Here is a 247,955-nt window from a genome sequence, read left to right on the forward strand (position 1 = left end):
AAAAAAAAAACCCTATTGATCTATGGTTGTATACCTTCTAGGTATCCATCTAGTCAAACTGCCATTGCTTTTGCTAAAATCTTTAATGTTAATTAACAGAAAATGCAGTTCATTGTTTGGGGATGCTGCCATGAATATTACAATTATTATAATTGTTTTCTTGCTAGAGGAAGGAATGTTTGCTTTCCATGATGAAGTTACATCTGAGGGTACCAAATTTCATAGTGCTTTTCACAGCTTCATAAAATTAGATCATAAACCTTTATGGACTTTGTCATTAGATTTTTAAATATAGTCTCTTTTACAATGAGAAAACAGACACAGTGCAGGAATTTTCTAATTGAGACACGAGTAGTTCTTTACGATCTGATTAATTTCTTTTAATTTTTACATTAATTAAAGGTAGAAAAATCTGTAATGTCAAAAATGTCTTCTGTCTTTTCTGAAACAACTACTACTTCTTCCTTAAAATCCTATAAAATTGTCACTAGTATTCTAACATTTATTTTCCTACTATTTTTGGAATAACTTGCCCATCCATTTTAAAGTAATGTTTAATACATACTGTAACTCTATTCTTTACTGATTTCTATGAAATTCACCAATTTTCTACTCAGCCTAGTAACTATAACTATTATACTGTTGCCTTGCATTTTCTGTAAATATGGACTTTTACTGCTGATGGTTAAATATTCATACCTTCACTGAATAGTGAGTTCTGTAAAACCATGGTAATATATGATATTCTAGATATTGGTAGCAAGGGGAAATGTTGGTATTTCAGGCTTCTATCTGTCACTTCCTGAATTAAGACAACACGCCTCCATTTCCTCCTATCGTTACCTGCTGGTCTTAATTTTTACCTCTAATTTTCTATTTTCCTCTTATTTCCCACTATTACTGTTCTTTCCTGTGATGCTTTTTCCATCCTTCCTCTCTTTTTGTTTTTATTTTCCTGACCTACTTCTAATAGCAAGTTTTAATTCACGTTTGCTCTTATCAAAGTCTCTTTAAATGACTCCATAGCACTTAACATCATTCCCACCCAAAGACAGGAGAGAGTTGATGTGAGGTTGACATGTTATGGTTCTCTGGTGGTAGAGGGTTGTTAACCTTTCTTCTCCTCTGTTGTACATACTCAGATTATTTCCTTGCAGTAACTGTTTCTGAGGACTATGTGTTATTTTGAATTGTGTTTTCTTATTATTGCTCAACTCCTGTTTGAGACTTTTTGGGCAAGAGAGACTGTCTGATTCAAAATTCACTTTAAAAAAATCAGGCTAAACCCCATCTTTAATGACAGACCTCCTGATAATCTTCTGAAGGATGAAGGAATTTTCTTGCCTATTTTTCTGCTACTGTTTGGAACAAGAATTTCCCTTCTGTTAAATTATTCATGTGGTTATTTAATGCTAGTTATTTAATTAATGCATATCTATACTTTTCAGTAAAATCTTTTATTGTGGTCCCAGACACCTTCTATTTTAATCTTTTTCTTCATAAAATATCTACATAATATATAACTATTTTTTTCCAGATAGCGATTTTTAATGAGTAGTAAAGAAAAAGAAACTTGTTTGAAACATAGAAACAGTTTGAAAGTCAAAGGTAATTCAAAATGGAGGCTCCTTAGAAAGCAGCCATGAGTTCAGACACAAGCACAGGGAAATTTTGAAGAAGTCATGCTGGGAAGAAGGAAATGTAAAAGGAAATAGCAAATAGTTCTTGTGCTCTTGAGTTTGAGCATGTATATATGAACATATGGCCACAAGGAAAATGTTAGTTTAATGTTTTAAATACTTGTCATTTTCTTCATCATAGCAAACATTAAACACCAACAGCTTTTTATTGCCAACATTTCAGTCTTCATGCTGAACTCCTGCGTATCTTTCTTGATGTTCATGATGTACCCTGGAGGACATCTGTAATCTCTGGAATCACCAGATGTTGCACACTTCCTGATTCAAAGCACTGTTTTGGAATTTTATCGTAATTTTGGTCACGTAGATTCTGAGGTGACCCATAGCATATTGTCTTGTTAGGTACATGGAGTTGCCTTTGTTCTTTGTCAGCATGAAAGCTCCTTTTTTTCCAACAATAAACATGCTCATTTCTGATGAAAACACTCATGTTTTTTTCTCATTGATTAAGCCTCTTACTGCATCTTTGGGCCCTATTATCATGTTCTTTTCTCTTCTATTCCTTTTCTTTTTCCCTACCTGTGTGTTTGAAGGGCTCAGGAACAAGGGGTTTTCCATCCTGTACCTCCCCAAGTAGAGCTTCTATCATCCATTCTGTTGAAAAAATTCTGAGGCTACTTCCTTTGATTTGCAATAAATACTCCTTATTAAGGTCGTTCTTTTTCTGTTGCTCACAGCAACATTGTCAACAAGGGTACAACTTGTACAGAACATGAAAACAGGGAGGCTTTGCCTTTGTTCCGTGTATGTATAGAGTTTGTTTCCTAGGGACTTGCTGAAGCTGAGGACAGGGGAGGAAAACATTTCTTTGATGCTGTGATACCCGTTAAAAGCAATTAACCTTACCAGCCATGGTTATATTCCTGTCTCTGAGGGATGAAAATAGATTTTTAGTTGAAGAAATATGTGAGGGAGGCAGAAGCTGTGGATGGAGAGCCCACAACTTTGAAGATAAAGTACCACATGAAAGCTCAAGCGAAAGCAAAGGGGAAGAAAGAGTCAAGGAGGTCTCTGAGTCCAAAGTCCGGACAAACAGCATTATTTCACTTACCTCTACAGGTGTTTTTGAATGAACAAACACTCCTGTTTAACATCTTTATTGATGATCTAGACAAGGGGATTGAGTGCACCCCCAGTACGTTTGCAGATGACACCAAGTTGGGTGGGAGTTGTCCTGGTTTAGCTAGGATAGGGTTAAGTTTCCCCAGCAGTGGGGGAAAGCTCTAGCCGGGTTATTCATATACCGTGCTGAGGGTATATGAATACATCCTGGCGCCTTAGCACAGGAAGATTCGGTGAGCGCGTGGATGTGTGCACTCGGTCCTCTCACTGCTGTATCGGTACATAACCTTGCTTTGTTCATTGTTATTACTGTTATTCTTATTGTTATTCTTGTTGTTTGTTGTGTTGCTGTTGCACTGTTGTATTAAACCTCTCCTTATCTCAGCCCCACGGCTTTGTATTTCACTCCCTTTATGGGGGAGGGGCAGTGGCCACCTGGTCTCAGACCCCAGCAGGGACTAAACCACCACAGGAGTGTTGATCCGCTCGAGGGTAGGGAGGCTCTACAGAGGATCTAGACAGGCTGAAGCGATGGGCTAAGGCCAACTGTATGAGTTTCAATAAGACCAAGTGCCAGGTGCTGCACTTCGGCCACAACAACCCCCAGCAGCGCTACAGGCTTGGGGAGGAGTGGCTGGAGAGCTGCCAGTCAGAGAGGGACCTGGGGGTGTTGATTGACAGCCGGCTGAACAGGAGCCAGCAGTGTGCCCAGGTGGCCAAGAAGGCCAATGGTATCCTGGCTTCTATCAGAAATAGCGTGGCCAGCAGCGACAGGGAAGTGATCTTACCCCTGTACTCGGCACTGGTGAGGCCGCACCTCGATTCCTGTGTTCAGTTTTGGGCCCCTCACTACAAAAAGGACATTGAATTACTCAAGCGTGTCCAGAGAAGGGCAACAAAGCTGGTGAAGGGTCTGGAGCACATGTCGTACGAGGAGTGGCTGAGGGAACTGGGGTTGTTTAGTCTGGAGAAGAGGAGGCTGAGGGGAGACCTCATCACCCTCTACAACTACCTGAAAGGAGGTTGCAGAGAGGTGGGTATAAGTCTCTTTAACAAAGTAATAAGCGATAGGACAAGAGGTAATGGCCTCAAGTTGCTCCAGGGAAGGTTTAGACTGGATATTAGGAAGCATTTCTTTACAGAACAGGTTGTTAGGCATTGGAATGGGCTGCCCAGGGCAGTGGTGGAGTCCCCATCCCTGGAGGTGTTTAAGAGTGGGGTTAACATAGCGCTTATGGATATGGTGTAGTTGGGAACTGTCAGTGTTAGGTCAATGGTTGGACTAGGTGATCTTCAAGGTCTTTTCCAACCTAGACGATTCTGTGATTCTGTGAAAAGACATCACACAATTTCAATCACTGAAATATCAGCAACATCTATAAGTGTTAGATTTTGCACCAGAATGCTCAAGCTAATACAGTATATCCAAGGAGGACTCCTTGGCACAAGATTTTCTATCCCCTTCAGTAGTAGTTCACCTTCACCTTTTTACCTCTGGAGACATCTTTCAGTGGTGCCATCAAGACAATGTTCATTGTTTTGTATCATTCAGATTATGTAGACCTGTGCTTTTTCACCGCTTTGCCATGGGGTTCCCATGCTTTTAGAATGAGCCCTTCTTTGCACAGTTTCTTTACCATGGCCAATGGACATTTGTAAGCACAACAAGCTGATACATTCATCGAGGCACATCCAACATTCCTTCTCCCAGCACACGGGAAGTAGTTTAGGGTACATCTCATGGAAGGTTTCCCCAGAGCCTTTACAGTCTATAGGCAGGAGTAAGGCAGACATGCAGCCACTAAGCAGCATTTCACTGAAGCTAAAGCAGAGGTTTAAGCAGCTGGAGTAGGCTCCTGCACAAATGTGTAAACTCTTCTGTGAATCTTGACCAGGAACATTCACCAGTGTCCCCATCCACTGCTTATCTGATGTAATTTACAGTGGGGATACAGCTCCCCATGCTCTACCATTCATTTTATCACTTCCAAATTCAGCATCAAACTTCTCCCATGGAGAAGATCAAAGAAGTCAGATGTTTTCACATCTGACACGTTCATTATTCTTTTTATACATATATAGGAAAAGATGTCTATGTGCTAGAGGTTATTGTATCTGATTGCTGCATTTACTGTTCCTGATTCTTCAGCTAAATTTATGAAATTACAGGACACTTTTAGGTATTGGACTCATTCCTTTGGTTCCTGGAGTGTTGCCTGCTGCCTACAGAATTTTTAACCGTTTGAAGAAATAATAGGCATAAGGTTGAGCATGATTCCATTTGTCAATTTTGCTTTGTTTTAAAATTTTTGTTAAAGTCATTGTTTATTTTCAATGCATATTAAATGCACAGAATATGATCTTGATTTTTCTTTTAATTTCAGATACATGCTGTTTGTTTGCATGGTCTAGAAAATATTGTTTCACTTATTTTTCCTTCCTCCTACTCTCAATATGCATTCTGATCAGTTAGTGTAACAAAAGTATTCTCAGGCTGGTTTTAGAGTAACTAAATCCTGCAGACTAGAATTCCTAAAAATGAATGTTTTTTATTGATATATCTTTTGGTGCTGCATCTTCCAAGAACTCTTCTTGCATTAGCAAAAGAGGGATTTACATTGGTCTTCCAGTTTCAAGTGTTGAGAAGTCAATGAAGAGAAAGTAGAAATAGCCCATGATCTAATGAGTAGTTGCCAATATTTCAAAATGTCAGTTTATTCAGCTCACCTTTTTACATCCTTTATGGGTGACAACAGTAACAGAATCTATCTGGTGTCAAATATGTCCATTTGAGTACAAATGGCTGAAAGACCAATGCTTTTTAATTAAAATAATCATGGACATGAAAATGCACTTTGAATTCTTAACATTGAGAATAAAACTTATTAGACTGAATCTTGATTATGTTTTGTGCAATTCGAAAAAAGCATTATGTCAGCTTTTATTGTGAACAGATATCCACATCTGGTTCTTGTTTTTTCTTAAGTCGTGGTAATTGCATAGAACTGCTGTTGTCCACTCTTGGGTAGTTCTGTAGGTAGATTTTAGCGCTCTTTCTGAATGCAAGGCAGCAAATACTCATGTGCACAGTTGCCTACTTTTCCTGTGATAATTGGTTTGTGGTGAGTCTTGTACTAAATCAGCCTAACACAAAGGTGTTATATTGCTCATGGAATAAGAGTTCATTTACAGTGATGACACGGTCCCATCTTTCCTTGGCATGTCTCATCTTTTAAACAGCTGCAGATAATACCAAAGCCATGATGTTATATCAAGAATGGAGAAGCTACCTGGTGGGAAAACAAGTAACAACAACCAACGATGGAGAGAAGTTTCCTGATCTATTAATTTATGTGATTGTCAGTGGAGCTTTACTGCTGAGACAGGCTCTGCAGAGCCAGGAGGGAAAAGACAGGACAGTGATTTGTCCATTTCCACTGTGTGGTGGTTCTGTGCTCTGTATCATGAGATAGCACTGTGCTCCTCTGAATAAAGAGTAACAGCTACTGTTTATATGGATGTTACTACCTGTGCCTGTTGTTGTCAAGAAAGCCTGTGTTTAAGAACTTGTGGTCTCATCTACTATGCTCACTAAGGGAACTAGTAGGTTACTCTTCACATATCTTTTTTTCCCCAAAGGCAGATTGTAGTGGTGAGAAAGTACTAACTTGTTTGTTGAATCTCTCCTTTACAGTTTAACCAATTGAAATAAAATAGGTAAAAAGTATGTTTTGTTTACTTGATTCAGTTTCCAGTGTCTACTCACAAAGTGCTCTTTGGCAAGACACTGACCAACTGCTTGTGTTGGGTTGCAATACACAGGCCAAACACGCTCTAAACTTTTGATGGTCAAAGTACCCAAAGTGTTAATTCTTGATTCCTTGCTACACCTTTTGGACCTAACCCTTCTGCTGTCTTTTCACAGAAATAAGATCTTCTTATCCTGCTGTTTTCAATCCTGAGAGCTAAAGCCTCCTTAGAATCATGTTTTGTTAAAATCAGGTAATTTCCAAAGCTCCAACTATGTTGGAAACTGTCTAGTTACAGTTTGACTCCAGTGGGACATGTGCCACCCTGAGGAACACTGCTCATAACCAGTTACCAGTTAGACTTCGAACTGTTGACAGCTGCCTTTTCAGTTTGCTGATCTGGTTGGTCACTTTTTCAGCCACCTAGAAGTCCATCCAGTCCATAGCTCCCCAGTTTGGTTAGAAGGACACTGTGGAAGAAAAAAAAAGAAAAAAAATCACTTACCTCACCTCATGTACATAAGTAGATCTTCTTTGTGCTGGCTCTTTAGGCTAATGGTTGTTTCCTATGCACTTTAATCTGGAGGAGTACAAAAAGGAAAGGGGCTAATATTTCAGCCTTGTGCACTTTATTCTTAGGAGGCAAAGTTCTGACACAAGAAATTCCCCATCAAAAATTTTAGGGAGTTTCTCTCTCCAATCTGGAGTTTCTAGCAATAGAGATACTGCTCCAAGGCCAAAGAGTTGCCAGCAAAAAAGTCCTCTTCCATGTCTTTATGCCAGCAGTGTAATGATAATTAATAATCCTCCTTCCAATTTTCTGTGAGGCTGTTCTCCTACTTCACGGACTTAGGCTATAAAAAGATATTATCAAAACTAATTTACAGAAAAACTTAGCTGACACCAGCCACACACTTTCCTCCAGTGTCAGACTTACTGTATTAACCAACTATTATACTTGTTGTATTAACCAGGGTTGCCATTGTTGCTAGGTTACCAGCCTGATACAGAAGCTTACATGCATATTCACTTATTGCCTCAACTGCTTTTCCCCAGAAAAACCATAAATGTCTTACAAAATATAAAGTTCTGTAGACATTGCCAGTGTATTTCCTTTGATTGCAAAAGGAATTATGCCATGAAAATCAGATAGCATAATCTGCAAGGTGTCTGAGATGTTTTCCTTCACTCTAGTAGCAACATAGGCTGCAATGTTTTGTGTCTGAAAAACAGGCGCCCAGCTGCCTTATATAGTAGCCAATCTGTTGGTGGACAATAGTCACAAAAGACAGCAGTTCTCCTATGTTATCATTGGACTGGAAAACAACCCTGGAAAAGAAAATATTTTTCTATTTTGTTATTTGTCCTCCAGGGTTACATGTGCATTATAAAAACTAAACAGCAGTGGGAAACGGGCAATGTTGGCACAAATCCATACTATTACATTTTTAACATGATCCCTGGCATGGTTTTATCTACATGAACTAGCTCTCTTCCTGACAATGACTAGGCTCAATTTGGTGCTAGCCCATGCAAAGTGTGTTCTCAATAGGCAGATTGCACATATGGCCACCTAGTTTCCAGGTTAGGAAACGAGTTTAACACTGAGGAACTCAGCTGTGCTGTTTCACTTGGCCACAAAATAGTCTTCAAGGGAGTACAGGCACAATAAAAGATTCTGTGCATCACAACTGTTGACTAACTGATATTTATGTACCTCTGTCCCTTTTAAATTTTTTCTTGCTTTGCTCATATGCGTTTCCATATACATGGTTAAGAAGTGTTATGGAACTTTAGGACTTTACAGAAAATTAGTATGTTCACAATAAAAAAGCAATTCTTCATAATGGTCCTTAGACCCAAAGATCATCATCTCCTTATAACAGTGAGCCTTTGAGAACTGAGTCATGTTCAAGGTGGTTACCTCGACTTTCAGCAGAAGGAGGCTGTGGGGGCATTGGTGCAAGGCATGACAGTCACGCATCAGGTGATTATATTTCTGAAACATGAAGAGTGATTTGGCCTAATAATGGTTTTGGGACACATTACCCTGACTCAAAGAACTTTAAACTTCTCTGACTCTCAGAGAGCTCTGTCTTTGGGAGTCTGTTATCAGATCTGCAAGTCAGAGACTTCAGTGACTCCTCTGCCCTTTTCTCATTAGGTACAGACTCACTGTGGCAATGAGTCAGAGAAATAAAGGAAATCTCCCTTCAGTTCTTGGACTGCTTGAAAAGGTACTACTTTTTTGCTGCCATACATATTCATATAACATTCAGTACCTTTGAAGATAATTCATGTATGCTGCTGGACACCTTATGCTACATATGTCGCATATTACTATGTTGGCATTTGGTTTATATTATAGAATCATAGAATCATTCAGGTTGGAAAAGACGCTCGGGATCATCGAGTCCAACCATCAGTCCTACTCTACAAAGTTCTCCCCTACACCATATCCCCCAACATCTCATCTAAACCACCCTTAAACACATCCAGGGATGGTGACTCCACCACCTCCCTGGGCAGCCTATTCCACTGTCTGACCACTCTTTCTGTGAAAATTTTTTCCCTAATGTCTAGTCTAAACCTTCCCTGTTGGCGTTTAAAGCCGTTCCCCCTTGTTCTGTCACTAATCACCTGTGAGAAGAGACCAGCACCAACCTCTCTACAATGTCCTTTCAGGTAGTTGTAGAGAGTGATGAGGTGTCCCCTCAGCCTCCTCTTCCTCAAATTGAAGAGTCCCAGCTCCCTCAATCTCTCCTCATAGGATTTGTTCTCCAGGCCCTTCACCAGCTTCCTTGCCCTCCTCTGCACTCGCTCCAGCACCTCGATATCCCTCTCATATTGAGTGCCTAAAACTGGACACAATACTCAAGGTGTGGCCTCACTAGTGCAGAGTACAGGGGGACTATCAACTCCCTACTTCTGCTGGTCACACTATTTCTAATACAAGCCAGGATGCCGTTGGCTTTCTTAGCCACCTCAGCACACTGCCAGCTCATGTTCAGCTGCTTGTCAATTAGAACCCCCAGATCCTTTTCTTCCACACAACTCTCCAGCCACACCTCCCCAAGCCTGTAGCAATGCATGGGGTTGTTGTGGCCCAAGTGCAGGACCTGGCACTTGGCCGTGTTGAAGCTCATCCCGTTAACATCGGCCCACCGATCCAATCTATCCAAGTGTCTCTGTAGACCCTCCCTATCCTCATGCAGATCGACACTCCCGCTTAACTTGGTGTCATCTGCAAATTTACTGATAATACACTCTATGTCCTTATCAAGATCATCAATAAAGATGTTGAACAGAAATGGTCCCAACACCGAGCCCTGTGGGACACCACTCATGACTGGCCGCCAGCTGGATTTAACTCCATTCACCACCACTCTTTGGGCCTGGCCATCCAGCCAGCGCTTGACCCAGCAGACCGTTCGCTCATCCAGGCCATGGGCAGCCAGTTTTTCTATGAGAATTCTATGGGGAACTGTGTCCAATGCTTTTCAAAAATCCAGGTAGACAATATCCACAGCTTTTCCCTCCTCCAATAGTCAGGTCATCTTGTCATAGAAGGAGATCAGGTTTGTCAGGCAGGACCTGCCTTTCATAAACCCATGCTGACTGGGCCTGATCCCCTGGTCGTCCATTATATGACTTTTAATGGCACTCGAGATGACCTGCTCCATGACCTTCCCTGGCACCAAGGTCAGACTGACAGGTCTATAATTTCCTGGATCCTCCTTTCTGCCTTTCTTGTAGATGGGTGTCACATTTGCCACCCTCCAGTCCAATGGGACCTCCCCAGTTAGCCATGATTTCAGGTAAATCATGGACAGCAGCTTGGCGAGCACATCTGCCAACTCCCTCAGCACCCTTGGGTGTAACCCATCCGGTCCCACAGACTTGTGTGCATCCAAGTGGTGTAGCAGGTCTCTGACCACCTCCTCTTCCACTGTGCTGACCTCAGTCTGCTTCCCCTCCCCATCTCCCAGCTCATGAGGCTGGGTGTCCAGGGAACAGCCAGTTCCACTGCTAAAGACTGAGGCAATGTAGGTGTTGAGCACCTCAGCCTTTTCCTCATCCTTAATTACCATGTTTCCCTCTGTATCCAATAAAGGAGGGAGATTTTCCTTAATCCTCCTTTTGCTGTTAACGAATTTATAGAAACATTTTTTATTATCCTAAACAGCTGTAGCCAAGTTGAGTTCTAGCAGTGCTTTGGCTCTCCTAATGTTCTCCCTGCATAACTTCACTACATCTTTATAGTCTTCATGAGACCTGCCCCCTCTTCCAAAGGTAATAGATTCTCCTTTTGGTCTTGAGATCCAGCCAAAGGTCCCTGTTTAGCCAAGCCGGTCTCCTTCCCTGCCTGCTTGTTTTTTGGCATACAGAACAGCCTGTGCCTTTAAGACTTCGCTCTTGAAGTATGTCCAGCCTTCCTGGACTCCCATACCCTTCAAGGGAGTCTCCCAAGGGATTTTGTTAATCAGTCTTTTGAACAGGTCAAAGTTAGCCCTCCGAAAGTCTAAGGTGGCAGATTTACTAACCCCTCTCTTTGTTTCTCTAAGGATTGAAAACTCAGTCATCTCATGATCACTGCACCCTAAACAGCCTCCAACTTTTACTTCCACCACAAGCTCTTCCCTGTTCACAAGAATCAAGTCCAGGAGGGCACCTTCCCTGGTCAGCTCACTCACCAGCTGTGTGAAGTGGTTATCCTCCACACATTCCAGGAACGTCCTGGATTGTTCCCTCCCTGCTGTGCTCTGATCCCAGCAGATACCCAGGAGGTTAAAGTCCCCCACAAGAACAATGGCAAGAACAACGTGAGATTTCTCCCAACTGTTTATAGAAAGCTTCATCCACCTCACTGCTTTGGTTGGGAGGTCTATAGCAGACTCCCACAGCAAGATCTGCTTTATTGGCCCCTAACCTAATCCAAACACTCTCAACCCCGTTATCACTATACTTGATTTCTGAGCTCTCATAGCATTCTCTTACATACAGGGCCACTCCACCACCTCTGCTTCCCTGTCTATGCCTCCTGAAGAGCTTGTAGCCATCGATTGCAGCACTCTAGTCGTGTGAGGCATCCCACCACATTTCTGTTATAGCTACTATGTCATAGTTCTTGTGCTGCATCATGGCTTCAAGATCCCCCTGTTTGTTACTCATACTGTGTGCATTGGTATAGATGCACTTGAGATGAGCTAATGAATCCAACACCTTTTTGTGAGCATGGGCCCCATTCCCTACCAGACCCTTCTCAGGTGCTTCCACGGTTTCTAAACATCTTTTCCCTTTTCTCAAGTGAAGTGGCAGAGGGAGACCCCTCACCAGTACACCATCCTTCAAGCTTTGGCATGCTTCCCGTGAGCTTGTTCCTAACAAGCCCAGTCACCTCCCCGTCCCCCCTCATATCTAGTTTAAAGCCCTGACAATAAGCCCTGCTAACTCCTGCCCCAGAATCCTTTTACCCCTCTGGGACAGCTGTATCCCACCTGTCTCATTTGTCACCAGCAGACCAGGTGCCTTATAAACCTCACCACGATCAAAGAACCCAAAATTCCAACGATGCCACTGGTCTCTGAGCCACGTGTTAATCAGATGTGTTTTCCACCCTCTTTCAGTGGTTTTCCCTTCCACTTGAGGGATTGATGAAAACACAACCTGAGCTCCCGAGCCTTCAATTAGCCACCCCAGTGCCTTGAAGTCCTTTTTGAGTGACTTAAGACTTCTCTCTACCACCTCACCATTACCTGCCTGGACAATCAACAAAGGGTAGTAATCAGAGGGCTGCACCAGAGCAGTAACCTTCCTTTTAATATCTCTAACCCAAGCCCCAGGGAGGCAGCAGACCTCTCTATGGTATGGGTCTGGTCAACATATGGGCCTCTCCATACCCCTCAGAACAGAGTCACCCACTACAATTACCCTCCTTTCCTTCTTACTTAAAGAAGTTGCAAGTCGGGGGGCTGAGGGACAAGCTGTGGATGACTCACCAGGTGGGTCCTCATTTCCATCTTCATTTGGCTGGCCATCTAGTTCCAAAGCCTCATACCTATTGTATAATGACAACTGGGAAGGTGAGGGGGGCTGAGAAGGGCTTTCCAAGGAAGGACCTAACTCCATTCCCCCCGTTCTCCACATGCCCTCCTTCTGCCTGGTGAGAGGAGGGGAGGGAGTCATGTATTTCTTGTAGAGCTTCGACCTGCTGCCTTTGTCTCAGAGCGTGGCTCCGCCAGTCAACCTCGTTTTCACACTCTTTCACCCTTTCCACCTCCTCCCTCAGTTCAACCACCTGCCTGAGCAGATTGTTTACTTAATCACACTGCATGCAAACGGTGTCTCTGACTCCCTCCGGTTCAAGTGCCAGGCTCAGGCACTCTCAGCAGGCAGAGACCTGCACAGCCGCCTGTTTGTGCCGGACCTCTGTCTGGGTTCCCACATCCCTCATCACTCTGCCTCTTGGCCGTGTTGTGACCATGGTCTTCTCTCTGGCCAGGAGGGAACCAACCCCTGAGTGCTGCTTCCCACACACTGTGCTCTCACGTCCCTGCAGTGCTGTTCCTTCCCTCCCCTCTCTCCGGCACTGGCCAATGGCTTACAGGAATCGAACGTATCTTGTCCAGTGGCAGACTCATCCCTACCCTACAAGCTGCCCCGGGGCACTCACAGTCAAGCACTGTCTGACCACCCTAAACTCTGTAAGCAGCCGCTGCCCTCCCACAGGGTTCTTATCACCTGACCAAGGGTGGGTGGTGCTGGTTCCGCCCACGCTATCCCGGCAGAGCCCACCCCGCTCGTTACCGGGGGCGGGTGTGAGCTGGGCTCCTCGGCAGTGACCGCCGGGGCGGTTACAGCTCGTTCAGAACAGGCGCCACCGGCCCTTGGCTCCGCCCTCCGCCCCGCCGCCTCAGCTGCTCGCCTACCGGCCTGCCAGCCTCCTCAGAGCCGGCTAGCCGCCTTCTTGACTCCAAAAAATTCAAAAACCTCCCCAAAAAGCTCCTTGCCAGTCCCTTTTGCCGCGATTCCCCCCCCGTGCGGGCTTACCTACGCTGGAGCTGATCTTAGCGAGATTATTAGTTGCAAACCTGGTGTGAGTACTGGCTCCTGTATTTTTCACACCTGCTAATACATGACCTGTGGTTTAACTACAGCTGTCACTTCAATTATAATGTACAGTGACATTTTCACTTTCTGTCCTGTTGGGAATGAAACTGTGGTCCACATACAAAATCTTTTCCATCCAAGCACACAATAAAACGGGTTTTATGTCTTTGTCATGTCTAGCTATGGCTGTATATAACTGTCACTTCCTTTCTTTTAATGCTTTTAAGCAGCATCAGCTTTTTCCTACATGCCAGACTCTAACAGGATCACATCTCCTGAGGTGAAGTAAACAGCAGATCATGGAAACAAGGAAACTTTCACACAAAAGACTACTTTGCTTATGAAATGCTGAACATGGCCGTTAAGACATACCAGTCTGCAACAGAAGTACCAAAATCATATTACATAGTCGGCTAAATCAGATTTGTTGACCTAATCTAAATGGGTCAAGCTTAGCTAAAGATACATATTTTTAATAAATTCTATAAATATTAAGTAATATTGGTACAGACTGAGATGGATTGTTGCCTGTTGTATGCTGCAATAACCACTAATAATTTGTCTTAGTGCAGTTATTTGCTTAAAGAAAGTTGCATGTTATTTTGAATATTGAGTTCAGGTCTGAATTCATTAGTCCAAAGACAAAACTGTAAAGTATATAATGGCTGCTATATTTAAAATTATGTATTCTCTTCTCATTCTCAGCATTCATCTCTTCTCATTATTTGAAGTCCTTAACAGAAATATGGTACCTGTTGTCCTTCAACAGTTCGTTGCACAGAATTGCAGAGAGATGTCTGCATCCCCTCAGCAGCATGCACCAATTAATAGGGCAAGATATTTTGTTCAAATATCTGACAATGCTCTTCCAGCACTGAGATGACAATTAAACAGAGAAACAGTACCCATAGGTATTAACAGAAGAACATAGTTTATTCACAACTGTTAATGTGTTGTCCTCTGTCAAGATTGAGTCTACCTTTTTTCTTCACTCAATATGATTTCCCCAGGTGTCAGTGTTCAGCTATTTCACCTTCCACAGGAGAAATTTTCAGAAGCTGAAATGCTTAACAGCTAGCCTCCACAAGCAGTGTTTGGTATTTGCAGCTGCAAGCCTGCATTACAATTCTGTAATATCATCCACCTAGTGATCAAGGCACTGGTGAATGTAAACTCTGTGAGAATCAGAAGAAGAAACTAGAAAGGCTTATTTATTTATTTACTTCTTAATTTTGCTCTGCTACAGAGGACAGTTAATAAGTAAAAGGATTTACAACACCTGCACTTTACGTAGAAAGTGTACCTATTGTTTAAGAAAATTGTTTCCTCAATAACACATGCTAAATAAAAAATGAGACACAGAGTTAAATGTACATTAACTGACATTCATGACAATGAGAAAGTCTAAGGAGGGATATTCAGGTGTGAACATCCTTTTCTTCAAAAAGGTGCAAAAGGAAGAGTGTTTCCCCCTTGAAATATCTTATTTTTTATATGAAATGATGTTTGCTATGTTTGTGGAAAGCGTAAAAGGTTGGAGATGTGGTTTCCTCCTGTCATTTCAGACACTCTTCTTGTAGGTGTTTCCATATTTATCTTTGGTCTTTCACTTCTTTCCTCTTACAAGCCAAGAGGGAAAACAAGCCAATGAATGATTGCCCAGATCTTGTTGTAGTTAGGTCTAACCCTGTCTAGGGTGACACCTGGAGAAAGCATCAGGGTTGGAGCTAGCAATGAGACATAGAACGGAGTGAGTCTGTTCAATGAGTTACAGATGGCAGCAGGTGCTGGGATGGGGCTATGCTTTGTGTTCCTCCTTCAGAGGAGGAACCTCTGTCTGCTGCTCTGCAAGTCCTTCATACTATCTGGGAGCCCTGTCTTTACCATGGCAGCCCCCACAGAAGACAAAAATGCTCCTTCCCTATGTCAGAACAGTTCAGTCTAAAAATCAGGATGTTTACTCCTATTTTAAGTCACTATACATTCTGGAATAGATATGTAACCTCACCATGATAATAGCTATCCACTGATTTCCTTTCCTCATGCTTTAATGGCTTCTTTTCTTGCCTCCACATCACTCATAATCCTTCTCTATACTTTCTTTTTTTATAAGCTGGCTGCTGGGCCTGAAAATAAATTCATAAAATAAAATTGAAAACACCACAAAGTAAAGCTTCCAAGCCTTAATGCTTTCATGAGCTCAGTCTTGTTTTCAGTGGGTTTTTGCCAGAGGATATGGAGAGAGTTTTCCACTGAGAAGTCACCTTGCAGAAAAGACAGAGGATGCTAACAAAGCTCCAGGCCTTGTGGTAATGATGCTTCTGGAGAGAGAGAGAACTGAGGACCCCATCTGAATATCTCTGATGGGCACACATGAAGGGACACCCTGTTCTCTGTTTCCATTGTACTTTCTTTTTTGAGGCAACTCCATATTTGCTTGACCCTTCCTCATCTCAGCAGTCAGCACACAGTGAAGTTATCTCAGTGTGTCTTGCTTATATCTTACCCTCTGTCTCACTAAGACACCTCTGTGCTTGGATGGTCTGGGTCAGGATGTGGCTCACAGTGCCTATGGCCACCCTGTGCTACCTCCAAGTCCTTCCCTGGTGAAGAAAAAAAAAAAAATCCCATAAAATTTTCTCTGCTGTTTCACACAGACCTCTTTCTTCTTTGTGTCTTCTATGATTACAGGCCTATGCCACTGTTCCAGCCCTTACCTTTCGCTGTTCTGGCTCCTCTCATCTCACCATGCAGTGTCCCAGGATCTGCTCTTACCTCCAGCTGCTCAGTCACTTAGTACCTGGCCAAAGTCTTCCCCTAATTCTCTCAGGATCTGAGGGGAGCGTCCTGTCAGATTTCATAGCAGGCTGTGCCACCTTTGAGAGCATGGTTCTCCCTCCTATTGCTGGAATAAGGTGACGCCCCCTCTAGAAGCTCATTTTATGTGAAAGCTTTAACTTCTGCCGCTCTACTGTGGGCTGCACAAACCCTTCCCTTTCCCCCATGAGTCCTCAGCCAGTTGCTGTCCAAAAACACTTCCTACCCCACTCAGTGAACTGCTCCTTAATGAACATTAAACTGCATTTACTGGGAGCAAATGCCTTCTCAGATGCAGCTTGTTTACCTGGCAGTGATCAGCTCATATGTCTGTCACAGAGGGTTAGAAGTTGCACAGGCCAGATGCAGGGTGTTTGATAGAAACTGTTCCCTCTGATTCTCCGTCATGGTTTAACCCCAGCACCAACCGACCAATGCCCAGACAGTTCCTAAGCAGCAGTCCCCCAGCCAACCTTCCCTCAGCTTTATATGCTGATCATGATATCATATGATATGGAATATCCCTTTGGTCAGTTGGGGTCAGCTGTCCCAGCTGTGTCCCCTCCCAGCTTTTCGTGCATTCCCAGCCTACTCGCTGGCAGGGTTGTGTGAGAAACAGAAAAGGCCTTGACTCTGTGTAAGCACTGCTCAGTGACAGCTAAAACATTCCTGTATTATCAACACTGTTTTCAACACAAATCCAGAACATAGCCCCATACAAGATACTATGAAGAAAATCAACTCTACTCCAGCCAAAACCAACATATTCTCCAATATTTTTCAGGACACTGATGTGCCTTCTCAAGATGGGACGTTGCTGGAGAGAGATTCATGATCTTGGGGAGAAAGTCATGTCATGTCTTGTCTTTGAAGTATCAGCAAGGAACCTCCCACAAAGATAACATTATAGACTTTTGTTCTGCCTTACATCCAGTTTGCCACTGGTTCTGATTACCAACCTGATAGTGGAAAACCTTTCTTTGAGAAAGTCTGGTTGTTTTCCTTTTTCCTGCTGAGAGCAATTATCAGCCAAAAGGTACTTCAAAGGCAGAAATGCAGCCCTAGAAGTAAAAGCTGTCTCTGAACACGCACTTTTGATTTGACATTAGCATTTTTGGGTTCCAGAATGACTGGATTTATTTTTTTTTATTTTTTGCCTTTCAAAAATCATATAATCTTTTTTCTTCTTACCTTTTCTTCCTTTGGCTCATTGAAACAGTGGATCAATGTTATAGTGAGTATATTACAAACGCCATTCTTCCAGATCAGCCTTGGTGGAGTGTAGAATATTCCTGTGGCAACAGTGACTGAGTGTTTTGGGCAAGCCTGTAGATATGTGGGATACAGCATGAGAGAAAGAATGAGGCAGAACGGGGTGGGGTAAGAGCAAGGTGGGCAGTAATGCTACTTCCAACTTTGACAATGGCCATTTCTGTGCCTTGAGGAATTTTCCACAGTTTCTTCCTTCATCTCTAAAGTGAGGACAGAAGAGAAAGCTTCATCTCACAATCCTCCTCTGAATCTGGCAGCCTCAGCCACCAAAAAACAGCATATGCAGAGCAAAATCTGGCAGCAATGTCTGCAGCACTTGCTCTTTTCAGAGGTTTGTATCTAGCAAGACTCATCTCAGATGTTTGTTATTGATCAATCTCTGCAAAGTCCAAACTCCATTGCCATGACTTTCTCAGTGAAAGAATACACTTTTTTTTTTTTTGACCAGGGTCTAAATGAGTCTCTTTGCGATGTTTATTCCAGTTCTCCTCCTCTCTACAACTTAGTTTAGATCTTTCACATTTTCTTTTCATTTGACCTCAACGTCATTGTTCACTGTTCTCATCCTGGACTACTCTTGTTCAGCTCTTGTTTGATTGTCAACCAGCTTCTCCTCTTCATCACCAGTATATTTTTCTTCCAATTTCCAAACTGACAGTCTCTAGCTTTCCCTGTTAAAGGAGGATGACAGAGCCTGTACTAAGCTTAACCAGTGAGCTTTTTGCTTTGTCAAGATGCAGTCACAAAGTTAACTTTTTCCCAAAGGCAATTCAGTTTCTCAGAACATGGGTGAGTTGTTGAATCAATATATGCAGTTAGATATTTTCAGTTTTAAAGTGTGGCTCTCAACAGAGTTGTGCTAACAGGGTCAGTAAACTTCAAATATCTTGAATTCACAGGGGAAGAAAGGGTACACGATCTGAAAATGAACGTGGAGTAAAAACGTGCTGCTTTTACTATTTTTTTTTTTTTGTGAGAAACTTTATACTACTGCCTAGGATTATTATTAATTAGTAATCTAAAAAAGCTAACAGATATAACAGGGAGAACAAGTAAAATTTTAAAAGTGCTGCAGGTTGTTATTGTTGGATTCAGTGTGTTGTACAACTGGATTGAACAACGAACCATGAAAGCCATTACAGCACATTAGAAAGTTTCAAATGGAGCTGATGAAAAATAGAAGTTCTGGAAGAAAAACTGCAGTGTAATTTTACAGGAGATGACTTCTGGATGTCTGCAAGGTTGTCCTCAAGGCTTTCTAACAAGAAGGGTATTCCATGAAGGAGACAAGTTTTCATAGATCTGCAACCATGTCTAAACAGTGCCTGGTGACCAGAAAGCATGAAATGCAGGTTCATAGGAGAATCATCCTCCTGATTTTAAGAACCCAGTCTCTTTGGTTCACTGCCTCCTATGTATAAATGTATGTATTTATGTATATATATGTGGCAGGTGCACCCGCCCAATGAAAATAGGGCTTCTTGGCTGCTGAAGTGTAGCAGCTCCTGATTGCCTTTGCTCTTGGGGCTTCACGGTAGTTGGGGCCTTTGGGCAATGGGAGCCACTGTTGACTACAGGTCAGATTCGGCCTGGGTATAAATGGAGTCCCCTGGGGGAGCCATTTTGAGCTTGTCCCCTAGAGCAGCACGCTGCGGTCCAGGACTCTCCCCTTGGGTCGGGACACTGCCCAAAGAAACTCCTCGAAGTGCCTTGGATTGGGATGCTGACCTGAGCAGGTCCTCGAGGTTGAAAGTCCTCACTTGTTAGGTGAGTGATAGAGCGTTTTGGGTTGCCGTTAAACCCTAGGGAGTGGTGCTTTGTTCTGCATTTTGGGTTGTCGATAAACCCTACGGAGTTCTCTGTTCTGCATTTCGGGTTGTTGTTGTTAAACCCTAGGAAGTTGTTCTGTTCTCCTCTCACAGACATTCGAACCTGTAGTTTGCAGAGGGCTAGTTAATTGTGTTGACAATAAATTTTTAATTTTTGGTGGTTGTTTGTTTATTTGAGAGCCTCTCTAACAATATAGTACCTTGGGAAAAAAAAAAAAAATCTTTTGCTGGTTTCTTTGCAAGGAAGAATAGATCCAGGCAGGTGTAGTAATGCTTGGACCTGCTCTATTACCATGTGGAAGCTGATATTCCTTATCCACAGAGCTGTGAACTCCCATGGTTGAAGGCTGTGGACCAGTATACAAACCAAACTACTTTCCTAGCAAAGCTGAGAGAAGAACAGCAGCTTATAACTTGGTTTCAATACCTCTTGAGGGATGTGAAGAGTGGGACCCATCATTCTCATAAGTGGCCTCTGAAACAATAATTTTACTGAGAGTCCTCTCATGGAGGAGAACAGGTTGTACTTATGACTGAGTTATGCATGACTTAACTTACAACTTATATCTGAGTTCTGTGTAACATAACTGAATTGTGCACCTATCTGTATATTCCAGCTCTCGAAAAGGTTTACAGGGGAGAACCAAAGTGTACCTTGGAGGACAAAGTTGTTGAATGAGAGAGAGAATTTGGGAGATAAGTTTTGTACCCATATTTACTGCCTTTTTACAGGTTCCACATTGGTATGGATAGATAAAGCCTTTGGTAGAAGGAATTTGGTGGCCATGTGCTCTGGAAAGAGCGTGTATTATCCCACTATTGGAAGATGATCCTTCAGAAACTACCTGTGGGAGATCAATGGTGGAGAAAATGACTTTGAAAGAGTGTTATTGCTTTCAGCTTGTACTTTCTTGTGCTGAATGAAGATGAGATCAAGCACCCTGTATCCACTGGGTTCTGTGAATGGTCTAGATACCATGGGAGAACTCCTGGGTAGGGATGCATATGAGGAAATGAGGCATATAACATCATGTTCACTCTTGATAGATAAAGGACACAACTTGTTATATTGACATGGTTATCTGAAGGACCTGTACACAAGGACAGCTACTCAAAGAACAATGGTACGTGCAGTAAGCAAAGAAATCAAACTATAGCAGGAATCAGCAAGATGGTATGCATCCAGAGTGGCCTTTATTCTTATAGTTCTTATTTACCAAGAACTGAATATAGTTCAAACTGAAGTAGTTTATTACAAAGAAGTTTGTGTAGTTTGTTGATTTCCCTTCAAGATAGTGGAGATGCCCTTGTTCTCCCAACTCTTGGTTCCATAAAGAGTAATCTGATGTACATTCAAGTTGCAGTACTGTGAGAGACTGAAATGTCATATGACTGTCTCAGAGCTTGCTTGTGTCTGTGCAAACCTCCAAGAGAAGCTGCTGCAGCCTGTGAATTGGTCTAGGGAATGTCGCCCAGAGAAGCGGGAGTGTATTGAAGGATGCACCCCCCCCACTTATTTGCAGTTGCATTGTCCGGACTCTTTACACAAGCCTCAAAGGGGCAGACCTGTACTGGGTTGGCCCCATCCTGTAGCCATTTGTGGCTCTGTTGTGTAGGCCAGACCCCATGCATGCCTTGCTAATGACTGACAAGAGGCAAACGTTCCTGCCCTGAAGCCAGATGCAACAAAACCTGTGGGACCAGAGAAAAAAAAACTAAAGGTGGGCAGATATGCTAATCGGTGGATATGATGAACTGAAAAAGGCAGCAGAAAATTTTGCTCAGTGTGCATCCACCATCGAAGAACTGAAGACTGAGGACCAACGGGATGTCGCTGGATCCATGGTGGTGACTATTCTTGCTGCCTTATCCCACATCCTTGCTTTATTTCTGTCTTTTCCTTCCATTCTGTCCTATCGCTACCCCTCTTCACTTTTTTAATAATACAAACCTGTTTTGGGTATACGGCTTTTGACCTCGTTTGTGTCTTAATCTCGCTCTTGGGATCATATCGAAACCTCCCCCGATATTGGATCGGGACAAGTACATGAATCACTCCTCAAAAACCTAAGATTAAGCCAACTTCTGAGGCAGAGATTCAAAGTTTGCTCCTGGTATTCAATGTTTTTAAGGCCTTAGAGGGACCATTAACAGCCTCTAGTCTGTTCCCTTGTATAAAGTCGGTCATGTAATTTTACTCAGTGCTAGGAATTTTTATAAGGCTTTGAAAAATGAAACTCAGATTTCAAAATTACAAGGAAAAAATACTTGTAAAAGCATCTACGATGTGTCTGTCTATTACTTTAAGAAAATGAAAGTCTGCAAATGGACCAAATATAGCAGAGAGGATCTTGAGGGAACTGACACGGTTGGAAATGGGGCCTTTAGCTTTGAAAGACAAGAGAGTGGACTTGGGGGGAATTTGTTGTGTCACAGACTCCCAGTCTAATGACAGACCAGTCAGTCACAGAGGTAGGTAGAATGTACTTTTGCAAAGGGCACTGCTGTTACAGTATGTACCATACTTTTCTGTCTCTTTTCTTCTTTCCTTCTCAGTAATTCACAGGAAATAGATGGAGTAAGAGGTGCATTTTACATAAAATAACCTAGAATAGTTGGTGTCATTAGCTGCAAGGATCTGGATTCTCCTTTTGAAATGCATGGGTTGGTGTGATGTACAGGCAGGGATGGCAAGTTCACCGTGAAAGTGACCAGCAAATGGGAATGTTCTGTTAACGTTTGATTGTGTCAAGGTTAAAAAGTTAAAAGGATGAGAAAGGAAGAGGAAGGAGGAAGAAAAAGAAGTATGTATTGCTGGTGACAGTATAGTTCAGTGGTGTGTTTATGTCTAGGCACAAGCACACAGTTTCTGTAGGTGAAGGAGAAGGTAACAGTAAGTACACTTGGTAAAGCAACTGATTCCTGAACTGGTGGCACCTGTCATTGCACCCAGCTGCAGGGAGATGCAGGGCTGGGCTAGCTGAGGAGGAGCACTATGGAAATTGGTTTTGCATAAGGTACAAGCTGTGCTGTGCTTGTCAAGTTGTGCTTGTCAAGAAAAGGCAAGATTCATAGACATTCTGTGCTGTGCTTAGCAGTGAAATTGTCACAGAGTAATTCCCATTGCACACTGACTTCCCCTTCTTCCTCATCCCTTCCAGCCCTGTTTTTTCATAAAGCACAAAAAAAGAAGACCACATAAGAGGCATTAGATCTGCATTATTACAGGAGCATGACTGTGAGGCAGATTCAAATATGAAATAAACCCCATTTTATAAACAATAGAAATAAAATTGGCTAAATGGCTTTTGGGACAGGTTGGGCACAGAGAGTTGGTATTGTGCATGATCTAAAAAGAGAGCCAGCAATATTTTGCAGTGGCTTAGTGTGACCTGTGCACTTGTCCAAATCCCCTATAGGTGGTAGGAGCTAGCTTGAGCATCACATAATATCAAGCTTTTAAACTCATTCTATGCAAATTTATAGCTCTTTCTTAATTTTTTTTGTTCTTAATTTATCTATTCTCTCTCTTTTTGTTCCTCATAAAGATCTGACTGCTTGTCAGATCTTCACATCCCCAGTGGCTTCATTTCTGCAGTTACAGCATCTCAGTGGTTTGTTCGTGTTGTGGTTGAATTCATACTCTATCGAGCATTTTCCCCAGGTACAGCTGGATCCTGCTGTGATCCACCATTCACTGAAACATCTGAGTTTGTAAAAGGCAGATATGTATTTTTCTGCAGTAAGACAAAATTGGATGATATGGAAGCTGTGACATCCAAGTATTACCGGTACAATCTACAGAGTAGCACAGTGAAAGGATATGTTTTTTTCTGTTGAAAGTTAGAGGTGTTGACAATGGGATAGTAGGAATTGTGGAATCCCCAATTGAAAAATAAATGCCTTCAAAAGAAATAAATGAAATAATCCTGTACTCACTGTGATACTGTGTTTGGTCTCCTAGTTTTGATGATCTTCTGTGTGAGAAACATTCTCTGAGAGTGATTCTCTGTGAGAGAAACATTAAGTGAGTGTTTAGAATTCTTTCACCTTTTGTCACATTTACCTGCAGATTTACTTCTCTGGGACGCTGGACTTTCAGATCATTAACACAGACTCTCCAGCCTAGCATAAGGTGGATGAGTAGGATGAAACGCAATCTTCTTTCAATTTTTGTAATGGTCTTTGTAATATGGCAACTCAGAGATGACTTGTCAAAACAGCATGACTGAAGAGATGATTCCCAGGGGAACATAATCTACCAAAAAACTGCAATCCTTAGAGTTTGCCTCACCTACCATGTTACATAGGGATGGACTGCCTTGTGGTAATAACTGTCAGATCAGACCACAGCTTCATATATATATATGACTAAATTACTGTACAATATATAGGTAAAATGCTATAGGAAGAATGTGGAAATTACTTTTCTAAACAAAGGGGTGCTTTCTTCCATCTGTTCTGCAGGGGTTGGTGGAGTGGGTAAGGATACATGTTCAGAGCATCAAGGACTGGAGATGTGCAAGCTGAATAGAAAGTACTTGATCTGGTAGTAAAAGCATATCGAGTCTTGTGGAAAAATCTCACTAGAACGATGCAGTGGAATTTATTAGGGTTAGAAGGTAAAGAAAGCTACAAAGTGGATTGGGTCATACAGACTGATAGAGCCACTCCTTTGACATGACACAGCTTCCCAAGAGCTCCTTGCATTGTTAGTGCTGTCATCATGGACTCTGGTGAGAGGAGGAACATCAGCCCTTGCTGATGGGCCAGTCTATGGCAGTAGGGAAGAGATGGGAGTTACGTACAGGGAACATGCAAATCCCAGTGGATACTTGGGAAGTAACCCTTGTGGTACAAACTCTCACTGCAAATGTGGCAAATAAAATGGAATATAGGAAACGTGCTTAGATGGTAAACTATCCAAATCCTTCCCCCTCTTCTGCTTAAGTTACTGGTACCTGGACAGAGTGAGAGAAGCTTGTGGTGATCCTCAAATGAATCACAACCCTACAAGTTAGGTTCTTGAAGCTTTCACTCCACTCTGCAGGACTTCATCTACATGGGCATTTGCCCATGGTTTTGGCTGTTACCCTTAGTATAAAATGCTACCTGCACGTTTTCCAAATGGCTGAAGTTACTGGAATAGGGTCTCTGTTATCTTTATAGTGTTATTAAAATTGAGTCATTTGACCACACAGCATCATGGTCAGTACTAAGTTGTGCATCCTTTAGTGTGCAGAGCTCAATTACTGGCAGAATTAATAGACTGGCAATTGTCACCTCTGATTTGATAATGGTTTTACTATTCTGTAGTTGAATATTCTGCCATTGACAAAATGATACTGTACATGAGGTCCTCGATTGTTTTTCTTTGTGATCCAAAAAAGCATTGGATTGTTTAAGTTTTTAGGCAAGAGTCTTGCAAAGACACAGCCTTACTTGTTACTGGTTTCGACAGCTAAAGAAGCTTATGTTCCATCTTGTTCCAAGACACCATACTCTGCGATAATGAACTGAGTGAATGGCAGTTTCCAGATTGCCTGAACAGCCATATATGTGCAGGAGATTTCTAATAGCATTGAGGCTTTGATTAGGCTGGTAAATCTGGAGGTCTATTTCTTTCTATATGAATCTGCCTAGCTACAGAATTATATTAACCTAATCTTGATGCATTGACATCCCAGAACACTTTTGTGCAAGCCTGTTGACCATTATTCTCCTGAGGATTTATATAGCAGCAAGAGAAAGGAGGTATCATAGTAGTTATCACAGTATGAGCTGTCACCTTTCTGTTCATGGAACTGGATGGTGTTTGCATCCTGGAGTGCCTGAGCAATGATCTTGTTATCCCATCTGATGGCAAACTTCTCTGTAAAACTAGACATGTTTGTATATGTTAGCAGGGTGCTGGTGACTCCTGTTCCTTCACCTTCTAACACTGATAGTTTAGAATTTCTGCAGTTGTGGTGGTTGCCAGATGCTTCTGGCTGCAAACCTGTGAAGTTTCAATCAAGTGCATTGGTAGAAAAGGCAGGAAGAGACACTAACCAACTTCCAAAATGTTTGCAGAATAAATAGATCCATTTGACAACTTCCCTCCACTTGTCTCTCTTCACTTAAAAGTAGGAAAGGCTTTAGGGCTGTTTTAACAAGTTAGATTTCTTCACCTCAGTTTTTCCTGCTCACTTTCTTTCATGCTATATATGTGTTACCTGCTTCAGTGTCTGCTAAGCAGCTGCAATATTGCTGACTGCATGGCTGATTAGGGCAGTGGAAGATGACTTGCATTAATGTTTACTGTAGCGGGTCAGAGCCATCACAGCCTTTGCACCGTACTCACCATGGATTCATCTGTCATTTACTTGAGCAAGAATAGTGTGCAAATTCTCATAATTAATCCACAAATTCTCATAATTCATCCAACATAATGTGAATCCTCTGTGGAGCCATAGCCCTGTTTCTCTGATCACAGACAGCTTGTATGAATGATGTTTTCTTTAAATTAGGAAACCAGAAAAAATACTGAGAACAGATGAAGCAGAGATAGCTATTGAACATGAATACATGGGCTTATAACCATACTCCATATTAAAGTGGCTTGTTTGAAAGACCATGTTATAGATCTTTGGAATGAGCTGGAAAACTAAAAATCAGAGACAAGATGTTAGCATGTAGTTAATAGGAAGTTTTGAAAATGACCTGTCAACTGCATGGCATAATCAGTTTTGGGACTACCATCTGACCTACTCCATGTGCTACACCTTTACTTTTTCTTAACATGAACTAGATTTTGTTCTGAACATCAGTGAAGTGTTTGACAAGTGGAAGTCAAGGATATTTAGACTGTCTAAAAATGACTGGATACACAGACCCATGTATTGTAAAAATCTATAGCTGAGGTATGTTGCACATAGGTGCCTTGTGTTTTGGGGTATCTTGCACAGAAAGATGTAAGGGAATTGTTCTCTGTTTCCCAGATTTATGAGTTTATATTTGCTTTTGCACACTGAGTGAAAGGAAGCAGCATTTTATGTATGACTTCTATACATGTGATTCTCTTGCTTATGGAATTACCCTGTGAGCAGATACGTTGCAAATATAAGGACATAGACCTCCTTGAGGAGGTCCAGAGGAGGCCACAAAGATGATCAGGCACCTGGAGCACTTCTGTTATGAGGACAGGCTGAGAGAGTTGGGGTTGTTCAGCCTGGAGAAGAGAAGGCTTGGGGAAGACTTTATAGTGGCCTTCCAGTACTTAAAGGGGGCTACAGGAAAGATGGGGAGGGACCCTTTATCAGGGAGTGTAGAGATAGGATGAGGGGTAACAGTTTTAAACTGAAAGAGGGTAGATTTAGATTAGATAGAAGGAAGAAATTCTTTACATTGAGAGTGGTGAGACACTGGAACAGGTTGCTGAGAGAAGCTGTGGATGCCTCCTCCCTGAAAGTGTTCAAGGCCAGGTTGGACTGGGCTTTGAGCAACCTGATCTAGTGGAATGTGTCCCTGCCCATGGCAGGGGAGTTGGAACTAGGTGATCTTTAAGGTCCAACCCAACTATTCTATGATTCTGTTCTATGATTCTGTCAGTCCCCAGATGCCCTTGAAAGGTATTTGCTCAGAACAGGGATTTTGCATACAAATAGCTATATAAAAGGATCCTGAAATCTTTCAGTTAGTTTAAAATGAAGCTCACTGCCTGGGATATTTCACAGCTGAGTCCCTACTGGTTTTATAGGCCCACCATAGAGCTGAGGAGCAAGAACCCAGGTTCTCAGTGTCTCCAGAAAGTAGCTTTATTCCTTGTCAGAACCAATTTCTCATCTATTGCAAACAGAGTTTCTAACTGTGTGTGTAGGAGGCAACATTAGCCACCAGAGCTGACACTACTGTTCAATAAATGCCAGTGGAATAAGGAGAGGTGGGGGATTCTTTGGAGGAGGTATCGATGTTTCCTAGGCAATGCTGACAAAAGCATGCTGCCTCTAATTGGCTCCACTACAAATATTTACAGCTGTGAAAAGAAGTTTGCTGATCCCACGATCGTAGCCATGGTTGCCTATCTTTCTAGCTACTGTTGTGCTGGTGAGAAACACTGAATAGGTGGCAAGAATCCCTCACTGGTTTTGTAGCAGGAACATTTGCTGACCCAAATGTAGAAGCCAATTAAACTCTAAAGCTTCTGTGTGTTCTTCTGGTAAGCTTTGCCATTTGTCCTGTTCATTAACACAAAATCCCAACATGAACAAATCCATGGTGAGGGGCTACAACAAATCCAGGGCTTGTTATCATTTATATTGGTTGTGTGCATATAAATAAAATATTATGTTTCAATATAATATCAATGTATTACTCTACAAATTCAAATTCCCATGCTGGCAGTGTCTGTTTGCAGCCCTGTGGACTCAATCAACCCCTTGAAGTAGAAATGTTGGTGCAATATGTTTTAATATTTGTTCTGAAATTACCTATTGCTTTGAATGTGTTCTCACTCCTGATGGGAGGAACAGAAGAAGATTGAGCCAGGCTCTTCTCACTGGTGTCCAGTGACAGGAAAAGCTGCAACAGGCACAAACAGAAATACTGGAAATGTCCTTTAAATGAAAGAAAAATTTTCTCACTATGAGGTTGTTCTAGGACCATAACAGGTTGTCCAGATAGGTTGTGGAGTCCCCATCCTTGGAGATATTCAGAACCTTACTGGACACAGTCCTGGGACACCTGCTGTAACTAAACCTGCTTGAGCAGGGTAGTTGGACTAGAAGATTAAAAGGGGACCCTGCCAACCTCAATTGCTCTCCACCTGACTATGTCTCTAAATTAGAAAAACATGGATTTGGCGGATGGACCACTTTGTGGATGAGGAATTGGCTGAATGGCCACGCTTAAAGAGTTGCAGTCAACGGCTCGCTGTCCAAGTGGAGAGCAGTGACGTGGTGTTCCTTAGGAGTCAGTATTGGGACCAGTGCTCTTTGTTGGTGACATGGACAGTGAGATTGAGTGCACCCTAAGTAAGTTTGCAAACAGCATCAAGCTGTGTGGTGTGGTCGACACACTGGAGGGAAGGGATGGGCCATCCAGAGGGACCTGGACAGGCTTGAGAGGTGGGCCCGTGCGAACCTCATGAAATTCAACAAGGCCAAGTGCAAGGTTCTGCACATGGGTTGGGTCAATCCCAAGCAGAAATACAGGCTGGGAAATGAGTGGATTGAGAACAGCCCTGTGGAGAAGGACTTGGGGAATGTCGGTAGATGAAAAACTCAATATGACCCAGGAATGTTCGCTTGCAGCCCAGAAAGCCAACGGTATCTTGGGGTGCATCAAGAGAAGCATGACCTGCAGGTTGAGGGAGGTGATTCTCCCCCTCTACTCCACTCTCTTCAGACCCCACCTGGAGTCCTCTGTTCAGCTCTGGGACCTCCAACATGAGAAGGGCATGGACCTGATTAAGTGGGTCCAGAGGATGCCATGAAGATGATCAGGGCTCTGGAGCACCTCTGTTATGAGGACAGGCTGAGAGAGTTGGGGGTTTTTAGCCTGGAGAAGAGAAGGCTCCGGGGAGACCTTATAGCTGCCTTCTAATACATAAAGTGGGCCTACAGGAAAGATGGGGAGGGACCCTTTATCAGGGAGTGTAGAGATAGGATAAGGGGTAATGGTTTTAAATTGAAAGAGGGTAGATTTAGATTAGATATAAGGAAACAGTTCTTCCTTATATCTAATCTGGGTGGTGAGACACTGGAACAGGTTGCCCAGAGAAGCTGTGGCTGCACCCTCCCTGGCAGTGTTCAGGGCCAGGTTGGACGGGGCTTTGAGCAACCTGGTCTAGTGGAAGGTGTCCCTGCCCATGGCAGGGGGGTTGGAACTAGATGATCTTTAAAGGTCCCTTCTAACCCAAACCATTCTATGATTCTATGATTCTGCAATTCTCTGAACATGTAAATTTTGCACTTTCTATTTTAGCATTGTAATGTGTTTTATACAATATGTATCTTATTTTAAATAATGGTTCTGAAGTCCCACAGAATGAACCTGCAGGCACAGAAGGTACATTGACTACTTGGTATTACACACTGACATCTTGCACAGGTAACGGACTTTATAATCCCCAAGTCTGCATGCCTTAGTGGACCAAACTGCACACTCATTTTATGAGTTGAATGGGAGTCAAAATATGCCTGATAGATTTTCAGGAAGTGAAGCTGGTTACCCATAAAAATTTTAATCAGAACACTGCCTGTTGGTAGTTGCATGCTCTAACAGAAGAAGGTATGAAAATGACTTGATCAGGACTCTGAAATAATGCCACATTTTTCAGTAGGTGAATGTCCGCAGAGGTTGCTGTTCCTTCCATGCTTCACACTTCAGCAAAATACCATTTTTTTAAATGAAAATCCAGGCTGCAGAATTGCTTGGCAAATTGAACAGTCTTGGTTGCTAGTCAAGGACCATTAGCCTGAATGTTTGCATGAGCTTGTCATAGGCACAGTAGTGGGCAACAGATGATCAGGCCCAGTCAGCATGGGTTTATGAAAGGCAGGTCCTGCTTGACAAACCTGATCTCCTTCTACAAAAGGGCGACCTGCTTATTGGATGAGGGAAGGGCTGTGGATGTTGTCTATCTTGACTTTAGTAAGGCCTTTGACACCATTTCCCACAACATTCTCCTGGCGACACTGGCTGCTCCAGGCTTGGATGGGCACACGCTTCATTGGGTAAAAAACTGGCTGGATGGCCGGGCCCAAAGAGTTGTGGTGAATGGAGTTAAATCCTGTTGGTGGCCGGTCACGAGTGGTGTCCTCCAGGGCTTGGTTTTGGGGCCACTCCTGTTTAACATCTTTATTGATGCCCTAGACGAGGGGATCGAGTGCACCCTCAGTAAGTTTGCAGATGACACCAAGTTGGGTGGGAGTGTTGATCTGCTTGAGGGTAGGGAGGCTCTGCAGAGAGACCTGGACAGGCTGGAGTGATGGGCTAAGGCCAACTGTATGAGTTTCAATAAGGCCAAATGCCAGGTGCTGCACTTTGGCCACAACAACCCCCAGCAGCGCTACAGGCTTGGGGAGGAGTGGCTGGAGAGCTGCCAGTCAGAGAGGGACCTGGGGGTGTTGATTGACAGCCGGCTGAACATGAGCCAGCAGTGTGCCCAGGTGGCCAAGAAGGCCAATGGCATCCTGGCTTGCATCAGAAATAGCGTGGCCAGCAGGGACAGGGAAGTGATCTTACCCCTGTTCTCAGCACTAGTGAGGCCGCACCTCGATTACTGTGTTCAGTTTTGGGCCCCTCACTACAAAAAGGACATTGAATTACTCAAGCGTGTCCAGAGAAGGGCAACAAAGCTGATGAAGGGTCTGGAGCACATGTCGTACGAGGAGCGGCTGAGGGAACTGGGGTTGTTTAGTCTGGAGAAGAGGAGGCTGAGGGGAGACCTCATCGCCCTCTACAACTCCCTGAAAGGAGGTTGCAGAGAGCTGGGGATGTGTCTCTTTAACCAAGTAATAAGCGACAGGACAAGAGGGAATGGCCTCAAGTTGTGCCAGGGAAGGTTTAGACTAGATATTAGGAAGTATTTCTTTACAGAATGGCTTGTTATGCGGTGGAATGGGCTGCCCAAGGCGGTGGTGGAGTCCCCATCCCTGGAGGTGTTTAAGAGTAGGGTCGACTTAGCACTGAGAGATATGGTGTAGTTGGGAACTGTTAATGTTGGGTTGAAGGTTGAACTGGATGACCTTCAAGGTCTTTTCCAACCTAAACAATTCTGTGATTCTGTGATAGACATTTAGTGCTGAATGTATCTCTTCAGTCAAGTAAAATGTGGGCTTCAGTATTGTGCTGATATTTGTTCTCCATTTTCCAGCCAGTTCTTGAAAGTGGTTCACAAATGCAAAGTGAATTATTAACATCTCTTTACTTTCAGTTTAGTTCACGAAATTTCTCATGAGGTTTGTGCCTTCTTGCTTAATGTAGTGCTTGGATGGGCTTTACTTCTCATAGTTACTGCTGTCAGTGTTGAGTCTTGAGCTGAGACTGGTGCTGCTGATGACTTGATATGTGGCATAATGTGGCCACTCATGTGACAGAGCTTTCTGTAAATATGCAGTGTAGTCTTAGACAATAAATTAAAGATTAAGCTTATGTGTTGGTTTTGTGTGTCAGCAATCTGTCAGGAGAGAATTCCATAGTGGTTTTGTATGCATGTAATTTTTGACATTGTGAATTAGGCTTTAACTTTTGATGAATTATCCAAAATGTACATGTGTAAGCAAATACGATTTTGGTGGTGACTCAGAGCACAGACAAATGAGATCATAAAGGTAGAGATCTCATTGACAAATTAACAAGTTTTTACTCCATCTTTCTCTGAAGTTCTTTTAAGCTATTAGTCTCTTTAATAGCATTGGAAATCTTGTGTATTTTCTCACAGAGCCATGATTTTGCCTCAGCTATGACGCACTACACTTACTTGCAAGAGTTAATTATTTCCTTTGTCTCTTGGGCCATATACTCTGTGGGTAGCACTAAGAGAATTTCAGGAACATATAAAAAAAATAGTTTCTTTCTTATTCAATTTCTTTCATTTTTCCTGTGATCTTTTTCCTAACTCTGTGTCATGTTTTAGACTCGTTGTTCATCTGCCTTGAATTTATTCCATACCACTCCAAATTGAGGCTAACATGACATTTTTGACTGAAGGATCTCCAAATGACTCTTGCTGCTGGAAGCACTAACCCTTCCTGTGTATTGTAAAGGGAAATAGAAAACAGTTTGACTCAAGGGAGAACATGTCTTGATACAATCTTTGTTGCTCTTACATTGGTTGTTGTACTTCCTGGTGCAGGGAGAATGAGACATAATCTTTTTCAGGTTGCATTTGGTTGCATGTGCTTTACCTTCAGAGAAGTGAGGACCATCCCACCTGCCTGCTAAAGGTGATCCCCTTTCTGTCCCATTTCATTTGCTCTGGCTGTGGTATTTAGTTGCTGTTCAGTAATTTCCAATTTTGTTGTAATGTCTGCCATCATGTTCAGCAGATTCTCTGACTGGATGGCTACAAAAAGATGCATATGGCTATACAAGCAGAATATATGAGCAGCCTTCCATCACTCACTTATTTTTGATTTTCTCCTGTCGTTTGTGACAACTGCCCTATGGTACTTATCTGGGCTCTACAATCTGCTGCCTTTTTATGGTAATACCTGTTTTAGAGACACACATGAAAGGTTTTAGCTTTAGTAGCATTGTCTTACTTAGTCTGCCTTTCCAACAGAGTCATTATTCATTCACCTATTCCTTGATGTGCCCCTATGTCACATTTTGGTGTCATTAGCTCATGTCCCACACACCCCGAAAAGCTTTATCAGTTCCAATTACCTTCTTTCCTTTTTCTTCTAATTAGTTAGCTGTGTCACTTCCTCCATAGTAATTTCTTAGATCTCCTTCAATTCTGCACCCATTTCTTGCAAATACAGCTGCCTAGGTTCTGTGTATTGTGTAGTGTTTCTCTGACTCACTCTTAATTTTTAATATATATTGTTAATCAACACTACTTCTTTTTGACAGTTACCACTCCATCGCAGTGGGCAGTCACTTTTCTGGTTTTGAAATTTTGACTCCACTTTGCTGTTTGGTTGGACCTTTTCTCCTAGTCTGTAGCTGCCTTAGTGTCATACCACAACAACATGCTGTTTGAGCTTTTTCCAGATCTGTGTTAAATCCAAAACACAACACTATACCAGATACTAGGAAGAAAATTAATTCTCCCCAGCCAAACCCAGGACACAATCCATGGTTATCATATTTGTATTTTCCCCACAATGAGGTCAGGTCACTCGGAGTCTCTCTGGCAAGCCCAGATAGACTCCAAGTTAAAAGAAATGCTGTGGGTGATGGTAATTTCTTCCAGCTCCATGACCACAGCTGACAATTCTGCAGCTCTGCAATTCTACATGTCTGCAGATCTGCAACTCTCACTGTGCTGAATGAGCATGATACAAGCCTGATGGATTTCTCTAATGGATTTAGTCAGAAGGCAAGACCAATTTTAGGTTTCCTTTTAACACACTCTAACAATCCACTAACAAATCCAACTTGATATGCTTCAGCATCCAATTCCCTTTCTCTTAAGGCACTTTCTCCAGGAAGGTGAGATTTGCCCCTTGGAAAGAGGCAGTCATGGGTTTACCAGAAACCAATATATATGTTTATGAGAAACCTCCCTGGGGATGTGTAGGAGTTGCATTTAAGTTCAGGCCCTTTTCCTATGCTCTTGCCTGAGATAACTAATTTTGTGCCCAGCTTTGTACACTGCTGATCCTGACTTTGCCTTGCTGACATCTTCCTGGCTTAATCTTGTCTCTGTCACATCACTACAAATTTCCCTGGTCATTTACGTTCTTGGATGATGATGGCTGCTGTTCTTGGACCTGCTTTGCTCTCCTTGCTCAGACAATGAGGGACTGTGCCCTTGCTGGTGAGGGAAATCCCTTGCCTGCCTTTCTGTCACCCCTGGCTCACCTTCCTTTGTAGGGCTCTCCCACTACTGTTGCTCCTTGACAATGGGATAGTGGATGGATCACTTTTCCTTTCTGCTTGGAAATCAGTAATCACTAGACTTAGATACCATACTGCAGAACGATTCCACATGTGCTACTGTCATTTTTCCTGATAGTAGGCTCCTTACTATGGAAACAGTTTACACTGCCACACTGCCACATTGTGTGATAAAGAGGATGTTAATGGCCACATTCATGATATGCATGTTTCTTGTACCATCTGTATAAATGACTTTTTTTCCTACATATATCCTGTATCAGTGTTGTTCCCAGACCTGTTTCTAGTTCAAAAACTTCTATGATAGCAGTTTTGTTTTGAGTTGGACTCTAAAGATGAAGTTAGATTGTTCAGGAATAGAGGCCTCTAGCTGCTTTACCTTTGGTGACTGATAAAGGAAATGACATTTTGTATTCTGAGTAACATTTTCAGCAGTGTCTAGATCATCTCAAGAAGTATTTCAGGGTAGAGACACCACAAAGGAGGGAAAACTCAATAAGTAACTGCAGCCCTGATTTTTGAGTATTTCACTCTTTATATAGTGATTTCCAAGCAGTTCAATATGGTCTTAGCAAACTGAGATGGTTTTGTTTAGTTCGGGATTTTTTTATGTTTATATGTGAGAACATGATCCACACAGATTCACTTATGCTTTTGGTTGATCGGTTCTACTATTCTGGGCAGCTCCAAATGGGAAAAACAGAGATGTTAAAGAACTGAATGATAACCAGCAGTCATGATGCAGAGGTATTGTCTCAAATCAGCTTGAAATATTTAGGATGGGGATGGCTTCATCTCACAGTTACAGCTGTGTTAAGAGCTGTTAATACAATATAGTTAAAAGACTATTCTGAGTGCTCTTAGGGATTACCTTACTCAATGCCAGTTAATTAAGGGCTGGCTGGCATACAATATCTGACTTCTTTGCTGTCAAACTATGAGATCTGTGTGTAGGATTTATTTCAACTAAAAGTCCTTGTTGTCCTACAGAGTTATTTGTAAGAGTCAAGCTTTTCTTGGGATAATACTTCCCTGAAGATAAACACAACTAAGCACCCAATCTTCTAAATACTCACCTTCATGGACTTTCTGTTTTTTAAGTGCCGAAGTATGTATGATGATTTGCTAAAACTGTCTATCTTTCTAAAAGTGTCTGTCTCTCTTTTTTTGTTACAAAAGAAGTACAGAGAATTAGCTCAAACTGGACTCTTAAATGGCTAAAATAGTAGGAGGTCTGCTTTATATGTATCCAAACACCTATAATAGCAATGAAAGACCAATAAACTTTGGTTCAAACAGATGGAGAAGATATCTTGACCATGGAAGGTATGGAGTACTCACACTCTGTCTTCCTGGCTCAGATGGATGCATGGCCCTTTTGTTCTCATCCAGGTCATATTTGCTACCTGTTACACAATCTATTGTTATTGCCACTTTTTCTGTGGTATGTCCCTCTGTTACCCCAAAATCTTGAAAAAGAATGAGATAGCAAATAATGCTATGGGAGTTGTAACTGTCTTTTTTATTCTCTGGCACTTATTTTAAAAACGGGGAGTTGTGTTGGCGTCTGTTCAAAGGACTGCTACACATGGGTACTCATCCCATCATAGATCCACAGCTTGTTTGCAGTACCAGTGATAGATGGGAAAAGGAAAGCAGCACAGTGATATGGATTTTCACATGTTGCAACTTGATACTTCTGCTGTGGCTGAATTGTGATTTTGTCTTGAATTTATATGTTCTAGAAACCTCTAAAAACTTACTGAGGTAAGACCACGTGGAATGGTAGAGGAATTTAATAACCTCTGGTGGCAAGTCTGAATGATTCTGAGTTTGATAAAGATCACCTCATCTCATAACACCAGTGTTTCTCTGTTTTTATTTATAAAGCAGCCAAATAAATACACTTCAGTTCACACTTGGCTCTTACTAGCTTTTCAAGCAAGGTGATCTAGATCTTGTAAAATCTTTTTTTTTCTTTTTCTGTAAGAGAACTTTGTGAGTGTGCAACTGAAATTGAAAGTCCTTATGGAAGAGAGAAAAGATGTTGAAAAGACAGTGCCAAGTGGAGGTACTCTACAGCAACACAGAGAGGCCTTGGAAACAATGCTTTGCTTCTTGCACTGAAGTAATCTTGGGAACCAGTGAAAGGAGCATGTTTTACAAACCACAGGAGATAAAACAATACAACAAGAGTCAGTGTGCAAAACCAACAACAATTTTTTTCTGACTCAGCTATCTAAGCAAGGCCAACAATAATATTATTTGAAAGACGGGATGCTGTATGAGGAGTACATGAAGAGATTGGATTTTCCTCCTAATGAAACCAAATTGCTCTAATGCTGCCTGCAGCTGAATTTCTACAAACACACATGGAAACGACTTGCTGGTAGGAGGCAATGCGCTTTGGATCAGATCCTTAAAAACGGTAACCATGGAGTATGAACAACTTCTTTAGCATGCTGAGAGCAGAGGTATAAAACAGGTCCTGATGTTATCTTCTGTTCTTCCCCTTCTGTGCCCAACAAACACAGTGACTAGTGTTACAAGTTTGGTTGCAGAGCTCTGCACAGATGCAGTGTAATTATTTTGTTTGTGAATCATTTAGGCTCATCGTTCAGACTAATCATCTTTCCAGCTATTTATAGGTTGCAGCTGCCAACTGGAAAACCAGCAAACATGGGAACAGTAGAGAAAAAATAGAGTTTCTTAAGTGCCTGTAGGCTACAACTGAATGTTTTAACTGATCATGAGACAGAGGTAATTATTCCTCTGAAGCATAGTTTTCTTGTCAAAAAGAGGCTGTGGTAACACCACAATAATCCCCATCCCAAAATACAGTTACCAGGGAGGATTACCATTTTCTTACATTTTTTGTGTGAATCTTCATTTAAGGATCTTTATTGATCTGAAAAGAATCACACAGAGCATCAGTAATTAAAGAATTTTCTTCCATCAGTGTAGTTGATGGGAAAATGCAAACACAAAGATGGTTTTTCCTTCAGTCTGTTTCACAGAATCACAGAATCATCCAGGTTGAGAAAGACTCTTGGGATCATCAAGTCCAAACATCAGCCCTACTCTACAAAGTTCTCCCCTACACCACATCACCCAACAAGACTACCCATTCTGTTCAGCAGGAAGGTAATGGGATTTATACAGAAGTACTACATCAAAATGCCTTGTATGCTACATCCTCCTAAAGAAATAGGAAGAGAATGCTTCTGCTCTGAGCTGTGAGAATGTAATTTCAGGACCAGGGCCTGAAAATTACAGTTTTTACCTCTAATAATTTACAATATTGATTTTGAAAGTTTCCTTTTTTGTTTTCTGAAGCATGATGGTGCTGTACTGCTAGTCTCTGTGTCAGTCTTCCTTGGTGAGTCTTTGAAGCTCTTCCCTATGCACTAAATGAGCACTAGATCTTATTTTTAACCTTTGCTTCCATGATGGGAAGAGACAATGAATGACATTATTTTTATTGTTTGTATTCATGCTTGAACAACTAGTAAAGGAATCAGATTCAACCCCCTTTCTTTGTTTGACTTTCCATTCCTTGCCATTCCTTCAATTACTATGTGACAAGACAAGAAATAACCAAATCTGCACGTACTTGCAGTTAGTAGGTCAAACTGAAAGTGTTTTAAAATCTGCTGGAGACTTCTTTTTCTTACTAGTACAAATGGTTGGCACTAGGGTTTAGTTCTTTATTGGTTTGCTGTATGAGGTGGGTAAGACTGAGACTGACTCCAGGACAGGGATTTCTGTGAAAAATCCTTGTAAAGGCAGTCCCAGAGAGAAGATATACCTGCAAGAAATTCACTTGTTTTGAGGTGATGCTCTACTTAAAGCAGAATTAAGGTTTCAGGCATCTGATGAATGGAGAGCTGTCCTCTGCTTCTCCCAAAGGATTTGTTGTGGTAGTAGGCAGGATTTATTTATTACCAGTCAATGTGACCTCTCCAGGTCTCTGGTGACATCACCACCATTTCTGTTTTTACCTTGAGATAGTACTACTAGGCTGATGATCAAACCAACAGAGAGGTGAACCATATTGATCTGAAATCCTGTGAAAGGCAAAATCTTGAATTCAGCCTTATAACCTGGCCCTTCTTACTGTTGTTCACACTTCTGCCTCTACAAAGTGCTTGTTGATGTTGGGCTGAATCAATCAACAGCTTTCTAGGCACTGACTAATGACTTCCTGCCTGACTAGCTGGCCGAGGAAAGTCAATTACTTTGTTAGCTGAAAATTTAATGTTATGTTACAACACCTACTATATTGTTCTTTCACTTAGAAGCTGTCTGGAAGTTGTCACAACTCTTGAGCTCAGTGTCCTGCATATAGGACATGCATGGTAGAATCCATTTATCCTGAATTGAAGAACTTAAAAGTAAATGTCAATTTTTAAGCTTATTTTAGATTCAGGGAAACAATACATTTTTTCAGAGGGAAGTTTCTCTTATTCTAAGACAGGTAATTTTGAGGAAATCAAACAAATCAGCTCTAGAGGTATTTTTTCCAGTGACTATAAAAGAAGTCTGTAGTGAGCAATTTAATAAAAATTAATAAATCAGCTATGCTGTTATTTTTCCTTGCTGGTCATGTCTGAATCCTTCAGGAAAGGCACATGGAGAAAGATCAGCATGTGGATGAATAGCTTTTTTGCTTAAACCCTACTTGGTAGGCAATGGAGATATGCCTTTTGTTCATCCCCTTTTCCCAGAGCAAAGGCAGACGTGGTTTTATGTACTCCTTCTGCAGACCAAGACCTTGTCTCACCATCTGTATAGGGAAAAACATAGTAGGGGAAGGTAGTAGATTTGATAAATTTCTTTCCTCTGTGTGTATGAACATGTAATAAGATCTACAAGCACTAGTGATGGTCTCAAATTTTCTCTTCCAGTAGTGATACTCAGTAGCTTGCTGCTTCATTGCTTATTCATGTCAAGGAGCTCTTCAAGATAAAAGATAGAAATACATCAACAAAAATAAATACAAAATAAATTGCAAAAAAAAATAACAGTTTCAAACTGTGGATCAATAACCTTCACAAAGTCATGTTGCTGTGCCAATTTATCAGGCTGTTGAAGATGTTGATAAGTATGCTTAAAATATTTGAGTTACTATTAATAATTGTACTCATCAGTGATAACTAACATAGGCAAGTGTTGGTTAGTTGTACAATGACACATGGGAATGAGCATAGCACATGAATAGATTAATTGAAAACGTAAGGGTTTTTTTAAGGTGACAGTCACATTTAGTGTACTAATAAAGAGGGTGAAGAATGAGCATTTCAACACCATGCATTCACATTGCATCACCCAGAGATACTCAACATATTTCCACTAAACATGAAGCCCATGTAAAAATGTGCCTTGCTTTGAGGGCTTGCTGAATATTTAAAATTCACTGCAGTTTAGTTATGGTTCAGAAATATTTACAAACCTCTGAAGGACACCTGAACTTATTTACATAAGACTAGTGCACTGCACTTCTCCCTGCATTCCACCTGAAGCTCTCAGAGTACTTGACAAACCATTATGAATTAAACATCCTGTTGTTTGACATTGATGTTCTGAGTTATCTAGGCACTTTGGACCTGATCTTACTCAGCTGGAGTAAAAGGGCTTTTTTTTCTGTCAAAGAGAAGACATGTTGATTTTTGCATGCTGAAGATTTGATCTCAGTGGAAGAGTTACTACATGGAGGGCTCAACTTCTTTTACAGTTCTGCAAACTAAAAAACCTAGTTGAACTGTATGACAGGATTTTGAAAGCAGAGACTGGGGTAGTAAGAAAGTCCAGACAAAAATTATTTTCCCTCACCATTTAGACAGAGCAGGGGGCGTGTCAGGGATGCAACCCTGATCAAATAAACAACCCGATCTAGTGAAAGATGTCCCTGACTGTGGCAGCAGAATTGGACTAGATGATCTTTAAAGGTCCCTTATGACTGAAACAGTTCTGATTCTATGATTCTGTGCCAGGGATAGGACTAAGGAAGTTTTTGTTTTGCCTCATCTCAGCTACCTTTATGGTTGGCAGGTTTTAGACAATTATTAGACTTATCTTGCAGCTAGTGAAGAAAATCACAAGTTTGTCCTCAGTAGTATATTGAAGGTGGGTCTTATGCCATGAAAGAGAAGTTTCTGGCTCATACACATGCTTCCCACCTCAACTGGTGAAAGTCCAAACTGCTCTGCCTCAAGGTCCTCTCTCAATCCTTGCAGTTCTGCATGTTGTTGATGTTGGTCACAGAGCTGGGCCAGGGACCTTTCCAGATGAAAGCCAAATGTGTGAACCTGAACTTGAACTTCTTTCTGTTTTGTATTTACAGCTGAACCTTCCTCAGTAAAATTCTTCCGTATTTCAGTGGGAATTTATGATGGTAATTAGCTCTCTCAGTCTGTGAGACCATATGATCTGTTAAGATCTCTAGATCTGTTAAGATGGGAAAATCTTACTCAGCTTTAGACACCTGTAATTGCATTTCTTTATTAACTACCCGCAGACTGTTTTTGTCCATATGGAGAAATAGACGTCTGCAGTTCTTCACTCATCTAAAATGATTATTTAGCTGACAAAGCATGAAGTGGATTACCTTCTGTAGGTATTTTGGTTTGGTTTGGTTTGTTTTTTATCAGTGAGTGTACAGGGACTCTGGGTAACTAAGGTTAACATCCAGTCTTTATATTTTTACACAGTTCTGCTTTACAATCCAAACATCAGTTTAAGTCAAGTCACTAAAGTGTTGTTTAGCCCTAACTTACAAATATTAAGCACAAACAAATCAGTTTACTTGAGGTAGTGACTGAGCTATGCCTTTCAAAGAGAACAATGCATAAGAAAACTGGAGGCTTGGGTTCGTACTGTATTTAGAGAATAAATTAAAATTGATACATATTTAAATATAGTCATTATTAATGCATATATGTTCATATGACCAGGTAAGAATAACTCACTTCACAAGAAACTATTAGTGTTTCTGCTTACTATCATGTCAATATGACTTTAAAAGCACATTAGGGTCATGTTCACTAATGATATTTTTTATCATAGGTTTTTGTGTGATTATTGATAGCACAAAATTGTTTCTTGCACTTTCATAGTTCTCATGTGACATGGCTTTTAATTCATATTTGGCCACCATTTGAAGTACTCATTTAAACTGGCATACTCCAAAGGGTTATTAGATTTTCTTCTCCTTTAAAGAGCCAAAAAGTGGTCATAGATTTAGCCCTAAGGCCTATGTCCTGCACTCCTGAATTTAACTGAATTGCTCTAGGAATTGAACTAATCTCATTTTAGATGTCCAAAAATTGCTCATCAATTTCTTAACTGGTCTGTCATTTACAGGCAGTAGAGAAAAACAGGTATCCTCCAGATGTTCAGCTCACTTCAGGGTTGGCATATAAAACAGAACAGCTGAGTTGTACTCCTCTGACTCCTAACAGCATGGGGTTTGTACAGTCTGTCACAGACGCTCAAATATCCAGTTCAGGAGTGTGGTATAGCTTTCTAAACTGTTGTCTGTATATAATGGACAGCTCATGGGCAGACATGTATATATAGAAAAAAATAAATTTAAGTGTCCTAATCTGTAGCTGAATCCCTCTGCTGAAATGTCAGATGAATCCTACCTTAAAAATACCAGCTTCTTTCCTGGTTTTGTAACCTAGAGTGCTAAACGCAAATATGTACATGTTACACAAGATGCAGTCTCTTCACTTTTTTCAGGACAGCTTAACTAAGTGGGGTGCATCTACCTAACGATAAGTACCCCAGGTCATTTGAAATACCTTGGGATATACAAGGCATTTACCTGATACCAGTGTATATGATACAGTATTTAGGGGATACCCACAAACTTCTGCAGTGGCAGCCAGATGTCAGGCAGGTACAGCACCTAAACTGGCAGCTAAACTTATGTGTAACTATCCCATCCACTGATTCTGACTTATAAAACTGACTAAGAGCGAACCCAGGATGGTGTTATCTTCTCTTGGGCAGTTGGAACAATTAGTCTTTCCATGCAGTCATAGCAGAGTACAGGGCAATGATGTCGGTACTAGACCAAAATATGCATAAATATTGCTAAATATTTTTAAATCACTGTTGATTTCTTATTTATGCTTTGACCACAGGCATTTTTGTATAAACAGCTAAGATTAGACTGATCAGTCTACTGGCAAAAAGAAGTTTGGAGTGAACATTACTGCTTCTGGAACAGCTTTGATGTATTCATACATGTTTTTATAGGCAACTTGAGAATTTTTACTCCTTTTGAACTGCTAAAGGAGCTATTAAGCAAGTCAAGAAAGGTTGTTTCCTTCACACTGTTTATGGCAGTCCTTCATGTGAAACTGTGAAGTAGGGTTTAAATACTCACTGTAGATGGTGTCAAAGGAAGAAGGATTATCAAAAATATCTATGTCAGGTTGGCTAGGTGAGACAGTTTCAAATATTAAACCAATCGGATTATACTACAGTTTCAAACAGAATTATTATCCCTGCAAAACATCTCTTTTCCTTGACTATCCAAGAACTGGGTAGAAGTAGGGACACTTTAATTTATTCAGCACCTCCACCTAGTAACCATACAGAAGGACTAAACAAGATCAGCTGAAATGGTTTCTGGATATCACATTTTCCCCACAAATAGTGAGCAGGAAGACTCCTCAGCAGAGAAGACAACCTCATCCCCCAGCAATGATCTAGATGGTTCTAGAGTTTCCTAGAGGGAACTGGAGCCTGGAGGAGAGAGGGTTTGGGGGTACTTATTGCTGTCTACAGCTACCTGATTGTCAGCTACAGAGAAGACAGAAGCAGGCTCTTCTTGGAGGTAAATGGCAAAAAAGAAAGAGGCAATGGATAGACATTGGAGCATGGGAAATTCTAACTGGATATTTAGCTGTTAAGCGGAGGTGGTAGTATTTCTCTTTTTTTAAAAATATGAGAATGGTCAAACACAGGCTCCATAGAGAGGCTGTGGAATCTACATCCTTGGGGGTGTTCAAGACACAACTGTGTATGTTCCTGAGTAACCTGATCTGATTAGTCCTCCTCTGAGCCAGGGGTTGGACTAGTTGACCTCCTTCTAAGACAATGAAATACTTTTTTGCATGTTCTAGTACCACAAGGAATTGTTGAGACATTCTTCTATATGAAGGCAAGACTAGAGGAGAATAGTGTGTGGGGTGTTATTTTATCTATGCCTCTGTGCTCTGGGCAGTTAAGGCTGGGATAAGCAAAAAGCAAGAGGAAAACTTGGAAGATCAGTGTTTAAACTTGCATAGACTTAAGTGGAAACAGGACTTCATCCGAGCATGTAAAAATGCCAGTATTTCTTTCTGACATTTTCTGGTATGTTTTCCACTGAATTTAAGGCCTATTGAGTTTTTAAGTCCATTTACTGAAGCATGCCATAAATATACTTGCTTTCTCTCCTTTCCCGCTTCTCTGTTTTAAAGTAATTTAAAAGTCATTTGAAAACTGAAGGTCTGTGTCTTGACACCCACTTTCCAAAATGTCAAGGGACTGAAATAATAGGTTTGTGTGTGATCACAAATCTTACTATGATTAATGCATCAAACCATTGCTGGGAATTGCCTCAATACCATTTAAGTACTCTTCAAAGCAAAGGCATACAGACTGAAAGTTAAGAGGCTTCTCTCTGTACATCTCTGGGTATGTGTTTATCGAACCTCAGTGAAAAAGGCTTAGTGAATTTGCTTTTCTCATCCGAGCATGCATTGTCAGCTAAATGAAAATTCCTCTGGAGGAACATCTTTTGATAATTGTGAAAGATAAGTTTGTCTTGTAAAGATTATAAAAGCATTATAAACACGGTTATAAATGTTTGATATGTGATACCACTAAAGAAGTATTGTAATCTAAACCAATATTATGACAGGATTCTTAATCTGGTTGCAAGCCATATGAGAAATGTGCAGAACAAGGGCTTGAAAAAGACTACCCAAGTTATCACTAAGAAGTACTACACATGATTTGGAAAAGACTTTTTTAAAAAAGTATACAAAGAAATGCATTAAATCCAGCAAGAAACCAAATAACAAAATTACTGGATAAGTCACCCATTTGCTGAAGTATATTCAGGGGAGGCCAGTAAGAGGCATCTCCATCAAACTGCAGGGATCTGAAAGGGAGGGAGATAACCAGGTCTCTGAGATCTACCTTTTTAGAGGAGATCACTGAAACTGAATCAGCCAGCCTGAAAGAAGGTAGAAGCTGCTGAATGTCAGCTGCCTGTTCATCCTGCAGCCCACATGGCCCACTCTTACAATGAATCTCAGAATAACAAGTGAAGCTGTCAGATCCTGTCCCTGACACTTTTCCCCTTTTTCCAAAAATGCAAATAAACAAAATAGGTAAACCTGATTTTCTTCCAAAAAAAATTCACCTTCCTGGAAACTCAGTACATTTTTCTCAACTGAATTAAAAGTTTGAAATGCTATAACTCTGTACTATGAAAACTGATTTTTGTACTAGCTATGGAGGTATATACACCTAATACACCCATCTGACAAGGCTCAGCACAAACACCGTGAAGGCTTAACAAGATTTCATAGTGACTCCAAAAAGCCTTCTTTTGTGAAACATCATTGTAGGTATAAATCTTCTGAGGACTGAACTGGAATCCTTTTAGGCATTGTGGGGTATCCTTTCTAGTTTCCAGATGCCATTCCAAACAGTCTGTGTTTTCAAAATGTTCTCAGTCATATTTTCCAGCTCTGCATGCAAGTCTTTGGCATAAGATGTCTCCAATGGTGAAAGGAACCCCACATTTAGGTAAATTAATCCTGTTCCCTTTGTCTGTCCTCTCCTTGTGAAGGAAGCCTAAGTTACTGCTTTAGACATACATTTCTAATTTTCAAACATTTGAAGTTTCCTTATTCAAAGAACATTAGTTAGAATACATTTTTTATATATTAACCAGTTGAACAAAAGATGACACCTCTGGTTGAGGGCAGTATAGTTAACACTCTGAAATGTTTTACAAATTGGAAGGTGACAGGTTTAAATAAGAAATACACAATGTAAACTGAAAACACTTCAGGATGGGCATGGTCCCTTCTTATACATGTGTACAGTATACATAACTTTTTTTTCTTGTCAGCAACTCTCTAGTACAAATGAGACAAAGCCTGGTTGCCCATGTACTTACACTGTGGTAGTAAAAATCATGGGTGATACTTGTGGTGAGAGAAAAGAGGGCCAGAAGGGGCTGTAGGAATCATGGAGCATCAAGATTATGGAGCATGACTACTACTGCTTCAACAAAGTCCTTCAGCTCAACTAAGTCTTCCAAAAGGACAGGTTTGGAAGAAAAGATGGAAGCTCCAGGGACGGCTTTTTTGATCTCTTGTTCTACGGCTTCACCTATGCCTTGATCACTGTCTCAGTGGCTTTTGGGTCCAATAGCAGATCCTGAAATATAATTTTTTGTTTCCATACTTTCTCATTATCTCTGTGAAGGCTGGTCTTACTGGGGCAACAGAAGAGAAGATTGATGGACACCTGGTGACAAAATCTAACGTATCTTCAGGGCATGCTAACACATCAAGTGTTTCTTCTCCTAGTCTATTCTGATTTTTCATCCCTTAGCTAAATTTCTCTATAATGCCTCGCAATAGTAGCTGCAGTAGGAATTTCTTTTTCTATTATCATTGTTACAATGAAGCAAAAAAAGTAAACACACAAATCATACGAAGACTAAGATACTATGCTAAAAAAACAATTACATCCCTTGCATCCCTTTGGACATCACAAAGAATCGTTGTGGATCTGCAAACAAAGCTAAAAGGCTTTATTTTAGAGAGTGAAACCGAAGTTGACAGAAAGAATCTGCTCACATAGTAATCATGGCATGGACCGCATTTCAGATATCGTTCTCAATAGCTCAGTGCTCTGATTACTTGTGTGATAACACAGCATGGACATGCAAGAAGATTTAGGGTTTATTTACCCTGGAAACCTAAGTTAGCCTGCTTGTGCTGTTCATCCAGAAAATGGACTTACATTCCCTTCACTCTGTGGATATCATCTGCATGATATTTCAACACCACAAATGCCTTGTTAGTATTAGAGCAGGAGAAAGGAATCTGTCTCTAGCAGAACAGGCAATTCAAGAAAACAGCATCATGGGGAAGAGCAAATAAGCCTGGGCACACTGACCCAATCTTACTCACTCCATGCCACTCCAAAGAGTACTTCCTTCTTCTCAGTTCACCATAGGGACACACAGAAAAAAAAACATTGCCCCAGGAATATAGAAGTCAAGTTGTTCTCTTCTTTTGCTTGCACACTGCTTGGAACAGAAAAGGAGCTGGAATACTGCCAAGTGTCACTGCACAGAGGAGTCCTTAGCTGGCACAGAGCCTGCATAATGTTTCCTACAACCCGATTTTTCTGATGGGATTCATCGTCCCTAACCTTCATCATCTAATAATTAGGCATCTAATCTAAGCCATTCATTATGTTCTCTCTGGAGTCAATGCAAAGAGAGAGGTTGGATGAATTGCCCTCTGGGGGTACTTGTCTCTGTGTGTTGACAGAGTCAGACTAAAAGACTGGCTTAGAATAGACATCTAACTTTTTGGCAGCTAAAATTAAATTAGATGAATCCTAGCATCAGCTGCACTACCATGATTGGCAGACTGACTCAGAGTAAGTCACAGCTAGCTATGGTACTTTAAATGCTCAACAGGAGCCAGTATATTTCTGGCATTGGGATCACTGTGTACATCTTTAGCTCTGCAAAGTCTGGATTAATATATTTTCTCTAAGTGTAACTGCTTGGACAGCTAAGCAGATCCACAAGTAAATCAGGAATCAATGATTCGTGGAGTATGATCATATGAACATGTAAAATAAATGCACGGTGAGGTGCACTGAAAACTGGCTGCATTACCAAGATCAAAGGATTGTGATCAGCAGCCTGAAGTTCATCAGGAGGCAAGTCAATAATGCTGTACCACAGGTGTCAATATTGTGACCGATACCATTTACTATTTTTATTAATGATGTAGCTGATGGGACAGAGTGCACCCTCTGCAAGTTTGGAGATGCTAAAAATCTGGGAGAATTGATTGCCCAGATGGTTCTGCCATTCAGAGGAACCCTGTTGGTGTGGGAAAATGGGCAGAGATGAATATCATGAAGTCGAGAAAGGGAAATGTTAATCCTGTGCCTGGGGAGAAATAACCCAATGAACCGGTACAGGCTGGGGACTGATGGGCTGGAAAGCAGCTTTGCAGAGAAGACCCTAGGAGTCCTAGTGGACACCAGGTTGACCACAAAACAGCTGTGTGTCCTCAGAGCAAAGAAAATTAAAAGCATCTTGGGCTGCATTATGAATAACATCAGCAGCAGGTTGAGGGAGGTGATCCTTCCCATCTACTCAGCCCTAGTGAGACGTATTTGGAGGGACATGTCCAGTGCTGGGCTACCCAGTGTAAGAGAGTTAGTCCACTGCAGTTCCACAAAGATGATTAAAGAATCTCACAAGGAAAGGCTGAGAGAGCTGGGTCAGTTCATCATGAAGAAGAGAAGGTTGGGGGAAGATCTTATCAATGTGTATAAATACCTGACTGGAGGGGAGCAAAGACAACATGTCCAGGGTGCTCTCAGTGTCACTGAGTGAAAGGACAAGAGGTAGTGGGTACAATCTGAAGTAGAGGAAAACCCATTTGAACTTTTTTTGTAACATATTTACTCTCAGAGTGTTCAAGCACTGGAACAGGTTCCCCAGAGAGATTGTATAGTCACCATCCTTGGAGATATTCAAAATCCATCTGGACACAATCCTGGGCAACCTGTTGTAGTTGTCCTTTCCATGAGCAGATGAGTTGGACTGGATGTTCTCCAGAAGTCCCTGACAACTTGAACCATTCTATGTCATTCTCTGTATATCCAGTCTCCTCGCTACATGAAAAATCAGCTGAATCTAATATATGTAACACTTTGTAAAAAATCAATGGTTTTGATGCCAGTTTAATAGAGTACAGACAAACGGATAGTCACATCCACCACTTCCTTTGAGATATTTTCTGATCATTTCTAATCGTTCAAAACTAGTGCAGAACTGGAGCATGAAATCCTGATGCATACGTCAAAAAAACTCATGAACCACATCCAGAACATAATGCAAAAGGGATCACAGATGTTTGTTAGAAATAGCAGATATTTTGTCAGAAAAAAAGCCCAGAACTCATGGTGGCACATCCTCATGCATATTTGAAATGTTTTTCCTTTCAGATCTAGAGTTTGTAATCTAGAAATTCTTTTCTCAATTCAGTCATGTTTATAAAATATAATTTAAAAAAATACTAAGTCTCACCAGAATTAAAATGTTCATCTCAGATACTCATATATATGCAGACAGCGCTTTTAAGTGTGGCTTAATGTGGGTTAGGTACCTGAATGGTACACTGAATCACTTCAGGAGACATATTTCTCTTTCTGTAGAGTGTACCCCGAGACAGTAGGAGTGTAGATGTCTACAGTCCACTTAATCTAGTGATTCCTTTAAGACTTCAAAATCTGGCCTGAGGGAGTTTTCCCCAATAAATTTTAGGTCAAGACTCAGAAATATTTCCTTTTCTCGTTCAGTGTTTAAGCATTCACTTAAGTTCATTAAAGAAATAAATACACAAAACAGGTTAACGGTGAATCATTTTTTTTCTAAGGATAGCTGTGGCTCTTGTGTTTGAATTCCTATTTTTATACTCTAAGAATAGTTTTAATTACATATTGCTGCATGTATAATTTTAAGATAATTATATAGCAAGTAGATTAAGTTCTTATTTACTTATCATATCTGAAGATCTCATTTAGCAATTAGTTAATACTCACTTGATATAAAACTCTCTTATTAAATCTATGCTGAAAAGCAAAGACTTTTTTTTTTAAACATTCACAACTTTGTAAGGGAAGAATAGAATTTTCAGACATGCACAAAGCACCCCATCTTTAGCTATTATAATTTATCTTGGTTTTTCTTAAGAAAATGGATGTGATATGCATTTATTGATGCTGAGGCTGACTAAAGTGATCTCAGTACCTCTCCCTACCCAAATCCACAGTGTGTGTGGTGTGTGAGATTTCAGCCATAGGACGGAAACATATCCAACACCGCTCAGAGACAAGGAGGTGACCAACTCTTTGCCCTTTAAATCATTTAATAATTCCTCTCTAAAAGGATTTTCCACTGATATAAGGAGCACAGAGAATAAACACCAATTTTCCCAGTAATCATCTTAATAGGACAAATAATTTCAAATGGAATTCACTTTTGGTGAGGCAAACTCCAAATATAGGAGGTTATGTAGGGGATCAGTCAAAAATAAAGCTGACCACCATTTCTCCTCTGCTGATCCCCAGATCAATATCCGATGTCTTTGCACCTTCAAATCATCCTGCAGGCTGTGGCTGAAAGATGCCTTTAAGTCTCCATAGGACTGGAGAGGAATGTAGTAAAGCAGCTGAGCAATATAAATGTCCAGTCATTTATCCCTGGAAGATTAGTGTCTACAATGAAAAGTAAAAGACACCGAAGCCCCAAAGTATCTTTTGGGCATTAATCACTCAAGTGATGACCAGAATTCATTAAGGTCTGTTTTGGGGGCTTTATGCCAGATGATCTATAGGCAAACAAAAGCACACTCTGATTAATAGAGTGCTCATATCTCATATCCCGTCCTCCTGTTTTAGGTTTCCTGGCAGTTACCACTGTGTTCTACTTTAACAAGTACATTTGCACTTGTTTTGAAACATAAAATTGTCTGTTCTTTCTCTAAATCAGGATTACACACTTGCTTATGGCTAAACATTTGTGTCTGTTGCATATGGGTTAAGCCATGGACTGTCTCTTTATTACCTAAGAGCATGTATAACATTTATACAGCTATATGTATGTGGGCAAGGTCTTTGATCTGAGTGTTCCAGAATTTCATTTATGTCTATTAAGCACCCTAAGATTTCTGTGAAAAAGGTAGATGTGTTCTTTTTTAAAGTCAGCTACATGTGTCAGAGAGTTCAAATAAATATATTTTTTTTAAAAAAGGCAAATGTAATCATTAGCACAAATAAGATGCAGACTTTGCACCTTAATTCTGTTTTGACTCTAGCTAATCCCAGATGTGATAAACTATCCTCACTTATTTTTAGGGTTTGTTTGCTTTTGCCACAAGTTAGGTAGCTAGATGAATCTTTTAACCAGATGATATGTATGAATAAGATCTATGAGCATCAGGGCCTATTTTCTTATTAGACTGAAGTCTAATGTTTCTGATATATGTTTTACATACAGCTAACCCACTAAGCCATGATTCACTGGCAGATGCTAAAGAGGAACAACTTAATCAACCAATTACTTAAAGATTTATGTTTTCAAAGAAGAATTCAGATTCTGATAATCTATGACCATAACATTAAACCTTGAATAAATAGCCATGAAAAAGTATAAACCAGAGCTGTCCTGTTTCTTGCCTGCAGCCACAGCACTTTTGACTCAGTTGTTTGTGCAGCCTAAGCTTCTCAAATCATGTTTTCTAGAAACAAAGAGGGTAGCCCAAGCATTCAGAGCAAGAAGCACAAGCTAATTTATAATAGGATTAACTTTGTTCCACCACCTTCCCTGTGGCTTTGCTGGGTTTTCTGTGGTAAGATCTTCACTACAGTGGCTCTGTTTGATTGCAATTCTGTCCATGTCGCCTCTCTGCTGCAAGGCAGGGACTGTTTTGTGTCTGTTTGTGTTGTTTTGTTTACCACAGTCACCATACATATCCACCTCCACAATAGATGAATGTCTCTTAGCAATGCTGTAGAGAACGGGCGATATTCACACAGGCTTCTTTGGGAGGCACAAGTATTGCCTTTCCTATTTGGATGCCACTGAAATAAAGTGGCTCTATGCAAAAAAAAAAAAAAAAAAATCCAGTCTTGGGAGCTATAGAGTGTGTTATGCTTGGATCTGCCTGCTTGACTCTACCTACAGGTACAACAGGTGGACTGGGATTCAGCCAAAGTTTAAAACAACTAAATTTTACCAGATATTCAGGTATTCACATGAGGTGCATGTTTCAGTTCTCTCCGTGCTCAGTGGATATTTAGATCTGTTTTAGTTGACCACACTTGTGTCTGTCTTGCCTGAAATTCACTTTAGTTTCAAGAGGATGTGGATCTTCCATAGCTGCAGTGTCACATCTGCCAGGTCTGTGTGGTTATCTCAGCTATCCTAGTCCCAAAACCTGACTATATGAGTAAGTGAACCTACACCTTGATTAGAAGAGTCTAGAGAGTGGTTCAGCTGACCAAATGTCACTGCCTCCTTTAGGTTGGTTGTTATTCTTTAGCATCTGTCATTCTTATGGTAGTGACTGAAGGAGATTCACATTTGGAAAAATATTTAGGTGTCTGCAACCTGTCAAGTCCATGATAGCTGATTTTTAACCTTTGACTGTCTGATGCTGAAAGCTTTTTTTTTTCCTTTGTTTTTTGTGCAATTCTGAAAAAACTGCACAAGAAAAACTGGAATCCCACTGTACTTCACAGAGCATTTACTGCCAGAAGAATCTTGCTACAGGTAAAAATAAAAAATACTGTTTGTATAAAAAGCAATAACATGTTTTGTAAAATTTTGAAGCACTGGCAAATAATGACATGGTATGGTCTTAGTTCAGACCTTTATCCATTTTGTCTATTAGATCATAAAAAATTATGACAAGGGATCATAGAATCATAGAATGGTTTGGGTTGGAAGGGGGGACCTTAAAGATCATGGGCAGGGACACCTTCCACTAGATCAGGTTGTTCAAAAACAAAGTCCCTGGACTTGAACACTTCCAGGGAGGGAGCATCCACAACTTCTCTGGGCAACCTGTTCCAGTGTCTCACCACCCTCACAGTGAAGAACTTATATCTAATATAAATCTATCCTCTGTCAGCTTAAAAGCGTTACCCCTCATCCTATCTCTACACTCCCTGATAAAGAGTCCCTCCCCATCTTTCCTGCAGTCCTGCCTTAAGTACTGGAAGGCCACTATAAGGTCTCCCCTAACCCTTCTCTTCTCCAGGTTGAACAAGCCAGATCTCTTATCCCGTCCTCATAAGGGAGGTGTTCCAGTGCCCTGATCATCTTTGTGGCCTCTTCTGGACCCACTCAAGCAGGTTCATGTCCTCCTTAGATCAGGGACTTATGGCTTATTGGAGGCACTGTAAGAATATTTGCTCTACTCATATGGAAGTTCTGCCTAACTCCTCATCTTGTCTGATAAAATGTAAAAGAAACAGCAAATATAACCTTGTCCTTGTCTGGACATGTTCTTTCAGCTTCTGACAATCAGCTGTTTAGGGAAGTTGGTATGTCTTTTTATACAAGGAAAGCAATTATGTATTATTTGAATTCTGCAGTTCAGAAGCTAAGTGATTCTCCTGTGTCTGTACTCTGAAAATGCATTTTCAGAGAAGAGAGTATAATTTCCCTTTGGCTGTGTCTTGAAACTATCAGGAAGCCAAAGAGTCAAAGAAAATTCTAATGTTGAGAGTTTACTGTCTATTTTTATCCCTGCAAAATAAGTTAACAAGTAAGCCTGTCAGTAGTTTGTTATCATAGAAATATAGTTACTTTCACTACACTTGTATTAGCATTATCACTGCGACTCAACAGACACTTTGTTCTTTCAGAATTTCTAATTAAAGTGTAGTGTGAATGAATCTTTAGTAACCTTTCCATATTATTTTTTTTGGATACTGGTGTTAGAAACTATAATCAAAATCATTGTGCTGACAGACTTAAAGCAGGACATGGGCTTATCTCTTGGAGATACGTTCCACCAGCTCTGAGTGATAATACCAGGTTAGGATTACTATAACCTTGTACAAAAGTTAAACATCCAAGTTAGTATGATAGGTTCATCTTGCAGTTAAATAATCACCAACAGAGGATAATTCAGTATCCAAGATAGACACCACTAGACTTTTAGATATCTTACATATCTCCTTTCATCAATTGAAAATGTGACAAGAATTATCATCTCCAATTTAGATATCTACCTTTTAGGAGTCCATGTTACAATAGCTAGAACTCACCTTTGGTAACTTAGCAACACATAATTAAAAGGTCACTTTCACCACCTAAGGTGGCTAATCAGGAAGTCACCTGACTGTATTATAAAAGGAAAAGTTTCTTGTCAGCCACTGTGCAGAGAGCACTAAGCAGAAAAAGGCCTTAAAAGATTTTTTTTTTAAGACAAACAGGGCAAAAAATCAAATAAAATTGTCTTGAAGCAGGGAAAAAGAGGAGGAAGAGAACAAGAGGAAGGCTGATTCAGACAGACAGCAGATTGAAAATTGCTTGAAGAACGGCATATATTGGTGAGAAATCTAAGGCAAGAAAATGCCTGTTCCTAGAATAAATTAATGTATATATTATGCTTTTTAAATGAAAGTAATTAGGCTTGGAATGAAGTGTGAAGTCCTCTGAGTATCCTTAATGTATCTCTCACTGAACTTTTGGGGATGGAGCTGAGAGATAAGGTGAAACTTCATAGACTCATGGCAGAGAGACAGCCTTGACAGAGGAGCCTTTGTTACCTGAAGAAACAGGAAGGGGAGTTGGCACCCAGGAAAGGTGGATCATTACTCTCCTACAGCCTATTCTTTCCCCAAGGAATGTGGGGGGGGAAAAAAGAAGCCTGTTCATCAGGAACTAGGATAATACTTGGTAGCTGATTTAGCAAAGCTCTATTAGGGTTATGTCCCCTATTTGGGCAACTTCAGAACAGCATGATGTCTTCCTTTGAACCTAGAGTTAACTTTTGCTGGTGACAGTGCATTTGTAATATTGTTATTTTGAAAAAAAAAGAGAGCTTGCAAAACTCACTCTCTCCACCCCAGTGAGGAGAGTTTCTTCCTTAATATTCTCTAACCACAGTTTGTGAAACCTCCACCTTCCCTTACAAATTGATGATCACAGCAGCTGTCTGACCAACAACTGCTTCAACTTCCATTTGTAGGGTTGATAAGTAGCAGAAGCTACTAGGAAATGCTGCCATGAAGGCCAGCTTCAAAGACTTCTACTTAGAGCAGGTTCTTTTCAGAGTAAGCATAGAGATAGCAACATGCTAGCTACCAATATCTATCTACTGATACCACAGCCACTTGCACAAATCCATCTTCTGACCATCTATTTGGGGATACCTGGTGTTCCTCTTTAAGAATCATGATCTCAGTAATAGACTGGACCTCCTCCAGTCTTCAGCAGAACTGATCCCTGATGTGTTTGAAAAGCACATATTTGAACACTTCTAAGTTTCCCAACCTGGGATGAGTGGGAAAATACTGACATTTGTTGGTATGGTCACTACACCAAGTAGGACCACAATGGAGACAGCATATCTTTTTGTACAACTGAGAGACTGACTTTGTCAAGCATATTCTTTGCTGGGTTTCTAGGGCAACGTATCTGATGCTGAGGCAAGATATGAAGCACACACCTCCTCCTGTTCCACAAAATTTTCCATTTAAAAAGATTTTCTGTTTTAGGCCCTAAGGGCAATCTCAGAGTTGTCTAAAATAAGTTATATGTAAAAAAAGGTTCTTTTTGTGTCTTACTCCTTGTTTTTGTCCATAGAACTTAGCAAACTATCTAGATTCAGCCAACCTACAGTGTCAGAGCTGCAGCTGACAGAAGATGAAGATCAGACCTAACATATCCTAGTGCTCATTGGTTTGAAAATGTTATAATGAATCGCAAAGTAAACATAGTGCTCTGTTGTACAGTTATAATAGTTCTCTGGGGTAACCTAAATAACCTATTATCTGAAATTATCATGTTCAGTGGGACACTTTTTCCAGCATTGCTTCAAGCTATTCTTCTTCAGCTCAGTATTACATGATATAGTTTTGTACTTATATGAATAATCAAATTAATTTTAAATACCCTTTTTGTCCTAATGGCTGGTGTTATGTTTTTTTACAACATGGTTTGTTGTAAAATAATTAACATGTCAACTTAAAAACTGCTGCAGAGAGCACATCTTCTCCTGATTAAGGAATGGTACTTTGAAGCCTAGCTATGTCTAGAGCATTGAACTGAGACTTGAAAGACCTATTTCTATGTTTATTCCTGGATTATTTTTAATAAGTCACTTTTCTTTCCCGTCTGTAAAATGGGGGTGATAATATAGGTACCTTCATCTGTAGATATCAAGGCCTTTTGCAAGTATGAAGTACTCTATTTTAATTCAGTGCTATGAGACTGATTAACATAATGGCTCAAGAGAATCTTTTGATCACTGACAGTGAGAAGGGACACCAATTTCTTTTGATTTTGAAGGCAAGAAAGCACAACCAGCCCTCCACAGAATCAGACCTTTCAAATTATGTAACTGTTGTAGACCAATATGCTGAAGCTCATTTGTTTCCGTGGGATTTTCATGAGTTTTATTATTCAGTAGGTACTTAGACAGAATCCTGAGATCAGAGAACTTATAAACAAGTAACATTTTTATTTTTCCTTTTCTTTGGCTAATCAAATGTACATTTGAACTCATTTCTAAGAACAAAGATATACAGGGAATGCCATTAAAATCTTGATATTTGTTGTTCCCAGTAATTATATTTAGCAGAGTATTCAAAGCAATCTTGCATCTAAACACAGTAAATGCAGTGGGTCAGTTGAATGTCATGATTCAGTAAATACTGACAGTTTCATGGTACATATGGTAACATAAGGAGCACGTGAGGAGACAGGCACTGAAGAACTCAGTTTTTATCCCGTATGTAAATAGGGGCTTATTTTTCATTTTCAGCTCAGCTCCCCTTATATCCCCTATCAATAGTGTTTTTTAAAAAACCATAATTTTAATCCCAAGGTTTTCTCAGAAACAGTTGTTTACCAACAGAGCTCATCTTGAGAAAGCAGTCCAAGCAAAAAAGTTCTGGTTGCAATGATTAATAGATTGACAAAATTATAAGCATCTGGCAAGGTCATATAGTAGGGTCTGTTTGACAAAACCAGTCTAATATTTATGTTCTAAACACTGAAGGAAGATTATCCCTTCTCTATGTTATCAAGACTTTTTGATCTCTTTGCTTTACTGTTAATCATCACAATGCAGACAGGGCAAAATCCTAAACTGAAAAATATAACCAAAAAAACCTACAAGTAAGGCTGATATATGGAGAGAGTTTTTTTGACAAATTCAAAGTTATTGGGGATCTACAGCTCACCCTTGGGCTGGGAGTTTGTAAACTGGTGAGTTTCTTAGCTTTGTTGCTGAACATATGCAAAGAACCTTTTGTGTCAGCTTACTTATCTGGAAAATGGGTTTAATGATACTTTTCTTCCCTCTCTTCTTTCAGCTCTGATAATGAAATGGTTATATAATGGTTAATATTAAATCACTGGGACAAGATCAGGTCTCTTGAGGGGCAAATAATGTCTTACGTATTTACTAAGTGACCATATCAGAGTGTTATCTTTCCTTATGAATGATATTTTAATTATTGTTTTTTAAAACACACTTAATGGAAAAGGGGAACAAATGTTTCAGCCTTGGGACCTCATTTCAAGGTTGTACATTGTACAAAAGTGCATTATGAAAAGCCTTTTGTACCAACTGTAATTAGAGATAATTGCCAGCAGTCTAGCTGTTCATTTTCAGGAACTAGGCACAGGAGGTTATCTCTGCTTAAAATGACCATCACATTTGTGCCTGCCTGCATATTTTTATATCAAGGACCTCTACAATTTTAGTTAAGGATGGGAAAGGATACTTTACGGCTTGGCTGAGTACAGCGTACCTGCAAATACACTGTGTGGATAGCCCATTTTAGCTCTGATGCTTGGAAAGTAAGAGTGCTCTTGTTACATAAAATTAGATTGTGCCTGATCAAATTAATTCAGCTATTGATTCTACTTTATGGGATCTTAGGAAAGTAACTTTACTCTCTGTGTAACTTGAATAAAGTTGCTCAATTCTTACATTATCAATTTGCACTGAATGGAAGAGTCAGAAGTCCTGGACAGCTTGTGAAGATAACATGTGATTGACAATTTTGGGTCTGATGATGACTAGGAGATGACCTCAACTCTCATATATCTGTACCATCTACAATAGAATCTACAATATAATATTAACTATTTTTCCTGCCAGTCTCTCAAGTACCTTTAACATATCCTGAAAGTGTATATATAAGATATATTTTTGTATATATGGACATAAATGTATGTGTTCTGTATCTATTTGTGTATGTGTGCGTATATATTTATAAGCACATAAATAGACTTTGTATTTTTGCTTTCACTGGCTCTTCAAAGTAGTTACATGTCAAATCAGTCTCTTACAGTCATGAAAGTAAAGTTTTTATGAGCTTAGATGGGATTCATGTCACACTGCTTTTGATACTTAACATGTAGACATTCAGATCTGCACCAGTCATCCCAGGCTCTCCTTCTAATCAACAGATGCACTTTAGGGGAATAATTCATATGCCTTATTATAGACTTTATGTGTCCCCAAACTGCCTTTTGCTTTCCTTCAATTATAGAGGGACACAGGAGTCATTAGATCAAAGGTAGACACCTGCATTGCACATGTCTGCATTTAGCCAGATGAGTCCCATCCCTTGTTATTCTAAGATGTGGATGGTGCCAGGTCCAAAGCACAGGAGCAGACAAACAGATACAGAGAATACAAATTAAGGGATGCAATGTGTTAGCTACTTTGTAGCTGAAATATGTGACACCGAGCTCAGATGACTTGATGTATGTAACATGGGAAGTTAGAGGCAGAACCAAGAACAAACTCGACATTTTTCTGAATCACACTACAGGGTCTCATTTACAAACTACACTTACTGGCAGTGTAATTAAAGTAGCAATTAATACCAAAGTAGCAACCTTAAATAACTTGACCTAGGCAAATCACTGAGTCATTATTCTGGTTCAATATTTGTCTTGTTTACTTTGGAGGAGGAATTACTTAGATACCATCTGTTTCCTGTTAGCCATATTTTAAGAAAAAAATAATAAAAAATTATCGTAAGAATATCTATAACAAATGAGTGCTCGGGAAAAATACAGGACAAGGCCTAGCAAGAAAGATGGCCCTACAACCTGTGACTTACAAGGTATTGGCAACAATAAAGTGAGATTTCCCATACCTTTAAACATATCCTTTTATCTTTGCCCCTAGGAAAGATCAAAGGAAGTTCATGTTATTTCTATTTCTGCTCAGTGCTTTGTAAGTTGTACAAATATTTTGCCTAATGCAGTGTTACAGTCCTTTGGGAACTGGACTGAGTCCACTGAACACATTGCTCATGATCATTTTGCCTATGCTTTTTAATCTCTTTGTAAAACAGTTCTCGGTCTTCAGGACAAATTCTTTAACCTGTTATGGTACCAAGTCAGAAGCCAAAAAGGCAGTAATTAAACATGAAGTGAGTACACTTATTTAGATCACTTTTACCTATGATTTTTAAGAAATAAGAGCCTAAAAATTAAGCCCAAAGATTCATATCTTGAGTATTGCAAGGGCTTTTGCTGTCATGACTTCCAGATACTCAAGAGTATGGCACTCCTGGAATTTTCTAAAATAGACAGAACCTGATTCCTGCCTCTTATTAAAGACCCTTAAATGAACTGCTTCTGCTAGGAATGTCATTGATATTCATGCTGGTTTAATGCTGACAGTGGATATCTTCAATCTTTACAAGGTATTCCACAGCAAGGGGATAAATGAAACCTGAACTCTATAGTCCTTGCAGTCAGAGAGAATAGCTAACCTTTGTGCAAAAATCTAAAGAATTGCATGCATTTAACATGACAGTTCTTGGTAAATGCTAACAGATCATTGTTATCTGTGGCTGTCTCCCTGTTCTTTGACATGGTGAACTTATTCTAATCAGAGAGTGAACAAATTGCTGCTGTGCTTATTTATTATGCACTCCAGTTAGCTCAGCTACTGAGTTTGGAAATAATTATTTTTGTCCATTAACCTGCTGTATGTGTGAAATATCAAATCTTGAAATCCTACCCACTATTGATATATAAAGGGTTTCTTAATGAAAGCCTATAAGACACGAATTATTTAGTTGGATTTCTAAGTGGGAACTGCATTGTGCTTGAAGTTCAGCTGTTAGAAGAGATTGAAAACTGCACAGAACAGAATATGTGGCTCTAGTTCAAAAAAATCTAATGAGCATATGCTTAAAGTCTAGTTATGCATATGTTTGAAGCTGCACACAGGTTGTGGTAGTTTGCTGAATCACGGGTAGAAAAAAATACCTTCATCATTTTATTTCTTGACTCAGCCAAGTGAAGTGTTTTCTGCATTCTTGTCACTGGAAAGAGCAGTTAAAAAAATGTATTAACATCTCTCTTTTTAAACGAAGAAATCCTTTGTTCAATAGACAGCTTTTCTATTATGTTAAGCAATATAGTTCAATAAATTTATGGTAATTTTTACTTACATGACCATACTATTACATTTCAAACTAAAATATAAATTCAGGGAAGAAATAGCATTCATCAAATTTCTGAAAATGTCTTTCTTAATGATTTTAATTCCAAATGTCTTTGAAAACAAACTTGCCAACTTTTTGAATGGGTTTTAAAAAATTCCATAACAATAATAGAAGATTTAGTCCTACAATGTAAAGAAAGAGAAGATCGTATAGTGATAGAAAGAGGGAAAGCTCTTCAGGTAATTCTGATTTTTATGCCTATGGTGGATAAACTTTACTCAGCTGAAGATCAAGACATGAATGTGAACATTGCAAGCATTAACTGCTTCAGTTTGATGAAATGCAGAATGTAATATACTGAGAAATGAAGAGCATCTTGATGTAGTTTTAACTGGAGGGAGTAGAGTAATTAAACAAATAATCATTTTATACAGCATGAACAACAACACTAAGGTTGACTATATAAATGTTCACCGGACTGTGCTAGTTACCAAAGGGATTTAGAAAAGAAAGTATAAGGATATTCATTAGTAGGATGCTTCAAAAAATCTGGTTTCTTTTCCAGTCTGAAGATTCTCTGGTATCAAATATTATGATTGAAATCCTGAACATTTGATTCTTATAGTTGCAACACCAACTGTAGTCCATCTCCTCTTTCTTCTTAACTGTCGTTAGAGGACTTAATATCCTTGAAACATACACCTCTTGTCTAATGATGGCTGAAACTGGCCAAAATATTTAATGAATAGTGGGGACTGGCAGACATACAGCAGCATTGTAGAAGCTTCCTTTCCATAGGAAACCAATTAAAAAATGATGAACACTTCTTTTGCATCTTGCATTTTGTACCTTAGTGGTGCTGGGCAGGTCAAAATGGAACTGAAAGTATATTTTGTTACAGCAATTAAAAGAGAAGAGGGGTATAGTTAGACTAATATTATATGGCTCTACTTATAAACAAATATACATGTGGAAGTCCAGGGATTTGCTAGAGTGTGTGTGTGTGTGTGTGTGTCTGTAAGAACATCTCACCTGAGCAAGGCCAAATGAGGGGACAGCTGAGAAACAAGACAGATTTTGTAAGTCTCTGCCAACTCCTTTCAGTCATGCGAACTTTGCAAAAACAGCTGCTGTTTTCAAAACCTGACATTTCAGAACCCCACATGGCCTCAGTGATGGTCAGTCTTAGAGTAACTGCTCTGCCCAGCCTCCCCAGGGAAAGAAACACTGGAAGGAAGGTACTCTTTAAACCACATAAAAACAGAAGTGGTGAATCAAAACCTGTCAGCCTCATCTGCTGCCCTTTCTTCATCCTCAGTTACTTGTCACTTCTGCAAAGTTTTCTCTCTGTGCAACAACTGTGTCAACCTATGTATGCCATCTTAACAGGGGAAGAAATGTTTAAAGTATTACCTGATATCCGCATGGTTCCCACCATTTTTACAGGGAAACACACGTGCTGGGATATCTGTGGAACAACATTTCTTGGTGGTGTAATGACATGAGGATTCTTTTGGCTAGAAGTGGTTATATGGCACAGATCCACATTATACTAATTTTTATTTTTTTTTAATTTAATTTGGTATCTTATGTTGCAGGCTGGTTTCTGTGGAGTTTCACAACACTGTAATTTCATAAAGTAACACAGAAGAATAAAGGAAAATGATAAACCTTTTCCATCAGGATTTTATCTTTATCTTCCTAATTAGGCCAGCTGATCTTAAGAGGAACAGAGTAAAAACCACAATTTACAGATGTCTCTGTTATCTTAAACTGATGATAGAGGAGCATGAAGAAAAATTGTGTAAAGGCAAATCACACAAAATACCACTTGATCTCGGGTACTTTAACATGTTCATGCAGTGGTGATGCCATCCAAATACTGTGGCTGATTTGTATTTTTAAGAGCAGAAAGGGAAGTTTTATCTCTAATGTGCATGTCTATGACATGACATTACTTGGGGAAGAAACAGCTTTTACCCTGCTCTCACTGTAGCTGTTACAAAAGTTCTTAAGGGTCTTGATTTAGGGTTAAGAAACTTCCAATCTGTTCTGATACTAAAGTGGGTTGGTAACTTCAAGAGGATTAGGTACTGAAGGAATATAGTTCTTTCAAAATCAAATTGTGTTTCTTCAGGTTAACTCAGCCACAGAGATTGCTTTCCTATAGCTTTACTTCTATGCTACATAATTTCTTGTTTGCTAAGAAAAAAATCCACATTTTCATCTTTCCTGTTTAGCTAAGGCTAGCTTGTGATCTTTGCAAAAATTTAAGGTTTCCTTTGGGGGGGGGGGGGAGGGAGGGAGGCGGGAGGGGGGGGGTGGGGAATGGCATGCTACCATCTATAACAGGAGTATAGAGTTTATTCTAATTGATTTGGCTTCTATAGTTCATGAAGAGTGAAAAATATATCCAGAATATTCCTTTTCATCTTAAACACATCTTCAGTGCAAAAAATTCCCTCTTGAGATCTTATTGTGTCGTAAAATACTAATTGGAGAGCTATTGAAAGCATCTAAGAACTGGGTTTTTCCTTTTTCCCTTCCCTTCCCTTCCCTTCCCTTCCCTCAATGTCTCTTCCTCTTGTCTGCAAAAGGAAACATGGAAAGTCACCCTTAGCTTTGAGGGGCTACCTAATGAACCAGAAACACATGATAAAAATGAGGAATCAGATGCTGCCCCAGGCACATGTGACCCATAACTGGAGCTAAGAGGTGGTTTGGTAAGTGGATATATTTGTGCAAGCTTATTTCACTGAAGCCATTTTAACTTTTCTGAAACCTCCAAACTTGTTATAGTCTTATGATTGCCAAATGCATGGCTGGAATATGACACCTATATACATGGTGGGCAAGCACCTTCAAGGAATTATAAAAAATAGTTGCTGTTTATTCTGATGGAGGTTAAGTGCACAACTTCGTATCTCCAGTCTTTGCTGAGCTCCATCCTCTTTCCATTGCAAATCCGTCATTGTCAATTGCATTAAATCAAAAAGGGTTTGCAACTCTGGGGGTGGTTTTTGACATTTGCTCTCCTTTCTATCCACAACTCTCACCATCCTAGCCATGCTCCATCCTGAACTTTAAACCCATTTATTTTTCATTTATGGGAAATAAAGTGACCCGAGAGAATTAGGCTCACTGTAAGCTGTATGAGGGAGCCACAAAATGAAACACTGGTGTCTGTGTTTACCATAATAAATTACCATAATGGTACCTTCTGGCCTTAAATTCAACATGTGCATTACTACCAGAGCTACAGAAAATTGAACATCTTTCCCAGTATCCTTCTATCAAAATTTCTATATTATTGTTTTAAACTTCTTAGAACGAAACATTGGTGTTCCCCTAGTTAGTCCATTTCTCAGATACAGATACTGCTTCCATGCTACAAAATAAAAAAATCCCAAAAGTACAGAGAATTCGGTTCATGCCACAGTCAGAGATAAAGATTTCTATCTGTATGAGACTCTTTTTGCTACCTGCATGTAAACAACTGTAATGATCTTGAAGGGCTGATAGCTTAATCTCTAGGGAGTACTAAAGGTGAAAGGAAAATGTCATACTCTGACAGTAATTGCATGAGTATGATTAAGCTAAACTACTGAATGGATGTCTACGAACTTTGATTGTGGTACAGCTAAGGAAAAATAAAATTATTTCCTGCCTCAGGGGAGCACACAGGAAAAAATATATTCTATTTTTGATCTATCAAATGACAGAGGAATGATACCTCAGCATTTTATTTATTCAAATACATTTGGGGATTTAGAATCATAGCTCAAGGAGAGTATTTTCGTTGTACATTTTCCAGAGACATCAAAGCTATATTTTGTGATAATGGAAAGAAAATAAAAATGTGGATATAAATGGTGTTGTGTGCATGTGTGTGTGTGCACGTGCATGTAAATACAGCAGTATGAAGTGCTAAAATACAGCAGTCTGTATTAGCAGTAAACCATGATTATTTTGGAAGCTGTAGAAAGACAGCAGAGACGTGACTTGTTTTTCCCTTTCTTCTTTATTCTGGAGGGTTCAGTTTAGCAGTGTTTTCATCTGTCTTTGATTCAGTAGCACTATCATGTACTTATCCTCTTGGGTCCAGAACCACAACTAGTATAATTTGACCCAGCACCATTGATTTTACTGGAATCACACCAATTTACTATATTTGAGAATTGGCTCTGCACTGATTTCTTACTGTAGCTGTTTGCAGTCTCTTGTTGCCTTGGCCTTTTTTTTTTTTTTTTCCTAATGAAATATGTTCTTTCACAGATTATTAAATCCTGTTGTTTGCAGATAGACAGTGCAACAAAAGTTAATGTGTCAGGTTTTCCTTCCTGATATAAGTGTTTAGGCATGACTGAGGCCACCAGGGAACAATTTTACAGAGCTACAAATTGACCATTGGAATCTGTGAAAAATCTAATGACTTTAGAAGAATTCAACTAATACGTATCAACTAAATTCCCAATGACTGGTAAAAATCAGAACACACTCTACAATTGAAAGATCATAATAGTCCATAGTTATACTCCATCTGATCAGCTTGGTATGTGCTGTAAGGCTCACAATAAAATATTTCACAGAAAAGTGGAAGAAAATCTGAAGCTGACAAATGCAGCACAATTTCAACTGTCCAAAGAGGTCTTGACCTTTTCCCTGGAACACTCTTATCTATTAATTGTTCTTATCCTTTGCCCACTTAACCTCAAAAGGGCAGCTAAGCTGATAAAGAGTTGAGAATGTGCAGAACCATTTGCTAAACTATGTTTAATCTACCCCAATGACTAATGACTTTTGTTCTTATAAAAAAGAGAAATGTTGCTTTTACAAAAAAGATAAATTTCCAGTGGGGAAGCAGGTAAAATGTGAAAATAAATCCTAAAGGGGTCTATCACAAAGTCTGTGTCAAGAAGAAAATGTCAAAGGATATTTTTAGAGGGAGAGGGGAAGAATGGAAGGAGAGAGTCCTGTCCTGGGATGGAGGATGGAATAATCCTCCTTTCCCTTTCCCTTGCCCTTGCCCTTGCCCTTGCCCTTTTCCCTTTCCTAGAGCTGATGACTGCTCCAGGGTTTACCATCCAACAGCCCAAAGACTCTGGAACAAAAAAATTATTTTCTTGGACCAACTTCTGTGTGTAGGAGCAATGTTCAAAATTAATCAGTTGTATAATAGCATATTTTTCTGGTCATTCTCAAATTCTCAGGTGTCTTTGAAGGACTTTTTTTTCTTCATCCAAGCTATATCTCAAGATATATTTCTATATATAAACTATACCCCAAGATGTGAATTCGAGCATGCTTCTATTGGCCAGGGCCTATGTTTCTGTTATGCAGACACAATCAAAGATATAATACATTTTCAACTGTTCTTTACAAGACATGTAGATGCAAGTCATCAGTCTCTTTCTAGTCAGTTTAGAGGAGATAAGAGTTGTTCTCTTCCCTTGCTGGAGGGTTTTGATTTTACAGGTCAAGGTATGTTATTGTTTGTGGTTTTAGGCTGGGCACTCCTCAGCTGAGTTCCCAAATGGTTGGTCATCATGGTGGCCTTTCTCCAACCTTTGACCATGCGGCTCAGTTTCTACCTGAATTAATGCATGAACTGGATTATGTGAGGGTGTAATGCTGCTGTGCTTTTCAAATAGCTCCTGTAAACACAGAGCCCTATAAAATAGTATCTGTCTTGTGGCTACTACATAGTGCCATCGTCTATTGCCTTTGCAGGAATCTTTTATATCAGATCTGTTTTTTCACTGGTAGCTTAGCAGCTGGGCCTGCCATGTAGCAGAGACAGGAGGTATACTTCCCCGCTTCATGACCTATGTGTCCATTGCAACCAGCACAGATATGTGGTGAGGAAACATGAGGTATAAGGAGAGGGGTCATCAGATAACCCTTGCATATGAAGTGTTAGATTTACTGGCTCTGCTGTCTTTCCCTTGGGTGGGATTTCCTGCACCATTCCTCAGATGTCTGCAATGCAGACATGAATGTGAGCTTCTTCCCCCAAGGCTTCCCTGATCATCAATGGACAAAAACAAGTGGTTGTGCAGCATGGCTCATCTCACCTACATTAGATGTCTTGTTGAAGATGAGAGGACTTGAAGTTTACTCTCCATTCACTGAATTGATTAGATTTTCTGAAGGAGCCCAGGAGGGGCAGGACCAGCTCAAGCAGAAATACCTACTTTTCAGGTGCTTATGAATAGTAAAAGTAAATCCTTTCCTTTCCTTTGTGACAGACCTGTCTCTTTTTCTTTCATACAGATGCCTGGAGTCAGCTTTTTAGCCCAGAGTCTTCTTTTAGCTTCTTTTTTTTTTTTTTTTTTTTTTTTTAATTATTAAGAAATCTGCACACAAGATTTCAGTTGCTCCAGGAATTTCTCACATCCTCTTTTCATATCCTCACCTAGAATTGCTATTTTTTTCCCCTGGACTCATAATTATCTCCACAGCAACTAATGGGGATTCTCAAACAAAGGCTTGTTATTTCAGTTGAAAAATAAGCAGCAGAAGCAGATACATGATGGCAGCAGTAGAGGTACTGTCTGGTCTGCTTTTCAGAGAATTTGAGCATCCTCTGTCCTGTTTTATTCAAAAGGTATAACTCCAATGTCAGATTGAGTGCATAGCCCTTTTCTTACATATTCTTGCTACTAAAACTCATTAATTCAGTAGACACTGAAAAAAAGCTCTTGAATCCCAAAACATTAACTTGAAATTTATATCTGAACTTCTTGCTCAAATGAACATAATACCTAAAGATAATCCACCATTGATATGGAATTGTTTAAAAGCAGTTTATTTTCTGATATGGTTGGAAGGGTTAAATTTTGAAGCATTATTATTTATTTCAGGGGGTTCTTTGGGTGGGAGTGTCCCTATAAAAGGTTGTAATCATTTCAGGATCTTTGGGTGAAATTGCTAAGTAAGAATTCCTTCTATGGAAAACTGTGACTCTTAATCCAGATCACATTTAACAGTGAAATCCCACAAGACTCTAAGGTGGAACAATTAACACACTAACTGGCAGCTCTCTGGATCAAGCTATGCTGGAGCCATCACTTGCCTTCCAGATCTCACAAGTCAGTCTTTGAGACCCAGGTGGCCAAAAGGGACCATTGACCTCCTGTTAGGGATTTCATACCAGCATGTTTAGGTCTCTGAGTTAGCACTGACTATATTCAGACTCCAAATGCTTAACTAAAGTGCCCTTATTACAACAGGTCTGAGTGAACAGCTCCATATAGCACAGGGAATTGTGCAATGGTGCAGCTGGATGGAGACGTCCCACATCTGTGGTGGCTGATGGACCTTGCCCTTGATGTCACTGGAGGAAACCCTGCTTTTGACCTAGACACTCTTTCAACTGCAATTTGTTAGACTGCTCACAGGGGGATCAGAAATCTTGTTAATTCCTGTTCAGCAGATAGCATGGTGACCTGACTGGAGAAACAAGTGATATATCAGGTAAAGGTCATAGCAGTCACCTATTTTGCCAGGAAAAGCAATTACCTATTCTTGTATAGTTCTGGTCATGGTGAATTAAATAAACAACTACTGACATGCAGCTTTCCTGGAAACTTGCCCAAGATGAAATTGCACATACAGTGATCTCGTATTATCTGTGCTGTTGTAAAAGCAAACGGCAGTCTAACAAGCTGTAATTCCTCTGGTGAAATGACTGTTTTAAGGCACAGTTAGAAGATCATGAGTGACTGTGTTTAGAGAAGTTACGATGTTTTTTGCCACAGTGTCTTAGCTGACTATGTGCTTCTGACTATTACTGACTATTCTGACTGGCTGACTATTACTCCATTGACCTGCAGTCAAAATCAGTCATGTCAGGACTGAAGATGTCCCATTTGCTTTGAATTGCCAGAGACTAGGGATGTATACATTGCCCATAGCCACATCTCAGCTGTTAAGGATAGCTCATCAGCCCAGATTTTGTGTGGGTCTGTGACCAGAGACCACATCTCAGACACTCCTCAGAGAATGAGATGTGCTTGTTTCTCAGCTCCCACACTTTCCATTTATGTTATTACCAAGACAACTTCATGAGCTTGATAGAAAGGGAAAAAGACCTTTGGGAATCCCACACACCTCCTGAGTTGCTTTAGAAAGTCTGACAGAGTGAAGGCAAGGTGTAGTTAAAACACAAAGCATTCAAAAGCCTCAATATAGTGAAGTCAAGGAAAAATAAATCAAGAACATTGAGAAACAGAAACAGATGCAATCAGTTTTGGGATTGTCTAGAGAAAGAAAGGATAGATCAGGTGGGAAGACTGTGTCTCCTTTGATTACAAAGGATGTGGTTTTGTAGTCTATGCATATTTTAAGACAGGAAACACAGAAACAAGCATTTCCCAGGAGCTAAGGGATAAACTAGGTTGGACACAGACCTCATTATAATGGCAGATTTGGAGATTTCAGAGCAGCAAGTCTGCCTGATGCTGGTAACATCTGCTGCTTTTAGAGAAACAGGACTGGATGAAAATTCTATTCAAATTCGTGGTGCTTGTTCACCATAAAGAAATAGCGAATGGAATGAATTTCTGTGCCTTTTGCTGCAGTTCATCCAGAGAAATACCCATAATCCAAGATTGTACTTATTCCTGCACCTGAATTATTTTATGAATAATTCTTCTGTGCATTTGCATAGGCAGCAACAGCATTCCTGAGACTCTCAAACTCCTGGAAATGGAAAGAGTCAACTCTTTTGCAGTCTTAAAAAAAGAATGATTCAGTGAGAAAATACTAAGATCCAGATAAGGTAAGAATTTAAAATTTTCAAATAAGGACAAGATTTAACATCTGTCTGAATCAGCTGTAAGAGGGGCCTGCTGCTATTTCTCATTTCCCTACTTCCTTGCTCCTACTAATAAACTCTATGCCGAAGGGTCTCATGGAAAAAGAATACTAGGCAGAACAGTAATGGATAACATGTGACAGCTGTGGAGTGGAGAGGTCATTCAAAGTATGAATCTCATCTTGGATCTCTGTCTACCTGTTGTTAGGATCCATGTAAAATAACACAGAAGCTAGTTCCCAGAGATCCCTGTCTTTATTATAGCTGCCAACAAGAGAGCTTGAGAGAATATTTTTCAAGATGGATAGACACCTAAATCACATAAATGTGTCTTCTGATTTTTTTATTTTTGTGGGAGTTAAGTGTATGGTCTTGTTTCATCATGACTTTGGAAGTACATAATTTAGGAGTATAGTCATATTTGTTCCCTCCAATGTCAAAAGAAAAAAACTTTTCAAGGAAGTTTAGCCATTTTAGGCATTTCCCTCCCCCTGTTCCTAGTCATGTATCTCCATTGCACTTCTACATTATTCTTTAAGATCTTATTCCTAGAGATCACAGTTAGTAACTACTTAGAAAATATCTCAGATGCCACAGTCTGATACCTGAATATACTCAAAAGCGGCAAGTGGTGTTTTTTAAATGTATATATGTTGACTTATTTATGCATAATGCACAATGTCTTGAAAGTACCTTGAAAATGTAGCTTTCTGTCCTTTGTGCTGGGTATCAGATCTTGCATTCTTCACAAAGTATATTTCACCCTCCTTTATGATCAGAGTTGTGCTAAAAAAAAGGATGACAAAAATCACCCATCCCAAGCAATGCTGAGGAAGCCAGGTTCTGGGGACCAGATCCTCGTTCCTGTTAGTGACGTGGTTAAAGCATACTTCTTCTGTCTTTAAGATCACTTTTTCCCCCTGGACTATCAGAAATAGCGTGGCCAGCAGGGACAGGGAAGGGATCTTACCCCTGTACTCGGCACTGGTGAGGCCGCACCTCGATTACTGTGTTCAGTTTTGGGCCCCTCACTACAAAAAGGACATTGAATTACTCGAGCGTGTCCAGAGAAGGGCAACAAAGCTGATGAAGGGTCTGGAGCACATGTCGTACGAGGAGCGGCTGAGGGAACTGGGGTTGTTTAGTCTGGAGAAGAGGAGGCTGAGGGGAGACCTCATCGCCCTCTACAACTACCTGAAAGGATGTTGCAGAGAGCTGGGGATGAATCTCTTTAACCAAGTAACAAGCGATAGGACAAGAGGGAATGGCCTCAAGTTGTGCCAGGGAAGGTTTAGACTAGATGTCAGGAAGTATTTCTTTACAGAACGGGTTATTAGGCAGTGGAATGGATTGTCCAAGGAGGTGGTAGAGTCCCCATCCCTGGAGGTGTTTAAGGGTAGGGTCGACATAGCGCTGAGAGATATGGTATAGATGGGAACTGGCAGTGTTAGGTTAATGGTTGGACTAGATGATCTTCAAAGTCCTTTCCAACCTAGTTGATTCTGTGATTCTGTGATTCTGTGACTAACAAAGGATGAAATTTTGCATTATGATAGCCTATGCAACTAAGAAACTAAGCTGCTCCTTCATGTGCCTTAAAAATGCCTTATATTGGGGTTTGCTTCATTTCCAGGGACTGAGGTAAATTGGCATGTAGCTCTCTGTACCCTCCTCCTTGTCTTTTTGTAAGGATTAACATAGATTTTTAAAAATTCTATTTATTTTAACATTGGGGACTTCTCTTAATCACTGCAAACTTTCAAAGTAAATGGAGAGCAGCAGCATTTTGTCAGCCTCTTCCCTGCTGGATACATCCCATCTGGCTCCAGGACTTGTACGTGTCCAATTTGCCAGGTTCAGGAATTTACTAAACTCCCAAATCCCCAACCCAGTGCTTGAATTTCTTTCTCTGAGAAAAAACGTATTTTATTTGTTCCTCTCTGAATCCATCAACCTAATTATTATGAACAGACACAACTGAGACAAACAGTATGTACAATGTTTCAATTAATGCTCTATCAAAAACACTTAGGGCTGCATGTGTTCACTCCACCCTTTCCATCCATTCTCCTTTTTCCCCTCCCAATCTTAAAAAAATCCCTATAGAAGAAAAAATGTGTGCAGCAGTGCAGAAAACCATACGTTTCTTTCAGGACACTACAGTGAGGCATAAAATGTATTTGCATTGCACATAGCACAACAGAAGTTAATTTTACTTGTCTATTTAGTCCCTACTGAGCAGCTGAATCTGTGCTTGACAGAAAATGGCTTATGGTGAGAAGCGACTTTGTCTGTCAATATGGCATGTTGTTTAACCCACCTTCTATGGTCCAAATAATTACCTAAAACCAGCATGGGTTGTGGATACAGTTGTCAGTGAAGATTAGAGTGTTTCCCGGCATGTTCTCTCTTCTCCCATACGGCATATAACCCTCAGAGGCTGTTGGAGATCCAAAACCATGAACTACAACTCGGCTGACATCACCCTTTTTCTGGCTTGGCTCACCAGGCAGAAAGTAAGATGGAGGGAGACAGAAGCATATGAGCACAGCACATTTATTTTACACCAGACAAATGCTCCTGCAGTGAAGAATTCACAGATGAACTGGCCTTCAGTTTGTGTCTCTTTGTGCCAATGCTACAGATTGAAAGGGCCAAAGTTAAAAAGGAATCTGGTCTGTTATCTTCAACTGATGTTATATACATCTGTAAGGAGAGGATGAGTGGGATCCAGCTCACTAAAAATAGACACTGATATTACAGACATTTAACTCTGAGGTGGACACCATTTACTACTCCCTTTATAGTCAGTGGAGATGTAGGGTAGGATTCTGATTCCTAAACAATATTCTTTGCTGATGTCTTGCCAGCTTCACAGTTGTGCTCCTCTTCTACATCCTGCTGTGTTTGTGAGGCCTGTGTGGATGTCTGGTACCGTCAACATGAGAGCAGCCCTAATGCCGATGGGCACTTCTGTGTGGGCAAATTATTCTCTCCCCTGAAGTTTGGTATGGTAAATCTTACCCACATGGTCTAATTCATACCCATTCCTGTGTCTTTAATTAGTTCTCACATGGTTAGAATAAGATTCCTGTTTTGTCAGAGGGGAAAAATATAATTGCTCCTTGATTAAGATGTTATTTTATTCCATTCTCAAAAGGTTCCCTAAATGACATGGGAAACAAGCTGAAATTTTAACAATGACAAATGTGATTAATATGTTGGAAGTGCTGGTAATTTTATTTTTCTACTGAAAAGGCTTTCTCATCCAAATAATGGAATGCATTTTAAAATATATTTTTGGTGAAAAAGTAGTCAGAGCTATAATTCTAACCAACTCCCTTTTTCTTCCTGAAATATTTTTTTCTAGGTCATCTCTTCCATGTTATTAAATGACCCTATGACATTGAATTATGTCATGAAAATGAGATATTCAGTGCATTACATGAAACAACCCTGCAAACCATGTCATAAAATAAAGAAACTATGTACTTTAGTGAACACCTTAGGATAATCTCATAAAAAGATTAAATTAAATTATTAACTAAAACAACTCCTCTGTAGAAAGAGTAGGACCCATGCAGTATTTTGCTTGAGAATCACTGCATGCAGTATAGTGAATTTATCTGTATTAATTTTGTTCCTCTGGGTCTCACTATGTGACTAGAGTCTGTTCACCACCCTGGCTGTGCAAATGTGATGCATGTTAACGCCCCTCAACTACATGCGAGGATGGTCAGGATGACTGATCCAGGATGACTGACTGCTCTGTCCTAGCAGTTTAGAAAAAGCTATCCATGATAAGCAGCAAAACAAACACAACCAATGGTGAAATTCAGTCTTCGCTTCAGAATCCTCTAGATTCTACCAAACAATGGCCAGATTGTCATTATTTTTCATGCAATTATTTCAAGAAGGGTTATGATTTTTTTATTTTATATTCTTCTTAAGATACATGAGTAATAGTGGTGAAAAGAACCTGAAAAGCATGGCTAGGCAGTCTTTGAAGACAGGGTTGTGTAAGAAGTTACCTCTTTTCCCATCTCAGCTGGGAGTTGCAGCTTTCAACAAGGCTTCAGTTTCACAGTCAGATTATGATGGTCTAACTGCATGATGCTGATGAAAAATTTAGACTTTGATGTTAGCTATTTGTCCTGCATTATGTCCTATTACAGTTGCTTCTGCAAGTTTCTGTTATGCTATAGCTAAATAGCCTGCATGAATGTCCCTTTGGAAAGTCTATCACTCTCTGTTTAGTGGGAAAGGAATTTAAGGTGATTTGCTTGAGGCTGGACGGTTAGCCATAAGAGAGCAGGAACAGGATAGGAGACAGTTGCCTAAACACCATGTCATGGTTTGAACTCAGCTGGTAGCCAATCACCATGTGGTCAGACATTTATTCCCCTGCCCCCCTCCCTGGTGAAATAGGGGAGGGACACAAAAAATAAATTTATAGGTTGAATTAAAAAAAATTTAGTAATAGTAACAAAACAACAGTAACAATAGTAAGTCCAAACAGGTAAAATACAGCAGTTGCTCACCAAGTGGTAACCGGTTGAAGTGCTAAGGCTTGGACAACAGGCCCAAGCCAGAGTTGACCTATAGATGAATCCTGTATATTTTATAACTGATAAACATTGTGCTAGTAGGTATTGTACTAAGTTATAACAACCCACTTATGCTGACGTAAAAAGTGCTAAAGCATTAAAATACTGCAGCCTGAATAACAGGCCCCAGGCTAAAGCTGCTAACTTAAAGTTTGTAAGCTCACTAGTGAAAGATGCAGCTTACAATATAATCAATAGTGAGGATGAAATGCTGAGAGAATGTATCCAACTTTCCTTCCACAGCCTTGTTCAAGGCTGAGAACCCAAGTATTTGGCCTTGTTAGAAACTCCCTTGGTTTCCATCCCCGAGCCCTGGCTAGGCTTTGGGTGGAATCCAACAGGAGAATGAAACCAGAAATTTTCCTCTCAAAACAAAGGTGCCAGCTGTTCTGGCTTACTGATCTCTGGTATATAAGGCTGGACCCGCTCACAGCGACTTTGGAAGCCTCACCTATGGGTGGAGGCACCACATAGGACTTCCCATTTGCCGGGACAGGCTCTCCAAATCCTCGCTGTAACCGGGGCTCCCCAGCGTCTCCGGATCTGGATGATGATGATGATATATTCAAGTGGTGATGTATCTTTCTTAATCACTGTTCTCTCTCTCATGTAGTAATGATTTGATGCATTACCCTGTATTTTCCTATTTGTTGCTTTAGGTGCATTATTCTGCCTTTTCTTACTCCATATTTTCTGTATTACTCTGTTACATTATTTGGTTATCACCAGTAAAATATGCCTCCTCTTTTCACCCTGGTGTCCGAGTTTAATTGGTATCCTTAATCAGCCAGTACACAGCCTGCTCCCAGCAGCAATCCAAACTGCACCAGAAATCTTGCCGTGATGACTGGGAAACTGAAACTGAAACCGGCCATGAGAGAACATGCGTCCACCTATATACTGAGCATGACGTCACATGATATGGAATACTCCAATGACCAATCTGAGCCCAGCCCTCTAGCTGTGCTCCCTCTCAGTCCAAGGAAAGTTAACTCTATCCCAGCCAAAATCAGGACATCTCCACCCCTTATTTTATACCATTTATATTATGCTCAGGTTCCAAATACATTCTAAGGAGTCACCATCCCCTTTTTTCCCAGGTCTCACAGATATCATTCCCTTAGTCTATGGACCATCCTTCCAGAATAGCTACTGAGTTCATTTAGTCCATAATTTTGGGTTCCATCTGTCATAACAGTCTTTAAGGCTGGAGGAATGAGGTGGAGTTGGCTCAGTCAGTGGAGCAGGAGGCTTCGGATGTGGCAGGAGGATGTTGCGAGGCGCCAATTGCAATAACAGGGTTATTTGACAGTTCGATTCATTGGCTATTTTCACCTAAAATCAAATCTCCTTGAGGCACGCATCGGACTTCTTCATCCTTCTGCATCACCCACCAAGTGCACCCAGGTCCTTGGGCAAAAGTAATCCTATGCATGGGTTTACTTTTACCTGATGCAGGAATAACCCAGAGTGTCTTCTCCAGCATGTTTTTAATGTGCACTATAGGGGCTTTATCCCCATCTACAGTATGTAGGAGGTTTGATTGAGCAGGGCCACGTATTGACTAACCAGGTGGCTTTTGCTAAATGCACATCCCAGTGTTTGAAAGTTTTACCACACATTGCTCTCAGTGTAGTTTTTAGCAACCCATTGTATCGCTCAATTTTCCCAGAGGCTGGTGCATGGTAGGGAATGTGATATATCCACTCAATGCCATGTTCTTTGGCCCAAGTGTCTATGAGGTTGTTTCAGAAATGTGTCCCATTAGCTGACTCAATTCTTTCTGGTGTGCCATGCCGCCATAATACTTTCTTCTCAAGGCCTAAAATGGTGTTCTGGACAGTGGTATGGGGCATGGCATAAGTTTCTGACCATTCAGTGGCTGCTTCCACTATTGTAAGCACATAGCATTTGCCATGCCGAGTTTGTGGGAGCGTGATATAATCAACCTGCCAGGCCTCCCCATATTTATATTTTAACCATTGTCCTCCATACCAAATGGGCTTTAACCATTTGGCTTGCTTGATTGTAGCACATGTCTCACATTCATGGATTACCTGTGCAATAGCATTCATGGTTTAAGTCCACCCCTCGGTCACGAGCCCATCTGTATGGTGCATCTCTTCCCTGATGGCCTGAGGAGTCAGGGTCCCAGTGAGCCATATATTGTTCACCCTTATGTTGCAGCTCATTTGTTTCGGTGTATATCTGTGGACTTTATTCTTTCTTATTGTGAGAGATGACTTGCAACTCCCTGCAACAGGGCCTGAGAGAAACAGGCCTGTGAGAAAAAAATAGCCTGAGAGAGATAAGGGACAGGGGAGAGTGGAGGCCCTCTGAGCCAAGGAATGCCTCAGACACTCACAAGTAAACAAACTATAGTCACAGGGTGGATAGTGTAGAGTTCAGAGCTGATAAGGCTGCCTGGATAGCACAGGATGCAGCTGGAGGAGAGAGCCCTGTGAAGGCAGGATGGTTCTGCTCTGGTGCATCTTGTAAAGTTTCAGGGGCCATCTGTCTGGTGAATGACCTTTGCTTCATTATCTGCGAAATGTGTATTAAAGTTGACGCCCCTGAATATGCTAATAAAGATTAACAAGATCATGCTAATTACATCATCCCAGGAAGCACCATACCCTTCCCCATACATGAGATACGTAAGTATGTGGGTCGACCTACAGGACGGACCCAAACAAAGTGTGTATAAATTGAGGTGGGGCGAGGAGTGAAATATAGAAAGAAAGAAGACAGATGCATCCCTGATGAACTCAAGTGGGACCAATGCAGGAACCCGGACCGATGATCTCTATTCCTCTATTCTCTCCTTTTCTTTTTCCCCTTTTCCCTCACTAACATTAAGTAACACAAGGCATATTATATCACTTGCCATAACTCGTTACATACTTAGCCAATTATCGTGTATCCAGTTAGTACACTGTGGGAAATTAATAAATGTCTGTGCATGGACTTTGAGACTTGTCTCACTGTTGTACGCTCCGTTGGGGATTTACAAATCTAAGTCACTTGTCTCCCTCATCTGAGCGGGACGTGACACTTATTACTATTCTGTCTCCTTGTCAGGTATTTTGCTTCCAGGGGTACAAAGGCATTTACAAACACAAGCAAGAGTCCCTGCCTGCTGAGGCTTGGGATATATTTCTGCTAAAAGATCAGCCATCAGGTCAGTCGCAGCATTCATTGATTTGACAGTAGTGACTATTCAACTGCATAAAAGTAGAAAGCTGCACAACTATTTCTAGGCAAAAGCAAGAGCTTGACCTGTCATCAGCAGTGTTACTGGGCTGCTAAATTCAACGTGTGCCCAGGAAGATCAAGCTTCCCTTAAAGCTGTATACATCATCATTTGGTGTTCAGCAAGTTCTTCCTTTGTGCATGTGTTTGCTAAGTGGCTTAAAAGTTCAAAGATTCCTTTAATCAAGAATATTTTCTGTGTGACAACATCTTTTGCTATCCTATTCTGCAGCCATGTGTTCCAAATAAAAAATTTATGCCCAACATGGACTGAATAAAACCACTCACTTCTTCTGGATGAGTTTTACAACCTTCTCTGGTTGAAAACTCACATTTTTGTGAAGAAAAGAAGCTTAAATACAAGAAAATATTTCTGGGTAAGTTTTCGTTTCAGAGAGAAATGGAGTTGACAGCCACAGTCTGAATTTTTCATGAAAGCAAAATTTATGAAAAATTAAAAATACTACATAAATGTATGACAAAACTTTTTTTTTTTTTTTTTTTTTCTGGACCAGGAAAAACAGAGGAAGAAAGGCCTCTCCAAAGAGGAACAGGAGAAAGAATGTGAGTGGGACCTCCAGTCTCTCCAAGACTGGATATTAGGAAGCATTTTTTTACAGAACGGGTTGTTAGGCATTGGAATGGGCTGGCCAGGGAGGTGGTGGAGTCCCCATCCCTGGAGGTGTTTAAGAGTAGGGTCGACATAGTGTTCAGGGATATGGTGTAGTTGGGAACTGTCAGTGTTAGGCTAATGGTTGGACTAGATGATCTTCAAGTTCTTTTCTAATCTAGATGATTCTGTGATTCTGTGATTATATGGTCATAATTACAAATCAAAACTCTAGGACTGTAAGGTCATAAGATCTGTCAATTGGTTCTGCAAAGAGAGTCAAAAGTCTGGTGTTTGAGGAAAAGGAGTGATCCTAATCTCAAAAATCCATGTGTGGAGACCACCACCCAAAAGTGATGAAGGTTCACAAAACTTTACAGTGATCTTGTCCTGTGATCTTTTGCTTGGGCTCTCGCTTGTGCTTGGAAAGATGTTCCCATAAGGACCCACAGTATCTCATCTTTTTATACATAACTGCAAATATATTGTTAATCTAGTCAGCTGGAGATCGTGACCTATGTTACTGATTTGTAATATTGACCAATACCTTCTTTAGAAATTTCTTTAGAAATTAAATAATCTACAAATAAGGTTTTATCCATTTCATTGTTTGTACCATGTGGTCTCTCTCCTTGCAGGTATATTCCACAGGTAGATTGATTTTAGTCACATAAAATAATTTGTTTTGATTAGAAGAACATTTCAGTCAATGCATAAATGATTTTTTTTTTTAATGGAGTTAAAATCAGCTAAAATAGTTTCTTCTTAGTCCATCCCAAACCAGCACCAGTTGCTACTGCTCTGCATGATCTGCAGACAGCTTAGGTTTTGAATGACCTAAGGGACCTGAAACAGCAGTGTCATGGGAATAGAGAGGACCAGACAGAGATAGGCAAAGTTTGCATTGCTTGTTTTCATAAGATTTTTCGGAAAGACTGAGCTATCATCAGTGAAAAAAAAGGTAAAATATTCCTGCAAGCAGATGACAGATAACTTTCTCATATACTGATGTTGCAGTTGTATGGTGGATAATGGGATGAAACAAGTGCATACCTCTAACAAGTTTAATGTGTTTGACAAAATGGCAAAAACACTCTTGTCAAACATGAGGTTGTTTTCCTAATTAGTGATTTATAACATAATTAGAATCCCATGTTTAGATCACAGCCAAGGTCCTTTGCTATAAATAATTCATAAGTCAATGATCAAAATCTGTATGTAACACGCTATAGGAGATTTAATAACACTAGGTAGTGACAGCAGGCGGAAGCCAGGCTACAGGTGCTAGATGTTTAGCTGAGTCATTGAGATGTACATAAAAAAATGTGTATGACCCAAACAGGATGATTTAATTAGTCTGAAATACTTATTGAATCTCTTTATATAGTCTCTGAGGATAAATGGGCAATGTTGAGTTATGCATCATATCTAAGCTCCTTTACTTAAACTCAGGGAAGACATTGAATATGAGCTGCTTCTTCAGACCCAGACTTGGAAATCTTCCGAGGGAAAAGGTCGAATTGAGCAGAGCTCTCCTAATATCTTCCTTCTTTTCGTATAATTGCCCTGTGTTCATACTACCCCCACTAGCAAGGAAGGATTGGGTTCTTTCCTCTCTTAGATGGAGAGGACTTGGACCCACCAACCCTGAGAAGATTTCTTAATCGGTATCCCATGGATTAAGAGGGCTATGATAGTTCTGTCTGCTTTGATTTTATTACATTTTTTTAATATCTGGAATGTAAAAGCCACAGATTTATGTATCAAACCTTGCCTTAAAGTACAAGCAGATCTAGATAGGATCTTGTGTAGTTTGTTTAGAGAAGGGACATGGTTGTTCTGTGCAGGCCAGCCTGCAGTGGACAAATGTCCAGTGAAGACATTGGTCCTAATCAGAGCAACAATCTCTAAAGTATTACCAGAATTTGTGGCAATCATCATATCTGCCAAATACGTGATGTATTAAGTTCATGCTGTATATCATCCCTTCAAAATGTTTGAGTCTCTGAATCATATAGAGAATAAGAGACTGCTGAATCAAACAGACTGAGTTGTCTCTAAACTGACACTAAAACAATAAAAGTCTTTTGTTTGTTTTTAATTACTTCTGAGCATTCTTATACACCACAGTTTAATGTATATATATTTAAAAAAAAATAGCAAACAAGAAAACCAAAATCAAAACAATTATTCAGGACAACTTCTTGTAAACTGGGAAAAAATATTTTCAATGAACAAGCAAAATGAATGGACTCACTTCTGTTGTGCATTATGTTAAGAAAGAAAGAGAGAGAGAAAGAAAGAGAGAAAGAGAGAGAGAAAGAGAAAGGGAGAAAGAGAGAGAAAGAGAGAAAGAAAGAGAGAGAGAGAGAAAGAGAGAGAGAAAGAGAAGAGAAGAGAAGAGAAGAGAAGAGAAGAGAAGAGAAGAGAAGAGAAGAGAAGAGAAGAGAAGAGAAGAGAAGAGAAGAGAAGAGAAGAGAAAAGAAAAGAAAAGAAAAGAAAAGAAAAGAAAAGAAAAGAAAAGAAAAGAAAAGAAAAGAAAAGAAAAGAAAAGAAAAGAAAAGAAAAGAAAAGAAGAATGAATCATTTATCTTTCAGTTTACAGTATTTGACAAAATGAGAGATTCATTAAATAAGAAATATAACACTTTGATTTTTAACCTTGACTACAGGAAAGCAATGATGACAGTACATCATTATAATTCTGCTACTCTTCTATCACAATGTGCATTCTAATATATACGGAGTAGGGCAATATAGGGCTTTCAGAAGAAGTGCTTAAACTCATAGAGTTTAAGGTAAAAAATCATAATGTAACATGATTTTTCATGATCTAATATGATCCTCTGCATGCCAAAGCCCACCTTAACACTACTAGCATTCATATATGGTTGATAGGCCAGGTATGCTGTGTCTTTATTAATAACAGTACAAGAAAAGCTCAGAAGGATCATAGTTTCTTCATAGGACTAAATTTAATCTCCAAAGAAGTGCAATGAAGCTGGTGAAGGGTCTGGAGCACAAGTCCTATGAGGAGTGGCTGAGGAAACTGTGCTTGTTTAGCCTGGAGAAAAGGAGGGTGAGGGAAGATCTTATCACTCTCTACAACTACCTGAAAGGAGGTTGTAGCAAGATGGGTGTCGGTCTCTTTTCCCAAGTAACAAGCAATAGGACAAGAAGAAATGGCCTAAAGTTGCACCAGGGAGGTTTAGATTGGATATTAGGAAAAATTTCTTCACTGAAAGGGTTGTCAAGCACTGGAACAGGCTGCCTAGGAAAGTGATTTAGTCACCACCCCTGGAGGTATTTAAACAACATGTAGATGTGTCACATAGGGACATGGTTTAGTGGTGGACTTGGCAGTGCTAGGTTTACGGTTGGACTCGATGATCTGAAAGGTCTTTTCCAACCTAAATGATTCTATGATTATATGAAATTCAACCCGTTCTAAGCCTCTGCTCAATGATTTGTGTCTGGTTAAAGCATCCTCCAGAAATACATTAATTTTGATTTGAAGACATCAGAAGGGAAGAATTTATGGCTTGGCTTAGACTTGTTTACTATTCTAAGTACTAAAAACATGCTTTATTTCTAATATGAAGTAATCTGACTTTAACTTGCAGCCAGTCCTCCTATGCCTTTTACCATTAGGTTATCAGAAGGCCTTATTTCCTTCCAGTATGTATGCTATATACATATTAGACCATTATCTGTCATCTCTAAGTCATCTTTATGATAACCAAAGCAGACTTTTTTTTCTTTCAGTCTGTGTTTTATACAATTAAATATCAATTTTTGCAATAGAAATATCTCTACTGGAGTTATTCCCTCTTGATTCTTGGCAGCCATTGGAGAGCCAGTGAAAAGTCAGTGGAAACTAGGACATGATTTATCTCACCCTAAAATAAATATCTGAAATGTGCTATGCAACTCACACCTGAAAAATGCATGTTTCTTCCCAATTGACTATAAAATGAGCTTGGCATGACCTGCTCAGCAGCAAATGTCTGTTTTGCAGATAAATAGTGTGAAACATTTTCTGTAAGCTTCAGGTTTTGTTTTTTTTTCAGCAGCAGTGCACAAGGGCATGCAGTTTTCCTGGATGAATTCCACAGAAACAGTATAGAGAGCAAAAATTACATAGTATTCTCATATTCATACTTCTAATAAATGCTTCCACTCTTTTTTGCATAGGCAGACAAAGAAGATCACAGCAAATCTTGTCTTCTCTCCTTCTGAAATATTTTTGAAATAACTGCTTGCTGAAACAAACCCCCTGTTGTGTCTTTCATTCCTAATTGTCAGGTGAGTAACTCTCCAAATCACTAGAAATCATTGCACTGGTCCTCTTGGATTTAAGTGCCTCATTTGTTGTCATTAGATTATTTGTTGCGAAATAAACCACATACAGAAGTAATTTTTTTTTTCTTTCCATGAAAGCACAGATTTAGTAATGGTCGGAAATGTTGTTAATGTTGGTCGTTAGAGCTATCTTGCTCTATCTGTCTCTGGGCCTACATTTCATCTTCCATCTAGGCCTTATCAGGATGCTGCAGTTGCCAATTAGCCTCATTATCTGCAAGGAAAAATAGACCCAGAACTGCCGGCTCATATGATACCTTCAGCAGTGATTAAAAGAAGATTTGGCCAACTGAAAACAATTCTATTTACAAGTGAAGAGTCTGCATTTTTTATTAGAGTTCTGAGCTCCCTCCCTGATCAATCCCTTTGTGTGAGATTGAAAAGGTTGCCTCTGCACTGTATGAAATCATATTTGCTTTTAACATCAGCGAGCTGGATAGGAATCTTACAGTCAGCTTCTAACCTTCCCTCTTAAACATCTTATATTCGTCGGCTTATGAGCTAAAATACTTTCCACATCTTTAATCTCCTTTAATAGATTTTTAAGACTGTCTGTGGCCAGTTAGGATAGACAGTTGCAATATTTTAATATTACCTTTTATTATATTTAGAAAAACCTCCCCATTTTACTTTAATGGGAATGATATCTTTGATTCCTTCCAGACCTCACCCTTACATCATTGCAAGTAAATGCTGCTACTGCTCATGAGTGATGTGGAAAAAAAAAAAAAAAAACCAAACCAAACCTTCTGGGGCTTGGGGATCCCAGGCAGCACTTCTGTGCCATCATTGCTCTCCTCTTCCCTGCGTTGTTCTGCACAGGCACATGATACGCATCTCAGGGACATGGCAAGGTAGAGATAACAAACCCAGCTATAATCCTGCCAGAAACTAGACAAGCAAAACACTCTGTAACAAATACAAGGCACTCAGGGGCAGTCCAGCTTCAATTTGCTGTGTCATAATTGTTTCCGATTCCAGAGTGATCACAGGCATAATTCCCTGGTTCTGAGGAAGACATTTTTTATGATGAGGGTGGTAAAACACTAGAACAGGTTACCCAGAGAGTGTGTGGATGCCCCATCACTGGAAACATTCATAGTCAGGTTGGATGGGGCTCTGAGCAACCTGATCTAGCTGAAGATGTCCCTGCTCATTGCAGTGGGGTTGGAACTAGATGACCTTTAGAGGTACCTCCCAGTCCAAACCATTCAATGATTCTGTAATCCTTTCTCCAGTCACCCACTACCTGAGATAAAAGAGACTCTCATGATATGGGATCTATTACAAGGCTCATGGAGGACAAGTGGGTATTTTTTATTTTCTCTTGAAGCAGATGCAGGCACACATGTACATCCTTGGCTTATAGCCTCACTCACTGCTACCCTCCTCATAATGGGTTTGTTTGTGGATGAGAAATTATTGCCTAGCAAGACATGGCTGGATTTAATGAGTGATTCTGTAAAACAAAATCTTAGTGGGAAGAGGGGGAGATTCTCAGGCCATGACTGGAAGACCTTGGCTAAGAAACAAACACCTATTCCTTTTAAAGACACCTGCCGGAGTGAGACAAAGTTGGTTTACATGCTAGGAAATTAAGCCTATTTGATTGACATTTCTTTGAGATCAGAGGTGTTCTAGACACACTGAAAGTGTTAACCAGACCTCAGACAGAAGAGGATGTAACAAAATATGATTGGAAATAGCTATTTTACTGATGAAGAGATGCTTAAGGGTTAAAATTGAGTCCCTAAGTTACATTACTGAGCAAATCTTGCTTAAGATGTTTGTTTCCCAGAGAAAGAAAGTCTGCTATACACAAAACCTTTCTCAAACTTTATGTCAGATCCCCTCAACGGCTTGGGTTGTGGGGTCTTCTTCCCTTCTCATCCTTTTCATTAGATAATGTTCAGATTATGCTACTTTTTCTTCACAATCTGAGTGTGATTTATTTGGGATTGCAGCTTAATTGTCCCTTGGACACCCTCACCATAGACATTATGTTGTACAGTCTATTTTAGCCCAGTGGATTTGTTAGCATAGACCCAGCATGAATGTAGTGATATTGCCTTCAGCATCACCTTTGGTCCAGGAAGAGATTATTGGCGTTCACAGCATGGAGCCCAAGCATATACATTTTGAGGATCAAAGCTGGCTACACACTGAGCACTACAAGCCTGGTACAGAGACCCGCTCTGCAAATGGCCACTTGGGGATTGCTGAGATTGATAACTGAGTTTAGTGCTGTAAACCATGTCTGACTTCTGAAAACCTGGTGGGGTTACTCTACATCAAGTTGCTTAATAATACTATCTTTCTGTTATCTGGAGAACAAAAAAAATAAGGTAGTCTTCCTCCCTCCTTTCCTGTCCTTTCTTTCTCTCTTTTCCCTTGAAAAAAAAAAATGTGATCAACTACATAAAATTAAGGGAGAAAAGCACTATGCTGAAAAAATAAGAGCAAAGCAACATTGTGCAAGGTACTGTACAAATCTCTAAAGGTGAAAGTCCCAACAGCATCACGAGAACCAAAGGTGCCTTTTTTACCGACAAGCTGCAGCAGATGTCTCTCTGTGTCAAGCAGATTTAACAGTTCTCCTGCTGAAGGTGTGATTGCCATGCACATGATCGTGAGATAGCTTCAAAGGGGCTGGCTCAGGTGCTGACACCATAATTTTCTGGTCTAGTCTTCATCTCTTCCAAATTTTCCACTTATTACTGCTTCTTCCACTGTCTGTGTTGTCCTATCACACGGCCATGAATATACAGTTACCAAGTTCCATCCAAAATATGTCTTTAATTTTGAACAGGGTTAAATCAATCTCCGCTTCCTTGGCACCCAAAGCCTTCCTGGCCTGAAGGTGGGGCTGGTGTCATTGCACTCTTCCTTTCCTGCCTATTCAGTTTTTCAGTGGCCTGGAAAGTAATAATTTTGGATTACTCTAGAATGACAGTTGACCCATTTTCCCTAATGGCTTGTGGTAACTAACAAAGCTGTTTGCAGGCTTAAATTTGCTATATAACACTGGAGAGAGGGAAAAAAAAGAGAGGTTCACAAATGAGAAGATGTTGAAGATCACTGCTTTAGATTTATACTGAAGGAAACAAGAAAATTGGCACACTGCTTACTTTGTTTTTCTGGACTCATCCATGATGAAAACTATGGTAAGCAACACTATTTCTAGTTTCCAAGGCAAGTCTACTTAGGTATTTCCTTGTAGGAATTGCTAGGTACCTAAATGCCTTTAAAATCTTTGTCTGATTGTCAGCAATCTCAAATGTATAAAATGCTCCCCTTTCCTGCAATATTTTTTTCTCTAGCATGTCAACATTTATAGCCGTGTGCAGGAAAAGTCCTTTTATGTTTGGGAAGAATCTAAATACAAAAGGAAGAGGGCATGAGACTGTCTAAGCATCACTATGAACATCTATTCCTTCTGTAACATTAAATTATCCAGGGGGTGATGTGCTGTTAGCAGGTACTGTGCTTCTCTTCAGAGACACAGCTTTACAGTGACAGAGAATATGAGCCCTGCACTGACTGCCTGAGGGCATTGCAGGGCTCTGTGATGAACCATGTTGCAAGCACAGGGTATAATTATTTTTTTGCCAACACTTTGTTTGGTATTCAGGAATCCCTAGGCTGTTTCGTTCTCCCATAGAGCTAATTCCAATTCATATTGCAAATTTCTGCCTATGATTCCTTTGTAGATGCTATGAAGTTCTTCAAATGAGAATAATCACTGGCAATTTTACTTGGAGCAATGTGCAATGTGAAATGATTGTGTTAAGCCAGTCTGCTTGCCTGTCATGATTTCGGAAGCTCTTTGAAAGAAAAACTTGAAAGAGATGTCCACAAAAATTGCAGCTCTACAGTTTATAAAGTCTTTATTGCTAGTGATGATATTTTGGGGTTTTTTTTCTAGATTTCCAATCATGTTCATTCAGAGCATTTCATTACGTTTCTAAATGTAAAAGAGCAGAATTGATAGAATGATGTGCTTTATTGCTCATAAAAAAGAACTAGAAATGAATAAACGGAACATTTAGTGTTCAGAGGCACTGCAGCTGGAGTGTGTTTTCATGATTATTGCAGAAAACTGCATAAAGTTACAATGTTATTGCCTCCATGGTTCATTGAAATATTTATCAGCAAAATAGATGCTTCAAAATTATCTGTGACAGTCACAAATATATAGAAAACCAACTGCCATTTTGGCCTCTCCATGCTGATGGCAAAGCCTTAATGGAATGTTGGTTACCCTGGGCTGAAGTGCCAGTTTCTAGTCCTGAGTAAACAGCTGTGTCCAGGGGTTGTGCAGTTATAACCCATGTGTGTGTGTGATGATGTGTTTCCATAAGAGTGAGGAAAACTACTCTCTATTTCATAGTTGTTTTGTTCATGTTTTCCAGGGGAGACCAGTACCATAATTGCAATTTTTTTAATGGGGAATCTGAGGAAAAGAAGGAGAAATATGACAATACAGTCACAACTTCAGCTCAGGTCTTTGATATATCAAGTATAGCCATCACTTGGCTTGATTATTAATGTATTTTCAGGATGTATATTTTTTACTTAAAAAATACATGGAGAAATTATTTCAGAAGATTGAACTGTACTATAGCAATTTTGTAATACATAAATTTATACTGCATGTAGATCTAATAGTATTAAGTGTGCATGTACTTGGTGAAAAGCCAAGGATATCATGGGAGACATCTGAGGGATATATTTTATCTCTGGCTGTTAAATGCACTTAAAAGCAGCATGAGCAATGTGTATTATACCAGAAATTTTTGACCTCACTTGTACTGAGTATGTGTACATATGGAAGAGGAGGCTGTAGTGATAGTCCCTCCACATTTATATATGTAAACATTTATACTGTAGACATCTTCACTTAGTGGAACAAACACATCTTATATTTTTACTTTCAGTGGAGACAAACTATTTTAAGAATCCCTTCACTAGGAGGAAATAGGTTGAATCCTAGGTTTTCGTCTATGCCAGTATTTCTAAAACCTTTCATTCAGCCTTTCTTGTAAGGATGATGGTAAATTTGCTCCTGAAGGTTGTGAGACCTCAAATACAGCACTGCAGAGGGCTGCAGAAACTTCTGAAATAATGTAAGTGAATCAAATTAACATCTGACTGAGCCTTCTCTTTGGAAAGGTCCACAGAAAAATGAGAAGATAACAGAAAGAAGTGAAACAGAATACAGAGGCAGATGAAACCAGCATTTTTAAAGCAACAGCACAGGTGGACAAAAGCCAGAGGAATGACAAATAGAATGCTAACAGCTACAACTGGATAAATTACAAAGATCAGAACTGATTGAAGAAAGGGTGCTATAACCTTTACACAAGGTTTAAGACTAAAGTAAGTAAGAAAGGAATCAGGCTGTAAAGCAGATATTTAGTAAATTAATGATATGTTGATGAAAAAAAAAGAAAAAAAAATGTTTGCCCTGGACATAGGTAGTATTTGATTCTTTCTAATCTTGCTATTGCAGGGCAAAAAGCCCCTTATAAACAATCAAGTTTCTGCAGTGAGAATGTGTTATATCTACCTTATGTTTTGTCAACCTGCTAGGATCACACTGTACTTTGAACAGAAAGCAGAAACAAATCTGGTATTTAAAATAAGCAACATGTGAAGAACTCTCTAATTCAAATGCAGAATATGTGTAGAGTTAAGCTACATTCTGAGATAATATTGCTGTGACAAATATACAAAAGAAATTATATTAAACCTATTGATTTTATGCACTGTTTATTGTAAGATTATGTAAAACAAGTATAAATGATTAATAAAAATGGAAATTAGACAGTTCAAAGATAAAAGATAGTGCCAAAGAATCATTTTTGGGAGCTTTCCCTGAAGTGACACTCTACCATGTCTTGTTTCTGCTATGCTAGAAATGAGGTCTTTTGTTCTGCGTGACTTTGATTTTAGTAATTAAGTAACTCACTTCTGTTTTGCTTTCTACAAAGTGTATTTCTCTGTGTAACTCTAATAAAAATCCTCGTTGCTGTTGAAAGAGAACTGACAAATTCAAGAAACCCATAACGTGTTTAAAGAAATCACAAGAACTTCAAAAAGTAGTGATAAATCCCAACATAGAATAGAAATCCAGATACAAATAAGAACAGAGGGTGCGGGTTTTATTTGGTTGGTTGGTTGTTACTATTTACATCCAGGTTTTCTTTTCCAGGAAGTTTTGAGAATATAGAGATCTTCTGATTCCATCAGATCCTTTGCCTGTCTAATCCAGTCTTCACTTTGCCCAAGACAAGATATATTAGATGAAAGTGTAAGAATCTAATGCCTAGGGTAATATGTTTTCTGTGTTACTTTTTCCCCTGTCCTTTACTAATTAGGGACTGATTAAACCTTTCAAGTTTTAATATATCCTACTAAATTTATTTCATTATTATTAATGTTTCCTCTGTATAGTATTGGCATTTTTCTTATTTTCCAGTTCCTTCATTCTGAATTGTTCTCTTGGTCTCTATCATTTTTTTATGGAAATATGTTCACCACTGAAAGCTTGTCTTAAAAGGTATTTCTCTTTATCAGGGTTGAGTTCCCCACTTTTTCATTCATCTGGCCACCATAAGCCACTAAATTTTATTCAGCTATTGAAGTCAATTATTTATGCTTGGATAAAGCATCTCCTTAAAGTGACAAATGGAATTGTCTTGAAAACATCTAGAGTGGAATTCATCTCACCCATCTTTAGATGGTGACAACATAGGTACTTTTTCTCACCCACGGTTCCTTTAAAGTTAGCGCAGAGAAATAACACTTTTAGGATGTGATTTTTGCCATTTATTTTACATACCTCCCTTAGGTTTAGGTAATTCATGCACTGATTTCTGATGACTGTACGAACTAGATTTTTTTGACTGGAAAGGGAAACAAGGATTAGTTCAGTTACAGGCATCTACATTGCAGGTATATCTAACCTTTGACTAGATTAATCCCTTAGAGATTAAGAACCTTCCCCTTCCTCTGGTACATTACTCCAACCGTTACTTTTCCTACTTATTTTAAAAAGCATTTTTTATTTCTGAAATGCATTTTTCTGGCTTTTGCTTCCAATCACTAGCTTTGCTTTTTTTTTTCTCTGCTAGGTTTGACAGACCCAAAGGGGCAAGTGTACTCTTGTTGTGAATATTTAATCTAATTTAATGTTTTCATATGTTCATGTTACAGAAGATGAAGACAGAAATTTTATATAAACCTGCCTTTGATTGTCTGCATAGTATTTTCATGCTCAGAGAAGAGAAGTGGATTGTCAGGGAGGCTACAGTCTCCTGTAGGAGACCGGATTGCATAACAATGTATGCTAGACTGCAAAGATTGTCATGAATGGAACAGCAGAAGAAATACGTACTAGAAGGCAAAGGTAAAAGATTTTAGCTTTGTCATATCTGATTTAAGACAATTGGCTTTCAGACAAAAGTAGAGGAAGATAATTTAAATAGAAAAGAAAAATACATATACAGGGGGAAAGGAGGGAAAAAAGAAGATATCTGAATGTAATAACCAGTTATGTTCCAGTGACAAAGCATATTCATTATTACAGAGTCTGGCTTACTAAATGATGACAGACTAGTACTAGCAACAGTCACAGCTATTCCTCTGATGCAAGTGTAAGTAGGAGATATTTTGTAATGGTTAAAGTCACATCTTTGTTCACTGCTAGTGACTCATATTGGAAGGTACTATTTCACATAATAAATGCTATGTAGCACCTAGGACCCAAGACAGTGTATTAACAAAAACAAGTACATGTAATAAAAGGGGTAAGAAATTGAGGTGGTGAAGAAGTTCTGAAAGAAATATAAACCAAACAAATTTCGTTCCCTAGATAAAAGATAATTTCCTCATTCTACATAAAGAATTGCATCAGGTAAAACAGCCAGCAGGCATCAGTCATGAGAAAACTCCTTGAGTGGTATTTGCAGATGTATCAATAACCTTCCATTAAAAACTTTGCCTTATGGCTTGGCTAACAGAGATTTGATACTCAGGCTAATCATAGAGCTTCTGCAGCCCACACTAAAGTGTTATTTGCTTTGGTCTTCTCTTCTGAAGGAAAAGACATTTGCTGGTCTTCTTCTATAGCTGAAAATTTTTCCAGTTGTCCTCCTTCGGCAGTTGAGAAGAATCTTCCTCCAAAGGTATTTCATTCAAGAATAGAACACCAGATATTAGACTTAAGTAATTTTGAGTGCCAGAATCAAAGGCGATGACCGCAGCTGGATGATCGTCACCTCACAAAGAGGGGTACAGCAAGGTATTTGACTCAAGACATCCTGTCAGAGAAATTAGAAGAAAACCATTTGACTGCAAGGTTAGGAGGGCCATCTGTCTATGCCTGGAGGAAAAGGAAGGCAGAATCATCCAAAGTGACAAAACCAGCTTATAAATCAAGATAGTTCAGATGGGAAGTGTGACCTTTGAATTTAGCTACAAGTTGGTCATTAATAACTCTAGTAAGAACTGTCTAAGAAGGATGTAATGCATCTTTCAGCTGCTGCAAAAGGAGACTCTGTCTGAAAAATGGAGGCAGGTGTGTGTTAGTTGGAGATGAAAGCTGGATATGTCAGTGACTTCTTCTTCAAATCTGCTTCACTAGTGTCTTTATTATGCTTGAATTAAGGAGAAGTTTTCTGGGTCAGGGCTTAGGCCAGAAATCCTCAAGCCATCAATCTGCAGTGCAAAAATTCTCATGTGGACTCAACTTCAATCTGCTTCTAGGTTTGAAGGTCAAAGTGAAAATTTTCTTAGGTGGCTTTGGTTTTAAGAAAAGATTTAATAATTTCTGATATGTATCCACACTCCAGATAGAACAAGAACCCCTGAAAGGAGACTTCTGCTTATCAGTCACATTCTGATAAATGTCTATGAAGATTTGTATGCTTGTAGAGGGTTCTTTCCATACCTGTTGGCAAGCAGGAACTCCAGACAAGTTCCAGACTTCAGAGGACACATTTCTTCTAACATTTTTGGCTTTGGTTCTTTATCTCGCTACAATATCCACTATTTTAAGATAAATACTGATAAGAAATACTCTTTACACCTGTATTTATTTATGGTTGCATGATTTCTTTTGAATTAATCACAAATTCTTATTAAAATACTATTCATAAAAACTTTGTGTATATTGAGCTCCTTTATATTTGTAGGTGGAAACTCTGAGAAACTTATTAATTAATCTTTCTGCAGACCACTAGCTACTGATTTCTGGATTATGAAAGAAGGCACAGATGTATATGTCTTGCTATATTAATGCCACTTTTTCCAATTCTTTTTACAGAGAGTCAAAATCTTTGGTTGAGAAATAAGTCTATTGTAGTAAATATTTTAATTTCTGGTTTGAGAAATAACAAATATATTGTTACATTTTTTCTTATATCTCTTTGGAAATTGAAAAAAACCTGATCATATCATGGACTTCTGGTGCTACTTAAAGACAACCCTCATCATACTATCCTACCACTCCTCCTGCAACCACCATCTCCCCAACAAAAAAAAAAAAAAAAACAAAACAAAAAAAAAAAAGCCAAGAAGAAGACAAGAATATTTCACCGAAAATTGCAATTTTCTCTTCTAAACCTCCTGCTCACAGTTATGAATTGTGCATAGGTCTGAGCAAACTCACTAAATCAGTGGGAAGGTTCATGATAGCAAAGTGAAGGACATGAATAGTGTTCTCAGGACTGTGACCCTAACAAGAGCCTTAATAGACATGGTGATTCCTTCCCTGTCTGCACAGAGAACTTCTCGTGGTGCAACCCTTCCTGTCCTATTTGCTTTGTGATATGCTTGAGCAGGACATAATTTGTGTCTTAGGCTGTGCCTAAGAGCTTCGAAGACCTTTGTTGCTGTTTTCCATTTCTGCCCAGAGCTAACAATACCCAGTGCATCTTCTTCCATGCCTTCCTAGAGGGCAGAAAACTTAATTCATCTATGATTATTTGTTCTTGGATGCAAATGGCCTGAAAGCCAGAATTCCAGGAACAAAAAAAATGAAGATAAATCAGTAGGCTATCTCATCTCAACTGAGGAGTGGTAATACCAGCTGTTGTCTTCCATGTGAAACTTGAGTATGACTTCAGATATAACAACAACAGGTTCATAGGCTCATCATGACAAAACACAAAGTCCCAGTCTGGGCTTAAAGTGCAGTTTGAACAACAGACTATTTCTACACTCTTGTTAGATTGGAGGTTCTCATCATCAGCTTTGTTTTCTGTAAGAAGTAATGCATCTTTTTGTGCCCTGTGCTCTTTGGGGCATTTCATATCTATTCCCCCTGCTCTCTAATAAAGAAAATGGTGCTGTCAGAAGATATAAGTTTTCTTTAGTGAGTGTTGAGTATGGAGACGCAGTGTAACCATTGTTGATGTCTCTACCAATTCCAGTTTTCTCCAGGTTGGAAAGGAGAGAAACTCCTATATGTTTCATCAAGGCCATGGGAAAACTTCCTTCTGGACAGCAGTATAGAGCTGAATGGTAGAAGGTAGATATTATGTCCTGAACTTGTTCATTTTGATATTTGTCTCCCTTCCCCTTTAGCACCATCTGATGCAGTGTTCCTTCTCACATCGGCATACTGTGGTTACATCTGCATGACTACACAGGTCTTACCATCTAAAACAAAGACGCATCCACATCTGGTTGTTTTTATTTATACTACTTAGGTATCGCATCACTTCCTTCCTCAGGCAAAAATCAGAAAAAAAAAAAAAATCAATCCCATTAAGGAAGGGGATGAAGTGGGGTTGAAACTAAGGAATACTCACTATAAACATCAACAACAAATTTAGTAAGAGAGCTTGCATTTTGTGTGTTAGAAGCTCAAAACTGAAACATATTTTATTGTTTTTCCCAGCATTTTTGCAGAACTTTCACTGGGTCAAATTTTAAGACTATGTTGTAGTTTAGCATGGATATTGAACCTTAAATCCGCACAAACAATTGTTTATACAATCAAGGAACAGAGCTGTTGCAAAGTTCAACTAAAAAATCAACATAAGTTTTCTTAATATTGTTATTGACTGGACATAGGCATAAAATCATAGAATCACAGAATGGTTTGGGTTGAAAGGGACCTTAAAGATCATCTAGTTCCAACCCCCCTGCATGGGCAGGGACACCTTCCACTAGACCGGGTTGCTCAAAGCCCCATCCAACCTGGCCTTGAACACTTCCAGAGGCAGACACCCACAGCTTCTCTGGGCAACCTGTTCCAGTGTCTCACCACCTTCTTAGTAAAGAATTCCTTCCTAATCTCTAATCTAAATCTACCCTCTTTCAATTTAAAACTGTTACCCCTCGTCCTATCCCTACACTCCTTGACAGAGAGCCCCTCCCCATCTTTCCTGTAGTCCTGTTTTAAGTACTGGAAGGCCACTATAAGGTCTCCCTGGAGCCTTCTCTTCTTTAGGCTGAAAAACCCCAATTCTCTCAGCCTGTCCTCATCAGGGAGGTGCTCCATCCCTCGGATCATCTTTGTGGCCATCCTCTGGACCCACTCAAGCAGGACTGTGTCCTTCTTACGCTGGGGGTCCCAGAGCTGGACGTAGTACTGTCCGTGGGGTCTCATAAGAGTGGAGTAGAGGGGAATAATCACCTCCCTCAACCTGCTGACCACACTTCTCTTGATGCAGCACAGGATACAGTTGGCTTTCTGGTCTGCGAACGCACACTGATGACTCATAGTCAATTTTCCATCCACTAATATCCCCAAGCCCTTCTCCACAGGGCTGCTCTCAATCCACTAATTGCCCAGCCTGTATTTGTGCTTGGGATTGCCCAGAGCCATGTGCAGCACCTTGCACCTGACTTTGTTGAATTTCATGAAGTTTGCACTGGCCCAACTCTCAAGCCTGTCAAGGTCCCTCTGAAAGGAATCCCTTCCCTCTAGTGTATCAACAAACATTTTAGCAAGGTCTGTTGCAATTCCACAAGGGGTAGTGGTTTTAAACTAAAAGTAGGTAGAGTCAGACTAGATATAAGGAATAAATTTTTAATGATGAGGGTGTTGAAACACTGGAACAGGTTGCCCAGAGAGGTCGTAGATGCCCCATCCCTGCAAACGTTCAAGGCCAGGTTGGATGGGGCTCTGAGCAACCTGATCTAGTTGAAGATGTCCCTGCCCATGGCAGGGGGGTTGGACTAGATGACCTTTAAATGTCCTTTCCAACCCAAACTATTCTGTGATTCTATCATTCTATGATATTTATCATTTCATATCAGTCCAAAGCACCATTTTCCCCATACAGCCTGAAAAAAAGTAAAAAATTTCTTTCCAGATCGTTTCAAGAATTTTGCTAAACATGTCAAAATGGAGACCAAACTATCAAAACATTTCATTTACAAAGTACTAAAATGAAATCCCTTCATCCTTTTTTCTCCTTTTTCACCAAGCACATTCTGATTACACCATAATTTATTTCCTTAAAACTGCATTTTTTTCTGAAATTATATTTTTGTCCTAATTTGTCCCAATTACTGTCCTGGTTACAGAGTTCAGGGCTGAAATTTGAATGTTGAGGTACATTGAGGTAAGAACATCAATAACATTATATATTTCTGAAAGATGTCCAATGAAACCATTGCTTTAGATATCTAAATCTCTAAAAACAGAGATATGTAATCCCTAAATTGTTGCTTGGTAGTTTCCGGCTATTCATACTCAGGAGTGGTAAGATGTTACTACCCTGTGAATGTGTAACTGAACCTACTGTTAGAAGTAACAGTTCTCCAAACAGAGTTGGCAGAAACAAGTATGTATCAACTTCCCAGATACCAGTGTACCTGTGTGAGCTTTGTATATCACAGTCTAGTGACCAGACTAAAAAATCAGCAATTTTGGTTAACAGATTGGGTGACAAGGTGCATCAACAGAAAATGTAAGAATGTCTGCACTGTGTTAGACAAAAAATCAGCATGTAGTCTTGCAAGTCACTACAAAGAATATAAACAAAAGGAAAACATTAAAGTATGTGTCCTAAACTATCTCCCAGCACCTACTGAAAAGTATTTCAGAGACTTTCTGAGCTAGAAGTGGTCTTGTGGTATTTAATTGCCTTTATGGATTTTTCCTCCAATGATTTGCTTTGAACCCTTGGAAGCTTCTAGCATTCACCAGGTCACATAACATTTTAGGTTAAGATTTTGTGTTGTTTTGAACCAGGTCTCCCTCATTTTTGTTTAGCATCCTTTCATTCTTGCATTAAAAAAGACAGTGAACATTTTTTTCTTTATTTGTCTTCTCAATATCATTTTTTATAAACCTCCACCATTTTCCCTTTTAGTAGTCTCTGTTGAAAGCTGAAGAATCCTAATCTAGCCAGTTCTTATAGGTAATTCATTCCATATATTTAATCCCCTTGCTGACCACCAGTTGTGTCTTATTCGTTACCACTTTGCCCATTTTCTCTCTATTGGAGAAGCTCACACACATTCCCTTCTGTTGATGCCCTTTAGTGGGGATGTAACTTTCACTGGAAGGATGATTCACACAATGTAATTTCTTTAAACAGCTGATCATGAATCATAACAGTTTGTCAGAGGGCATCTTTAGCTTATTTACCTGAGAAGAAGAATAAATTTTGCCCTCATGCCAAGTGGGTCTTGGGCTCCAGAAAGAGAAGGTAGGTCAGACAGGGAAAATTACTCTGAGTTTACTGATAACTGTACTCTTAACTTCAAGAAAAGTAGGATACTGAAGCCTTGCACTGGTCACCTGAACTAGACACTTTGTTAGTAGACCATGTGTATCTAAAACATCCTCTTGAGAATGACAGATACAACACAGGAGCTGCAGGAGACCCATGGTCTTGTGGAGCAGCAGCTGGTGCAAGAAAAGCTCCTCTAGGGTATCTCAAAAGACACTGGACACCTATCTCTAGGCAATTGATTGCTACCTAAATGTTACCTAACCTATAGATATTAAAAGAGGCAACAGAGTCCAGGAAATTGTTTGGTTGGTCACATGCCATCATACGGAGAAGGATTGGTAGGTACTAGTGGATAGAAGACCTACTATGAGGCAGCAATGTGCACTCGCAGACCAGAAAGCCAACTGTATCCTGTGCTGCATCAAGAGAAGTGTGGTCAGCAGGTCGAGGGAGGTGATTATCCCCCTCTACTCCACTCTTATGAGACCCCACGGACAGTACTACGTCCAGCTCTGGGACCCCCAGCGTAAGAAGGACACAATCCTGCTTGAGTGGGTCCAGAGGATGGCCACAAAGATGATCCGAGCGATGGAGCACCTCCCTGATGAGGACAGGCTGAGAGAATTGGGGTTTTTCAGCCTAAAGAAGAGAAGGCTCCAGGGAGACCTTATAGTGGCCTTCCAGTACTTAAAACAGGACTACAGGAAAGATGGGGAGGGGCTCTCTGTCAAGGAGTGTAGGGATAGGACGAGGGGTAACAGTTTTAAATTGAAAGAGGGTAGATTTAGATTAGAGATTAGGAAGGAATTCTTTACTAAGAAGGTGGTGAGACACTGGAACAGGTTGCCCAGAGAAGCTGTGGGTGTCTGCCTCTGGAAGTGTTCAAGGCCAGGTTGGATGGGGCTTTGAGCAACCCAGTCTAGTGGAAGGTGTCCCTGCCCATGCAGGGGGGTTGGAACTAGATGATCTTTAAGGTCTAATACAAACCATACTATAATTCTATGATTATATGCTTCTATGCAGGTGTCTATGGTAGCGTGCACTCAGCATATCCCTAGTTTTCACTGACTATAATGACTAGATCTCCACTGACTACAGTGGGAGCATACTACCTAGGTCACATGTAGATATTACATTCACCTGTCAATCTGCAAACTGACTCCCATCCTTTGTCCCTGGGATGATATACTTTGTAATGTGGCTGTCTGTGAAGGCTGGACAAGGTAAGGTATGGCTACCACCATTTGGATAAGTATGCCCTTTTTCATAACTGGCCTGCAACCTGTCTAGCAGAACATACCTTTTTGTCATGCCCAAATTCTGGTGGGTGATTTCTATATTTGAAAAAGCTGAGTCAGAGCAGTTTAACCTTACTTGCATGCACTGCAAACCAAGCTTAATGTGTGTCTTCCCTCCCCTCTTTTTTCTAAGTAGTCAAGTACAGCATCTTCTGCAGCAAAACATGTGTGAGGGAAAAGTGAGAGGGGAGTTGGTGAGGGAAGGTGCAGCTGTTCTCTCATAAACCTCATTACAGTGCTGAGGGAGGCAAAGAAAGGCTGAACACAGGAATCAAGGGTTTTGACTCAATTAGATTCCCTTTGAGGATAACCAGATCAACAGCCTCCTTTCCAGTCAGCTGGGAGTGAATTTACAGCACCTCAGCTTCTCATTGATGGCTGCTATGCCACCTTCCAGCATCCTGAGATACGTAAAAGGTAAGAGTAGGCAAACAACATGATACCTACTGCTCTTTAAGTTCACACTTTGAGTTACTGCCTTTTAACATAGTGATCTTTACCTACACTCCAGATATGTCCCAGTTAAATCATAGCAGGTGGGGTATTTAGCATACTGCATTCTCCCTGGCTGTGAACACAATTCTACTAGTAGAAATGTCTTAAATCAGTACAGCTCGTTTACATAGCTAGAAAGGGAACAGATTACTGTCATTGTCTGCATAAATAGCTGTTTTCTCCCACTCTCTACCTCTTCCAGATCTTGTCCTCAAGAACCAGGAGATGTCTATTTCTGACTGTTAGAAATATACTGTTTGGTAGGAAGTGACTGAGGAATATGCAGACCAGAGGGTCCCATCTGGCATGAGGTATTTCTCAACTTGTGTGGTGGGTTGACCCTGGCTAGATGTCAGGTACCCACCAAAGCCGCTCTATCACTCACCTCTTAAGTTGTACAGGGGAGAGAAAAAACCTGCTCCAGTGTGGGCTCCTCTCTCCATGGGTTCAGAGGTCCTGCCAGGAGCCTGCTCCAGTGCAGACTTCCCACAGGATCACAGCCTCCTTCAGGTATATCCACCTGGTCCAGCGTGGGGTCCTCCACTGGCTGCAGGTGGAGATCTGCTTCACCATTAACCTCCATGGGCTGCAGGGAGACAGTCTACCTCACCACGATCTTCATCACAGACTGCAGGAGAATCTCTGCTCCAGTGCTTCGAGCATCTCCTCCCCTCCTTCTTCGCTGATCTTGGTGTCTGCAGAGTTGTTTCTCTCACATATTCTCACTCCTCTCTTCTGACTGCTGCTGGTGTTGCAGTTCTTTTTCCTCCTTCTTAAATATGTTATCACAGAGGTGCTACCACCATCGCTGATGGGCTCAGCCTTGGCCAGCGGCAGGTGCCTCTTGGAGCCAGCTAGCACTCGATCTATGAGACATGGGGGAAGCTTCTAGCAGCTTCTCACAAAAGCCACCCTTGTAGCCCCCCTGCTGCCAAAACTTTGCCACACAGACTCAATGTAACCTCACAGCTGCAACACGAGAGAGCTTTCCTTTCCTCTGGGTCTCTTTTTGATCTCTAACACAACTGATCATCACATCAGAGGATCTGCAGGCCCATAGGGTCTGGCAGGTAGGATCTCAGTGTGGGTGGGAGGATGTGGCACTATCTGAGAGTAGTTCTTGTCCTGGCAGAGGAGAACAAGCCAACTGGATGAGTCTCAATATTTCAGTCTTGTCAAACCTGATAGTGAAAGAAGGATGCATCTCATTATACCTTAGAGGTCTACTTTGTGGGTGTTGACAAGCTGGGATAGTGTTCCCAGTGTGTCTAACGTCAGTGGAGAGAAACAGGCACATTTAGGACACAGTTCCTCTGGGCTGTTTTCAATATCTCACTGGACTGAGATGGATCATGCCTTACATTCCAGTGACTGCACTGAGAAAATCTGATCTTAATATGAAGAGAGAGATGGTTGGCCAGCTCAGACCTAGCTGTTTGGTCAACTAAGTCATACCTGAGGTGTCAAAATAAAAGATGAGGACAAGGACCTACCAACAACATGCCTTTAACCCAGTCTCAGAAAACACTTGAAGCCAGCTTGCCAGTGTCTTGCCCCTTTGTAGTATGACAGATGAATGGCTGTCTAGGTCATTTAGCAGTAACTCACACTTTTCTCTCCTAAAGCCTTCTCCTGCCCCTGTCAGTCTCACATGTTAGCCAAGGTGATGGTATCATGCTTTACACACACAAATAATGTACTATTTAATAGATGGCTCATGAGGATAACAGTAAAGCATTGTTCCCCTGAAAATGGCTTAATTGTTTTCTTCTAAAGAAAATTGTCTTCTCTGGAGAACAAAGTTCTTAGATAGACTCTCCTGACTACTTCAATAGGAAACCTGATATGAATATCAGCTGAGATCATGTAAGGCAGTCCAACTGTGGCTGGATATGGGCCACTAGATGATTCTCTCAGCCCATTGCCCTTCTCCTGGGAAAGATAGGGAGCAGATGTTGGAGTAGAACATAATAATTGAACAGTTGGGAGCTTTCTTCCATGCTTAGCAACCCAAGACAACATTTCATAGTGGGGCTTCTTGTTTTTGAGGTAGGACTGCCATAAATTCTGGGAGTTTTGAGGGGACACAGCTGGGGTTTTGTTTGGTTTGTTGTGGTGGGGTTTTTTTGGGGGGAAGAGGTTCTTTAAGCCTGAAGAGTGAACATAGATTTTTTTTTTTTGTAGGAAGAACAAACATTTTGTTGTGGAGGTTTCTTTATCTGCATTTTATCCTTTAGGATGAAAAAAAAATAAGGCTTGCTGAGACACATCTGCCTAACAAATAGGTGTCTACATCTGGTTTAGTTAGTCTTGTCTGCCTTTATACTTTATGAAAATCTAGACAGGTGTTTTGTACTATGTAGACTGTAGGAGTCTGGGCCACGCTGGGAGAAAGTTAGTGCAGACAGAAGAATGCAAGGACGAAGACAAGGCCAGCAAAATAAGGCTGGCAAAAACACACAAGATAGCAGATAAGTGAGAAACACCTGTGGTCAGCAAAAGCACACAAGTCTGAGCAAAACAGGGTATGAGATAAGGGAGTTTTGGCAAGTTTTGGGCTTTACGTGCTAATTGCAATTAACCAATGCAAATGCTTGTAGAGGCGCGTGAACAGCACGTGTAGATGACCTGTAGCCTATTAGAAGATAGATGAGTGCGTGTATGGAACTTAGTAGGATACAAATGTAACTAGGACTGGAAAAAAAAAAGATGGACGACCTGATCATCACATTGGTGTTGCGTCATTTCTGTTCCCGCACGGAGAAATAAGGACCCCGGCTAATGGTGACCCCAATATGTAGACCACAAAGTAGGTGCAATGGATGACATCCTAACAGTGACTCTCATCAATGTCTATATAAAGTGCACAGGCTGATTAGCTCAGCTGTACAATGTAAATGTCTACATCTTTTGTTTGCTTCCTTTTTTTCACCTTGTATTTAGTGAGGTTACTGAAAACTGTGAGATGTGGCTAGAGATGATGATGGCATAACTGAAAGAAAGTGTGCAAAGGAAAGCTTCAGAAAATCTAGTTGATTCCTTGGACTGCTCCATGGAATAAAACCAGAGCTGAATGCATTCACAATGTGTCTGTGCATGCTCTTCTCAAGAAAGGCATCTATGCAGCCATGGGGTTGTTACTGTGCCAAGGGACTGGGAGCAGGGCTGTCTGGTCTGGTGCTTCTGTTGTGGAGCTATATCCCCTCAGGCTCCTGCACCTGGACTGAGAGCCACAGGGACTATAACATACAAGTAATTGGGTCAGGGATTTTCACACTGGACAGGTAATGGATTTAGTTGCTTTTATGACCAAATTGCCTTTTTTCTCTTTTGTTTAATCTGGAAGCAAGGTAAAGGCAAGGAGGATTTGAAATGATTTTACATGCTAAGGGGAATGGAAGATGGGAGATGCAGAAAATGAAGGGAAAGTGGTGAAACATAAGTGGAGGAAAGGGCTTCTACAATGGGAAGAGCAACAGTATCGGCATCCCAGGTGTTGGAAATTTCAGGGTATCTAGAAGAATCTCATCAGCAGACAGCTGCTCTTACAACACAGGTCTCAGAGAATTTGGGTAAGAATGTGGGTGTTCATCATCTCAAGTTCTTGACATGGATCTGTGGGGCCTGAGAGCAGCATGGTTGGCAGCAGGAACAGAAGCGTGTACCAAGTGGTACATCCATGGGATGCCCTGGCAGAGGGCTTCTCTAGGCCTGCTATAGATGTTCAGACTCCTTTAGCGATCATTTTCCAGGTCTGGAGAGCTTTCCCTTGAGTGCTAGTCTCTGCAGAAGGGAACAGTGACTGGATGCTTTTGTGCACTTATCTTGCAGGGGACATGTGCCACCCTGCTCTTTTCCAGATACAAGTCAAAGGAACCAGCTAGACATCCGTTCCCTTCTCACCAGCCATCTCAGTCCTCTCTACAGCTCCTCTCCACAGGTTTGCCAGCAACAGGTACCACTTCTGCACTGCTGTTGCAGGGATCCTGCTGCTGTGTAGGTCTGAGGCAATGCAGGACAGTGCAGATGCTGCTGTTCTTGAGCAGTCACTTCCCTTCCTGGGCATGTGTGTGTGTGTCTGCTGTGGAGGGGAGGGGAGGAGATCCTTCCCGCAAGCTCAGAGGGCTCACCCAGGACACGGGCTGGCTGCCCATCTGCAAATACCATCTGCAAAATGGTGCTTCCAGGTGAAATTCCTGCTCTGCGTCCCCTCAGTTCCCCTCCCTGACAACTCCAGCTACTTTATCGGGTTTTTTTGCAATCAACTCTTCTGCATCTCAGGGAGAAATTGCCTCCTTTCACCCACCCTTCCACACACCCCCCCTTCCACACACCCCCATTCCAGCAGCGATGCCATCCACCCTCCCACCACTGTGTTTTGCTGACACCGTCACATTAATTAAAAAAGAAATAAAATATCTGGGACAGCAGCACCGTGCTTAGATGTCAGGGAGAAGGAGGATTTGGGGGAGGTAGAAGGAGGACAGAAAAAGAGGAAAAAAAAAGTGCTTGATTTAAGCTTGATTTGAATAAACCCCTCCTCCCGCTCGTCCTCATTGGTTTCCTTCTCTTTCTCCATATTAATGAGACTAGCCAGGGAAAAGCTATTGGTTCCATATCCCCTTTCCTTTCCTCAGGCACTTGGGGGAGGAGGTGTTTGCCTTTCTCCGCAGGACCAGCTCGTTTTGCAGAGCATTGTCTGGGTATGAGAATCACACACACAGGCAGAAATACAGGGGCGAGCACACCATAGCCTTGACTCGCAGGCAGAGCATCTGATCCAGCCTGAATACGCTTCTCCCACCCCACCCCCTATTTCCCGAGCGCCAATAATCCCCCCAAAAAAAAAAAAAAAAAAAAGGCAGAAAAAGAAAAAAAAAGGAAAAAAAAAAGTTTGCGAATCACCTGCCTCCCTTTTGGCTTTTTTTGTTTTCGGGTTTTGGTTGTGGTTTTGGTTTGGGTTTGGTTTTTTTTTGATTTAGCGATGGCAAATTCCTTCACGGCCAGGACTTGGCCCATCCCCTGAGCAAAGGCAGCCTGGACATGACCGGCAGGCGAGGGAGGAGGAATTTGGATTCCCTTCGGAGGCGCCGACCCCTCCTCCGCCCGGTGCGAGCGAGGCGGGGGCCGCCCGGCTCCGGCCGCTCCCTTGCACCGCCGCCCGCCGCCGCCGCCGGGCAGGTTCTGCCGGGGACCCGGTTAGTGTGCCCCCGCCGCCGTCTCCCACCCCACCGGCACGGCGGGGATGCAGCATCTCCAGCACCGGCACGGATCCTTCCTGCAATGGTAAGTCCTTTTCTCCGGCCTCTCCGCCACCTCCTCCCGGGCTGGCACCGCTCCGGCTCCCGCCGGGGCTGGGCACGGGGGGCAGCGGCCGCAGGGCTCTGCTCCGCTCGGCCCGACCCTGGAGATGCCGAAGCGTCGCTACTGCAGCCGGCGAGGGAAAAGGCACCGGCGGCTTGTCTTAGAGTGACATTGTTTTACCGGCTCTTCGCCTCTCTTCCCCGGGTCCTGGGAATACTTCTTCTGGGGGGAATTGCATGCAGGCTTTCTGCCTTCAGCCTGAACCGCAGGCTCTGAGGATGCGTCCGCCGGAGAGATTTGATTCTTTGCAAATACATAAATCTCCCTTTGCAAGTGGTGACAGGTTAACGTGTTCGGTATGGGAATCACGTCTGTTTTTAACACAATATGGCTGGTAAATAAAACCTGATTGCTAACAGACCTCGTGCTGCTGTTGGCATTTTTGAGCTCAAAGCTCCCTTTGCAGTTCTGCATCTTCACCTGCCGCAGAAACTCTGATTCACCCTTCAAGCAGTGCACCAGCACTTCTCTATTTTTACTGTGGGGCAGTAGTAAAAATTTCTGTTAACGTGCCTTTGACCTCTGCTTGCATGCCTCTGTGCACTTCTCCTTATCAGTATCTGAACAGCTGGTTCTAATAATATCATATTTATGAAAAGCACATCTTAAATCGGAGGGGTAGCATACAGGACAGACTCTTTACTGCTATGCTGTGAATTTAACATGCAAATAGTTCAGGTATGTGTTGGAATCTGAACAGTTTACAGCCAGGGAGAGAAAGGTAATGCAGCATGCTGTTCAGGACTGGAAAATACATGAAAAAAGAGAGATTTGTTTAGTGACATACTGGTGTTTATGGCTAGATGATCATCCTGCTTACATAGAAACAGGTCTGGAAGAACTCCCTGGAAGTCAGTGGCTTTCCTCTGCATCTAATCTGCTGGTAAACAGAACCTGGCCTTTAGCTTGAAGAATATATTGGAGGGACACAGAAGGTAATTATAATAATAATAAAAAATATTAACCAAAGTGAGTAAGGCAAGGAAGTGACCTGATTCTTTCCTAGGGTATTATGGATTACCATCTGTCTTGTGTATGTTAATTACAGTGCAAGTGTTGGACTGATATGGCAATATGCAATGTAACTGAAGTAGCTTTTTAGATGTTTTTTTAATCTGTTGGATTTTCGTTTGATGTTTTCTGGGTACGCAGCCATCTCACTTCTCTATTCCGCCTATGCAACACTGGTCAGGTACAGTGGGGAAATATTTCCATGGCTAGCACATGTATGTTTCCTTAAGGTTACTGTCAGTAGCATGAAGGTAAACTCCTTAAAGTGGTGTTGGTATAGCTACAGAGAAAGAATGCATTATACAAGCATCTGTACTTGGCTAATGCAAAACACACTGGAGCTGTCTTGAAAGAAGTTGTCCTATAGGATGGGTAAGGCAACACTGCTCCAATTTGATGAATAATTAAGGAAAACTATTCAGTGTAATAATGGGAATTGGATTAAAGCTGATGTCTCTGCTTGTGCCTCAGTTACAGTTCTGGGTTATGGTTTTATACCTTTTTTTCCCTCTGTTTCTGTGCGCTGAGGGCAATAGTTGCTGCTTTGTTTTTCATTCAGGAGAGCTACAATTATCTGTTATTGTATTGGCAATCTATCTTGGACATTGCGGAGTGGAAGATTTTTGTTGTTTTGTTTTCTCCAATCAAAGGCATGTGTGCAGTGACTAGAAGGATAACCATTGGCATTGAACAGACTCCAAGGTCATGGGGGGCTTTATGTGTGATAAATACATATCTTCAACCAGGGAAGTAGCTTTGTGATCGCTCCTTGGCTTTAGCCTTCCATCACTCGTTGGGATCCCTGAAAGAAAACCAGAGGGCTCCTTCCTCCCTGTAGATTTAAGATGTCTGCTGTTTGCATGGTGGTGACACAGCTGCATGTAGCTCTCTAGGTCTGCTGTTAGTGCATATGTGAAGCTCATAAACACGATAGCAGAAGCTTTGTTGTGGGATGCTACCAGGGAGAGAAAAACAGAGATTTCTGAGATTATGGGCTGCACTGTTGGTCGCATTCAGACCTTTGTTCATCACATCTCTCTTCATTTGGCTAACTTGAACCGGCATCCTGGAGATATTTTTTCTGGGGTTGAGTTCCATGTGTGCCTACGCCTTTGGTAAGTTGAGACCCATGTCCCCAAGATGATTCATTTCAATGTAGCAGATTTTGTTTTCCTTTCCTTCCTTCTGAGCACACTTAGTACAAACAGTTTAATTCCTAAATTAGCTCAGATTATCTTTTAATGAAACCAGAGTATTTGAGTTAAGAAGCACTGAGAAAAAGTAAACTCAGGACAGGATCACGCTGTAACTCATATCTGGCAGAAAGACTTGCAGAAATATCAGGTCTTACAGTTCTGATTTACCAGAGTCGTCATTTATTTGCCACAGTTCTCAGGAGAGGTAAACTGATACCAGGATATAGAAGTCAGTGGACATACAGAATTCTGTTTCACTCTACTACTTGGCCCAGAGAGTGCAGCCTCAACCTTTAAGTCAGCAAACTGTATTTTTGTGTTGGCTCGTGTTCCTTTATTTCCATTCCCTGTTCTTTCACATCCAGCCATCCCATATCACCTGTGAAGACAGCGGTGTCAGGATTCAGTACACACCACAGTCAACAGGATTTTGGAGTGAGTTTTCCACACCAGTGCAGAAGTGGAACAGCTCTACTGAAAGGGATGCAAACGCACCAGTGAGGAACTCTCTCTTTTTTACTGTCCACAACTTTAAAGTCATCTTTGTTTATAATGTATTGTCAGGGATAGTTGTAACATCGCTCTCTTTCGGAGTACTCCTGCTACTCAATATATACAGCATCCCTTGATGAGATACTTTTCCAGTTCCCTCCATGCTGAACTTGTTCTGTTCTTCGGAAATGTTTTGCCTACAGAAAGGTATTTGGTAGTTTTTCACAACACTAGCAGGTACTAGAATTCATGTGTCTGTGGTGGCTGTTGAAACAGTGTTTGGATTGTAATTGAGAAGGCACAAATATATGGGAAGAAAGGCAGACTTTTTTTGCAGGACACTTCATGGTATGTCCAGTCCTCACCCCATGGCTTTGCTTGTGTTTCATTCTCTGACCACCTTTTGCTCTCTGAATTTATTGATCTGTCATTTTAGACTTGAACTTTTAACACCACAAGACAAACTAGGAACTCAGGTAAAACAAGCCAGATTGTTCAAGTCTTGTTTATGTAATTTGCTGCAGTTCATTGATTGTATCCCCATGCAAGTTGATGGGCTGATCTGTAGAGTAGCTGGGTCAATAACTTCAGGGCAGAACTTCTTAGGAGGCACTAAATCATTTCATCTCCTGAAAAAAAGGTAGAAGCATTGTCACACAGGGCATTTAAAAACAACATGGCTGTTGTGCTGAGGAATATTCCCTTGGAAAGGTTCCTACAGAAATATATAGCTGCAGTTGCAGGGACTCTTGTTTGCTGCTCTGTTTCTACATTACTATTGAATACAAATTCTTATAATTGTCCCATGAAATGAGCTGATTTGCATTTGACATTAGAGTTTATCTGCCCTGGAGTCATCCTGACAGTCTCATTCCTGTTCATTCAGGTGTGACATTTTCCTCTTGGATGGCTTAAGGTAAGACTATGTTCTGAAACTGCTCTGATCTATTTATTTGAGAGATTCTTTTATTAAAAAGTTTTAAAAGGTGTGAAAACCTCTGCTTAATACTACTGAGTTTGAAAAAAACCCAACAAACCAAAGAAGTTGAATCAATAATTCTAGTTTATGTTTGCATAACTCATAATTGACTCTTAACACTGAAAAAAAAGGGGATAAATATTTATATAATCTATTCTTCTTCTTAATAGTTACAGCAATATTAATAATAATAACATGTTTATAACATGTTGGGAATTTTGAAGTCTAAGAGCTCCTTATTGAACATAACAATATTACACTTCTGCCACATCTGTTTGAAGCACTGTCCGTCCCTTGTTGAGGTATTTCACAAAAAGCCCCAATCACAATGGCTACTGTACTCTATTAGAGATGATTGGGTCACAATCAGGAGCTGCAAATGGAGGGGTAATTATAGTCCCTTATCTATGATTTGTTGGGCCTGCTGAATGGAGCAGATGGTTAGGACAGGAAAAGCCCTTTTAATCTGCATGGTAGATTTATGATTTTTATTCTTTAGTTCCTCAGAATGAGGCAAGTTTTGCTACTTTCTTTTCCGGCAAGGGACAGTATCTTGTCCTATCTGATTGGGTGGGGATTCTTACAGAAAAATACCTTTACAGAAGGGAAAAGTGACAGAATCAAGTTCTTCTTTTGCAGGGAGTAGTCATTAGGTCCATTTTTGAGAAGTGGAGGAAGTATAAATTGCCTAGTTCTCAAGGTGAAAACTTTGCCCCAAAGGATCTCCTGGCAAAACTATCATTTATTTCCTGTGTAGGAAGACTTTCTCACTCAGGAGAAGTGTTTGGCAGCCTGGCTGATATTCATCTACTCTCACTTAAGCATCTGAAAACTAGGTACTCACATCCAAGGTAATTGTTATTGATTTACCAATAAATAGAAGTAATTGTGTTTGATTTAATAGAAATATACAATCATAAGAAATATTTAGTAAAAATTTTTATTGGTTGTAATTTATACCAGCAACCGACTGCTACTTTAAAATGCCCTATACAGCTCCATACCAAGGCCGAAGAGATTGGTTATAATCATCTAGTAGAAACGTTTGGAACCTAGGTAACCAAATACAAACTGATTTGTAAGTTGATTTATAATACATATACAGGACCAGGAGAATGCAAGTAGTTGTCAAAGTCTAGGATTAATGGGAACTGGGGAAAACAACCATAACAGCTTACAGGTACCTGCCAAGAAAACTGTGTCCTTAAGCAAAAGGTAATTCTGGCAAGGGAAGATCGCGACCACCAACCCATGAACCACCTACTCACATTACACCCCAGACTCATTTCTAGGCATTTCTAATCCTTAGTACGCAGAATCGGAAGTAGGCAGAGAGTATGTTAATGATTTCTTGGAAATTGTATATTTATGTATGAACACTTAATGAATATGTATGAGTAAGTTCTATATAAGATGTATGATTTTAGTGCTTGGTACGCGCTGTTGGTGAGAACACTCCCCTGTGCGTCCGGCCGTCAATAAAGAAGTGTCTGCTTATCTGCATCAAATTGGTGTTGATAAGTTCTTTATTCCGGATTTTTGGTAACATAATCACCCCAATTCACTATATTCACTATATTATAAGTGGGGGAGGGTGGGTCATCCTGAAGTGGGTCAGATGGAGGTTCTGGCAACAGCTGGCTCAGAGATAAACATTCAAAATCAGTGAGATTAATCCTTCCATGATATCTTAGAGATATCCCAATGAAGCATAATTCCACTCTTGCTCCCATCTTTGCTCAGGGAGAAGACTGGTATTTTTTGCTAGCTCACAACAATAGCAAATCATGATAGATGTTAAGGTTTCTGCAAATCCCAAGACTGCTGTGGTGGCCCCCACAGCTTCCTCACCCCTATCTTCCCTTTAACCAACCAGCAGCAGACTCAGCCTGTCCCTTGCATGTGTCCCAGGCGACACTCTATCTGTCTTTTTGTTTTTTAATTATTCATTGATTATTTCAAATTTCAGAGGCTTCTTCAGTGTATCAACACTTTTTCTCTTCAGAGCATGCCCAGTTACTAAGAGGGATTTGCCAGCTGAAGCTTGTATGTCATTTTGTGGACAGGTGGGGATACATCAACACAGCGACACATCTGGGATGGCTACATGATTTTCATCAGGCAGATGCAAACTTGCTCTGCCTGTTCTCTGAGCCAGCCAGAAGCTGTGCAATGCTTCAAGCCTCATATAATATACCCTTCTTGTGAATAGCTACACTATAAGTTGAAAGAAGATGCAGATGAATGCTGACCAGACCTCATTAGCTTAGGGTTGGCACCTTGTGAAATACATTTTGACCAGCTTGGAGAACTTGACACGCTTAGAATTAGGTGACCTAAAAGCCAGCTTTTTGCCATAAATCAGTAGCTCAATGCTTTCTTATTATAGTGCATCCACCCTCTGTCTGAAGCGAACAAAAACTCCCAGTCAGTCGATAAATGGATTTAACTAACACCTTGCTCCTTAACTATAGCCTTTAAAAAATATTTATTGAAATTCAAATAATTAAAAAAATAAATACATAAACCTCTGAGAACACATTGATATGTAGACTGGAATTAAAGTTGTTGTAGTAAAAGATACACTTCACAGTGGAAGGAAATTATATTTTTTTGGAAAGCAAGCTTAAAATAGCTAAGATATTCTTAACTATTAATTCCTTTTCCTGGAATGGTAAGACTTTATCAAGACATAACATTTCTGTTTCTGCTCTTACTGTCATATTTTTGAAGTAAGTTTATAGAAGTTTTTTATTTCTAGTAAAAATATAAAATGGCACATTCATGGTCATAAGTAAAAGACATTTCCTTTTGAAAAGCAGTTTTTGTAATCTAAATTCATAAATTGATGTAGCTAATACCAAAAGCCAAATATGAGCTTGGCCTTAGCACATACTAAGATTTTGGACACACAACAGAACTTTCGTAGAGTTGGCCTAGAAACAAATTTTACAAAGAAGCCAGCACAAGTGCATTATATAAAGACCCAAGTTAAAGTTGGTAAAGTTACTTATTTCCTGTGTTTTAGAGAGCTGGATCTTTGGATTTCTTCCAGGAGCTTTGTGCTCTAGCTTAAGATGCAGAGGAGATGAGAGAGCATCAGAAATACCACAGATGCTTAAAGTCTTCATGACTAAGGCTGTGAATGTGTCACAGCTGTCACTGGAGCCTTGGTTTCCACAATCCACACTCATTCATTCAAGTTGCATCAAGTTTGACAGCTTGGATGGTGTTTTTGTGCTACTGAATGGGTTAGTTAGCTGAGGTGATAATGTACAGTGAGCAAACAGCTGGAATAAACTTCATTAGAGAATAGTACTTGGTGACTGCAGAGGAGAGAGCATCATGAAAAGCCATTATTAGCCATGTTGAAGTTGCTTCTCTGCAGCATTCAAGCCTCTGGACACCGCTCTGTATTCTCTAGCTTTTTGTTCTCTGACTTGTTCTTTGTACCACAGCTGGATGTAGTAATGATGGTCATAGAAAAGAGTATTCAGAGACTACCAAAGTCGGAATGTTATACAGAAGAGAAGAAATGAATGTCACAGCCTTTTTAGTTCCCCCAGCAAGTGTATCCCTGACAGATTTTAACCTCTGGTATTCGACTAATTCTCTGTCCTCTGTGTCGAAGACTTGCAGGTCTCTTTTGCTCAGATAGTTTTTATCCCAGAAATGGGATTCGGCTTGCAGATTAAGACACCTAAAGATAGCTATGTATGTTGAAGTGTCTACCTCTATCTAAGTACATAAGCTCCTGTTATAGTCAAAGGAGATTTAGGACACGGTTCAGTCACCTAAACATAGGTGTTAAGTGCCATCTGAGATCCTCTGGGATATCTAGCATCCACTAGGGATCTATACGTATGATGCTTATCTACACCACATCTTCTACCCTCTGTATGAGGGCAGGTAAAATACCCTGGGATATTGGTGACACCAAACACCAGCCTTTTAATGTAGATAAATATAGTTATCTACTGTAGAGTGAGCTCTGTAACTCTTTAACCTGAAAGGTCATCAATAAATGTCACTGAGATGGTTTAATCTGCAGTCTGAATCATGTCCTGGGTTTCTGATACCTCCTGATGGTTTAGAGTGACAGTGATCAAATCTTGGCCTCAGTGCTCTTACTATACAAACAAAGAGTTCAGTTGATTTTCATATATTCTCATGTAGGGCTTGGAAATACCCTTTGGTATTGCTGCCTTGGGATATCACAGTTAAGATACTGGGCCACAAAATGGCCACAGAAGAATTACTACATTGCAGGTGTATCTACTTAGCTCCAAATCATTCCTGGAATTATTTTCCCTGAGACGACCTTGAGGCTGCATTCACTTTCTTCAGGTTCAACTACCACAGGCAGCTCCTGGTCATCCTGTGACTGAATAATCTAGAAGGTGTTTCTCTCTATATATAATTTCTGGCTGAAGTATTCCCAGGCTGTGCTTCATCGTTTAGTATGTTGCCTTGCACAGCTCACTAGTCCATGCTGGCTCTGTCCTGTTACCTTAGCCATTCTCCCTTCATTCATGCATCATCACTGTTGTAATCTCAAGCAGAGGAAAAGGTCAATCCACGACAGATGTGCTGAGGTCATACCTGTGATCTTGCTTCCCTTATGGGAACCTGGCTGAATATTCTCACTTTAACATGACACTTCTGGGTGTCCAAGACACAGCTCTTCTGTTGCCCAGCTTTCTCTCCCCTGTTACTTCTAGGTTCTTTGTTCATAATTCACCAGCTTCAGTCTGGAGTTTTTCCTTGTGACTTTTCCCAGCTTCCTTGAGATGTAGGTTCCCTGAAGTTTTTGCATCTTTAATGCAGAAAGATCTTTCCGTCCAAGTTCCCTAGTGCTATTGACTTTACTACCTGATTGTCTCAGTTTCTCCAAACTCTCCAGTTTGGAATGAAGGATGTCAGCTATACACCTACTTTGGTGAAGGCTTGTATTACTTTTCTTTGCTTGCTTTTTTTCTGGCATGTTCTCTAGCTCCAGAAAACATGGAGCTGGGTCCAAGGTGATTAAAGCAAAATGTGATCTATTTAAAGCAAAACTCTTCAAAGCACCAGTCTTTAATATTATTCTGATAGGCCCAGCTTCCTGAAGCTCTTCTGGGGAGCTTTGTGTGCATCATTTTGGAAAAGCTCTGATGTAACTCTCCCTGAAAGAAAAAGGGGTTTTTTAACTTTTTAAGATCCATTTTATCTGTAGCTTCTTGATCTGGCTAAATAAGCCTCCCATCCTCCTAAGCAGAAACAATAAAAGATTCTCCAAACGAAGAGCCTCTATTTTGACTCTGTTGTCTTGATTTTTAATTTTTTTCTTCTGATAGCTCATTAAATTGACCTCTTGCTGTCCCTACTGAATTAGAACAAGGGCATAATTTAGCTACTCTACTATTCCCAAAGAACTTCTGAGACAAACCTCGATAAGTAGGTTATGTATATTTTGCAGCAGTTTCATGTGCACCACTACTGTATTATGCAGTACAGTGGATGTGACCCATTGTCAAATGTTTCACAGCCACAAAAGGTTTATTGTCATTAAAAATATGGGCATGAAAGCAACAATGTAATAGCTTAACACAATTTAGATCAGATAATTTGTAACACATGGCTACTTTCTTAAAAGGTGAAAAGGAAGCTCGCCTTTACATTAAGATGCCATTCATTTCTTCACTGACTGGAGAAACTTTCACCTGTTATTCTGCTTAATGAACTGACAGACTATTCCATGCTGCATGTCATAGAGTGAAATGTTAAAAATTCAAAATCCCTTCATTTAAATCAGAGGTTGTCAGAATTTTCAGACAATTGTGTATAATTTTACATAATTTCCCTTTTACTTCACTTATAATTACTTGCTCTAAAAACATAAAATTTCTGTGTTTGCAGATTTCTGTGTAGGACTAAATGGCTATTATATGCTGTCTTTATAGGCAGTGGAGTCCAGACTTCAATTCTTTTGATCCCAAAGTAGGTTTCTAAAATAATTCATGTGAATTGGGCATCCTTTTTACCTCCATTAACTATGTGGGGATACTGGGCAGTGAGTGCTGTGGAAGAGCCAGGTAAGTCAGACAAGATGGTTTGAAAAAGTTAAGTGAGATCTACCCATTTCATCTAAATTGACCAGACTGAAAAGAATATGCAGGCATATCTGACTGCTTGTCCAAGCTAATCCATATCACTCTTTTAGCAGCATGTTCAAACTTGCATTTTTTAAATCAACTTTGAGAGCTTTAACCCAAAATGTTACAGCTTGTGATCCATGGGCTTCAGGGTTCCAACCTGCAAAGTTTTTCTATGCTTTCTGCTCGGTCCTTGCTATTTCCAAAATGCATCACCCTAGTGTGCTACTACTTCCGTGTGACTCTGAAAAATCACCAGCTTTAGTGCCTTAGTATTTACATTTATCCTGCAACAGGTAAAAGATCAGACCAGAGATCATAACCTGTACTACAGAAAACAATGGGCATTTGTATCAAGAATCACAAAGATTAAGACAATCTTGAAGATGTCTGAATGTATCTTGCTGTTTCACATCTCTGCAACTACCCTCAAAATATAATAACGTCCATCTTTCCTCAAAGTGCATCTCAAGACTTGGCTTCCTTGGCTGGCAGAGCAACTTAGATCAGAATGTTGTCCCTTCATTTGCCTGTCTTGACTTTGAGCAACCCTAAACATTGTATTAACTTTTTCTCCTCTGAGATCAAGAAGGCTAAGAAAAAGGGCTGATGTAAGGGAACATGAAGAAAGAAAAAAAATCTAACATGCTCTAAATTGAATTGGTAGTAGTGACATCATCTGAAGCTGACCTTAGACTTCAACAAAGAGCTAGTCTCTAAAAAGATTTAAACTCCTCCATACTCAACGAAATGAACCATACCGATTTGCCAGCCCATTTAATAATCAAATGAATGAAAGAGTAAAGAAATGCACATTCTTCCAAATTCTTTCTGCTCCACTATGTGCCATGCTTGTTCAGTACCCTTTTTGCTATGTGGTCTCTTTGTTCAATTGGGATTCAGGCTACTTACGAGTGTCATGACTTCAGCCAACATTAAGGTGAGATCCATGGCTGACAGCTCTATATTTTAATGCCTGGCTTTACAAAATATTCTGTATGATTCCACACCTTATTCTTTATCTCTATATCAGTAGACTGCTCTCTTTAGTGACCCATAAGTAACAATGCAAAGCAGGCAAAGTAGAGTGTGACTTATACATTGCTCCACCTGCTGTTTTGAGTTTTCCCCTCTTAGTTTTACAATGAGCTAAGGGAAGGAATCTCTGTTATTAATGTCAGTGATGTTGAAATATTTGTTAAATATACTATTCTTGCTTGTTGCAACTTGGCCTTACTACACCACCACTGAATCCACGAGGGATGACCCTCATTTCTTAATACCTCTCTCAGCAAATATTCTACTAATGTTCTTTGAATTCTTTTGAAATAAATTGTTTAAATGAATCAGTTTATATATAGAAATTTGTTTGTTCATTTGGTAATTTCTTCAATATGTTGCTCCAATAGCAATGAAGCTCCATTGCAAAAGCACCAGACCCTCACATGAGACACCTGGAGAGCTTACAGTTTAAATAGATTTCTACAGTGTATCTTTATCTGAGATACATCTAAAGAGCATAAGAATATAGGATTCAATTAATTTTCTTCCTGAAGCAGTATTTTAAAGTAAATCAGATTACTTGTGTCCCAGCATGGCCTTTTTTCCCCACTGTCCATTAAGGGAGTCTGGGATGACACGGTTATCTATAAACATCCACAGAGTATATGTCTGAAGTGACTGGAGGGAAATCTGCTTTTATTTGCATAAAGATATATAGAAAATTTGCAGAAAAGCTAACAGTTGAGTACACTTTCTCTGAGGTTTCATATACTGTTGCTGTCAAAATACTCTCTTAATTCTCATCGTGGATTTATAAAACGAAGGCCTTCTATGACAAGGATGAGACATCAGGGTTAATAGATTTGAAGTAAAAAAAAAAATCAAAATATTTCCTTCATAGATTTACAGAATTCAAAAGTGAATACTTACTCTTATTCTCCCAAAAGATTTCTTAAAAGTATTGCTGTCATTATCCTAAATTGGTAGTTAATAAGGAATGATCTGTGGAAAATTCACAACCTCAGAGCTTTTACGTGCTTAGAGAACAGACTCATCAAACATTTATCAATTGCTTAGGTTTTGCAATGTGCCTTTTTACTTTTATGATATGCAATGACAGAAATTTCTGTTGTCTTTTCAAGATAAAATAAATCTCCCTTGATGTGGAAGAAATTGTTTTCAGTAAGATCTGTTCATCAATGGTGCATTTGCTTGACTCGGTACTGGTATGAATACCAATTAGACTGGACATGGTTAGGAAAACAGATAATCATTTACACTGCTCTAATGGGAGGAAAGCAGGAAGAATCTGCAATAACCTGGGAGAATCTGATTTCTAAATGAGTTGCCCTCTATGCAGCATATAATAAATAGATATTTAACAAATAAAGGCCAACACCACAATTACAAACAGTGCTCAGGGAAAATCATGGCCCAGAGTCTGTTCTCATAGGCAGTTTGGATAAGGCTATTCTAATTTGTGCTAAAACAGTTTAGCAGAATGGGTAAAAGTGATGACATGTTACTGGACCTCAAGGCCAAGGAAGGGTCCCAGACCTGATGTACTGAGCAATGCAGCTGTAACAGTAAAGTCCATTTCTTTTCCTTGCCCCTGCTATGAAACCACCATTGGTGTTTGTTGGCTACTCAGTTCGGTTCCTTGAGCTCCTTCTTATTCACAAATAAATAGCTGAGAAAACACTTCTGATATGAAAGTGGGTGATGAATTTAATATAAAAGCAAAGGTTTCTGGCTGGCTGGACAGATAGATTTTACCTTGGTGGAGGATTGCTCAGTGGTTATTGAATTGTTGCCATTGACAGATGGATTCACTGTGGTCCAGCTGTTTATTTGGACAGAATAGCTTTGCTTTTAGACCTTTTAAGCATTTTTGGTCTAGAGGCCACACAAAGGAGAGTTACAGAGGGCCAGATTATGCTTTTATACAAGGGGAAGGGAAATAGAAGATTAGAGACTGCAAGGAGCTAGGGACACACCAGAAGTAAACTTGTCTATGAGGAGATGTTCTGGTTCCTGGATGAACATAACGGTACATTAACCCTCATTGACACTTCCAAGGAACATTGGAAAGTAAGATCTGACATGGACACCTGTCAATGGTAATGAGAAAGTACTTTCAAAGCTCAAATGCTCTGAAATTATTTTATATTACTGAAGTCTTTGCACATATTCTACTTGGCCCATTGTCTGTAAGTCTTGCCTGAACCCCAGTAATTAAAACAAATAATACTGTTCCTTAGTTGCTGCCTGTTACAAGCTGTGTCTCTTTTCAATGAATTTAGCCACGATTTGCTTCTTAGTCTGCAGCAGAACTGGTGACAGGGGACATCTTCATGCATGTTCCTGTTTGAATGTATTTCAGCAGAATACATTGTTTAACAAGTTCCATGGGATACAAGTCGCTCTACAACTGTGGAATATGGTGACTGTGCCAATACTGAGAAATTAAAGACCACTAGAGAACATCCTGGACATCTGAAATTTGGTCATTAAACTGTTATTAAATTAATGTTAAATTATTTGCATGACATTTTGAATGGGTTTGCAGACAGGTCAGCAAAGATTCTTCTTTACAATGCCTGGGCACAGTTCAGAGATTATCAAATTTCATACATCATTCCCAGTGGGCAGTTTGCAGATGACCATTCTATTTGAAGGGCTGAAGAGGTTGAACAACCTATACGTACCCTGTTGGCCTCAATGCAAAAAGCCGCATACATCTAAACTAAAGTGGGGGTCAGGGGAGGTGAAGTATGGCTGAAAACAACACCACAAGTGAAGAGACAGAAAAAATTGTCTTGTGCCTCCCACATTCCCTAGCTCCTTGCTATTCTAGGCCTCCTGGCAGTGCTGTTGGACTGCAGAGGGGAGTATTTTAAGGCAAAATCCCTTGGTGTAGTCATGACTCATTGATATCTCATGCTTTGATATCTCATGTTATGGCTCTTCTGAAGCATCAGAGTTCAATCTCCACATGAAATAAGGACTCAACTGAGACAGAGCAGGAGAGATCTCCCTTGGTGGGCAGACCTGATTCTCCAGAAGGCTGGGAAGTGTGTTGGAAGAGAGAGTTGGCTGCACATCAAAGAGTCTGTATACTCAACTTGCAGATTCCTAGGAAATTGTTTCCTTAGTGACAATAACAACAAGAACAAATTTAGAGTATTTTCTTCATGTCTGTTTTTAGTGTTTTAGATATGTCCAGAAGTCAAAGAGTGCAGCTGGCACTTCTGTGCAGAAAGGGTTTTCTTTTTGTTGTGTTTCTTTTCTCTTTTGTAGCTCACACTGGTACATAGAAATTCTTGTTTATAGTAGGGATCCATCTGTCTTAATACTGTTGGCATTTTTAAATCCACAGACACTGTAGGAGCTGAAGGAACAGATCTTGCAGGATTCTTAATGTGTCTTGTAAATGGTAGCAAACAGGGAAGTTATCTTTGCAATGTGAGTGATGTGGGCCATGTAGGGTAGACACACCTTAAAGCCTACCCAACTCCAATGAGAAGGTACTCACCAACTCCCAAAACTAGGCTTCTAACAGGAAAGAGTAGGAAAGTGAAATAGAAAAAACAACAGAAAATTTTGTTTAAGAAAAAAATCTTGACATAAACCAGCATTTACATACAGCATAGATTTTGAAAACAAATTTTGGAACCTGATTTGGGGGGAAAAAATAAATTAGCTGCAGAATGGGACTCCTCTAGCAATGAGACTAATTTTTTGTTTTAGTGTTTGCTGAAGAAACCCTATAAGATGAACACCCACCCTGACAATTAAAGACCCTGAGCACAATCAGAGAAATTTAGCTTTGATTTCCAGGAAAACAAGACTCACTGAAACTGAAATAAAAATGTGCAGTTTGGAAGCTGGGATAACTTTTAGAGGTCACAAGGTGCTAGTGAAACAGAGGTATAACAAGGAAAAACGTGGAAAGACTTATGAGCTATGACAGAAGGAAATCCTAAGAAGTGAAACCATAAGATGGTACTAAAGAGCAAGCTCTATTATCATATCTGAATTAGGAGTGCAGTGAGTATAGGCTTCCTCTTTAACCAAAGAAGAAAGCGAGGCATCTTCAAAGAGTGGCTGAAGTCAAAATATGATTCATACAATGGAAGTGTCTGGCTCTTTTTATTAACAGTAGAAAGAGTTTAAAATATCTCTGCTTATAATTTAAATGCTAATAATTAACTAGGGAAAATTCAAGCCCTGATCACCAGGAGCAGTACAATCAGTTCACTAACACCACATGATACTTTCTTTGTTCAGGACATCACGTAATTATAAATAAAATTCAATGTCATAAGGACTTTATTTTTCCTTCCTCAGGGCAATGGCGCTTAAAACATTGTGTGTGTGTGTGCATTTTCAAATGTGTTTTTAATATCTGTTCAATTCTAATACAATCAATCATGATTAAATTATGAATTGTTATAAAGTAAATCAAAATGAATCATATGGCATGGTCTAACATAACAAAATTAAAATATACGTCCACTTAAAATCTTCCTGAAATACCTTTCCCAGTTATCAAAAAGAATTTCCAATACGTGTGTCCCAAATCAATTATCATCAACCTTTTTTTGGGGAAAAACACAGCTAAAAATATAAATTACAAACAGAAATAGTACTTATGATTAAAATATAGATTGCCTGTTTGCTATTTTAACACCTTGATTTGAACCATTAATTTAAATTGAAATACCTGATAACTAAGCAGCAAGAATTAATTAAACTCCAAGTCCTGCTTTGGACTACTTGTGCTGATATCCACATTTCACACCAGTGGTTTGGAGCTAAATTTCAGTCTCTCTACTCTTCCTTGCTTTTACACAACTACTTTTTTCAGTAACTCACCATTGTTAAGCTGTTCCAACCTAGACTTGAATCTTTATCTCTTCGTCAAAAACCTGATTAGGTTTGACTCAGCTCTGAAACTCGTGGATGATAAAATCTGAAATTACAAACTGTGCCACTGCATGTGTATTTTACATTAAATGACTCAGTAGTATCTAGGAAAATGAAAGTGTTTTTTCTTAGCTTCAGCTGTCCAGGCTCTTTCATGGGTGAATGCACTAGAGCAGAATACCTAATTAGGAATTAAAAGATTTACTAGGTTAAATCAGAGAAAACCCACATGGGATGCAAAATGGTATGTTGGTTATGTATTGAGGAAGAAGGTAGTAAGGGGGATGAGAAAAAGAACCACAATAAGAGTTTAACAAATTAAACTGACAATGCACTGTTTAATGTGCATGTTAAGAATACATTGATTAAATGGCAAATGAAATAGTAGGAGAATTTGCTGCATATTTTCGTACAGAAAAAGGTTTCTCATCACAAAATTAGAATATATGCATTAGTAAGAACCATTTTCACCTTCTTTGACAAGAGTGGCAGAGTGAATCAATCAGTTGATAGTTAAAATTATGAGCATCAAGAGTGAGGAATAGTACATACAAGAAAAAGGAAAAAACCCCAAACAGTTGTGTTATAGGAAGACCTTAGGCTTATGAGTTCTGTAGTCTGAAGGCTGTGCAACTGTTGTGAAGTCCTGTAGCTCTCTGAAGACACAATCACCTCCAGCCAACTTCATCATCTTGTCACCACCTCTTGAACCTGCCCAGCTGAGCTGCTTGCAAAGGCGTCCCCTAACCTGATTATATCACATTGACCTTGGTTAGCAAAGCCTTGTTATTTAAAATAACGCAATTTTGGGGGGGAGTAAATTGAGTTAGAAAATGCTCGTATGATCAACTCAGTGGTCAGATTGGAGGCGGTGCAGCATGGGTTAGGGTCTGGCTGGGAGTAATGCTTTTTTCAGTATGACTATATCTGGAGAGAGAGATGTCCACAGCCTAATGCAGGTGTCAAGAGCTGGCAGCTGTTGGAAGCACTCCTATGGGATATGTACACAATGGTGGGCATCTCGTTTCTACAGAAGGCCAGCAAAAGGAAAGAATTCACATGTTTTTATGAAGCAATCTCAACTACCTTTTGCCTGTTGCAAACAAGTTCTGTTAACTTGCTGGAAAATAGTTAAAAAGTAAAACATTGTGAAAGAATAATAAAGAGAATTTTGTGTTATTCCCTATGCTGGTGATCAGAGGAGATACTGAGATACTCAGAGCTAAATTTGTCCTATGTATATCTGTAATACTGAAGCTATCTAGATGTGAAGTACTGAATGCCCTCGTTTCTCACTCAAGTCACTCAGAGCAGAAATTACTACTTTTGTCTTCACAAATGTGGACCTTTCATTTGCTTTACGGCTTCATTGATGTGCAAAATGGGAGTGGTAACCCTAGCATAAATATGCATTATATCTTCAACAACAGTATATATTTCCTTGTAGGTAAAATAATCCTAAAAGTTTGCCTTTGGGATGTCTTTACATGTGGGAGCAAACTGGGGCACTTGGATTTCCTTGGAAAACAGATTAAAATGGCAGAGAAAAAAATCACATTCATTTCCATTGTAGAGATATGCTGATCTGTTTTAGAAGACAAGGAGGACGCTAGCCTTTTGGATTGGAGCTAGATGACTGACACTGAATAAGGTATTACTGTACTTAGGGTTTGTTCACCTACATATTTATGAGCTGTAAGTCCTAATGTCCTGGTTTGGTTTGGGGTCTTTTTGCCAGAGTTATTTTAACGTAATCCAAAATTATTTTGTTTTAAATTTATGATTGTTTGCATTACTGGGTTGAAGGTCAGACAGAATACCACCACTTCTTTGCAGAACATGAGCCAGAATTATTTCTGTAAAACCTGTGCTTATTGCCCATCAAGGAAGATTTTGTGGTCAATTAGAGCCAAGCAATGCTAGATGAAATTAAACAATCCAGAAAACATCTAAATCCATGTAAAAAAATTTTTATTTCATCTAAGTGGGAGATATACACACGTTCAAAATGTGCAAAATATTATTGGAAAAACTACGCTCTGCCTCACACAGCGTTTTCATTTCATGGCTGTTTCTGAATAAATCAGTCCTCAATAAAATATCTAGTTCTTTGGGCATGTCTAATGGCACTCAAGCTGTTCCCTGGAGAGTCCTCTAGTTCATTGCACAGTGACTGTGTACCATCCTGTCCAGACTCTATCACAAAATTTATTCTGCTTGTCCAAAACAACCTCACACTGTGATGACTTCACGTTTCGTTTTATTTGCTGAGAAAGGATCATTCTCTTCCTTTCCCTTATGTGTCCCTACCCTGGTCTCCCCAGTGAGTTACACATTTCAGAACAAACAAACTCATCCCATGCTTCATTTACTCCAGCTGGCAACAAACTCTAGGGACAGAAGTGAACTCTGGGATGTGATGAAAAAAATACCATAAAATGTGAACTCAACTTTTCTAGTGCATGTGGAAGATTTTTTTATTCGGTGTTGGTTTTTGCCTGGTACCTCAAATGAAATGTTGGTCTTTGCCACACGATCACTCCCAAGGGACAGCAACAACACACCCTAAGATGTCAGTTCACCAGACTGGACTGAGCCAGAAAACTAATGTAAAGGTGACTCAGAGTTATTCTGTGCTACCACTACCTAGTTCTTAAGATTGCTTTCATGTTTGAAAGCACGGGTGTCTCAGGGGTTATCAGGCTATTAGCTAATGCACAGATGAACCATTAAACTTTGGCCTTTGGTTTGCTAGCTGACTCTCACATGCCACTGGTGGTCTCTCCTTTACTTTGTTGTCCTCATCCACCTTTAATTCTCTACCTTACTGGGGATGAAAAAATACAAGAAGGCTACCTGCAAGTAGCTGTCTGCCATATGCAGGCATGAAGGTCATTAATAATGCAGCCCACAGAAACGAGGGCTTTGGGACATCTTTATTTCTCATCTTAATAAATTGCATCCTTCGGAAGCTGCTGAAGTGGATCTCCCAGTGCTAGAGATCAATAATGCTTTCTCTTTCTTAGGTTGCTTTTCTTTTTAAAAGGTTTTTGTCAAATACACACTAGGATGGGCAGGTACTGTGTTTCTGTAAGAAACCAACCTGTGAAGCTGTGCCTGCCTACAACAATGTTATGGTAGCTATTTTAAGAGATTAGAAGAAATCCTCTTCACAGAACATACAAGGAAATAGGGGAATAAGGGAATAATGGAGAACTGCTGTATTATATTACATTGAAACTGTGAAATCTTTGGCCAAAATCCTTTGTCCCAATGAGTTTCCAAATGGTCAAAGTTTCATCCCCAAAGTGCTTGAAAGGCACATTGTCACGATCAACATGGTAGAACCATACGAACTCTTTAAGGCCACATATTTTATTTAGTTTGGTTTTTGAGCAACTAACCTAAATAATATGTTTTGCATGACTGCTCCACCTGCTTCTCAAGAGACTGTTTCTTTGGTGTCCTTTCTGCTGATCTTAAATTATGTATTAAACTTAGGGTGGGTGCAAATGAAGACCTGAACAGATTTTATACTTGATCTAATGTGAGGAAAATAAAGGGAGGAGGTTGGAACAAGAAATAACTTACATTATTAGACACTTCATGTTATTTGACTTTAATTTGCTTCCCAATGTAAGACGTTCCTAATCAACTGAATGTAGCTTTGGCAGATTTTTACTGTTTGGGCTGAAATTTTTTATGCTGTCTGTCTCAAATGTCTCTCTTCCTTTCCCTTGCTTCCTCCCTTCCTGATAGAAAATATAGAGAAACAGGGCACAATTCATCTGATGCTTTGAGATACATAATTTAGGATGATCTAACTTGTGCTCTGAACTCTACTGGCTGTGCTGGCTGTGTCTCAGTGACTATACAAGGAATCTGTGGAAATTAGCTCAGTTTTAGAAGTATACGTTTTAATGAAATTACTCTCACCCAAGGCCCTGGAAAACCACCCCTGGGGAAGACGCATTTTCACTGTGTCTCTGAAATATGAGTCAACCTATTTAAAACCGAGCAGTGGACACTGTGAAGAAGAGGGGGATTTCAGTCTGAATACATTTGCATCATTATATGCTAGGTTTTACTGGTATGCATGACAATAAAACACCAAAACTATCCAATGGAAAAGAATAACATTTTGATTTTCTTCTGGGCCACACGGAATATTCCAATCCATGTGATTTCTAAAGGAAAATACGAATCATACCAAGTTCAGTTGCATCTGATATGATGACCATCCTGTCAATTTGTAAACTTAATCATCTCACATCTTAATATCCATAATCAGGGTTTTCAGTTTTCACCTCAACAGGCACATTCAATATAGCAAAATAACCCACTTTTTTATAGATCACATTGACTCCTGTTCACACCAGCTTCTGTATTTAAGAAGAATTTTGCTGTAGTAAATTGAAGTTCTACAGAAGTAAAACCAATGCTATAATGGATACAACTGATCTTTTCTAGTTGTGTTTTGGTGGGTTTCTTTTGTTTGTTTTTTGACACCTCTTGAATTAATAAAAGGAAAGATCATATCATATCTCAGCCAACAAATTTTACATGTACTTGTATGTTTATGTGTGTATGTATGTTTACATTAAACTGATTTGATCCTGCATTGTTCAGACCTTCCCATGTATTCACTTAGGACCATATTCTGCTACCTTATAGGGCACCACAGGGCAAATTTATCATCTAGAATTGTCCTCTAGAATTGATCCATGAGCAGATCATGAAGATTAATATAGGGATAATTAGTTTTAATCACAGGCCGAGACGGTAATTGCATGGGAATGAATCACTTTTCCATTCATTTATATTTATTTTTATTTCTAGAAGCGGTAGTGCTGCTTTACTCAGAATAATAGTGAAGCAGTGGTGTATGAATTAAGCTGAATATTTACATTATCTAGATTTTAGTTTTTAAAAAGTAATCCCCATAAGAAGCTTTACTACTATAAATCATAGGTATTCACACCTTTTTAAGGCACTGGACACTCTGAAATGTGACTTCAGCTAAGACATTGTAAGTTCTCTGAACCATGGCTTAGGAAATCAGTTTTATAGTGTGGAATAATTTTGCAATGCTACTCAAGTTATTAGGATTTCCAGCTTTTTCAAAAGGCAAACTATCTAGAGACAAGCTAAGAGAAAGGGCTGAAAGGGTTGGGATTACCTGCAACATTCTCATCGTTGTGTCATCTGATGTGTTCTTGCTTCATGAAACAGAGTGAAAAGGCTTTTGTAACCTGCTGAAATAAAGAAGGAAAAGAAAAGTCCCACATTTTCTCTAGACTCATTTCTTTCTATGTCAGACCAAAGGAAGGAGACTTGGACAGCCTTTTGTGCAAGTAGGAGCTTTTCTACTGAGGCCTGAGCTCATCCTGTCTGTCTGTGTGTCTAAGATACAATCACTCTCATCACCGACTACCAAAAAACCTCTGCAGCCTTCACTGCTTCTAGATTACTGAGAACAGGAAAGACCAACAGGTTGCAGTTTTCTCATTGCAGTTTTTTGTTCAGAGACATGAGTTCACTCCATGCTTTAAGGTGGCTGAATGGGAGCCAGCTCTGAGTCAGTCAAGTGATTAGGAGGCTATGTCTCTTAACACTGCAGTAATCCATGTGTCAGAGAAATGGGTTTACAAAATATTCACATTATATAGAGTCCTCTCAAAATTCCAACCTTTTTTGACTATGCTCCTCTTTCTAGAAGACACTTCCAGGGTGTCCTTTTGCTGATTGTCCAAAGCTTTCTTCTGATCCCCAGTTTAACATCTTCTTGTCCCAACACTGACTTTAATTTAAATTGCTTTTCTCCCTCCTTTGTTTATACTTCTGCTATGATCAGGGCTGTCCCTACTCAACACAGACTCTTCTGAGCTAATCAAACTGGTTTCTGCTTTATTAGCTCTTTGTTTGCCAAGAGGAGTAGCATGTTGTCCCAGAGCAAAGCAAACCCATGTGCTGCTGAGGTGGATTGCTCATCTTCTGTTCACTATGGAGGGAGCTGAGGGAAACTAGCTTGGATATAGATGTTTCACTTTTAGACGGCCAAATTTATGTGACATGAATTCCATCCCTGGTGTTGCAAGAACACGTGCTGTGGAAGGTCCTAATACTGTCCAAATGTAATGAGTTCAATAACCACAAGATGGAATACAGCTGGGTGAACTTAGGCCATTCGAGGTGCAATAGTAAAGGAGGACAATAGGAAATGTGGGTGGAAAAAAAAAAGGAATTGCACAACTTGCTAGTGCTTATGCAGTGACTTAACCTTATCTTTCAGTGTAGGAGTGAAACTGTTCAAAAGAAAAAAAGGGATTTTCATCTCCATAAGGACAGGAGAGGCAGGGTTGTAGTCCCAGGCCTGTTCTGGGATACATTTCCCTGAGAACGGGACAATATATGCTTAAGGAATTACAATAGTAGTGGGTTCATTTTCTCTACCCAGTGAGGAATCAGGAAAAATATTATATCTGGGTTTTTTCATCAAGATGGGCTGAACTTTGGCCCATGAAAACTTTCTGTGTTGTTTTAGAAGTGTAGAGGAGGCCAATGGATATTCATCTGGGTCATCACCATAGACTGACAAGTCAAAATGCTCAATGAAGTACAAGCTGTTATACTCAAAAGGGTTCTGTCATTTGCATTGAAAAATGACAAGGAATTATATGTATAAGGCAAAGAAAGATAACTGGTCATCCTATCCTGGCAATTATTCCACTTTTCAAAGCATCCTTCTGTTAATGCCAATGTCGTATCAGACTTTTCTGCCACTGTCATATATTTATTCCTTTGGCATCAGGCAATTGCTCATGTATTTACCACCTTCCAAAGCAACATGTAACTCCCTTTCATTGCTTATTTTATTCCTTTGGTTCTGCTTTCAGATGGGAAGGGTAGACTTGTTTCCCAGAGACAATATGAGGTTGGTGTGCTGTTGGTGGAGTTCAGAGACTGTGTCTTGCCCATGGGTCCATCACCAGTGACAGGGCCATTCCTCTGGAGTCTGCTGGTACTAAATAGTGAAGTGTCTTGTTAAAGATACCCCTAGTATTTTCTCACAGCTGAGAGCATGCAGCACCCTACACAGAGACTAGCTTGGTATGGGAAGCAACAATAGCTTCATAATGACAGATAATCAAGATAAATCAATAATTCAAGATAATAATAAAAATAATAAATAATAATAATAAATCAATAAAAATAATAATAAATCAATAATTCAAGATAATCAGTTCAGCGCATCAACAGATGGTGGTAAGAGTGGCATCACACTCCAGTAAATATATTATTTTGAGTTAAGGAGTTAGTTTGTAGGTACTGTACAAGGGCTGCACTTGGGATGATCTTCAGACACAATGGGAATAAAGAGCTCTGGTCCAGCCTTACACTTTTCTGCTCTTGCTCTTTCCTCTGGATGTGATAGATGTCTGCTCAACAGCAATGCTGTTGAAAAGACATATATCCAGCCAGATAGGTTCAAAGCAGAGACTGATTGCAATGTTGATGAATAGGTAACAGAGTCCTTACAAGTTCCTATGTGATACTGAAAAACAATAGTCATACCTATAGCCAGGGCAGGAAATGCAGACCACCAGTCAAGAAAAGCAAATTAATCAAGTAGCTTTTGCAAAACTTTGTTGTGTCAGGCAGAGAACACATTTTATGGGTTGTGGAGTAATGATTTTGAAGGACCTTGCCAAACAGCACTTAAAGCTTTGCTGGAATGGAGCAGCACGTAGTTACCTTTATGATCCCATACTAGTTGCATGTTAGCTATGAAGTCCCACATATATTACAGATGCTTCAAAAGGGTAATTGACTTGCCTGTGAAGGTGAAAACTTCTCATATCATTTTTTACTTTGCCTACTAATGTTTCTTAAATACTCAGTAGTTTATAAATATTTCCCTGCAACTGAGTATCCATGGTCTTTAGTTAAAGAAGTCATGCCATTTCACCAGGTCTCTGGGAACATCAACAACGTAAGGGCACAATAAATCTGATACATAATACAATAGGGAAAATAGTGCCAATCAAGGCAAGAATTGCTGGATGAATTTTACGGGTGATGTTATATGGGAAATCTGCCAAGAATAGCAGTCCTGTGCACAGGGAGTTATGAACTGTATTCCATGGTCTCTGCTTTCATAAGTCTATAGGTGCTGTAGTTGCAAAGACAAGCTAGAAAATCTTGACCTGTAGATGAATGATCCACTCATGTGCATCTGAATTTTCAGGGAGCCTCAAGCAACAGTTCCAACAAATAGACTTCCAAAGTCATTATAATGTCAAAATATTCAGATATCCAGAATTCTATAAAGCTAGAGGACTAGGAAATGCAAGAGCTGTCAGGTTATACAGCAATGATAAGGAGTGTACTTTGTAAGGACAAATTACAATACTCCTACATCTTCAGGGAATTTCAATTTAATTGAAACCACTCAAAGGAAAGGAAAAAAAACCACTCTACCAAAATTATAATCAGGGACAGCTGAAGTAAAACATACACGGAAGTTATTAGGCTGTGTTAATAAAAGGAATAAAGATAGTACTGAAAGTAAGAAAAAGCCATGACACAGATGGAAGTCAGTGCTCTGTTTTGCTTACTGTCAGTGATTTAGTGTCTTAAACTTTGGAGGTGGAAGGTAGAATTTTCTTTGTTTGCCCTCATCAGACTGAGTAAGCAGAGGAACAAAAAAAATAGACTTTTTGAAAGCAGTAACTCACTTTGTCCAAAATTAGGCATCTAGCATTAAGTTGCTCCCTAAGGCTACTTACCTCTTCTCCATTGACTGTAAAGAGAGACCAATGCTCTTTAATGTTTTCATTAATGACCAGGATGATGGGGCAGAGTGTGCCTTCAGAAAGTTTGGAGATTATACAAATTTCAGAGGAGCAGTTGATCAACCAAGTGTTTGGTTGTGCTGTTATTCAGAGGGAACTGGACAGACTGGAGGAATAGGCAGAGAGGAACCTTATCAAGTTCAAGAAAGAGAAATGCAAAGTCAGTCCTGCACCTGATGAGAAATAATCCTATGCACAAGGACAGGCTGGCTGGCAAGCAGATTTACAGAGAAGGACCTAAGGCTCCTAGAGGACATGAAGTGGATCCTGAGCCAACAATGTGCCCATGTGGCAAAGAAGGCCAACAATGTCATCAGCTGCATGTGGAAAAGCATTGACAGCCTGTCAAGGGAAGTGTTAATTCCTCTCTCTCAGCCCTGGTGAGATGTGTCTGGAGTGCTGGGTCCAGTGCTGGGTTGCTGAGTACAAGAGAGACATGAACACACTGCACTGAGTCCTGTGAAGAACCACAAAGATGATTAAAGAATTACAAGGAGAAACAGATGGTTGAGACTGTTCAGCCTAGAGAAGAGAAGATTCAGGGGAATGTTATCAATGTGTAGAAATATCTGATGGGAGGGTGTAAAGGAGATGGAGCCAGGCTGATGGAGTCAGTGGTGACCAGCAACAGGAGAATAAGCAACAAGTACAGATAGATATATAGGAAATTCAACTTTAAGATGATAAAACACTTTTTTATTGTTAGAATGGTCAAGTAAAGGTTGCACAGGGAAGTTGTGGAGTTTCAACATTTGGAGATATTCAGAACCTGGTTGGAAATGGGTTTTGAATAACCTACTACCTGCTCTAGCTGACCTTCCTTTGAGCAGGGAAGTTGGACTAGACAATCTCCAGAGGTTCTTGCCAGCCCCCAGTTCTGTGAATCCCCCTTATCAGTTATTCTTCTTGCAAAACTATATTGCTCTGATTTTTTTCCTATGCAAGTCATTGTGGAAGTCAATGAAATTGATAATCCTGCTTCATGTAGAAATATTTGTGCACCTGGACTCTCATTTGCATATGGAAGTCACAGCATCTGCAATTTACCATTTCCTTATTTGTAATCACACCTTTATCTTCAATTTTAAAAAGGTAGTTCTAGTAAAATTCATAGGTGTTTTCTGCATGCTATTCAAGGGGGGGGGGGGGAAATCAAAAAAAGTATTCCTCCAGGTAGAAAAAGGACTGTTGCTGAGTATTGCTGACAGACTTGATTATTCTTTAACACTGAAATGGCTAAGCCAGGTAAGAAATTGAATATATTTCTTGCAACTATTTCCATGCAAAATTACTGTTAGCATTGTATCAGCTCCTTTTAAAAATTTTGTTTCCTGAAGTCAAAAGCAACAATTTTCCGGAACAATATTAGAAAAGACTACCTGATTGCAGCTGTCATTAATGGACATTTTGCAGCACATGACCCCCACATCAGTTCATGAACAATGGCTGGATGTTCTACAGACTGCATCCTTCCTTGTGGACAATCCTGTGACAAAATCCAGGTTGCTGGTTGCCAACTGTTTTGGGCGAAGGTGTGGCATTTCTGCCTGAGGCCCTCAAGACTTCGTGTATAAGCTGAAAAGGGCTGACTTGTCCCTTGTAGCAGTAAATGCTTTCTGAAAATCCACCTCTTAGACCTCCTGATGTGATTACCCTTCAAGTCCTGTTTTGTCATTGACAACAGACAGGGTGAGTGGAAACAAGGACACTAGAGACTTTTCCAGTTAAGCACGCAAAGGAAGAAAAGTGAATAAATGTCTTCTTGGTTTTTAAAAGAAAGATAGAGCCAGATTTTCAGCTACTATGATCCATGCAGATACTTTAATTTCAGTGAATTTACAAAGATTAATGCAAGTAAATGAAAACAACCCAAAATATTTAAACTCCAAGAAATAATAAGTGGTGTATTAAAGACAGTAGAAAGGCCATGACATTGTTCTTTTTGTTTGCCTTAATAAGATTGCTCTCTACAGACTACTTTCTGTGGGAAACTTTAGAGCTCTTGCTGTCTGGTATTCAGTTAAGTTTTCTTTTAGTTTTTCTGTTACCTTAAATATTTCAGCATCAACTTATTGACATCCTAAACAGTCTAATCCCTTCTCAAGACTTTGTGGTAGGTCAAACTTTGCTATTTTGGGTTTCATACTGCTGATTCATATACTTCAGAAGAGACTGGAGGTGGGGTTATTCTATCCAGATTTAGATATCTACAATGCAGATGTCAACATATGAGCTAGCTGTTAAGAATTCCTTTACACTCATGGGACAGAAGTAGAAAGTTTAAAGTAGACAGTTAAAATAGGTCAGACAAATGTATTTCCTCATATGTCTACTTCTCTCTGTTGACTATATAAAAAGAGATTTCACAATGAGCTCATATGTGAGTATGTGTCTTCCAAGTTTCTAAAATTAGGTGACAGGTCCTAGGTCACTGAAGGGTTGCTTCCCCAACTCTACTTATTTCTTGTTAGTGAGTGTCTCAGTTGACATGAGGAAGATTCACCATGCCCTTTAATATAAATTATGAAGCTGGTGTACTACATTTGGGAAGTTTTAGGAGGCAAATAATAAAATGCATTGGATTTCACACCTTGTATTGAGAGCCTAAAAAAGACGGATAATCAATTACATAATTACCTCTTCATATATATAAGACAAAGATGTCTGTCTAGCAAACTTTGTGCCATAAAGAGCTGTGGAGTTCCTTTCTCTGGGGAAAACTTGGAAATGCCAGAGGAATGGTCTGTGAGCCAGAATGGCGGCTGGAATATTCTTCTCAGCGCCTTCTTTCTTTGGCACTCCATCATTCTTCACTCATGTTTATTCTGCATAGGGAAATATTCTTCATGTCACTAGGAAGTACTGGGGAATAACTGTTCATGGAGTAGTTGACATTGCTGCAGTGTAGAGTGTTCAGTCTGCAAAAGCTCAATTGATCCTGCATGTTGTCAGAAGCTTTCAGATTTCCACACTTGCATAGTAGCTTGGTCATGGTGTAGGAGAAGGATGTGGTGGGCAGCCCTGAATAGACACTGAATTAAGATTAATTAAGTAATGAACTCACATTTAATCACCATTGGTCTAAGACTTTGTGGGTCAGCTTTGAAATTTATTGCTTTCCTTTTAAACCACTGGCACGTGTCCCAGAGGACCATAACAAGGAGCCTAGCAGATCAAGTTGTTTCTTTCTTTTGGGTGAGATCTCAATAACAGCTCATAACAGCCTTATAAAGTAATTAAAAAATACTCTTTCATTCATCCTGCAGGGTTACACTCTGTCTGAGATGCTGTATAACAATTCCACCCATTACTTGATATGGTAAGCTTTGATTATTTTAAGGAGTGATTCTTTTATGCCTCCTTGGAAGTAGGCACATCCTACTTGGAAAAGGCTCACTATCCATTTTTGTTGGTTACTGACATCATATTGTGCACTTGGCACTTGGGGGCTTCTCACAGTGCAATTCTCCTCAACAGCCTTTAGGCTTCTGTAATATAATGGACATATGAGCTAAGCACTCCAGAGTCCCTTTTTAGATAGGGTAAAGAAATGGGCACTTGTGGCAGAACATGTTTTGCCAGAGATTTTCCAACCTGCCCTTGAAGTACCTATGATTTGCCACTAAGTAACAGAAAGAATCTGCTGTGGCACTGAAAGTGGCTGCAGTGGACCAATGAATCCACCTTCATAGATGATGAATAATTTTCATAAGTCATTAGCTGACCAGAACAAGTCTTTTTTTTTTTCTCCCTATATTTCATCCATGCTTGTAATAATCCCCCGAAGCCCATTCCATTTTAGTAACAATCAACTGATTTTCAGATTGTCAGACACTTCAACAGCCCTTCTGTTTCACCAGAGATAACTGAAGTTTTTTTTATGTTGGGGAACTGTATATACACAACTGAAAGGTGCAACCCCCATGCTATTGGCTATTCTGACTTCACTAATTTTAATTATGGTAGCAAATGCAGATGAAACAACAACATGAAGCACCAGTATCTCTAATTTACTAATGAAATTACAGGATTTGGCTACCAGTGACATCAGAAGACAATACGGTAACTCAAGCTTCCCTCCCAAATCCTGTATTCATACATGTATTTCTTTCCCCGGTATTGAATGGAAATGGAAATGCTTCGTAAACATTGCCTGTATTTTTAAAAAGTTCATTATTCTAGTAAAACGTACCTGATGATAGTACCTGTTTGTGACATAACTAGACTTTTATTGGTTATAGATGGACTCTGCACCTATGTATATCATATATGATAGGAGCTGCTAAACAATATATACAGGTTCTGCTGCAGGTGCAGGGCATAAGTTCATGGAACTGGTAGTTGTTATAACCTAATAAACACTTCAGTCTCTGTGAACAATATGAAGGCCTCAGTCCAGTTTTTGATGCAGGTTTCCATGGCTACCTTGAAGGCAAAAATTAAGTCAATTCTTTTACTTTCTCTGCAAAATGTGAAGCAATGAAATGGCTTGCAGATATTCCTGTCTCTTCAGAAGTTCCTTTGAAACTAAGATAAATCAGAAAACATCCACTCTCCACTTTTCAAACCTAGTGAATGACAGGTTAAAGTAAAACTGGATCTTCAAATATTGAAAAGAGTATATTCTAAAGGTTACCACTTTCCCCCAGGGATCTGTCCATCTGTTTATTCAGACATCTCCCACCTTTCCATTGTATTTAAATAGTGTTTCTGATGCATTACAGTGGCAGAATCCAAGGATATAATTCAATCTCCACACCACTCTCTGGTCTTTCTGGACTGGCCTGCACACAAGAGTGCAAATGATCATGAAATAATTTCAAATCCAATGTCTGCTAATGCATCTGTCTGGTTTTCTGTTGCTTCTGTTAATGGAGTGACTTTGTTTTTCCAACTCCTCACTGCTGAATGTCACCACGGATGTTTGCTGTCCTCCTCAGCTGAGATCTTATCAGTCTCTCATTATTTGATAAACCATCAGAAATACAGTTAAGTAATTAAATTCAGTACCAGAGCAGAGTGAGAGTGACTGATCGAGTGAGGATGGAAGAAAGCAGATCAGTTTATAGGGAGTTTTATGAATTGTTGTTCTCCATTTAGTCAGGATCTGGATAGAGAAGACAAAAATTTAGAGAGAGCTCAATTTTCCTTTTTTATTTTTTAATTGAAAGACTCCTTTGTAAATGCTGATGTCTTAGCAGCACGTTGCAATCAGTATAAAAATTAAGTGAACTCTGATCGTAAAAGTTCTTTTACATTTCTCATCATTCTTTTATTTACTTTCTGTCTTTGGTCTGTTTTCTTTTCAGTCTTTTCTCTGTTGTTATATTTCCTCACATTCCTTCTGATATTTTAAATATTTTTCCAATATACCCTCATTTTATTCTTTCTTTAACTGGATGTGAGTCATGTATCCATGATTTGTTATTATCTATGATCCCTTTCTTCTCTCAAACATTTACTTATGTGTTTAAACATTTCTCTAGTTGTGAAGATGTACATCAGTTCTGTTTATGCCCATGGATGTGATAGGTGGTGCAGGTAGGAAACCTACATCAGACAAGAAGATTTTAAAAGGGGCCTCAGCATTCAAAGACTTCATTTACACTTGTAAATAAATCAGTGGGGCTTTGGGCCCTAAACTGATGCTTTCTGCCCTAAAAGTGAGGGTTTAGATGCAGAAAGTGAAACTGTGGGCCCGAAAAATGGCAGGGACTCCCCAGGGAGCAGAGACAGTTCTCTGGCTCTGTAACAAACTGCTGTGGCACAGCTCATGCCCATGGGACTAAACTCTCTACCTTCCAAAGCAGAGAGGTTGCACCTAAACTACTATAGACATTGCCAAAGGGCTTCTGGCTGAGTTTATCTTGGAGGAATTAGATCTATAGGCTAGAGGTACACTGAAGGGGTGTGGTGCGTTAACCTTGGTTTGTCACCAGTCACCCACCAAGCCACTCTATCACCTCCCCTCCTCAACTGGACAGGGGAGAGAAAATATGACAAAACGCTTGTGGGTTGAGACAAGGACAGGGAGAGATCACTTAGCAATTACCATCACAGACCAACCAGATTTGACTTGGGGAAATTAATTTAATTTATTACCACTCAAATCAGAGTAGGATAATGAGAAATAAAAGCAAATCTTAAAACACCTTCCCCCCACCCCTCCCTCTTTCATGGGCTTAACTTTATTCCCAATTTTACTTACCTCCTCCCCACCAATGGTGCAGGGGGATGGGGAATGGGGGTCGTGGTCAGTTCATCACCCATTGTCTCTGCTGCTCCTTCCTCCTTAGGGTGAGGACTCCTCACACTCTTACCCTGCTCCAGCGTGGCATCCCTCCCATGGGAGACCGTCCTCCACAAAATTCTCCAATGTGAGTCCTTCCCACAGGCTATAGTTCTTCACAAACTACTCCAACATGGGTCCCTTCCATGGGGTGCAGTCCTTCAGGAAGACTGCTCCAGTGTGGGTCCCCCAAAGGCTCACAAGTCCTGCCAGCAAACCTGCTCTGGCATGGGCTTCCCATGGGCTCACAGCCTCCTTTGGGCATCCACCTGCTCTGGCGTGGGGTCCTCCATGGGCTGCAGTTGGAGATCTGCTCCACCATGAACTTTCAGGGGTGCAGGGTCAGAGCCTGCCTGACCACAGTCTTCACCACAAGCTGCAGGATAATCTCTGCTCCAGTGCTTTGAGCATCTCCTCCCCTCCTTCTTCACTGACCTTGGTGTCTGCAGAGTTGTTTCTCTCACATATTCTCACTTCTCTCTTCTGACTGCTATTGTGCAACAGTTTTTCCCCCTTCTTAAATATGTTATCACAGAGGCACTACCATTGTTGCTGATGGGCTTGGCTTTGGCCAGTGGTGAGTTCATCTTGGAGCCAGGTGGCATTGGCTTTATCAGATATAGAGGAAGGTTCTAGCAGCTTCTCACAGAAGCCACCCCTGTAGCCCCCCCGCTACCAAAACCTTGCCATGCAAATCCAATACAAGGGGATCCATCTTAGGTGAGGGACAACTGGGGAAAGAAAACTATGAATATAAATGTATATCTCCATGATAAAAATATGACTGTAGGTAGGGCATCAAATGAGACATCTGTTTCACCAAGATATCAAGATCTGAGACAGGATTGTGTTTTAAAATGTAATTAAGAGATAGAGGTAGATTTCTAGCTGGGTCCAGCTAGAAATTGAGATAGAGAGGTTCTCTTGGATGCAAAACTGTTTGAAGAATCATCATGATTTGGAGCAAGTGGGAATTTTTAAACACTGGGTTATGGCAGGAGGTGCTAGGAGGGAGCTAATGTCAGTTATGTAATTCTGTCAATGTCCTGACGACCTGTCTAGCTCCTTGGCAGAGACCAAGCAATAGAAGTCACAGATATGCATGACACTGTCAACCATATAAGTCAATCCTGTCTTATGTCATGGATGAATCTTTAGCCTGAGAGTAATTCATTCCTTTGCACTTGTATTGCCGAGTTCTCAAAAAGCTATCAGATTATTAACACTCTGGTCACGGATTTTGTTATCTAGACAAGTGATATCTGGGAGTAAACCATCATGTCATACAGTCTCCTAAAAAGCTCCCAGGCAGTTGTGTTTTTGAGACACTACTGAAAATCATGAGGATCAAATCATGACTTCAGAAATTAAGCAGACAGTTAGGTCCTTTTTCTGGTTCAAAATAATCCATCCTTTTTCTTTGCGTTCAATTTAGGTCTTTGCAGCTACAGAACCTGTTTCAGTAGTTTCTATGGTACAAGTTACTGATCATACAGACATGTCCTTTGGCTTCAGATTAAATATCCAAGACCATCTATAATAACTGCAATCCAGATCTCTATGGTTGATCTCTAATATGTACAACTCACACTTCAAGTGCTGGGTTTTCTGTTTACTGTCCATTTCTTTTTCATCCTCTTCGTGTTTTCCATATTTATAATAATTTTCCTTTTTCACTGCAGAGATCTGAGCCTTGACTTGAAGACCTTAACCAAAAGATCTGCAGAGAGCTTGTACTTCAGTCAATACAAGCAGTGTTAACAAGCAAAGCTTGACTAAAGTTCAAAATTAAAAGAAGATGGCTGTGAACTGGAAGATCTGCTTCTTCACTCTGATATTGCTTCCCATGGTAAGGAAACTTGGTTTTATTTACATTGTACCAATATAAATACATGTTCTCAAGGCCAGCACTTGCTAAGAGTGAAGGATCTGTTACTAACACTGATTCTGGCTTTTTCTGTGTGGCCCCACAGGTTATGTTAAGATTTTTCCAACCTCCTTTGTGGATGCAATAGAACTGTGATCACTGATCATCCTGTAGAAGGGCAAGTCAATTCCTTGAGGGGATTTGTTCACTGTTTCTATCCAAGATTACAAAGAAAATAACATAAAGTAAAAATTAAAAAAAAAAATAGTGGGACTTCTGTTTCAAATTGATTGACTTAAGATTATTTTTTCCAGGCAGAGGGGATAAAATTAAAGATTCCCATCAGCCCTGTGAAGCCTAAGCCTTGTTATATTTTAGCCAGTACTTTTGGATGCCTCCATTTTCAGAGGGCCAATTTTAAGAAACCATACAGGTGGGCCTCTAAAGGTACAGGCACTTGAACTCTTTCATCATTTTCCTGAAGATCTTCAAACCTTTATGAAGATTACAGGGATTTATTTTCACTAAATGTCTTTACTTGCTAAGTAACATGCTATTCCATGGATCACTCAGTCTTAACAAATCTGGGGATTTTAACTCTACTCGTGACGATTGTCCCCTACGCATTGTGGCTGTATCTAGCTTCACATAACAGTCATAAGACTGCTGAATAAAGCATTCTTTTTCACTTTCTAACTGTGAGGAACAGTATGCAATCCCTATAATAAATTCATCTTGCGTTTCAGTTCAGTTCTTTGCTAGACCTTTGATTATAACTGTGCTTTTCATCACTTCTCAAGAGGCATTACACAGAGGGGTACGGTGACAAATAGCAGTAATATTTAAATCCTCTTATCTCATGATCATTAATAGCCTTCTATAACTTCCATGCAAATACTTTACAATTTCTTATGTATAAATACTCTCATGTTACTGCTCTTTAATAGCCATTCTTGACATATATTTTGTTTTAATTTTGAAATAAGAACTATTTAATATAGTGGTGATGTGACCAGAGTATCTTTTAGCAGTATTTACAGAGTTTCTTGCTCATGTGTATAGAATGTGTGACCTGTCTTTTACAAAGCATAGTGGTCAGCATACAAGGCTCATCTTTATTTTGGCACACAAATATACACATTCTTTCCCCTTAGGTCTTATTTAGAGACAACTTTAATTAACTGCATATCTGAAATGTAACATTATTCAGCTAAATTCTGTGGAACTGGTAGTATACTTCTGTTCATCCAAATAATATAGTCCCTTACCATACAAATATCTTGTCTTTGAATTTCTTTCTAGTTGTGTTGGGTTTGTGTGTGCAAGGGTTTTGGTAGTAGGGGAGGGGCTACAGAGGTAGCTCCTGGTGAGAAGCTTCTTGAAGCTCCCCCAGCTCCAAGTCAGATCCGCTTCTGGCCAAGGCCAAGCCAATTAGTGATAGTAGTAGCTGCACCTCTGTGATAACATATTTAAGAAGGGGAACCTGGAGAGGAGGAGGAGTTGTGAGGGAAATACCACTGCAAACACTGAGGTCTGTGGAAGAAAGGAGGGGGGGAGGAGGTGCGTCAGAGCAGAAACTTCCCTGCAGTCCATGGAGGACCCCACGCCAGAGCGTGTGGCTGTACCTGAAGAAGGCCGGGACTCTGAGGGAAGTCAGCGCTGGAGCAGTCTATTGCTGGGAGGATTGCAGCCCATGCAAAGGACCCATTCTGGAGCAGTTTGGGAAGAGCTGCAGCCCATGAGAAGGACTCATGTTGGAGAAAGTTCATGGAGGACTGTCTGCCATAAGAAGAACCCCACACTGGAACAGGGGAAGAGTGCAAGGAGTCCTCCCTCTGAAGAGGAAGGAGCGGTAGAGACAACATGTGATGAACTGACCGCAGCCCCTATTCCCCATCCCTCACACTACTGGCAGGGAGGAGGTGGAGAAATCAGGAGCAGAGCTGAGCCTGGGAAGAAGGGAGGGGTGGGGGGAATGTGTTTGAAAGATGTGGTTGTATTTCTTACTGCCCTATTCTCTTTGATTGGAAAATTATTGTTGCCGGTGATGTTCAAATTAAATTGATGTTCCTTCTTCCCCAGTTGAGTCTGTTTTTTGCTCACGACCATAATAGATGACTCATGCCTTCCTGTCCTTATCTCAATCCCTAAGCTTTTTGTTGTATTTTCTCCTCCCCATCCCTGAGGGGGAAGGAGTGAGGGAGCTCTGTGTGGTGCTCCGTTGCCCTCTGGGCTTAAACCACAACACTAGTGCATGAGTCCTCTGACTATTGCCTAGCTTTCCTGGTCAGGCAGAAAGATTTACTTATTAATAAAGTGAGTATATTTAGTTTTTGTACTATATCTCTGAAACAGTTACATTAGACTTCCTCCAAGCTAATGGGGAGGGTGAAAAAAACCCTACATTTAACCTGTTTTAGATGTTAGTATGAGATTCCTGTCCTCTTGACTATAAAAGGAGATTAGCTCAAATTCAGATGCTGTTTTTTTATGACATACATTAAATTACATAAACACACCTTGTTGCTTCTGGTTTGAGACCCAGAAATGATACGTGTCATGTCTGTCACTTAGGAGCTCCTATCTTACAGCTAAGCCTAGGACAGCTTCAATGTTTCCTCGTCTATAAGTGTTGGTGAGATAGATCTTACACCAGGTGAAACTGGAAAGCAGATTGGTAATGCTGCTGTATTCTTGGGTATGCAAGTATATTTTTCAGACTGAAACAAAATTAATGAAATGGTCACATAAATGGAAAGGCAAAAGACTTTTTTTTTAATGACCAGTGATCTTCAATGTTTTAAGATTTTTGGTGTTCAGCTTGAGACAGCCAAAAGGTGTCTTCTTATTTAGAGGTGAACAATTCTTAATTAAGGGAAATAAATGTGACTGAACATATCTCTTGAGCTTTCAGATGGATGACCTTCCTGGAAAATGCAGAAGGACAGCAAGTTTCCAATTCCTAGCATTTCAGGAGATAACCATGATCACTGAGCTGGATAATTAGTGATCAGCTCCAGCTTTTGGAAAGAACAACTCTAATGAAATACTATGAAGTAAACCAGAGCTAATAAGAACAAATATGCTTTTATATATGCTGTTTCTGCAATGTTTATGATCTTGTTTATGAGTGCAAGGTTTTATTATAGTTTCTTGCAGGAACCCAGATACTAAAGTTAACAATTTTGCACTTGTCAACTTGTGTGTTTGCACATACTTCTTTGGTCAGTGAAGAGACTTATGCCTATGACAGAGATTGTACTATAATTTGTCTGTAGAATTCATTCCTTATTACATCCCTAAATTTCTTTTCACAGACTGAAGTTCAGGAATAATACAATGTTATTTATGGTTCTTCCCTTGCTGGGACTCTTTTGTAATGCTGTGGTAACACATTTTCTCTCCATTGGGACACACACTTTCTCTTCAAACCACCTCTAACATGCTGTGCTGAGTCCTCAAATTGGTACTTTTCTGTCATAAAGATTTTCAGATTCTCTACAGAGGGAGCGGATGTGACTTTTAAAAAATTTAGAGTAAATTTTAATGTAATCTTAACCTCCAAGTTCCAGAAAAAATCTTCTTTTACATTGCTGTCCTCTAAACACATCTGGTGCTATTCAAGAAATCTCCAATTACTCTCAAGGAGAACTCCTGTTCTCAGCAGTTGGGATTGATCCCCATTTTGTGGCACATATCCATCCCTCGCAGTTGGTGTGACTGCATTAGCTCCTGAATCTGTACACCTGCTTGGAGGTGAAGTTTTTGGCTTCAGCAATAGACAGACCCATTTTACCCTCAGAAAACCAAAGCGCCCAGACTAATGTCCACATTCATAAACAGATCAAGAGGACAAAAGGAGGACAAAGTGTATTAATGCAAGTGGCTTCTCAGACCAGACAACAAGAAAATAATATGCTAAGATATATTTAGAAATGGGCATGTTAAGCCAATTCTAATCATCAGAGACTAGAGTGGTTGGATTTTTATCACAAAGGTATTTCACTTCCTTATTAATCACTTGGGACTGAAGACAGGATCTCGAAGCATGATACCTGCTAGGCCTTTTAGAGGAATTCTTGAGCTTTTTTCTTTCCTCCATTTTAAATGCTTTCCTAGCTTTAAATGTATATGTAGCTATTTTTGCTATTTTTTTTTTTTTTTTAGCTAGCATGCTTCTTTTCAGTCACTCTTATTCTTTCCTCTGTTTTGTCTGAACATCTCTTTTCATTTGCACATCAGTTTTCTTCAACCTACCTATTTTTTGCTTCTGAATTCACTTTCACTGCCATTTTGATGGATTTCTCATTCCATTCATCTGTGATAACAGTGGGCTTGGTTTTTTATTGGCAATATTAACAAAAGTCATCATAAAATTATTGAGGAGATAGGATCCCAAACCATCATTTGTCTGGTTCCAAATGTACTTGAGAAACAATGAAATTCATGACTCACAAAGTTGGCTTAGTATATGAACTGAATTTTAAATGTAACTGCAATGCAGGTGTTCTAACTGTCTGTAATAATTCAATCAGATGTATTTCTTTAGCTAATACTTAGAATTTCTTGTGGATGCATTTTTAGTATTGCTAAGCTTAAATATTTCAAATGATAAGATATTCTTTACAGTGTTTCTTTAGCTGGCAAACATATGTTCACTGACTTCCTTTAAAAAAAAAAAAAAAAAAAGAAAAGAGAGAGATGAAAAAGAACCGTGTAAATGATGCCTCTTCTATACTAACATTGAAGTGTGGTCCCTATGTGAGGGTCAGATGGACAAATACAGATTTGTATGTGCAGACAGCATCTCACAGATCAGAGAATAAAACCTTGATCTGATTATGTTTAAACAATTTATGAAGAGGTGAAGAGAGAAACTAGATCTGTTTGCTCAGACCCTGTTTACTGAAGGGGTAGTATTTCTCAATCTTTTAAGGGTGTGTATAGTCTACGGAGCAGGGAGCTGTCTGTATCCTCTGTTATTCATCAGTAGCCGTCACTTCCAGTGCCAGGCTACGTTCAAATAGGATCATCTACATTTCAGTCTCTGTCATTTTTTTAAAGATGAGAGACAGTGTGTTCAGACACACTATTCTACTAGTTTCTCTCCAACCCTACTGCTTGTTAGAGCATACATTTTCTGCTGCAGCTCAAATATGGGGTTCCTCAAGCACATAGATGGTTGTGTTGATCCCTGCTCTTTAAGCAAACTATTTTTTCCATGCAGAACTTAATGAGACAGCTTTCAGTAAATTTATCTATCTGCCTTATGATTTGTAACATCTCATAACCCTATTAGAGAAGTCAAGTTCTCTGTAGCAACCATCTCTAACATAAGGAATGGTTACATGGGACTTCCTTGTTGTTTATGTAATGCAAATACAAGTATGTACAAATATAACTAGGGAACTGCTGGGAATGTTCTCCAGAGGAGAAAAAAATCAGCTAGACAAGACGTTACTGCTGCTATATCTTTTCCATTTTAATATAAGGCGATGGTGCTACGGGTAATCAGCAGAATATAACCTCTTAAAAGCTTATGCCTCGTTTAAAAAAGAAGAAAATCTCAGGATGTGTAATATTGGGTAAGGTAGTTTCAAAGAGAAGGTTCAGAATTTCTGGTAAGGTGCATCACATGTGAGAAAAATCAGTGTTGCAAAACAATGACAGTGCCCTTGATACCACCCAAATTCAAGCATGTTTCAGAGGCACAAAAATTAGGATCCTGGGTTCCAGATGGTCCTTAGCCTGTGAGCTAGGTGGGATAGATACTTACAGAGAGTGACAGAGTGATAGATATCTCAGGGTAATGTCTCCACCTTAAGATATCTATAAGTCTCTGGGTTTTTCTGAGAAAGCCTGGCATGTTGACACTCCTGTCTAAGTTGCCTGAAGCTGGTGGGAGACCTTGATGTTGTGTTGCTGCTCTGTCTAGTACACTGCCTCTTGTAATCTCACAGTGGGCACATCAGGTGTCAGTTATGGTTATTGCAGAAGCTGAAGAAAGACACGCTTGCTTAAAATGTTTTTAAGCATATTAAGCTTATTTGCACAAAACATGAATGACAACAAAAAAAAAGACTAGGAATACACATATTCTACCAATGTGTGTTTCACAACTCTGTGCACAAACACAGGTATCTACATATAACTTTCCTTACTTTGGCAGGCAAAATATCTAGGTCTTAGAAATCCATGGCAGCAGGTTACAAAGCAGAAAATGTTTGCCCTACATTAATGTGTTCACTTTTTAGCCCTCTGGTAGTAGTAATGATTTCTGTGACAGGCAAATAACATGATGACAACACTGATTTAAGGACGTTAATATGATTCTTTTCCCTGATGGTTTTGTATTCATGAGCTTGGAGAAGCATTGAATGAGCAGTCAAATAACAAATTGGAAAATAAAAAAAGATCCCTTAGAAAAGGAGCCTGTAAGAAAAAAAATCAGAATCAGTGATTTTTCATGTTGCTCAGCTATTAATATCCAGCACCTGGAGGGATATTATTCGAGTCTCTAGCAAGTGTGTTGCTGGCCTGCTCTTACTTGGGTTTGCTGAGTCAGCAGCCTAAGAAGATTTACTGTGGAGTCAGCTTGAAGAGATAACTGCGAAGCAGAACCAAAGCTACATTAAAAAGAAGGGGGAAGTGGAAGGAAAAGAGCAGGAAGAGAGGAAAAGAATATGAACAAAACGTATGTTTGCTTGACTGCACTGTTTAGGGCTTTGGTCTTTTATATGCCCTCCTGACCCTCTCACCATGGCTTGTACCAAATAGTTTGTTCCCAATCTGTGAAATAAACTCATCTGCTTCTCAGAGTGAATGTATGTCCTACGGCAAGAACTGGGGCCTTCCTGAGAATCGAGTAGCTATGCTGTAAGCCTGCCTGGGGGAGCATACAGGATCAGTGCTTGCCCCAGGGTTACATACCACAGGGCCCTCCAGATGAACTGTCCAGAGGTTGCCTATGCAATAGCTATAGGGTTAGGAAGTAGATGCAAGGCAGAGCACACAGTGTTTAAGGCTGCTTCCAGGGCTTCATTTTCAAAGCAATAGAGACATGACTATTTAATTAAAATCTATGAGGCCCATTAAAAAACACTGCCAACCATAAAGCCAAGTGTTGCCATCATTGCAGTCCCCAAGGGCACAGAACCCAACTCAACAAAACCCCCTTTGTTTCTCTGGGCAAGGGGTGAATAGCTCACTCCAGGCTAGCTTGTGCTCCTTTTTCTGAAAAGAAAATTGGGTTTCTCTCAGAATTTTTTTTTCCCACGTGGAAACCACTTGGAAGTAAGGATTTTGGAGATATGGGTCCCCTTCTATACTAAAATATGGTGATTTCTGTGATATATTTGTTCCATGCCATGTAATGTTATTTGTGCACAAAATGGAGAACATCACCTTCCTAATGAATGGGACCTGCCTCTGTACATTCCTGTGTATGTCAGAGTTGACTTGTGTACCTAACTGATGTCAGGGAATGTACTTAGACCAATATTTAACCACCTAAATGTTGGATGTCTAGATTAAGATATTTTCCTATATTAATATATACAAATGATCTTTCTACAGTCAATGGAAAGGGACAGATACCTCTAGATAGTGATATAACCCATCCTAAACCCCACTAGTGCTTTCCTTACTGCAGGGTTATTAAAAATTAGCTTAGACTAAACTTTAATTTCTTTAGTTTTTAGAAACCTCATCTTTATTGAGCAGTATGTTACCTTTTATGAATGTCATGTGGATGATAAATAGGTGACAGTAAGTCACTGTTGCCCAATTGATTGTCTTGCATTATCAATATCTTGGGACTCATCTTCATAGGATGGTTTGTAACATTATCACAAATGCTGTTTATTACCTTTCCTGGAATATGTTTTTAACATTAAGTATTGAATGTGTGTTCCTGTATGTGTGAAGGCAGATGCCAATGGATCATTCTGTCTATTAAAAAAAAAAAAAAGTGCATGCCATTAAATATTTCAGGATCTTTAAAAAAATAAAAGATCCATTTTAGAGGGAACAGGTAAAATATTTTCCCCACATTTTAACCTTTTAAAAAGATATTCTAGTACTTTTTTTTCTGGTAAAGTTTAAATAACTTAATCTCAATTTCAATCACTTTTTCCCTTTTTTGTACAAAATAAAATTTCTGAATAAATACTGTCCTCAAACAAGACTTACCATATGGAAAGGGAGCACTTTATAACTCTCCTCCTTCTTTTTAAAAGGGAATAAATGACAGCTTTTTTTTTGTTTGTTTTTGCTATCAATACAGTTTAGACTGTAAACTTAATCAACGTGTGGTTTCCTGAGGGAAAATAGTCTCAATGAACGTCTTTCAGCCAGATTTCATTTGTGTCAGTTGGTGGGTTTAATGGTTTCCCAACCTTTGCACATGCTCTGTGGCTGCACTCATTGTTCCAATATAGTGTAGATATATACATTTATGCTGAAAAATTCTGTTGAGGATTGGAAAGTGATAAAGTTTTTTACTGTTCCTGGCCTCCCTGGTAACACATTTATGCAATGTCCTTTTCTGTCAAACATTGATCAGTAGACTTTTTTTGGAATGCAAAGTTCTTATTAATTCTCTAAGAGCTTTAGACAGAAAAAGAAAAGACTTTGTTTCTGTGTACTCTTTTCAAATGTTTTCAGTCCCACAATCTCTTTCTGACTCAGTATGTGTGGCCAAAATGTGTTATTCAGGGGTTATTCAGGCTAAATACAGGCTGTTGATTTGGTGGTTTGAAGACTCCTAAGGCAGTTTCTTAATGATTTTAATTACTGGTATTTGTAGATTTGGAATGTAAAGTACAGAGATTTTTTTAAAATTTATTTATTCTTACCTGATAGCGACATATGAGCATGATGCATATTTTGGCATAAAACTGTTTTGGACCTCTATTTTGACTTTCTTGGTTGCTATGGGCTTGCCAGGTAACTGATAATGCAAAATGCAGATTAAAGATATGCTAAAGCTCAAGAGTATAAATATATGTTTACTTCCCCACAAATACTAAAATTTTCTTTTTTCTTGCTGCCCTCTGGCTGAGCTGTTTTTAGTTAGTAGATCTCTGTTATGATAATTTCCTCCATTACTTAAAAAACATAACAAAATACATGATGTGCTTGCATTGCAATAGAAACTAAATTCTCATGCAATTTCAGGTTAAGCTAGTCCATTTTATTACCTCTTCCAGCAATGTAGATGTGCAAAATCTAAACCTTTTTGGCCATCATGTGTTGTCTATTATGTCTGAACTAATGCAGAAACACCAGGTAAACAAACTATACGCTAATTTAAAATAACTATTGAATATCACTGCATATTTTCAATGTAAAAGTTTTGACATAAAAAGTGATGAAGTTACTATTCATCCTGTAGCTGTAGACATTCCTTTGCACACTCCATTTGCAGAGCAGCTGTGGGAGAGTCAGGAATTTTGTACAGGCAGGTAACAGCAATGGAAATGGGCTGTAAGATGTTGAAGGTCCTTTGATACCCTAAGGAAATCAGACTAATGTGATCACATCTACAGATATGTATTTATTTTTCCATTCCTCCAGGTCATTTATCTCCCCCCAAATCCTGAATGCTATGGGTGGTTTCAACTAAATTTGACAGAAGGACCACATTCTCAGACAAATTAATGAACTCATGGCTATCATGCAAAGCAAGGCCTGTGTTCTGAGGTCGTGTTGCAAGTATTGTGTGGCTCTCACCAGCCACCACTGTTAACTATAGAGGCAAAATTTGGCTTGTGCTGCTGGGATGCATACTATGTCAAGACACATCAAGATGTGTGGGAATTTAGGATGGCTGAAGATTTCAGAACCAGGTATCAGTGAGGCTATGATGTGGTCATTGTCACAGATTAAGAGGATCCAGTATTTTCACACCAAAATACATAACATTAGGCTCTCTTAGTCAACATACAAGGAAGGACCCTATTAAATATGGCATGCATAAATACCCCGGCAGAACCCTTACCTCTTTCTCTGGGATGCAAATTTATTGATGCTTCCACCCATTTAGCAAATTAATCAGCAAAAAAGACTTGAAAGTATCAGTCAGCACTTATTATCTTCAGTGTAGAGTAGTAACCATGTATGCTTGGGCTTTAAAGCCTTTTTTTTTTCTTTTTCTTTTTTTTGACATTGAAAAATTGTCTCTTGTTTAAATATGAAAAAGATTCTGAGTCCTAAATGTCTGCGCATTGCAGTCAGCTGCAAACAGCACAGCCGAAGCATCTGTTACCCTTGGAGAGAGCCCCTGTGCCACTGAGTTCTGCATCAAGAATGCCCTTGTACCTGACAACAGAGGTGACTGGCTTAACGCTTTAGATGCCTGCTGCATTTTGTTGGAGCTGAGAACAACAGATGTACCATGAGGATAATAAAATGCATCCCGAACCTGTCCTTATTTAGTAAGATATCCCTTATCTGACCAAATTTCTGTATAGCAGCAGAGCAGAAGATGCTGGAGCAGAATCTGGGTCATGACAAGGCTGTGAAAGTGAGACCTGTGGCTCATCTGTCAGGGTCTGAAATGCATCCACGTCCTGCTGGTTTATTTGGAATTAAGTCATGCTTTAAGGGGGAGATCTGTTCTTAGATGAAGACCATCTCTATCACTGCATGTTGTCCCGCCTTAAATCAAATTATACCCTGCAGTGATATAAGCGTAAAATAGGAATTTAAGATAGGGTATGCAATCTGGCACTGTGTTTTGTTGTTTAGTTTTGTTTTCTAGTAATTTTGCAATGTTATTTTATGACATGCTGTATTTCTGAACTTCTTGAAACCTGCTTGAGGTTCCACTCATGAAATATAATGTAGTCACTGATAGGATTTTTAAGAATGCCTCATGAGCAGTGCATATGTAAAATAAATTCATTGCTGCATGCATTTTGTCCTGCTAACAGAGTAGTTAGCAGAGCAGGAGCTGAGTCCCACCTATCTCCTACCCACATGATAGTCTCATGGGCTGTCTCTGTGCAGCTTGTCTATCCACATGTTATGTGAAGCAAAGCATTCAGATAACGAGTCATGCAGGGATAGGAATCCCACTTTTTGCAGGAGATGGTAGCATTCTTACATCATGGTTCATAAGAACTTTGCATTAGAGTTTATAATGGCAGAGTATTCTTGATACAGCAACTAGGAAATAATATTATTTGCACATAAAATGTTAGGAAAGTAAAAAAAAAAAAAAAAAGGAAATTTTGGGAAGGAGAAAGAGGGAGCTGTATGTCTAACACACCTGCAGCTAGAACTGGTCTCAGATACATTGTTCCACACCAGCCCAAACCTTTTACACAGTGTTTGACCCTTCCAAAACACCATTTCTACTTCTGGACATCCTATCCTACAGCAACATGAAAAAAAAAAAAATTAAAAACCAGGAGAGTTCAGGGTTAGTTTCTAACAGGGAAGACTTACTGGAGTGTAAGAAGGCTATAGCTGGCCCACTGTTAGTACATAGTAAGATTGCTGAATATTCTGCCCAATGCATCATGAGGACCGGCGATTTCATCACATATTGCTGGTTCTTATCTCTGCTCTCCTTCCATATAGCTGCTGCTCTCAACTCCTCAGAAAATGGATTTAGGTTGGTGGGTTTCAAATTTTATAGTGTCTAAAAAGAAAATCCCACCACATGTCAGACCTCATCTAACATATTCTAGAGTTCAATTTTTGTGATTAAAGAAGGGAATTGGGTGTGGCTTTTTCTGTATCTCTCAAGCTCCTGTGGAAATGCTAGTTATTTCTGTCTGCCTATTGTGTTTTTATTGTGGTTAATACATGGGTACCTGCTGATAGTGAGTCTGGGTATGTGCTTCTCTTTTATGACATATATGAAATCAATATGTTTTTATTGTTCCTCTGAAATATCAGGAATGAGAAACTGAGGTCCAAAATTGTACTCCATCACCTGTTCACTGCATGTTCTTGAGAGAGGCACATTTGAACTGCATTTAAATCACAAGGCGTGACCCTAGTTCAGAGCTGCATGTTCTCAGGTTCTGAAAATATAGGTTACAGGGTTAAAGACAAAAGCCAAATCTCCCGTTTTAAGTCATTATTTGTCACTATACATTAGTTGAAAAGTTGACTCATTTACTTTAATGAAACAAGTACTATACAACATGTATTGTGGCTTCTTACATTCAGTGATGTCTAGAGCATCTTTAAACAGGTATCATTTTTAAGCTTACAAATGCCCAAGACAGAAATGTTGCATGTGACTAAATTACTATGAATCACAAACATACCAAATATTGTCTGTTGTATCAGTGGAGGGAATTCTATTGGTGGAACTGATCACCTCTTTGGCAGTGATTTGTTTACTCAGGACTTAGCTATTCACTGTAACGATACAACTACATATCGCCAGATATTACGTTTTCTGAGAATGATATTTAACTGTTACTGGTTCTTGCTAGATATTTAAATACTGGTGATCAGCCAGGATTAAATCATGTGCCCAATGACAGTGCAATACTTCTTCCGGCCTATAAGATCTGGGGTGCTTAAGGTGAAAAAACAATGCACAGATAACCATTTCCAAGAAGTAGGGTGGGGATGGGATTCATGATTACAATATCTACAGCTGCACAAGTCACCTTGGGCTCTCATTTTTGTTACCAGCAAGAAATGAAAACTGACACTGCATCTCTCTCCATACCGTGTTTATCATCCAGATAACTTAGACCATAAACATTGACCAACACTGAATGTCCAAAACATTAACTGGCTGTGAGAGGAGTGTCTGCTGATGCGTCTCAGCAGCATGACATTGATGCAGTCCTAAATACAGAGAGATAAGGTATCCATCATTAGAGAATAAGAATTATTTATTAGAGAATAAGAATTATAGGAATAGGAATCCTATTTTATTAGATCAACTAATAAAAGTAGCATTAGTATCATCCTCTGTGGTATAAACACAGACTGAACGATTACAGTGGTTAATAACTTTATACGGGAAAATTTTGGAATTTTGTATCGTGTGGAAAACTCAGTTGTTTCAATATCTTTTTTCATCCTGCAGGAATATGTTCATATATAGAGATTTTTTTTCTTTTTTTTTTCCCCCCACAAAGTAGATTGTATCACCTTTTAAAATTTTGATTCCAAAATAATGAAATATTTCACAATGACATCTTTAAGCAGAGTAAAAAACTTCCTTACCCCTGAACTGGATTACTTGAATGACACCTCAGTTCCTCAACTGATCAGTGCAACATTTTATATCATATTTTGTATTTATAGCAATGTTAAATGGCTGTGAACATGGTCAACACATGGGAAAGCACAGCTACATCATACTCTTCAGACTCATGAGTTGGGATGTCAGAGGAACAAGGCAGCTCATGCACCATGGCTCTGCCAGCAATCTCCTTACAGCCACTACTGTACTTTCCTCCCAGGCAGTGTCAATAGCCCAAGTATATTTAAAGCTGCCTCTTAAGATGACTCTTTCTCTGGTAATTTGGTGGTGGTGGTTTTTCTGTGTATGGCTTCACTGATCATCATTAAGAAGCTTTCCTACATTGCCTCTCTTCCTTTCTAATTCCCTCTGCTGAGCTCCACGCTGGCTCGTCTCACTGTGTTGGTGCTTTGACACACCATTCAGTCTGCTTCCTTCTTTCCTTCATGAATATGTACTTTATTCCCCTCCTTGAGTTTTTATAGTGAAATAGTGGTGAAACCCTCCAGAGATGGGAAAGAGAAAGAAGGGTTTGTTGAGAAAGCTACTCTAGGCACACTCTTTTGTGCAAAGATTTGATTCCTTGTGGGATTTGAGTGGAGTTTTTTGGTTGTGTTTTCTTTTTCCCCCTCCACTTTGGCACAATATCTAAACCAATGCCTCTTAGCACTGAAAGGAGAAGGAGGGAAATTGAGAATGAGCTTGAGCACTTCCCATTAACAATGTTGTAATGAGCTCTTTGCCTCAGTTCTTCAGTATTCTTCCCAGTCCCAAAGGCCCTTTGGGGAATATCAGAGCGAGAGCTGTAGCACGATGCACTTGCTGGAGCCGCCTTTGGGGAAGAGTGAAAGGAAGGAATGTGTGTGATAGTTGAGGGCAAATAGCTTTAATTTAATTAGTAGATTAATTAAAGCTTTCTCCCTTGGGTAGGGTATATGTATGTGTGGAGAAAGTGTTTCTGCAGCCTCCTGTAGCTGTTCATCATGCATTTCTGTTCCAAGTGTGACTCAGGTGGGGTTTCTATTGAACTTGCTGGGAGCCTGCACAAAACAAATTTCCTGTCTAAGATCTTTTCAGGGTTTTGTTTAGATGTAATGAAGTATAAATGGGCAAATAATAACAAGTAATAACAAGAACTTGCCTTACAAATGAATGTGGTGTCCGGCAGCACAACAAATGCAGAACTCCTAAAAGCGTCTCTGTTTCTCAATGTCCTCACAGTGAGAGAACTCTTCTACATTAGCACAGATTCCCTCAGCCTTCACTCAACGAAACTCATCAAGAGATTTTTTCAGTGTCATAAACCATTCAAGGCTATTTGGTAGCCTTGACTCTGCACTCTTTACATAGCTCCTGATGGAAACAGTTTAAGGCCAAGTGTCCTGGACTGTATTAACGAGGCGATAGCCAGTAGATACAGGGAAGTGATTATCCCCCTCTACTCAACACTTGCTGGACCACTTCTAGAATATTACATCCAGTTTTAAGCTCCTCAATACATTAAAAATGTCAGTCAGCTGTAGCAAGTTCAGAGGAGGGACATCAAGATGATCTGTGAGGAGACGGTGAGGAAAATGGTCTTGTTTAGCTAGTGTAAGGAGAGACACTTTTGGGGTAACCTAGGAGCAGCCTTACAATATCTATGAGGAAATCATCAAGAAGAAAGTGCCAGGCTTTTTTTCATGGTGCATGGCAGGAGAAAAATAGACTATGGGCATAAGTTGAAACAAAGGATGTTCATAATAAAGAGAGGCCTTTTTATGCTGAGGGTAGGTGAGCATTGGAGTAAGTTGCACAGAGGTTGTTCAGTCTCCATTCTTGGAGTTTTCCAAAACCCAGATGGAAAAAGCCCTGAGAAACCTAATCTGATCCCATTGCTGACCCTGATTTGAGTAGGAGGTTGAGCTGAAGTCTTCTGGAGGTCCCTTCCAACCTGATTTATACTGTGATTCCATGACTTTGTCTGAAAGACGAGTCATAGATAGTTGTCGTGATCTCATAGCCACCAGAGACAAGGATGTCTGGATGAAGACAAAGGTGTATGAGGGACTGAAGCTTTAAACATAAAATCTGTAGACCAGGAAAAGAAGGTTAAGACAGCTTTAGGCTATATTTTAGATTCTATTCATCTTGGATTGGTCTGACACCTGATATAGCCTTCCAGGGCTACTTCAAACAGGGGACATTCCTGCCTTACCACTGCTGCCTGAAGAGTGAAAAAGTGTGCCTCTCCCAGAAATCCTCTGGAAACAATAGGAGAGAGGAACAAGCCTTTCTGTCTGTTGCTATTACTCTCAGAAAAGCCAACTCTAAGGACAATGGTCAGGGACTTTCTTAGAGATCATTTGGAAGCAACGTAACCACCTATTCAGAGTTTAGGTGGGAACTTCTAAGCTTCAGAGTAGACCAGTCTTTTTGTCAAGACAGGGGACTGATTTAACAGAGCAAATCTGGGAGCTGGACAAGTGAAATCATTGTCACCTACAAGTTTACCCCCGCTGGATCAGCAGTTCCTCAGATTAGATGAACAGTGTGTTCCAGATTGGTCAGAAATTAAAGAGTTCCTCTTTCAGTTCCTCCATTGCAGGTGTTCAGCTGAATCTGAACACCATATCCCAGATTTCTGTAAATATAAATTCTCATTTCTCAGTGAGACATAATGTGTTAAAAAAAGTAGGTCCTACCCTCCAACTTCCACTCCAGTCATTTCTAGTTATTAATCAATCTAAACTGTTGTGCCGAATCTGCACAAAATAGTTACCAGAGGCTTGAGCAATCTAACCATAGAGCCCAGAGAAAAAAAAACCCTTATTATTTAGCTTCCTTTGTCAATCACAGATTCCGCAAATTTACATATGCTTTACTTGCCTGCAACCCCTGTTCAGTGAATTTGTGCTTGCCAAGGCAGTCACTTATGGAAGTTTGGCTGAAGCTTGGATCTACAGTGGGTTGCTCTATTCCCAATGGCTCTGCCATGTTCAAGGACTGCCATGCCACAGCCTGTGTCAAGAACTGGAGAATATCTTAGAAGCAATTGTCAGTGATCTCTGCAAGCCCTGCACCACTGATATCCTACAGTGAGGCAACGCAACCCATTTTTGCTCCATACTAAAAGCTCTTGGAGGGGTGAGATTTTTCCCATTAATTTTTGGTCTGGTTTGTAAAGGGGTAGACCTTGCTTTGGAGACTTAAATCCTGAATACTTTTGAAACTAAGTGCGAATTGCAGTGTTGGCAGGAGACTGTCAGCTTTTCAGGCCTAGGTAGACCTCTGAGGAATAAAGGAGGAAGACATCTAGCATGTGTTATTGGGAACTGTACATCTAGAGTTTTATCTTTGGAGGAGTCTCAGGAACGATAGAACACAGCCATTTTGCATAATACAATCAGCAATCAGAAAGGGCTGTTGAACCTTTAGTTTCATCTCAAGCACATCTAGCAAGATTCTGAAACACTTTTTCAATCAGTGGTTGCATCCTGCCAGTACAAGATTTCAAGAAACTTTGCTTGGTGTGGCCTGCTGTTAGCGATAGAATAACAGTATGCGTAGTTTTAACTCAAGATGTCAGTTCCTGTAGAAGTCATCAACTATACTGAGAATGCTTCACCGTGCTCAAAGAGAGGTTTTTCAACTGATCTCCAAGATAAAAAGCCAGTTAAGGCAAACTCAAAAATAGGTTTAACCCATGTTGCATAACACATCTTTTGTCCAGAGTTACCACTTCAGAAGGTATCCACTGAGTGAAGGGAACTGTTGATTATGCTGCTGCTATTTTCTAATCTGCAGTGAGACATGCATCTCTCCAGGAGCCATCAGTGTTATAAGGTTACCGTACCTTAAATTCGTGTAAGCCAGTTTGAAAGAGATCAGTGGGGTTTTTTGGCAGTGTTCTCTGTGGGGGTTTTTTCTGAACAATTTGCTTAAAGCTTGGTGTCAAAACTATGCTGCAGATTGTACAATTGTGTCTTGGTTTGAATAAGTTTCTAATCACTTTACCCATTCACTTAGTCTGAAGTGTTTTGAAATTGCGGTAGTTTGGGTGCCATTTACACAGGCAGACAAAAACGCAATCAAGTAACAATGTAAGGCTTTCCTGGAGACAACAGTTTGTTCAACTGCCAAGCCAGTGTTGTAGGTACCAGTAGTGATGTAAATCAGTTCTGAAAAAATCCAGATAATCAGAGGTCCTTCCCGAACACCTCTATTTTTAACACAACGTTTTGCAAGCCTTAGCCCTTGTTTGACCAGTTGAATCATTGCTTGATAAGAACAGGGATTAAATCTAGTAATGTTGTTTCCATGACAAAGTGAGCTTCTTTCGGTGATGCTCATGTAATAATGTATCATTTTTTAAACTAACTTTTTAAAACTGAAAGTCATAACAGAATTAGTAAAAAGTGTAATTCGGTATGAAGTGAGTGATCTAATCCTAGTGGATTAAATTCCTCTCTTGAATTACTTCAGAGAAAACATTTAAACAAAAGGTGAATCAGACTCTATTTCGTCTCTATGTTGATGTAAAACACTGTCCATGAGGGTTTTTTTGTTGTTGTTTCTTTGTTTTTTTCTTATCTGTATTTCTTTACCCCCCTCCTTATTGTCATGGTGCCTGATATGACATATGATGAATGGAGTGAAAATGTTCTCATTCACTTTACCAAAAAAAAAAATCAGAACTTTACAAGCATAATACAGAAATGCAGAAGAGGAAAGAACATTGTGTTTGTATCTATACAAATATATGCCTTTTCAAAACTGGTGTGAGTCAAACTCCTTCACTCCACTGAGAGTAATAATTTTTTTAAAAAGAGTGAATTTCATGCACTATCAACTTGGTTTCTTGATTTTTCTAGTATGTGTCAAAATATTCTTTAGTTGCACATATCACTAATATCTTCTGGGAAAGTCTAACCAGACTGCCTCTACTGAACTCAGGAAATTGCAAATGTCCTTGAGGCAAAAGAAATGAAATCAGGAGGCCATAAAGTTCAAGCTTACACTTCCATTTGAATTGTGCTCTGCCGTTCAGCTGTTGAAGACTGACTAGACAGATTAAAGGCTGTACCACTACATAGTTAATGGAGGAACATGAAACGTGGATCCTTTCAGGAAAACGTTATAACATTAAAGCATCTCTGCATTCAACAGAGAAACCTTTTGTTATTAACAATCCAAACCTGGTTTTATTTTCTCAGATATGGGATTGATTATTAGCAGAGATGACAGGCAGCTTCTATTCTCTCCTCTGGCACTGAGGTTAACATTTCCTCCCTTTCTTTGCTTTCTGTCTCAGTTTCTGTGTTCCCCAATATTATATTTTTAAAATCTGTTGATGAAGAGTGCTATGAAATGGCATAAAGATGGTTATGGGAAGTCACATCAAAGTATTCTGCCAATAGTGAAAGCTTAAGGAAGGCTACAGGAATGGGTGAAGCACATCGCTCTAGTGCTCTCTCTGTGCCCAGCAGTCTGCATTTCAAATACCTCCTGAGCCAGACTTACTCAGATACAGTTGACTAAATTTAGTCAGTTTAGTCAGATATATTTGACTAGATGTGCCTGTCTGCAAGGAAAACAATAAAATCTGAGCTTTTAACCTTAGGCTTTCTTTATAAACAATCAAGTCCTGGATTTGATTCACCTCTACTAAAGAAGACACCAAAAAATAAGAAGGATAAACCACACTCTTTCATGCTTTCACTATAGATTGAATCTAAACCTTCTTCACAAATGTCTATGATTACCCCATAGGACATAAAAATCTAGGCATGGTGAGTTTCTTAGTGTTTAGTACCCTTTGATGGACTTTGCATAAATATATACATATATATATGTATGTATTTTGAACTCCTATAACATTTAACATCCACAACATCAAGCTGAAAAGAGTTCTGCAGGTTAACAATAAGTGTGTGAAGAAACATTTCCTTTTGTTTGTTCATATCCTGCTTGCGTAGACAATTTATATTGTAATTATATTATTATTATTATTATTACTAAATGACAGCTTTTCTAATCTGCACATGCTGAACTGTAAGGAAACTGGTACATTCATGTACTGAGACAACCCCTGGACACTCAGACCTGTGCAACTGTGGAAAGCGATCACTACTAGCAGCAGAACCCTGATTTACTTGCTACTTCTCTTTTATCTTCTTAAAAGATATCTTAAAAACTTGAATGTCAGCCAATGCAATTTTCCCAATCCTTGGTGAGGTTTATGGGATGATGTAGCAAAAGCCTTATGTTCTTGGGAGATCCTAGAGATCTGTGACAAAATATATTTTCCAGGCCCTTGGGAGTCCTTAGAAAAGAACAGTGTTTGTTTTGAAGATAAACAAATCTAGTATGGTTATGCCTGGTGCATCCCACAAGGAAAATAGCTGAAATTTATTACTGGGATCTTGGAGATGAAACTGTGTAGCATTATCAGTTTCTACAAATGGGGAGTAAACCTTCCCAGTAGACGTTCATTAGGAAACCCTCTGTCTTTGAAATAGGGGTGGTGACTTGTAACTGCTACAAGGTCAAAAGTGTGCAAATGGCTCCATGCCTCCTAGCACACTCAAAAGTACAACACAAACACCACCAAACTAGGATTACACTTGCCCTGGGATTTACTGTAATTGTGTATTGAGTGTGTGGTGGCAGTTCAATGCATTAGTGACCCAAGCTGTTCACTCCATTCCCCTATTGGGATGTGAGGGAAATAAAGTTGAACTGTGTAGATGGGACTCCAAAATAAACTGAAGTAGATTGAATTCAGGTATTGCTTTCCGTGTTTGCTTGTTCCTACTTAGCAGATAAGGGAAAACAGACCACTCGACAGGTACACTCTACTTCCCCTGTAGTTCTCCATCGTCAAGAGTGAAGGAAATGGGACAGGAAATATGAAACAGCAAAATTGCTTTAGTGAACAAGGGTGACCTGTCTCATCTTCAATCAGTGCACTGATTTTCATGGTGCTTTCCACAGAGTGTGATTTGAACCTTAGCAGTGCCCCTATAAATTGATCTAATGAAACCTGAGATTGTATTGCCCTTGAATTAATATCCCCTGGCCACTGTCTGCAATAGGAATGAAATCTTGTATTGATTTCTGGGAATGGGTCACATTCTTACTTTGTTGCTGCTTTGGGATTACCTGCATTCTGTTGGCTGCAATGTTCTTCTTATAAACTAACATCTTTTTTTTCTTCTCCACCTGCCTCTCTCATTTTTTTCTTGTACTGTGCTGCCTTAGAGCCTTAAAGATGGGGGGGGGGAGGGGGGGGGGGAACCACAGGAAGAAAAGAAAAAGAAAATATTTTGATCAAGTCATCTCAGTTTAATTAGCATTACATTCTCTTTTGGCAAGAAAGTTGCCTTGTATTCACTAAGAATGAAGAAAGAAGGCAACATTAAGGAATGGATAGGGGTGAAAGGGTGAGAGAAAGAGCTTTTAATTTAGTTCTGAGTCCTGAGTGAGGTTAATGGGTTGTGCAAGACTCATAAGAAACTGGTGGAAGATCAAACTGAGCCTCAGTTGATTTCTGATTCCTCTTTAAATGATTACTTTATTTAGAGGTACCTTTGCTTCAACCTTATATGAGGAAGGAATACAATAAAATAAAGCAAACATATTAGAAAAACCCCCCAAAATTTGAGGAGTATAATTCCATAGAGTGGCCATAAGCATTCTGGGAGGAAAAAAAAAAAAGAAAAAAAAAGATAAAAGAAAAAAGGAAAAAAAGTTTGTTGCAGTTTTCTCTCACCTTCTGAAGAAGTTTTTATTTATTTTTCTTTTTGGAATGACACCTCAGAACTTACTGATGTTTCATCATAAATTCACTAGTTATTTTAAGTTTGTAATTGTTCTTTCTCCACACTTTTCCCCCACATTTCAGGTTACAGCAACCCATTCCAACTGCATCATTAAAAAGGAGCAAGAGACTTGTCTGGAGAAGATACGGAGGGCAGCTGCCCTGAACCCTCTCAATGACTCTTCTCCAGGTGAGTTTCAGCTTGGGATAGACCATGTACATTGAACTGATGGTTTCTAACATTTCCTGTCATGTCTGCAGGGTTTTCAGCAATGTCAATGCAAACACCTTACGGTAAGAGGTGCAGTCAGTGTAGCTGAATGAGCTTAGAGAAACATTATAAGGACAAAAAATCAATCATTGGGGATGTACCAGAACAAATGCTGGTTATTATCAGAGGTCAGGAATTTGCTTCTGTACTTTAGGTGATGCAGTGACATATATCTACAAAATTAATAACAATTAAAAAAAAAAAAAGATACCAAGAAAACCCCACAATATGCCTGGAAGGGCCTTGACAGTGTTCGTGTCTTTTGCTGGTGCAGGTGGCAACAGCTATTGGGGACTGGACATAAGACTAAGTGCATCATTGGTCTGTTCTGTAACAGCTCATTCTCCCTCATCAGCTCAGTAATAATTTGTGCCTCTCTCTCACATGATGAAGACCTTTACAGGGATTAACATTGTAATGACCATAATCTTGATGAAGAATACTTGTGCTATTGCTGAGATAAGAAACTGAGGCAGAAATCAAAGAAGAAATTAATAGTTTAATATCCTGTCTCATTTCCCACTGACTGCAGCAGTAGCTGCCTATGGCCAGCACCAATGAAAGAAGGGCAAAGAATGACAAAGGAACTAATTGAAAATCAGGGTCTATTTTCTGAGTTCTGTCCAAACTGCTTCTACTGTGACTAGAATGGGTAAAACTGCAGAGAAGGGCAAGGAACATTGTGTGTGTGATAAAAGAGAGGAGATTTCTCTCCCCTTTTCCTAGACACATATTTTAGTCCAGAAGCAAGGGAGGGCAGGATGCATATATCTGTGTTACTAGAGTATCCTCTGAAGCAAGACATTCCCGCATTTTAGCTGCTACGATTATTTCCATCAGGGTCCTGCCGTTCATCTCATACATAAGCTCATTTTTGTTCTGCTTCCCAGCTTTGGGTAAATTAACTGTGTGGTCTGATGGAACTGAGGAAAGCACGTACTTCAGGCAATTCATTTCAGACCCACGGATGTGTTTTTGAGACACTCTTTGTGCATTACAGAGGAGCTTCCCAATTCTTCCCTGGTCCAGAAGTGGCATAAGCAAGGTCAAAAGGGAGAAAAACTGTTTCTCCTTCCCTACCCCCAGAATTATGTCAGAAGCTGACCGTGAGCACTACTTCTTATGATTATGCAATGACACTTACTTGGATTCAAGAATTCATAGATTTTCCCAGGTCAAAAAAGACTATTTCATCAGCTAGTTTGTTCTTTATGACTCAAATCCAAAATAACCGTGGTGGCTGAGGGACTATTCAGACTGAACTCCTCCCCTCTGCCTGTTCCAAATTCAGATCACAGCTGAGATAGAGGAGGTCCAGAGCCATTGGAAAGGCTTTTGCATCTCAATGTGATTAAAATGTATCACCCACTCAGGCAGGAAGGGACTGAATCCTTTCAAGCACTAGCTCAGCAGCAGAACCCAGCTGCTCTTTATTCTGTTCTCCCAGTATTTTTGGACTGAATCACTGTGAAGAAGATTTTCCCAGGCTCATTGTGCACCTTTCAGTTGTTCATCACATCCTGTGGCAACAAGTTCCACAGTTTATGTGGCTTTGGGTAAAGAAGCCACATCCCCTCAAAGGCATTTATTTTCCAGTGAAGAATTCTGGCATATTTCTTGTTTGAAAGCCATTTCGTTCCATTGCACTTTCTCTCTACCTTTTTTTTTAATTATTGCAGATATATTTTACATATATTTCATTTTACCTCTGAGACTATAGCATTTCACTCTATCCCTTTTAAGTCCTCACCTTTTGTTACACGACACTTATTTCAAGCCAGCTCCTGACACCCTCATTCCCAACAAAGCTTTATCTCCATAGTTAAAATGGTGGGACATCAACAGAGCTCTACCACCTTCTTACTGTTTGTTCAACATCATTGAAATGCTACTTACTTTGTTTCAAATGACACCTTGCTGCTGCCTCCTAACAAAAAGTGTATCAACAAGGGATACTCCACACATGATGGATTCACACTCCACAGTAGTTGTGAAAATACCACAGGTATCTGTTTACTTCAAAAGCACTTTTTCTCCTGGTCTATTACTGGAATGGAGCACTATTCACCACAGCTGAACCTGGCTTTTACGATAAGTTATCAAGCATTGTTTGGAGAAGTTTCACTGTGAAACTCCCTGAAAAGGTAATAACTGCTCATAAATTCATAAATTCAGCATTCATACGTGAAGTGTGTTGATTCTCTCAATTTTCACCTGCTGCAGACAAACTGTTTTTCACTGGTGAGAAGTGAAACAGAGGGAAAAAAAAAAAAAAAAAAAAAAAGAGAAGCCCAACATTTGGTTTTTGTTAGTCATCTATAGCAGTAAGACTTACTAATGATGGCAGGTAGTGCAGAAATATGTTATTAGCTTGTTTCCTTCAAAGAAAGAGAAACATAGAAAACAACTCCCTTGCTTGTCAGAAACAGATGAAAGAAGGAAGAAATCCCTCCTGGCTGGTGAATAAACTTTTTATTCAAAAGCAAGGAGAAACACAAAACTGCCTTTTCCCCTCTTTGACTACTTCTGCATGCAAATTTCCACAGAATGATTCAATATGTATATTTTCTGAGGATTTATTTCTCCTCAGACAGGCTGCAGGGTGTAAAATGGGATTGTGAGATTTTAGGGACTCTGTAGAGACTCGGGCATATGTTCAAGTTACTGTGGCTTAAAAAAAAATCCACCAAATAAGCTGAACTACAGTAACCTCTGTAAGCAAGGTAGCTTCACATTCTTCTGTTGCAGGTGACACAAAATCAAATGATCACATATAAAACTTGAAACTGGGACATGAACAGTCCTTGTGATCTGTATTTCTACAGTATTTAGAACAATAATGTTACAGATCATGAATCCTACTCCAAGGTGCCCGCATGGTGCAAAAAAATAATAACAGGAGTAGTAGGTTCTCTGCTCCTGTTTAGAGACCTTGTCTTCTGCACTGATATTTCTCCTGCCTAAAAGTACTGCGTGGAAAGCAATGCACTTTGAAGTCAAAAGAAGAAGAACATATTATGGGTTCCTACATTTTGTAATAATTCAGCTCTCCTGCCTTTGCTTTGCCCCCTTGCTGTGTTTAGCATTTGTGAACACAGACATAAACTAAATAGTTCCCCAGAGCTCCTCTGGGTGAGGTCCAACACAAGCACAATGTTGATGCTGCAACTGCAACCACAGGTCTTGAAGAGCAAGACTGGCACTATATTATGGAAAACATCCAGCCCTGACTTTTCAGGGCTCTAATGTTTTCCCGTTTCCCTCCCCCTCTACCTCTTATGCCCAGATGTTATGCTCATTACTATTTTATTCTTCACAGCTCTGTTTTATCTCCTTCTGCTGCTGTGTAATGCCTATAATTCTTCAGAGACAATGATTGCCTTGAGATTTTCTGTTTGTTTTTTTCCCATGAGTTTTATGATAGCTTCTTCCTCTTAAATGCTTTAAATTCTTTAAGAGCCTTTATATGAAAAGAATTGAGGTTTATGTGCTGGCCCTGTGTGTCCATCCCCATTCAGCCATCATCTATAGCCTGAATGCAAAAGAGAATTTGAAGAAAATGGAATCTCAGCAGGACCTGAAATCTGACTCCTTCACTCTGGAGAGGGAATTACAGCAATAAAGAGAAATTATGAAAGCCAAAGGCAGAAAAGGAAGGAGGAGGATGATTACTTCATACTCAACTTCTCCAGGCTATTTCTTACATCAGTGTTTCCAACCTCCCTTGTTTGAGTTTTTGTCCTTGTTTTAGTGTAGGGCTGCCCCAGTTCCTGCTGAACCCTTTTCTAGCTGTCAGCAGTCCTCAAGGGACTTTCCACCAGATAAGAATTGATAAAGGTCACTGCTGATCGATATGCACTCTTTTTCATTTTTATTTTTTCCCATCCAGACTCTGCTGACCTGTTCTCAACCCTTGGGCTAGGAAAGAATGGCACAGGAGTTACTCAGATACTTAATGACAGTTTCCTTGGTCATGTACACTTAGCATGGGATTCATCTAATTAAATGTTGATAACTGCAAATGCATCTACGCTACAAATGAGCGAGTCACCTTGATCATTTTGTAGCTCTGGATATCTAATAAGTAGAGACTGAGACATAATTCATTTAATCCTCAAAGCATATTAGATGATGCCTTTTTTTTCTCTACAGACATATATGGAAGTAAGAGTGACTATCTCAGCTGTAAATATTTACACTGTAGATGTATTTGTTTTATCAGAGAAATCCTGCCTTTAGCATCTGTCTCTGTTATATTGACTAGGTCACGCTAGGAGTCTGGATTACCTGAAAAAATCTGGAGCCTGATTTTTACCATGGAATGTTTTGATATGTAGGTGTCTTCTTCATGCCGTCCATGTACTTAACTCTACTGGATCTACTTAGACTTCTGTGAGCAAGTTTTGCAATCAATACTTCCTTGAGTGGTGACCTCAAAAGCCAGGCAGGTGCTTGGCAGCCAGCACATTCACACTTGCCACATACCTGCACTGACAAAGAGAATCTCCCAGCTGTCTTCTGCTTCTTAGTGGGCTTGTATCTCACTTAGTTGTAACTCCAAGGGCCTTACACATTTGTCTGGCTTGATCTGGGCTCTACTGACCAGTTGTATCTGATACTGTGTATGGAGGCACAGGATCAAAAACAGGAAATGCACCACTCAAAGAAATCAGAAAGAGCCCTGATAATATAGCGTAGAACATTTCTCCAGCTGTAGATTGGCATGACAGACTTTTCATAGTCTGTTACCTGTCTTGTTTTCCACTGCTGGAACTTGATATTCTGGATTTGTCCCCTGAATGTGGCTCTCTCAAATAGTGGGGGAGTGCCTTGAGTGATCTGCAGATTTGGGCCTCTGATTTAATGCTTATTGTGCCTAAAATGAATTAATCGGGCATAAGCCAAGGTATGATAATAGCAAACACAGTGCAAGAATTTGAATAGAAACAGAAGTGATGAGGACTCATTGGTGATTATGTGGTTCATAACTCACTGTCAAATTAATCTTTAACTTGTAGTCCTGGATAGCTCATCCTCCTGTCCTCCTCTGAAAATGTTGAAGTGTAGTAGCTTTGCCAGGCAAGTCAAGAAAGTCGTATGAAATAAGTATTTGCAGGGATGCAATGCCTACAATCACCTTTAAGAGTAATCCTATCAGCCAGTTACCATGTAAATCAACAGTAAATAAACTGGTAAGGGTGCCAAGGGGGTAGGAGGTGGTAATTAGAAGGTAATGGTGGTAATGCAAGGTGAAAGTAGATTTTGAAAAGAATTTCCATCTTCACATGATGATGGAGCAGTTTTTCTTAGTTTTGGATTTCTATTGGGTGTCTCATCAGCCTCCTGTTCTTTCAGAGTCTTTTAATTATCCACTCTTACTTCCCTTGGCACCACTGGGAAGACATTACTTCATTGTGTGCCTGTGTATGTGTGCATATGTCTCCTTTATTGATGCTGCTGTGCACAGGAACAATAGGACTAGGATTGTTATTCTCACACTCAGCTTTTAAAAGCTATTGAAATCTTCGAGTTGGGAGGGTATAGCTAAGAATATGTGTTTACACCTATGTGTTTTTTACTTGGCTCCTATTTGAGCCAGGATACTGACCTAGATAGCTTTGATCTGCCTGCATGCATCTTTGGGCAAAGATGCTTTTTTACACTAATGGATTTATCCATGTGACACTGCATAAAGTGTCTTCTACTAACGTCTTGTTAGAGATTGTAGAAACAAGCAAGAATTTCAAGGTAGAAGTTAGAGACGATGTGATACCAGAGTTAGGATCCATGCTCATTTCAGGCCTCTATCTGAACAAGACACCTGTGCAACTCTCAGTAGCCAAGCTGTGATCAAGCTTTACTCTTTCTCAGGCAAACACAAGTAGAAGAGCTTCACTGATCTCTGTTTTTCAAGCATTAACTCATTCTTTAGCTCTTTTGTTGAATGTCTCTGATTTTATCAACATGTTTTTTAGAAGTCTGTTCATCAGATACAATGGATGAATTCATGGGGCTTACAAAGTAGAGAGGCCTTTATCAATGCTAGGTATTTAAACTGTGTTTACAGTCAATAGATCAAAATAAGTACTTAGAAGTCACTTACACGTACTTACAGGACCTAAACCTTCCCTATTTTAGACATCCATTTTACACCGAGAAGACTGTATGACAAGTGCCCATTTCTCTCCATTGCCTATTGTGTCATTATGGAGGTCTGAAGTTAGATAGTATCAATCCTGTTGATAATAATGTAGCAGTACTGGAATGAATAAAATCTTCACAATCCAGGCATAAACCAAGCTACAGGCTCAAATAAAGAATCTTGTTCTCAAGTGGAGGCTACAAGGGAAGTTGCTAACCTACTGTGAATTCAGTCACATTAGTGAAGCTGAAAGCCTGGAAGTGCATTGTCTTTGAAAAAGTTCAGGATCAGCTCTGGTGGGGGAAAGAAAGAGTGCTGTGTCACAGACAAACTGCTTTGGAATGATCTATGGAAAAGTTTCTTGCTAGTCATGGCTGGAGACGGGACAAACCTCCAATGGGTGAATGACTGGTATATTCTTATTTCTTGGAACAGCCTCTGGCATATTTCTTTCTTATCCCTCTATAATATACAGCCAAGTTATATATGTGGTCTGCCTGAAAAGACAAATAGTATAACAACAATTTTACTGGTGAAGGATTCCTGGTAAGGGATTAAAAACCCATCCACGTTGTACCCTAGACATAATATGAAGAGGCACATATTAATGCCAGTTGAGCAGGGATGTTTATTTGACGTTGTAGCTCTCAGCTGAGATCGTGTTCCTGGGAGCAGAAATAATTTGCTGTAGGGCAGTGCTGTGCCTGTGCAATCCTACAACTCTTGCTTCCAGATCTAGCTGGGTTGCCATTAGACTGGGAATCTCCGTACCATTCTTCATTAGGGATCACAGTGTCCTCGGTAATACTGTGTCTCGGTGTCAGGAAGATCTTTCCTTAATATATTATCCCTTTCTCTTCAGTTCCATGTGCTACCCACACATGTGCTAAGCCATGGCAAATCAGTGGTGTGTGTAGGGCCATAGGTGCATCACACAGTACCAGAGAAGTATTCTGCCATGGATTTTCTACAGCACATACGATAGATATGGATACTTTAGTCTCTGTCCTATGAGTCTTAAACCCAAATCCTACCAGTTCTTATTCACTGCTTTCTCTCCAGGAATGTGGTTTGTCTCTCTTAATTTTAGTAACTAACACCTCAATTGTCTGGTCTAAACTAAGTCTAAGTAGCCACTGAAGAGCTGTGGGTCCTTCCTTAGAGTTAATCCTTTCAAACTGCTGTGGTTTCCTAACATTTGTGGGATAAATAGTTCTCTGGAATGGCCTTTTTCTCTCTACTGACTCAAGAGGAAAACCAGAGGACAAGTTAAGCTATATGGACTCTCTAAGACACTTAAAACTTCAGTGAGGTGATCATCAGCCTGGGAACGGTCAGTTAAGATGACTCAGAGAAAAGATGCAAAAATTGCTGTAATGGAACAGAAATTTCTATTATTTCCTTGGGCAGCATGAACACATTCTGCCGACACATTCAGCAGCATTTTGGTGGTTTAAATGAGGACTGCCTCCTTTTCAAGCCCTGCTAATAAATATAAGTTTAGTCATCTTCTCAGCATTTGCTGAACTTCCATTCAGATAGGAAACATTGGGAAGGAAAAGTACTGGAATTTAACGCCTACAGCTCTGAAAACACCATTAACTGCAAAGCATGTGTATGAGCTACTATTCCCATCCCATAGTATATTCATTGTAATAATTCTTACCTGGTTCTTTCAAAGATATTACTTTTGTAATCTCCAGAATTGCCAGGAAGTCCTTCTTTAATAACTGAGGAACATAAGTTAAAAGAAAATAAAAGATAGAATAGAATTTGCCCAGGCAACTGGGTAAGAGATTGACTCAGATAAGATTAGTTTTTGGGAGCAGGACTGAATAAAAGTATTTTTCTGCAAGCAGGTTAGTAATTGAAGAATGCAGTTTCAGGTTAAATTTTAAAATAATTTAGGCCGAAAAACAATAGCCATTAACAAATTTGGAAAATAAAAATGTATTGATGTTTCATGACAGAACATTGTTTCAGAAGTATTGCTACTTAAATTTAATTAGGGCTAAAAAAATAAATAATGTTAAAATTAAAAATGAAAAGCTAAAAATAAAATTTCCTATCTGCCTGTTCAACTCTCTGTATTTTATGTCAGCCAAAAAGGAGAAAATCTCACTTAATTGAGCAGAATAGGGGTTTTTTGTTTTATTTTTGTTTAACCATTGAAACAAAATATCAATTATTTACACAGTTCCACTTGTAAGTTCCTTGTTTCTATGGTGACAGGTCATTAAACCACACCACCTCTCTTTTTTTAGCTGGAGTTAAATAGTACCAAGAACCCTAGTCTTACCTTCCCCTACATGGCATACACGATGTGCAGTAAGAAGCTGACCTAGAGTAAACAGGGGCAGCTTCTTTACAGTATATGCAGACACTATCAGGAAGTGAGGGTTTGCCCCATATACTTTCTCACTCACTTTTGGGGTTTGGTTTGGTTTGGTTTTGGTTTTTAGATGACTATTTTCAAACATGAAGTTTAGTAGATGTATTTGCAATGGATTTTACCTGCGGGGCAGGGGATTGTTTTAATACCCCAAGCTGCAATTGTGAGCATCACATGTAATTGCAGTCATGATATAGCGGGTCACTGCAGTTAAAAAATGAACAATTAATAGCAGTAAAATTTATGCAATGAAATGAGTGATGGTCTTTCTTGTGCCGCTGTGATCTGTCTGTATCTCTGTCTGATATCTCTGTATCTTCAGAGCCATGGGCATCTGGACTATGTGACAAGTTACAATCATTTAACTTTTTAATGTCTATAGTACCATGGCAGAAAAAAATCCCCAAAATACTATTAACATGCCATCTGAATTATAACTGAGTGACCATCTGTGATTTTAGTATGGTTTTCATCAGATCTCCTTAGCTCCTTTTAAACTATGTGCTTGTACTATAGCCCATCAGGCAGCTGCTGCAGTTTTCTGCAGAAGCAGATACATTTCAGTGATGAATTAATGTGTGTCCTTGCATGCAAACTGTGTTTTCATGAATGTCCTAAAAACATGTTATATTTCTATAAAAATGAGTGAGTCAGGTGTCAGACAACTGGCTGTTCTTTTAAAAGGTAATTCTGTGAAAATGTTCTTTTGTTCCTACTCCCATGGCATATTCTGTGGCCATCTGCTGTATTTTCTGACAAAAGTGAGTCTTTATTGCTTCTTTAGATTGCTAGTCTTGCTGACAAAAACACAGCAGTAAGAGAGTGAATTCAATTCTTGCTGGAATCAATGGCACAGTTGACTGGTTTCTAGGATCTTTATTTCTAGTGATGGAACATGGATTAAGACAGCACTGATTGACTTTGAATTTCTCTGCTCTGGCAGTGACTACATTTCAGAGAAATTCTAAATGAACCCTAGACTTTGCCTGTAAATTACATTCTAGTGTCCAATGAGTTCCTGAAGCAAGAGAACTAGGGAATTACTTTGGAGATTTTTAGGACCAGATTCAGGTGCAAATAAACAACAAGTGTCTCTAGATTTCTTAGGGTACCAAGACATTCTGACATGGGGCCTACAGAAGATCTGTGTCTATCTGGACTGGCAACTCAATCCCCCAAAGAAGCATCTCAAATTGCACTAAAAACATATCTTTGTGAAAATAAATTAAATCCTTACAGTGGAAATACCTGATATAGCTACCTAAAAATTTCATGTTCAGTCTAAGTTAGTCACCAAGGCTTCCTCAATAATCAGTGATGAAAAACAGAAGACTTCTAAATGCAGATCACTACACATAGATGCCTTCATTTTATCCCTAAGACACGGGGGAGAGAGTTTTATTGTATAGAGACAGATATTCAGTGCCATTTGAGATGCCTTGGGTGTCTGACACACACACACAGCACTAGAGGAAGTGGCACAGACTTACTGAAGTAACAATATCTGAATAGAAGCAGGAGGTCAACTAAATAGCTCAGGTGACCCTGGTGATATTCACTGAGGCAGCTGAAGCCCACCTCAGCATACAGACATCTATATTTAGACTTCTTAGTCTGAATCTAAAGATCTATAGTACTCACTGAATCAGAGTGGTGAAACACTGGAACTAGTTGCCCAGAGAGATGGTAGATGCTGCATCCCTGGGAACATTCAAGGTCAGGTTGTGCAGGGCTCTGAGCAACCTGATCTGGTTGAAGATGTCCCTGCTTATTGCAGAGGGGTTGGACTATATGACCTTTAAAGGTCCCTTCTAACTCCAACCATTCTATGATTCTATGATTAACGAATCTTGATGGAAAGAGATAGGCATCTCCAGAAATCCAGTCATGTTTCCTAAGAGAGTTCTCTCAAAAAATGAAGGAAGGTTTGTTTGATGAAGGATGTTAATCAACCTATTGTCCTGGTTTGAGTGAGTGGGGGGGTTTTTTTTGTAGCAGGGGAGGAGGCTACAGTGGTGGCCCCCTGTGGGAAGCTTCTCAAAGCTCCCCTGGCTCCAGGTTGGACCCGCCTTTGCACCAAGGCTGTGCCTCTGCCATAATGTATTTAAGAGGGGGAACCTGGGAGGAGTTGTGGGAGTTGTGAAGAGGAGATGTGAGGAGAATATCTGTGCAAACACCAAGGTCAGTGGAAGAAAGGAGGAAGGGGGGGTGCGCTGGAGCAGACACTCCTCTGTATCCTCTGGTGAGATGGGAGGGCCACCCCCCTGCCACCCGTGGAGGTCACCAGTGGAGCAGATACTGATCTGCAGCCTGTGGGGGGCCCCACACTGACCCAGGTGACTGTGCCTGAAGAAGACTGGGACTCTATGGAAAGAAGGCCCCACTGACGTAGTTCAGCACTAGGAGGATTGCAACATGCGGGGTGACATACACACTCATGGGAGTGACTCATGTTGGAGTTGGTTTGTGTAGGACTGTCTCCTGTGAGAGAGGGACCACTCTGGAACAGGGGAGGAATGCCAGAAGTCCCCCCCCACCCCCCTGCAGTGAAAGAAGCATCAGGTCTAACCGCACCCCCATTCCCTGCACCTCTGTGAGGGAGGAGGTAGAGATATCAGGAGCAAAGCTGAGCCTGGGAAGAAGGGAGAGGTGGGGGAAGGTGTTCTCAGGATGTGGTAATGCTTCTCACAGTTCTACTCTGTCTGTTACGTGTTGTTGTTATTAGTGTCTGTATTAAATTTTATGTTCCTTTTTTCTTCGCCTAACAAGCCTGTGTTTTGTCTGTGCCAATAATGGATTAGGTCATCTGTCCCTGTCCTTATCTCAATTTCCTGGGCTTTTTGCTTTACTCCTTCCCAACACTGGGGGGAAAGGGGGAGTGAGTGGCTGTGTGGTGCTTAGTTGCCCTCTGAGCTCAAGCCATGACACCTACGAAAAAATGCCTATCTTTTGCATTGATTGTAGAGACAAAGAAAAAAAATAATTATTGAAGTGAAGTATTCTGAGGACTGGCTAACAGAGACATGTTTGATTGGTTTTAACAGAGCACCTGTAGGATTGCTGTACACACACATCCACAGAGTTTGATTGTATTAGTCAAATTACCTAAAGGCATGGAAAAGACAATACAGAAATAATTATGATCTCTGATTGAACTTATAAAAGCCTAGAAGGATGTAAAAGGTACTGCTACATATGCTAATAGTTAATAAAGACAAAATACAGATGTTGATCCTTTCTATAATTCCTCAGGTTTGGGCTTCTGTTGCTAATGAATTCATAAAGTATGGCTAGTGAATATAATACGATCTACCAATACAGACTGAAAGTAGATTCTTGGCTGTGTTTAGGGTATGTTTTATCACCCTGGTATGATGAAGGATCTGTAATATACCTGTCGATTCCCATTCTGCCCCACAATAGCTGCCCATATGTAATGATGTTTCCTGTTTTGTTAATGACAATCAGGATCCTTGTTCCTTCTTCTGGCTCTGTGTTGGGAAGAAGCACAAAAGGAAATAGAGACACAGTGTGTGACACTGGTTTTTCATCAGTGGAATGCTCAAAGTTTTCATGTGTGGAATGCACAAAGTTTTTCAAGAGAAGCATGTGTGGGAAGCAATGCTCTAGCCTGGGACCTGTTGCAGAGAAGCATGACCAGACTCCTTCTTTTACTTTCGCGTGGAGACTGTGGTCACCCAGTCCATCATTCACATGAAAATACAATGACAGTCATTAAGCATCATGCAGTGTCCTTCCATTTCTGCCTTGTTTCTATTCAGTCTCTCATCAGAGGTAGATTTAACAGGCTTAGCAGTGGCACAGACAAGGAAGTAAACTGGTTGGACCTTATTTCCTAGGATAATGGGACTTTTGTGAGCCTGTTATGAAGGTGGTATTGTCTAAACTTCCTTGGTTATTCTTCTGTACCTTGATATGAAGATCAGAACAATACCAGGGGGTTTTTTAGTAGTGAGACAGCATGGAGTTTTTCTCATGGAACTTGAGATTTCCATGCCATAGGTATTTTTATCTTTGCTATTGTCACAAAGCTGCCTTCACAGTCAATGGACAAAAGTTGATTTTTTGAGAAAATGATGCATCAGACTTATTTCAAATATCTGCTTTCAGATGAGAGACATTGTTCTCTGGGATTGCCTATTTCTACCTATTCCTACAAAAAATTTGAGGGCTTTTCAAATGTAGATGTTGGGAACTGGTCCATTGAATCCCACTCTGGAAAGCACATTTGCCAGTTACTGCTTGCTTTGTTAATGGGAATGGTTGCCTGTCCTTAGACCATTAGTGGGAGAACAGTAAATGTGGTGGGAACAAGAAGGGATTAGAACAAACTCTAGTGGCTTTCCATTAATAACTTCAATTGGAAGATTTTCAGTACACTCTTAAGAATCACTTACTTTCCACCAACGTGTGGACTTCTGGAGGAACATTCTGACATACCACATTTTGTATACTTGGAATTCCTCCTTTTGGTATCTGTGTATATTGTAGGATCACTTGGAAAGCTCTAGTCATGGATCAAGTGTTGTTAGACCAAAGACTCAAGAGAGTCTTCTCAGCCTGTTCTTCACCATGAAATGCTTTTTTCTTATGAGACTTCACCAAGCACTGATAGTCTCACATAGGTGGCCAATGACTAAAATTGTCCAACCGTACAATTTCATTTCTTGTTTCATTCTGAGCTACATCCACTACTTCTTAATATACCTTATAACTTTAAGCCCAGAACTTCATTACAGGAAACTGCCTAGTCAATAATACATGCAATTGAATAAGTGTAATAATTTGGACTCCTGACAGGTTTTGCATATTGATTTTTCCTCAGCAAAATAAAACTGAAGAACAGTAAGTTAAATCATCTTCAGACAGATAAGCAAGTTACAGTACTATAATAAGTTATTAACTACTCCATCTGCTAAGTGGTAGAAAAATATCTGTATGTACTCCTCTCACCATGACAAAAATGAGATAATTCAGTTTTACTTACCTTCAAAAGCAGAATTGCAAAGTAACTTACGTGCATTATAACACCTTAAGTAGCAACTCCCTGAGTCCTAATTAAGCCCTATTTTTTTCACTAAGTTTTTCATATTTCTACTTCATTAGACACTTAAGTCATGACCTTTCCTTCTTTGGAAATTAGAATGGATCAGATCTTGCTCTCCTCTGTGGGATGCTGAAGAGATTTAGAAAGTGAAGAAAACCCTGCAGTATATCTGAACCTCATGGCCTCTTCCATCACTGGAAGAACAAGGCAGCAAGAACTGCATGTCAAATATTCATTGTATTTTTTTTAGTTTCTGGGTGAGGGAGGATGGGGGTGGGGAAAGGGAGATCCTTGGCCTTGCCCATGAGCTGCTAGCCAGCACTGCTGACTCAGAATGTGCATAGTAATTTGCTCCTGGCAAAAGGGAGGAAAAGAAAATGTGCAGTTCCTTCCCCAAATTCCTCCCCTGAAATAGAAGGGACAGGAAATGGAAAAGGTAAAGATCTCTCACTTTCATGCAGTTTTCCAGCCTTTTGTAAAAGAAATGAAGAGAAGAAGAACTCTTCTCGTGTTTCATTTTGGGAGTCATAAAACTTAATGTGTTGAAATATTTCATTCTAGAGAGAAGAATTTTACACATATACTAGAAAAAAATTAACTTGGCCTGTGCTGTTTTTATGCTTCCCAGCTTGAGATTTCATGTCCTAATATGAATCCCACCATAGAAATAGTTTGTTCTGTGGTACAGGAATACTTTAGCAATACCACACTGAAGTCTAAAAATGAAATTAATCTCACATTATCTGGCTGAAAACAGAATGTTTGCTTAAAGTGGACATTTAGGCTCCTCCGTGGCAAGAAAAAAAAATAAAAAGAGTAAAAACTTGATTCAACTAGCCTATCTTTGATATCTATTTTAAGATAATTTGTTAATTTCAGATACTTCAGAAGTAAGATAGTATCTTCTCTCTTCCTGATGTGTGATCTGATTTTTCCTCATTTCATATCTACAGGAACATTGAATGTTAGAGTCCAATTCTAAGCCAGCTTTTGGTTTTGTTTATTTTTTTTCAAATATATGCATTATTCCTCCAAAATCATTAGAAATTAATAGAATTTAGAAAACTTGCCATCCAGACTTCAGGTTGATCTCAGTTAAATTAAATGTTCTTTCTTCTTTTCATTTCTGAATTATGCTCCTGGATGCCATGAAGCCTCATGATTTTGGCAGCTTGATGAATATATAGTGTCTTATAAATTATTTACAGATGAATAAAAGTAATTACCTGCCTCTTGCACCTTACTGTAAACATGTAGTTTAGAAGCACTTTTGTTTTTATCATGAGTACTTTTGAGCCTCAAGCTATACAGAAATACCAAACAGACTCACCTCCCAGCTAACAATATATTTATATCTACCACCAGCTTGTTTTCTGAAAAGATCACTAACAAATCATGCTTTTAAGATTTTGATAATCTTTAAACTAAACACACCTTTTACCAAAATAAGAGCAGGAAATACCAAGCTGTGGTGGGAGGGTCCTGCTGCCAACAGCTTTTGCTCTTCTCCAGGTGTAATTCTGCTGCTCTCAATCTGCAACCTCAACTCCCACTGAATTCAACAGGCATTTTCAATGCATGTTTCAGTAAAAAGAGAACTGCACTGGGCTTTGTATTTAGGGAAAAATGGCCTCCTGGGGGAACAGTTGCATCACTGGATGTTAGACATCTAATTTATTGGCTAATTATCTGGCTAGTCTCCCAAGACTCCTTGTACAGTGGATAGATACTGAGATTTACATTCAGTTTACATATTAAAACATCTAAATTAACATCTCTTAATATGCAAGCTGAGTCCCACTCAAGGTATATCCATAATCTCAAAGAGTTTAGCTGCCTTTCCAGTCCTGGATTTCCTCTTTCTCCATAATTCACATATACTATTTTATTTTCTGGCTTTTTTTTTTTTTTTTTTTTTTAGTAAACCAAGTGGGAACCCTACCCTTTGCCAGGTAAGGCACATATATGAAGTTAGATGGTGCAGTTTTCATCCTTCAAGAGCAGATAGTTGAGTCTTGTGGACAAGCACATGGAGCTGCTCTTCTTACTGATCCTTTATCTTGCCTTTCTGATTACCCTAAAAGCCATTTCTGATTTTCTGAATGCCTTTCCATAGCAGCTTGCACATTTAATACTCAAGCTATACATTTCATGCTCACACAGTTGCTAGAATTGATTGGTTTGTTTCCTTTACAGAAAAAAAAAAAAAAAAAAAAAAAGGAAGCACAGTGAAACAATGCAACTAGAAATCATGACAAATGCAAAAGGCAAGGCCAGAATAATCCATAATTGAGTGACTAACCAGGACCTGTGTGAAAAAAATTTCTGGAAATAGAAGTCAATGCACAATGAAATGCTTTAGAAGAGAGAAACAACTGTCAGAGTGTGTATCAAGAGTATGCCCAAACCTTGTGAAAAGAGCAAAGCCAAACTGAAATAACGACCACAAACAATTAATTAAAATGTGCTGAAGGACTGTTGTATACATTTTGAGAACATGCCTTGTCTTTGTTCCCAAGACATGAAAGTACTGGAATCTGCTCCAGGTTTTTGGTCATACAGCCAAATGACTAATACAATTCTACCTCTTCTCTGCTAACCTGCAAACTACTTAAAACAGAACCCACTGTTATCATAATTGAATAAGGTAGAACAAAATTAAATATAGTCTCCCAGTCAGTAGAACTATTTTATAATTGTTTTCATACAAGATACACCAGAATCACTGATTTGTTTCCCATTATTCTTCTGGACTGAGAACTGATAAAGAAAAGTTCAAATGGTATGATTACAACAGCTGATCATTCCTGTTCACATGAATAAGATTTCTCACTTGTGTTACAAATGGAGTGGTTTTTGTGTGCTTTCTAATTTTTCTTCTACACATACCCTAAACACTTAGTCTATGGACAGAGTAATCTATCTGAGAACATATGTAAATAAATTCTTATACTCTATATCTGTATAAATACATACTTATAAATAACTTCTACATCCAACTGGGTTTTACAGTAGGGCTTACTTTTATATCTGCTAAGTAGTACAACATCTGTTGACTCTCAGAGTATCATGAAGAAATTTGTTACCATCTTTATATATGACACCAATGCTATCACAGTCCCTGCAAGTCAAAAATTATCAAATGACTGAAACCTAAAGGAGTTTCTGGACCTGTCCTCTGTAACTTGAGTGTGCAGAATTATGCCCTGTAAAGTACTTTTCTCATCCTCTGTCCAGCTAATAAGAACATCACAGACAATGAGGACTCTCAAACTTCCTTTTAGATATTTTAGTTATGGTTTATTTTGCCTGGATGCAGGGAGTAATCTCTATGACCTCCACAGGTCCCTTTAGGCTTATTTTCTGGTTTTCCATAATTATTCCACATTCTAATAAATAGTAAGTAAAAGAATATTGAATATATGTATGCAAATTTTCATAGGTATTTATTACTTCAGATGGGAGTGCAGTTACCTGCCCACACATATTTGTGAGCAACACCACAGAACAATTTGTCTTCCTACTACGTCTTTAACATTTTCTAGTAAGAAGAGAGGAAGAAGGACTAATATACTTAATTCATTTTCATATTTCTTTTTTAACCTATCTCTAAATTCTCTAAGCCAATTAGTCTCTGATTTATAGCAGCTTTATACATGGAGAAACTCACTGACTTTGTTGTAATTAAATCCTCATTTACGGGAGTAAGAAAAAGGAAAATTAGGATCTGCAGACACTTATTTCCCAAATATGGTAAAAATCCACATTTTTCCCAAAATACCGCTTTCTGCAATGACTACTTTAATGGCTTTTATGGAAGTAATGACTAAACCAGCAGTGTTGAAGGACTAATGCATATCTCTGTATGCTACTGATTTTACTGGTCCTCTACCATAAGTCATCAAGTAGTGATGGCAGCCTCAGCACTCTATGACTCCTTCCCATTCCTTCCTGTATCTTTCCAGCCTTTAGACAAAGAAAGACAGATCCACCACACTTGTTCTGATCTAAAGACAAGCAAAGGGAAATTATCTTGTCTCTAGCAGTTCAGATTTTGCTTTACCACCACTGTAATTTTGCACCTTTCCGCAACCACTTCCTATGGTTCTCTGGGCTTTTTCACCTAATGTTTCATGTATCTAAACATCAGAAATATTTCTGATCCTCTTTCTATGTGTCATTATGATGTTTATGGGTTTTGGTTTTTTGGACTTTACTGTTGGAAGATTTTGTATTTTGTAGTTTACATAATATAGAGTTGTGAGCAGTGTGTACACATTTACTTTTTCTGGATTAAATTTATAAGGCCTCTGCTTGCTGATGATAGTGCTGGTCTGGGTGTGATGACACTGGTGGTTCCTTCCCAGTCTACATTACATTCTTTTTCTTCCCCTTCTCTCTCTGCAGAAGAATAGCCTTTCCAGGGTAAAAAAAAAAAAAAAAAAAAAAAAAAAAAAGGAAAGCATCCACTGTTCATTACCAGGGGAATGATCATGATAGTTCTCTATGTTTCACTAGCATCTCCTTTGTCCTTCTTCATCATGCACTCTACCTCCCTTTTCATCTGTTGATACCCTTCACACTGCCTTTTCACTAACTTCAGATTGTAATCTGCCTATATCTTTATATATCTTTACTTTTGACAGGAAGGCATTTAGTAGCTGGGAACTTACTGAATAGTAATATAATTTCCTTCAGACTATTTCATACTGACCAAAATTTCCCAGGTGTATGCAAATCTTTGTGAGGCTGGATTACATTTAATTTTCAGTGTTATTTTTTCTACTCTGAATCCGTTGCAGGTAGTCGGAGAAGTTCAGTATGAAACAGGAGACAGGCTTTGTTAAACTTGACATTGTTATTGAATCACACCTTTCCTTCAAGATATCTTTTTCAGTTTCTCCAAAAGCTTGAACAAAATACATCTTCTGTCTTGCTGTTCAGGAGTATGAAATGTAATGTGTTAACATGCCTCTTAACAGAGTATGAACTGCCTTTTTATAATGTATTTATTTCCTTTGTTTCCTTCACTAGATCATAAGGTTCCATGGGCTCTAATAACGAATTGCTTGACTCACCACTAGAACAATTTCCAGGAGAGATTATGGAATTTGCACACTGGAAGAAATTAAGTTATTTAATTCAGTCATTTCTCATTCTCAAAAGATTTGAAGGCATAAACAAGGAATAAATGCATCTCAAGAGTATCCACATTGGCGTCACTGTGGTTACATCAGGAATGAATTTGGCCCAAGATCTCTTATAAGTTATCTTCTACTACAGACATGACTTTTCCACTGAGATAACTCTATTTATAAACAATAGAAAAGCAAGAAAGTGGGAAGGACAGGAGTCTGAATGCAAAGGGACAGATTGCTTCTGAGCTCTGTCACAACTCTTGTTCTGGAGGATGTTTAGCTTTCAATATCACCATTTATTTTGTTTTGTTTTGTTTTGTTTTCCAGCTGTAAAAAGAGCAGAAAATCTTCTTACTCCCAGAGCTACCATGAAATCTAAATAATTATAATTTATAAATTCCTTTGAAGGAACTTAATATAAGTGTAACAGAATTTAATATAAGTTTTGAAATTATCAGTCATACAGACTTGAGGTCAGTTCCTATTTTCAGTTGTTTAATGCCTGTCTGTTTTGTTTGGCCTATTTATCCTTTAAGAAACAGGTCAAAATTCCTGACAAATATTATTGACCAGACAAATGCTGACCTCAGGCTTTGCCTGAATAAGTCCCATTGAAAATCCTGTTCTACTACACTGGGATTTCTTAAGACTGAAGTGTAACCCCATACCGAGAGACTTTCAAGGTTTGTGTCCCATTTTAGTCCCACTTCAGTGTTGCTGTGAGATTAGTTAGAAACTAACAAATCAAAGGAATATGTTATCATTTTTTTCTTTTGTGCCAGAACAGATTTGAAGCCCTGAATTTACTACTGGGAAACCTCAATGCTCAAGAGACCTGTTACTAAATCTTCTTCTCATTTTCCTCCATGCAACTAAATCCTCCCTCCATTCTCAAACAAATGCAGACTCCAAAACACAAAAAAGACATGCTGAAAAAATTTATACTTTCCCTGTATCCATGGCAACTATTTATATTACTGATTTTTACAGATGTCTTGTTCACAGACTCATAAATCCCAAATATTACTACTCTCCATGGGTGGCAAAATTGACAATGAACTGTTCAGCTATATAGCTTGGAAAGATTTCTTATCTACAGCCTTAGTTGAAAGCCAGGGTTCGCTGTGAGGCACATTAATACTTGTGAGGGAAAAATATTATATATAATATTTTATATATATTATAAATATATCTAGTTCTATACAGCTCCTCCATCACTACAACCAATTGTAGGCTGTTAATAGTGTTAAATAAAACTATTCAAAAAGGTAAGACACAGCTGATAGTGCTCCACCCCATTGTCCTTTTTATGAGTAGGTTGTGCCTGTGAAGGGGAAGATTCATTCAGTCAGTATCTGACAGAGGAAAGTAAGGCTTTGTGGAAGAGGAACACATCTTTCTGGTTCTTACTCCATTACCATCTTCTCAAACTCCATCTTAACTCTTCAAACTTCAGCCAGTATTATTACTATGTTCTTTCAAGAAATTATTTTGATCCCAGTCACTTAAAGATTAAGATATGCTGTGCCTGTGATGCATGCAAAGACTTCTAGGCACTGGTGGAATAGCCTTCCTTTTCCCCTCTCTCTCAGCTTGGAGAATTAATGGAAGATAGAGATGATAAAGAAAAGCGTATGATCTCTTCTTCACCTAAGAAGGGAAGGAAGTGAGTCACAATGACGTGGTGGTGACATAGGACAATGACAGTTGTTTCAGCTGCCACCAGCAATAAAAGAAGTAAGGGATACCAGCTGCTGCCAGACAAGGCTGCCTCCAGCAGTTCCCCATGATCTCACATAACCCATGTCCTGAGTGATGCCAGATTATCTGCAGCTGGTGAGCTTGGCACTGGCTCAGGTTCTGGCAGCTTTTAAGTGTCATTCTTGCTTCCAGAAGTGTTAGAATAAAATCTCACAATTTTTTGAGTAATTTCACAGAGTGTTTCTGCCTCCAGAACAGCAAAGTGGTGACTTTCTCATAGATGAATAGCCAATACTTTTTATTATATTTAAAGAAAGGTTTTTTTTAAAAAAACATTATTGGCTTTTTACTCCTCTGAATAATTAGAATTACTCCTCTGTAAAAATAATTGTTCCAAAGATTTTGCCAAACTGAAGTTTCCCTTTAAAACTCCAAAGCTCACCTAAGGTGAATTGGTTGGCAGCACTTAAAGGATTCTGGAGATTTTCTTGGATGAGGTTTTCTTGGCAGGTAATAATGCAAGAACAGCAATAAGTGTGAGCTTAGAATAAATATCCTGTGATTGTAAAGAATAAAACAGCTTTAAAAGAAGAAAAAGGGTTAATAACTCTCTAATTATAGATAACAGCTCCTGTCATTTAAAAGCTGATCTTTGCCATGTATAAAATGTTCAAGGAAAAAAATAATAATTTAGTATTAGCCTTTCCTTTTGAGGTGTGTTTCACATGAGACGTAGACAAGAACCATTCACTCTCTTGAGAGTAGTTCTAATGGTTGAATTTTTGCAATGATGAGATCTTCATTCTCTTTTCACCTCTGAGACAGTTCATGGTCAAACAGTGATTTGTGTGTATTTGTATCTACATTTTCCCCCACCAAAATAGTAGGAATAAGGTTAGAGTTCTAATTTATAATTTGTGTGGCTCACTCCTAAGGTGGTCGGAAGGTAAACCAAAGTGCTTGATTAATGCAGAACATCCAAACACAGGGAAATCCTCTCTGTTAAACTTTGGTAAATACGAGCTCCCAGTTCTAAAATTTACAACTTACGTTTGGCAAATACAAAGCATATGTTCTTAATCTTTTGAGAGCTGAAGTCTACTACCTTCAGCTCATCCTTTTCTGCTGTTATGCTATAAACCCCATCATTCCAATCAAAGAAAAACTGCTGTTCCTGTTTCTTTCATTTTTAGTTTTTAATATAATCTAGGTTTAACTTAGTAGATAAGAAGTGAAATGTCTCAAATAATTTTCTCCAATGTTCTCTGTTATAAATTGAACTGATATTTTTAATAGTTTTTCAAAAAAAAGTGTTGGACTTCGTACATCTTAGATCTCTGAAAATGTCAACCCACAAAAAAACTTACTTTACTGATAATGACATACCAGCAGAAAATGCTATCATAGTTTACATAATTATCATTAACATGAACCATGGATTCTAAATACTCATAGTATAGTGTTGCATAACTTTATACCAGAGGCAGCAGTTATCTAGAGAAACGTAATAGAAAATATTAAGGTGGGCCAACTGCTGGTAAATTTGACTACAGTTTATTTTTCTTCACATACAGCCATAGCCAAGTCACTTGGACTATACATGTGGAATTCCTCTGCTCTAATTTCAGCTGTTTTAAGCCTAAAGTTAGTCTTTCTCTTGGTGCCTTTTCTAATCAGTGGAAGAAAAAATGCATCTCCAGAGGATAATTTATCTTAGAAACCCTCCAGAGGTGTATGTTTTTCTTCATGTAATGTAAAAGAAATGTAGAAGAACTAAGCCCAGATTTACATATATAATGTTTATACTACTAAGGTTAACAGATACATTAGTTAGACAATGCAAGGTGCATCTCAATGCAGCAGTAGCAAAATTTGCATAAAGGAACAAATCCTTAGTGCAATAGCTGATCCAGATGACATATGCTGAATAAATAGACTTTGTTCAAATAATTCCAAAATCTATTGAGAGCAGAACTGGGAAGGAAAAACCTTTGCTTTTTCTCTGACCAGCTTCCCCTTGTACTTGGTCTTTCATGCCTGTTTTGTATATAAGACATTTTAAGGAAGGAATGACTTTTTTTCCTTGTGCATGATCAAGTATTCTCTTTTCCAATACAGAATGTCTTCCTTCAGTTTTTTGTCCCCTTTTATAACTTTAGAATTTCAGATGATTTTTCTTTTCTATTCTCTTATGGCCTGGGCTTTCAGAAAAGACTAGTGAATCTGACAGTGTTATAAGTTTGCTTCCTAACTTGAAACACTTACAGAACCATCATTTCTGTAATAAGAGTTCCTATAAGATACCATTATTTTGAAATGTCAATTACTTTTGAAAATCCCATACTCAGGCCTCGCTTAAACCTTTATTTATTTTGGTATTTACCTAGATTTATGAAAGAACAGAGAGCACCTATCTCATATTCACCCTCTCTCTGTAAAGATGTATGTAGTATGCCCTTTAAAAGTTATTGTGCATCACATAATTCAGTTTAATATGCTGGCTTGTAACATTACATTTCCTTTGATATTACTCTCCTGAAGGCAATATGACCTTGAAGGTGATATTTTAAACTAATAAATGAGGAGAGGAACTGAAAATCAAACTGCATGCTGTAAGCCAAAAGGATGGATTTTCATCTCAAGCCTTTATTTCCACACATGAAAAATACAGAAGTCTAATAATTATGTATTTACATTTTTTCTTAATTCCCCAAGGAAACAGATTTTTTCCAAATTCTTCTCATTTCCCTTTTGTTTGTGTCTGAATCCATAAATCCCTTTGTCCGTTGTCCTGTCATTCCTTTTTTCACCCCATAATTTTGAGTTCACTGAATAAAGTCAGCAACATTTGACAGAGGTGTACTAGTCTCAAAGCTGGAAATTCCTATACGTTTTGTGAAAATGGTGTGCTGAGTACAAGAAAAATGTCAAAAATTATTTTCATGGAGAGGAGGACAGGTAGGACTTACCCACTTTATTAAGAGGAGTGAATGAGTGAGCAGTAAGTTAGTACACAGGGTCTTGTCATTCAAAAAACATGTCTCTGCTTTTGCACCTTCTCTTGCCAAAAAGCTAGCAGCGACAAGAAGGAGATGTGTTGCACTAGGGACAGGATAAGGACATGGGAGGATATTGTGGATGCTGTTAAAAGGATTTAAATATAGTGTAAATGAGGGTATTGCAGTAGAGGCATCATGAGGAAACAGGGCCCAAATTAGAGAACTGCAGTTTGTATATAGTCCTGGTGACATAGTGACTCTGTGTTGGTGGAAGATAACAGGCTCTATTCTCAGTGGATTTAAAGTGAGGTCCATTCCTTGAACTAGGTGAACTTCAGCTATGGGCCTAAAATCTGGTTTTATATCTAGCCACTATCAAAACTGGGACTCTCAAGACAGCCCTACACAGAAGAGAAAAAGAAGCTAAGGGACTGTAAGCAATTTCAGAAGATCTCTTTATCACTGCTATTCTGCCAGCATGTCTTGATTTGAGTTTTTGAAATTTTTTTCTCTTGTTGCTTATCTAGACATTTCAGGTAAGAAGGCAGCCTTTCAGCTGCCAGGAGTAGCAAGTTAGAGAGAAAGTGTTTTGCTCTGAGAGGTTTGATTTGAAGCAAAGGACAGGAACAAGGCTTGTGTGAACCTTCACAGAAGGAGGATGACTACAGTGGGTTTAGTGCTAGGTATAATTCTAAGAATGCATAAGAAGACTGTGCAATGCTAAATATCTGTAGTTTCCTCCTTGTTATGAAATTTGGCCTTTCTCTGGAAGAGCTGTTCTTTTTTAGTGGCTGCCAAGTCAGATCCATCCTTAGGTATATGAGGCACTACCCTCAGCTTCAACAATATAAATTTAAACTTAGGTGTCATGGGCTTCATGTGAAATTCATATAAAATCCATGTTGTTCTTCAGCTCTAATCAGGACTGTTTTTTGAAGTACGTTTCCCAAGAACAGTACGAGGTGGATCCAGCCATAGGGAGCTTACAGTCTAAACACAAGGTTTATCTCCCTTTTACAAAGAGAAGCTTGAGACAGAAATGTAGGGACTGATCATGTGGCTTTTCATAAGCAGCCACTGTGGTTTGCCTGTAGTTTGAATTGCTCAGGAGCTGCACAGCTATGCTGGCACTGTTCACAGCCTGAAGTAACATGTCCCAGCCCTTAGCTGGACTCCTTCGCTTAGGATCAGAAAGTGGCTAAGAGAGGCTGCACAGCCACTGATAAGCCCTCTGCCCAGAGGGCAAAGTTGGTTCGTGCCTCCTCCAAAAGACCATATAGACCTTATGGGGAATACAAGCTTCAGCCATTTAATAGGCAGCTGCCTAGGCTAAGCTATTTCTTAGCCTCCTTCTACTGAGTGTAGTCAATGGAGAGATGGAAGTACACTCTACAGGGTGATCCACCACCACTGACACCTTAAAATGAGATTATCCCTATTTGGAAAGTCTCTCTCCATGAACTACAGAAGAAACTTTGCTTAGCTGAATAGGATAAAAGGGTAATTCTTAGCCATCTGAAGTTAAACCAATCCTGACTAATCCTATAGCTGAATGATCACTTTGCATTTCCTCAAAAGTCAGTGACAAGGAATAGGGTCTCCCAAAGGATCATCCATCCCATCAAAGACGAGATAACTAGCTGAATAACGTGAAGCACTCTTCTGCCCATCTGTGAAGAGGGCATAAGTACTTACCCAGGACCAGATGCCAAGAATTACACCACTTACCTTAGCTAAGATGAATGCCACAATGTTTATCAAACATGAGTTTCAGTCTTCAGGTTGCAGTGCAGACTTGGGAAGGGAAGTCAGAATTTGTGCTTTCTGCAAGGTGCCTTGTTTTTAAGACCATCCATTAGCAAGACCACCATTTTTTAACTTTTTTCATGCTAGCCCACATGAAATCTTCTTCTTTAAAATGATTTCTTGATGTTACTGATTTCTAATATCAGGGAAATTTGCCCACTTGAAGCTACACCTTGCTGCTTGCAGTATCTGAGCTACCTCTTTCAAAGCTAGCTTGAGCATCCCTACGTCACACGGCAACGGAGACATACCATCAGTGCCAGAGGAGAACCCTGCTGTGCAGTTTCACACTCAAGTCACATTGATTTCCGTGGGCAGATTTCACCCAGCAGGAGCTGCTGGCTGTATCATTGTTTACAAACGTAAGGGGATTGTGCATGCTGGCCTTTATTCTGTTTAATTTTTTTGTCATCGTTTTCTTTGCTCTTCTAAATTGTTTGTTTTAAATACACTTTTCCAGGCAGGATCAGGCAGCATTCTCATTGACAATGAATTCTTTCTAATGGCCATTGACCACCTATTTTAGTAACTAAGGGAAATTACTTGACTCTCTGCTTCTCTCTCCCTCTCTTCCAACATCAGCACATCAGAGCTTTCTAGCACAATGAACTTATAATGTCTTTTCAAATGTGGCTATTTTTTAGCTCTGCATGTTATTACCACAAAATCAGCCACCTGGTATAACTGAATTTGATACACAGTGCTATGAAATATTTATTCCATGTCTACACTTTCTTTTCTGCGGTATGAGGATTTACTTTCATTTCTCTAGGTTGGTTTGCAGTATCTTTTGCTATCCCAGAGTTTGGAAGACAACTGATGTTGAAGTAATAATAAGAAATAAGAAAGCTTTCCCTATTCCTATAAAACCCATTTAATTTAAGCGAGCAAGGCTAGCAGGTGGTTATCAGATCTCATTAGTCACTTTGCCTCTAATGCCTCTTGTAAGCAAATGTCTCATTACCATGGATATTTACATATTCTTTACTTTTGTACAGTGCCATATATCAGTGAACTAAAAACCTGTGACTACATGTCTTCAGATTTACGTGGTAAATACAGTTCCTACTGCATAGACAGACACTACCTATCAAAGACAATAAAATCTAGGAGTACTCAATGTGATCTTGACTTCCATCTTTAGTATGTTAACTGTATCACAAAACTTTTCAAACCCCAGTCTTTGAGCCTTTTGGAGAGGTTCTAGTGAATCACAGTACTCATACAATGAGATCCTCATCTGGCAAAGGAAACAACCTGAGTAGGAGTGGAAAAAAGAGAGGAGGTGGGGGAAATGTAAAGGATTCCTATTTTCCAGCTCCTGTGATGAATTGATGAGCATTTCTGAAGTAATATTGTATTTTGGTGTGTCTGGCAAAGCTGGGAGATTTTTATCTAATAGGGTCAAGATTTTATACAGTTATTAATTTATATTATGTAATCTGATGCTGCATCCTTTAATTTGAAAGAATTATATCAACTGCTCAGCATATGCCATCATTGTAACATCATAACAGTGTTGTTTGACACTGACTGAATTCTTCAAACACTGTATCATCAGAACTGCCCTATCTACCACACATGTTATTATCTGGCTTATATTTTTGTGAGAAAACTCAGGGCTTGGTTCCCTGCCATTGAAACTGATGGAAAAAGTACACCAATTCCAGTCCTGTGAGCATACATTCTCCACTGATGGAAATCTGCTACTATCACCAAAGTCGATAAAGCCCACACTGTTTTTTACAAGTTGATCATCCTCATTGTATTGTACTTGTGCCAGTCTGAAAGTATGACACTCTGAAGCATTATCTGCTTTTACTGAAGATCTTATTTTCCCTGGCACATAGTCAAAGAGAGAGCATATTAACAGAAAACCACTTAGAAAATCACGGAACTTGCAGCTTTTAACAGTTGATAAGGTTATGTGCTCAATCTCACAACAAATGCAAATAAGTAGTAGAGATATTTAGATTTAGTTTTTCTTTCTTTTTCTGCTAAGGTAGAAGATGATTCCCATTTGAGATTCCTTCACTAAGTCTTATTTTTAAACATTAGTAGGAAACTTGAGAGATTGATATGAGTTTTTCTGTACACTGGATAAATCTTCTAGGTTTATGAGCTGGTAAAATGGTCATTCACAGAATCACAGGAGGGCTTATGCTTCTTGAAAGCCAGTCATAGTTCGTCATGTCTCTGACACAGTGATCAAAAAGAAGCAGGAGCTGGGCTTCTTTACTGTATGTACAATAGCACATGGGACCTGAATTTTTCTAATATCCTAAGAGAAGACAATGCCCATTCACAATCTCATCACCTCTTCTTTCTCCATACATGTAACAGGAGGTGATTCTTCATCATTCAGATCTTTATTTCAAAGATTGTTGTCTGAAGCCTAATCTCTGGACTGTTGTTAAAGGCCTGATTCTGTCTTTAGGTTTTGCAAGAAATAATTAGAGGTCAAAATCATCCTTTTGACATTGTGAGTTTATATTCTCTAGAGCAAAGCCTGCAGTAGTGAATGATATTAAAACGGTTCTTTATTAAGGAAAGACATTTCTATTCCCAATATTTTTTTAAGAAAATAAACAACATGAAAGAGGTGAGATTCCCTCACATAGCCACAAAATTAGGTGTAGAACGAAGCAGAATCTGGTTTTCAGTTTCCAGTCTTCTCCTGGGTCAAACTACAAAATGTACCAGTACCCAACCTTTGCAACAACTAGAGCCAACAGAAATTTATAGAATTTAAATCAAAGATATGATCCAAGGATAAAAATATTTAACCCGACACTACTGAAAGATAGTTAAATAGCAGCAGATTTCATGCTCAAGGGAAAATTTGTTTCTGGTATATGTTGGAATGATTTAACTGAGACTAAGAAATGTCATCTTCTGTGAGGGTAGAGTCTGGTCATTATTATGCCATACAACTACATATTTTATGTTATTCCCATGAATTAAAATTATTTTATTCCAGGGAAAGCTTATTAGAAAATGATGCTGTTTATTATTCTAAAGAAGCGCATTTTTATGGATAGAAGAAAGAACCAGCTATAAAGCATAATAACAGTGTGACGAAAGGAATGAATTTCCACCACTAATGTATTTTATCACTCCTTCTCTTCTGTAGGTTGCCCAGGAATGTGGGACAATATTACATGCTGGAAACCTGCAAGTGTGGGTGAAATCGTCTTTGTCAAGTGTCCTGCACTGTTCAGATTTATCATCTCTGAAGACGGTATTTTCCCTTTGTTCTTTGCCTCTGTCTGGTAAAGCTGCATGGCCAGCGTGAGTGTAAAACTTCACTTAGATAGTCAGTATAAATGGAAATCAAAAACTCTACAGTGGTCTGGAGTTGGGCCTCAGTTTAAAAAAATACTGTAGAAAACCAGGATATTTGTGTGTAGAGATGTGTGTGTGTGTCCACAGGAGTGGGAGGGAATGTGTGAAAAAAAGCCTTCACAGACTATACAACATGAAAATATCACCAACTCTAATTGCTAAAGGGGATGTTCTGCCTTTGGGTCTCCATTGAAATCAATGAGACCTGAAACTGTGTTTCAGTCTTGGACAACTAATCATCACAAACCTATTTTAGAAAATAACTAAAACTCAGAGCACGTTCTGCTCATGCCTAAGGAGAACATAGGCATGGATTCCTGGAGAGACCAGGATCCTCATCATGCCTTTTTGTGGTCTGTAGAAATGAGACATCACCATCTTTCTGCCCCTTGCAGTTGGCATCATCAACCAAGCAAATAAATGAAAGATCGGAAATTTGGGCTGTTTCTGCTTCTGGCACGCATTGCTGTCTAACAGAGTTGTCCTTTGTCTTGCAAAAATTATTGCAGATAGTCAGCTAGGCTGGTGCATTTTCTCTTTTCTCTCCTTCTGCTACAGTTTTAAGCTTGGACCAAAAGTCCCACACACTCACCATGCTTGGTAAGCAAACCCTATTAGACCTCAGCTTCAAACCTTATACAATCCAGCTGCTTCTCCCACCTGAGTTGCTATTAAAAGGAGAATCTACTTAGTAGTGGTAATACTAACTGTTTGACCTCGTTATTAATATTACCTAGTACTTTTTAATGGGAAGAGGCCCTGTGAAGCTACCATTTGAATGATAACAAAAACCCCTTGTCTTTTCTCGATTTTTTCAACGTTTGAAATACATGAAAATGTGCCAGGTAAAAATGAGAGTGTGTGGACAGGAGGAAATAACTATTAAGTTGTTCACACAGGTAGATAAATTAATTAGATGTTCTCTTGAAATTCCTTTTTTATTTTTTTCATGATTCCATGAAATTATCTTCCCAACTGAATGACTGACAGAGGCTAAGTCCTCCCATCCACGTTAGCTAATAACAAGCCTTTGCTGATAATTCACAGTTTTGTCCATCTCCTCCCAACACCCATCTAAGCTACTGCAAATCACTTAATTAGCACTGTCCATTGAGGAACAAGTTCATCATTGTCCCCCAGGATCCTTTTTCCCAAAGATTATTTTACGAATGAATTATTCATTTACAGTCTTGAGTCAAAAATCCACCTTCTCTGCGTTGCCACACACCAAGCACAATTTGTGGGAGACAGGAAATGTTTCATACACAGCTTCAGGAATGCTGAAATCCTCACATTTAAATACATCCATTTGAGCTCATCCAAACACTGAAGAACTGCCAATGCTCTTGTGAAATGGAAAAGAATTTAAAGGTGATCATTACCTCATCTAAATTTACCCATATGAAACTCAAGGTTTTTCTCTATATGAGTCCTCTAGATTCTATCTGTAGTCAGTGGAGAGAAAGAGACCCACAGAAGGCAATTTATGTTATTCCGAGAGACATGAGGTTAATCATACTTTGGAGATACCTCTCTTCATCCAACAAGTACTAAGGGCAATTCACTTAAAGTAGACACCTAATTTTTGAATGGGGAAAAATAAGTCCCTCTTTAAATTATCAGTAATTATAAAAATATAATTACTACTATAATTCTATGTGCTTTAATTATAACTAGTATAATTAAACAATCTTTACTGCTGTAATATTGGTTCAGTATTGACTCTGGGTACAATGACACTTACTGTGCCATCCATGTTTAGTGATAATAAAACAGCCACCACATCAGCATCCAGTAGGATTTGTATCTAGCATGGGTAAGGAAATATTCTTCCCTCTTTCAGGTTTGTTTTGTGTCTTCGTTTATTTATTCCAATTCTCCATGACTTTGTAATTGGTTTTTCTTTACTACTTGTCATTCAGCCTGATTGTCAAACCAATTCCGGTCATCCTTTGCACAGGATATACACTCAACAGAAGTTTTTGCTATCAGTTATCAGTGATGCTTGCAGCCTGCAGACAAAATACTTTTATGTTATTTATTGCACATCAACAGATGGCTGATATATTGCTATCTTCTGATATAACTGCAGGAGGCCTGCTGCTCAAGACAGCGCCTGTCCAAATTTCCATTAGGACTCCTCCTTTTCAGTGGCTTGTAACTTACACCCCCTACATAGCCTCAAGTTACAGTGTGCTAACACATGGTAACGTAACATAACACTTTTCTCTCTCCATGCCTGTTTTGGATGCAATGCTCAAGAGATATTGCCAGTTTGATACTGTGAGAATAGGGCCGTGTACATCTACAGCACAGGAAATCTCCCCCACTGACAATTTGTCCACACACCTCTGCCATGGAACTTTTAACTATTCTTTAATGTCTCTGATGCTTCTATTTATATCCCACACAAATATGTTACCTTTTCACTTTTACTGATGAAATTTCTTTTCCATGGTGCTATCATTTCTCTAATTAAGGCTATGAGGGCTCTTGAGAAATCATAGAATCATAGAATAGTTTGGGTTGGAAGAGACCTTTAAAGGTCATCTAGTCCAACCCCCCCTGCCATGGGCAGGGACATCTTCAACTAGATCAGGTTGCTCCAAGCCCCGTCCAACCTGACCTTGAATGTTTCCAGGGGTGAGGCATCTACACCCTCTCTGGGCAATCTGTTACAGTGTTTCACCACCCTCATCATAAAAAATTTCTTCCTTATATCTAGTCTGAATCTACCCTCTTTTAGTTTAAAACCATTACCCCTTGTCCTATCACAATAGGCCCTGCTAAAATGTTTGTCCCCATCTTTATTATAAGCCCCCTTTAAGTACTGGAAGGCTGCTATAAGATCTCCCCAGAGCCTTCTCTTCTCCAGGCTGAACAGCCCCAACTTTCTCAGCCTTTCTTTATAGGACAGATGTCCCATCCCTCTGATCATTTTTGTGACCCTCCTCTGGATCCACTCCAAAATCTCCATGTCTTTCCTGTGCTAGAGACCCCAGAGCTGGATGCAGTACTCCAGGTGGGGTCTCACCAGAGCAGAGAAGACAGGCAGAAGCACCTCCCTTAATCTGCTGGCCACACTTCTCTTGATGCAGCCCAGGATACTGTTGACCTTCTGGGCTGTGAGCACACATTGCCAGCTCATGTCCAGCTTTTCATGTGCCAGTACCCTGTAGTCCTTCTCTGCAGGGCTGCTCTCAATCTCTTCATCCCCCAGCCTGTATTGATACCAGGGGTTGACCAGGTGCAGGACCTTGCATTTGGCCTTGTTGAACTTCATGAGGTTCACACAAGCCCAATTCTCAAGCTAGTCCAGGTCCCTCTGGATGGCATCCCATCCCTCAGGCATGTCAACTGCACCACTCAACTTGGTGTCATCTGCAAACTTGCTGAGGGTGCACTCAATACCACTATGTCATTGATGAAGATATTAAACAGTACTGGTCCCAATACAGACCTCTGGGGGACACCACTTGTCACTGACCTCCATCTGGACATTGAGCTGTTGACCACTACCCTCTGGATGTGACCAGCCAAACAATTCCTCATCCATTTGGTCCTAGTATGGTTGGTGGGACCCACTTTAACTAGGTGTTTTTTCTCTTAAACACATTTTCTTAACCCAACGGCCCTCTTCAGGGCCACAACGGGGCTGAAGTCTGTTCCTCCGAGTGGTGGCCCTGGGCCCGTAAACAAAAATATATGGTGACTGAACACAGACAAACAAGGGGGGAGGTGAGAAGAATTGTGAAAACTTTTCTTTGAATTTTAATGTAAAAATTGACATCAAATTTGGAATTAGCACATTAAAATACCGTAAAATGGACCATTTGATCAAGAAGAGTGTTGATGCTATTATTTTAAATTCATTTGGAATCATTGCAGTAAAGATATAATAGGAGTGTGTGCATTAACAGATTAACTTATTTCCCCTTCTCTCCAAATGTGAAGACCCTTCGTGAAAAAATTGAAATAAATATTTGATGCAGTCTAGTGCTTTAAATCCTGAATTAAGTCTTGGTGGTCCACAGTCACAAAAAGTATTTAAAGGGGCTCCGTGGTGAAGGAAAGGTAGAGGACCCCTGATCTAACCCATCTCCCTCCTCAAAGACAAGGTTAGCTCAATATGATGTATTCCAGAGCTTAACTAACATGTTACCTGTTAATGAGAAATACTTTTTTTTTAAATAAAAGTCATATATTTTTAGAAAAAAAAATACATATAAATTAAAAGCTCTATCATAACTAGAGCTATGTAAAATAAAGGGCTGAAATAACACTTAGACATTATTTGACTATAAATTACAGACTTGTTCACATACCATACTTCACATTTGACCTGTAGCAGGGTGATAGTATGACCCTAAGGGAGGAGTAGACAGTCCAGTGTAAACATATGTCCTGCTTTATATATCTCCCTACAGGATTGCTAACAAAAGTGACAGCTGCTACGTCTTGTAGTGTTGGGTTTGAGGGGCGTTTGGACATCTGTTCAGTATGAATAAAACCAAGATTCATAATTCATTAGATAAACAAATAAACATTTAATCTGGAGTAGTCTGAAATCTCTGCAGATCTGGCTGGATTTGACTTGTGACCCCAGGTTGGAAATATCTACATCCATAATCACTCTCCTGGGCGAATCAGCATGGTTTTTCAATATCATCTCTGCTGATTTTAATTAGTCAGGTATATCCATTTCAGTGAGGGCTCGATGAAAAAAGTCACTTTTTTATGATGGTTCCTTCAGTAAAGAGTTATTAGATAACTAGAATGTTTCTAAGATACAGCTAATCAAATTTTATAGATTGTTATAGTATCCTCTGGCTGCTGCTATGTTTCTAGAATATGTAACTAGGCTAAGCACTGACACTAATATTTATTAATAACATATTCATTCTTAATACAGCAAAATTTTTATATGACCATAAATCATTTTTAAAAACAGTAGCAATAACTTTAAATTATATTTTTAAAAAGTTTGATTTATGAAGCACTGAAGCACCTCTAGGTACAGCTGCTTGTATAACACAGGCAAACCATATGTTGTGTTAATCTTAAAGAGAGGGTAGGAGTATCTACCTCACTTGGCTTTGCTTATCTAAAAGTTATACATGTAAGTCTGAACTGATCACATGGATTTCTGCTTCAGTAAATGGAAAACAGTGGGTACTTGTAGAAGATGCTTCCTCTGACCTATCTCAAATATTTATCTTGAGATGAATGAAGTCACTGGAGAGGGCTGGTTGTTTTATAAATTTTGGAAAGGAATTTGGCTATGTTGACTTGGATTTGTGATTTCCATATGCAGTAAAATGAAAAAAAAAGAGACTGCACAATAAAAATTGACCAATTAAACTGTCATCTGCAGAGACACTTTGATGAAAAATTATCTATGGATTTATCTAAAAATACCAAGTGTTGCTGTTTTTAATTTGAAAAGATACTCTGCTCTAACCTTCACTGCAATTGCACTGAGGAGTAACATTTGATCTGTTGTCGTCATACAGAAAACCTAAGGTCAAATCCCATGCTGTGTGTTTGGTGACCCTTCCTTGTAAAATTTCATTTCACCTCTCTGGTCCTCCAAAATCACCAGAATTTTTCATTTCCTTTCAGATGCAGACTGTGAACAAAAAGATAGTTCTCAAAATCTCTCCACATGAAAAGAACATATTAGCTCCTGAATCTTTTCTAATCTAGTATGTTAAGGAATTACAGTGGTTTTCCTTCTAGAGGGTTCCTAAATATTAATTTCTTTTCCCCTTCAACATTCATTTCTTTGATTGGTATCCATCAGTTCATGATTTTACATTCACCCAGAGCTATAACTTCCATGATGTCCCTGTTGTATATTATGCTTTCTCCAGTGCCTTCCCAGTATGAACTCCAGTGACAACCACTCTGGAACAGGGTATATTTAAAGCATTCTAAGGTATCATTGCAAAGGAAGGTAAAAAAAAGTGTGTCAAGCTGTGGTGTTGCATTTCAGTATGACATAGCAAGACCTAGAGATGGTCTCAATGTAGTGATCTGCACTCCCAGCTGTAAAATTTTCTCTGTTGTTATTTTTCCCTTTTTTTCCCAGACAGAGGTGATACTGCTGGCAGTGGAAATCTACAGAAGCCAAGTCTGTGATTTCTTTCTTTGCTCTGCACAGCTGAGATATTCTGGAACCTATAAAGCCACATTACTCAAACGGACCATTGAAAGAAACCCAATAGCCAGATCAGAAATAAGCATATTTTTAGATCTTTGATTTGCAATAAAAACTAATACAAATTATAATAGGCAGTTTCTGAGCATTGCCATATGCTCCACATTGAGAAAATGCTTTCATTCACAAATCCAAATAATAAATATGATTAGCTCATGATGAATCTTCCAGCAGTTCAGAATTTTTATCTAGTGCTCAGTCTAGGACACCACCTGCTACACCCAAAAGAACATTACTATGGTTTACTATGTAAGACAGGAAATGTACATCGTTTTTACCAAAGACGTAAAACGCATCCTATGTTTATACCAGGATTAAGGGGTCCTAATTAAAATCCAATAAAATAAAGAATGTATCCAGGTATTATAGAGTTTAGGAGGGAATCATATCCTGTGCTTACATTTTTGAGCTAAAGTGTTTGGCTTCCTGCTACTCTGGAAGTTATATGACTTCGGTGCTCGGCCAACCAGCTTATTGTCCATGAGAACAAGAAATTGAAAATAGTCTAACACTGATCCCATTAAAAACACTGGGAGACACGCAAATACTTTGTTGTAAGAATAGCAAGCCTCATATATTCTGCACTAGAGATATCATGGGTGGACAATGAAATTTGTGAATGCAGGGTTAATTGGATTTGGGAAGCCATCTGTGGCTTTTTTCTCTTGTCTGAGTTTAGATATTATCCCTAATCAAACAGAAGATGACAAAAGAAGAGTTAATGAGAGTGGAAGTGATACTACATGTTCATATGTGGGAAGCCCTTCTGTGTCATTTCTGAGGAAATAGACCCAGTAAAGTCTTTAAGTGCTGACTACGTACCACTGTGAAAATGGTACATAACTCCCAAACTCTCCACATAATAAAAGTCATTGTCTTCCCAAGGTGAAAGCTGTTGAAAATATTTGCAAGTTGGAGTTTCTATTAGTTTGGGTTATATATTGATATTTTTTGATATAGACAGAAAGAAAAGGTGACTGTTAAAGATCAGGAGCCTCCTAAGCGACAAAATGTATCTAGAAGTTTGTACACTTATTTTCTACTAAAATAGAAGATGCAGGTTTTCTTATCTAGTAGCTGAAATTACGGTCAACATTGCAGCAGATTGAAATTGGAAATTGCATTTTCCTGTCAAATAGGCAATGCAAAAGGTTGGTGTAAAGGTTTAGATTTCCATTGAAGTATATCTCACCCCTGGTGGGCATTTCAACATCCTGCATGAAAACAGAGGGAAGAAAAACACTGGAACCAAGGAGTAGTCTCTGAAAAACAGACATGACCCATCCCAGAGCATTTTCATCATGGGAATAATAATGAGCCATCAGAGCTTAATTAGTCTCTAGTTGCCTAGATGCAACCAGGACTTCATGCATACCTTAGTTTCATCCTTCATTTTATGTAAGATCCTATGTAGCATTCAGAAGCAAGTTCAATGCAAAGGTATCTGGATTTTTATATATATGCCAGCTAAAGGTTTTGTCAGCCTTTCAAAGCTGTCTGCAGATTGTATATGTATTATTGTTGCTTAGTGTTCAGCAAGTCCTAGAAAGAATTGTGACGTAAAGAACAGATACAAGAGACCTACCAAGTGTTGATGTTAAAAATAGTAAGTCTAGACAATAACCAAGACAATAGTGCTTACTAGAATACAAGTCCTTTCCTGCTGGTTTTCATTCCTAGACTTTCCACAGGCAGGAAAGTCATGGGAGTATTTCAGCTTTTCCAAAGCAAGGAGGACAAGCTGTAATTAAGCATGCCTTCTCGGTCACAGCATCACAAAGTCTATCTGCAATGCAGAGGGAAATGGGAGGAAAATATTGACATCAAAGAACAGTAACTGTAACTACATTTCCAATCAAGTACTTAAGGCCTCATAGATGCTTTTTACAAGAAAAGGACATTTTATGTCCTTTCCCATCAAATTATGGGGACACAGGACTCTGCTTCTGATATTCAAACATATAATGTGACAAAGAGCATTTCAGCTAAAGATCAAGTCCTTGGTCCTTCGCAAGATGACATCCTGCAGTGGCCAGGGGAAAGTAACACAACTCAAGACCTTTGTCAATATGATATGAAAGCTAATTTGGCCTTCGAAAATAAAAAAATCATGCTCCTCTGGGTAGCATGCAAGGGTGGAAAATGCTGAAAGCTGCTGAGTAGCTTGGACAGCAAAAGGTAATACATTGAAGTATCACTGTAGGCACAACATGGACAGATACTTCAAACTTTACTAGCAGTCTTCACTCTATTCTTGTTTCTTCTCTTGAATCAAATAACTGAGGAGTTCCAGTTGATTGCAAGATTTAGCTGTGGTGGGCACATATTCATGCTTGCCTTTAAGCAAGTGATTTAATATGCTCTCTTCTCTCTCCACCTGATGTTTCCTATTTTCTGTTTCTTGTTTGAAAAACATTTGCTTTTCTCTGAAATATGACCCCTGTCTCATTTGGAGCTAGGAGACCCTTCAATAGTATTTGCATTGATCTAGCACTCCAGTGGATGCTCCTGTGACAGGCAGCCTCATAGGAAGGATACACATAACGTTTAGATGATGTCTAGCAGTTGCTATGGTGACCTCAGTCCGCTGCTAGTTTCACAGCCTTTGATAGGAAAGAGGAAGGAAAGAAGAAAGTCATAATTTCCCTTACATGTTATTGATCATATCTGTACATCAGTCCTGCCTCAGCCAGCCCTATATACTATGGCCTTTATGTTCTCCATATGGCACCTCACTGGTATTCTCCTATGATCTCCAGGCATAATTCACTGGGTCTTCTTGTATCTATGTCATGAAACCATGTGCACTAAAAGTAGTATGGGATATAGGAAGAAAGGACTTTATATCGGTTCCATCACTGCCTTTACTGCAATGTTTTGCACAAACCACTGGATAACAAAGAAGTTGCAGAAGTTAGTTCTTCTCATCCTGTGGTAGATGTCTAAAACAAATCACCCTCTGGAAGTGCCAGTCTCTTTGCCTTTAATGGGAAGAAACTTAAAAACCTTAATTTATCTTCAGGTGGGTAAATTGAATGGGATTAATTTGCCCCACAGAATCCATTCCTCAGACGTCCTTAGGCATCAGTTCTTATTCAAACATACAAATATGAACCAGGCTTCCTAATCTTACCCCTAATTTTCCTCTGCCTCAGTTTTCTTGTTTTCTAAATACAATAAACAATGCCACTTAATTTTGTACTGTCTCTGTGTAAGTACTATGTTCACAAATTGCTTTGACAAAGCAAACATTAATATAGAGTAAATGCCAAGTGACTAATGACTTTCAATCTGTAGTTCAAAGTATTGCCTATGGGGCATGAGGCTGGAAAGACCAAAACCCCTAGAAATAGTGGAGGGCAGCACGTAGCATAGGGAAGGGTGTGGGAACCTGTAAGACCACATACTCTGCAACCTTGCCTGGCTGCTACTTTCTACAGATCCTGTTAATGAGATTGTAAAGACCTGATTCTGGATCTCTTCCCCCCTCCCCCCCCCCAAAAAGCCATAATAAAGGAACTGGGATGGTTGGATAGTGTGCATGTGTGATCATGTGTTCCCAGGTACAGGACTGGGCAGAGGGCAGAGTGTGCAAGCAGTATCTGTGTGGGGAGCTTAGAATGTTCCAGAAAAGCTGCTAAGTAGACTGCTGTTCCTGGCTGTGGCTTTGCCAGCTGGCTGAACAGATTGCTGGTGCAGAAGAGCAGCATGCAGCAATAAGGAAGGGAGCGAAAAGGCACGGTGTGGTGGATGCTGTGGAGTCGGGCAGGGGAGCTCGCTGATTTATTTCGTATTTATAAATTAAATGTTAAGCTTCTAATCAGTGCTATATAAAACAGGAAAAAATTGAATTCATGCCTAACCAGCTCATTAACCACATAGCTGGACAGCACGATAACAAGTGATTGTAGGAAATGTTTTCCACAACCTCTCTCTGCCCCAGACTCTGCACTTTCTGAAGGGACAGAGTTAACATGCAGTAAGAACAGTGCGAGCTTTGCACATTGATCTTAATGCTGTTGAAATTCAGCCTTTTGAGGGATTACCTATGTGGACCAGTCCTGCAACCCATAATACTGAGATGGGAACAACAGGAATAAGGAAAAAGCGTGGGCCAGCCATTTCAGGACAGAATAGTTTTGGAAGCCTTTCATTCCCCACCCTGCCACTAATAAGGGACAAATGTTGGAACAAAAGGGTTAAATGCAAGTATGTTCAGATAAACAAACCTATGGGAGATAAAACAGTTGTCATGCCAGCTGACATGAAAGCAGCCAGCACAAGTCTGGCACTAAGGAGAAGATCTAAAAGGCTGCACTGAGCTCCGAGGCTCATTGTACACCGGCTGATTTTTGGCTTTAGTTTTATCAGTCCAGTTCACTTGAAACCAGAAGCAACAATTGCTTGCATAAAATTTCTCATCAGCTGATGGGTAGTGAGGAGGTAGTTATGCTTTCTGGGACTCAGCAAAAGAAAACCAAGGAAGAAAGTCTGATAGATGTGCAAGAAAAGGGCATGAAAGGTCTGGGTCTCTGCCACTAACTCTATGGGAAGCCATTGGCAAGTCCTTTGACTTTTTTTTCCCCCTTCTTTCACCTCTTCATGTAGAAGATAGAAATAAGCAATATTTTACATGTTTGCTTTCTCTGTTTGGTCTTTGGAACTGACTATTCAACATTCTGATGGATCTTCTCTAGGGTCTCTAAGTAGTACTGTAAATAACATCTAATTAATAATGCCAGTTAAAACACTAATGGAAAATTTGCTTTGCTTCCCAAAGAGTGACACTTACCTATTCAGTCTGGTCAAATAGTGAATTACACTATCACTCAATATACTGGATAAACCATCCTTTGTCAAGGATAATATTAGCTTCCTTGGGAGTTTATTGACTAATGTGAGCAATTATTGATTTAATAGATGGTGTTCTAAGACACTGCTTAATAGCTGCTGTTCTCTCCATCTTCCCATAGTTTGGTCTGTGCTGTTATTTAACTACATGTGAGGAGCACAGGTGTCATTCATGTAGGTCATAACTGTAATCCTTGAATTAAACCCCTGAAAAATGGGTTTCCAGTCAAAATGCAGATGAAAAGTGTATTTTATTTATTCTTCATTTCTGGGAGACTAATATACTTTATCTAGCCTGTCATATAATCATCTCGATGGGCTCTCTCTGATTCCTCAGTGAAATCTAATGCACCAGTTTCTCACTGTTTACGTCCTAAGAGAAAGGCAATGAGAGGACTTGTGTGAAAGCCCATGCAGTGAGGTGCCCTACAGTTTTGCCCATTACATCACTGACACCAGAGTAAATTTGCTGAGATTGCTCTAGAGTCAGAAAGGCACTCAGGTGAAAAAAAAACCCCACAAAAGTACAATTTCAGGGTAATAGTCTGAAAGATGAGAGGGACTGCACTATATCTGGACTTCTTACAACCCCAGCTCCAATGAAAGCTCAGACTTTCCCCTATATATGTAGACATGGTAAACGTTAAGCACAGATATAATCCAAATGAACTCCATTGCTCTCTGATACGTGTGAGCAAACATAGCCATTGGCACAGTTATCTGTCATGTAAACATCCATATTCTGGTGCAGGATACATAAACATATGGTGTCAGAGAGAAGGGCGACAGCAGAAGCACGCAGGAATTTAAAGCCAGATGGTGGCTGTATGTTCCTTCATTGTGTGCTTATATATGTATTTATATATATGCATATACACACACATAGAATTGTGCATACGTTATCACAACACTCATTAGATGGAGTTTGACTTTTAGTTGTAATTCAGAGCATAATGTTCACTGTAATCTAATTGACTTTGCAGTAGCTTAACTTATTAGTGAAAACTAAGTTGACGGATCAAACCTAAAAGCCTGTATAGTAAAAGACTGTACTGGAACTTTCTTCAGTACATTAGCAAGGACTCAGATGTAGAAAAATATGTTAATAAAAGGCAAGTTTGTTCCTACAGCAATCAGAAAATTAACATTGTTGAAAATGTGAATCCTTTCATAATGTTCAAACACAAATAAAATGCAATAATAAAACTAAAATCTAATATTTTAATATCAATGTGACTACCTACCACCCATATTTAGAGTGAAATAATGGTAATTTTTATTTCCTCTTTTTTAGATAATAGGAAAAATTAGCTAAAATTAAAACATTTAAATTTCAAAAATATATTTTTCTGAGCCATCAGTGTGATATGCCAGGAACATCAGGCTTCAATCTACTTAAAATTGGCCTGGTCTTCCTCCCACAATTTTGTAATATCACATTTCAAGATTGAAGCCGCACTGTGCAACTAGTAAACTAAAACTGGATTTTTATGAGTCAAAAAAATTTTGGAGGTTTTTAGCAGCTTCTTATTACCCTGCTTCTGTGGGTCAGACTGTTGAGTAAGATGATCTCATGTAAGGAACCAATTCCATTATGAGCTACTGATTTAAGTGACAACAGGCTATGAAAGACACTATGAATGATAGCAATAAAGGAACACTGGCTTGCTCTTTGATCCACTGCCTGATAAAACCACAGGTAAAAATTCCCACAGGATATCCTAAAGTTGGTATTCTGAATTCAGATTTCAGCAACATAGGCATCCATATCTGAGTTATATCACTGTTAATAAACCTGGGTTTTGGTAGGCTCAGGAGAGAAACAGGTCTTTCCAAAGTATTCTGCAGATGCATCCTTGTTATTGTGCCAATGATCTCTAGCACAGCCATAGCACTTGTGCTACATCTGATAATTTAGTCTGATGCAGCAGGTTGAATGATATTCACTGGAAAATATTTGCACAGAACATAGGCGACCTCAGAATTAGTACACCTTCCCAATATTTGCAAGCATTCAAGAATTCTCATATGTTAAATCTTGAAAGCAGCTGAAGTTGGGCAAGAAGCCAGGAGACCAAGGGTGTTCTCATAGTGACTTTCAGGTTTAACCCTCCAGAGTAACTGGTGGGTTGAATGTGTAGGTTTGATGTTGAATGCATCCATTCAAAGACACAGTACAGCCTACCTGATGCTTCAGCTTAGTTTTCTAGACTCCCACCATCATCTTCACACTAAATCCTCTGTTTTCTACATTAGAAGATCAAAAAGCACATCTGATTTATTTTCGAGGAGAGAGAGAAATCACTGAATTTAAAATTATTACATGATAAAGAATTTGAAATAGTGTAAAATATAAAATGCATTTTATACTGTGCTGAAAAGGCTCTCTTTACTGTTTTATTTCCTTATATGCTGTACTTCCCATAGGATCAAAACCAATCCTTCTTTGGATTTCATTTTTAATAGAAACCCTCTTACAAATTGGTGAATGACTTTTCCAGTCACTAGTTAAGATTTGACCATATGTTCAGGGTTAAAGAAGAACAACCCGAAGCCCTTTGGTTAGTCCAGGGGATACAGAACTAAGATAATCAAAGCACTTAACAGTCAATGAAATGTTGGAAACATTTCACTCATCGATGGGCCACTGGCAGAGCTATTTGCAGCTTTGTCAGGCTACTTGGTGTCCCTCTGTGCATGATACAGCAGCACCACTCGGTGGCTTAAGGTAGCTCCTCTTTATGCATCCCCCAACACCAAGTTTGAGCCAAAATCCAGATGATTCAGGAAAGTCTGACTTCAGTGCAATTCGGGAGATTGGTTTGACATAATCCCAACATTTTATTTTGGAAGGACAAAAGAAACAAAAAGGAAAATCTTTAACACAAACCCAAACTTTTATGATTTCCTATCGTAATATTTTGTAGTTTTGGTATACAAATCATCATGGATTTCAGCAAAATATTTTGAAAATGTGTGGGTCTTTCTTATTTCAGAACCCTGCACCCCTACAAAAAGAAAAAAAAGAAGAAAAATCAACCCACAAAAAAGCCTCCCTCATCACTTTTTCATGTCCTTCCTAGAGTTTGATGAAACTCCATGATAAAGAGAGAATTAACAATACAATGCAATCGACCATCTTATGAAAACCACTTTCCAGCCATAAATACACAGTATTGATCTTGAAAAAAGGATTTAAATGACATTTTCTTGCAGTTCTTATCTGGGCACTGCTACATCCACTCCTCTAATGGGAAATAAGCTACTATCAAGATCAAACTAATTATTTTTATTCTTCTAATTTCAGGTTGGGAAGTAGATAACTTGGGGCAAACCCATGCGGGTAAGAACCAGTTGTGCTGACTACCTTTGTTCTCAAAGATTGTATGTAGAGTATAGGATAATATTAGATTATTGAAAAGTTGTTTCTATATCAACCATTATGATACTAAATACAAGTAGTTCATCGTAACACTTTGATAAAAAGTGAAAGTAAAAATCTGTTTCTAGAAATCCATGTGATCTAACTTAATACTACAAAATTAAACTGTCTTACTTAAAACCAATTAATCATTACTCTTTGTCATTGCTTGATAGAAACAATTTTCCATGAATTCTGTGAAAACTGACCATACTTAAATATCTGTGGATTATAAATGTAAATTTCTAAAGATACAATATTTGACTTCTATAATTTTACAATAAGATTAGTCCTAGTTTGATTGCATGTGTTTTTAGCTATGTGCTCACTGCTTGCAGTAGCAATTTCTAATTTTGTAAGTTCAGCTTTGAGTTAAACTCACAAGTAAAACTCTTTGTTTTCTTCCTGAAAAGACAGAGTCAAGTATTTATTTGCCTTTGGGCCTGATCCAAACAAATAAAAATCAGTTAGATTCTATTCACTGATTTCTGCAGAGACCAGTTTGGGTTCTAATAGAAAAAACAATCGAAACAATTTCATACCAAATTTCCACTTTTATAGGTGATTATGACCTGCTGGAAGGCACAGCCCAGTCTCCCCTAGGTAAGAAACAGAACCATGGAATGTTTCTCTTTTAATTTTAACTCTGTTAAAAAGGAAGCTCCAACCTTTTTCTCCTGCCATTTAGGTATTATTTTCTAATCAGTTCTAATTATGGTGACACATTTTCTGGTACGTTACTTTTAGCAGTATTATGAAAATTTATTCCTCCACTATTGAGCCTTGCAATCTAGCAAGTATGTTGTTATAAATTATATCTATCTGCTTAACAGTAATTACTAAATGGTGTTAAAGAAAGTCAACACCATGATTCAGTGGTTATTTTCCATAGAAAACTAGGGATGAATGTGCAAGAGTAATTTACCAAAGTTTGCCAAGTAATGCAATCTTCTTAAATGAATGCTGTGATTAAATAGATATATTCTGCTGCATGGATGGCAAACAGATTCTCTAAAAATAAGGTCACTGCTGGTGTGATGAGCTACTTGACTAAACTGCTCTAAGAATGCGAAGCAGCACAACCTTGATAAAAAAAAAAACCACAAAAAAAACCCACAAAAAAAAAACCAAAAAAAAACCCACCTTGGAAATTTCCATCAATTTTGCTCAAGGTACAGCTCAAACTCCAAAAACTGTAATAGTTCAATAAATGGAAACTGTTCTATTGTGCTGGAGAGGAATAGTGCAACTAGCAGCCCAGCTCTAATTTTTCAGCCAGGTCACTGAGCTCTGACAGGAATAACGGTGCTTAAAAAGAACACCACGGGGGCCATCCCACTTTAGGCAGCCTCAGTAACAAAGTGAGTGTCAAGAGACACTTTCCTCTTCTACCCCCAGCTCTTGCTTCCCATTACAGTTTTAAGCCTTTTGACTGTCAGTGAAAGCCATTTAGGAGCTAGTCCTTATATGAGATTAACCAAGCAATTAGGGTAAAAGGAGAGACAAAGAGAACGAGGTTTTCTCTGTGTCAGTTTTGAGCCTCCTTGCAAACACTTGCTTCAGAGTAAGGTTGTAAACCAGGTTTGGAACAAATAATAGGCAGAAGAATGTGTAAAGCTCTGAAACAGCTTTGTAATTGTCAGCTGAAGCCACAATGGGCATCCAGAGATATAAATGAACATATCGCTATGGAAGACAGAGACAAGGAAAAGATTCCCACTCCATCTTTCTGTTGTTTTCCTACAGACCTTTCTCACAGTCACCTTCGATCAGAGCCTAGGCTTGAAGATAAATGAGTGGGATACATGTTATCTGACTACAGGAGAACAATCCAGCTGCCTCACCATAAGCATATAATGGCTATTTTAGATATTCTACAGTATCCTGTCTGGCTTCCAGCAGCCACTCAAAAAAATCATGTTAGCCTTGTGTTTTCTTGCCAGTCCCATGCATATGCCTCAGATATAGATCATCTTAAATAGCACAAAGTGCCTATATTTAAACACTGGACTTACTCTTCAGCCATCTGAAGTGTAGATGTGTACATCGAAGCTGTATTCCCTAGATGCCTTTCAGAGTCAATGGAGAGAAATGGACATTTAGCTGACCCCTGACCTGAGAATAAGATCTTTGGTGGCCTGGAGGCACCGCCTATGCTACTTAAATCTCTTTTGCTTTCTGGTGACCAGATGTATTAGTAGACATCCACAGATGCCTATTGTAGAACTGAGTCATTAAAGATGTCATTAAACTTTCAAGATGCCATTAAAGTCTTCTATGGATAGCCAGATAAATAGTACCTCCAGCAGTACTGTGGGGTTTTCTTTGGTCATGTACCAAGGGGAGGGAGGGTATGTCCTGGGATTTGCTTCAGCAATATCACATTCCCCACTGTACTTGGCATAGGGGACATCAGCAGAAATTGCACTGAAGATGGCTGGTCTGAACCTTTTCCTCATTATTATGATGCCTGCGGCTTTGATGAAAATGAAACAGAGTCTGATAACCAGGTGGGAATTAATCTTCTAATTAAAAACAAATGAAGGGGGGGAGCAGCAGGCTGCTTTTTGTCCAGCCTCTGGTCATGTTCTGATCTGATGGTGATTAGCATGAAACAATCAGGTATTTATGGGCATAAAAATGTGAGAAGTGTGATTTAAATCCTTCCTAGCCCTGTGCTGAATATTTCCAGAATATGAGTGTTTACTGTTGATACAGCTTCTAGAAGCATGGGTTAGGCCCCAATTCTTCCCCCATTAACTAAGGAACCCCTTAGCCAACTACTTTTTTTCTACAGATACATGCACAGTGGGCAAAGAACTATATACAGCCTTTCCTAGCTCACTGACAAATAAGCTTCATGGTGTGCAGACCCAAGGGTATGCCAGACATCGAGCAATGCTCTAATATACAGTGAGCTCTCAGGGGAACCACGAGGAGAAAACCAGGCTGTTCAAGAAATAAATCCTGCCTATGGTTCCCCCTGCACATTGACAAGGTAAAGAAGATGTGACCATAGGTGAACTGTTTAACCGTGTGTTGTTTGCCTCCCAAGGATTACTACTATCTATCCGTGAAGGCTCTGTACACAGTGGGATACAGCACTTCTCTTGTTTCCCTCACCACTGCCATGGTTATCCTGTGTCGTTTCAGGTGAGTCAGGACATGAGCAGTGAGCTGTTCAGTCACTGGAGAAAAGAAACTTAACTCATCTGCCCAAAACAATGTTTAAGCTTTTATCTCACCAGATGTAGAATAAGAAAGAGATGCTTTAATAGAGTTGTTCCCCCAGCTTGGACACACTCCAGTAGTCACATTTCGGTAGACTGTAAATGCAGCTGCAGAAGCTGCATTGGACTGGGTCTATTTTATGCTACCCTACAAGCTTTTACAGGAAAATCTCCAAACCCTCCTCTTGGTCATGTTTTAGGTCAGTACTATCCACACCCATGGCTTTCAGATCTTGCTATTCTTAGCACCAAGGCACTCTAGCCATGTGTACACATAGACCTAGTATACTATTTCCATGAAATAAAAGTATTTTCTTTTTTTTCTCTTTTTTTTCCTCTCCCTTGCTCTTTCCTCTCTAGGAAGCTTCACTGCACTCGAAATTTTATCCACATGAACCTCTTTGTTTCATTCATCCTACGTGCAATATCTGTATTCATTAAAGATGGGGTTCTTTATGCTGAACAGGATGGCAACCACTGCTTTATCTCAACGGTAAGTAAAACCAAAGCCAAGGCCTTTTCCTTTATTTTTTTCAGCAAGACATAACAAAAAATAGTGAAGCAGGCAGCAGTCTGTTGAGTATCATAGATTGATAAGCTATTGGGAGATAAGGTAATTGGTGGTAAACTTCTCTCCCAGTTCACAGCAAAACTGTGGATGTTACGTCTCATGATGTCATCAGTGTCCAGCAGTCTGTCCCTCAGGACAAATGTACAGGTTTTAGTTTCTGACTCTACTCAGGCTGTTTCTCCCTTTCACAGATATGCATAGTGACAGGTGGGATGAGAGCAGACACAGGCCGTTTCCTTCATCTGAAGGTCTGTTTTTTCTCTAGAGCCTTATTTGGTCTGGATGTCAGGCAGAGTCATGTGTAGAGAGGGTGACCATTCAGACATAGAAAATACCCTTGACAGTCACACTCTCAAAAAATTAGTATTAGCCACATGTTTGTCTCTGAAGTGTGTGTTTTCATGGAAAGCAGTCTCTTTAACAGATGCACTTAGTTATATATTACATATAAATCCCAATTCCTTTCACATTTGAGGCAAGTATTTGATTTGATGTATCAGCTCACCGAGTGTAATTATGATGGAATTACAGTGAGTTCTCAAACTGATATCTCCTTTATCCATCCAGTTATGAGCTAAATTCCCTATGAATCACTTCCACAAGGAAAGTGCAGCTGTGTAGTTTCTTAGTCAGCCTTTTCTTTGTCATTGAAACTAGCTTTTGCTTTTAATTCTTCTCTGTGTTAGATCTGTACTTTGTTCAGACCACTCTTCTAATATCACCACTCATCTGCCTCTTTGTTTTGAAACACTTGAAGTATAAAATATGTTAAAATCAACCATCTAATGACCAGATCTTCAGCCCTGGTAGAGCTTCCATGAAGAAACTCCGAATCTGATGGTTTAAACATATTGGTTGTAGATTTGGCCCAGTGCAAGTGGGTACCAGTCAAAACTATGAGCCTCCCACTCCCCCAGGCAGGAGCTTCAACTTTATACACTGATTCTGCTCGGATTTTTTTTAAAGTCCTACTTTTGTAAGACTAATGATGTCTCTGTGGGGTGGAACACTAGAAAGACAAGTGTGTCCTACTCTCACAGGGTGAGGGTAGAGCTTGGTTTGAACCTAAGACTTTTGTCATAGAATCATAGAACCACAGAATCATTTAGGTTGGAAAAGACCTTAAAGATCTTCAGGTCCAACCATTAACCTAACACTGCCAAGTCTAACCAAACCATGTCCTTAAGCACCACATCTACATATCCTTTAAATACCTCCAGGGATGGTGACTCAACCACTGGGCAGCCTATTCCAATGTTTCATAACCCTTTCAGTAAAGAAATTTTTCCTAATATTCTATCTAAGCCTCCCTTGGCACAACTTAAGGCTGTTTCTTCTCATCCTATCACTTGTTACTTGGGAAAAGAGACTGACACCCACCTCACTACAACCTCCTTTCATGTAGTTATAGAGAGTGATAAGGTCTCCCCTGAGCCTCCTTTGCTCCAGACTAAACAACTCCAGTTCCGTCTTTTTTGTCTTTTTTTCTTTTGTCTGCTGCTTTTCCCCCCAGTAAATGAATGAAAGGTTCCATTATGTTTTGCAGTAAATCACTCTACTTTCTTTACACTTTCGTTTTCTGTCCCTGAGTGACAACACCCGCAAATGGCAAGGAAGTACAATTCTCAACTGCACACAGGAGGGTGCATCCTTTCTGATCCCACTCTGGGGACTTTCCACAATTGTCCTGCTATTTCACATCCTTCCTTAGGTTTCTCAATATACAACTGGATTCTTTTCTTCTCTGCACTTAATCCTTGGAAGGGGGCTTAAATCTAGCAATTAGCGTCCATTGACGATGTGAACTCCCACCAACGCAAGATGTTCTCAAGCTGTCTGCAGACGCTCGTTGACCACCTCCTACTGGTAAAATTGGCTACCTGCCCTTTCAAGCTTTGATCTTTAAGTGGCACCTCACGTTCTTCTCATGCTTTTAAAACTTTACTGTTAAAAGTGTGTAATACTAGTCCCAGCTGTGTTTCTTTTCACTAAGAGATTTGGAGAGGTTGAAAGCATTTTCTCTATCTGTTAGGTGGAAACAACATGGAAATAACTTTGTTTTTCTTGATTCTCTGCAGGTGGAATGCAAAGCAGTGATGGTGTTTTTTCACTACTGTGTCATGTCCAACTACTTCTGGCTTTTCATTGAGGGATTGTACCTTTTCACTTTATTGGTAGAAACCTTTTTCCCAGAGAGGAGATATTTCTACTGGTACACTATTATTGGCTGGGGTATGTGACTTTTCTTGTCTAAAGTGTGTCTCAGTGTGCAAGACAGCTCCACAAACCATCTAATATTTCCACATACATTTCAAAGTGTAGTTTTACTCTTTACATAGAAGTACGACTGCAGACTGAACCATGTTGTGCTTTTTTGTCTGAATAGAGTTGAACTGAAATCTGGAGGACACTGCATCTCTTGCAGAGATGTAGTCCACAACTGCGAAATGCCTTCTACAAGATATGATCTTAATGCCAAGTTCTTCAGCTTAATCAAATCTACGATGCTAAGTCTAGTCCATTTTCTATGACATCATTTATGTCTTTCTTCCAGACAATAGCTAAACTGAAAATGTATTCAAGGGGTATCCACATATGCTCATCCTACCTGGATGGGGAAAAACAAGATTTGGTTCAGAAGGCCAGTTGTACGATGATAACCAGTATAACTATTTTTCATTCTGGCCTCTGGAGATAAACTGATTACTGCAACACATTAATTCAAGCAGTTCTTTGCTGAAGTTTTTGTGCAGAAGTCAGATGGTGAATGCAGAAGAATACATTCATTTTAAATGTACCCTAGGAAGGTTAAGCTTCATTTTCATACGTAAAACAAGCATACTTCTGAAATAATCTGGAAATAATCCTGCATAATTATGTGTAAATTCTATATAGAAACCACATGCCTTAAACTATTCTCCTTTAAAAAAAACATCCTCGTATAACCTGAACTTTCAAGTAATCCACAGCTGGTTTTGCTTTTTCCCTCCTGAGGCAGCTGTATATAGACAAAAATTCTCATCTCCTGGCAAAGACTTGCTACAATAGGAGCAAAGTTATAGAGAAAATAGAAGAGGACAAGTGATCAGAAAAAACCTATGGCATGTAAAGGCTGTTGGAAAAGGATAGCTACTGGAAAAGGCTATAGGAAAAGGATGTTCAAAGTTTCCCTTATACTATCCACAGATGTATAATCACATTACAGCTGAGATATAAAGCTGTTCTCAAAGAGAACTCAAAGGTTATGTACATGAAAATGTGATAATTATGAAAGAAAACAATGTGTAAATCTTTGCAATCTGAACATAGAGATTGGGTTCCTTTAATTAAGTTTGCACAAATTTCATATCCGTAGGTTTGTCTAAATATGAGAATATTGCAACACAGCATATTAACTGAGGGTTGTTTTTTTTTAAATCAGTCTCTGTAATGAAAGAATTACCCACATGGATTCATTCTGTAATCCAACCTCATAATATTTGGTCTTGAGTTGCATACCATAAATAATATCTAACTGTTCATATTCAAAGCAGTATCAATAATATTCATTAATAACACTAAGACACTCTCCAAATGTGGATGGTTTTGGTTTGGGTTTGGTTTTTTTTTAAACACAATATTTTCTCAGCTCCTACATATTTCAACTTGAATAGCAGTTTCCCTGACTTGGTAGGAGCAATTGGCACTTTGCAACAACAGAAGCACATCCATACTCTGGATGCAAGCTCAGAGCTGATGGGGAGGGAGGTGCAGTGAAGCAGCAATAAGCAAGACCTCAGCATTTTGTAGCATCTGGATGTTTATCTTTTTCTTAAAATGTGCTGAGCACATCAGCGTCCTCATTTGATTAATGAGAATGACATATGGCTGTGTCGATCCAGACAATTTTTTTTCGTCTTAAATATGCAATACACTGACAAGTTCTCCAGATAGACTGCTGTCTTCCTGAGATCTCTCCTAATGCTTACTCCTTGCTTCTTACCCAGGGCAGAGACACAGTCAGCACCAATAGCTGTATTTGCAGTCTTTGGGGCTTGTCTGTTTTCTAATGTTACTTAGAAGCTGAAAATAAGGTGATGAAGATACATATATATCTTTTGATGTAAAGAAAAGTGAGTCTATGTATATTCATATAGCAGATGGTTCAAAACTCCAAGCTGATCCAAAACATGCTTTTATGACACATTTAGTGTAATTCTGCGTTCCTGCCCATGTTTCAGACTTGGAACACTATTCATACCTTCAAAATTTATATACTGCAAATCAGTGCAAACTAGATAACACGAGACCCATGTTTGATATTTAAAGATTATTTTTATTATTGAACATCTGTTAATTGCACAGAGATCTCAATGTTTTCTAGGTATTCTCATGTACAAAAGCAGACTTCAATTTAGATTAAATATGCATGATTTCTTCTCCCCAAAGCCTGTCATTCTATTTCTTTTTGTTATTTTCCTTTCAAATATTTCTGTGTATGCTTTTTTAAAGGGGCTTCATCAGTCATCTAGGTCTATCAGGGATATTTTTATTTCTGATAGTGGGAATATAAGATTTGACAGAGACTCACTTAAGTGGATTCAGTCGAATGACTAATTAATGTGACATCAACACAGCCTTGCAAAATGTATGAAACATAATTGTTCCTGTCAGTTTACGACAGTCTCATTCACTGCTGGAAGTTAGGGTTATCAAGGTCCTTGTTTTGTTTGCTTTGTAGCACTTCATCTTTCCAGTGGTGCCTGAATAGATGTAGGCAGTTTTCTAGTCAAAGATTTTATTTGACATAAAATATAAATCCAACTTACGCAGAGTTCTCTTGCAAGAAAGCATTATTTTATAAAAATATTTTCCCTGAAAAACTGCACTTTTGGTGTTTTCAGAAAGGAAAATAAATCCAAGCTTCTCAGTGGATTCTTACTGTTTCGTAGTATTACATGCATTTTTTTAAAGAGTAAAGAAATGTCTGAAATAGAAATTAAATCCTTGCTCCCCATATTCTCTTTTGGGGGTTGGTTTGTGGGTTTTTTCATGAAAAAAGTGAAATATTCCTTTGAGTAAAGGAAAAATATCCTCTACTGATTTGTTTTGGTTGAATAAGTAAATAAAATAACAGAGAAAATGAAGTATATGTAAATCATTTAAGGCAAAACCACATAAGAATACAAAGAATACAATAATGTCATTACAGTTCAACATCTGTCACTCTGCAATTATTGCATAATTACAGTAGCTCTAGACATGGAAGCTGATGTTCCTGCTTTTATTTTGTACAGACTATGTATTACTGTTCATGCAATAAGATGCAGTACAACAGCTTGGAGCAATAATGACCTGAAATGACATCATTTTTCCCTGTTACCGGTTTTGCTTCTGCAATCCCACCAAAACTAACCCATCCTCTGACTGAGATAGATGTTTCTAGAGCTCTGAATTAATGTAATGACTTGCATTGTTTCATGCATGAGTGCTATTAGGAAATAAAACCTCAGTGGAGAGGTTGCAAAAAGTGCTCACTGCTGAGTACTAAATGTGTCTAGACTGCTAATATCACCATCTTACCTCTGCAGGTACCCCAACAATTTGTGTCACTGTCTGGGCAGTGCTGAGACTTCACTTTGATGATACCGGGTAGGTATTGCTGCATGGGAAATCATTTCACGTGCATTCAGTATGATGACAAGGATGAAACAGAAGTATAGTTTGTCCTTCCTTCGATTTCTGACATTGATTTATGCATGCAAGTAGTTTAGGTCCAGTGTTCAACCTAGAGTACTTTCCTGTTCATCTGCATAAATAGCCATAGTTCGGTGTTTATGTCCCTGTTGCACTGGTGAATTCATAAAAGAAGATGTAGACATCTTACCCTGTAAACATGCAGCTGACCTAGTGGCCCTTCGTTCCCTGTTCGGTTAAATTAGTGGAGTCCAGGATATGGTTTATCTCATCTTAAAAGAGCTGTTAGGTGAATCACACCTGTGATTGCTCCTTTCTGACTGATTATGAAGGAAGACATAGGTGATGAGCTCAGCTGTAGAAATTATTACAGATATCTCTGATGCGATGAGTCAAATCTGCACAAGGCATTGATGAGCTTTGATTTACAATGACAATTAGGAGTTTAGGTTGAAGAGTTTTTTCCACAAATCTAGTGGAGGAGATGAGTAGGGGTGTTAACACTGTGTTAACAAAAATGAGGAAATGGAATAATTTCAGAAAGGATTGAAGAGGGTAGATTCCACTCAAATGGTCTGTTTTGGTAGGGAAAAATGCTGCAAATATCCTGTATCCTTTTCTAAAGGTCCAGAAGGAAAGCCTGTTTCCTGAGATGGTCCTACACTGATGGTAATCAGTAGATTGAGTGGTCTGATAAAGCAGAAGACATAGCTGGTAGGAATGGACATGTAGGTACACCCAGAAAATACAAACTTAACAATGTTTTTTCATGACAGCTATGTTTGAAATTGGTGAAATGCTAGAAAAATATGGGAATGAGGGAGACTGAATAAAATTTGCAATATCCAGCAGTGAAAACCTTGATCTGAGTGAAAGGTGTCATTATGCACCCAAGTCCCATTTCTGAGAGATTTAGGCTTATGTTTTAATTTTGCTTTATACTAGAGATACCTGGATCCAGAATTTTCACAAGACTCACTGTTCTGTCAGGTTTTCTTCATCCTTGTACTTTCAGGCTCTTTTGGAAAGCACATACAGCCCTTCCTCCACTGGGGATGCCAGTGCTTTGACCCAATGTTCTATTTTGACATTAAGACAAATTAAATCTTTTTTTTTCCATGCAAAACAAGCCAGAAACCCCTGTTGTGTCATTATTATGATTACAACACTGGTCTTAAATGCATTAATTTCTCTTAGGAGTCTAAACAGTCCTTGCATTTTGTGGGTAGGGGGAATGTCTTGCAGAAGGAAAAAGAAGTAAAAAAAATAACAAAAAAACCCTTTTCCTTTCTTGTAGTTAGAGAAGCTATTTAGCATGCAACACATTTAGACAGATTCTAGCTGAGCGTCTCAGTGGTTACTTTTTAAAAATCAGCAAGCATTGTTCTGGGGGTGGGGGAGAAGCCAGCATGAGCCTGAAAACATTGCAGAAATCACTGAACTGGGAAACCATAGTCGCAAAAGCATGGACTAAAATGCAGACTCTGAGTATGAGTCTCCTCCTGCTTGCTCATTATAAAACTGGCAGAGCTCCCTTGACTTCAGCTCCTGATTCACATCACTGTAAGTGACAGCTTTGTGGAGATGAATGCAACTGTCTGTTTATCCAGAGCTGTGCTACTGAATTAAATGGAGTTATTCCAGATGTACACCAGAAATGTAACAGAGATCTGACTCGCCTTTTCAAATGGAAATCACATCCCTCCCCCATCCCACTGGCTCCCTTTCCTTCATCCATCCTGAAGAGTCCTGTGTGTCTGACCTCCACTGTAGCAATGCATTTGAAAGAACCTAGGAAGCCTGTTTATGTAGTACAGATTGTTGGCTGATATTACAGACTGTTCTGTTGTGCATTGCTTTTTTTTCCTTCTGGTCATGTTCATCTGAGAAGGTGGTGTTTCTTCCACCACATCCATCCTATAGATGTTACAGGGACTGGACCAAAAAAGTCCTTGAAAAAACCTCTGTGTGAGCTTGATCTGATTCCTTTTTGACATCCACAAGATAGATTGTGACAACTGAGCTGGCTGGGGACACATCCTGTAAAAGGAAAGGTCTAGGTCTAAGAAGAACAGGCAACTGTAGGGGATGATGTACTGCCCCGGAGTACACATTTAAAATACATCAGTGTGGAAAAAAAACCCCAACAACCTCCAGCTGTCTCTTTGTCCCAACCACAGTCCAGGATAATTAGCTGGGCTGTAGATGTCTTGAATATAGACGGCTGGAACTATAGCAGGTAGATTCTGTCCCTTCTCGTTTCTTATCCACACAGAGAAATTGCCAAATATCAATGTCTGTTTGTACAGCCAGATTAATATTAGAATTTGCCCAGATTCTTCCAACATTGGTCAACTCACTAAAGACTTTCAGGGTAGATTTAATGTGCATCTTAAAGAGGTTGAGCTGTGCAAATAGTGGGTAATCTTCAGAAGAGGGCACCTGATTTATAAATGCATACAAATAGTTAAAAAGATAATTGGCAATTTTAGGTGCTTTTGTTTTGTATGACACAATTGTTGATAACTGAAAAAAGCTTGATTTCCAGACTATGGGTGAGAAGTTTCCTCTGAACATTTGTCCCCTTTCAAATATTTTAAGTTGGGCATCCAAAATGAGGTAACTCAGAAATGTGACTCTGCTTTTGAAAATCTCAGTCATCAGTCCCATAGATTTTGGGGGATTTTAAGTTTCTAGGCTTTGTAGATAGAAGCAAAAATATGTAATTTTTTGCAAATTTAATATCCCAGCTCTAAATTTCCTCTCTTCTCACCATCTCTACCACACACATCTGTATTGTTGGTTTTATGGGAATCCAGTAAAATATTGCATATATAAGTTCAACTGAAATTTCTAAACCAGACATCACTCAGCTGCGTGGGATTTCTCTCACATACACTTTGATGATGGAATTTTAGCACTGCCTCCTCACGCTTACACATGTATTTAGTTTTGTTTAAAGTCAAGATTTTCACTTTTCCCCCAGATGCTACCAGACTACCATTTAAATGACACAGACGTTGCATTAAACTCTCATAAGATCAGCAGTGTTTTATTCCTGTATGCTCTTTCAAATTGTGTCTTGGCATCTGACAAATGCACCATGACAACCACTGCTGGGACTTTTGGCTGTTGTCCCAGTGGGAGGGAAACCCTCCTTCTCAGAACTGCAGGTACAAAGTAGACATTTTTCTGTGATTTTATGTTTTCCAGAGGGAAGCATGAGGAGAAGAAAGTGGAGACAAATAAAAGACATTTTTAAACTGACAAACAAATTCTTAATAACTTAAAATAGTGTAGTGGGGGTGGTGTAGCAGGGGAAATAAGATTTTTTTTTTTGCATTATTATTCTTTTTCTAGCTTTAAAAATGCATGTTAAACTTAAAAATCCATATGTATATGGGTCCTCTAACTATTTTTCTCTACAAATGAATGTCCAAATACATCTATATATAATAAACTTTAGCAGAATCCTCGGTGAATCTGGAGGAAGATTTTAAGTGCTGAGTTAGAAATGCCATTTTATTTATGATCGCCCACTCCCAACGGTTTAAAAAAGGAGCTGACCCTAACTGTTGTCCAGTACTTCAACCTTCTTAGATGAATCCCTGCTCCTTGGTAGGACTTCCAACTCAATGACTGGAAAATCATTCCTATATGTGAATAGAACCAGTCTCTACTACATCCTCATGTACTAGATATGTGTAAGAACACTCATGTCAGGGTCAGGAACCAACATTCATATCTGTTTACCCTGGAAAAGTAACTGAGACATCAAACTTTGGAATAACCATCTCTTACTCTTCAAGGTATCCCGTCTTTTTTTCCCTTCCCCCCACTTAAAGGGACAATTTTACAGTCGTATGTAGACACAGAAACACACATAAAGGCATTTTTCAAAATGACTAAACTGTTTAGTAAGAGGTACGATTGAAATTGCCACAAAAATACTTACTTTACTTTCAGATAAGTTGGGTAAAGGCTGTAAAAGAAAGCTATGACAGGGACAGACTAAAGAACTAGTACCTTTAAATCCAAATAAAATAATTTTACTACAAGACCAATCTCCCACTCTCCACCCCCCTAAAAATTGTTGTAAGTTTAACTTCCTTGTTACATCTTTACCTTTCTCCTTCCTTCCCTTTCCCCACCCCATTCTTTCATTAACGACTGTAGCTGCTGGGACATGAATGACAACACTGCCTTGTGGTGGGTGATCAAGGGCCCTGTGGTTGGATCAATCATGGTAAGTACTACTTGGAAGAGGCGCTTCCTCAACACTTTCAAGGATAAATAACTGATGTAAATAGCTTCAAATGGCTTTACAAACTGCTGCATCCGCTCTGCTGGGCTACTGGACAGCTTGTCTGAATGTCCACTATTTGCCATCCACAATGCTAAGTAATTCCATTGTTATAAAGTTTAGTACAAGTTAAATGATGGTGCACTGCCTGCAAGCAAAGACTATGTAGACAAGGAGTTATTCAGTTGCTTAAACATAGGTACCAAATGCCAAAAGTAAGACCCTAGAGCCTATGGAGCATTTGCTTGTGGCTGGCATATATGACACAGGATATATGGGAATCATGTGCCATTTGGGATGGCAGCTGAAGGCCAAGCGTAGATGCAAGGCACTGGGAAACTAAATTGTGTCTGTTGGATGACATTAATTTCACAGCTATATTTTTTTAGCTAATATTATCTTTATAATAGCATCATGGACATAGTGCAATATGCTCAAATGTCAACAAGGTATCTAAGCTCACTTTAGTTGGTAGAGGTCTTGGGTTTGACTCAAATGATGCTAGAGACCTATGTTCTAAAGTATGCTGTTTGGCCTCCAGCTGCTGCCTCAAAAGAATATGGCAATTTAAAATGGTGTTGGGCTCCTCCATTTAGGAAATTAAATTGAGCTTCTAGACAATATGGTTAGTGGCACCTAAAAAGCTGTTTGGCTTACCACATGTAGGTGTCTAATTCTCAGCATGCTAAGTTGCTCTCTATACTCCAGTGACAGCATTGGCCAGGTCTGCATTGACTGTTGTGGGAATTTAGACATCCAGCTCACAGGTAGCTATCTACATGTAGTTGTTTTCATCAGGTTTGGTGCTTGTCCTTTTAAGTATTTGGACAGGTCTCTAAAGTACAGTAACCTTTAGACATGTTAAAGGTAACTTAGCTAATAACACTGAAGGACATTGGGATGAAGCAGGTCCAATGTTCTGGGTTTTTTGTGATATCAAAGCATGTGAATTTCTATGCTTCACAGACATATTCTATGAAGGATCATATTCTGGCTTTGGGGAATCAGTTGTACCTGGCTTCTGTTGACAGCATTAAACATTCAAGCAACCTAGCAAGGGACGACTGGACTTCTCCATTCATTTATAGTCCTCAGATCAAATAGAAAATTCTTCTGAAAGAGATGGTCACATCTAATTTAAGATCTTTGTCTCCTTACAGGAGTAAAAGGTTGCAATAAGAGATCAACTTAAATTTCTCACTGTTTTTTTCTGGTGCTAAGAAGCTATGGAGTTGGTGACAGCCAAATCTGAAGCCAAGGCACCAAAATAAACTGGTTTTATTAATGTTCAAATTTTTGAAATTATATCTGTAATTACATGATTCTACGAAAGAGAAGATGCCCAGGATGACATAAAACTAAAAGATTTGAAGATGGACATTAATACACACCCCTCCCCTTCCAAAACCTTCTCATTTTGTGAGAGATTCAGCCAAGCAAAAGGAAAGTGACACAACTTGGGGTTTTCAGGAAAGGGGAGAAACTAAATTGTGAGTGAAGCAAACGTTGATGGATGCTGTTAAACTGAGAAGTGCCTTAGTTCAGAGATGGAAGTTAAAGATGTTGTTACTGTTGAGATCTTTGCTATATGACTTATCTGCACAGATCTTTCCTTTTTTTCTTTGAACTCTTTGATAATGACAAACGTTGAAACATTTTAGCTTATGTTTGTCTTATCTGGTGCTTGGGACTGAAGAGAGCCTTACTTTAGCTGCTGCAAGGGGGGTATTTTTGCCTGGAAAAGGGGTAATAAGACCCTTGTAAACTTATCCCATTACTCCTGACCCTATAAAACTTCTAGACTGCAATTTGGTGAACAGTAAGGCAATGGAGCCAGCAAGTCACTGTGAATGTCTCATTCTCATACTTGAAAAAAATATATCATTGTCACAATTTTTTCCTTTCTTTCTCCCCTAGATAAACTTTGTGCTTTTTATTGGCATAATTGTGATACTTGTGCAGAAACTCCAGTCACCTGATATAGGAGGCAATGAATCCAGCATTTATTTGTAAGTACAGATAAAGCAATAATTAATTTAGATTTCTAATATACACATAGGAAAAAAGACAAAATAAAAAAGATACCTCAGCTGAATTAATCTGATTTTCAAAAGGAGTCACGAGATCTATTAAATTGCTTTGGTTGATTTTGATTTTCTTTTTTTAATCGAAAAGCCCCTAAAGTGCATTTTGATGCCAGTTTTCACTTTTCTTTAAAAGACCTGGGGAAAAAAGCATGAATACAAGATTAAAAAAAAAAAAACCATAACCAAAACTTCTTTACAGGTCAGTTATCTGAAAATTAACATACTGACCAGACATAAATATTATTATACTCATGGGACAGTCTGCTGTGCTTCATACGTTCCAGGGACATGGTCCAAAATTCGTTGAAAACAATGAGATTTGGTGAAAAGATTTCATTAACTTTAGACTGAATTCTGATTTAGGAAGATCTTCTAAAGTTGCTTATGTTCATGTTCTGGTAACCTTGAATGCACTCCACTTAAGCCAAACAATTCTCCCACACACCTAGAATTGCTTAAAAATGCACAACAAATCCTAAAATTTTCCTTTAGAAGTTTTAAAACTTTGTTTGTGATTTACATTTTTTTAAAGCTGACATCTTTTTTGTTAGTTTCCACTTCATTAGAGGACAGAGATTGGCCATTTGAGATGGTCATCATTTCCCTTTTGAGTGCATGCAGTCATTCTCCATATAAAAATTATACAATCATTTTGAATAACTAGGATATGTGGCAGCACATTTGGTGTTTTCTTGGCTTTTCAGCCTAAACACTATGCACATTTGCTTTGCAATTTTTTCTGAGCTCTATTTGATTTAGCACTGGATTCCTGGTGAAAAAAACAAAACAAAACAAAACAACCAAGTCATGCAAACCTTAAATAAAAATAAAAGATGTCAGGGTAAAGTAGGAGATCCTTACTTTGTAATAATTTTTTTAAAATTATGCAGTGAGCAGTTTCACCCTAAGTAACCACACTCATAGTATGATGATGTCATCCATCTAAATTACTATTCTCAGAGAAAAATATGTTCTCCAGCTGCCTATTTTTCTTTACTTCTTTCCTATCATCTTGTTTACATTTACATGAAATGATAAAATTTTATACATCACTTTTTCACCTCTGTAAGTCAGACTTCCTAAAAGTACTGCCCTTGAAGCTTGCTCTAAGCTGACAAAAAAAATGTTTTCAATTCATTCTGCAGGTGGATATTTCTCCAAATTAAAACTCAGGAGAAAGTGTAGTGAATAGGTTAACTGTATGCATGGTTTGCCTAGGGCTTGCATGAAGACTTCCCATGTATATGCTGCTGGGAAGTCATCCACTGAATCTTAGATTGTAATTAGCACCCAAGATGTGCAGAGCTAGTTCTGATTACAACCTACTAAGTGCATGTTTGGTGTCTGCTGCACATCTCTCACATATGAAGCAAAACATGCCAGAGACTTCAGTGATTTAACTAGATTATAAAACATCCTTGTCATTTTTGATCAATATGGTGACTGGGTTTTTATTGATATTTTTCCTATGTGTATAGTTAGCCACCAAAACCAAGAGAAAACATCATATTTTCTGTTTCATTCGCTGTCATTATTTTTCATATTTTTTTGCAACTTTATAAATGAGTGTGTATAAATTTATCTTGCATTTATGTATGTGTTATGAAGTGGAGTGTTGTTTATCCAAACAGATTTGACAAGAGAAAAGTCACACAGAAATTATAAAAAGAAATTAAATTATAAGTCTATGCAGATATACACCAGACACCCACTCAATATTTGTGCACACATATCCTGTAGAAATAGAGCTGTTGTAATGAAGAAAAAAGATAGATCATAGTATGGTTATGTCACCATATTGAAATCTCTGTGGCATTTAGATTGTGGTCCATATTAAGCATTTTCCATGTTCTGTTTTGCTGTTTCAAACTATTAAACATCATTCCATTAGACCAAATTCTCCATCCAGATCTTTATTCCACAACATATTTAAGTACTTTGCCTTTAGTACATGAGACAGATCAGCTGTGGTTGAGGAAGGATGTTCAGCCTGTTTCTGAAGGTAATATCATGTGGTATCTGCAGCAGCAATTGAGGTTTATTCTAGTATCAGTCTTCCACTCATTGGAATAACCCTTTAGGCAGGACTTCCATCATCCAAAGAGAAAATAAAACACCTCACAAAAACTTGGCTATTGACTTTGGGTAGGATTTATTTTCTTCTTATATGTATACTGTAAGTTTATGTTCAGGACCTTTAATTATTTTTTTTTTTTAGGAAAATCTACCTCCAGTTCTATTTTACAGACACTATGGTCATGGTTCTGCAAATCACTTAAGCCTGTATTTGACTTCAGCAGCCTTGGGGATGTGATTAATTACATATTGTTACCACTGTGTATTCATTATTAAAAATTCCCACTACTGAAGTTAGCTGCGAGCTATGACAGAAACACAACAGAAGAGTGCACTGCTGGGTAACTAATGCTTAATTAATATAGTGTAGCCACTAGAGATTATAAGATTTGCTTTAAAAAAAATAAACAATAATTTGTATAATTCGCAGTACAATAATGTGTACTTTACTATCATAAAAAATCAGACTTTCTCTCAAAATAACCTGATGATCATTACATGCAATAGTCTTTGCCTTTAGGATGACAAAAACTTGGAAACATGTAGCTAATTCCTAACAATTTTCTGCAGCAGTCAAATACATTAGTGATTATAAACTTCCATTTTACCAACCTGTACGTTCAGTCATTCATTACCAGTCTCACGCCTAATAAATCTTTCTTCGCACATTTAGTTCCCCTTCAAAGCTGCCTGCATGCTCCTGATCCCATTTCAGACTGAACAGCTCAAAACATGTCAGATTCTGAGAGAACAATAAATCCATCTTTCTTTTAATGATGTTTTAGGTAGTAAAACTATCTATACTCCTCCTTATGGCTGAAACGATTGGAGGCTAAGTTAATAAAAAATATCTAAGCAGCCGAGGTAGAAATTAAATGGAAATAGAAGCCACCCTTTTTGATGTTCATTTTAATTTTATGATTCTTTTTGTTGGTTTTTTTTCCTGAGAATCTTGAGCAGCTTCCATACTTCCTCCCAATAGTCATCATAATCATTATTTATGTTTTGGTGTCAGGAGTGAACTGTCAAAGGCATGAAAAAGACGTAACTTTATTTCTTGAACCATGTTCCAGTTTCAATTAATCTTGTGTAAATCCTGAATAATTCCTCCAAATTAAGCATCAAACCAAAGGAAGACCAGGAATGCAAATGCAACAGATTTTTATCTGAGTGAGAAGTTCTGAGATCCTCAGATGCTGGGAAGCATAAATTGATATTGATTGTATTTCTAGTGTAATTAAGACAACTGTCTGCATAGTTCAGACAGGTTTCTTGCCCCATCTGGTGAATGAATTGCATAAACAATCATAATGTGCCATGGTCATGTACAATACATACTTAATCCTATAGTACAAATGACAGTGTCTTGTATTGGTACCTGTATATTCCATCCAATTAGATTTTACTTAACGTGCTTTCAAATGGAAAGCACTGCCTGATTTTTAGCAATCTCCACAGTTTGTAAATATTTTGAAGTAGTAGTAGATTATTTAGGCACACTCTTACACTATATGCTGAAAGCCAAGTAGCACTACCTCAGAAGACCATGAATCCAATGTGCACTCACAGTTCACTCACGTATTCACAACCCTGCTATGGCTGGCTTAGCACACACTGTGTCACATCAGGCCCACATTATTTACATGGATTTTTGTACATCAGTCCCTTGTCTGGAATTTCAGGAAACAGATGATAAATTGATCTGGCAAGGCTTCACTGTTTTTCCCATGAGATATCCAGCCAATACTGTGTAACATGGTGTGTCAGAATCTGCTTTCAGGCACCCTGGTTTTGGTCAAGTTGTTGTAGAGAGAGTACATTCACCCCCTCCAAAAAGACATATTACTATAGAAATGCCTACACAAAGCTTAAATCCATGCTGTTATTTTCATGAGCATTATTGCATTGTTGAAAGAGTCATTATAGACAGAAGATCATCTAACATATCACTGCCATAAACCACTACAGTATTTAAGTAGGTATGCATGATGCAAAAGTATGCTGGAATAACCCTTAAGATTAAAAAGGTCCACATATTTCCATCAAGTCTTTGTTTATTCATTCATTTTCAAGGATCAAACACATTTAACTGAAAAAAGCTGCTTTTTTTATTTATTTCCAGTTTATCATGAATAGTATAATTTGGGAGGGGGAAGCTTGTTTCTGCTTTTGCTTTAACAGATTCTTCATAAATTTTGTATCACATGTTGAAAACTCAATGAAAAGAAAATAAACCCCACATACATCTAGCTAATTCAGGTCTACGTCATTCCTCCAATCAGCATCTTGCTGGAAAGAAAGGAGAAACATGGCATATATCATAGGTAGGTATGATTTTACGTATGGTGCAACCTAGAGGGTTAGGGCAGGTGAAGAAATGTTGTAACACAAATGTTTTGGTAAACAACACTCCTCTACAGTTCACCTACAAAGTCACTGGACACTCAATGATTCATTCTGCTACTGCTTTGTCTTGCTGCAAGTGCTCAGACTGCCAGCATTAATAATTATTGACAGTGTCTTCATGTCAAAAGTCTCATTTTTTACAAGAAAGTGGCAGATGTTTGATGAACAGTATATTCTTTAGTATGGCACTTTAATTTCTTAACCACAGGTACTATCAGTTGTGTGTTGGAATGCCCACTAACCCAGCAACAAAAGGAACTAATCCTTTTCTACCACAAGAAAATACAATGGGAAACATAGACATTGAACACTTGGTGTCAGTACATGATCAGCAAGGACCTAGTTCTCATTTCTAAGAAATGCTAGGAAAGTAGATATTTGTTACTTTGATTGACATTAATTCTTGATGGATTTATTTAATGCTCTAGAAAAAATATTCTCATTCACAACTACTATACTTTTCGTTTACATTTCCCAAGACAAATTCTTACTTTGGGTGTTGGATGGAGGGTTTTTTGGTTTCTGTTTTGGATTTTTTTGAGGGGAGAGGGGTATTAATTTGCACCAAATCTTTTCAGGTAGGGATTGGAAAAAAACTGACTGTACTCATTAGGAATAGAAGATCATGTAGGCTATGTACTATAATTAGCAAGAATATAATTACACAGTGATTCTTTTATTTTCAAAGTAATTGAAAACCTTATTCTGCTTTGATTATCTATTTATAGATTTGCTGTGGTCTCAACTACTGTAAAACCAAATAGCACAGACTATTTAGTGTTTGTAATGTTCTTGTGAGCTGTTATTCCTGTTGAACAGCTGAGGGTATGATGCACAAAAGGGGTTACTCAAAATCCCCCCCAGTGCCTGTGGCAAGTAGAGGAACGTGAACATACATCTTTGGTTGTCAAATCTAGCTTCCTAACCTAAACACTGTCCTTTCATCTGTTATGCATCTTTTACATTCTTACAGTGATGATGGGATCAGACCTAAAACTATGTCCACCTTGAAAGTGGTTTTTCTATTTCTTGGGCCACTTGCCAGAGGGATATTCCAGAACAACAAATCAGTATTTTCAAAGGAAATTCCATCCATTTCCAATGATATACAAGAGCTTTACTGGAGCTTTGTCAGGATCTGATTTTGAAATCACTGATCACAAAGCTTATTTCTTGTGGTTACAAGATCATCTGTGATGAATGCAATGTTAAAAAGTACTCTGCATCTGTTATTTTGAAATCCTTAAAAGGTGGTTAGAGTGCAAGTCCACTGTGCCTTGACCTGCACAGATGATGTCTCTATGATGGAGGCTGACTCCTGTTATTTTCTATTTTGAAGTAGTGATGAAAAATAGGGTGACTTTGTCTTTAAAAAATTTGTGCATGTTGCTGTAAGGTATTTTCATGGGCAATTTTATGGTTTCAATGAATGTATGGATAGAGGAAAGGATACAACACTGATTTATGTTGCTGATTTCAAAAAAAGCTTGACTTTTTTGAAATCTGCCTATGTTTCATGCTTAACAATTCTCTAATGGTGACTTCAGATTTCCACTTGACTCCATGTTCTGTGGCAGCCTTAGAAAATGAAGTTCTTTGTCTACAGATTGTGTCCTAAATGAGCAAAGCACAGACTTTTTTCCCCATCTGTCACAAGAGCAAGATATGAACTGTAAAAAAGTGCATTTGCATTAAAAGAGAAGCCACTAATAGATGTTCCTTCTCTAGAAAGATCAAGAAGGTGTGCAGATTGATGAGAGAGAGAACAGTGCCATGTTGTATTCAACAATGTGGTTCTCTTCATGAAAGTGTTCCTTCCCTTTTTTTAAGAAGAATCAGTAATGGAAAGCTTGATGCACTCTCAACAGTTCTATCAAGGGTTGGATTAGCCCTAACAGCCTTGTTTCAGAGGAGGTTTAGGCACAAAGAAAGGCTAAATAGTGTATTATGAGTTCCCATTGAAATGTTAGTAACATATATCTGGATATTTCAGACCTAAATGTCTTTCAAAGCCAGTACCTAAAACATCATGGCTTGATTGACGTAACTGGTATGGAACAGCAGTTAGAACATCAGAAGGCTCAAGTCATCTTGATTTATATACAATGTTTGCATCTGTGCTTGTGTACCTATGTAAATATAGGTCTTTCCTCCACATCCTGTCAGAAATGCTGTATATATCTAAAAGTGTTCCAGCATTGCTTTTTAAAAGACCACAAATACTTTAGCAATGTGCACAATATAAAGCTTCTTACTTTAATGTGAAACTGACTAGACTTAACTAAATTCTCTGTAATATAACTTTTGCCACACATTCAAGTTTATTGATTAGCAAAAATAAGGTAACTTTCCTAAAGAAAATGGGGTACAGACTTCAAATGTGTTTCTAAAGTCACTGCAATTCATCAGAGTGAATAACCTAATTATGATCTGTATTGATAAACCTCAGTTGTCATGGAGATCAGCAGGATAGAAAATGTCCAGTGCCTAAGGCCGTGCATCTTTACAAATTACCCATGGATTTGGGTGCAGTGTTGTATCCTTTATCAGGGTAGCTCACTTACTGGGAAACATAATGTTTTTGGAGATTCAGATAATTTTTCAGAAACCTCAAATTGAGAGCTAATTTGAGAGCATCCAAATTAAACCATTCTGGCTGTTTTCCCTTTCCCTCCTGCATTGCTCATAGCTAAGTTTGTTGCTCTGAATGCATTGTTAGGCTGAAAGGAATATATCTGGAATTTTATTTGTCCCCAAAGCAGTTTGCACCTTTGTTTCTTTGAGCTGGTTAATTAGTGTAAAGATAAACGTGGAGTTGAAGCAACTGGTCATGCAGCAGGTGTTGTGAGACTGCAGACAATGGGGAATAATTCTGACATCTCTGATCTTGAACGTGCTTCCAATTTACATCAAAGCTTGATGCACACCAACATCCATGGTCTTCCATTTACTTTTTGCTACCATGCACATTTTTGCCTCTACCATATGAGAACAAAAGGTGTTTAATTTCCCCTCAGTGTCTCTGCTTCTCCTTGCCATTGATTTCTTGTGTCTCACTTCAGCAGCTAACATACTTCACATCCAGTGGTTTTAGTTTTACATCTGAAGAATTATTAGGATGTACTCCAAGCAAGTACATAGTCCTTAGAGCCTGGGGTATGGAAGGGACAAGAAAGATGATGCTGTCACAGTGCAGAAGTTTTTTTGATCTGTAAAGGTGAACTTCTCATGAGACTCGTAACTAAGACTGTGCAAAAAAGAAACTGTGTGGTGCAAACTAGCAAATTTGTTAGTTGCCCAGGAACAAATTCTTCCTGCCTTGGAGAGTACAAGTACACACTCAAAGGCCACCAGATTACAATAGCTTAATATTGAATTAAGTCTCAATGAAGGTGGTTTAAAAGAATGTGTACTACCTCAATATTGGACCAGTCCAAAGTTGTGCATATGGTTCACATAGTCTTAGTACCTCATTTGCTGTGCACCTGTATCATTACTGAGAGATTTCCAAACTGTAATTCCTCTTATATATTTCCAATGAAAACACTGGAGTTGTTCAGCTGATTCAATGTTTGCAAGCCCAGGCCTTTTCAACAAAGGCATCATTCTCATTTTTCATTAAGGAGAGTTATAGAGACGGATTGAAACTTGTATCATTGTCTGCAGGGATATCACATAACATGTAAGGCAAGTGAGGCAAAAGTGTAACTGAAGCTTCAGAGCTGCAAATTATATAAACTCAGTGTAGCTGTACCGATACTGAGCTCTGCAAGCTGACAGGACTAAGACCTGTCTACAATGCTTGAAAATCCACTTCTTGTGGCAGACTGTGACAATAAATATTCCGTGGGTTTTGCTCATTTGTTTGTTTTAAGTACAATGAGCTAATCACATTCTTGGATATTTTATGTCTGGATTTGGACATTCATATTCTTCATTTCAAACAGTAAACCTATGTTCAAAACCATTTAAGAATCTCATTTTGTGTGGTACATTTTTCTCACTACACATGCTATTGTCTTCTACACTACAGTTATGTTACTGCACCCCCATCAGAATTATTCCATAATGCATGACATTATTTTATGCTCTGGACTGAGTGAGAATAACCTAGTTTGTTACAATAGGAACTCCAGAGTTAATACAGAGGGGGATCAGGATATGTAGCCTTGAAGCTACAGTTCATTTAAAGACTGTTTTTGAGGGAAGTATTCTGCTCTCTACTACCAGCTTTCTTCTCTAGAACACAGCTAAATATTAAGCTTTATCTCTTCATTATTTGATCTCTGATGGCTTTCTCCATCCTATGTCCACCCTATAGAAGTTAACAAAGCCAAGAATGAACAGTGTATAGATGATTTTTGACTCTCTTTGACCATACTGTTTTATCTTCCAGCCTCAGTTCTGCACGAAGGTCAGAATTATTGGACAAAATGTTCCAGTTCAAATTCGTGTTTGTTAAATATTCATTTTCAGTTACAGCTATAGCCTGTAAGCAGTAACCCAGCTTCAGCATCTAGAGAGGTGATAGCGGTTTCCTTACGGACACACCGTTTCTGTGTCAAATTATTGTTGTAATTACCATGCTAGCTTTCAGTTATAATAGATTAACTTTGGTGGAACTAAAAATGCACACGTGAAGTGTGTATAGGACGTTGAATGTTCTCTATAGTGTGGGAGCTCTGTAATCTGTAGAAGACCCTCGTGAAGTTTCCTACATATGTCCTAGTTTTTAGCTTAAAGTTCATTGACTTTGCAAGTACATAGACACAAAAAAATGCAATCTTTATGTTCCTCCAAATCACTGGAATGAAAAGCAATCCACTCAGTTGTGTAAGACACGCTCAAAAAAGTGAAGAGAAACAAAGCTGACCTCTCACATGTTAAACCAATGCAAGAGCCCTAAAACGTAGAGACCAAAAACTCAGATGAAAGAAAACTACTATCACCCATTAAAGTCAACTAATTTTAATGTGTTTTGGATGAGGACTGTAAAGGAAGGAGACCTCACATTTTCTCTTTTTTTCCCAACTTGTTTTCAGATTATTCGCAGGTGTCAGAAGATGATCCTGGAATACCTCAGACCCCTTAGAGAAGTCAGGGGAAAGGTTTTTAGTTTGGTGGTGTTAGCAGTAAAAGGTAGAGCTATAAGTAACAAGACTAAGACTCTGACAAAAGGTGACTAGACTGACTTTTGGACTTGTTTTCAATTTTTATGAAGAGCACAGTAATGGTTGTACTTTTATCAAGACAGCATGGGATCCACCTGATTTAATAAGATAATCATGCTGGGCTCCTTCCACAGTCAGTAGAGATCTACCCAGTCGAGAGAATAAAATCCCTGTTACAACTTATTTCATTCTAAACAAGATGTTTAAAATAGGTCAGGTAAATCTCACTTTATGGTCTGTTTCTCACCACTGACTGCAAAGCTAGCATGGAACGACAAGGTAAAAGGCATACAGCTATCCTGTTAACTTCAAAAATTAGATGAGGTGGAACTAAGTAACAACTTTGCTGCAAAACAGCTATGCTTATTCTGTGTCTGGATGAGAGGAGTGAATGAGTCTGCAGGACCACAGTCACTGCATCAGGATGGAATTATAAGGTCTGTTTTCTGCTCACAGAACAAGTTCAGTTTTCCAAACTGTCTACATCTGATCTGTAAGTCTGTACAGTAATCTGTAAGAGTTTTTGTAAATGTAGTTGGTGTTTTGGCCAGGAAACAAGTCTAGCTTCAGGAAATCCTTAGCTATGGAGTAGCAAGGAAAAGATGTCCCCCTGCCTATAACAATATCAGCTGTAGGTAAGTAGGCATATAGCATAAATAATAGATGGTTTGTCTCAATTTTAATTTTTTTTCTCTCTCCCATACAATCTTTCTACTTTCACTTTGGTTGACTTTTTACTGTATTTTCAATACTTTATTGCCTTGATTTGTTTCAACATTCCTTTTTCTACTGCTACATGGTTGCTAATCCTATTTGTAGAGAGGTTACACAGAATTACTTGAGCAGGGTGCACAAAGATTCTTAATGAGGCACAGTTTTAAATTGTATGACTCAAATTATACCTTTATTGTGTTTTCCCAAAGGATTCCCCTTCAGCATATTCAGAGACAACCCACAAACTCTGTCATTCCCTGTGTGCTATTAGTGACCTAAACCCAGAATCCTCATCTTTTTCATTATGGAGTACATGGCCTTGGTAATAAAGCATAACTTCATTCCCCTGAATCAGCATGTTCATTTTACTTCTCTTAAGCACCTCTGAGAAGCCTACACAGTCTTTAGAATTGAATTGCAACTACCTTTGCATCAAATTTGTGTACTCTCTCATTTGCATTAACTTGCCAGATGGCAAGGTGTTCAGTCTGACAAGATGGTCTTCAGCCACATCATACATAATTCATTTAATCCTGGGAATGTTTAACTTTTCTTTCCCCTTCCACCCTAGCACCCTCCCTCTTCCTCCCAGATGCAGCTGCAGTCCATGCACAGGACACATGCGGTGAGACTCAGCTTGTTTGCCTTTAGCTGTCTAAAGTCTCGTATTTAATCTAAGCAGTCTACTCATCGTCTATGGTCAAACTGAGAGACCAGGGCACCTCCATAAGACGATGCATCCCATATGTCTTAGATGCCTTTGTTACACCGGTCAGCTCAGCCTCTGGAAGTGCCTGTTTCTTTCTATGATTGAGTTAAAGGTGGCAGATAGTTCAGCTTAAATTCATCTTAGATACATATAGCTAGATGTGACCGATTCCATTCTGTGTGTGCCTACAGAGATCTGAGGATCCTGCCCCAATTCATGTAGTGTTTTGATATCCATAATCTCATTTATATTAACTTTCTCTTATTTGGCTATTTTTTCCTCCTCATTTATTTCTGGTTCCTGCCTCCTCTGTCTCTTTTCTCTTTCTCCCTTTCCTTCCACCAATGATTCTACTTTGATAATAAATAAAGTTTAAAAAAAGAAAGTGGGGGGAGGGGGAAAGGAAAGAAAACTTCTGTCAGTTCTGTACTCTCAACATTTTGGGTCACTTTACAATATCTAACATCAGAGAGATGATTCTACCTAAGTTAGATAGAATGGCAGAAAAAATGTTAATAGCACTAAAATACTAATGTGTTCTTAAGACATGCCAGCAAATTTCTCCATTACAAGACCATCTGTAAACATCCCTCATTGGGTGAGGAGCAGCAGTTAATTCTTAGATACTATTTTCAAAATCAAATCTGTCTTTTTTTGATAATTTTAGTAAATATCAAATGCTGCCATGTTAGGTCTACTCACTAGAAAAATCTATAATGAAAATCAATCCCTACCAAATAAAACAGGGCATAAGCAGTAAAGGAAACATTGGTGAGGATTTTGTTTTCCAGATTACCATGGCAACATTAAGCATCATTGAAAAACACAACCCCCTACACCCCCCCATGACTAAGAGTTTAAAAGAATTTAAAAGTGATTGTTGATTTTTAGATGTGTCTTTTTCAGGTTATGATGTACCTTAAAATGCCTTCATAAGCACTGCTTTTCAACACATGCTGAGCAGCCCTCTGTGGTAAAAACTACTCTGATAAAATGTGTTTCAGATCAGGTGATAAAAAAATGAGTGAGACACTCAAAATCCATAGTCACTTCTGAAAGCTTCAGTCATAGTAAAAAGGAACTATCTCTAAAACTTTCCTCCTTGTTTTTGATCAGTCTTATCTGACAAATAATGCACAACTCAGCTCTGTGAAAAACAGAGGCAGTGCAAAATTTTATCACAGAAGTGATACTGTAAGAGGAACAGTCATTTTCATACTTACTTCATTAATATCATCCAAGAAATAAGATTCATTTTGCAAGTTGAAACATGATCACTATTTCTATTTGCTGGATGTGTACGTACCACAATACTGTATTCTTTCCAGCTCTTATGCCATTATCTTTAATAACAACACAGTTGTCAGGTTTTGATTACCCAAAAGGAAACAAAACAAAACTCTAGTAGATGGGATCAGCTTGAAGGAGTTAAAAGTAGGGAGAAATTTAATCTGTTTTCAATTTATTTTACTGTTCAGTTTATAAACTGCATCTTCCATCTGTGGTTAGGTGAACACAAATCTTAGACCATGCATATTAGCAGAGCACAGAAACAGTTTGATTTGTTTGAATGAAGTTAGATGTTTGCCTTGTAGGCAACTGCTTTAAAAAATCACCATATTATCCTTTATAGTCAACAGAGATTTAGTCAGGGTAGTCAGTGGTGGTTGGTGTGCTGTTCATCCCATCCTAAATTGGACATTTAAAATAGGTCAGACATATCCTGACTAATAAGTGTGCATTTCTCTCTTGACTAATTATTCTCTCTGATGATTCTCAAGGGACCAAGGATGTCCAGTTTACTTAGACATCTGTACTGTAAATATTCAACCTTCCCTGAGGTAAATCCCACCAAAACAACCATGTGTTGAAGACAAAACAAAACAAAAAATCTCCCCTTGAAAGTTGACAAGAAATTACTATTTTAAATTCTCATGTTTTTCAACCCATCATAACAGGTACAAAATCCCTTAAAAGATCCCATGTTCGTTCAGATTACCCTTCTTGACAGCTGATTGAAATTAGCTTCTCTCTGGCTCATTGTAAATGTAAACATCCCATTCTCCATAGCAGCTCTTTTTAGAATACAACATATAGAGATCATGGTCCTGGTCCATAGTGTATGTGCCTGCTGCTTTTATGACCACACCTGTCTTAGTGTGTGTGACAAAAAATAAACAGTACCTCTGAATTACCAGTCAGACATGTAGTTTCCATACTGAAATTCCCTCCCCAGGCATCAAGGAAGCTGGGTGAAAAAGTTCTTGAGATCCTTACTAGTACTCTTCATTAAAAAGAAAGGGATCCACACTTCCTTGGGTACTTACACGTGAAAATGAGGAATATCTGATCCAAATTTATCTTAGATTAATCTCCATCCTACGAGTTGAATTTACTATCTAATTGTTCTCCACGAGTGTGCAGTCAACTTTCATTTAATATATTGTTCTGTTACCCTCCGTACAATACCAGACTGCAAAGGTCATGTGTATTTTGGATGCATAATGCTGCCCGCCTGCCTCCAGGTTGTTCAATCTGCTTTCTCTGTGAATCAACACATCACAATTGCCAGCAACAGCCAGTGCCTTTATTTTTTTTTGTTTATTTTTGCTTCAGTCAAGCAGCTGGTTTGTGCTGTAATTTCATTCTGTCATGTCTGCTTTCCATCTTTGTGATGTGTCTCATGAAATGTGTTGAAAGTGACCTACCTTGGCCTGTTCACAATATGCTGAAAAAAATGCTAATTTTGTCATATTTAGCAGCTGCGTTCAGAAATGCTACTGTAAGCCTAAGAGGGCTAACCAGCACTCTTGCAAGATGTCAGAACTATCAACCATTACCCTGTAAGTGTACGCAATCCTGTGACATTACTGTGTTTGTATGAAGCATGTTGCAAGTAAATGAATGGATATTAGCAGAGGAGTAGTAACCGGAGATTAAGCATTCGTTTAGTTCTTGTTGCATGTAGAATTTTTTGTTGTTCTGTGCTTTTGCTGATGCACAACAGTCAAGGATTTTAAGGTGTTGGGGCTTTTTTAAATTTTGTAATTATGGCTGATGCTATTTACGGGTTTGGGTAGTGTCTGTATAGAAACTATTAATAGTTGTTCTTTATCATACAGCAAAGAGGTGAGCGCTGGTCATACTGAGAGTAAATGTTTCACCTGAAAGTGTGCTAGAACAGGGCCCAGGCAGGATTGAGTGAATCAGACTCTCAGCTAGTGTAATGTCTTATGTCCACTGAACTGAGTGAAGTTGTGTTAGTATACAATCAGGGGTGAGGAAAGGCTAAGGCTAACCTAATATCAAAATATTACGTGTCTAGTCAGAAGTCATTGTCAAAGGTTTGCCTATGGAGAGTGAGGCATGTCCTGCCACACAGATCCAACAGTCCAGCATTTTGCTGAAGAATCCGTAACAGTTATCTTTGACACCATTAAGGAGAAAAAGTTGTCTTGTAACTTATAGCTGGTATTTTGTTATGTTTGTTAGCTAGAAAAAAACATTTAAAACATGAAATTAAATTTTCTCTGTGATTTTACATGTCCTCAAGGTATTTAAGAAATAGACCAATGAAGATGCTCAAAAGATTCAGTCAACAGACTGACATTGTGCAAAAGCAAAAGAAGAAATAGAGAATAGAAGTCAATAGAGAATAGTCAGCAAGTCAATATTCTACAATAAGAGAAGCTTGAAGTCTAAGAATAGTTAGGTAAAACTAGGACCTACCTTTAGGAGGAGATAGTTTGAAATATCAAGTTCACTACTTAATCTACAACCTAATGCAGCACAAACTTCATATGGAGCCTTTGCAGAGAAACAAATTTCACATTAAGTGCATTGTTTCAGAAAGATGGCAGACTGACCACTCTCTAAGGTGAAATCCTCTACCTAGTCAATGACAAGAAGAGTTCAGCCTAAACAGAAGCCCAGAAAAACTCTGTACACTTCCAATAAACATAATTAAACCTTTTTTTGTGTGCTACAATATGAAAGTCTCAGTAAGCTTCCATTGCTTTTCAAGCCCTTAGTCTCAAGATGTGATTTATGTATGGGAAAATTAAAAAGCTGTAATCAATTACTGCATTTAGGTGTACCTCAGGTCTTTGAAAGTGATCCTACAAACCTAATTAAGCTTTTGGAAAAGTCATTTATCTGTCAGGGAGATTACTGAGGTTCCTGAAAGTCGCATGTTTAGCAGCTTTGTAATAAAATAGATACTTTGCTTTATTAAACATGAGCTATATTAAGCATTTCATTACTAATGACATCCTGTATCTTCATGATTTGCTCCTTATCCTTCTATTTGAAATATTGTCATGATTATTTTTTGTACATATTCATCAGTGAGTTATGGCCAAAGAGATGGGATTCCTCTAATCTAAACTTTACAGGCCTACAGAGCAGCAATTTATATGACAAACCCAGTCCAGATTCCCTTTGTAGTCAATGGAGAGATTTAGGATGTGATAAGGCCTTTCTCAGGGACATATGATTTGTCCTTTCATGTAAGTGCCTGTTACTCTTCACTGACTATAAAGGCAATGTAGGTGTGGAATTAATTTAACTAAAAATAGATGTCATCATTGCAGATATCTCATAAATTTAAGCTAGTCAATATATACATCAATAGATGTATTCAATACATACCCGTGGGGTTTATAACAGGAATCACCTCTTCGTAAAGGGGCATCTATAGCAGGCAAGAACTAAGCCTTAAAAGTGCATTTTTCTCTGCATCGACTTCAGCAACATTATGTAAATAATTTCAGTATAGATATCTACAATATGTATGTCCAAACCTTGGTGAAATGAATGTAGTTCTACATGACTACCACAGACCTTGATGTCTTCACTGTAGAAGTTTATATTTGATCAAATTAATTCCACTTAAGACTCAGTATTTAAACTGAACAATTCTCTTACTTTGAAGTGACAGGCCTAAATAACAAAACAACTACATAATCTTTCTTAAAAGGCTATGGTTTGAAGATCTTTTGCTTCTTTTGATAGTCTTAATATTTTGTCTTGAAAAAGTTAGGTGGTGAGAATCTCTGAGAGAAAGACAACAAACTCGTGGCCAGAGTAAAAGTTATACTGTATTTTACCCTTAGCTTAATAGCACACAGTGTCATCTGTCAAATCTTATGTAAGTTGCAATGGGTTTTTTGAGCTACATGACTGCAATTAGGCCAACAGAAGCAGCTACAGCCCCAGCAAAAATGGCACAAGACACATCTTCAGTGTGGTAGCAATACTGGAATTGATGGAAGAGTAAGCTCTGAACTACAATTTTCACCTCTCTCTCAGAAACAGAAAAAAGAATAACAACCACAAATTTCCTTACACAATTGCTTCTGGAGCTTCAGGTTCCCTGATGTAGAAGACCCATATTTTCTGATGGCCTCTTTCATTCATTCCAAATTACATCATCACATACCCAGCTCAACAGTTCTTACAGTTGCATCTGCAAGTTCTGAATATACAGGTATTTCTTTGTTACATCCCATTCACAGAAGCTGGAAGAATCTATTTAGACCATTTAGAACCCATTGGTCCTTGTTCCCTATCACACAGTTGCTCAAAATATTTTTTTTTCACCTAATGTATAGTTACTGTGTTTATTTAGCTCACAGCACTAATTTGTCTTCTAGAAACATGTTTTAAAATGCAGAATAGGAACACACTGGAATATTCAGTAAAAATCATTGGAAATTCTACTCAGCAATGCAATGTGGTGTGTATTTTCATTTCCAATTCATGCCCAGTTATGTCCTACGTAATATCCAGACACTTCAGCAGTATCCTTGATAAGTGTGGATGTGCAATGGAAAAATAAAGACATGGTTCCTTCATATACTGGTAAACAACTTTCTACTTTCTATTCCTTTTACTATAATGATGTCTTTCCATAATTCAATAGAGGAGTGAGGAAAAATAGAGGACACCATTACCTGTGTCTTTTTGTAGTAACACTTTATAGAAAGGCCACATTTATAATCATATTGGCGAAAATCTTATGTTTAAACTGTTTTTAAGGAAAATAACAGCTGAAAAATAGAATGTCAGGCTCAACAAAAATTTAAATACAATTTACTTTTTGTTTAAAGTAACCTTAAGGCATTTCTCTACCTTTTGGAATGTAAACAACGCTTTTGCTAGACCTTTTGGAGAACATATCTCTTCTAAACAGACAGTTTAAGGTGAAATGAGTGATTATTGTACTCAAAACTTTTGAATTCATCCCCCAAGTTTCTTGCTTGTCTGAAAGAGTGTGGGAAGAAAAGAGAATTTCAGTGTATCCTTGAACATCTTCATTCCACCATTGCACATAAACTTACATGACTCACAGGTGCTGCTTTAAGTCTTCTTTCCTCCTAATGTTCTTGAAAAAACACAATTCATCATCATCCACACAGTCATTAGTATCTCTTAAGTTTTTTTTATCATTAAAATCTTCTTTTCCGCTTTATAGATCTTAGCAATCTATAAACATCAGAATGTTATTTCTTACATTTCGTGTGTTTTCTTCCTGACTTTGATGACAGTATTGAAGACAGCACCTCAAATAAGTTGTTGATGACATTATATTTCAAGATACTACAAATTAATTGTATGATTGATCAGATATAAATAATGCCAGAAAACTGACAATAGAAAAAGTCTTCCTCAACATCTTTCTCAAAATTAATCTCCTATGACTGTGGTGCAATACAACATACTAATAGACAATTCTATTCTGACTTTTAAATCAAAATAACATTTATCTCTTTGTTGTAGTTGTCATTAATTCTGAGTGTAAAGGGTAACAGATTTTGGAGATGACACTTCTTTGTCCAGTTTGCTACCTTAATTTGCTTTTTTTTTAATTCCATGGATCGTTTAAGACACTTAGGTTCTTTACAATGTTTTTTGTTTATGGAGATAGTATTTTATGATCTTTTCCACAATGTTTCTGTTCCTTTTCATTAAACTGATTACATATGCATAGAGGAAAAGGACTAGAAGGGACCCTGAAAAGTCTTTTAGTCCATTACACTGGGTCACTCCTGTGTAGCTTACTTTTTCTAGAGATCACCAAAGTTGGAGACTCTGTATGTTCTTTATCAACTTGTTCCTAGGTAGTTCCTCTCTTATTAAAAAACTTTTGGTTAACGTCTACCTGGATAATTCACAAGAACAGTGTTCTCTAGTTTGTGGGGTCTTTCACCAAGACTTGAGATTTGGTGTGCATTGGACTAATGAGTCATGTGTATTTAGTACAATCTCTAAGACAAAGGTTGTGATGTATTTATCATTATTAGTGCAAAAAGTATGACTGAGGGACACCAGAAATGAACTGATGTCCCATTTCCAGTTCAGTATTGGGTATAACAGCATATCTTCACAGAGTTCTTGGAGATGTATTAAAGTCTTCACTTTCAGTAAGACAAACACATTTTTGGCATATTGTTGAGCATGTATTCAAACATGTCTACAATATGCCATATAGATATAAGCAGAGTGAACATTTGAATTTTAAAAAATATGTATCTCTTCCAAAGATCTTTATGGCTTTTTAGCTTCCTTTGTCCTCTGTCTACCTCCTTAAATTATTTTGAAGGAAATCAATCATATTTCTTCCCCTTTAAGAGCGTCATGGAGAATACTTAGGCCACTTCGTTTATAATAAAGCACTTGGCTTATTTTCAGATCAACATTTGCTTTCTCTTGGGTCTTTTTTGCTGCTCAATCAGCAAATGACACTGACCAATACATGCATAAATCTTGACTGGACCCCTACTCTTGGGGAATTTCATCCATACTCAGTTGAGTGCTTACAGGTACACACATTCATTTCCAGTCCTTTCGTTTATACCTATTGAGTTTGATTTTCCTCTAAAACCTCTTTATTTTGATGCAATGGAAATTAGTTACACAATAGAATTACGCTTAGGTTTCCAACAGTACAAACGAGACCAAAATCAAGACCTTGAGGAATAGTCAGGAGTATAAGAACATAGAGGGTGGTTTTGGCCTTATTTGTATTGCTGGTTTGGAATTTTTTGCTATGAAGAAACAAATTAACCACCCCCACCCCACCCCCCCAAAAAAAAAAGTGATTTCAAACACTCCACTGGGATTAAGCAATTGGGTGAGAGGTTTTTTATTGTGTTATGGTAGCAGTATGAATCCATTAGCAAGATTACCCTTCTCATGTTTGGCACAGTAGAAAAAATCCCTGCTTATAATAATGCAAATTAAAATAACAGTACAGAGTATTAAGCATTATTAATGTGCTGTTATTGTAGCAGTGTGAAAAAGTGGGAGCAAACTACAGTGTGTGTGAAATCACTGTTTGGAAACAAATGGGAATGTTGTATATTTGTTTGTATAATTATCCAGTGTATGTATTTCCCAAAAGGCAGACAACAAAATATTTTCTGTGTTTTCTTCTTTAATTAAAGCACAAGTTGTTTATTACAAGGCTGCATTAAAGTTCTTTCACTCTATTATAACAGGAGACTGGCTCGCTCTACACTACTGCTTATCCCCTTGTTTGGAATTCACTACACGGTGTTTGCTTTTTCTCCTGAAAATGTCAGTAAGCGTGAGAGACTAGTGTTTGAATTGGGACTGGGATCTTTCCAGGTGACTATACAGTGAATTCTGCTTTTGTTAAAAAGAAATCTCTGTTCATTATAACTACTTTGCATGCACAGTTCTCAGACTGTGTGCTTATTCATTTATGTATAAGTTCTGTACACTAGGATTTTGTGTTTGTTTGTTTGTTTGTTTGTTCTAACTCCAGCTATTTTATAGCATTTGCTGAAGGATACAAATTACATTATTTTTTTTCTCTCCCATTTACCTAGGGTTTTGTTGTTGCTGTTCTCTATTGTTTCTTGAATGGGGAGGTAAGACTTTTAATATTTAAGCTCCCCCACCCATCATCCCCATCCCATTTCCTTGTGGTAGTAACTGCTATTCTAAACCTTCACTGTAACTCATCATCTACCATATTCACTAATACCTTAGGCTGAATCTCACGATATCTCAGCAAAAGAAAGAGGATGTCTAATGTCTTTATTAAATCAAAACATTGGCCTTGCCAGAGATGATGGCCCAGATTAATGCTCCCTAACAGAGGTAGGGGCTGTACTGGTTTCTTTGGTTATGTCATCCCAAGTGCAGAACTTTGCACTTGTCTCTGTTAAACTTCATACCATTCTTGCTAGCCCACTCTTCCATCCTGTTCAGTTATCTCTGTAAGATGGCTTTCCCTTCTGATATGTCCACCTCACCACCCAGATTGGTGTCATCAGTCAATTTGGTGAGGGTGCTTTCAATCCCATCATCCAGATCATTTATGAAAATGTTGAAAAGTGTGAGGTCCTTTTCAATAACTGGAGAACCCCACTAGTGACAGGCTGCCAACCTGAGTAAAAAACATTGTTCACCACCCTCTGAGTGTGGCCTGTTAGCCAATTTCCCACCATCTAGCAGACCACTCATCCAGTCTTTATCTTGCCAGCTTGCAAGTTTGTCAGCTGTGTGAAACAGTGTCAAATGCCTTGCTGGAGTCCAAGTAAACAACATCCACTGCTTTCATCATGTCAACAGAAAACATTATTTTGTTGTAGAAGATGATCATGTTAGTCTGGTATGACTTGTCTCTGGTAAATCCTTGCTGGCTTCTCCTAATCAACTGCTTCATTTGGTTTGTGATAGTTTCTAGAGGGTCTCATTCCATTATTTTCCCAGTGACTGAAGTAAGATTATTAGGCCTGTAGTTTCCTGACAGGGCGAGGCGGAAGAGGAAGAGGAAGAGGGAGAGGGAGAGGGAGAGGGAGAGGGAGAGGGAGAGGGAGAGGGAGAGGGAGAGGGGAGAGGGGAGAGGGGAGAAGGGAAGAGGAGAAGAGAAGAGAAGAGAAGAGAAGAGAAGAGAAGAGAAGAGAAGAGAAGAGAAGAGAAGAGAAGAGAAGAGAAGAGAAGAGAAGAGAAGAGAAGAGAAGAGAAGAGAAGAGAAGAGAAGAGAAGAGAAGAGAAGAGAAGAGAAGAGAAGAGAAGAGAAGAGAAGAGAAGAGAAGAGAGAAGAGAAAAAAAAGAAAAGAAAAGAAAAGAAAAGAAAAGAAAAGAAAAGAAAAGAAAAGAAAAGAAAAGAAAAGAAAAGAAAAGAAAAGAAAAGAAAAGAAAAGAAAAGAAAAGAAAAGAAAAGAAAAGAAAAGAAAAGAAAAGAAGAAAAGAAAAGAAAAGAAAAGAAAAGAAAAGAAAAGAAAAGAAAAGAAAAGAAAAGAAAAGAAAAGAAAAGAAAAGAAAAGAAGAAAAGAAAAGAAAAAGGAAAGGAGAAGAAAAGCCTCTTTTGGGCCCTATGACATTTTTCCTCTTGCAGTCATCAGGAATATCCCCTGATCTCAATGACTTTTCAAATATTATAGACAGTGGCCATGAAACAATGTCAACCACTTCTTTTAACATCTTGGGGTGAATTCCATCTGGGCCCATAAATTTCTGTGGGTTGAGCTGCTACAAGAGGCCACAGACCAGCCCTTCCTCCACTACTGTTGGATTGGCACATGTTTTGTAGCTACTTGGTCCTTTGACCTGGGGTGCAGCTGAACCAGTAAAGAGGCAAAGAAGGTATTGAGAACCTCTGCCTTTGTCAGCATTATTAGTGATTAGTTCCCCTGTGCTGTTTAGCAATTCATTTGTGCTTCTGCTTACTGCTCACATATCTGAAGAACCTTTTCTGCTTCTTGACTTTTTTGGCCATTTTCATTTCTAGCTGAGCCTTAGTCTTCCTGACTGCATCTCTGCATGCCCTAGCAAGGTTCTTGTAGTCCTTGATGGGTATTTGGCTGCCTTTCCATAGCTAGTATACTTCTTTTTTGGCTTTTAAGCAGAAGTTCATAGCTGGTCTTTTGTTCTGCCTTCTTCCTTTCCCTTTGTAGAGGATGGACTGCTCTTGTGCTTCCAGGAGGTTCTTTTTGAGCCTTCTTCCCAGCACTCACAAGCTTCTTTACCTTCCATGGAGACATCCCATGGAATCCCTCACAGTTGGGCTCTGAGCTCATTGAAATTGGCTCTTCTAAAATCCAGAGTCTTTGTCCTGCTACTGGTTTTCAGTGTAATCAGCAGGATCTTAAACTCCACAATGTTATGATCACTGTATCCAAAGCTACCATTGGTAGTTATGTTGTCAAGCAAGTCTTGGTTTGTGAGCCGTAAATCTAGCAACCATAGAATCATAAAATCATTTAGGTTCAAAAAGACCTTAAAGACTGTTAACATAACACTGCCAAGTCCACCACTAAACCATGTCCCTAAGAACCATGTCAACACCTCTTTGAAATACTTCCAGACATGGTGACTCAACCACTTCCCTTGACATCCTGTTCCAATGCTTGACAACCCTGTCAGTAAAGAAATTTTTCCTAATATCCAATCTAAACCTCCCCTAGCAAAACTTGAGGCCATTTCCTCTTGTTCTATCACCTGCTACTTGGGAGAACGGACTGACACCCACCTCACTACAACCTCCTTTCAGGTGAATAGCAATGAGCTGTTCCTAGTCAGCATGTCCAGCATCTGTAGCAGAAACAAACCTCAGTACACTCCAGGAACCTGATGGAGGACTTGTGTACCACTGTGTTGTTTTCCGAACAAATATCTGGGTAATTTAAGTAACCGATGAGAACCAGGTTCTGTTAGCCTGAGACTTCTGTAAACACCTGAAGTAAGGTTTTGTTAGCCTCATCATCCTGACTGAGAGGTCAGTAACAGATACCTAACAAAGGATCTCTCTTGATGACAGTTCCTCTAATCTTGATCCAGAGGTATTCAATAGATCTGTTGCAGTCTCCATTACTCACTTCCACACACTCAAATTTCTGTTTTATATGAAGTGCAACTATACTTCTTCTTCCCTTCCTATCTTCCCAAAAGAGTTTGTAGCCATCCATTGTGGTCTTACAGTCATGTGAGTTTTCCCACCAAATTTCTGTGTTTTCTATAATATCATAACTCTCTGAGTGGGCATGGAGCTCCAGTTTCTCCTGTTTGCTGCCCAGACTACACCCATTGGTATACACAAACTTGAGATGACTGGACTTAGGATTCTTGCCTTTGAAGAGGGTTGGGGGAGCATTCCTCACTACTCTGGTAGGTGAACTCATCCAACCTGCTGCTTATGAATATGCAGATGTTATAGCTTTGGACACTGCCCCCCAAGTTCATTAGTTTAAAGCACAATTCACTAAGTCAGCCAATATGCTAATGAAGATTCTCCTGCCTCTTCTCAGTAGGTGTATCCCATCTCTCCCCAGTAGGCTGTATTCATTGAAGGATTTCCTATAATTGTAGAAAACAAAACCCTGGCAATGACACCAGCCATGAAGCCAGGTATAGATCAGCACAATGCATCAACTTTTGCCTGCGCACCTATCTCTGACTGGCAAGACAGAGAAGATCACTTGGGCATCTGCCCCTTTTGCTTGCACCTCCAAGACGCTGAAGTTCTGCTTAATCTTGCCCAGTCTTTGCTTCACTGTGTCATTGGTGCCCACATGGAAAAGAAGTACAGGATAATAGTCTGTGATTTTAACTAGTTGTTTCAATCTCTCTGTGACATCCTGATCTTGACTCCTGACAAGCAGCAAAGTTCACTTGTCTGTATATCAAGCAGGCAGCTGGCTGTCCCACTGTCTCTCAGCACTTGCTGCTTCCTCTTGCAGCTTTTAGTATGTGCTGCTAGTGCAGTTTCTCCCTGTGAATATTGCTCATTAGTTTTGTCCACTGACAAGGCTTAATATCTGTTGCTGGTTGGTACATAAGAAGGAGAGTGAAGTGATAACCTTCTCCCGTGGGTCACCAGAGGCCATGGTGCCCCCTTCTCCAAGGTTCTGTCTGTTCGCTGTTGAAGATCTTTTTCTGGTAGTCCTTGGAGATCAGTGCCACAGGGCCCTAATATCTCTTCTTGCAAAGTCTCTGATAATTATCTATTTCTTGTTTACTCTCTAATATAGTGCAGCCTGCTAACTTCCTCCTGCAGCTCCTCCACCTGCTGCCTGAATAACTCCACCATAGCCCACCTTGAGCAGGTGCAGCCACCCAGGAGGATGGGTTACAGTCTTTCCATCCACTCTGTCTGGATGGCTGCCTCCACTCTTCCCAGGCTAGCCTGGCCAGGTAGCTGATTCCTGTCTGCTGCAGAGAGCAGCCCTTGCCTGATCTCTACCACCATGCTTCCAACAACCTCAAAGCACTGCCTGATAAACCCTTCTAATTCTCTGGAGACCTCAAGCTTCTTGGTGGGCTTGCAGAGCCACCAGCTAGCTTGGGTGACCATTGGGACTACAGACTAGGCCTGCAGGTGAGCAGAACAGGCAGCAGCCCAAAAACTGGCAGAGTGCACTGCCCTTCCTGTGTGAACTGCCGCACAAGCTGCTGATGCTGTTCCTAACAGATGTCACGTCCTGTTGCTGATGCCATTCCCAACAGGCCCCAAGCCCTGTTTGCACTCCTGGTTGCTGGTGCTCCCCAGAAGCCAGTTAAATGCAGCTTCCCACAGTTTGACCTGGCCATGGGGACAGCTGGTACCAGCCAACTGTTTCCCACTCCTCTTGTGAGACCTGCCACCTTCCAGCTGGTCCCTCCACACACATAGCCCAAGGGTGTTGGATGCCCAGAAACCCCCTCAGACACCCACCAGGTAGCTTGCAACCCTCACACTCCTCTCAGCACATGGCAACTGCTGCTGCGTCTGCTAGTGTCAGTTTCCCACATTTGTTTTTTTTCCCAATTCACCCATTCTGATCTGCAAATTGAAGTTCCCCTGTCTTTGTTTATCAGACTGAATACCTGAGATAACTGTTTTCTGAATTAATGGAAAAAGGCTTCCTCCTCAAGCCTGCCTTAAGAGGAATATCTACAGTCCATCCATTCTTTCCTCCACTGATAGACATCTATTATGCAGTCCAACAGAAGACTTCTCCTAAAATCATAGAATCACAGAATCGTCTAGGTTGGAAAAGACCTTGAAGATCATCTAGCCCAACCATTAACCTAACATTGACAGTTCCCAACTACACCATATCCCTCAGCGCTATGTCAACCAAACTCTTAAACACCTCCAGGGATGGGGACTCCACCACTGCCCTGGGCAGCCCATTCCAACGCCTAACAACCTGTTCTGTAAAGAAATGCTTCCTAATATCCAGTCTAAATCTTCCCTGACGCAACTTGAGGCCATTACCTCTTGTTCTAGCTCTTATTACTTGGTTCAAGAGCCTCATCCCCAGCTCTCTGCAACCTCCTTTCAGGTAGTCATAGAGGGCAATGAGGTCTCCCATCAGCCTCCTCTTCTCCAGACTAAACATCCCCAGTTCCCTCAGCCGCTCCTCGTACGACATGTGCTCCAGACCCTTCACCAGCTTCGTTGCCCTTCTTTGGACACGCTCGAGTAATTCAATGTCCTTTTTGTAGTGAAGGGCCCAAAACTGAACACAGGAATCGAGGTGCGGCCTCACCAGTGCCGAGTACAGGGGTAAGATCACTTCCCTGTCCCTGCTGGCCATGGTATTTCTGATGCAAGCCAGGATGTCATTGGCCTTCTTGGCCACCTGGGCACACTGCTGGCTCATGTTCAGCCGGCTGTCAGTCAACACCCCCAGGCCCTCTCTGACTGGCAGCTCTCCAGCCACTCCTCCCCAAACCTGTAGCGCTGCTGGGGGTTGTTGTAGCCAAAGTGCAGAACCCAGCATTTGGCCTTATTGAAACTCACACAGTTGGCCTTAGCCCATCGTTCCAGCCTGTCCAGATCTCTCTGCAGAGCCTCCCTACCCTCGAGCAGATCAACACTCCTACCCAACTTGGTGTCGTCTGCAAACTTACTGAGGGTGCACTCGATCCCCTCGTCTAGATCATCAATAAAGATGTTAAACAGGAGTGGCCCCAAAACCGAGCCTTGGGGCACACCATTCGTGACTGGCCACCAACTAGATTTAACTCCATTCACCACAACTCTTTGGGCCTGGCCATCCAGCCAGTTTTTTTCCCAGCAAAGCATTGCCCATTCTTTTTTTTCTTTTCAAGGAGGCAGAGACTATTTTTTTCTACCAGTTTTAGTGCACTAGGTTTTCTACACCAGAATCGTCTAGAATCACAGAATCATCTAGGTTGGAAAAGACCTTGAAGATCATCCAGTCCAACCATTTCACATATAGTGTGCAATAGCTGGTCTCTTGTACAAAAGGTCTCTAACTCCTTGATCCAAGTGACTCCTCAGATAACCTTAACAATCTCCAAGTTCATCAAACAAACTTATAGGTCATCTTTGCTCATGGGCTTAGTCAAGGTGACTGTTAAAGGGCCCACAAGTCTGCTAAAACTTTATTCATAGGTCCATCCCAAGTAGCTCAGAAGGTGAGTTCTGGACCACACCTTGCTGGAATTAGTGGCTGCATTCATACTACTCCAGCTGGCATTACAAGACGCCCCTCCCACCTACAACTGTTGTTTCATCTATTATCTTCCATGAGTGATAATAGAATAGCCAGAAAGTCTTGTCTAAAACTACTCTGGAAATAAACACCCTCCAAGGTAACATGCACAGTGTGTCAGATTTCCTGTAACCCCTTGGGGGAGTGGAGTGGTGGTTCTTAACCAAACTAACACAACCAGATTAATTAAAAACATTTTACCTCAAGACATTAGAGAATGTCTTGTGCCTTCACTAAATTACTTAGAGTAAGAAAGGGTTCACCTTTGATATATTACACTGTTACAGATACAAACACTATTTTCCTTTTACAGATTAAATATATCTCCATATTCTATTTAATCTATATCTATCTATACTTTAACAAAAATAGAAATTTAGAGGTACTAGAAGAATGTGAAATTTTCAGTTGGATTTTTCCTCCCTGAAGTTCATGTCCATACAGTTGAAGAACTTGTTTGGCATTTGGGCATATGCTGATCCATTTTTATAATTGTATTAGTCTAGGAAAATCTAGCAATAACTGTTAAGAACAAGAAGAACATCTCTGACACAGCAGCTCACTGGAGATTGGAAAAATATATTGGGAAAATATATCTACATATTTCCTTGTTCTTACATTATTTCATTCAGAAATAATGCTACAAGTTACTGTCAGTAATGAGTAATAGACCGAGTAAAAATTGGTCTGAGCTAGTGTGATATTCCTTATATTAAATCCTTACTATTTTATGTATATATGTACACACATGCACACCTAGCAAGATTGCCAGGAAACTCGTGATGAATGAAAAGCAGAAAAGCTATAGAATTATTTACTTACTTTCCAGTTGAACTTCTGACCATGGATTGTTTTACTCTTTGTGATTTGCTGTGGGTGTCCATGAAAAAATCTCAAGGGAAAAGAGGGTATCACAGATGTATATTAATCCAAGAGCTGTTGTCTGCTTAGAGGTGATCTGAAAGTAGGACGCAAAGTTTTCAATAAACGTGCATCCATTAATGGCGGGTGAGAGAGAAGCTGCTTGTGTGGACAGGTTATTTCATTACCATCTAGTACCTTTTGATTGCTGGTTTCTTTGGTTCCTTATTATGTATTTGGTACTGGTCATTGATGAAAACAAGATATTTTTTCCAAGAAGCCAGCTCAGAACCATGTTGGAGTTAGTGTTGAGCAGGTCTTCTGTGTGCCTCTGGGCTGAACCCAAATTATCTGAAGTCAGAGACAGAACCTGGGCTGTTGTTCCCACTGCATGGTTGGACCTCTTTCAGACAAGGAGAAGCCACTTCAGATTTTGCTGAAACAAGGAATTTAGTAATAGTCTTAAAAATAGTTCTGTCAAATTATGGGGGTTTTTTCTAATCTTGATAATTTATCAGCATGTCCTCGAGCAGCTAAGTACATAAAAAATGACCTTTTGAAGTTTCTCCCTAAAGGTGCAATCAGAAATAAAGAGAAAATGGAGGAGCTGGAAAGTCAACCGGTATTTTGCTGTGGATTTCAAACATCGTCATCCTTCTCTAGCGAGCAGCGGAGTGAACGGGGGGACACAACTCTCCATTCTGAGCAAGAGCAGCTCTCAGATTCGGATGTCCAGCATAAATGCAGAGAACCTAGCGACATGAGCAGCTAAGGAAAACAAATCAATCAACAAGCAAACCAAAAACCATCCCTTTAAAAAGAAAAAATATGAAATCATAGTTTTGGTGGTGGTGTAGGTCTTTCCTTTCCTTTCCTTTCCTTTCCTTTCCTTTCCTTTCCTTTCCTTTCCTTTCCTTTCCTTTCCTTTCCTTTCCTTTCCTTTCCTTTCCTTTCCTTTCCTTTCCTTTCCTTTCCTTTCCTTTCCTTTCCTTTCCTTTCCTTTCCTTTCCTTTCCTTTCCTTTCCTTTCCTTTCCTTTCCTTTCCTTTCCTTTCCTTTCCTTTCCTTTCCTTTCCTTTCCTTTCCTTTCCTTTCCTTTCCTTTCCTTTCCTTTCCTTTCCTTTCCTTTCCTTTCCTTTCCTTTCCTTTCCTTTCCTTTCCTTTCCTTTCCTTTCCTTTCCTTTCCTTTCCTTTCCTTTCCTTTCCTTTCCTTTCCTTTCCTTTCCTTTCCTTTCCTTTCCTCATGTTGTAGAGGTGAAAAAGCAAAGGAAATGTGTATATATATCTTTTTAACAATCACTGTAAATACCCAACTGTACTCAAGGCCATTAATGGAAAAATGTTTAAAAGACAAACAACAGGCCAAGCCCACCCACTCAGTGGTTTACATTTCAGAGCATCTGCAAGTAATCTGTTGTCAGTCAAAAGTAATAAGTGATTGCTGTGCAGTTGTGATCCTTGGTTGCCAGACTGATACTAATCTGTGAATGGAGACGGCCATTGTTATTTTTCAGATTGGTTTCCATTTTGGTTTGGATTTCCCTTTTATTTTTCCTAGTCAAACATATCTTAGCCTGTCCCTGTCTTTTGGCATGTGAATTTCTGCAGTGTTTCTCTTTGGAGTCTTAAGATGGAGCTAATATGCTCGAGTTAATCAAACCAGCCAATTCAGCAAGAACTCCAGGAAGCGTTCACGGCTGGATTTAGTCAGATGTTCCCAGTGGACCTAAAGAAACTGCTGTGCCAATGTGAAGCTGCATAACTATCATCAATCAGTGCGGAGACTACAGGCAAGAGAGATGGGATCAGCTGTCTTTTTTCGTACCCAGGGACACTTCTGAGAATGCTTTATGTTCTAGCTAAACTGTGAATTTTCTAAAAGGGCCATGCAGTTGAGATATATTTATATTTTTGGCATTGACAGATTGATTGGTAGATTGATTGGATTCTTTGAATAACAAAAATAACTGTCCCTTCCCTCCCAACCTAAGAGCAGAAGTCAGTTCCAGGATGACCTTTCCCTCCAGATAACCTTGAACCCTCTGCATCTGTGTCCCAAACATGGCATGGTTTTGGGTAGTCCTGTCAAACAGAGTGTGGTGGTTTTGCAGCCTGGTTGTCTTCTGTGTGTTGACTCTCCCCTGCCAGAGCAAGAGGCACAGGAAGGTTCTGGCATGGTTATCTTGGAAGGTAAAAGTTATTTGCATTTGGTGAGCAACTAAACTGAACAATAACATGGTATGGAAGGAAAAAATAAAAGACTTTTGATTATTTCCCACACCTGGCAGTTTTCTCTCTCTTTGGATATTCTGTTTGTTTAACCAGCAATGGTCTTGCTGCTTTTCTTTGAGAGGAACTAAAATGTTCTTTCAACCTTTGCCTTGTAATTAAAGCCACAACTGGTACATATCTACTTCAATCAAATGTTGATGATGTCAATTCTTACAAGTCTTTATACAGTGCATAAAGGCTTTGAGGACCGTCCTAGTGCTCACTTCACTTTGGATTTATTGGAAATATTTATATATATATATTTTTATTTATATATATATCTGTGTAAGTGTATGCATATATTAAAAAACAAAAATGAAGATGACATTTTAAATGTGAAGTTTTGAACTGAAACTAATACTAACCAGGAAATTCAAAATTCAAGCTTGGTGTTAGTTAACATGATCACGAACTAAAAAAAAGTGAAAGACTCGGAATTTTATTGTCAGTTGAGTATAAGCTTTTAATTTCACTGAGTTTTGTTAGTTTAGGTTAAAAAAGGAAATTCAAAATTCAGGCTCATTCCTTGGTGTTAGTTAATATGATCACAAACTAAAAAAAAAAGTGAAATACTCAGAATTCTAGTGTCAGTCGAGTATGAGCTTTTAATTTCACTGGTTTTTGTTAGTTTAGGTTAATTTATTAATTAATATTTTAATGTCATTTTAAGCATAGGTTTTTAAAAATAATTCTAGTTTCCTTATTTTAAAAGGAAAAAAAAAAGTCTCAAAGTTCTGAAAGGAATATTAATTATAATACTTAACACTTATATACTGCTTTATGGGACGTAATCTGGTCTCAGTTGTAGCAGTGTGAATGTAAAAATAATTTGAAACAGACAGAAATGTTGAGATTGACTTCATATTTGTACAGGATCATGCTCTTATGAGATGCTTAACACCCCTTTCAGGTGAAACCTACCCTTGCACAGAAGACCAGCAAAAAGGTTTAAATCACTTACATTGTATTCCAGTATCTTAAGTGGGAGTTAAATGATCCAGACACCTTTTTGTCAAGTCTTCAGCACTGGTTTGCTGCTCCAAGAGCAGAATTTGTCCCCCTCTACCAGACTGTCTGCAAAAGTCACTGAAGTATTTTTAACTGATAGATTGGAGCTTCTTCTCTCATTAGATGCTGTTAAAAACTATTCTAGAAAGTTTCCCAAGGAACCATGCACTTTGCAGTCGAGAAAGGCATGGGAGGTGGGGAAAGTCAGATCTATCAGGTAAATGCATACTTAGATATTTTTTTAATATTAAACTATCTAATGTTAGATGAACAGATAGGATTTAGTTTTGTATTTTCTGTAGTATGGGTTTTCACAAGGTATTATATTGACAATACTGCAAGTGCATTACTTAAAAAAATCAAAGTGTATGTTTTGCATGAATGACTGATAGCCAATTTTCAAGTATTAATAAATCAGAAATTTTGAAAAAAGGTGTTGAATAACTGCCTCTAGCTGGAGACTTTTTGTCATGTTTTAGTCCAGAGCAAGAAGGTGTTTGGATCTTTTTTTTTTTTTTCGTTATTGTTGTTGAGGCTTAATTACTTTGAGCTCACTTCTGGATTCTGTTGTTTTCCTGGCTGCCCTGAAGTGCTCTGCAATTTGAATTGGTGGATCTCGGTCCAGTGCCTCGTGGGCAAATATCCACATCACCAAAACCACCCTCCAGTCATGCACACTGGAGACTAGGTCCTCAGTTAAATTAAAATCAGTACAGAAAACTACTGTTATTGTTAGAAAAAAGCCACTTCATTTTGCCTTGGGATTTGGCCTCGGCACATTACTATTATTTTTTGGTGGTCTCAGCAGAGAGACCAAGAACTGAATAGTCACGAAAATTTGGACTTGTCCCTTAAATTCCTAGAGCCAACACTCAGGAGCAAGACAAGCTGAAGGGCAGTGGAGGGAAAATTCTGCTGTTGGAGTCCCTGTGTTTCTTGTTCAGTGGACAAATTGAAGTCTTCAGCACCTTTCACCAGCACTGAATTTACTAGAAGAAATGGTATCTCTCAACATATTTAATATACAATATATTATACAAGCAACCCCCTTCTATTATATTTTTATTGGCGATGTTGATGCACTTGTAAATGTGGCTTTCCTTAGTCACTTGAACTTTCTCAGTGTTACTGGAAAGATCATACTTCAGGTGTATATAGTTATCTAAACCAAACTCTGATGCCATCGCACAAATTAGCTCTCAAGAAATCTTTATGTTGAATGTAAGCCGAATATGCTGGACATGCATGGCCACCATTGGCAGTGGCTGTCATTACTATTTGTTTCAGGATGGAAGGAACCAACACATGGTTTGCTTCTAAGTGTGTGTAAATATCAATTGAGTGTAACAGTGCTTTGTTTGAATTTTCACTGTGAAATATATTTTGGAGCTATGTTATTAAAAACAATACATAATTAAAAAAAAAAAAGTGTGCAGTGCTCCTTGAGCCATTTTTTCTACCATGTCCATAATGTATTTCTTGTCTAATTTTGTTATTTTGTTTTTGTAAATGTATAAAAAGTTTCTGTGCTGCAGCTTCTGTGACTATTTACTGTATCTAACCACTGTTTGATTATTGACTTTTTGATGTGGAGTGCTGGTACTACAGGACAATTAACATCCTAAAATGAAAACTACAACACATATTTCAAAGGACAAGGCTTGTTTCATTGCTGCATGGTGACCTCACCCCCTTTTACCTTCACCTACATTTAGTACATCTGGAACCCAGAGCCCAGGTAATGAAACTTAAATGTTTACTTGTGGGAGTTTTTATTTCATAGAGGAAAAATACCCAAGTTCCTCTGCCTCATTTATTTGCATTTGAAAACCAGGTGTTAAAATGGGGTGGTTGAAGAAGGGAGGGAGATGAAGGCGGGTGAATCCAGAGTGAAATGCAGAAAAGGTGCAATTTGGAAGTTAAATTCACACACTATTTGGTGTCTAGCCACTCCTTTTCAGCAGCTGTCCATCATTGCAACTGAAAAACTGTCTCTTGCAACTACAAGGCTAAATAACAACCAGAAGTGGGCAGGAACTGACTGTGCTGATAACTTGAGATTACGTTTGCAAAGATGACTCTCTCTAGACTTTCTCCATCGTCAATGGCAAGTGTGAGATATGTTCCAGAAGGGAATGCAGAGCAGTTCATAGAATCACAGAATTGTA

At 39.3% G+C, this 247,955-nt stretch overlaps 1 protein-coding gene and 1 long non-coding RNA gene across 8 annotated transcripts; both read left to right on the forward strand.

Annotated features, from left to right (window-relative positions):
- Positions 1-68,336: 68,336 nt before the first annotated feature.
- On the forward strand, positions 68,337-81,136 carry LOC141953812 (uncharacterized). Its single transcript, XR_012632016.1, has 3 exons — positions 68,337-68,371; positions 76,782-76,830; positions 81,071-81,136. It is a non-coding gene; the product is annotated as an uncharacterized LOC141953812 (long non-coding RNA).
- Positions 81,137-101,165: 20,029 nt separating this feature from the next.
- On the forward strand, positions 101,166-243,498 carry ADCYAP1R1 (ADCYAP receptor type I). Of its 7 annotated transcripts, none has more exons than XM_074869602.1 (18): positions 101,166-102,017; positions 134,665-134,831; positions 155,957-156,062; positions 184,523-184,630; positions 199,113-199,148; positions 199,788-199,829; positions 201,633-201,736; positions 202,282-202,379; positions 202,817-202,949; positions 205,106-205,259; positions 208,598-208,658; positions 212,880-212,949; positions 214,924-215,015; positions 226,032-226,085; positions 228,929-229,012; positions 234,671-234,800; positions 235,025-235,066; positions 243,072-243,498. In XM_074869602.1, exons 2-18 carry the CDS (start codon positions 134,781-134,783, stop codon positions 243,279-243,281), a joined length of 1,575 nt encoding a protein of 524 aa, XP_074725703.1. In that variant the 5' UTR covers positions 101,166-102,017; positions 134,665-134,780; the 3' UTR covers positions 243,282-243,498. The 7 variants fall into 7 exon arrangements, with proteins under 7 accessions (XP_074725703.1, XP_074725709.1, XP_074725717.1 ...); XM_074869608.1 differs by having other exon boundaries at positions 228,932-229,012; XM_074869616.1 differs by having other exon boundaries at positions 101,168-102,017; positions 228,932-229,012; positions 243,085-243,498.
- Positions 243,499-247,955: the final 4,457 nt, after the last annotated feature.

This window comes from Strix uralensis, chromosome 1 (genome assembly GCF_047716275.1).
Source record: "Strix uralensis isolate ZFMK-TIS-50842 chromosome 1, bStrUra1, whole genome shotgun sequence".
Classification (NCBI taxonomy): Eukaryota; Metazoa; Chordata; class Aves; order Strigiformes; family Strigidae; genus Strix; species Strix uralensis.

Coding starts and splice junctions, on each gene's coding strand:
- ADCYAP1R1 (XM_074869602.1), top strand. CDS start 134,781: ATGGCTGTGAACTGGAAGATCTGCTTCTTCACTCTGATATTGCTTCCC. Junction 226,086..228,928: donor CCATGCACAGGACACATGCG/GTGAGACTCAGC, acceptor TGTCATATTTAG/CAGCTGCGTTCAGAAATGCT. Junction 235,067..243,071: donor ATTGTTTCTTGAATGGGGAG/GTAAGACTTTTA, acceptor GACCTTTTGAAG/TTTCTCCCTAAAGGTGCAAT.